General features: G+C 43.7%; 1 protein-coding gene and 1 long non-coding RNA gene across 2 annotated transcripts; one reads left to right on the top strand and one right to left on the bottom strand.

The window, feature by feature from the left end:
* Window positions 1-47,907: 47,907 nt before the first annotated feature.
* On the bottom strand, window positions 47,908-71,839 carry LOC142007999 (uncharacterized). The gene is made up of 4 exons (XR_012644063.1): window positions 71,773-71,839; window positions 70,568-70,657; window positions 50,048-50,113; window positions 47,908-48,439 (listed from the first exon to the last, which is right to left on the bottom strand). It is a non-coding gene; the product is annotated as an uncharacterized LOC142007999 (long non-coding RNA).
* On the top strand, window positions 71,547-279,476 carry PDGFD (platelet derived growth factor D). Its single transcript, XM_074984733.1, has 7 exons — window positions 71,547-72,059; window positions 190,944-191,148; window positions 197,843-198,023; window positions 241,387-241,446; window positions 247,091-247,292; window positions 259,596-259,810; window positions 276,618-279,476. Exons 1-7 carry the CDS (start codon window positions 71,936-71,938, stop codon window positions 276,750-276,752), a joined length of 1,122 nt encoding a protein of 373 aa, XP_074840834.1. The 5' UTR covers window positions 71,547-71,935; the 3' UTR covers window positions 276,753-279,476.
* Window positions 279,477-288,358: the final 8,882 nt, after the last annotated feature.

Genomic DNA, 288,358 nt, shown 5'->3' with positions numbered 1-288,358 from the left:
TTCTAAACTGTTTTTGTTAAACCAGTGCTCCAACTGGGTAGACTAGGCCTTGGCAGCCACAATCAGAACGTCCCAGTGCAGTAGGATCTCTAGTGCTGCAGATGTTCTGTAGTGGCTCCTATGTCATACTCAGCAGTGTTGCTCTACTGTGAGTGAGGACGACAGGATAGTCTCTGCCTTGCAAGCTGCTAGAACCTGATCAAATAGTACTTTCCTCCCATACCATACAAACAACCTTAAGAACTCTCCAAGGAGCTGTGAAACATTAGGCCCTAGGCCATGTCTACACTACAAAAATAACTTTGAAGTTGCTTCTTCAAAGTACAACTTCAAAGCAACAGACTTTGACGTTGAGCATCTACATACACCTTACTTTGAAGAAGGGCACTGAGATGGAGTAAGGACTTCAAAGTTGGGCTTGCATACTTCAAAGTTAACTTCTGAGTAAGAGAAAATGTGTGTAGACTCTCTGCAGGCTACTTCAAAGTAGCGCCTAACTTTGAAGTTAACTTTGAAATTAGTTCCTAGAGTACCTGCACCCTAGAAGTCTCTTTCAATAAGGTTTCAGGAAAGCACTGAAAGATGAGCTTAATCTCCCACTGCATTAGCTGATATATAATTGTGTGGACAATGTAGGACCATGCATAACAGAAGTATTTCATTTATCTCATTATATTGACATTCTGACTGTGAATGAACAGCTCACAACAGATTATGAAAACAATTTAGCAAAGAATTTAAATTAGTTACTACAACATCTGGAAAGCTGATCTGTTCACTCACAATTCAAAGACAGACATGGAGTTTAAATCAATGGAAAAACACTTCATTGTGAGTTACCTGGTCCACCTCTTAAAAGCTACAGTAAATTCTAAAAACCTTTCTAGAGTTCCTTGCACATATCCTACTCACTGAACTATGAGGTTTTGTCAACTTCTCCTCTTAAAGCTGTTCTGCTTTGCAGAAATATTTAACAAGCCATTGGAGCAGGGAATAAAAATTGGGTCTCCCATAGGTGCATTAACATCCAGGCTAAGAATACTTTTTGCTTGCTTTTCCTGACCCAATGCCTATTCATTGTTGTCATGAATGCGTATGAACAGCAATGGGTGGCCATTGGCAATTCTTGTTTGATATGTCCATCTATCCTCCACCCAGAAAGTTAAAAATGAGGTGACAGGTTAGGACTCTTGTGCACATACATGGTAAGCAGTGTGTCTCAGAGCCCAAATCTCCAGACTTGGGCTCACATGTCTCCTGGTATGGCACTAAAAATACCAGAGTAGACAATCTTGGAATGAGGCTGTAACTGGGGTCTAAAACTCAGAGAGATGGACTTCAGAGCAGAAGTTCCAGTATGAACTCAAATGGCTACATAGCTGTTTTCAGTAACATAACATGAGCCCACATCTCTCAAACTTGTTGCTGATAGTTTCTGCTTGCCATATAGATGTACCCTGGGAATTGCTCTCTCCCTTTTCATCTTCTTCTGAGGCAGGGCAACAATACTCTTTGTTGCCCAGGGTTACTGCAGAATCACAATTATGGTCTTAAAATCCATCATTTTTGCAAAAAAAAAAAAAATCTCCTAGTAAACTTCTTTCTGCAAGGCTATGTCTACACTAGCACCCCCCTTTTGAAAGGGGTATGCTAATGAGAAACTTTAGGCTATGCTAATGAGGTGCTGTAATGGTTATAGGGATAAGGGGATTTCAAAGTGCGTGGGGGCCTTTTGGAAAGGATCCCGTGTAGATGAGCTGTGCACGATCAAAAGCGGCACTTTCGAAGTGCCACAGCGACCATTTTGCTAATGAGGTGCTGCATATTCATTGCAGTGCCTCATTAGCATATCATAAAGTGTCTCATTAGCATCCCTCTTTCGAAAAGGGGGTGCTAGTGTAGACATAGCCCACATGTCGTGGCAAGCAAACATTAAATGTGTGCACAAAGTAATTCATTTACAAAGTCAGATGAATATTCTTGGTAGATATCTTGCAGGATTCATCCACCTCTACAGACTAGCTAACATTTGCTGCTAAAATACTGAGGTGCACCTTTGCCATTTTCTCCAAACAACACAAGACTGAGCATTTCTGCTTTTGTTTTAAGGTAAAGAACATGAGTATCTTACAAGCAGAAATGAGTCTTCTGTTTATAGCTATCTAAGGGGGAGGGATAGCTCAGTGGGTTGTGCATTGCCCTGCTAAACCCTGGGTTACATCTTCAATCCTTGAGGAGGCCCATTAGCGATTTGGGTAAATAGATGTCAGGGATTGTGCTTGGTCCTGCCAAGAGGGCAGGGGACTGGACTAGATGATCTCTCAAGGTCCCTTCCAGCTCTAGGAGATACATATCTCCAATTATATACACACACATACATATGCACAGCAAGCAAGGAATTTAGGCATAACAATTCTCTTACATTCAGTTCCTAACATTAATATCTTTCAATTAATATCTGATTTTTAGAATAGCCCTATGCTGGGCTATAGATTATATTTTTAAATAATGTAAAGAGTGGTGAAGATTGAGTATTTGAGCCATTCCAAGTCCAAAGAAAACCCTATAGGCTTTGATGGCTCATCAGTTGTGTTCAGTTATGGCTGGTATTTAGGCTTCTTATTATGATTGTCATTACTCTGTGGCTTCATCTGGCATCAGCACGTATTTGACACACACTCTCTTCCATACAAATGTTATTGGACAAATTTTACCTTATTTGGAGGTTCAGTTCAATTCTGGTTAACAGTGATGTTTGCACACTTATCCAGATTTATCCTGCTTTCGCTGACTTCAGTGGGGCAGGATTTTACCTTGTGCAGTAATCAAAATAGTCATATTGCTCCAACAAAACCGATGGCCATATTGGCTTATATAAAAGGAACACCCTGCACAAAACTAATAAAGGAATTATTCTGGACTGTTTGGTCCTGGTTAAACCTTAATCACAATGTTGTGTTCATTTTTAGGCCTGGCCATTCACCAAAAAAAGAGAGACCAATGCAGCGAGTTTAGCAACAAAGAAAATAAAATGGTTGAAAAAAATGAGACCTATTGAAAAATGGATAAATGAAGTGGGCCCATTTCACTCTAGCACAGTGGTTCCCAACCGTTTCTCTAGTTCAGACTCGCAGTCGCCACCCCCAAACCATTTGTGAACCCCTATTAAAGCCAATTCTATTTTCTATTATCATTTTTATTTATCTTTTTTCACAGACCCTGTGCAATCCCGGTCTGTGGATCCCAAGTTGGGAACCACTGGTCTAGAATGAAGACAAATATAATGATCTTATAATTACTTACATTGCAACCCACCCAACAGATGACCTAAATAAGAGAGGTATTAATTAAAAATTTTAAGGAGGATAAATCTGAAGCTGAGAATAAACAGATGAAATATTAAGAACCTCTGTAACTACAAGAACAGCTTTCACTGAAGAAAGCACCAAGAGAGTCTCTTTCCCATGTATCACTGGAGATATTCCTGGCCTAACACTAGTCTCTCGAGTCTTAAAATTGGTTTAATTATTCCTGAACCATCCCTGTCAGATGGAGGAAGTTACTGACTCTCTCGAGCAGTGGTTCTCAACCTGTGTCCCACTTGGAACACAGCTGCAGCCCATGTGACATCCTCAGGGCCATACAGGCAGCATTGGAAGCAATGAGTGTGTTTCTGCACCTCTGAAGCACACCCAAGTTCCAAGTGCTTCAAAATCAAGGAACTATATCAGGACTTCATTGTTGGTGAGCCCACGAAGAGGTTTTCCACTGACTTCAGTAGGGTCAGGAACTCAGATTCTTTTGTAATGCAGAAGCCAGTTCAGTATGTTGGGCATATAGTTTTCCTCAAGACTTGCATTCTCTGTAGAAAATATATAAGAAAAGGGAATGTGAGAAGCTTACTTGGGATGGGATGGTTCAACTCAATTCAAGTATGAGCCCATAAAGATGTCTGGTTTTCTGCCTTCGAATACCACCATGTTCATATCTTCCTCGATGATCACTATTCTCTTACTCAATGAATAACCCTTGGAACATGGAGTTGTTGTTGGAATACAGCTGGCATTATGTCTGGGTTCCAGCATTCCACACTGCTGGGTTTTTATCTTTTTTCCAATTGCTCCAACCGTAGAGAAAGTGGGGGGTGTTCTTAGCTTTAAAGGGTCAGCGTATACTGAAAATTTCTGGAAAATAAGTAAAAATGAAGGGTGGGATGGGTGTGTTCATGAGAGAGGTAGAGAAAAGGAAAAAGCAAGCAAACAAATAGGTGTTTGGATAGTGAAGAATTTTTAACAATAACATCTGTGTTTAACCTTCACATCTCTTGGTCTGATTATAACAAACCTTTAGATTTTTAATGACACACACATATCTGAGTTCAGACTGAAATGTTCCTATACAAAAATGGGATCTTCAGATTTGGCCTGAGATGCATAGGTTTAAATGAGATTATACTTCTGGCCGGCCATTTCATTATTTAATAATATTGTTGATAATGTGCTAGCAAAAATATACCCCCGCTCACTCTCCCAGAGTTGGTGTGGCTCTGAAGCACTAACAGGCATCATCATCATCATCATCATCGATAACCATGGGCTCAGCGCCCGTCAGTGTCTGATGCCTCTCTCACTATTCCTTTCCAATCATTTAGTTGTACTGGCATCAGATTTCATTCATATTGCTGTTTCATGGTCAGTGCATCAACACTCATCTGACCAACCCTCCTCCTTCATCCAGGCTTGGGACTGGCATGGAGCTCGTAGTGGCTTCACGGCGGACTTTAACAGTCATGAAAAGTCATAAAAAATGTAGTCTCTGAAATATGTGCATATAACACTCGACACCCAGAGGGCAGAGCCATCTGGAACAGGCGGATTGGAAAGGTATACCTGAGAACAGAAGAAGATACTGGATTGGAATAAGTGTGGGAACAGAGCTTTGTCTGTAACATCTTTATTACTGGCCTCCTTGCTTACTTGCACTCCCTGTCTGTCTGCATCTGCCTGCTGCTCCTTTTCTTATCCTTGGATTATAAACTGCTGTGGGCAGAGAACACCTTTCTGTTCTGCGTTTGTACAAAGTTTAGTACAATGAGGTCCTGGTCCATCAGGGTTTTTTTTCAGTTTAAGGGATTGATTCAGGGATCTTTCAATAACTTCTGAGGGGCTTTGGATCAGACACAAGGTGTTGATAAAAGGTAACAGATTGATAGCCCTGAAATTCTCAAACTGGGAGAACAGCTACAGCGTGGGCAAAACAAAAGGTGCCAACAGCCCAGCAAACAAAAACACTGTGTGTGGTGATGCTAATGACATTTGAATATGCATTTCTAATTCCCTTACAAATGTTTCACTGACTAAAAATGATGACTCGGTGCTTTTGAGCAGGATAGAGGCAAGGAAGCCATCTCACCAAAGGCACATAATCAATTTGCCACTAAATCAGTTCTGCGCTGAAGGATGCCATAATAATTTATGAGGAACAAACCAAGTAATAAGGGGCTAAAGCATAAAATATGTCACACAGACAGTATGGACCTATAATTAAATTCTGCTGTGGTGTAAAGGTCAAGGAATGAGGTATTAATAAAGCACCAGTAACTAGCAGAGCACTGAATTTGACTATGAGCATCTTTCTGCATAGATTGAGACCATCATGCTGTGGTTTGCCCACTCAGATATAGATACTATACCAGTGTGTCTCCCTTCTTTTTAAAGGCTTTTAATTTAAAATGCAAACAAAATATTGAATTTGCAGGAGACTCGTTTGCATTTCTGTTATCTCAGCTCTTGCAAGAACGGTAACACTGGACTGCATTCACTACAAATAAAGGTCCATGCACGGTTATGTTTTTATGTCCGCTATTCAGACTACATATTTTAGCCATAAAGAGAATTTACATAATTAGGCAGCTGTAGTCTAGCTCTGTCTCAGTGTGTTGTTGGGGGCAGCATGGAGTAGATGCATGAGCAGTAAGGAGAGTTAGGCAATGATGCCTTTTTGGACAGGATTCCAACACCCACTGAGACTGCTCTGCAGAGCTATGACTACATGGAAAGGCTCCTAAGTAGGAGACTCCAGAGCTGGGGGGAAACTAGATACCCTACAAAACCGCCTACCATCTCATTCCATCATAGTTGATGTGGACTAATGAAAAGAAGACCCGGCCAGATCACTGCCATCATGTAGTAATATCCAGCTGCCAGATTGGCCTCCGAAGGTTCATTTTTCAGTAGTCTGAAAATTTCTTCAAGCTGGTCCTCAAGATTAAACTACAGCTCTGCTTCACAGAGCATCAAAGAGCTGGTCCTCAGGGTTTAGGTGGTTGTGTGGAACATGGGGCTTGACACATAATTGGAACAATGGGCCTCTCTACCTTGGTGAGTTTGCGACATGAACAAGGCACATGCCCTGCTGAGACCACAGTACAAACCTCTTCTTCCCTACTGAACAATTGGTCACAAGGTCAGTCCCTTTAATGCAGTTTTCATTTACTTTTATTAGTACCTGACTCTCTGCTTGTCTGTGGAGCTGACAGCAACAAAATCAGGCCTTATCCTAAAGAGTTTGCAGTCTCAAAGCCAGACACAGTCAAGATTTATTTACTTAAATTTTATTTATTATACAGAAAGCACCACCAGTGCACATGGCCCTGGATAGTCAGTCAAAACTACAGTCCATACACAAAAACTGTCTGTAGTCTCTTTCTGACAAGTAAAATTCAAACAACAGCCACCTCTCTTCCTCACCAACATCAGGTCTTGTTTTCAGATGGTGCCTGTGAATCAGCCATATAGTTCCACTTATCACCTCTAGCATGCTGTCTCCGGGATTTTAGTGTGGCCTTTGCTACCTACCTTTCCAGTTCACTCTCTGAATGGTGACTTCCAGGTATACCATGCAGGAAACTCAAGTATGAGATAACATACGTGCACCCAAATGGAGAGGGGTGCCCACATGGTGTACAGCTGCTTTACACCTAGAAGGAGGAACATGCTACTCCATTCACAACAAAAAGCACTGCAGATTGTGAATCTCAGCTGTTACTCTGGAGAAAAGTATCATTTAGGCTACGTCTACACAAGCCCCACACTTCCAAATGGCCACGCAAATGGCCATTTCGAAATTTACTAATGAAGCGCTGAAATGCATATTCAGCACTTCATTAGCATGCGGGAGGCCACGGCACTTCAAAATTGACGCGCCTCACCGCCATGCATCTTATCCCAATGGGGCTCCTTTTTGAAAGGACCCCACCTACTTCGAAGTCCCCTTATTCCCATCAGCTCATGGGAATAAGGGGAGTTCGAAGTAGGCAGGGTCCTTTCGAAAAGGAGCCCCGTCAGGGCGAGATGCGCAGCAGCGAGGCGCGTCAATTTTGAAGTGTCGCAGCCGCCCGCATGCTAATGAAACTCTGAATATGCATTTCAGCGCTTCATTAGTAAACTTCGAAATGGCCATTTGCGTGGCCATTCCGAAGTTTGGGGCTCGTGTAGACACGGCCTTAGTGACAAAAGCTGAAGAGCATCTGCTTTCCTCTTCTCATCCTGACAATGAGCACATTTTCTTCTTTGTTGGTAGCTCTTTGAGTGATGGAAGTAAAAGGTGGTTCCCTGAGGCCTCTTAAAAGGAGGAAGTTAGGAAAGAATTTTATGGACTGGGAATTTCAAAGGAGATTGAAGAAATTAAAGTGACTCATTTTCACTCAATTATTTTTTGAAAAATCTCACCCACATTTACTGTAACCAGAGTTGTGGAGAAAGGGACTTTTTGTCCTTCTTCCCTGCTTCCTACATTACCTGTCTCAGAGGCATTCCTTTTTGCTGTGAAAGGTACACTACTCCTCCTACCTGAGGCATCTCCCACACCAGAGAATTACCCTCTCACCCTTATGCAGTCAGGATTTAGTCCTTTTGATAGATTACAGTGAATAAATTTATGCTGCTACTGCCCAGGCTGTATCCACTTGATGTACCTGAAATTCTTCCCTGTACAGTGGTTTATACATCACTGTAGGCCATCATTCAATACTGTCAAACTAGTATTTTTTACAAGCCAGTTTGTGTACATCTACATGTTTTAAAGAAGGATTAGATAAAGTTCCCATAGTTTAAATATCACCTAACACATGTGAGATCATGCTGCCTGAAGAGGAACATGAATGAAGATAGCAGCAGCAGGGGAGACTTTTAAGAACAGAGCACAACCCCCGCAAAAGGCTCTAAGTTCTATACTAAGATTTCACCAATCAGCTAGCAAGTGTAAGCTCTTCAGCCTTAACACGAAGTCACAGACAGCCCCTTCCCATATGTCTTCCCACCCAGGCAATCTTGACTCTATGACAGATGGCTCACTTTATAGCAAATAGCACAAAATATTCAAATTACTCCCAGTGCCAAACGACTCGTCATTTACTCCAGGTCAATCTGCACCTTGGATTTCACACAAAACACAGCACTCATAACCAATCTTATAGTAAATTAACTCAGGAGTAATAAATTAAAAAACAATAGCTAGTTACAAAGATAAAACAACAAACCAATTACTTGCAGTTTTAGGTTTCAGCTAGTGACAGAGCTGCTGTAATACGCCAGCTTGATAAATGCTTTAGGGCTAACCCTGGGGATCTCTTGCTTATGTCCAAGAATCTTTGTCCCTTGGAGTCCAAATAGTATAAGAGCCTCTAGTTCCTTTTGGTCAGGAATTTTTATCTCCATCTCTCTAGAGAACAAGCTGATCAGACAAGTGCTTCTGCGCATCTTCTTCTTCATGAGTTTGCAGGTAGCGATCAACAACGTCCTTATTTAATTACTTGCACTGTGCCATTTGGAGTTAATAGTTCTTCCCTATGGGCCAGAGATAACATCCTGGCAACAAATCAATATTTTGCATGAGTTGATGTTTCTTTCCTGACAGGATTTGCAGTTACAGAACAAACATAGATAATGTAAGTAAAATCATGTCCGTAGCAAATTCCAACCGTTAGACCTAACACTAAACACATTGTCACAAGTCTGATACCTATTTTAATAATACAAACACATAGGTGAGTCAGACTAGTGTCCACCTGTGCATTTGATAGTGTTCAGGTGAGGCACAGAGACCTTGGCATGAGCTGGAACCTGGTCTGCCAGCATCACAGGTGTATTTCTCCACGAACCAGGAAAAAGGCAAATGTCGCTCCAGTCTATTTATTTAAAGAAAATTGGTACATGCTTTTAGGGTTTATGGCTATCAGCAGGATAAAGATTGGATTTTTTATTTTATTTTATTTTATGAGTTACTGCCCTGCAACTGTCCAGGTCATGCTCACTGCTGTCTGGAAATGTGCTCCGACCTCCCAGTGTCTGGAATATATTCTTCAAATTCAGAAGAGACAGGGCAGGGTTTCCTGGAAAAAGCAAACACTTTAAACTCCTTAAATGTCTTTTTGGTGTCTGGGAATAAACAGAGAAGGTTCCATGAGAGGAGCACAAGCTCACTGCACTAAGGAAATATACTGGGTCTTATTTGCTTCAAGTGGCTCAGTAGCCACACAAGCTGTTGCAATAAGAAAATAAAAGAAACATTACTCAGACTGCAAGAGAATACAGACCAAAAACTCCCTCAATAATATCAAAAGGAAAAAATGACTTGCTGTAGAAGACATCAAATGCTGTAGAGCTACACCCTGGACTGGAACATTAACCACTTTATGTTATTAAAAACAGAAATTAAAACAACTGTCTTCATTAAAGCTGGTTAAACTTCTTGGGGAAATCACTTTAGAATGTTAAGGGGAAGGGGCAAAATTCGTTAAGGCTAGACTGGGATACGGTGGGTTGGGGTACTGTGACACAGCATTACCACATTAAGAGATTTGGGGTGGACTGCGATTTCCAGGGCATGGGGTAGGAGGCAGGCAGAAGGGAAGTGAAGGCAGTGATCTTTACTGTAGCAATTTTGCTCTGCAAGTAGAGCTGTAATGGAACAGCATTACCCCATTTCATTCCCATTGTGGTGTTGGATGCCCCATCAGACCGGAAGAGAGTTTTCCTGAACACAGAGCCTGTATTTGTCTGGCCTTTAAGCTCTGCAGAGGGACACTTCACAATTTCAGCTGTGGAACACTTGCTGAGAAAGTCGGTTGGTCACATTGTACTGACTTCCCTTTCTCTCTTGCATTAAAGGCAGCTAAAGGACAGCAAACACTTCCCTAATTAATTTTCCATGTAAGCAATTGGCATGGTATTTGCACTTGTAAATGAAAGGGGCAGAAGACTCACTCTGTTGCAAATAGGTGGGCATGTGGTTCATGTCCTATGAAAGGTTGGCCTGCTCTGTGAAAATACCAGTGATGGTAGTGTTGTGTGTGTGTGTGTGTGTGTGTGTGTGTGTGTGTAATGCAGCCCATCCCTGAGAAAGCAAAAAGAACATTAGGGTTGTTACGTCAAGCACGCAGAAGTTAGAAATAAGATGACCTGTACAGCCTTAATTTCACCCCCTTGTTTCTATGCATTATGGCAAGCTTTAATTATATAACCACATATTATTTTTTCCACAGGATGCACATGCCATCTAGTGCACACTCAGTGAGAAAGTGTTCAATATTTTGTTTTAGCGTCATTATTCAATTAATGGCCCAAGACCTTATTTACTACTCACTGTGATACATCCTAGGTGCCCTGTAGCAAGACGACATGGCCTTCTTCAGACACAGATGTGGCAGGAATGCTGCAAGGCATCTGGTGGGCAGTAGCATGAGGGCCAAGCCCAGGTGCTGGAAGTAGAGGGGCAGGACAGGAAGCAGAAGTATGAAAGGCCTGCCCAGCAATTCAGTTAGGAGGGAACTGATGGAGTAAGAGATGCTTGCCCTGTGCTGCTGCAATGCTGAGAAGAACCGCTGCTGTCCCAGGGACCAACTTGAAATTACAGGTAGACCCAACATCAGAAAACTGAGGAGCTTCTACTGCTGCTCTTGACAGTGTGTCCTGGGGAGACTGAGGAAAGCCCTTGGACACAGGTACACCTGAGTGGGAGAGGAAGCAGTCCAGGGAAAACAGGCCATCATCTGGTTGACAGCAAGCCTGAACGAAGTCAACATGTTGCGGGTGGATTCCCTCCTGCATGCCCCTTGCCATCCCAACCCCGAGTAGCAGTACTGCCTTCCTTAGCCAAGAGGCCTGCATTTGTCTGTCACCCACAAGAGCCAGGACAACAGATTGCATGGAGCACACCACCCCTACCTAAGCCCCATAGACGGGGCTACTGCTGCTGTTCTACCTGGTTGCAATTCAAAGCCTTGGCTGGTTGCTGTCATGCCCTGCTTGTAGGCAGGGTGAATACATGTCTAGTGCTCTGCCTGGTATGGGCCAGCACCAGACTGCGTATGGCCCGCCCTGCTAGAAGGATAAGGTCCTTTAGCACTGCTGATTCTCCCCTTTTTTCCTTTGTTCAAAAAAAGGCTTCAGCAGACTCAGGCTTCGCAGAGCTACAACCTCCCTGAGACACAAACGCAGAGGGAAGGTCCATTAGCCTACAGGTACCCAGTGTTGTAAGGCACCTCATTACTGCCTGCTGTCAGTGGGACAAAGCCTCATCTCTAACTCACAGGGGTCAGCTCCCCAATTCCACTGGCCATGGCAACCACGTAATCCCCACTAACTCTTTACAGGCCCTCCTGTCTCCCTACAGGTTAGTGACAAGCACAGCCTAACCCCTGAGCTCAGTGAGCATCTCCATGGAATACCCTGCCTCTGCTCCACTTCACAGCACTCAGTCATGTTTGTAGCAAAATGAGGATTAGGTTTACTTTACAAAGCCCAGGCATTCAAAGTAACAGCACAAAGAAGTATTTGAAACAAATGATTACAGATGAAATTATTATCTGTATTCTGGAGCCTAGACTTAAATGACATGATACAGTCATCTCTAATAAAATATTGCTTACCAGTGCTTTACAGCCAGGCTGGCTGTGACACTTTTCTCAGGAGCCAAACCATAGTCTCGACATACCTCCACACTGAAGCATCCAGGGAATCTCTTATTAACCCTGGACGTAGCAGAACAATCCTTTGTCCTTATTCATAACCAGGATAGCTTGTGCTGGTTGACCTTTCCTGAGGCTTTCCTCTTCTGTAGACTTCCCTTTCTGATTGATATTTGTCTTTGTGTGCAAGTAGACCCCCCCCTTGTGAAGTGGAATATACTATAAAGGTATAACCTGATGGACAGGTAAGGGTGTTATCTCCTGCCTCAAATGAACCTGACTGAGGTATGTCAGTTTCTGGTCACCTGCAAGATCTTAAGAACATCATTTTTACTATAGAGACATAATTTCTTATGTATTATCCTTTCATGCTTTTCACAATGATTAAGATGACCAGGAGGCTACTGGCTTTTGGTAGAGACCTTACATGCCACCCTGTGCTGAACTAACATGCACATTTGTGGCTAGGATTACCAACTTTCTAGTAGCTATCAACTGGGTTCCCAAGGCCCCACCCCTGCTCTGTCTCAGCACCAGGAGGCCTGGCCCCAATCACTCTTGGGATCTCCACTAAAGTGGCCAAGGTCTACTGCAAGAGCAGTCTGACCCCAGAGGCAGCAGCTGTTGCTCCTGAGATGCCTTCTTGCTTCCTCTTCATGTTGCCAACTTTGCACAGAGGCAAAAAAGGACATTTGAGCTTGCCAAATGGCAACTGAACACACAAACCAAACCCAGGTCTTCCATGTGAAACTTGGATGGATGACAACTCTATATTTAACCCAGGGGATTGCTGTAAAGCTCAGTGTATCCCCATGCATTCTGCCTGCTGGCACTAAGGGGTCCTGGGCCACACCCATTACTCAAACTATTTCTGTCCACATTCCCCCTAAGTCTGGGACTGTCCCCTTCTCCTCATATCTTCACATCCCTGATCCCTGTTATTTTTGCTTTCTGTCACTCCCAGCCCACCCCATCCACACCCCCTCCGCTCTTCACCCCTTTACATTCAAATCAGGATGCTTCTGTGACCCTACACACCATATTCACCATGGAGTAGTGTGGTAGGGCCTCCAGACCCAGGCCTTTTCTGAGGGCCTATCTTCCCCTTGTCAGGCCTTGGCAGCCTAGTCTATATCACCTAGTCAGGCCCCAGTGGCCTCAGCAGCCCTGTCAGTAATTGCAGACCCTAGCAGCCTGAACGAGCCCCAACTGTCTCATCAGTAGTCACAGGCCCAGTGGCCTTCTCAGTATCCTCTCAGTCAGGCCTCATAGCCTTGTCAGGCCTCAGCTGCCTAGTCAGTAGTGCCAGGCCTCAGTTGCCTAGTTGACCTTGGCAGGTCAGTGCTCTCACTTCTTAGGGGTCGTAGGGGTAGGGACTCCCAGGCCCTCCCTCTCCACCAGGCTCCAGCCCAGGTCCCTGTTGGTGGTGGGCATGTCTCCCCAGCCACCAGCTCAGCAGAGATTCCCACCACAACATGCTGAGCTCTCAGGATGCCTCCTGGCTCCCTGCCCTGGGCTACTTCCAACCCTGTTCCAGATGAGGTGCACCATCCCAGCTCTGGCTGCTCCCTCCTCAGGCAGCTGCTGCTGCTGCTACTGCTGCTGCTTCCCAAGTTATAGCAGGAACTCCTTTTCCCCTGAAGACCAGCCCCAACTGACTGGCCTCTCTGGCCTTTATACTCAGGCTGCAGTTGGAACATGCCCAGCAGGGGTGGGGAGTTGGGAGGAGACTTTTCCACCCAGCAAGCCTGGCCCCCACTCTCTCCAGCTAGTGTGGTGTTGGTAAACCCCATCACAGGTAGGATTAAGATATGATTGACGTTTTTATACTGTAGTTTGTGTGAATCATGTGAGGTATCATTGGAAAAGTTTTGATTTGCTGAATATGACTATCCTTTGTGTGAATGTATCGCTTTTATATCTGTAGGTTACATTTACTGAGCCCCTCCTGTACCCCTAGGATGGACAGCATACTCTTTTTGAGGCAGCATGTCTGCAGTTGAATTGGCATATAGCATAATGGGGCCAGAACATGCTTAGTGCAAATGGAATCTTGAAGAGTAATATTCCTGTTCTTTAGCAAATGTTATCTGACTACATGTAAACTGTGATTTTCAGAGCCTTGTGTCTTGGCCAAATTTTGTCAGACTTTCACGGGGAAAACAAGTCATATTCCTGACACAAGAAAACAGCTGCCACATTTCAATCCCTGCTTCAAATCATGGTAGACTTTCTCAATGGAATAGATGTATGAATTTATATAGGAGAAATATTTGAAGGAAATATTTGTATTACAGTTCAGCTGCATTTGACGTCCTTCTGAGGATTTTTTAGAAAACTTGCATAATCAATGTGAACAGCATTCTGTAATTACTAATGAAGAGTTTGCTTCAAGTTTCCAAAAAATGGGTAAGATTCAATTATTAAAGTAAAGAATCACTTAACTAGAACCAAGCCAGCCATGATTATCTTAGTAGACTCAGAAAATGTCCTGAAAATGTCCATAAATACTGATCTGACTTGTTTTTTCCTTTCTTGATAACTATTATTGGTACTGGGCCATTTCCACCTTGCTGAATGGACCTTGTCGGCTCTGGCCCTCCCTTTTACTGGGACTCCACTCTTTAAATATCCCTCTGAAACCACACCTCCACTCATACATCTGATGAAACGGCTCTTTGCCCACGAAAGTTTATGCTCCAAAATATCTGTTAGTCTATAAGGTGCCACAGGACTTCTTGTTCATAAATACTATATACGCTGATTCTACATATAACAATATTAATACTCAGTATTCTTTTTTACTCTCATTAGATATAATGTCCTTTCTGTTGCTTATTCTTACTCTGAACATTTCTTTTTAAATTAACATTCACATTTCTTTTCTTTTATTAACTTCTCTGCCCCCATTTGTTCAAATGCAGCACTACTGGCTCTTCATAAAGACTAACATCTGATTTCTGGGCACTTGCATTGCTGTTATTGATCATGGATCTTATTTGTAGGGCTCAATGCTAAGGCAAATCTTGTGGGTCACTACAGGACGCAGTTAAGCCATGTAAAATCAAGGCCAAGTGCTAGAGATGAGTGGAATACTTCCAGCTGGTCTCTTGGATGGGGCTTTCCGACTTGTCAGAACTTCCAAAGAAAACAGTCCAGCAATTAGCTTTACTATTTGGATGGCCAAGCAAATCCTGTTGCCCACTTGCCTCACTTGTTATTCTCATGCTGCTTTATTTAGAAGATTACCAGCTATTCAGGTCTATGCAATTTTAAATTCAATGACCCTCCTCTCTGTTCCTCGGGTTTTAGAAGCCTCATTATATTGAACTGACTGGTATTATACATGCTGCACACCACAAGCAACAAACAGTTGCTTGGCTTTAATGAGTATCTGGCCCCTTCAGGGGTTTACAGACATTAAGGATCATTTTACTCCTTTGACATCTCTAGTTAATTTCCTGCACTCTTCTTCAGGGAAACCATTACATACACCCTGTCTGCTCTTTATCACACTGTTAAAAGTCTATCACTGTTACTTGCATTAAATAGAATGAACTTGTGCAAATGGTGCCACAGAGTTGGATGTGATGATCCGGCCCAGAAGGATGAACTACCACCTCATCAAAACAAAAAGCAGTCAAGTAGCACTTTAAAGACTAGCAAAATAATTTATTAGGTGAGCTTTCGTGGGACAGACCCACTTCTTCAGACCATAGCCAGACCAGAACAGACTCAATATTTAAGACACAGAGAACCAAAAACAGTAAGCAAGGAGGACAAATCCGAAAAAGATAATCAAGGTGAGCAAATCAGAGAGTTGGGGGGAGGTCAAGAATTAGATTAAGCCAAGTATGCAGACGAGCCCCTATAGTGACTCAGAAAGTTCCCGTCCCAGTTTAAACCTTGTGTTAATGTGCCGAATTTGAATATAAAAGCCAGCTCGGCTGCTTCCCTTTGAAGAAAGGTGCGAAAGTTCTTTTTCAGTAACACACATACCTTTAGGTCATTAATAGAATGCCCCATTCCATTAAAATATTGACTAACTGGTTTGTTGATCTGGAGTGTTTTGATGTCTGTTTTGTGCCCATTAACCCTTTGTCTAAGGGAGTTAGAAGTCTGTCCAATATACAAAGCACCTGGGCATTGTTGGCACACGATGGCATATATGATGTTAGCAAAGGAGCATAAGAAAGTGCCCGTGATTCTGTGAGTAACCTGGTTAGGTCCAGTGATGGTATTTCCAGAGAAGATATGTGGACCACCTCATGTACAATTTATTTCTCTCGGTAAGTTAAGTAACTGTCTGGTGACAGTGCCTTCATGCAAAAAAACCAAACAAAACAAAAAACTGAAAAAGCTTTGAGCAAGGCCATGTAACTAAGGCGGCGCTTGTGAACGTCTGTATGCTTTATACTTAGCAGTATCTGTCTTCAGTGCCTGACATGGTGCCTCAATGGTAAGAATATAAGAACAGTCATATTGGGTCATACCAAAAGTCCACCTAGCCTAATGTCCTGTCTTCTGACAGTGGCCAATGCCAGATGCCCCAGTGGGAATGAACAAAACCAGGAATCATCAAGCGATCCATTCCTGTTTGTCATTCCTAGCTTCTGACAAACAGTACTTATGTATGTGCTTTGCACAGTAGTGTGATCTAGTAAATTAAGGGCAGATCTACACTAGAAACATTTGCCCCTATATCAAAGTCAGTTATGTTCCTACAGAGAATTCTTTCCAGGGTTTTTGGCTGGTGTGTTTTGCCAAAGTCCTCAAGGTCTGACTGACCACATGTTTGGGGTTTGGAAGTAATTTTCAATGGGTCAGATTTGCAGTGACCTTTGGGGTTGGGTGAGCAAGTTTGCCTTCCTCTTCAGCAGGGGACATGCGTCACTTTCTGGTTTCAAGTAGTATAGATGGTGGATTTTCCCTGACATTTTTAAATCATGATTTGAGGACTTCAGTAACTCAGTCAGTGGTCTCTTACAGCAGGGGATGGATAAAGTCCTGTGGCCTACAATGTGCAGTAAGTCAGACCAGATGATCATGATGGGCCATTCTGCCCTTATAGTAGGAGTCAATGAGACCTTCCTTTTGGCTTGCTCTTGGATTCCTGACCACAGATCTTACCCATGCCCCTGAATCCGAGTTTCTGATTGCTATTGGTCTGATTGCTAGGCATGACTGCTCAAGCTATGAGTCTGAAAGGGCTTTTGGGAAGGAGGTGGTGTTGTTATGCCAACAGAAAAAGGATTTCTCTGCGTGTTGAAAGCATCTAAGCTAGGGGGCTGTGCTGTCATAACTACGTCAGCATAGGCTCAGTAGTAGATGCCCCCTGAGCTTTCATATAAAATGTGTTTCCAGTCCTCATTGCAGTCCACTGACGTGGAAGTACAAAGGAGGCAATTGTCCTCAGACCCAGCATTTCAAACGGGCCTGGATCTCTGGCTGCTGTGGCTTCTTCAGCAGCAACGGCAGATGGAGCTCAGGATGGAAAGCAGTGCTGTCTCAAGCAATGGCACAGGAGGAATGGCAGCAGTAGCAGAGAGTGACTTCTGCACTGCTGCTTGTGGTGGGGTTGCCACCAAGATCTGGTGCCTGACCAGTTGCCCCTGATTCCCATCCACCGCCTGAGAAGCCAATGTCACCACCAGTAGTGGCACACTAGGAAGGGAGACAATATCATACCATTACATGGTGTTGTGTCGCTTCCTGCTCTACTGCTGCTGGTGTGGGCACTGCCGTTACATCTGCCCTGATTAGAAGACAGAACTGCCATCAGCAGTGGTGCAGAAAGAGGGACAGCAATACCATCACCTGCCACCTTTTGCTATGTGCTGCTGCTGGTGGCAGAGCTGTCTTTTGGGCTAGGTGCCTGGCTAGAGGCTGCTTCTCTACAACTCCCAGATTGCAATTTAGTGCTGCAATCAGCAGTGGCACAGAAAAGAGGCAATTCCATATCATGCCATTCCTTCTATTCTGTGACCAGAGGCAGCATCGACTTTCCATCTGCCCTGCTTGCAAGAGTGGTCACCTTCCTTTTGCACTGCCACTGCACTGCACTGCACTGCCTTCTGAAGAAGACACCTGGCCAATGGCACCTGCTCCCTGGTCACCCAGTTTGGAAGGCAGTGCTGCCACCAGCCATGGTGCAGAAGGAAGTATTGCAATACCACACCAGGTTGCACTTCCTTCTTCACCGTTCTTGGTAGCAGCACTGACTTCCAAACAGGGCAGCCTGAGAGTAGTGGCCATTCTCAGGACACTCAGCTCGGAAATCAGTGCCATTACCAGCAGCAGCAGCACAGAAAAAGAGCGAGAATGCCATACCATACCACACTTGCTTCTGTGCTGCTGCTAGCAAAGATGCTACCATCTGAGCTGGGCACTGGTCAGCAGTCACTGCTCTCCAACCACCCAACTCAGAAGGCAGTCCCACCACCAACAGTACCATATGATTCCAACCTTCCTTCTGTGCAGCTTCTGAAGTTCTGCAACAGGTCTTTGTGATGTCACTGCCCCAAACACCCTCCCTCGTAAGGCTGGTCTCTTGACACTGGCCAGCTTCTTTGTATGTTTGAGTGGCTTCCACTGGATCATCGCGCCTAATGACAACTAGTCTGGGTATCAAGCTGGCTGCACAGTAAACCCCAGAAGCTGCTCTCTGTGCCACACTCAGTTTTTCATTAATTAGTAGACTTTAAGGCCAAAACAGATCATTAGAGGATCGACTCTGACCCCACCATATCCCAGCCCTCTGGTATAACATGGTACATAAGTTCTGATCCAAACATATACCAAAAAGACATCTGCTCTTTATTATGAGACATGAATAAATGGAGAATCCATCGCTTACTTTGGTAGTTTGTTCCAGTGGTGAGTCATCATCACTGTGAAATATTTGTGCCTTATTTCTAACATGAGTTTGTCTGTTTTCACCTTCTAGCCATGTATTGTTCTGCCTTTTCCTGTGACATTAAACAGACCTTTAATACCTGACATTTTCTCTCCAGGAAAGCACTTAGACACTTCAAAGAAGGCACCTCTTGGCTATCTTTTGTAGAAGCTAAACATATTGGATGCCTTTCACTACCTCTCCAGGTGTTTGAATTCAGTCTTTAAAATGCAGGGTTCTTTGCTCCCCATCTTCAATTTTTTAACATCTTTTTTAAAAGGTGGCCACTGAAACAGGCTGCCATATCCCATCTCAATCTCACTGAGGCTGCGTCAGTGCCCTGCCCTACTCACTCCTCTGCTCGTATGTCTAATGATGGTTTTAGCCATATTCACCACAGCATCACCCTGGGAGCTCCTGTTGAGCAGCTTGCCCAGCATGACCCCTAAATCCTTCGCATAGTCCCTGCTTGCCTGGGGACAGTTCCCTGTTCCAGGGGTGCAGCAGCCTGCATGCTTTGGGTCTAGGGTAGAACTTTGCATTTGGTACTGTGAAAACCTGATTTGTTTTCATCATGGGTCCAGCCTCCCAAGGGATCCAGATCATTCTTTATCACTGCCCTGGCCACAGTCCTATTTACCACTCTGCTCATATTTGTCACTCACACTTTGCCAGCAGTGATTTCTTATTGTCTTCCAGTTCACTGGAATGATATAAAAAGTTCTTGAGAGCCTCTTTAGACCCCTAGTATCTGCCCTTCTCTGAATCTCTTCCAGTTCCACAGTCTGCTTTTTGAGTTGTGTCACTCAAAACTGCATCGAGTATTCCAGGTACAGGCATTCTGTGGATTTACATAGAGGCATAATGGGATTTCCTTTCTTATCTTCCATCCCTTTCCCAGTAACCCCTAGCATACCAAAAGCCTTTGTGGTTGCTCCTGCACCGGGAATAGATGTTTTTAGAGAATTAACCCTGGTGACTCCACGTTCTCTTTCTAGTATTGTAACAGCTGATTTTGAACCTCTCGTATATGTATAGCTGGGGTTATCTTTTCCAATGAGCACTGCTTTGCAGTTGTCAGTGCTGAATTTCATCTCCCATTTTGTTGCCCAGACACCTAGGTTTTTGAGATCCCTCTGTAGCTCTTCAAAGTCTGCTTTGGACTTTACCGTCTTGAATATCTTCATCTACAAATTGTGCCATTTCCCTTTTTATCTCTTTCCCTAGATTATAAGAGAACATGTTGAACAGCACAAGTCCCAGTACCCTCCATCCTCCTCTTGAACTCCACAAATCCCACATAGAAAATCCCCCACCTAAGTCATAATTCTCAAGGGCTTAGCTCCCAGTGCCATACGGTGACACTTTTGAATCAGTGGACTCCAAAATCAGCCATCATTTTCCTGGTGCATGGACACAAACAGTGGATGGTAAGAGGACTTGGTGGTTATGCTTTTCCATTGGTAATGTGGGTCCAAAGTCAACTTGACCATGCCATCTGCTTCGGAAAGGTTCTTTTCCTGTTCTGTTGGGAGAAAATCTCCCACAAGGCTTGGATAGCCCTGCACTGCATCACAGTCTTATGGCATGGGGCTTGTGATCTGGTCATTTCCTATACACTGAGCAGGTCTGGCACCTGGAGGATGGAAAACTGAGGTGTTTGATTCTAATGGAGTAGATCTTTCTAAGCTAGTGTGTTCAGGCAATACAACAGCCAGGCGGCAGTGGGCAGAGGGCTGTTGGAGATATCCTGTCACTGAGGGATTTAATATCCAATGTCCTGACCATGTATTGCCAAGGAAGATCCCAGGGCTTCTCATCCCACAATAGTGAGGCTCTGGTCAGATTGCAAACCCCTCTACCCTCCAGGAGGTACCGTAATGTCCAAAATAGAAGCAGCACCATAACACAGTAGGTGTGTTTCATAAGTGGCCTCAGTGGTAGATGAAGTGCAGTATGTGGCAGATGAGCTGTTCTGGTCCAGGTGGGATGTAGGACAACTTCAGCCAGTTAAGAAATGTTCCACAGTTATGGTTCTGCCTCACATGCAGTTTTGGTGCTACCCAGGCTGTGAACTGCTTGATCATTTAAGAAGGAGACTATTGCATTGACTGATGGGGGATCTTGTTTCCATGGAAGTGGAGTTTTAATTTCTCCAGTGCCTGAAACTTCAGTCCTCCCTGAAAGCCCCAGCCTGTGTTATCAGAGAGCTGCTCCATTTCACTACTTCTGTGCTGCCCTGGTTGTTCATATGCCACCCTTGGGAGGTGAAAGCAGGTGCAGCTGGAAGCCGAGGAGTAAGGCAAAGACAGCCCCAGGTGCAGCAGCCAGTATTGGCAGAAGAGTGAAGAAAGAGGGAAGGTGGCTGCCTTAGTGTCACAGGAGATTATTGGGATTCTTTCTTAAGACTGAAGTGAAGGACATGATCTGACTATTTTATATGGTTGCTAGTGTAATGCTATATGGTCCTCTCCATTCAGCAAGGAAACTGTCCATAGGGCTTAATCCATCAAGGTCTCTCCTTCAGGCACAAGTGCTAGAGAGTGAAGGTCATTGTGACACCATGGAGGAGAGACAGTGGGTCTTATGGCATGTCCTGAGAAATCCCACTCTGCAGAGTGTGCTTCCACATGCTAATGGGCTGGCTCAGGATCAGTGGATGCCACTCATTAGGGTTGCCAAGCAGATGGACATATTCAGTGCTTTGATTGTATCTCTGTGTGCTCTGGTGAGTGACACTTAGAAAGTACCCATGCAGTGCAGATCCTACCCAATGACCTGCTCTCGGGACTGTGGGGCTCCACTGTTCCCAGACATCCTCTCCTGCTAAGCTACCACTTTGGCCCGGCTGGCTGAAGCCCTCACAGTCAGGTGCTTAATGCATCCTTAGGGCTCAACTCCTTCCTGCCAATACTTTAACTAGGAAACAGGAAGCTACTGGGTTATGCCGGTGGCCAGCAGCAGCTTAGAGGTGTTAACTGCCTTTCTATGCTGTGCTGGAAGGAAAGGGCAAGCTGCTTCTAGCCATAGGGAAGTGGGGGACGGGAGGGAAGACATGAGTTCTGGGAAAACACAGGCCAAGTCATTCCTGCTTCCTCCTCCATCCCCATTCCCCTGAAAGTAGCTCCCCTCCTGTCCCTCCTGCACAGTGCTGAAAGGCTTCTGCTTGCCACATTCTGGTGCGAAACCCAAATGAGAAGATGCAGCACCATGTACCAGGAGCAGCTTGTCCATCCAAGGAGGGCAGCCAAGTATGAAGGGTAGAGAGCACTGAGAAGTGAAGGTTGCATCAGGTCATTCAGTCACCCCTATTCACATGATGAATAGTCTCAGAGAGGTAGCTTTGTTAGTCTGTATCTTCACCAAACAAAACAAGCAGTCCTGCAGCACATTAAAGACTAACAACATTATTTATTAGGTGTTGAGCTTTTGTGGGACAGACCCACTTCTTCAGATCTGGAGAATCCCGATAACTGAGAGGGAGAGAATTTAAAGAAAAAAATAAAGAAAAATAAACATGATGAATCAGAGTGGAAGGAGTGGGGCAGGGGAAAAGAGGAGAAAAAATCCTCTACAAGTATATATTAAATCAGCTAGGGCCTGTTCTTTTCTACAGACAGCAGCCAAACCTCAGGAAAATTCTCACCACACTACAGATATACTAATCCCAGAACCTTTCCTTGAAACAAACCTTGTTGCCCACTCTGTCCATGTATTTACTCTGGAGACACCATCATCAAAACTACTTATGCCAGTTACATGATCAGAGGCTCATATTCCTGCACTTGTAGGCTACGTCTACACTAGCCAAAAAACTTCGAAATGGCCATGCAAATGGCCATTTTGAAGTTTACTAATGAAGCACTGAAATACATATTCAGTGCCTCATTAGCAGGTGGGCAGCCGCGGCACTTCGAAATTGACGCAGCTCACCACCGCGCTGCTCGTCCAGACAGGGATCCTTTTCGAAAGACCATGGTTACTTCAAAGTCCCCTTATTCCCATCTGCTCATAGAAATAAGGGGACTTCGAAGTTGCCGGGGTCCTTCCGAAAAGGAGCCCCGTCTGCATGAGGTGCAAAGCTGTGAGCCACGTCAATTTCGAAGTGCCGTGGCTGCTGGCATGCTAATGAGGCGCTGAATATGTATTTCAGTGCTTCATTAGTAATCTTTGAAATGGCCATTTGCATGGCAATTTTGAAGTTTTTGGCTAGTGTAGACACAGCCCCATTGTGATATATGCCATTATGTACCAGCAATGGCCCTCTGCTATCTATATTGGGCAAACTGGACAATCATTTCACCAAAGAATTAATGGATTCAAATCAGACATTAGGAATCTGAATACACACAAACTGGTAAGTCAGTATTTCAATTTAGCAGGATGCAGCGTTCAACACTTAATGGTGTACATTTTAAAACAAAGAGATTTTAACACCAGCTTACAAAGGGAGATGTCTGAATTGGAATTTATTTTCAAGTTAGATTCCTATCACCTTGGACTCAACAATTATCTCAACTATCTTATGCATTACAGGGACAATTTCCCCACCTTTGATACTTGCAAAGGCCACAGCCATCCACTCAATTTAATAGACATTTGCAGAGTATTTTTCCCCTGTCCCTTTCCCTCCCTGCTCCTTCCACCCTATCTAGTTATTGGGATTCTCCAGATCTGAAGAAGTGGGTCTGTCCCACAAGGGTGCGTCTACATTAGCTGGCTACTTCGAAGTAGCTGGCACAACGTCGAAATAGTACGCGTCGTGTCTACACATGCCGTGAGCTATTTCGATGTTGAAATCGACGTTAGGCGGTGAGACGTCAAAATCGTTATTCTTATCCAAAGATGGGAATAGTGCCCTACTTTGACGTTCAATGTTGAAAAAGGGTGTGTGTAGATGATCCGTGTCCCACCACATTGAAATAGCGGGGTCCTCCGTGGCGGCCATCAGCTGAGAGGTTGAGAGACACTCTGTCCAGCCCCTGTAGGGCTCTAAGGTCACCATGTACAGCGGCCCGTAGCCCAGGGCTTCTGGCTGCTGCTGCTGCTGCAGCTGGGGGGTCCATGCTGCATGCACAGCGTCTGCAACCGGTTGTCGGCTCTGTGGATCTCATGCTGTGCAGGGTGAGTGTGTCTGGGAGGGGTCCTTTCAGGGAGCGGCTTGGGGCTTTGCTGGCTCCTTATTTCGACGGGGAGCGCTTGTGTGTGTGGATGCTCCACATTTCCTTCCGGGGCAGCTCCTTTCGATGTTCTCCATCGCTACTTTGACACCAGCCCTGGAGGATGTGTAGACGTTACGTGTCGAAGTAGCCTATTTTGATGTTCTTACGTGGAAATAGGCTACTTCGATGTAGTGTGCTAGTGTAGACGTAGCCAAAAGGTCATCACCCAATAAATAATATTGCTAGTCTTTAAGGTGCTACAGGTTTTTTGTTTGTTTGTTTGCTTGTTTTACTCTCATGAGAGCAGCCTTCAACTATCTGAAGGGGGGTTACAAAGAGGATGGAGGCTGTTTTCAGTGGTGACAGACAACAGAATGAGCAACAATGATTTCGAGTTACAGAGGGAGAGGTCTATGTTGGATATTAGGAAAAACTAGTTCACTAGGAGGGTGGTGAAGCACTGGAATGTGTTACCTAAAGAGGTGGTGGAATCTCCATCTCTAGAGGTTTTTAAATCCCATCTTAACACAGCCCTGAATGGGATGATTTAGTTGGGATTGGTCCTGTGTCAAACCGGGGGAGGGACTTGACCTCCTGAGATCTCTTGCTAATCTGTGATTCTGTGATTCCATGTGGAAGAGGGGTGTGGGAATGCACATTTGTTACCACTCCATGTGCAAACCTTTAAGGTAAATAAAAAGACTCCAGCTGTGCAGTTATTTCTTTTTAAAATGGGCTCAGTTAACTTGATGGTAATTTGAACACCTGTAAGGCATATTTCTGATTCATTGATATTAAACTCATTGAATATGAACAATTTGACCAGGTGTCTTGTCTTCAGCATTGGAAAATAAAGTCACCCTTGGTAGGGACATGTTTTTAGTGTGATCTTTCTATCCAGATGATCTTTCTCGCTACAGATGCTCCCAGTTCTTGAACTTCTGAAGATTATAATATGCAGTTTAGAACGCAAGCAAGTTTGGCCACTCCTGGAATATAATATACACTTGAACAATGTTCTATTGAAATGATTACTAAATGCTAACCTTTTTTAGGTTTTGTGAATTTTCAGTTCTACAAAGGAGTTTGAGACCCTTTAAATTCTGTAGAGTGATCTAAATCTAGGAAATAGTTAAATGTATTCAATTCTATCTTATTTTTATAAGGAAGTTAAGCATTGGTTATGGAGGCATAAGTGGATGATCTTAGGTTAGCATCTATATCAAAGACTTATAGCAATTATTTATATGTATCTGAGAACCTCATAAATGTTAATTTATCTTTGCAACAGTTGTCTGAGTTTAAAACATACTGTTATCTCCATTTTACAGATGCAGAACAGAGGTACTAAATGTCTTGCCCATTGGCACATGGGAAATGTGTGGGTAAATCGTAAATTGAACCCCAATATCCTGAGCCTTAATCCAGTTTTACCCAAAAGAGTTCCATCCCCATTGATGAATGCTTCTGATCACCTTCAACTGGTGGACAGGCGCATACTATTTGATTAGAAATACTGTGTTGCATTGCTGTTTGATATCATTATAATTATTCAAGAATCTGTGAATATCATAGTGTGGTAGCTGTGAGATTACTGCAGGTTATCAGGCCATGAAAAGATAAGTGGCTAACTTCCAGGAATGTTGTGGATACACGCTGCTTAAATTCTCAAGTGCTAAAATGTGGGGGGGTCACATGCACAGAGGTTACATCTTAAGAGACTTTCACTGCATTGTCAGCTGAAAAGAGGAAAGAAAAAGCAAGAATTGGCAAGAGACCTGGGGAGTCTGACTGTTTTCACCTGGTGTCAATAGTGCCAACACAGGAGAACCCATCAGTATGCTCTAGAAAAGATTCCAGTCACAGTTTAAAATATTACATCTCTTTAGTTTTAAGAGAAAACTCTCATCAATGAACTTAGTCCTCTGCAGTGAAATGCTAAGATGCACAACCTGTTCATATATTGACTTTGTGAAGAAATACACTTTGCATACTAAAGACTGCTAAGTTGTGCCAGACAGGCTGATCACTTAGCTTGGTTGCAAAGCAGTCACTAAGGGAATAGGTGCTTTAAACAATAATGTAATCCAGCAAGTAAAGCTGTAATGAATTTTGAAATGTATAAACTTAAGCTAAGATGGACCTTGTGTGAGATGTTGCACTATAATAAATTACAGATGTCCCTTGGTTGTAATGTGAGAGCTGTTTACATGTTTGCACTTGAAAATTCTCGTCTAAAAATGTCAGGGGCCCAGATGCTGTGATCATGGGGGCCATTTACAGAGGGGAGAATTTGATAAGACAGAGTTGGACTATGTGTTTTGTATAATTAATACATTGTTTGAGCATGGGCTCAACCTTATTTCTCTCATCAATGAGCAGCAGCAACAAATTCACATTGCCATAGTGTAGCTGTGGCATTGCATAGAATGGACTTCCATTTTGAATGGTCCCTTGGAAGTCATCTTCCTTCATCGTGAATGAGTGTGAGAAGGTCTAGTTTTCTTAAATCCATCAACATGGAATTTTCCAGCATCACTCAGGAGTGGCGACATGCTCTGCTTCCTTTGGCTTCGGCTCTGTGAGCATTTTGTAGAAGTGTGACTTCTTCTGATCCTACCTTGTTCTCAACTGGTGCAAGGCTACAGTTAGCTGGGATTTCAAGCCCACCAACAAGAGGAGCAAAAGGGGCAGTTGCCCTGGCACCTGGCATTTCAAAGGGGCCCAGAGCTCTGGCCGCCACTGCTACTTTGGCAGCCTGGTGGCAAGAGGTCCTTGGAATTGCTGTGGCAGAGTTGCTCTGCCACTGCATTGGCAGTGAGGGTGTGAGGGGTGCCCCAGCACTGAGGTCCAGGCAGCACTGAGGGCTGACTGCCCCAGGCCCCACCCCTTCCGCCCTTGGCCCTGTCCCTTTCAGGGTGTGGAATTCCCCTCTCACCTTGCCCCAGAGTTGTGGTGGCTATCAGCCCCACTGTGGGATTGTCTTACTGTCTCCTCATCTGTGACAAAATCAAGCCAACAAATGTTAAGAGCATGCCATTAACTTTGACTTTGAAAACTGCTTCATTTTCTCTCAACTGTTTTAATATCCTTACTTCTGCTGCTTATAGCACAGATGGCCTCATCACCACACGGAACACTTGTATCTTAGCTGTCTTACAGACATCTTGCTACCCAAAGAGAGGCTTTTGAAGACAATCAAATGCCATTGATGCACGACAAATCTTACATGTGAACGATTGAGTTATAGAACTACCTGCTGTCAACATACAACCCAAATAGCTCAAACTATTCACCCAGTTTTATGTCGTTACTCGCTATGTGCAAAGTCAATAGGTCATTCATTTCCATTTTATGAGGCATACACAGCTTTACTTTTACCACCATTGATCTTAAGTCCCATAGATTTTTGCAGTTTTTCACAACTTTTCATTAGCTATAATTGGTCAGTATCCTCTTCAAGTGAGGCAATGTTCTCTGCATACTTGAGATTCTCTAAAGGTGAGTCTTTAAATTTCACACTTTGGACTCCATCAGCTTTATCATCAGGTAATCTTTGAAAACATTAAGTAACATAGATGAGAGAATTTTTGGTGTACTCCTGATTCTACAGCCAACTAGTTTGTAATTCAACCATTGACCCTCATACAACTAAATATTCTTTCACTGGGCACGCTAAATCCCTAGTAACTCCATACTGACATAGCTATAACTATAGTGCTGATCAACATGCTGCATTAAAAGTAGCTGAAAAGTCTGCAAACATATTAATTTTCTTTTGTCTCACTTGTCATTTTTTACAGTAACATTCCACAAAACATATATAGCCTGGATTGTAGATTGACTCATAAGGAAACTGCACAGATTGTCTCTCATTTTATAAGTGAGATGGTACTTCATTTGGTTCACTAGCATGATTGTAAACACATTCCTGGCATTAAGAGCAGCATTCTTTCCCAAACTTTTAAGTGGGCTCTGTGAACCCAGGAAGCTAACTCTGGACTTCCAGTCTTTAATAGTGCTTCTGGAATATAATCAAAGCCAGGTGCTCTATCACTTCATAATCGCTGGACTGCAAATATTGCTTCCAACAACATCACTGGCCTATTTTCTTCTGAGTTAAGTTTTGGATTAAACTATAGTTTACCTCTAGGGGGGAACTATTAATTAATTTGCAAAACTGCTTACACCAGTGGTTAAATACTGCAGGATGTTGATGCACAATGTGCTAATCTTGTCCTTAAATGGTAGAAACTGTGATAATTGAGGGACAATTAAGATATTCAGTTTCAAATATGCATCTCTGGTCATGTCTTTCAAAAACTTCCTCAGTGTGCTGTGCCATACTCCTCCACCATTGATTATGATAATTCTGACAGGCACTTTTACCCGATTGTGGAAGACATTTCCTTTCCTCTACTGCTCATTTATTATTGCTGGGTAGCATCTTACTCCAGAACAGTTCCTAAAGGACTATTCTTTGTGAGTGATGGTCTTGGACTGTGACTTGGACTAATGATGGACTGTGAATCCATCAATTCTGACAGAAATCAGCTCCTCTTTCTCTGCTGCACATCTCAATGTATCCTCTTCCACACAATCTCCCAACCCTTTGCTGCAGCCCAAACCTCTTTCCTCTGCCAGCAAACATTTGCCTGGGTAAGTTATTTTCCTTTTAAAAATGGCTTGAGTTCCTTTTGGATTTTCTGCTGGATTTAAATCACATTTCCACAGAGTATTTTTGTAAGTTCATTGATGCTGACTGGAGAGAGAGACATGCTTCTTTCACCCCCTCCAAGATTTCTGATCAGATTGGATTTCAATTGCCAGTCCCAAGGTAGAGTGTTTGTCTCATCCATCCCAGCTTCCCAGAGATAGCTATCAGCCCCCAGGCCTCTTTCTCTGCACATGCTCAGTGTAAACAGTTTAACTTGTGGGTGCTTGGGTTATGCCTAAGATGAGAGCTAAACTCTATTACTGATAACATTGTGATTTTTTTCATCCCCCCAAAGGGCTTATGGGTGGCTGGCACCCTGCCAGGGTAACTCTTGAGTAACTGAGACCCTGGTTTGAGAACTGTAGTCCAGGCTTGATTCCTATCTGTGAGCAACATTAAGTTGGAAGTGTTAATAAAGTTATGAAAAACTCTGAGTGGAGATGCCTCAGGCAAGCAAAGCCACCAGACTGCTTAAGCAAGTGGCAGCCGCAGGTGGTATGGGGCTCAGCAGAGCCACCTGGCATTACCATTTACCTGGGGTTCGATTGGTAGTTGGGGGAAATGCAATTACTCTAGATTTAACTGGGTTGGTCCTATATCTAGTGCTGTGCATGTCACGGCTGTGGGGTCCTGACACCCAACCCACTGGCCCCTCTTTGGCCAGGGCTGCTCTGGCCTGGTGCAGCTGCTGCCACTGGAGTTCATGAGCAAGGGCCAGTTGACCTACCTCCTTCTTATTGGTATGCTTATCGGTTAACCATTGTAATTTGTAATCCCATTATCGTTGCTACTCTAAAGGTCAATGAGAAATGAAATATCTGCAAGGAGAACCTCACAGGACATTTCTTCCTACTGTAGTTTATTCTGCATAAGGAACAGAATATGGGGTGCCTGAGATCTACCCAGGTTTAGGAGAGATGGTAATTGGTCAAGGCTATCTGCAAGGAGTGTGTGTGCATCCATGATTGTTCTGAGTCTCTGAAACAATCCCAAGACTATGCTCGATCCAGATCTGTAGAAGGCTCTCCAGCCAGTGGCTACCACTTGATTCTCCCTTGAAGACAGATATCAAACATAGACATGTACTACTGCCACAGGCTGGGTTCTATGCAGGTGCAGGATCCAAGATGTGTGTTCCTCTTTCCTTCCTATACAGCATACTAATGAGTGTCCTCCCTCTGATGTGTGTTCCCCATCTGCTGGAGAGGTCTCTTCTATAGTCTGGCATGGGTGGCAACATGTGCAGTATATCCTTCTGATATACAGACTTTCAGGGACTCAACTGGGTCCATTGAGATGAAGGCAGTCAGATAGAAAACAGAAACAAATGTTCAGAGACAGATCCCATGTGTGCCCTGCTGTATTATAGGCCACAGATCTTCCATGCATGAATGAATTTCAGTGACTTTGTCCCTTCACCGAACTCATTCATTACTGAGACATGAACAAGTGTCGAATGCCAGCATCCATGCATGATTTCTCAACACAGCTGAATGGATTAATGTCTGCAGCTTGTCTCAATTTAAAAAAACAAAACAAAACAACTTAAAATAAAGCAAGAACAAAATACATTTCTGAGGGTGAGGGGAGGGCCTAGCATACTGCTTAGGCCTCACACTGGGTCTCTGTGGTATAGTTACAGGAAAAATATCCACATACTGGTGCTTTCGCAGGGCTCACCGGCTGTAAAGGGAATCTGTGTGTTCACCCCACATAATCAGGAGCAGCAGGCTTCAGCTGTTCAGACCAGGGATCAGCTATGAAACAGGCCTTGAAACCAACAGTTCCAACAGTGAAGTGGCCTGAACACCACACAGTGGAATGGAAAGGCTCTGGCCACTACCCCAGAGCTCATGGTAAGAGATACTGCAAATTCACTCTTTCACTTTAGAGCTGACAGTAGATATTCTCCAATAGCCTTCTCCCACACAGAACCAAGTTAGAATGGCTTTTTTATAGCCAGTTAGTTTCAAGAGAAACTGGGCTGGGACCTCCCATTCATCATGCTAATGCAACTCAAATAACATACATCTAGGAAGAAGGTATGGAAGTCACATTTCAAGATGTGGGACTGTGCCCAGGAATGCAGTGATTTGAGGGTAATGGTAGGTAACTGAACATGAGCTCTCAGTGTGGTGCTGCAGTGAAGTGGAAGAACACAATGCTTTGATGTATCAGCAGGGGATTATCAAGCAGGAGATGGCAATGGTATTAGTTGCACATATGACATTAATAACAAGAAGTCCTAGGTGCCACAGGACTTCTTGTTGTTTCTGAAGATACAGACTAACACAGCAACCTCTCTGATACTTATGACATCGATGCAACCATTACTGAAACACTGAATCTGGTTTTGGTGTCTACATTTGAAAAAAGATGCTGATAAATTGTAAATGTTCAGAGTAGACCTACAAGAATGATTTGAAGCCTGGAAAATCTGATATAGTGAGAAACTTAAGAAGATTAAGAAAAGATTAAGAAGTGATTTCCTGATGGTCCATTAGTACCATGGGGAAGAGATTTCTAATAGAAGATGGACAGGTCTTTAACAGATAAAAGGTTAACAAAATCCAGTGTCTGGAAGCGGAAGTACAAATTAAGGCACATATATTTAGTAGTGAAGTAATTTGTTCCAATGATTACTTACTGAGGCATGTGGTGGAGTCTCCATTGCTTGAAGTCTTTAAATCAGGACTGGATTTAATTCTAAAGCATGTGATAGTCCAAACAGAAGTTATCACCTTGATACAGGAATGACCAGGGAAATTCTTGTGATCTGCATTATGCAGGAGGACAGACAAGGAGTTCATACGAGTCCCTTTTAACCTTAGACTTTGTGAACTTCAATGAAGGCAATCGGGTGACATCAGCACATAGCTGATGTAACTTAGTGGATAATCTGACCACGGTACTCACTTCTCCAGGTGTACCCATGCTAGGGGCTAATGGAAGCAAGCCAATGAGTTAGAATATCAATTATTTAAAATTAACTTGTACACAAAAAGGCACCTGTCTGATTTACAGATGCACAAGAAAAAATCCAAGATGCCATTCACCATTTACTATAATGTTGCATCCAATACAGGAGTGCCCATACGTGGCTGCAAATATCGGAGTAACTTGTGAGCCATTCTTAATACTAGAAGAGAAATATCTTGAAGCAGCTTACTGCAGAATTTTTACATCTGGTTATAGTCAGAAAAAAGTGATAAATATTTTGCACAGCACTTCAACTGTAGCTAGTTGAGTTTGCTTAATTCTGCTTTCACCAATAATTGTGTGCACACACATGCATGAAGGGTAGAATACAATTAGTTTTGAAAAATCATTACAGTCCTTCACATTTCAATCACAACAATAAACATTAACAAACCCTGACAAAAAAGAGGGGCATTCTGCTACAAAATAACTCCTTTACCCATGAACATTCTTTGCCTTAACTTTTTAATACATCACATGAAAAATCTTGTCAAGCACTTCACTAAATGAATTTAAATCTGCCACAGAGGGAACTTTTTGTTAAGCATTTCCCAGCTACTCTGATGTAAAGTCATATTACATCTATGTCACCTAAAATTGTAGCTCTAACTGCAGTAGTAGAATTTCATTCTGTCTGCTAATTAGTCCATAAACTCTTGTCTGCTGTAGTACATTTATCCTGATAGAGCTTTCATCCTTGGGGACTGTGACATTCATGTTAATACAGCTGATGGATTGTGCATGACTACTACTTTGATCTTTTAAATTTTACTGAAAGAACCATTTGGGAATGAACTGCCTTCTTTTTAATCATGAGACAGAGACATTAGCTGTGTTTCTAACGCAAACAATTATATTGTCGCTTGAATATTTTATACAGGTCATTATTGATGAGTAATATGGCACTAAAAATAATTAGGACACAAGAGGAAATTAGTTCTGTTGATGGCATATTGTATTGTTTTTGTTTGTTTGTACCTTGACTGCAATAGGAACACTGTTTTCACCCTTTTCACGCCATCTCCTTTTTTATACAGTCATAGATGATTAGGGTTGTAAGAGACCTCAGGAGGTCATCTAGTCCAAGCCCCTCTTCAAAGAAGGAACAACCCCAACTTGATTAAATCTGAACAGAAATAGGAGACGAAAGAGGGAAGGGAGACAGAGAGTCTGATGCGGGGGGGAGAGCAGCAGGGTGTGAGCCCCTTGACAGGTGCCCTGCAGGGCTTACCTGATGGCAGGATGAGGGGTGCTCTGCTCCATGACAGGTGCTGCCACAGCAGGTTATTCATAGTGGTCCATATCTTCTGGGCTAGTTGGAATTCATCTGGTCTGCATTTGGTAGCTCTGTGCAGGTGGAGGGAGATCCTAGGAACCTCAAGGACTAGCAGGTTCACTTCTGGGCTCTTCATGGGGTTTGGTCAAATGCTGCAGATTCCCAGGGCCTGCTTGCCCATGCTGGTGGTGTCCCTGGTGTTGGACAGCAGTAGGACAGTGCTGGAGTATGTGGCTGCCTTGGAGAAGGCACTCATAGAGTGTTGAGCCACAGCCAAGGAGATGCCTTCTGCTGCATCAAAGCATCAGCCCGCAGCCAAATAGGTTCTGCTTTGATCTTGGTCTTGACTAATATGGCGCTGGCCTCTCCAGCAGCTTTGTTGATCTCTTCAGGCATCTCTGCCTCAGAGGTTAGGATCTGGACCTGCTTTCATCTTTCAGCCATGTTCATGTCAAGTTCTCTGATCTCTTCCGATTCCGTAACTACCACCGGTTTCCATTTCACTGCTTCCACCAGCATCTGTATTGATTCATTTCCCTAGGAAGTGCTCGAATGTCATGAGGCCCATAGGGGTTTTACATGTGTTTCATGAGATATTTTGTTGACTGTTGCCCATGTAGATGGTTATCATATTCTGCTGGTTTCCATCCAAGTAATTTTTTCCTATGGTATTACTAAAATAACACTCACATAAAGCCAGGGCACCTGAAATGTGCTGTGTCTGATTGCACCCAACATTAAGTCTGTAAGAGCCATGGGTGCCCTCTGCATGCAGTCAAAGCATTGCTATGGTTCAGTCAGCACACCCCGCAAATTCTAGATGCACAAACCCAGCTAGCAAAACTACACTATTCCAGAAGACCATCTTGGTTATGCCAATCCTGTGGTTCATTGAAATGAAGGAAGGCCACTCATGTGCCACTCACTAGCCTAAGTCAGTCATTGCTCAGGTACTAAGTACCCAAAGAGCCCTCAGGCCTGGTTGATGGCACCTATGACACTGGTGTTGAGGCACTTCCACCCTGGAAGACTGTGGATTTCTCCTGGAAGATTCCTTTTGGTGGTCTAGGGCAGCTGGGTCGCTGCATGCTCATAGGGTTACCACCTGGCCAGATTTTATGGATTTACCAATTTCCAGAAAACTAATTTTGTTTGTCAGGGTTTTTTTTTTTACACAGCTATAAAGATTTTCATTACCATCATGACACCCTGGGACATCTAATGTTAAACGTTTCTGTGTCCAGCTAAATATGTTGCAGTGTTCTTACTTCTTCAGTTTAAGTACTGTGATGTTACCAATTTTATCTGTTTACGTTCTCTCTCTAGATAGTAAAAGTGGCTGTTGAAAGGAGGGTGTTGGAACTGCCTTGTGGTTAGGGACTTTGCTGTGGTAGGCTTGCCCTCTTGTGAGGATAGGTGCTGGGGTTTGTGCTATTCAGTGGCAATCTTCTCTGCTTCTTCTTGGTGGTCACTCAATAATGAGTAGGACGTCTTCATGTCACCCTCCTATATGTGAGCCCATCGATGGCTGATCAGCCCAATTCTGGAGCCACAGATCTTATGACATAAGTTGCAGGTGTTGGTAGCTGTCGAAAGGGCTCAAGGCAGTTTTTGCTGCTCTTTCTTTCTTCTCTGCCTCTCCTCATCTGTACTGCGTCAGGCCCTCTCAAATTGTGCCACCTCCTCATGGATTACCACTCTCCACTAGGCAAAGTTCTACCAAGTGTCAACACTGATGCTGCACTGTTTCATGTGTGCCTTCAGCATTTCCTTATATCACTCCTTCTGGCCTCAATGCTCCTCCATCCTTCCTTCAACTCAAAAAACAGATTCTGTTTTGGGAGGCACTGATCGGACATCCCAATCACATGACCAGTCCAACAAAGTTGTTGATGAACACTAATGGCGTCAATGCTGGTCATGTTTGACTCTTCTAGGATGCTAGTGTTCCTGCACCTGTCCTCCAGAGAGATATTTAGGATTCTCCTATCCTGAGGCAGAATTGATGTTATTGTTCAAGTACCTTCAAATGAAGTTTCTATGTTCTCCATGTTTCAGATTCATATAGTAGCATTGGAATAACCACTGTGCAAAGTAGAAGGAACTTTGTCTTGGCATAGATGTCCCAGTTTTTGAAGAACCTTTGTCTTGCATGGCTCAGGTGATGTTGACTTTAGTGGAAAGATGACTTCTAAGTTATGGGAAATGCTCCACATTTTCCAGCAGTTTTCCATTGACTTCAATAGAAGGTATATGAGATTTTCCGGTTGGAGAGGGTTGGAGGAATACCTTGGTCTTTTTGATGTTCATTGTAAAGCTGAGATTCTTGTATGCTTTGGTGAAGGTGCTTAAGATGGCCTGAAGGACTCCAGGAGAAAAAGCAGCAGCCATGTTGTCATCTGCATGCTGGAGCTCCATGATTAAGGTCATGGAGTTTTTTCTTTTAGCTTTCAGTCTCCTGAGTTGAAAAGCTTCCCATGAATTCTATAGACAATCTTCACGGCATCCAGGAGCTTGTCATCAATGATGTGAAGGGTCATGGTGATGAAGATGCAGAACAGTGATAGGGCAATTGATGCAGCCTTATTTGACTCGTGTTTTAATCTCAAAGATATTTCTTTGGGATCTATTGTTGCTTAATACAGTGGCAGTCGTATTGTCAGGAAGCAACCTCAAAATGCTAATGAATTTTTTGGGGCAGACCAACTTTGAGAGGATGGCCCACAGGGTTCTATGACTGATTGAGTTGAATGCTTTGGTTAGGTCAATGAAACTCATGTGTAAGGCTTGGTTTTGTTCATTACATTTTAATTGCATGTGCCACGTGGTGAAGATCATATCTGCTGCTCCTTGGAATGGTTGGAAGCCACACTGGGATTCTGGGAGAATTTATTCTGAGAGTAGTGGGAGGAGGTTTGCAAGGATTTGAGCTAAGATTTTCCCTGCTGTTGCCAGGAGGGAGATGCCATGATAGTTTCTACAGTTTAACGTGTCACCTTTCTTCAAGAAACTGACGATCAGTGTGTCTCTGAACTCTTGCAGCATCTGCTCCCTATCCTAGATCTTGAGAATAAAGAGCTGGAGTTGTTAGTGGAGCTCTGACCCACTTCCTTTGAAGATTTCAATGGGGATTCCACTTACTGTGTTGCTTTGATGGCAGCTTAGACCTCACTCAGGGAAGGAAGTCGAGCAAGATCATCCATTAGTGGCTGCTGAGGGATTTGGTCAAAGGATTCTAGGACCATGATGGAGGGTTAGTTCAAGAATTCATTATATTGCTCTCTCCAGTAAGAAGCAATTCAGAATCCTTTAGGGCCTGGCAAAGTGACATCAAATGCACAACTAAGAGAGAAGTGCACGCCAAGGCCAAGGCATAAGTCCAATGTAAAACAAGGGATCTGAAAAACCAATGGTGGACTGAGCAGGTACAAGAACTCCAGCATCTCACAGACATCAGTAATACTAGAGGTTTCTTGAATGCCACCAAAGCTGAGATCAATCCCCTGAGATCACAGGATGATACCCAATGGCAGTAACTCATCACACACAGGATCTTCCACCCCAAAATTGGCCTGATAGGGTTCTATGACCTGCAGGTACAAGATATCATCTATCCACAGGGTGACACTAGCAAGCATGATGACCAGGTGCTCTAGGACACTGATGACATCCCACATGTGAGGACCTGCATGATCTCTTCCAGCACTCAGAGGAGGAATTCAAACTAGGCTCTAAGACGTGGTGAAATCTGCTCATTTGCTCCGTCACTTAGGCCTGCTGCTGAGGCGCAAAGACACCATAGTGTTTACGGGCAGACTGGAGAGGCATATCTGTGGGTCGGGGTCAGCCACTAGGAGATCCGCAGGAGGATGTCATTTGTGTATTTTGAAGTTTACATAAGAATCCACTCACTGGCGTATTTATCACAACTGAACAAAGTCTGTCTTAAATAACAGTAATTCCCAGCTCTTCTTTTTTGCCTCTGCATCACTCTTAGGTGGAAATTATTTTCAATGTTATGCAAAAAATAAATAAGAAATTTCTAAGCTTTTCTTACAGCTCAGTCTCCCCTCTCCAATATTTCACTTGTTACATTTTCTTTCCAACATGTCTAGAGAGGTTGGTACCTTGATTGCTTTTCTGGGTAAATGATTCAATTGCCAGATTGATCTCACCATCAGGAATATTTTGCTAATGCCTGATTCAATGTTTTCTGTTTTCTAATATGATGTTTTTAATCTGAATCTTATACTTTTTGTTCCACCCTGCATCCCTCTGAACTATTACTTTCTGTTATTGCATCAGAAAACTAATGTTATGAAGGAGGCTCCATTCTACTGCTACTTATATTTTGTGAAATAAGTTAATAAGCCCCAGAGATAATGTTATGATGCTTACCTCTCAAATGTTTGTTTTATCCATTTGCCATATGCAACTTGTCTAGTCAGGACATGATTCAGTTATGGGTGGTGGTACATTTAGAGGATGTCTGTATTTTCTTCCTAGCGTCATATGGTGGTGGTTTCTTGTTTCGTGGGCTGGGTTATTGTGGGTTTTTGGGTGGCTCTTTATTTTGTTTTGGTTTTTTGTGGTACACCCTTAGCTTTATTTTAACTCAATTAGGTCACGAATTCCAATTAACCAACAATGTTTCAATATGCAACTGATCAGAGCCCTGTCTTGCTCCCTTGCAAGTCAGTGTTAGTTTGCCATTGATTTAAAAAGAAGCAGAGGTAGAGTCATTAACTAAAATATGCCAGCTAATAATTGTTCATACAGAAATAACAACTGAATATAATTTTTTTTGTTTTCTGTTTCAGCTTTGTTTGCTGAATTCTTGCAAGACAATATACACAAACTGTTGGGGGAAAAAAAGAAAAGTCATGGAATGTAACTGATTTAACAGTGAAACTTTTCTTAAGATCTGGAGATTGCTATTTTAAAGAAGGAGCTCCCCCATGTTGTGTTGCTTACAAATGAATAGCCCAAAGATGTGACTTGGTGGTCCAAAATCTGTGCTCCAGTGAGAGGTCCTAGTGCTGCAATTCCTACTTAGAATGCTAAATCTGGCATAATTGGGCATGGAAGGATCACTCCAGTGCCTTAGACACAGCAAAGGGACTTGTGTGCAAGCTACTGGGGTACAGCAGCCCACGATCAGTGGAGTACAAATGTGATCTTTACATCACCAGCTCATCTTCCCATGTTTACTCCTCAGACACAGGTGAGATATAAACCATCTATATTAAACCTGTGCAGGGTGCATATTAGAAAATTGATTATGAAAATTTAACATGTTGGTTAACATTTTCTTACAAATCAATGTAGGCAATCGGGGAGAATGCTTTATTAAAACTCAGACAGAGATAATGCTTAAAAATGTATGTGATCTCAGTAGATAAAACAGGCAAAAAAGATAAATTTGGACACAGTGAAATAGAAAGTACCATGCCATGGTAACATAATTAGTTCAAAACAAAAATACCATGGATTAAATGACTGAACTTTAATTTTATACATGTTATGCTGACTCTCTGAGCAATTCTACTAATGATATCATGGATACCAGCTGAGTACAGAAATCATATAAATACAAAACCTACACACAAGCAGAGTCTTACTATCTGATAAATGGTTTGGAATGAAGGTTTTTTTCCCACATTTACCATCATTGGAAATCCCCTGTGATTTAGAGCGGTAGTGGTTAAAATTCTGTTCACTCTTTCTTTTGTGTCCTTGATTGTTAATGTCACACAGCAGCAGTGAAAGCTCAGAGAACATGTTATAAAAATGTCTCCACTGTTTTTTATTTTTTTGTTCTACTTGTCTGCACTTCACTTGATAACTGACCTTTCCTAATCAATTTGCATTTGCATTCATACACATATGATAATATCAAATGTTAAAAGTGATTACCAAAATTATATCTGTTACATTGGATCCTTCTTAAATTTACAGTATAAGGGTAAATGGTGACTTAGAGTAGATCTATTGGAATATGAAGCCTTTTACTTTTCAGTCATGGTTCACACATATGCCAATTTAGCAGATAAAGTCATTACCACCTGATGTATGTAGTACAGTTGTAGCCATGTTGGTTCCGGGATAGGAAAGAGACAGTGTGTGTAGTAATATCTTCTGTGATAAGACCAGTGGCTCCAGAATTGGGCTGATCAGCCATCAACAGACTCACAAATAGGAGAGTGACATAAAGATATTCTACTCATTATCAAGTGACCACGAGGAACAGGTAATATCTTTTACTGGTCCACTTTCTGCTGGTGAGAGACAACTTTTGAACTACACAGCATTATGTCTGGGAAAGGTACTCTGAGCATCACAGCTAAATGCAAGGTGGAACATATTGTTTAGCATAAGTAATTAGCACAGATTCTAAGGGTCATTCATGGTAGAATGGCTCATTACTATCTAAGGTCTATTCAGTGGTCTATATGAAATGTGTTCATATTTTCAGGCCTATTTCTTACAGGAGTCCATAAAAAAAACCAATCACCACAATTTGCATTATGTGGCATCCTTGTTGGTGATCTGAGCACAGAGCATAGACATTATGATAGAGTTGGCTGAGGTACTTTGCAAGTCAACCCTGGGGTTAATTAACATATCTCTTATGGAAAGGGGAGGGCAGCCTAGTGATAGGTGAAGTGGAAAAGGCTGAAGTATTCAGTTGTTTTCCCTTGGTCTTCACAGACAAGGTCAGCTCCCAGACTGCTGCACAGTATGGGAAGGAGGTGAACAGCGCTCTCTGGTAAAAGAACAGGTTAATGACTGTTTAGAAAAGCTGGACTTGCACGCATCCATGGGGCCACATCTGAACCATTCAAGGATGCAGAGAGAATTGGCTGATGTATTTGCAGAGCCACTGGCCATTATCTCTGATAACTCATGGTGATTGGAGGAGGTCTTAGACAGTTGCAAAAAGGCACATGTAGTGCCCATCTTTTTAATAAAGGAGAATCTGGGGAATTGCAGACTGATCAGCTTCACCTCATTCACTGAAAAATCACAAAGCCAGCATGCCCTAAAATCTAACAGCTCAGTGGGCTGCCTTAGTAGTAAAGTTGTCATCAGATAGAGTGATTATTCCCTTCTCTTTGGCACTGATGAAGCTACACCTGGAATACTGAGTCCAGTTTTGGACCCCACACTACAGAAAGGTTGCGGACATATTGGAAAGAGTCCAGGGGAAGGAAACAAAAAGTATTAAGTGGTTGGGATGCATCTCCTATGAGGAGAGACTGAAGGAACTGGGCTTAGTCAGTCTTCAGAAAAATAAGTGGGGATTTGATAGCAGACTTCAGCTACTTGAAGAGGTAATTTCAAGATGGATGGAATTGGACCATTCTCAGTGGTGCCAGATGACAGAATATGGGAACAATGGTCTCATGTTTCAGTAGGGGTTGTTTCAGATGGATGTTAGGAAGCACTGGAATGGGTTACCCATGGAAGTTGTGTTATCTCCATCCTTAGAGATTATTAAGGCCAGGGTTAACAAAGCCCTGGATGGAATGATTTAGTTGGGGTTGGTGCTGCTTCAAGGTTTCTTCCAATCCTAATCTGCTATGATTCTATGATCAATACAGGGAAACATACACTGCCGCTGCCTCTGTAGCTGTCCTGTAGATTAACAGAGTCTCTGCAACTGTGACTGTGTAGTGAGTCAGTATGGCCTCCTGCAGACCCGGAGGCAGGGGAGACTATGCAGAGGCCCTGGTGGGCGGGGCCGGAGCCAGGAGACCAGAGGCCCGCCCCTCAGAGGGCGGGGCCAAGGGCTAGAAGAGCCAAAGGCGGGACTCAGGACCCATTCGAGGCTGGGCCTCCGGGCAGGGAGGACGTGCCTGCACGAGCTCCTCAGCGCCAAAGGGAGAGGGCCTGCGGCCGCCCGGCCAGGCCGGAGGAGCAAGCCCCCAGTGGCTCCAAGCAATCCCGGGTCCATATGCCCCAAGGGGACTACCCAGACTTCCCAGACCTACCTGGACCTTCACGCCGGCGGAGACCCCCTGCCTTGGAAGAAGCCCCAGGAGCAGTCTGCCCCAGAGTCCCGGCGGATCCTTACAGCACTCAGGCCCAGGATCGCCTCGGGTCTCCTGTATTACCGCCGCCTGACTACCCCAATGACATTGTGATGGACGACTGGCCGGAGCCCCCGAAGGTGGATGACCTGGAGGAGTCCAACCTAGGGGAACCCCTTGACCAGATGGACTGGGACTTCCCGCCAGCAGAGGTAGAGGTAGGAAGTGGCCCGGGGAACGACACTCACGAACCCATGGCAGTGTGTTGCGGTCTGGATCCCCACTGCCGTGGTTGCGTGTGAGCGACCCCCAGGGCCCCGGGCCTGGTCGCAGTGGAGTGGGAGGGCCTGCGACCCCCTACCCCCTCCTTGACAGGGCCAGCCTGCGCTGAGCCTGTCTGTAACCCTTGTGTTGCTGCCCCGCCCCAAACTGAGGACTGGGCCGGTGTTTAACCCTGGTGAACTGCTGCCGCGCCCTGGACTGAGGGCCGGGCCCAGAACTGTGCTATTATCTGGGGACTGCTGCCCTGCCCCGGACTGAGGGCTGGGCCCAGAACTATACAACTCTTGTGAACTGCTGCCCCGCCCTAGATTGAGGGCTGGGGCCTGTATGGTGTTGTAGCGGTGAGCTGCTGACCCCCCGAACTGAGTACGGGCTGGTGCCCTAACCCCCTTTTTGCTGCCGCCCGCCCTAGACCAAGGGGCTGGGCGTCACTGGACTTGTTACAGACTGTAACACATTTCCTTTAGGCATTTCATTTGTGGCCCCACAAAGTTGTGTTAGATTTTCATTCAGCTCCCAGCACTTGTCAAGATAGCCACATATCAGTCAAGAAGGCTTGACAGGGAGACTACCTGTGATTTGGAGTCTTACTTTTAGTCCTTACTTGCCACGAGTCTCTGGGCAGAGTTTCTGTGAGTGGTGTCCACTAACAAAGTGGGCTCTTTTTCCGAGCAATGGGTGTGTTCACCATTCTCTGTTCCATGTGCCAGTCTAGTACTAGTTCAGTTTGAACTTTTAATGCCTGCTCTGGTTTTTGTTTTCATTATTTGTCCTCCCTTGGAATTTGTTTCTGGAGTCTGTGGTCTCTCCCTCTACTGAGGAGGCTGGCCCTTTGTCCTAGCTTCTCTTAGGTGCAGCTTTCCAAAATGTAAATAAGCTGACACTTTTCCAGAGCACTGCATTTAATTAAACGTTTCACTATATCTATCAGTACAGGGCAAAATGACTCACTGAACATTCTAAAGATATTCTTGAACTCCAATAGCTCCTCATTTGTTTCAAATTGCAGTTAGAATCTATTTTTCTTATTTCTTAAGCCATCTATGGCTGTACTCCTGTCGACATATGTTGACCTTGCTCATCTGCTGCTGTCCTGACAAACAACTAGTAGTTTGAGTAAGAGACCTCTCTGTAGTTCCTATAATATATATCTACTCAGTTTTCCTATACGTACCCCATTGACATACTAGCTGAGCACCTCATAATGGTTAATGCGTTTATCCTCAGAACTTACCTGTGAGGTAGGACAATTCTATGATTCCCATTTTAGAGTGTAGTAACTGAGACATTGAGAGGCTCAGAACCAGCTGTTGAAAGGCATTTAGGTACTTAAAGATGCAGAAAGACACCTGGTGGGATTTTTTGAAAGCAACTTTGAGCCTCTCTGCATCTTTAAGCACCTAAATACCTTTAAAATCTGTTTTTTGATAGCTTGTTAAAGCCCCGTAGGAAGTCTGTGACCGAGTAGAGATTTTGCCCCATTGATTTTTCCAAGACTTAGTCTGCTCCAGTTTAAACCAATGTAAATCAGGAATTGGTAGGATTAATAGTTGTAAACAAGAGATGAAGGCTCTCTTGGCTATATTCTGGATCCAACCCTTTTAGACTGAGTAAGTGATGTACAGGGTCCTCACCAGGATACAATTCCCTTCACACAAGCCTTTCAGGAGATGTTGCATAACGTCACGTGATTTGGAGTCCGGAAGACCATTCTTCCGGACTCCAAAATGCCGTGTAGAACGGCGGCTCCTGGGGGGCGCCTCTCAGGGCCACGCTTCTACATGGCATTTTTGGGTCTGGAAGAACGGCCTTCCGGACTCCAAACGACGAGATGTTTTTTGCTAAAGAGGCGCAGGAAATTTGCATCTGCTCCTCATTAGCATCTTTTGCTCCATGTATTAGCATGCCACTTCCAAAGAAAGTGGCCTAAGTAGAAACAGCCCTTGTGCCTTGGTTCCTAAGCTGTAAAATGGAGGTCACACTTCCCTTTGTCTAGCTCAGCAATTTTTCATTGTTTGGAGGGAAAAGGACCACTCCTTTTTATGTGTATGTAACACAGAGTCTGATGTCCATAAAAAATAATAACAGGTGGGGCTGAATTTGTCTTTTGTGGGATCTGGTGCCCAGATGGTCCCCCTGCCCCCCATTTGGTCCACAATCCCTCTGGCATCCTCCTTCCCTCCACTTGGCCTCTTCACCTCAAAGACCCCCACTGTGCTCCTCTCTGAAGACCCACTCTTGCTCAGCCTCTTCCCCTGAACAGTCCAGGCCATTATTTGCAGAGGAGATTCAGGGGCAGACAGGAGCAAGAGGGTGGACAGGAGTGAGCAGTTGGCAAGTCCTCAGGGGAAAGAGGCCAAGAGAGGGCCAGGTCTCAGAATGGAGAATGAGAGGAGCAGGGCTCCAGTCCAGATGCTGGCCTCCCTTCTGTGTGTGGGCTCAGCACCACGGTCCCATTGTAAAACCTGTACTGAAAGTCAGATATCTGCACTGGTGTTGGCAGCAGGGCCATGAGATTGTGACTTTACTATATTCTCTCTATAAAGCCTGAAGTAAACTCTGTACATGTTCATCCTGTGATATGTTGTGGGAACTGTTAGGCTATGTCTACACATACCACTCCGTTTTGGAAGGGGCATGTAAATGAAGCATGTCAAAATGCTAATGAGTCTCTGTCCTGGGAGTAAAGGAGTTCGCTGAACAAGTGGTGGATGGAGACAAGACAAGCAGTGAATGTAAAAAAGCTTTATTAACAACGGCTTAATCAATGTTATGGGCGTGTGGGGGGTGGGGGGGAATAAGGGGAAATACCTAGCGCACTCTAGCCATCTACCCAACACAATGTCAGGTGACGGACAGGAGAAAGCCTGTACTTACAGGGCAGTTACCAACCCGCAGATGGTGAGCAGAACCCACACCAACATCTAGCCAAAAGGGTCCAGATTTTCGGTGGGAGGGACTAGCAACTTGGGCCAGCTGATGGGCTTGTCAAGGCACACTCATCTCCTATTTGGGAGGGGGGAGTTAACTTTTTATCAGGGTTTAGACACGGAAGCAACCCCTGGGCCAATGTCAGTGCATTGTGCCCTTTTGCCCTTTTTAGGAGGTAGGAGTTTTTTCCTTTTTAGGAGCTCTTAATGTTTGGTGAGGCAGTGATCTCACTTCTGCATATGTGACTAAGCCCTTAGCTGGCCCCGCTTCCTCGTATGTGGTTGAGCCCTCAGCTCCTTGGGGGTTTGTCAATGCATGCTGGCATGCTGGATTCTGATTAGGTAGTGAAGCCTTGATCATTCAAGAGGAGCGTGAATGCCGCGGCTTGCAACACTGTTGTGGTCATGCCACAAACAGCTGTGCCCACACTCTCTGATATGAATATTCAGTACCTCATTTGCATAATGACAGCCACTCACTGCGTTGGAAGTGCTGCTTTCAAATTGCAAACTAGCCATGTAGACAGGATTCCTTCAAAAGGAAACCCCAATTTTGAAAGCATGCATCATCCCAAAGGGAGGGGCATGTGTAGACATAGCTTAACAGTTCCTACAACGTATTCCATGATGGACATGTAGAGTTTACTTCAAGTTTTATAGAGAGAAGATAGTAAAGTCACAATCTCATGGCTCTGCTGCCACCACCAGTGCAGACATCTTGAAAAAATAAAATCAGAAAAGAATGCATTTGAGACACGAAAATCCAGAACATTTAGTGGTTTTCCATACAGCTTAGTCAATCTTCTGAAAAATATTCTTTTATTCACTAAAACTTGATTAATGTTTATTAACTTGGTACATTAACTATGCCATCTAAATCTCTGTATTCTCGCAGTCAGTATGGCTCAACCTGCTGAAGTTTACTCAAGATACTTTTTTTCTCTCACCAATCGATTGCAGACAATGAGTCTTGTAAAGAATCTACTCCTTTGTGAATTAGGTTTGGGTTACTGATCACTGTCATTATTGGCTGCATTAGAACTGCTTCCTGACTTGGACACGACATGGTGGCCCCAGTTTTATCAGCATCAATTCAGTTGCACTGAGTCTGCTGATCCAGTTTCTTTGTAGCATTTTAAATCCAGGGAAAAATGGAATACCCCCAAAAAAATAATAATTACACACAAACTGTCCTGTACAATCTTTAGAAACAAACAGAGCCAGCAATACACTGTGAAGCCCAAGTGAAATATGACTGCTGTGAGGCATTTCATTTATGGCTCTGCCTAATTGTCATGCTATGCAACAAAAATAAATAAAAAGCCTGCAAAGATAAATGTAAATCATGTCATTACAACAGATTCTGACAAACATTAGGGTACATACCTTTCTCCCACAATAAATAGCACCATATCTCTCAGAAAGAGACGGGGGATTACATCTACCCTCAATATCTTCCCTTAAGAGATGCTAGGGAGTGAGAAGCATTAAAACTTTGAAATCTTTTATCCCTTGTGTAACTCTTTCACTCCTTAAAGTACTCATTCAGCACAGCACATAAGTATGTGCCTAACTTTAAACACAATAGTCAGCTCACTGATTTTAAAAGGATTGCTCTTGTGTTTAAGTTAAGCACAGGCTTAAGTATCTTGATGAATCAGAACATAAGTGAGTTGCTTCACCATGATCCAGGCATGCTATATGTGATTGCCACAGAGCAGCTGTAAGAGCCATTTGTGGCTTTGTAACACTATGGCTATGTCTACACCAGCCAAAAACTTCAAAATGGCCATGCAAATGGCCATTTCAAAGTTTACTAATGAAGCACCGAAACACATAGTCAGCACTTCATTAGCATGCGGGTGGCTGCGGCACTTTGAAATTGATGCAGCTCGCCGCCGCGCGGCTCATCCAGACGGGGCTCCTTTTCAAAAGGACCCCACCTACTTCAAAGTCCCCTTATTCCCATCTGCTCATAGGAATAAGGGGACTTCGAAGTAGCTGGGGTCCTTTCGAAAAGGAGCCCCATCTGGAAGAGCCGCGCGGTGGTGAGCCACGTCAATTTTGAAGTGCTGTGGCTGCCCGCATGCTAATGAAGCGCTGAATATGTATTTCAGTGCTTCATTAGTAAACTTCAAAATGGCCATTTGCATGGCCATGTCGAAGTTTTTGGCTAGTGTAGACACAGCCTATAGATTTTGTACCACCTGTGATTGGCTGCTGGCTATGCAGCAAAAGGATAAAAAAGGCTATGTCCAGGAGCAACTTAAATGTCCTTGATATGATTAGAAGTTCTGCAACCAGTCCACTGGTACAAGAAGGCAGAGCACTGGCTTGTCCTGATTTTCCATTGCTGTGGTCTGTACCTGACTATATCTCTCACCTGTCCACTACCTTCCTCACTCCTGTTTGTGATGTACTGAAGACTATGTTGAATTTGTGACCTATCATTTTCCTTTTTCTGGGGTTTTCCTTGTCCTGCTTGCAGGCCAGCAGCTTTGTAGGGAAACATACCACCAAGGCCCAGCAGAGTCAGTTTGTAGATAAATAGCCTAGAGTAAACTGGGGTGAGTTATGCCACTCTGCATTTGTACTTAGTATTTGGACTTGCTTTGTCTATTATTCTATCATGGGGTTCTTCTGTGTTATTGTTCTGAATGCTAAGAAATAAAGTAGTGTTACACTGTAATGTCCCAGCAAAAGCATTTATACTTTTATCTAACTTCTCTGTTTGTCTTCCATGAACATAGGAATGATGAAGGTGGAATTTGGCCATTCCTATATTTCTTCTCTTGGAACATTTCCCTGCTCCCACTAAGCTGTAGACTTCCATACACTGCAAAGAAAACAATAAATGTGAATGGGACTGAAAATCTGCAATGACCATCAGGATGAGAGCAAGATAAATCCAGCTCACGTTAGAAGGGAGGGGAATCCACATGGTCACATCTGTGTTAGGAGCTCAACTGTTGAGACTTTCAGTAGAAGATCTAAAGAACTGAAATCCCTGGAAAAACATGAGTCCCTGAGTGTATGCCACTGATACATAAAAAAAAAAATACAGAAAGTACCAAAAAGAAATGGTCAGAGACAATGGACTGGAATTAGGACTGTCCTTGGTTTTAGCTGGGTACCACTTCACACACATGGAGCTCAGAGTGTTACATAATGTCTCCAAGCCTCTATTTCTAAGTCTGTAAAGTGAATGTAATAAAATCTATTTTAAGTACAGCACTCTTCACGTTTGTGTGATGTGATCTCTGGGGTACAGCCTGGGACTGTGGCACCACTGGGCTCTCTCCACCCCAATTCTCCAGCTTAGGCTGCCTCTCACCTTGCTTTGCAAGTGACAAGCAGCAAACACCGCCAGGTGCTGCTAACACTCAGCACAACTGCATATAGAACCCCACACCCAGCCAGATTGCTTGGATGCTCCCAGAGACATTCATGAATCACACAGAGAAAGTCACTGATCAAATCTCCCCACCTCCCAGCACTGCACCTCAGGAATATATCATCCATGTTTGTTAATTGGTTCCCCACTTCATCACTGGAAAGTGGACATACACCAGCCTTTGTCAAACCTGGACAATTTAACCAGACACTTCAGACAAACTCACTGGTAAAGATAAACAGTTAACACAGTTTTATTGGGTACAACAGAGAGATTTCAAGTGACTATAAGAGGTGGGTAAAAGTCAGAACTAGTTACCAAAATAAAATACAAGCACACAGTCTAAACTCTTACGCCTGTGAGACTGAGCAACATCTAGATTAAGCAGTTTTTCTCACTCCACTGGATATTGCAATTCATAACATGCAGGTTTCACCCTTGAAACTTGATCCAGTCCCCACTCTTGGAATCTTCAGTCTTCTGAGTGTCTTTGTTATTTGCAATGTAGGTGGGAGAAGGAAAAAGGCCAAACATTTGGCCTCTGTGCTCTCTTTTACAACCTCAGTCTCATGTGCATGGAGAATGCAGGTCCAAGCAAGTCCAATCAGCATAGATGAACCGCCAGACAAAGCTGAGCAATTGTCCAGGTGCAGCCTCATATAGAGTAGTCACTGAATTATTGCTCTCAGGAATCCATGGTCTCAAAGAGGTAGGATCTGAAGAGGTGCATCTTTCCCACGAAAGCTTCTTACCGAATAAATAGTATTGATAGTCTTTAAGGTGCTACAGGACTGCTTGCTTTGCTTTTCAGGGATCAATGAGAAGTACAACAGGAAATATTTCAAGCAAGGCCCTTTGACACCACTCTTACTGAGTTCTGTTCTATACTTTTCAGCAAGCTTAATTATTCTAAATCATCACTTTAGTCATTTGGGGTAAAAAAACTTATTTTCTTTCCTCACGGGGCACCAACTAGCCACAGATTTTTCTTATTGCCCTTCTTTATTTTATCAGTTTGTGTAGCATTGATGCTGTTACCCTTAAAGAGAAATGATGTCAACACAGCAGAGGTATTTCTAGATCATTTTTTTCAGCCTGCCCCATTCTCAGTCTTTCTTCAGGAAGTCGGCATTTTGCTTTTAGGTTGACAAGGCAGATAATGAGCCTCTTGAACTGAGTCATGCTTTTGCAAACCAAATCAATATTTTAGTAGCCACCGATTAACATCTTGAAGGAAAGCACTTCAACTAGTAGTGAATGGCAAACTTTGATGAAGTGCTATCTTTCAGAACTGGACAAGGGGGTTGGGGGAAAAATAACCCTTGCATGGAAGTGAGTCTTATTACAGTCATAACAACTGTAATTTCTAGCCCTTTGAAATCTCCCTTTGGCTACCATCCAGAATTGAATCCCTGTGTGTGCGTCCTAAGGGTGACTAAATATATGCTTCTGAAAATCAGGTCCCTTAAAAAATGTCATGTTAGGCATCCCAAAACTCAAGACATGCAAAAATCAATAGTCACATCTGAAAATTTTGACCAGAGATATAGGAACTCTCTGATCAATGTGGTTCTACCTGTATGGATAGGAAAATTATGAAGGAAATTTTATACATTAAATCTTGTAGACTTTCCAATGCATCATGTCCCTTTTTCTGTGTTTCTTTCCTGGAAAGGACTGTGTAGCTCATAATTTCAAAGAAATTTTGTGTGATGGGGACAATGAAGTTCCCCTTTTGGTATTCTGAGTTACTTTTGTCCTAAACATGCAAGCATGTCTGTAAACCTAACGATCCCTGACCTAGCATAAGCAAAATTGGTCCAATTTAGAAATGAACCAAATGTAAATTCTATAATGCTCATAAGAAGCTAAAGCCATGGTTGCACTATACCAGCAAAATGTTCTTACCAGGGATTCATCTTATTCCCCACAACACCCTCAGTCAAACAAGCTATTCCGGTAAAGATACAATTCTACTGGCATAGCCATGACCACACCCTTTCACATCTCTGATCAGCACGGAAGTAGAGTTAGACACCTGTAGTGTGGACAAGACCTCAGTCATTTACCTGAGATTACGCAGCAAGTTAGTATCAGAACTAGGCTTGGAACATACTTCTGGTCTCCATACTTCTAGTCTGATTTCTAGATCGCCAGGCCCCAATGCCTCCTGTGTAGCACATGTGGTTCTGCTCCATGTTACACAATATATTAAAAGGTGGAAAGGCCATTTATAGTTTTTCATACTAATACCTTCATTACCAAGTGGGTGACTATCTTGGCTTCTTTAAGGCCCTTGAATTCAGTGATAATTCTGGTCTCAGTTGCCTATTGGGGTTAGGACTAGGTCATGATAATTTTGTTTCAGGAGCTAGCTACAGGGGAAAAAATGGTGTTTGCGGGATACTCACCTGCAAAGTTGACATATTTTTCCTTTTGGATATTCTGCTCCCTGAGACTCAGAACATGGAATTTCTCTGTTTAAAAAAATGAAGCATGGTTTTAAAAAAACAAGAAAACATGCTAGCCCTTGGGTTATTTGCACTGAGAAACCGGTGGGATTTACATTTCAGTACCAAGTAACCATGTTAGTCTGTATCTGCAGAACAACTAAGAGTCCTGTGGCATCTTATAGACTAACAGATGTTTTGGAGCATAAGATTTCGTGCCCCCCTCCAAAAAAAATCTGTTAGTCTATAACGTGCCACAGGACTGCTCATTGGTTTTGGTGGGAATCAGGAGCTCAAGGATTGCATTCTTTACAGTCTGCCTGACACCCCCCAACCCCCACACCCATGTCCACACATCTAGCAAGAGGGGCAACTCTGAATGACCTACTTAATCCAGGATCCCACCTTTGACACTGATCAGTACCAACTGCTGCAGAGAAAGATGGAAGAATATTCTGGACTATGTTACAACCTACCCATGGGGTAGTCCCTTTCTTATGGCCCATCATTCTGAGTTAAACATCTACTTCAAACCCTGAGGATCTAAATTTCTTCCAAAAAGAGAAGTTACTCACCGTAGTAATGGTGGTTCTTCGAGATGTGTCCCCGTGGGTGCTCCACCATAGGTGACGGCTTGGCCGGCGCCACAGATCGGATCTTCCAAGCAGTTTCTGCCGGACCGCGCATGCGCCGGCGCGCGCCGCTCCCTGGCGCGCTCCTGGCCATGTGCGCGATCCGGTCCCCGCCAGTTCCTCGACCAACCACCTCGGTTGCCCCTGCAAAACACTAACAGAGATCCGAAGCGGGGAGGATGGGCGGGAAGTGGAGCACCCACGGGGACACATCTCGAAGAACCACCGTTACTACGGTGAGTAACTTCTCTTTCTTCTTCGAGTGTCCCCGTGGGTGCTCCACCATAGGTGACTACCCAGCAGTAACCCAGATAGGTGGTGGGTAATCGGATTATGTGCAGCTGGTCCCCAAGAGGACCGCTGCAGAGAGACGGGTATCCTCTTGGAATACCCTGTGAAGGGCGTAATGTTTGGCGAACGTGTCGTAGGATGACCAGGTCGCCGCTCTGCAAATGTCTTTCAGTGCAACGCCCTTGAAAAAGGCTGTTGATGCTGCCACCGCCCTGGTGGAATGAGCCCTGGGAGTGGCCGACAAAGGAGTCTTTCTGAGCTCGTAGCACATTTTTATGCAGGATACAATGTGCTTCGAGATTCTCTGCGATGAGAGACCTTCTCCTTTAGATTTGGGAGCAAGGGAGACCAGGAGTCTATCCGTTTTTCGGAAGGACTTGGTCCTGTCTACGTAGAAGGCTAGCGCCCTCCTCACATCCAGGAGGTGTAGGCGCGCCTCTTCGCTGGAGTTATGAGGCTTTGGATAGAACGAGGGTAGAACAATAGGTTCATTGATGTGAAACTCGGAAGAAACTTTGGGAACAAAGGCTGGATGCAGCCGTATGGTTACCGCCTCCTTGGAAAAGACAGTGCAGGGTGGCGTTGCCATGACTGCCGCAAGCTTGCTCACCCGACGGGCTGACGTAATTGCAAGAAGAAAGGTCATCTTTACTGTAAGGAGGCGAAGGGGAACCGTGGCCAAGGGCTCGAACGGTGGTCCCATGAGTGTGGTAAGCACCAGGTCCAAGCTCCACGAAGGTGGAATCGGTTTCCGAGGGGGGTATAGGTTTACCAACCCTTTGAGGAACCTGGTAACCATAGGGTGGGCGAACACCGTGTGCCCTCCCTCCTCATGTCTGAACGCCGAGATGGCGGCAAGGTGGACCTTCAACGAGGATAGCGAGAGTCCTGCTCTCTTGAGGTCCAGTAAATACTCTAGAATTGTAGGTATAGGCACCGAAAGGGGGGCCAGCTGCTTGGTAGAACACCAAGCCATGAAGCGAGTCCATTTTTGTTTGTAGGTTTTCCTAGTGGAAGTCCTCCTGCTACTTTCTAGGACTTGCTGTACTTCCACTGTGCATGTGCTCTCTAGGGAGCTGAGCCATGGATTAGCCACGCTTGCAGTCGCAGGCTCTGGGGGTGCGGATGCACTATGGACCCCTGGGCTTGCGTGAGCAGACCCGGCGCCACCGGAAGAGGCATCGGTGGGCGGTCCGACAGGTGCAGGAGTAGGGGGAACCATGGTTGGCGATCCCATGTTGGGACTATCAGGATCATCCGAGCCTTGTCTCTCCTGGCTTTTTGCAGAACCTCGTGGATCAGCACTGCGGGGGGAAACGCGTAAAGCAGGGGGCCTCCCCACGGGATCGCGAACGCGTCCCCCAGGGACCCCCGGCCCAGCCCTGCTCTGGAGGAGAATCGTGGGCACTGTTTGTTGTGCTGAGTGGCAAACAGATCTATTTGGGGAAACCCCCATGCGTGGAAAATCGGCCGTAGTAGATCGGGACGGATCTGCCACTCGTGGGTGAGCGCAAAACGTCTGCTCAACTGGTCTGCCTTCATGTTGTGCGTGCCCGGCAAGTAGGAGGCTCTCAGGATTATATCGTGGGCGATGCACCAGTTCCATAGGCGGATTGCTTCCGCGCATAAGGTACGGGATCGAGCTCCTCCTTGCCTGTTTATGTAAAACATGGTGGAGGTATTGTCTGTACTGATCCCGACGACTTTGCCTTGTATACGGTCTCGAAAGTGTTTGCAGGCGTTGAACACTGCTCTGAGCTCTAAAACATTGATATGTAGAGACTGTTCCGTGGGTGACCACAGTCCTTGAGCCACCTCTTCGCCCATGTGCGCTCCCCACCCTATGAGGGAGGCATCCGTAGTGAGGAAAACCGATATTTGCGGCTGATGGAAGGGTACCCCTGTTAGCAAGTTCCCGGGGTTTACCCACCATTGCAGGGATTCGCGCACCCCAGGTGGGGGCGACACCACCCTGTGAACGGTGTGTACTGCCGGCTTGTATACACTTGCCAGCCAATGTTGCATGCTGCGCATGTGCAACCTGGCGTTCTCTACCACAAACGTAGCCGCTGCCATGTGGCCCAGCAGCTGCAAGCACGTCAAGACCGGCACCGTAGGGCTGAAGGTGATGACCTGCACGAGGGAACCGATGGCTCGAAAGCGAGCCTCTGGTAGGTATACTCTCGCCGAGACCGAGTTTATGCGAGCCCCTATGAACTCTATGTCCTGTGAGGGGTCTATCTTTGATTTTGCCAGATTGATAACCAGGCCAAGTGAGGAGAACGTGTTTGCTGTGACGCGTATCATGCGGAGAACCTCCCTTTTCGAGGTCCCTTTGAGCAGGCAGTCGTCCAGATACGGGAAAATAAACACCCCCTGTCTGTGCAGGTAGGCTGACACCACTGCCAAGGTCTTGGTGAAGACTCTGGGGGCCGAGGAAAGGCCAAACGTTAGGACCTTGTATTGGAAGTGTTCGTTGCCCACCATGAACCGGAGAAAACGTCGGTGAGCCGGATGAATGGTTATGTGGAAGTACGCGTCTTGTAGATCGAGGGCTGCGAACCAGTCTCCATCGTCCAGTGCTGTAAGGATGGAGGCAATAGTGATCATCCGAAAACGTTGCTTGCGCAGATACCTGTTGAGGCCACGAAGGTCTAAGATGGGCCTCCAGCCTCCTGTCTTTTTCTCCGTCAGGAAATACCGAGAGTAGAACCCTTTCCCTTGCAGTTGCTCCGGCACCTTTTCCACCGCCCCTATGAACTCTAGGTGGGCCACCTCCTGCCTGAGCCTGGCTACATGGGAGGCCTCCTGGGGGTGGGGCTTGGGCGGGGGGTCGCGGCGGCGGGAGCGACTGGAAGGGGATGGCGTACCCCGTGGCTATGATCTCCAGCACCCATTTGTCTGTGGTGATCCTTTGCCACTGGTCGTAGAATGGTCGGAGGCGATGGTGAAAAAGTCGTTTCGGATGATCTTGTGCAATGGTGGTGATGGCGCAGCCCTGGATTTGTATGTCAAACTTGTGGCCTTTGGCCCCGCCCCGAGGACGGACGGCCCTGTTGTGAGCGTCGCCTGGGGGTTCTGTACTGCTGGTGCTGCTGATGCCGCCCTTGCTCGTAGCCCCTGTGATACTGGGGGCGCTGTTGCTGGTATTGGTACCGCCTTTGCTGTGGGTAGTACCTTTTCTTTGAGTATGGAGGGGTGTAAATCCCCAGGGTCCTGAGTGTGGCTCTTGAATCTTTACTGGAATGAAGGACCGAGTCAGTTGATTCAGCAAACAGCTTCTGCAAGTCGAAGGGAAGGTCGATTATCTTCGCCTGCAGATCTCTTGGTATGCCCGAGGTCTGGAGCCAGGACTCCCGTCGCATCACCACTGCAGTTGCTGTGGAACGTGCTGCCGTGTCCGCAACGTCCAAAGCAATCTGAACTTCCATCCTCGCAGCCGCGTAGCCCTCTTGCACTATGGCCTTGAGGACCGGCTTTTTGTCCTCTGGAAGCGAGTCCATGAGGGAAGTTAATCTGGCATAGTTGTCGAAATTATGGTTCGCCAAGTGCGCTGCATAATTTGCCATTCGCAAGGTTAAGGTGGAGGAGGAGTAGACCTTTCTGCCGAACAGCTCTAGCTTCTTGGCATCTTTGTCCGTTCCCCCTGTTTTAAATTGAGATGTTTTTAATCTTTGCTGCGAGGACTCCACCACCAAGGAGTTTGGCTGGGGGTGGCTAAACAAGAACTCCATGCCCTTCGCCGGCACGAAGTATTTCTTATCCGCTCTCTTTTGGACAGGCGGAATAGTTGCCGGGGTCTGCCATATGGTAGTGGCGGACTCCAAGATCGCTTCATCAAGCGGGATTGCTACTCTGGAGGAGGCCGGGGAGCTCAAATTTTTAAGGAGCTTATGATGTTTCTCTTGCACTTGTGCTGTCTGGATGCCTTGCGTGAAAGCTACCCTCTTAAACAGCTCCTGAAACTGTTTGAGATCGTCCTTGGGATGGACGTCCCCTAAGGCCGTGGCCTCATCCGGGGAGGAAAACGAGGAACCGCTGGGGTACATTTCTTTGGACCCTTCCGGTTCTTGATTGTGATGGTGCGCCCTCTCGCTGAAGGTTTGCGAGGGAAAATCTCGTGGGTCCACGGCCAGTCCCCCCTGGGATGCTTGAGTCTCCGTCCCCGATCGCGATTGCCCTCGGGGGTACGAGGTAGTATGTGGGGATCTCTCCCTGGTAGATTGCCGATGGTGTCCATGCCCCGCGTGGTAGGGACGACCATGGCAGTATAGGCACTGTTCCTGGGAAGGTGACCTTGACCATTCCCTTTGCACGTACCCTGTGTGTCTGGGAGAGGGGGATCGTCGAGACACTGGAGAGAGCGATTTTGCATAATAGTCCAGCGATTCAAATCCCAGGAAGGGCGAGGGTGGTGCCAGCCATGGGGAGGCTGATTGCAGGAAAGGAGAAGGGGGCTCCGGGTAGGCTAGGGGGGGCCCCTGCCTTCTGGTTGGAGTCTGCAACATGAGCGGAGGGCTGTGAGAAAAGAGCTCCACAGCCCTGTCTGGAGAGGGGCTGCAGTGCCTCCTCTTGTGTGCAGCCTTCCCCCTCCCTTGAGGAGGTAACTCCGCCCCCTGATGGGCGGGGGATCCCAGCCCCGTCGGCACCGTGCTAGGCACGCTCGAGGGCGGTGCCGCACGTGCGGAGTCCTTCTGCGCCTGCAGGCTACGTGCCTGCGCGCTCTGCACCGCCGGTTCCCCGGGGGTCGGTGCCGCTGCCTGCGGTGCCGCTGGTACCGGCGCTTGCTTAGCCACCGCCCTGCCTGCGGTGCGGGGCGGCTGGCTGATCATCGGAGGCTGAGCCGCTTCCACGTGGCTCTCCGTGCCGCCGCCGATCAGCTGTTGCTGCGGCTGGGGGCTGCTCGCTCCTCCCGTCCCGCTCACTGTTGCTGCCGGCAAGGATCGGGTTGGAGAAACTTTCCTCCGTTTTTGCGCTGATGGAGTGAGGGAGGCAGCTTTCCTTCTAAGGGCCCCGGAGGGTCCCTCCTGCTGCGGCCGCTCCGGCACGTCTGGCTGGAGGGCCTTGTCAAGAAGCAGCAGTTTAATTCTCATCTCCCTGTCTCTCCGTGCTCTGGTCGTTAACTTTGCACAGAAGGCGCATTTTTGTGCCACATGGGACTCCCCCAGGCACCTTATGCATAGACTGTGCCCATCGGACACTGGCATCGCCTCTCGGCAGGACTCACATTTTTTAAAGCCTGAGGAGGACATTGTTGGTGAGTCTTTGAGTTTGTTTGTGGGTACTTAGCACTTCTTTGTGCTGTTTCCCCGTCCGATGGCCTGCCTCCGCAGGAGGGCTGATGGCCCTAGCTCCCAGCCTCCGGCGCTTGTTACTGGGACTGGCTTGAGCTGTCCCTCCGTAGCTTGTTTGTTGTTTGTTTTTTTTTTTTTTTTACAAAATAACAACCAGTTACTTATGGTATCCTAAAGAACTGAAAAACTTTAAAGAGAAAACAAATAAAGTCGTTGAATACGCTATGTGGCTTTAGCCTAGTCGGATTCCGTCTGCAGCCGACGGCGGTTGAGAGGAACTGGCGGGGACCGGATCGCGCACATGGCCAGGAGCGCGCCAGGGAGCGGCGCGCGCCGGCGCATGCGCGGTCCGGCAGAAACTGCTTGGAAGATCCGATCTGCGGCGCCGGCCAAGCCGTCACCTATGGTGGAGCACCCACGGGGACACTTGAAGAAGAACTCCTGTTTTTGTATGTTCTAATTCTGGTTTATGTAACACTGGGTGTTCTTACTGTCCATGTAAGTGTCCAGTCCTATATTGAACTATACTGAGTTCTTGGCCCCCCTACCTCCTGAAATTAGTTCCACAGATTATTTCATATCCCTTTAGTGTTGCTTTCTGTATGGCTGATTGGGTCTGTGCCCATGGTTCTCCTGGTATCACCAGAAGTCCTGAGATTCTAGAGTCAGCACTGAAGACCTTAAAGAAATCCCCCAAATATGAGAGTACATGGCTATAGTCTGGGGACAGAATCAGTCATGCACAGCAGTGCTATATTCTCCTGCTGTGCACAATAATGCTATTGTCGTCAGAATGGAAGTCAATTTATAATGTCACCTGAAGGCTGAGATGGAATTTCAGCCTATAGCAGAGCTTTGCAAAATTCTGTCTTTCTTTTTCTGCTGACTTAACTCCTTTGCTCTAATGCTGATGATCTGCCTGTTCTCTTCTCCCCTCAGGCTGTAATGCCTTTCTATTTATCCTGTGTCCTTTGGAACTCAATCTACCTGGCAGTCCTTAGCCACCAAGTTTGTAGGTGCCTTTCAAATAGCAGAGATTGTACAGTTTCTATCACATCAGTAGTAAACAGACCATCTTTTCCCTTGCACTTTGTTTTCTTAAATGCTAAAGCAAGGATATAAACCTAGTTAAATTAACATTTGTTACGAGTGGCTATAGGACAGAGTGGTCAAAGGGTACACTGGTGCATTCAAGGTTTGGCCCTCCATGACCTGATTTAATAAATGTAACCTAGCATTAATCGAAGAAAACACCACATACAGTGAAGAAAAAAAACTATGAGCAAGATACCTTCCCTAGAGTCTAACGGGTGGAGGCCTCTGCTTCGTGATCTTGAAACCAATGTCTCAAATCATATGGGCTACGTCTACACGTGCAGCCAACATCGAAATAGTCTATTTCGATGAATAACGTCTACACGTCCTCCAGGGCCGGCAACGTCGATGTTCAACTTCGACGTTGCTCAGCCCAACATCGAAATAGGCGCTGCGAGGGAACGTCTACACGTCAAAGTAGCACACATCGAAATAGGGATGCCAGGCACAGCTGCAGACAGGGTCACAGGGCGGACTCAACAGCAAGCCGCTCCCTTAAAGGGCCCCTCCCAGACACAGTTGCACTAAACAACACAAGATACACAGAGCTGACAACTGGTTGCAGACCCTGTGCCTGCAGCATAGATCCCCAGCTGCCGCAGAAGCAGCCAGAAGCCCTGGGCTAAGGGCTGCTGCCCACGGTGACCATACAGCCCCGCAGGGGCTGGAGAGAGAGCATCTCTCAACCCCCCAGCTGATGGCCGCCATGGAGGACCCGGCAATTTCGACATTGCGGGACGCGGATCGTCTACACGGTCCCTACTTCGACGTTGAACGTCGAAGTAGGGTGCTATTCCTATCTCCTCATGAGGTTAGCGACTTCGACGTCTCGCCGCCTAACGTCGAAGTTAACTTCGAAATAGCGCCCGACGCGTGTAGACGCGACGGGCACTATTTCGAAGTTGGTGCCGCTACTTCGAAGTAGCGTGCACGTGTAGACGCAGCTATGGTGTGCTTTCCCAGATTTTAACACCCCTTTCACAGTTGTATCTGATCATTGCAAATACAGAGATCATAGTACCTCAGCATGAGGTCTCCCCTCATTGTGTATGGCGGAGGGGAGGTGATGCTGCCACCTGCCCACTCACTCGCTGCTCCTGCTGGCTGCTTGCAGTGGATTTGGCCTTGAGCAAAAATCTAATCCTATCATGAGCAATTAAGGTCTCGGCCCAAAACACAGTCCAGCGACAAGAAACTTCAGCATCCACTAGTGTAATTTTAAAATAATAAACTAAACTCCTTATGGAGCCTGATTTACACATTTGAAGTGTGTCTCTACTCTTAAGACAGTGGGGAGAAACAGGTTGAACCCCTCCAACAGCCAATGCCTTGAGGGCATATATCCTGCTGACGGAGAATTCTGCCCTCCTTCCCTCTTCACCTCACAGACCTCTGTCAGTGGAGCCATTGTCCATCTGAGGTTAAGCTGATAATGTCTCCCTCCTTTGAAACAGGTCAAGGACAGTCAGTCTTTTCTGTATTCCCACAATAACAGCAAGCATTGGTGGTCATATTTTAAAATTCCTGCAAATTAGTATTAAAGCAATTTGTGACTCCCCGACAGCCAAAGTGATTACAATGAGCAAAATGCCTCTCCGTTGGCTGAATATCTAGCAAATCTAAGCAAACAGGAGTACACTGTCATTGCACATGCACCTTCATTCTTTAAAGTGAGAGTGTTCTCCCTCCCCTGAGACAGTTAAGCACTGTCTTTCTTTTCTGTATTGCCACAAGAATTACAGATATTACAATTACTATTAACACATTTGTGACCCAACACCAGCCAAGGTGATTACAATGAGAAAAACCACCTATCTGCTGAATATTTAACAAATCTAAGCAAAGCAGAAACAAACTATATTTGCATAGACACACCTATGGTCTTTCCCCACTTCCAGCTAGCTGTAAGAGACCCATTCCTTCAGCTCCTGCTTACAGGTTCTTAGCATCTCACTTTTAAGGCTTTGCTTCCTGGGTCAGCCCTACCCCCTTATTAATGACACAGGACAAGAGTGCTCACAAGGCTGATTGAGGCTAATCAAAAGTGATCAAGGACATAGTTGAAGGGGGCTGCCAGCGCTCCCTGGTTTGAAACGGTTTCAATAGCACACAGGGTTTCCAGTTTGGTTCAACAGCTCTCAGCACCTCCACTATAAAAATTGTTCCAGCATCCTGGGTCAAAGATGATCCAACGGACAAAAACTCTGTCTTTAAACACTCAGGCTATGTGTAGATTAGAGTGATCTGTCAACAGAAGTTTATGCTGGAATATATCTTTCAACAAAACTTCTGTTGACAAATTGTGGCCAGAAAGCAAAGCAGATCCCTCTTTTGATCTGCTGTGTCGACAGAGAACAGGCAGACTGCCTGGCTGCTCTCTCAACATAACAGCTCCCCAGAACACCAGGAGACAGGATTGCATGCCTGTCAATCCCTTCCAGGAGCCCCAGGGAGAGGCACCCTTAAAGCTCCAGAAGCCTGTTACCTGCCCATGCCATGGTGTGCCCACATCCACAAGGGATAGCACAACTGCAAGAGCAGAGCTTTGATGCTTGCTAAGAGATACAGTGCTTTCCAGCTAGCCATGGTGCCAGAGCAGCCCCCAGGCTTGCACTGGCCCCACCCAGAGCTGCTTCAGAACCTGCTGCACCTCCTCGTAGCTGTCCTCCTCTTCGTCTGGGAGGGTTAGCCAGACACCAGCTTTAAGGGACTTGCCACACAGTCCCACTTATGCCCACCCCCCCGGGGGCACAGGTGGATCTTGAGGCACCACACCAGTTGGGACTGGCTGGTCATTGGGCAGTGGGACAATCAACAGCGGCTCCAGAACATCCACATGTGGAAGGACACCTTCCTGGAATCTGGAATCTTGCCCACACTCTCTGGAGGCAGGACTCCCAACTGTGGCCTGCCCTACCCATGGACAGCAGGTTGCAGTTGCCCTCTGGAAGCTCACCACCCCCGACAGCTGCTGCTCCATGGGAAACCAGTTTGGGGTAGGGAAGTCCACTGTTGGGACCCTCCTCATCGGGGTGATGCACTCCTGGGCTGCAGTCCCTACACGGTGAGGTGGGAGGGCTGCCCAAGGGAGACTCGCAGAGAGCAGGGTTGGAGGTGTGATGGGCAGAGTGGGAAGGAAGCTCTGTTCCTAGGGAATTGTGCTGTCCCACCCTCACACAGACCAATTGTCAGGGGGTTGGTCACACGGCGGGGGGGAGTGTTCCGGAGAGCTCAAGGGGAAGGAGATGGGGGGATCAGGGAACCCTGGGCCCACAGACTTCCTCCCTCAATCAATGTTATATGTGTTTGGTCCCTTCCCTTTGCAGGTTATGACAAGCATCAACACCACCCTGCTGCAGGGGGTCATCCATCTGGCAGACGAGGACTCCGTAATAGCTAGAATCACTGTCCTAGGGTTCCTGAACTGCCAGCTGTGGCAGATGCCGGCAGCAACCCCACTCCCAAAGCCTGGGGCTTGTCTGGGAGGCTGGCAGCAGGCTGGCACCCATGCCTTGGAGCGCCTGCCGGTTCCAGGTGGCATCCACAATTTTGGATGCAGTTCCATATGCTGGGAGCACAGTGTGGGGTCCTGTCTAAGCAGGCCAGGTGATGCTTGCAGCATGCCCCATCTGCACCAACCTCCCACACTCTGGGGTGTGTGACATGTGGGCTACTTACCAGAGGGATCCTTGCCCAGCTCTGAGGATGCCAGCTCCAAGGATGCCATGGAGGTTGCCTGTCTGGTGGTGACTGACTCTAGGGCAATCATGAGGATGCTTCTACTGGCCTCCATCTCCGGCTCTGGGTGTTGGTCCTTCTCTTCCTCCACGTCAACAGGGCTCTGCGGAGGTCATGTGGTGTTCCCCCCCCACTCAAGACCTGGTGCAGCTCACTGTAGTAGAGGCAGGCGGCTGGTCCTGCCCCAGAGCATCAGCAGGTGTTGCAGACCCAGGTGTAGCCCTGCCAGAACTCCTTATCTTTTGTCTGTATATGCGCCATGCTTCTGGTAGGGTAACCCCATTCTGCAAGGGCAGGGGCCATCCAGGCACAGGAAGGGGCTTTGCATCACTTAGCCTTGGGGTCAAGAAGAGTCTCCTCCTCAGCCCACAGCTTCAACAGAGCCTGGTTCTTGGGCCCGGTCCAGGTTGAGGCCCAGCACTTTGTGCCCTGGGGTGGGTCCTGTGAACCCTCAGGCTGCTTCTTTGTGGGCACAGGGGGGTCTCAGGTGTTTGGCTGCATGTCATCTGGGAAAGGTCAGTCTCGTAGTGGCTGCAAGGGCGTGGGGGAAATACAACCTGTAGCCTGGCTGCTTCCTTGCTCTCAGCTTCCTACCACAAGGTTTCCCAGGCTCCTTGTGCTTTAAGAGGGGCCAGTGGCAGGTACCATTGCTGTGGACAGGGTGTGCCTTGGAGCACCTGCAGAGCACCCTGGAGGCCTTTTCAGTTGACAGATTGCCCCCTGGAACGTACAGACTGGCTTTCTGTCAGCAGATCTCTGTCGACAGAAGCATTCAGCCTTGTGGGGAGCGGGATAAAACAGTCAACAAAAGTGCTGCATTCTGTCAATTTACTGTCAACAGAACACCTAGGGAATCGAGATGCTCCCTGGGTTTTGTCGACAAAACACCAGTTTTATTGACAAAACCAACTAGTGTAGACATAGCTTCAATCTCTAGTGACCCTGACATTTGAGATAACGTGAAAAAGAAAGAAAAACACAAATACATAAAAATCACAAGAGCCACACAAATTCACTCACCTCAGGATTAGTACTTGCATTTTGTTCCTTCAGAAGAGTAATCTCCACCCCGCCCCCCGGCCTCTGCAAATTTCCACAGTCCCCTATACAGTAGCTAAAGTCTTTATTGATTCAACCCTGCTTTTAAACACATGCCTAATTCTAAGACCGTGGCTCAATCCCATCGATTTCAAGTTAAGTATGTGCCCAATTTTATGCAATGGCTAAGTCCTGTGCTTCATGGGGATAGATGTTTAAATTGGCCTAATGGCCTGATAAAGCTTACTGAAGGTAATTGAAGCATTGACAGAAAAACCACTGGAAATTAAATGTATCTGACTTTGTCTTGGTAAGTGGTTGTAATAGAATTCTATACTTATTTTTCAGTAGATTATTTTGATGTTGTAGACCAGGGTAGCAAGGAACAATTACTTTTCCAATTCACATGGATTCCTTAGAGAAGAAATCATCTTGCAAGAAATGACACATGAAGAGAGAATTGGACCTTGAACATGAAATCAAGTAAAGCTGAAATGCAGAGACTGTCTGTTGCCTAGGGATTGCTTTTGTCCTGTAAACTAAGCATGGAGTGAGATACATTAAGAATCTTATAACGAAGATAAAAATGAAACTCTGTCTAGCCAGCTACATTGAAACCACACTAAACACACACTATAAATCATCTTTGTTACAGCACTCTTTACAGCCATCAAGAAGCTTCCCCTTCTTGGATGGAAACATAATGAGGCTTCAATGTTTCAACTGCAAGTCACATTCTTTTCTCTTATGAATCAAAACAAGGAAAATCTCTAAAGTAAAATGCAAAGAACACTGAAAACACTAGAAGAAAGTTCACTGTTGTACGAAGTGGGAGTAAAATATATGAAACCCTTAATTTCAGCTTACTAAGTAGATGAATGCAATCTGAGAGCCATCTCAGCTGAAAAGAGTGAGAGAAAACATCAGAAAGGTTGAATGCTGATATCTGAATATTTAGTCTTGTCCTAGCAGTTTACAGCACAGACTTGAGGAAGGAAGGGGCAACATTCAAAGGCTAAGAATGCCATCTGTCAGCACAAAAAGAGCAAAAGAATAAGGGGAATTCAAAAGATGACAGTAGTTGGATGAAAGCCAGTTATATAAAGATATCAGCACAGAATACTAGAAGAGACTGGCGGACATCCCAAATCAATTAAAGGAAATTGCTGTGGCATAGGCAATGCACGTATCTTCTGAAACCTAAGATGTAGATAGTGCAGCTTAAAAGCAGCTAAATGGAAATAAAGGGAAATGTTAACTAAGGAAATGAAAAAATAAGGACATTTGAATTGTAAAATCAGAGATGTGGTTGATCAAAAAGGCAAGTGCAATGTAGCCTGATAATTGTGTTTGACACTGTTATACAAAATGTACAGTTTCTCAAATGGCCATTTATGGATCATATCTACGAAAGGGTGCGGTACATATTGAAAACATCTGGATCTACAAATCAATAGACTGATGCTTGAGAATTACAGTATTCCTGAAAACCTACATAATTGTGTAATTCCCGAAGAGAATAACCTACTTGAGCTGTGAAACATTCTTACCAAGCCATGCATGTCTAACATCCAGATTTGCATTTTTTAATGACTAATGCAAACTGGATACTAACCAAAAACAGTTGAAAAACCTTTGTGCCCATCAATCCATTCTGATCATCACTAATACCAATGACATGTCCATCAATATTTCAATAAATAAAAATGTTTTGGAGTAAAATCAGCAAGTCACTGTTTCACATTCTTCAAGGGCAAAAATGATCACATAGGGTGTCGTAAAATTAAGGCTAAAGTAGCATATAAATGCAATGCAGAATAGTCCAGCATACATTAATAATGAATTCTATATATATGGGTTATAATCAGTAGCCAGTGGTCATGCCAAGGCTAGGCGTGAGAAGCCAGGTTAACAGAAGGGCAGCAGATCATGGGAGTCTTGTTAAAATGATCTATAGTATTATCTGATTGTGAATAATTAATATAATTTTCTGAGATTCAATCCTTTAAGCCATAACTTCTTCCTCTGAAAATACTGTATCACATTTCAATTTATGCCTACCCTGTCCTATCTTTAAACCAGTTACTGACCCATGAGAGGACCTTTCCTCTCATTCCAGGACTGGTAATTCCTAATACACTAGACTGGGGTGGGGAATCTACTGCCTATGGCTTGCCTGGATCTGGCTAGTGAGGAGGGGTCTGGGTGGGAGGTAGGACATAGGAGTGGGCTGAGGGTGGTGGGGTCAGGATCTGGTCAGTATGTAGAGTGCAGGAGTGTGCTGGGGGTCTCAGTGGGAAGAGCAGTGCATGAGCAGGATTCACTTAACTGTGCAGCTCTCCCAGGGGCACCCCTGACTCCTCTCTGCCTGCCACTCCCTGGTGCTGCTCTCTGCTGATCCCATTGGCCACGAGTCCAGCCAATGGGAACAGTGTGGGAAAAGCCTCAAGGTGTTCAGCTGTCACTGCCCACCCGCACCTCAGCCTGCATCGGGGTGCCTGTGCTAGCGCTCCAGCCTTGCAAGCCCCCATGTGGCCAAAGTGTAAATGTCAGATCCCTGTTGTGGCTTGGGGGAGTCCTGAGGCTCGCAAGCTGGATGGAAGCAAGCTGGGGACAGATCTGGCCCACAGGCTGTGCCTGGCAGGGTGGGGAGAGTGGAGAAGGTGGTTCTGTGTGCTACTGTTTCCCTTCCCCTTTGGCTAGGAAATGGCAACACAGACAACTGCACACCTGGAGGCTTTTCCCACACTGTTCCCATTGGCTGGACTCGTGGCCAACGGGATCAGCAGACAGCAGCACCAGGGAGTGGCAGGCAGAGAGGAGCCAAGGGTGGCCCTGGGGGAGCTGCACAGTTAAGTGAATCCCACTTATGCACTGCTCTTCCCACTGAGACCCCCAGCACACTCCTGCACTCTACATCCTGCCCAGATCCTGACCCCACCACCCTCAGCCCACTCCTATGTCCTACCTCCCACCCAGACCCCTCCCACTCTCATCCTGCACCCTACTTCCTGTCCAGGCACTGTGCCTCTTACCACTCCTGCACTTTACCTTTCACCCATATCCCAGCCTGCTCCTGCCCAGATCCTCCACTCCTGTACACTAGCTCCCACCCAGACTCTGCCCCTCCCAATCCCAGCCTGCTTCTGCATCTCCCACCTAGATCCCACAGTACCCATCCCAGCCTGCCCGCCCAGTAGCCTCCTCCCACACATTAAACCCTGATTTTTGGCCTCACCACAGTGCCTAGGGGCCCTGCAAAATCCACTAGCCCTGGCCCCCCAAGAGAGTTAATCTGACCTGGGGAAGCCCTGAAACTTGGTACTCCCTCCCCTCAACCATGTGGGGTGGGGCTTGAGTGCAAGGGAAGTGTGTGGGGTGTCTTTTTTCTGCTTTTCTGTCAGGGGACGTGTCAGTGAGACTTTGTGTGATCCCTGACTGATTTTTGTGGGGATCAGTGCCCCCGATTCAAAAGAGATTCCCCAGGCCTGTATTAGACCTTAGTGCCCTACCTTGACAAATCACCAAACACAGTTGTGCTGCTTGCACAGTGCAAAGTAGCTTACAATGGCCCAGCGTGCCTCTCCTCCATTCCTCCTGCATTGTACACCACCTTTGGTGCCTGACTCTGCTGCCTTCTTCACTGAAGCTGCTTTGCCCAGTGTAAGGGGTGGGGAAAGGGCAAGTCTGTGCATATCAGGGGAGGGGAGAGGAGATGGGTAGGGCGGCTGAGCAAGGGTTTGCTATAGAATCACAGAATTGTAGGGTCTGGAAGACATGTCAGAGATGATCTGCTCCATCCCCAGGTACTAAGGCAGATTCTAATGCCTTCTACAGAACCTGGACTGGTTGGTACTTGTTATAGGCCTTGTTATAGGCCTACTTTTTATTAAGGGTGTTGGACACTTCCTGATATACTACCTTGTTTTTAGTCTCAGAGTGGCAGCCATGTTAGTCTGTAGGGTCACAAAACACAAGCAGTTCTATAGCACCTTTAAGACTAACAAATTTATTTATTAGGTAATGAGGTTTTGTGGGTAAGAGCCACTTCTTCAGATCTGAGTAGAAAAAAAAACAACCAGTTTTTAGTTTATAAATTTGCCAAAAAATGTTTCATTCATTCCTTCTTCTCAGCCTAAACATTCACTAGAATGAGGTTAGCAAAAAGTACATTGTTCTGCTGAAATTCAGAGGCAGAACATGAGGAAGAGAAGTGGCTGGTATGGAGCACACGTGTGATGAAGGGTAGTTTGGAAATGGGCTGACTGGACTTAGGCTGTGCACTGCAATGCGATTGACTTGGGAGGTTCAATGGAGGTAGTTGGTGGCTCATGGTACAGGGGACTGATGACAGGGAAGCACTTATGACAAGCCGTGGCCAGGCTGCCCTCACCTCCTGCAGCATGCAATGATGAATTCATGGTGTGGGCAACCCCATGCACTGGGCAAATGCCATGTGGTCCATCAATCACTCCAAATACAGTCCGGAAGGTCTCCAGCTCTGGTGATGTTGGCCAGAACCAATCTTTGGGACACGAAGGTGGCCTACACCACCTGCACAAAGAGGTGTGGTTTATGCAGCAGGGGCTTTTAAGGCATTTCTTCCCCTCAGTCACTGCAAAAGGCCTAGTGGCCAAGACAAGCCTCCAGGCCCTGAGGAAGCCATGATAGGAGACTGAGCGCTAACAAAGATCTCAAGGAAGACCCTTTCATTTAGTGCACAGGATAGACCTGCTCAAGGGATGGAGCAACATTGGATGGTGCAGGAGGTTGTTTTCCATAGGACCCAGTTCATGTCCAAAGATCCCTGATACATTTGTTGTAAAAGTTATACAGTGAATGAGGGAGGGACCTTCAGGAGAAGAAAGGACAGTTTCATGACTAAAAATAATCTAGTGCTGCCCTTGAAAACTGGATTCAAGCCTATATGTCACGAAGTTCTATGTGATGTTGGCCAAGTCACTTAAAACTTTTCAGATCAGTGGTCAGTAATTATCTCCCCTTCATTTTCTGGGTACCTGACTTGAAAAACCCTGGGTTCTAGTTTGCAGTCACAGCTGCAATAGAGGTCTTTCAGGGGTGCATCAACTCATCAAGATGTTTGCCTAGTTTTACAACAGGCTACATAAAAACACTAGTAAAGTCAGTACAACCTAAAAGTTCATTCAAAAAATGGTTTGTTTTTACTGCTTCATATGCCTCACACTGAAATGTAAGTACAATATTTCTATTCCAATTAATTTATTTGAAAAACAGCAAGTTTTCAGTAGCAGCCTTCTGTGATATTTTGCATGTTTTTGTAAGTAGTCTTTAAGTGAGGTGTAATTTGGTGGTATGCAAAATAAATCTGACTCCTCAAAAAGGGTACAGTCATTTGGAAAGGTTGAATGGCACTTGTTTCAAGACCTCAGCCTACCTTAGTACTGTGTTTGTCAACTGGTGGTATGTGTACCCTTAGGGGTATGTGAGAGACGTGTGGGGCTACTCATAATTTTTTAAAAAGGGGTACTTTATAAGATAAGTTTAGGAAACCCTGTATTAGGGGATGAGGCAATGCTCTATCCCTCACTAATTCCTGTTTGTGTGAGGGAGAAACTCCCACACTCTAATGTGATGCAGTTAGATAAAACAGCAACCCCTCCCCACCCCCAGCCTGCAGTCCTGTCAGTAAAGTGTTTTCGCTGTACTGGGTGATCTTTTTACCAGACATATAACATACTACATGATGCTTAAGTACTCTGAAAAATCAGACTTTAGATGTCTCAAACTGGACAACCAGAATTAATGGAAATTGTTGACTTTAATCAATCTCTGCTTCAGTCCGCCATCTATAAATTAGATATAATAACACCCCATACATGCCAGGATGTTGTGAAGATAAATTGATGTCTGTGAAGTGGTTGGATACTGCAAAAATGGGTGTTATACAAAAGCCCATGAGGAAATGAATAAGTCTCTGTTGAGAGCAGGACTTGAAGGGTATGCAGTAAATAATACCTGGCACCACATATTGAAAAATGAAAATAAAACAAAATATGCAGTAGCTGCTCATTGTCAGCATTTTCTGTCATCTGCACTGAATGAGGCAGAGGTCCTGTGAAAATATAGTATGTAACCATGTAACCAAGATCTGTGTAAAAATGCTTATATGTGAGGGGGATTAGTTAAAGCTGTGCCAGGGACCTTAATTCTACCATCTCCTAACTTTTGAGTGCTGGAATATGCAACCCTAACATGTTAACCTGTGTGTGTGCATGTGTGTGTGTATGTGCACGTGTGCATGTGTGCAGTGCTTTTTCTCCAGAAAAAAGGACGCTGGAATTCAACTGCCTCCCTCTTTTCTGCCGCCAGATGACTTAACCCCTTACAACACCAAACCGCTTCCTCCTCTGCCCCGGGGCATCTTAACTGCTCGCAGCCCCAAACCACTCCCTCCTGCCCCCACATGTAACCCCCCCCCAACACACACAGCCCCAAACCACCCAGTCCTACCCCCAGGCTCCTCCGCTCTCTTGCCCACAGCAGCTCCTGGCATGGCACAGCCATGAGTGAGCCGCCCAGAGAGACTCCCAGCATGGTGTCCCGCCTCACCCAGGGAAAAAAGGTGCTGGAATGCCAATCTGTGGTGTTCCAGAAGAAAAACAGCCCTGCGTGTGTCTAAAATAAAAGATAAAAGAAAAGTAGAGTCAAGAGAATTAGATGCATTTGCAACAGATATGGTGACTTTAACAAATGGCAGAGACGGCGCATGCATTAGCAATGGAGCTGTAAGATTCTGCTGAGGAGAGGGGGATAATTTTAGTTGTACCATGGAGCTGTAGGCCCAGTCTAGAAAGGGTTGGCTGAATCATTCATCACTGAGGTAGAAATATTAAATTCTCAATAAAGAAATTGTGTCCTTCTCTTTGTGGCCATTAAAAATTTTGCAACGAATTTTACAAGCAACCCCAGGGCTTGATCTGTGTAAAATTACTCTCTTTCTTACTCTTGCTCAATATGTTGCTTGGCTCTTACCCATCAGTCCAGAGGCCACTGCTGTTAAGTATTTAATTTAGAAAGTGCTGCAGTAGGAAGGAGCTAGATATATGAAGAATAAAATGAAAAACAGCTTTACCGTACACTCTGTTGAATGGGAACAAGCTAAGTAAATATGGCTGCCTTGTTGGGCTGTCTCTCACAAAACTGATTTAACTGGATAGTGCAAGGTTATGGGGACACTATTTGAATAAATTCTGCTTAAAGGGGAAGAATTTAATCAGTGCCAGTTTGTTAACTGATGAATAACAATGTGTTATGTAAATGTGAACTCCGCTTTGTGGTATGGTCTGGCGTAGTGCTTTTTTTGTTAAAAAGTAAAAAAAAAAAAGGAGCGGATACTCAGCTGGCTCCCTGTCATACTTCCCTTCCACCTGTGAATCCTGTGGCTGGGGTTGCCCAGGTGACAATATTCAGTATCAGCAAGTACCAGGACTGAAAAACACTGGTTTAGAGGCTAGGAACCTGGAGTGGGAGATACGAGACATATTGCTATTCTCAAATATGCTGCTGTACTAATGTATTACCTTGGGCTTGTCACTCCATCTCTCTGTATCTCTGCCTTCTGTTTCCTTTGACATCTTCTGTCTGTCTTATCTACTTGCAAGCACTTTTGGTGGTGGTTGTATCTTACTGTGTGTTTGCATAGGGCTGCCTTTCAGCACCACAGTAATACTGTCATATCAGTTATAATCATTGCAGTACACAAGGTAGTGTCCTTGAGCCTGAGGCATCTGACAGCTACTAGTAAGAGTATGTCTATACTTGTGGAGATGGGGGTGGTGGTGTGCCGTGATCGATCTTCCAGGGATCGATTTTGCCGCATGCGTGAAGGCGCGGCAATATCAGTCTCTCTGGACTTGGCCATCACCCCTGGTACTCCATGCTGACGCATAGGGTAAGGGATGTTGGCACAATCCTGAACAGCCCTGATTTACACCAGGGAAGAAAGCTGATACTGATACATTGATTCTAGCTATGCAAATAGTGTGGCTAAAAGTGCATATGTGGGGTCGACTTTGAGTCCTAGTACAGACCACGCCTCAGATGATTTTAAGTCTGAAGGCTTAGACAACAGTCCCACATGCTCTATTTTAAGCTGATCATTAAAAAACAAAAAACACCTACTTGGCTGATTTTAAGTATTCATAACTTGAAAAGAACTGACTTCCTACACCCTTGTCCAGATTTGTGCATGAACTGAAAACCAAGCTAATTCTGGATCTTTGTATTGTAGATATAGTACCGTATCTGGCAGCATAAGATAATCACATTTGTTTTACAATACGTTTTACATTAATTGGCACATATTTGATGATGATGATGTAAACAGAGAGCTATTTCACAGGTATAAGCACCTGGGAGTGGAGTTTAAGATAAGTTTTCAGCTTTAACTCTGTATTTCCATTGCTTGCATTGTTGACTTATCGTCCTGTAAATCCCCTGGCCTGAAGCGGAGGAAAGAAGGAGAGAAGAAGGGAGGGAAGTAAGTGAGCTCCCTGATGGCATTTGCTGGAGAATAAGGGAAGTTGTCTGAGGGAGGCACTAGCTGAAGTGACCATCCATCCCATTTTCACTGGGCCTGTCCCTTATTTAATCTGCCTCACAGGCATCCCAACTTTATTAAGAAAATGGGCAAATTGGCCCTTATTTGGCAGGGCCCCTGTTCCCCAGCACCCAGTGTCTAGGGGCAGCAGCCTATGCTGCTGGGGAGCCCCACTGCAGGCCAGCTCCCCAGTGCCCTGTGCCTGCAGCCCTCGCTTCCAGGGAACTACTCCATGGGGTGGCTGCCCCATCCCCTAGGACCTCAGCACCCTGGGCCGTGGGGGAGGCAGCTCCTGTTGCGGGGAAGCTCCTCCGGGGGGTGGCTGCCTATTGCCCCACCCCACCCCCGGCTGGGAGGCTGCGGAGCCCCTATTCTTGGCACACCCCCCCCCCCGCGGGAACAGAGCCCCCACCACGGCTCTCCTCATGGGGAGGCTTCGGAGCCCCCCGGCCAGTGCCTCCCCCGGGAGCAGCAGCGCGCAAGGAGCCCTGACATGGGGGACCCCCCCCGTCAGCCCCAGAGGCGGGTGTCCCGGATGTGCCACAGGCCAACGAGGTGGCCCCGTGGCGGCGGCGGGGCCGGGGGAGTTCAGGGTTGGGGCTCGCCGCCCTGGGACGCCGCTGGCTCAGCTGGGCTCGCGGCTGGGCGGGGGGCGAGAAGAGGCCGCCCGGCTCCCTCCCCGGCCACACTCCCGCCCCCACCCGGCCCGGCCCGGTCAGTGCCACTCCCTCCCCGCCCTGCCCCCAGCCGAGCCGCCTCCTTCCTCCCCCCACCAGAGCAGCCGCAGCCGCCGCCGCCTTGTTCCTCCCGGCTGCCCCGGCAGGAGCCCGCTCCCCAGACATGCTGTGCGCCGCCCGCGCCTGCAGCGCTGCACCGGGGGCTGCCGAGCCCGCAGGCACCAGCCGCCGCTGAGCAGCCACTCCGGCCGGAGCGGGCAGCCCCGGGGCGGGGAGCGGCCGCGTCTCAGCCCAGCCCAGCCCAGCCCGCCCGGAGCCCCTGGGGACACGCCGCCGTCACCTGCCGAGGCGCCACCCGGGCGGAGAGCTCAGCCCTGCGGGGTGTTGCGGGGAGCGGCGCTCGGGGGCTGTGCACTGCGCCTCCCAACTCAGAGCAACCTCCCCCGGGGGCTGCCTGGAGCCGGTTTCTTCGGGCAGAGACGGTCCTCTCCCCGCGGCTCCCAATGCAACTGCCCGCCCGCCTCCTCCTCTCCGCTGTAGTCTGGGCAAACTTTTGCAGCCGTCAGGGCACCACTGCCCAGAGCGGATCTATCAGAGCCCTGCGCTCCTCCAATCTCCGGCGCGATGGTAAGTGCCTCCCTGGTTCCTCAGCGCCGGGCGTGCCGGGCTCACGCAGCCCCCTGGGTGAATGGCCCCCAGCCCCGCTCGCTGGAAGGCGCGCACCCAGCGGGAGCCCCGTCTCCGCGCGCCGCACCTGGTGCGCAGCTCCCTCGCGCTTCCCGCGCGGCACCGAGCCCAAGCAGCCTGGCTAGGTGGAGCGCACTGACGGCTCTGCAGGTGGAGGTGCTGGACTAAGTCGCTGGGAGGAGCTGTCCCAGCGGCTGGTTGCCTGGAGGTGCTGCGGCTGCGGCGTGATTGGGTCATGCCCGGTCCTTCCACGGGCATCCAGGTGTAACCCCCACACCTGTGTGCGGCTCACTGGCCCACGTGGTGGTACGTGGAGCACTTTGCAAGGAAAGAATAAGTGTCCTCTGCAGCCTAAGCGGAGAGCCAGCCGGCCTTTAGCTCAGGCTGCGGAGGCGCCTGCACAAAGCTCCCGAGGGTCCAGTGTGTCTGTAGGCAGTTAAACAGGCACAACTCCGGGCAGGAAAAGAAGGGCTGCAAACTTCTCAGTGTCCTTTCAGCAGGCTTGCCGGGGGCTCCCTGCGTCACGGGACCTGCACGGGTTGGGTTGTATGTTGCACCCTGTGACTTGCCGAGTCTAGAACAACGTTCCTTAAACTATGTTCTGCAGGACACTGGTGTTCTGGGCACATCTCGCAGGTGTGTTGCCAGCATCTGACACTTTTTTGATATCAGACGCTGGTTGTCTACATTTTCGGTTATTAACACCAGATACAATGTTACTACTTCGTTGCTGTGAGACCTGATTAAATTACTTCATTTTGGTTTTGCTGGATGTATTGCTGTTTGTTGGGGCTTTTTTTGTTTGTTTGTTTGTTTGATAACAATTTGTGAATTAAATTTTCATAAGCGTTCTGCATAAAAATATTATTCTTTGATTTGCTGTGGTCTCAGAAAGTTTAAGAAACGCTGCTCTAGATTGCAAGTTCTCCGGGATAGGGACTCTCCTTTTCTTTTTTCCTGCGTATAGTATCCAGCCTATACCTGAAGCTAATGGACACAAACAATAATCGTAGTCTGACCTTTTGCTTCTCATTGTTGCAATGGTACTGGTTGACGCGGTGACACTACGCTATCTAAAGTTGCCTGGCTCTCCTTCAAAAACTCTGTTCCCCGAACTTCTGACTTTTATCAACACCTTGATGGGAAGACTTGAATAGTTTGATTTTAAGCTTTTCTTTTTGGATGGTTTCTCTCTATTTTTGGATGGCGTGTTTATTTTTGAACCAGGCAGTGGTCGTTAGCAGCTCCAGTTTAATAGGCTTTCCTGTAAGATTTGTGCACCCCAGTGAAATATGTATATGGCTTTTGCCTTTGAAAGGAGGACAAGGGATGGAGGCGGTACCAAGCCGTGGATGCAACCCAAACCTCAAGTGCAAATACAATTAGTGCTCTAGCTGTTACTGCAGGGGCTTCCAGCTGCAAACAGCTGTGGCACACCTCACAACAGCTATTTGCTGCAGGAAGCCTTTAAGGCAGCAAGATCTCTAAGAGCTCTTGGAAACAGGCAGTGTTGTATCAAGTATCCCATTGTGGGATTCTTCTGACTCCTCCCTCCCTCTGCTGCCTGCTGTAATGAATTCCTTCAGATTAGCTGCATTTTTATGTGTCTCCAGCCCCAGGCACTCAGTACACATTCTTTTCCTAGAGGCCACTTGTGCAAACAGGGAATGGTGGCAGCAGCTTTTTCCAGAAGACTTTTAGTTACTAGGGTGTGCTCCTCCCTATAGGTCCATCCACAGTATCATACTGAGACATTTGATGGCTAACTAACTGTACCTTCTGATCTAGTAGCAGATAATGTGCCTCTGTCAAATAAAGTAGCTGCCCCTTCTGAATGTGCTCATGTGACTGTAAGGTCATCTGGTGGTGAATGTTCCTAAAACAGTGCCATTGAAGGGAATCTGTAGAATCCTGCTTGCACATGATTAAAGATAATAATGGAAAACGCTCTTGGTTTGAGAAAGGTAGTTTCTTGACTGGGATGCTAGAGTCTTTTGGACTGTTGCCTTTTATGTAGTTTTGAGTACAAAGTCCTGTTTTTAAACATTCCATTCTAACTTCTTGCTGGTGGAAATCTAAATGCAGGCAGACAGTTCTTTCTTAAAATAAAACAGAAGAGTAATTAAGATGACAACCTTTTTCAGTCGAGTGAATTCTTTGTTCTGAATAGGCCTCTCTTGAATATTCATTCTCTAATGTCCTGTAAAACATTTGTGCTTTTGTCATATGTTAATTTTTTTTATTTTATTTTTTGTTGTGCCTTGAAGTGAAGTTTTAGTTCCTTTGGGAAAATACTTAGTTTTGATTTGGGTGCCAAACATCTGGTAATCTTTTATATCCATCAGATGGTGACCACAAGAAGCCAAAGACAAGGCTTCTGTCTGCTCTGTCCAGGTGCATGTCTATTCTATACAAGTAGGAAAAATGGATCCTGGAGGAGGAAAAAAGTGTACTGAACACAGTAACTGAAACTATTTCTATTCCTGAAGTCTGATGCACTCATGCATGTGTCCTTTGGTTAAAAATAGTGTGTGTTTGTAACAAAGATACACACCCAATGATTTCACTTAAACTGTTGGATGTTTTATGAAGCTTTTTATTCTTTTTGTCTTCTTTTTTCTCATCTTAAAAAGAGTAGAATGGCCAACAGGCAGCTCACTTACGCAACTCACACCCCAAACAGCCTCTTCAGAGAATGTTCTATAAATATTTACTTGAAATCTTTTAAAATGATCTTCTTTTCACATGGACAACGGGTGGAGTTGACTGATGGTATAAAGCTAGTGTTCTCCCATGTTTGTGGTCAGCTTGAAAATAAAGCAAGGAAGAGAAATAGTTTGTGCGAAAGGATTAAGAAATGACTTTCTTGCCAACTTGGTAACTTAACTTGAGGATTAAGTTTGGAACCTTTACGGCTTGCTCCCACTGAAGTCAATGAGACTGTTAGTTGTCTTCAGTGAGAGTGGGATTGGGCTCTTTTTTGAAAGCACTGAGTAGAATATATATCTTGAAGCATAAAGGAAAGAGAGGCTCTTTTTCTCCCCACTCCCTCTCCCTGGCAAAGCAGGCCATCAGCTAATAGGCCTGATTGTACTCAAATGTTTATCAACAGAATTATTGCTTCAGCTTGCACACTGAAGGCCTGTTTAAGAAGCCAAATGACATTGTTGATTTATATTCCCAATGGATGCAATTGGCTATGGATGCATGGTGGCTGTCCGTAGGTCTCTGTAGGACACTACAAGTACTTATTTGTGCTGTTTATTTTTAACTTTGCTGAGTCTGAGGTTTAGATATGCAACAGCATTAATGGTATATGGTTTGCACAATTAAATTGAAGGTGGGCAGTACTTATTTATTTTTCTCTGGAAATAATTTTATGTGTGATAACTATAAAATACACAATTACACTGGTGTTAAAATGTTCCAGTGCTGCTTTTCAAAATACACCAGAGAGACAAAAACCTAATGAAATATAATGCTTAGGATTGACCATCATGATTATGATGTTGTAAATTCCAGAGACAGCGAGAGAGGAATCCACATCTTTTGATATCTTAAAAAAAATCCAAATTGTAGGTTGCCAGACCATTGACAAACTGTGCTTTTATTTCAAGCAAAACAAAACAAAAAAACCCTCAGCTTTTTGGATTATAGTTGTCAGTGACCTCAAGCTCAATGAACTAGTGTTATTGAAAGTGTATAGTTTTATAATATGGCCTCAGTATATCTTCTGACCAAAGAAAACTACTGTGGTACATTGCAAGATTACAGTGTTGTCATTTAGCCTGAAAGAAGTTTGCGTATTTGTAAATTGTGCTTAGCTGAGACTGAGGTGAATTTGGAGAAAAACCAATAGATGAAAGGCAGTGCTTAGCATTTTTGGAACTGTAATGACTATCAGTCCAACCCAGACAGTGCTTCCTGCTGAGGATATTAAGAATATAAATGAATTATTTAATGACCACAACCTTGTGACTCCGTTGTCTTTTTGAATGGACAGTTATTAATGACTCACCTACCCACTTTAACAAACATTATTTTTATTTTTTTTTTCTAACTTACAGTAGTTTGGGGTTGCCTCCATTAGTTATTGTGCTCCTGGTAATGTTTATTTAACATGTTAGAAGACTCTTCATAGGCAATCCATTGAAGTTAATCAGAGATATACACATAGTGGGCTTTCAGGATTGTGCCCTTACCTTCTTCTTCTTCTTCTTCAGTTTCCCCAGCTGTAACAGACAGATAATATTACCCACCTAGCACAGGGAAAGGGATTTAAAGATGAAATGTACTAAATAATAAGATTTAGTACCTATTTATTTCTTTGTAATGTATATGTCTAGCAACTACAGCCTGCTTACTCTCTGACCCTGTTGCTATTGCTGTGGACTTAAGTTGACCAACCATCCCAAATGAGGGGGCAAGGCAGTCCCAAAATGCAGAGTTCAAGTCCTGGTCCTGACCTAGGACAGCATTCACCCTGGCTGCTCTGTACCTGCCTGAGATTGTTCAGGGATGGCACCAGCCTCTTTCCACTGGGGTGGGCTGCACATGGGCAGCTGGAGAACAGCCCGGGTGGGGTAGACTAGTCCCCAACCAACCTCCCCTCAATCCGTCTCCTTTCCCTGTTGGTACCCTCCTTCCCACAACCAACAGCCCTGGAGTACCCAAGCCCTAAGTACCCAGTGGATAGCGCATAGCTCCATCCCTGCAAGCCTGGGGCATGTGAACAGTGTGTGGCTTTCCCCAACTCTCAGGCTTCTGAGCCAAAGGTGCCAGAACTAAGAGTTGTATGGGGTGGGCACCTCCTTGGGCTTGAAGTGGTTTCCATTATATAGAGGACTTACTGTTTATTTAAATGATTCTCAGTGCCAGCTGCCCCTGGAGCTCTGGCTGGCACAGCTAAGACCTCCCAACTATCGGTGACCTCAGTGACCCCAATCCCAGCTGCCCTGGCGCACTTCACTGAGGAGTTGTCTGCTACGGCTGGGGCCAAGGGGAAGGGCAATCAGGAGGCAGCTCGGGGAGCAGTGTGAGTGGAACTACACTGGGTGGTTTGGCGAAGGACAATGTTCCTCTGCCTATTGGACTCTAATGGCACAGAACTGAACAATTTTGTCCTGCTCCCTGCCCCACCACTGCCCTCAGGTACTAACCCCCTCACTCCACCTTCTCCCTCACGTTCATCAGGTGGAGATGTTGGGTTGAATGTGAGAGGGGGATGAAGGCTCCCGCTGGGAGTGAGGGCTCTGGGGTACATCCAGATGTCATCAGTGAATGCAGGGAAAGCGTCAACACTTACAGAGGGCTCTGTGCTGGGGGCTGGTCAAGTAAGCCAAGGGAAGGAAGAAAAACTCATTTGAACTGAGAAAAATTGCCTTCTGAGGTATCTTTATCTGTGTGGCTGATGCAGAGGGGACAGAGAGAAGTGATTGTTCCAAAGCAGCTGGAATGAATGCGGTAAGTACCTGGCCATTTCATAATTAGCTATAGTTATATACGTGGAAGGGAAATGTTTAGTTAGATGAGATCAGGTTATTTGTTACTTTGGAACTTGGTGTGGAGTTGCTCTGGTTAAAGATTTCTTTCCCCTGTACAATAAAACCCTGAGTGACCCCTCCCTCCTCCTCTGAGCCCTTGGGAGCCTGGAGCCAGGTGCAGCAGAGCCTGGTCACTATCTAGGTTCCTGTTCAGCTACTGGGAGCCATGTGCAGTAGGAGCTGGGAAACTGATAAATCACTGCTGTGCCTGGCTCCAAACTCCTGGGGCTGAGGGACTTATACCTCCATCCTCCCAGGAGCGGCATCCCCCCCAGCCCCCAGGCTCCAGCTGCCGCTTCCCCAGCTGGGGGAAGCAGGTGACTGGAGACCAGGATTTTAACATTCATGTTAATACAATTAATGCATGTGTTAAAATCGCCTAAAGCGGGGGTTTACTATACTGTGTAACCTCTAAGCTGAATCCCAGGGAAGTAATTCTCTGTGCTGCAACTGAAATGTTTGAGTGTTTTCTCTCATTTTGTGAATAAATTCCTTTTTTAAGGCAATGATTTGATCCCTGTGTCCTGGAGAGAGTCTATGTATATTTATGCCGTAAACTGAAAGGTGGGCTATGAGATTAGAGCTGTTTGTTTCTAAGCTGTCTCCTAAGGGAGGGTTAAGAGCTTGGCTTACCCCACAGGGAGACATCCCAAGTGTGTCTTCCTGGGTTAAAGGCCTTTTTTTTTTCCCATGTGGTAGGGTCAGGGAATCTGTGACCTTGGGGAGCTATTTAAGCAGAGCCTTTACAGGCAAAGTTTTCGTGGAGCCCCACTTTCTGCATATGGAGTGTTAGAGTGGGGAGGCAGCCCTGCACCAGGGATGAGGGGTTTGATGTGCGGAAGGGAGCTCAGGATTGGAGCATAGGGTTGTGGTGCAGAGGAGTGTGAGGGCTGTGGCTGGGGGTGTGGGCTCTGGGATGGGGCAGAGAATGAGGATTTTGGGGGCAAGAGGGGCTCCAGGCTGGATCCAAGGGGGTTGGGATATGGGAGGGGGACTACGGTTGGGACAGGGTTTGAAAGCAGGGTTCAGGCAGCATTTAGCTAAGATGTCTACCAATAAATGGTTGTCAGGTCCCTGTGGCTCTCAGGTGGGATGCCAGGAATGCTTTGCACACTGCCACACGACTCTCACAACTCACACTGATTGTGGTTCTCAGCCAATGGGAGCTACGAAGCTGGTGCTTGGGGCACAGGCAGTGTGCAGAGTCTCCCTGCCCCCACCCCCATATTCTTAGGGGCCACAGGGCCCTATCAGACACTTCATGGGAGCTGTGTGGAGTCAGGGCAGGTGGAGAGTCTGTCTTAGCCCTGCTGTGCTGCAGACTGGACTTTAAACAGCTTGGTCACCAGTGCTGATTGGAGCTGCCAGGATTCCTTTTTGATCAGGTGTTCCAGTCAAAATCTGGACAGTGAGTCATTCTAATAAAGGTGTGCCTTAGCTTCACTTCACCATGGCGACCCATCCCTCCTCCTTCTCTTCCTCTGAGACCCTTCTCCCTAGCCAGCCCACAATTCAGAACTGCCCCAGGAGGCTAGGCCACTATGGGGAGCTCTGGATCCTCCACCTGCCCTGAGTGGCAGGCCCCAGGCAGTTGGGAATATGGGCTGTGCTGGTGTTGGGCACCCCAGACAGAACATTTGGAGGTTCCAGGGCTTCCCCCAGTGGCCAGAGCTCCGTGGGTGACTCTTATGAAGGCCCAGCTCCAGCTTCTGTCCTACATAGAGCATGCGGCTTCAGGGGGAAGAAGAAGAGTATGGAGTGCGTACCCAGGGAATAGGAGGGACAGAAGCAGGTGGGGCTTCTGAATGTGTTCCACTTTTGTTCAGATAGCCCTTGAACACCTTCCTTTTTCCTGTCTTCAGCCACTCCTCCTCTGTGTTTCTGAGGCCAAGCTCCTTCCTCCTGGGGAATAACTTTGACAACTCCTCTCCTGGACTTCTTACCATACCTAATTTAACCTCCCTTGCCTTGTGTAGGGTGAACACCCCATCACAGGATGCAACAGAAATGTAAAGTGCATTTAATTATCTATTAGGAAAAGACATTAAAGCTAGGAGAGCCCTATCTTGAAATAACTTAGGCAGTTTGCATTGTGCAAATTGTGTAAGTTGTTTCAAGGTATCTTGTTTTGAACCTGGTGCCAGTTACACTGCACTGGAGTTTGAAATAAGTGTCTATTTCAAACTTTCCACTATCCCTTGTACCATGAGGGGTAGCGATAATGAAATGCTGCGCTTGAAATACCCCTGCTGTTTTGAGCGTGGTGTTTGGCCTCAGGGTTTCTATTTTGGGATACAAATAAGAAGCCTTATTCTGAAATAAGATATCCTGGAATAGCTATTCAGAAAAAGCTTATTTCGAAATAATGCTGCTACACACAAAATGCATTTCAAAATAGCTATTACCTATATTTTATATGTTATATATATATTATATAATTATATATTTTATATATTTATTTATATTAGCTAATATTTTTCAGGAAGAAGGGTGCTTTCGAAAGTGGGGTTTCCTTTTGAAGGAACCCTGTCTACATGTTTGTTTTGTGTTTCAGAAAGCAGGACTTTTGGAATGCGAGTGACTGCCATTGTGCAAATGAGGTGCTAAATATGCAGATCAGCACCTCATTGCATTTTCAAACCTCCACGTTTACATGCCCCTTTTGAAAGGGATGGTCCAGTGTAGACGTGGCCACTATGGCTTATTTCAAAATAGGTGCTATTCGCTGTCTTAACACCACCTATTTCAAAATAGCTATTTTAAAATAGGTGCTATTCCTCGTGAAATGAGGTTTACCAATTTTGAAATAAGTCAACTGCTATTTCAAATTTATTTCAAAATAGCAATTGTGTTGTCTAGAAGCTAGGTTAGTTATTTCTAAATAACAGCTGTTATTTCGAAATAACTCTGTTGTGTAGACTACCCTTATAGAGGTGTTCTCAACTTCAATATGTGTGTCAGACATTTAATAAAGAAGTTTATAGAATATGCAGAAAAGCCAGAGTGGAACAGGGCAACCTCCTGTTCAACCATTTCACTAGAAATAAGATTGGGGCATGGCATCATATTTTGCTGTCATATATGCTGGGCTAAACAGGAGTGTTTGTTTCAGTGTAGCTGAGGGAAGACTCTGGACCATGAGAAATATGGGAAGTATATTTCCTTGAATATTTATGTAATGACCATTTAGATGTATAATGTATGGTCATGTCATGCCTACTTTTTAAAATGATCGTTGGTAATATGAAATCTAAGTTGTTAAGATTAAAGTAAGAGCTGAAAGTACTTTCAAGGACTTTCTTCACTTACCCCTGTGTTCCGCTGAGCAAATCTTGTGGATTTTAAGAATCTGAGTCATTACTTGTAATTAAAAAAATTAAATTCAAATATAATTTATCTGTCAGTTGATGGTGTCTTCATGATTAACTGTTTGGACTAAAGAACAAGGGCAATTACAGGGAAATCATAACTCTGACTGACTAGCTATGAAAATGACAAAAATCTTCAAAGGAGCCTGGAAATGTGCTTTCTCAGATCTATGTCATATAATGGGAAGACATTTCCACTGGAGACTTTCCAGATGGTGTCTGAATTACAGTGCTTCTGATTGTTAAAACATATTAAATGGCATTATTGCTAATAACCTTAACATTTATTTTGAAAACCTGACCATCGCTTTCTTCAGTTCAAAGAAATTAGGCTTCGTTGTTTGTTAAATTCTAAAATTATGCCTTTTTTGGCTCAAATCCTGCCCTGGGAGAGTGCTTTGTAAATGACCTGTGAAGAGATGTAAACTGAAAAATCACAGGGAATTATTAAGGCCCTGATCCTGAAAAGGCACGTATGTACTTCACCTTCAGCAGGTAAGCCAGGTCTACTGTGGATCTGTGACACTGAATCTATGAAGACATACATCAGCGGAGGATCTGGTCCAATGAAACTACTTGTGTGCTTGAAGTATAGCATATAAATTAAGAGGGAGAAAGGAGGGAAGGATGTTTACAAAAATGGTACTGAAGTTAGAAGAAAACTTTGCTTCTGTTTTTCCAGAGAGCAGCAAAAAGTTGTAACATTTTTGAAAGCTCCAGTGTAAAAGTGAATTATATGACAAATATTTGTTTTGAACCTCTCAAAGTGGTTAATATTCTCTTGTTGGCATTGGAACTTAAGGTGTTTGAATTGAAAGTAAAATTTCTTTTGAAAGCAGTTGCTTGACAGCTTTCCAGGTTGCAAATAGCGAAAAAGGAGACTATGCTTTGATGTTTAGAACATTATTGTATGAAAACACCCTGTAATATTTTTTTTTAAGTAAGAAGGAATTTACAGTAAAAGAGAGATATTCCAAGTAATCTTGTGGTGAAACAAGCTGTAGATTCAGCTGTGTTGCTGACCCATTTTTTTCTGGGCTAAACATAAACTTTACTGAAAACATCCACTCAATGTGCAGCGACAGTCAAAAAATCTAACAAAATGTTGGGAATCATTAAGAAAGGAATGGATAATTAGATGGAAAATGTCATATTTCCTCTATATAAATCCATGGTACATCCACATCTGGATGCTGTGTGCAAATATGGTTGCCACATCTCAAAAAGATATATTGGAATTGGAAAAGTTTCACAAAAAGGCAAGAAAAATGATTAAGGATATGGAATGTCTGCCATATGAGGAGAGACTAATAAGACTAGGACTTTTTAGCTTGGAAAAAAGATGATTAAGGGGGGATATGTTAGAGGTATAGAAAGTCATGACTGGTGTGGAGAAAGTGAATAAGGAAATGTTATTTCCTCCTCACAGCACAAGAATTAGGGGTCACTAAATGAAATTAATAGTCAGCAGGTTTAAAACAAACAATAGGAAATATTTTTTCACACAACTCACAGTTAACCTATGGAACTCCTTGCCAGAGGATGTTCTGAAGGTCAAGACTATAGCAGAGTTTGAAAAAGAACTAGATAGATTCATGGAGCCAGGATTAGCCAGGATGTGCGTGTGCAATGATCACTTGATGTTTAACTATTCTGTTCAAGTTGTTCAGGACAGTCAAAACCAAAAGGGATTGTGAAAAACTACAAAAAGATCTCAGCAAACTGAGTGATTGGGCAGCAAAATGGCAAATGAAATTTAATGTGGGTAAGTGTAAGGTAATGCATGTTGGAAAAAATAACCCAAATTACACGTACTACATGATGGGGTCAAATTTAGCTACGACAGATCAGGAAAGGGATCTTGGAGTTATAGTGGATAGTTCTCTGAAGACATCCACACAGTGTGCAGCGGCAGTTAGTAAGGCAAATAGGATGTTAGGAATTATTAAAAAAGGGATCGATAATAAGACAAAAGATATCATACTTCCCCTATATAAAACTATGGTACGCCCACATCTTGAGTACTGCGTGCAGATGTGGTCTCCTCACCTCAAAAAAGATATATTGGCATTAGAAAAGGTTCAGAAAAGGGCGACTAAGATGATTAGGGGCTTGGAACGGGTCCCATATGGGGAGAGGCTAGAGAGACTGGGACTTTTCAGTTTGGAAAAGAGGCGATTGAGGGGTGATATGATAGAGGTATATAAAATCATGAATGGTGTGGAGAAAGTGAATATAGAAAAATTATTTACCTTTTCCCATAATACAAGAACTAGGGGACACCAAATGAAATTGATGGGTAGTAGATTCAAAACTAATAAAAGGAAATTTTTCTTCACACAGCGCACAGTCAACCTGTGGAACTCCTTGCCCGAGGAGGCTGTGAAGGCCAGGACTCTATTAGGGTTTAAAAAAGAGCTTGATAAATTTTTGCAGGTTAGGTCCATAAATGGCTATTAGCCAGGGATAAAGTATGGTGCCCTAGCTTTCAGAACAAAGGCAGGAGATGGATGGCAGGAGATAAATCACTTGATCATTGTCTTCTGTTCTCCTTCTCTGGGGCACCTGGCATTGGCCACTGTCGGCAGACGGGATACTGGGCTGGATGGACCTTTGGTCTGACCCAGTATGGCCATTCTTATGTTCTTATGTTAATTCCCTCTGGGGTGCCTGGCTTTGGCCACTGTCAGAAGATGGGATACTGAGCTTGATGGACCTATGGTCCGACCCAATATGGCTGTTCTTAGGAACAAATCTGTCAAAATATATGCTACTTATAGAGTATAAAGTCCCTTCCAGGGTTGGATCTTCATTTCACTAATAATAAATATATAAAAAAACGGTGCAGCACACTATTTATCATTGTGTTGAGTTTGCATGTTTATGATGGAATTATCTCATCTAAAATTCGTTGTACAGGTTAAACCTCTCTAGTCCAGCACCCTCAGCATCTGCATGATGTCGAAACAGAGAATTTGCCAAACCACGGGCAGTTAATAGCGTGTAGCAGCATTAGCAACATTTCCACTGTTTACTGGGCTCTTAGAAGACATATAGATGTAAATTAGAGGTAAATAACTGCATAGAACACTGAGAGCCAGGACTGGTGACTGTAAACAAACTTTATGGGACCATGGGAAACTTGGCCACAAACATCCTAAGTGAACATCTGTCTAACTAAATCATCCTGCACCATGGATGTAGCCAAACCAGAGAGTGCTGGACTAGAGAGGTTCAGCCTGTACATAACGGCAGCAAACCAGAGTACTAGAAAATTGCCATTAATAAGAAAATAAATTGTACTTAGCTTTTAATCCTTCTATGGATGTGCCTTATGTCCTTATTTTTCTGTAGATTGCATTGTGCTGTAGGTGAGATGTTCTGCAAAAGTCCGGTTGCTTGAGGTCTATACACCATTGGCTACGTCTACACGTGCCCCAAACTTCGAAATGGCCATGCAAATGGTCATTTCGAAGTTTACTAATGAAGCGCTGAAATGCATATTCAGTGCTTTGTTAGCATGCGGGCGGCAGCGGCGCTTCGAAATTGACGCGCCTTGCCGCCGCGCGTCGCGTCCAGACGGGGCTCCTTTTCGAAAGGACGCCACCTTCTCCGAAGTCCCCTTATTCCCATGAGCTCATGGGAATAAGGGGACTTCGAAGTAGGCGGGGCCCTTTCGAAAAGGAGCCCCGTCTGGACGCGCCGCGCGGCGGCAAGGCGCGTCAATTTCGAAGCGCCGCTGCCGCCCGCATGCTAATGAAGCGCTGAATATGCATTTCAGCGCTTCATTAGTAAACTTCGAAATGGCTATTTGCATGGCCATTTCGAAGTTTGGGGCATGTGTAGACACGGCCATTTAAATCATAAGTGGGACTTCAGAAGTGCACCAACTTTGTCATATATATGACAAAATGGCTACGTCTACACTAGCACACTACGTCGAAGTAGCCTATTTTGATGTAAGAACATCAAAATAGGCTAGTTCGATGCGTATCATATACATATCCTCCAGGGCTGGTGCCATCGACATTCAACGTCAAAGTAGCAACGGAGAACGTCGAAAGGAGCCGCCCTGGAAGGAAATGCGAAGCGTCCACACACACAAGTGCTCTCTATCGAAATAAGGGGCCAGCAAAGCCTCAAGCCGCTCCCTTAAAGGGCCCCTCCCAGACACACTTGGCCGGCACAGCACAAGATCCGCAAAGCCAACCAGTTGTAGATCCTGTGCACGTAGCATGGACCCCCAGCTGCAGCAGCAGCAGCCAGAAGCCCTGGGCTACGGGCTGCTGCACGCGGTGACCATAGAGCCCCGCAGGGGCTGGACAGAGCGTCTCTCAACCCCTCAGCTGATGGCCGTCATGGAGGACCCCGCTATTTCGATGTAGCAAGACACGGATCATCTACACACTCCCTACTTCGACACTGAATGTCGAAGTAAGGTGCTATTCCCATGTTTGGATGCGAGTAGCGATTTTGACGTTTCGCCGCCTAACGTTGATTTCAACGTCGAAATAGCACACGGTGCGTGTAGACGTGACACGTACTATTTCAACGTTGTGCCAGCTACTTCAAAGTAGCCATCTAGTGTAGACGCACCCAATATGTTTAAAAAAATAAAAACAAAAAGCAAAAAACCCTGACATATTGGCATAAAACAAGTTAAAGTTGATCTGTTAAAACTGCATCGCACAAAGATCCAACTACTTAAAATCCAGTACAAATAAGAGTTTTATTTCCCCAGGTTGTGACAAAACTTCCTAAGAAATGACATCGCTCAGATAGAGTTCTGCATGTTGCAGCTTTTTGGGCTGAAATGTTGGAAGGAGCTTTTTTTTTTTTTTTTTTTCGTGATTTATTCTCCCATTTATAAAGTGAGAGAAGTATCCTGTGTACAGGGAAGGAGTGACTATGCTTTCTTTTGGAAGCATATCTTGACTCTAGTGTTTTGGTAGAGGATTAATCCTGCCTGATTTCAAGCTCGAAGTGGCATTTGAATACTCAGTTTTTGTTTTGTTTCCTTTTGACCTTTTCCCCACATTGCAAGAATCCAAGGATCAACATGCTAAGGACAATTCAGGAGGACACCTTGCCTGCTGAATAGACTTCTGCTAAAGCCCTACAACCTTGCTGTGTCTGGCCATTATGAGGTTGAGCTGTACAAAACACATGCCCAACTTCGACGTTGAATATCGAAGTAGGGTGCTATTCCCATCTTCAGATAGGAATAGTGATTTCGATGTCTCACCGCCTAACCTCAATTTCAACGTCAAAATAGCTCATGGCACATGTAGACGCAAGTAGGGCATGTGTAGATGATCTGCGTCTTGCTACATCGAAATAGTGGGGTCCTCCGTGGCGGCCATCAGCTGAGGGGTTGAGAGACGCTCTGTCCAGCCCCTGTGGGACTCTGTGGTCGCCGCGTGCAGCGGCTCTTAGCCCAGGGCATCTGGCTGCTTCTGCTGCTGCTGCTGCTGCTGGAGCAGGGGGTCCATGCTGTGTTCACAGGGTCTGCAACTGGTTGTCGGCTCTGCAGACCTCGTGCTGTGCAGGCCGAGTGTGTCTGGGAGGGACTCTTTGAGGAAGCGGCTTGCTGTTGCCCTAGAAGGGCTAATCCAGCCTGTGACCCCGTCCACAGGCTTTGCTGGCCCCCTATTTCGACGGGGAGTGCTTGCATGTGTGCGTGCTCTGCATTTCCTTCTGGGGCGGACCCTTTCGACATTCCCCATTGCTATTTCGACATTGAACGTTGACAGCACCAGCCCTGGAGGATGTGTAGACGATAAGCGTGGAAGTAGCGTATTTCGATGTTCTTACTTCGAAATAGGCTACTTCGACGTAGTGTGCTAGTGTAGACATAGGCCATCAGTGGCAGGAAATTTCTTACCATTTTCTTGAACTTCCAATAGTTCCTCTTTGTTTTTTTTTCTTTCAATGTGATGTGACCTACCATAAAATGAGAATTGAGAATAAGGTGTTGAGCCATTCAGGTCCTCCCTTAGAACCCAGATTAGTTACATAGTCAAGATGTAAATAGATTCATAATGATAGATAGTGGGAATAGTGTGATATTTGGTAATGCACTTCACATCTTTGTTCCCTTAATTTTACAACAAGAAATTCATTTGAAAATTATTTACTCCAGCAAACCTGTTAAGGAATTGTTGTGTGCAAACAATAAAAAAGTAATGTTAGCACAGCCGACTGGGCAGAGGTTGATGCCTTTAGATTTCTACCAGCTCTTTGTGGAAGCAGACACCTTTCATGCAGCCAATTAACCATGATGTCTCCGCAGGGATGATCATTGTTGGGAATGACTTCACTGTTTTATAGATACATCAGGGAAAAAAAAAGATTTAAAACCTTGTCACTGAAACCCTATGAGAGTATGTTACACTCTACACAAATGGATGAGCACAAAGTTTTTTGCGGTCTTCTAGCTCTTGCATTGGGCCTGAATCTCTGTCTGTGTCACAGTATTAATACACTGACTAGAACCCACGTGCCCTGCAAGCAGCCAAGTAGTTATTATCTGGCAACAGTACCTCCTGTCCTGACCAGGGATGCTCTGTAACTCTGTCTCCTACCATCCAAACCCTGGTGAATGATGTTTTGCCAGCTGTATGGAAGAGTGAGTCAGGTCCCTGCAGCAGTCTGATGGACAGCTGTGGAGAAGTTTTAAAGATCTGCACAATGCTTCAGCTGCATTCCCAGCTGATACTTACAGCTGTAAGACAGTCGGAGGGAAAACAAGGAGGCCATTAGGGAAAAGAAATGCCCCAGAGGCACTCTGGTCGATGAAGAAAACAAAGTGTACCCTTCCCCTCCCCATGTCCATGAAGTCACTCTCCCTGCACAAATATGTAATGTGTTGAGTGGCAGTTCATTCTGCTCCAGGATTACAGTAACCCCCTCTGGTCTCAGCAAAGCACAAAGATTTTGGTGATGGGGGAGCTGTTTTGGGAGGGGTAAAATATGAAAAAAAGAGCCATATCTCAACCATATATCTGATCCAGTGTTGGTTTCTAGATATCTGTCTAAAGTTGCTTTCTTTGTGGTGGTGGGTAGGATTATTATGGCCAAAGCAACCAACGAAGGCTGCCATCATGATGCCAGTTCCTTTGCATGTGTCTGGAGTCTGGTTGTGTTCCAGCGTGTAAAGAAATCAAAGAAAGCAGCAAGGAACACCTCACAATGCCTTGGACTGGATTAGATCTGTAGGCTTTTAAATAAATGCATAAAGAGATTTTTTGTAGGTACTTCAATAGCTTCTCCTTTCACCTGCCTGCTAGGATCTCAGGTCAATATTTTTCCAACAAACCTTAGTGTAAAAAATGCAGCTCTCAGTGTTTCATTTTTGAAATGTCAACAACTCTCACAGGAGAAATATAGAAGTATGAATGCAGGTCTCATCAGGTACTTCAGGTTTCAGGTTACTTAAAAGGATGAATCTGGATGTTGTCTGTGTGAAAAATATTGCCTTATTTCTCATGAATTGAGAGACAGAGAGAAATGTATCATACATGTTTACTGAGCTTTTGTAGTGGACTGGTTTAAAATTCAAGGACAGATTATTGTTGTTTGGAAATGTAACTTTTGAGCATTTTATTTTCAAAAAATTGCTACTGGCAGATTGGTGGTGATGTTCTGGTTTCACCAAGCAACTGTCCAGTTTCTTTTTAGTGGCGGTGGCTCTACTATCACAGCCTCAACAGTAACTGTTTTTGTTTTTCTCACATTTCACAGGGCGGGAGTTAACCCACTTCCTTTGTTTGTTCCTGATCATTATCACTTTTTGTTTAAACTGGGCTGCAAATGTTTATGATCTGAAACAAATAGAGATTTATCTGTAATTTGTTTCAGTTATGGTCATTTTTGTTTTCTCTTGTAATATTTCAGACATAGAGGGCAGTTTTAAATTGTTAGTGGATCTTTTCAGCCATGAAGCATAATGCTACTGTCAACACATTCTGTCAACAAAAAGGCTGTGGTGACCCTCTGCTCGACAGACAGGACATCCAGAACCCTGGGCAGCCCTGTCTGAGGTACTTCCAGGTGCCTATTTTGTTGAGAGAGCAGCCGGGCAGTCTGGCCATACTGTCGACAGAACGGAGCGCTCTTCCGATTGGCTTTTGTGTGTGGCCGTACTCTGTTGACAGAAGTTTTATGGTGAAATCTCTTCTGATAGTGACTTCTGTTGACAGATCACTGTAGTGTAATGGTAGCCTTAGATGCGAGAACCTATTATTAATTATCTGTTCCCCATGGAGATATTTACAGACTGTAATCAAGTCACCCATTCATTTTCTGTTTGTCAAGCCTAAGTACACTGAGCTCTTTGAGTCTATTCTTGTAAGACATGTTTTCTAATCCTTTAATCATTCTTGTGGTTATTCTCTGAACCCTCTCAAGTGTGTTTGCATCCTTCCTGAATTGTGTTCCCTGGAACTTTCACTAACTAGATGATTGTCTCCTTGAAGTGATGCTCATTTCTCAAGGTGCAACAAGCTTCTCTCACTGCTCTACTTCTTGAGTCTCTGCTTCAATGTAGAAAAGTCTATACTCATATCCACACAACTGATAGTCTCCATTGGGACTACTCTGGACTCCATTACCACTTGAGCATACCTTCCTGTGTAAGATTTGCCATGATGTGCAGCCTCTTTTCTACAGTAAAAATGGATCCTCAAACCACATGAAATTCTTAACTGGCACTTCTGAGCCATATGGCAGGCAGCCTGTACATTTGTAACACACCTGTAGCAAGATTGCTGCCTTCAAGCTTGATTGAGAACTGTTTACCTATTCTCATCCCCACCACAAGCATAGTCTGTCCAATTGGGTGTCCACTCCTCAGAGGCTCTTTGACTTCCTCAATTAGTCGAAAGATCTGCAAAAGACGTGTGTGGGAGTTCCATTCCCAGAGCCTCTCTCCACAGAGGTCTTCACCATGAATGCCTCCCAGTTAGCTTGTGGTGCGTAATTTGGAACTTCACAGATGAGGGCAAATGTATCCCACAGTGGGAACATTTAACATCAACACATTAGAGCTAAGAGTGTTCCATCAGACTTGCTGCTGCTTTCTACTCCATAGCAGGGGTCACCCCATCAGAATAATGCTTGGACAGAACAGCAGTATATTACCTCAGCTGACAAGGTGGAGTATAGATCCCAGTCCTTATTATGCGGAATCCGTAAGACTGTGGAATGGGTACATATCTCACTGTTTACTGATCTCATCTATTTATCTACCAGGACTGCAGAACACAGTAGAGGACTCCCAGGCTAGTACTCCACTCATCCGGAGTGCCAGCAAATGATGCAAATTAGCAGTCTCAAAAATTCAAAATGGTCACTCATGCATGTTTGAGTGACACATTTGCATATTCACAGCAGAAAACAAGAGATGAAGATGTGGTTCTGTCAGCAAAACCCCCTTTGCTGGCAGCCCCTTATCCCTGATTTATGCTTGTTTTCTGCCATGGATATACAAATAAGCCACTCGAATATGCAAATAAGTGGCCATTTTGAATTTTCAGGACTGCTCATTTGCATCAAGCTGCTGGCACTTGGGGTGAATAAAGCACTAGCCCCTCAGTCAGCATTTCTGTCTCTACCACAAGTGGGAGCTGAATGAGAAGGTATTCTGAAGAGTATGGCTTTTATCTGGAGCCATTTAGAATTAGATCTCTTTATGACACCATAGAACATGTAGCACAGAGGATTCTGTTTAATGGGAGATGTTATATGCTTATTCGCTGACACCATTACTACTTAAAGTCCTGCACAAGCTGAAACAGTTGTAATTCTTTGATGACACTGCTCCCTCTTCCTCTGATGCAGATTTCCACCCCAGCCTCTCAGCACTGCATCTCAAGTCCTGATTAAAAGATGGTTTGCTGACACTGGAGAGTTCTGCTCTCCAGGAGTATTCACACTACTGCTAATAGTAGGAAAACCTAGTTACAGAAATGGAAAGGTTTTCAAGCCACTGGTTGGTACCTCTGCTCAAGTTTTGTCTGTTTTATACAGTATTCTCAATTACCTACTGAATTTAAAATACACAAAACTGTGCCACAACACAGACCTCAGTTTTTAGTTGTAGTTCATCTCTCTGCTGTTAAAACCCCCACTGAATATTTTCAAGACTTCACTCACTTGACCACCATCAGGATTATTAAGGGCAAGTTCAACCTTTATTACTCCTGATACGGTGTAAGTCATCAAGGGACCTCAGCTGAGTCCTTAATGCACTGAGGAATGCCCTTGCCGTCCTCCACTGAATCTATTGGCACTGCTTCTTCTTTTACTTGTCCCTCAAGAACTCATTCCCCATAGCCATCACCTTGGCCAGGAGGTATGGGGAGCTAGGATTCCTTATGGTGGATCAACAATGCATGGGCTACGTCTACACGTGCCCCAAACTTCGAAATGGCCACGCAAATGGCCATTTCGAAGTTTACTAATGAAGTGCTGAAATGCATTTCAGCGCTTCATTAGCATGCAGGCGGCAGCAGCGCTTCGAAATTGACGCGGCTTGCCGCCACGCGTCTCGTCCAGACGGGGCTTCTTTTCGAAAGGACCCTGCCTGCTTCGAAGTCCCCTTATTCCCATGAGCTCCTTTCGAAAAGGAGCCCCATCTGGATGAGACGCGCAGCAGCAAGCCGCATCAATTTCGAAGTGCCGCTGCCGCCCGCATGCTAATGAAGTGCTGAATATGCATTTCAACGCTTCATTAGTAAACTTCGAAATGGCCATTTGCATGGCCATTTCGAAGTTTGGGGCACGTGTAGACACGGCCATGGTGTTCTCTTGTGACAAGATGATATTACTTCCTTCTTCTCATTTTCAAAACAGTTTCTTCAGTGTTCCATATCGATCCGGAGATTCATCTATCAGACGGTGTCTGCACTATCCCAAAACATATTCAGCGCCTGATTAGCATGCCGGCAGCCGCAGAACTTCAAAATTGATGTGGCTCGCCGCAGCATGGCTCATCCAGACAGGGCTCCTTTTTGAAAGGACCCCACCAACTTCGAAATCCCCTTATTCCTAACCACAGATAGGAATAAGTGGATTTCGAAGTTGCCAGGGTCCTTTTGAAAAGGAGCCCCATCTGGCTGAGCCACACGGCGGCGAGCTGCGTCAATTTTCGAAGTGCCACGGCTGCCGGCATTCTAATGAGGCGCTGAATATGTATTTCAGTGCTTCATTAGTAAACTTCTAAATGGCCATTTGCATGGCCATTTTGAAGTTTTGGGCTAATGTAGACACGGCTTCAGTGTTTTACCCCAAGCCTTACTATAGGAAAAAATTAGGATTCTTCACATCTGAAGAAGTGGGTCTGTCCCATAAAAGCACATCACCTAATAAATTATATTGTTAGTCTTTAAGGTGCTACAGGACTGCTTTTTTGTTCTAGGAAAAAGTGAGCTTACATATACTAGATGTAAGAAGAGGTCTTGCGTTTTACTTTGGTAGAATTAAGCACTTTAGGACTTCTGTTATGCCTTTCATCTTGGACAAGTCTACACAGTGTGCGCTGCCAGTAGAGTCATCCAAATGAGGGCACTCGACAATGCAAATGGCTGCTCATTTTCATAGTTGAATGCCTCATTGCATAGTCATGCAAGATTGCTGTCCTGGCAGAGGCTTCTGTTGTCACAAAACAAGCCATGTAGACTCAGTTCTGTTGACCAAAATCCCCCTTCTCAACAGCCCCTTATTCCTCATTTTTTTAGGGGAAAAAAAGGAATACTATAAGGCTACGTCTACACTAGCCAAAAACTTCAAAATGGCCATGCAAATGGCCATTTAGAAGTTTACTAATGAAGCGCTGAAATACATATTCAGTGCCTCATTAGCATGCCGGCGGCCGTGGCACTTTGAAATTGACACGGCTCACCACCACATGGCTCGTCCAGAAGCAGCTCCTTTTCTAAAGGACCCCGGCTACTTCGAAGTCCCCTTATTCCCACCTGCTCATTGGAATAAGGGGACTTGGAAGTAACCGAGATCCTTTCGAGCTCATGGGAATAAGGGGACTTTGAAGTAGGCGGGGTCCTTTCGAAAAGGAGCCCCGTCTGGACGAGACGCGCGGTGGCGAGCCGCATCAATTTCGAAGTGGCACTGCCGCCCGCATGCTAATGAAGCGCTGAATATGCATTTCAGCGCTTCGTTAGTAAACTTCAAAATGGCCATTTGCGTGGCCATTTCGAAGTTTGGGGCTCGTGTAGACACGGCCAATGTGAGTCCCATGAGTCCATCAATGACCCAGGCTGTGATGCTTGTGACTGCAGGATTTTTTTTTCTGTCTTGATGGATCCACAGAGGAGCTAGTTTTCTGCTTCACGACATGCAATACGTATAACAAGAGCTTCACAGCTCTTGTAAACTTTTGGTCTACTTCTGTGTATCATATGTGGGCAACCTCACTGTAGGGTTCCATTAACTCTTTTCACAACGTCAGAAGGTCCTTCCCATGATTTCTGCACATAGTGCTTTTTCACTGGGTTTCACAGGTTAGTTCTAAATCCACCTAAATACCAAATACTGTTCTTTCACAGGGGTTTCTATACCATTCTGGCTGAAAAAAAATACCACTCCTAGGCAGAGAGTGTATCAGATAGTATAGTGAATATAGATAGATGCAAGAGGGCTCTGGGTGGCCATTCACTTTCAGAAGTGAGGCTGCAATTCAATGTTAGTAAATGTTTTCTGATTAATATTGTATCAGATTCCGCAGGTCTTTCCATTCCTTAAGGACTGGCCTTTTTGCATGTTTATAAAAGAACATGATTTATTGGTCTGTCTTATTTCTTACTACATACAGCGGGAGAGGTAGCCCCTCTGAGACAGTGTTGGCTCATATACTGCAGTGATGGAGGATAAGCAGTTTGTCGTCCTGACATAATTTTTCATTTGTACAGTTCACGGACAGGCTCTGTATATACAAACACTATGTTTTTGTACCTTCTTTTCAAGACTTGGAATGCTGCATTGTGTAACTTTGCTTGATTGTTTATAATTTGTGTCAAAGAATTTACTGTATTTGTGACCTTATGAAAATAGAGTGCAACTGCTGTTCACCTTGTGCTAATGACTACTAAATGAAATTCTAAATTACTTTCCAGCTTTGTGCAGCAAACATTCAGGGATTCAAATGCTTTTAATTAGCACTCACTTTGCACACTAGACTGCATAAGTGTTCTAGCCTGACAACTTTTAGACATCCTTTGCTTTGGAGCTAGCTAATTATAACAAAGCAGCTAGTATCCCTATAGTTAAAGTGGTGTCTGTGTTTCCAATATTAACTTTTTTCTTTTAAGGGAATTTATTCCCTGGGATTTGTGAATCCCATTTGACCGATCTTTAGTAGAAGAGATGAATGAGAGATCAAATGGTTTGTGTAGAGTGGAGGGGAACAAAATAAAAAAGCACCCAGAAACATGGGAGGTGGGAACAGTGTCTTCATGGTGTGTTCATTCTTAATCCAGGTGACTGGACAACACTCCATGGAAAAACTGTGCAGTAAGGGATACATGATTTCTGAAGTGGTGAGACACAGCAGCTCTGTGACAGTGTTGCCCAAAAATCTTTTGCGATCACCTGATCAGCGCTGCATTAATTAGGTTGCCCCTTGCATTACAGAATATATTGTGAGGTTGGTTTAAGTCTGGGTGGCTGGTCAGTTTTAGCAGTCATACTGCTATGTATATGGTTCTGAGATTAGTGGTGGGGAGGAGTCTGGAATCATTGTGGGGGCACAGAAACTCTCTGAAAAGATTCCCCTGCATCCAGGACTCTTCTGAGCCCTGAATGGAAGTCTCAGGTCTGCTACATGTTGTGAGACCTCACACACTTCCCATTACAGAGGAGAAATTCTGCTACCCAAACAGTTGTCCAGAAGAGAGGACTTAGGGAGATTCCTGGACTATACCATAGAATCATAGAATACTAGGACTGGAAGGGACCTCGAGAGGACCTCGAGTCCAGCTCCATGCCCTCATGGAAGGACCAAGTACTGTCTAAACCATCCCTGATAGACATCTATCTAACCTGTTCTTAAATATCTCCAGCGATGGAGATTCCACAACTTTCCTTGGCAATTTATTCCACTGTTTGACCATGATGTGGTTTTTGTGTGTTTGTGTGTGCGCAAGGAACAGCATGCCCACTCAGTGGCAATAAGATTCAATAGGTGGTCTTTTGGTTCTGGTTTTGTATGCTTTTGTACATGCTTTCCAAAAAATAAAAAAAAAAGTTCAGTGCTTAAGAATGAACATCTGAAGGCAACTTATAGCCAATCCACTGATATTTGTGTTTTGTTGTTTTGGCTTTGAGAAGAAAAGTGCAACTAATCATATTTGCCTCTTTTTTTGCTCTGTTTTGAAAGGTATATTGAAATCCTCACTTATAAGGTACTACGGGCAAAATCCTGTTCACATTGAATTCAGTGTGAATTTTCCCATTTACTTGAACGATGCCTGGTTTTTCACCCTAAATAAGGACACAATATTATTATCTCATCTTTGTATCTGCAGTATACCTTCCTAATAAATTGATAACCCAAACGGACATTCAACTCTGTTTGAGTAAATGGGGCCTCATTCAACATTCAGCCATCAGAACTACACAGTTTTGCATTGTGGTCCTGTTCAAAACATCATGTTATTCTAGGAGAGGTAAGCTTAAAGTAGATTATGAATTTTTCACTGCAGTTCTGGCTCTACCTGGGCATGTATCTTTTATCACTATAAATAAGTTTATTCTCAGTGCCATTGTCAAACAGTATTGCTGCATGGGAACATTTTCTCTTTAAAATTCTGTTATTTTTGAAGAATTGCTATCATGTTCTTGCCAAAATTAATAGATAGTGTTTGGACCATTCATTACCCATATATCAAGAGGAAAGCACCATTTTGAGAGCTGAGAGCTATTGTGGTGTCGGAGAGTCTGTATGTTAGATAAAAAATCTGTGCACAGAGCTTCATGAAATCCCTATATTTATATTTGAGATGCCAGATCTTCTGCTGGTGTAAGTAAAAATGTAAAAAACAAAAAAAAAAACCCCAAAGCCTCAGTTTATATTAGCTGAGGATCTGCTCCTAGATGGATCTTTAGAGCCCTCCACAATACAAAATTTTGATCCTCATCCACCTGCAGATTTTCATGACTCTATATACAAAATTTCTTTCTGCATCCATCCATGATTGGCAAACATGGTCTCCAGATATCCACAGACATGCACGGCTTCACGGATTTTATTTACTTAATCATTTGAAGTTTTCTGTAACCTGGTTTACGGCAAATTGTTTGCCTCTTCACTGAATCTTTTTATGCACGCTTAGGGCTCAATCTTACTTGCATTGATATTGATGGGACTTTGCTATTGGCATGATTGCAGTGTTGTCAATCCCAGTTGTTCCAAAAGCATAGCCCCCTCACCCCTAGAAAAATCATAACATTATTACAATAATAAAGTGTTGTTTGTTTTGGGTTTTGTTTTGTCAAATCCCTATCTAGTTTTTTGTCCTTTAGGCCGCATCTACACTGCCCCTCACTTTTGGAAGGGGCCTGTAAATGCAGTGGGTCGAAAATGCTAATGAGGCTCTGATATGAATATTCAGTGCCTCATTTGTATTATGGCGGCTACTTGCTGTGCCAAAAGTGCTGCTTTCGAAATGCAAAATAGCCATGTAGATGGCGTTCCTTTGAAAGGAGGACCCACTTTTGAACTCACCCTTCTTCCTGAAAAATACTAGGAAGAAGGGTGCTTTCAAAAGTGGAGCTACCTTTTGAAGAAACGCCATCCACATGGCCATTTTGCATTTCAAAAATAGCTCTTCCAGAATGGTGAGCATCCACCATAAGGCAAATGAGGTGCAGAATATGCAAATTACTTTCTCATTTGCATTTTTGATCAATTGCATTTACATACCCCTTCTGAAAGGGAGCGGTAGTGTAGATGCAGCCTTAAGGTTCATGTTTACAAGCTTTTCTCCACAATTAGGTCTAAATTTTTGTTAATGAATGTTGAAATTGACATAGAATCCTATGATTCTAAAAGTTAGAACTTCAGGAAGAATATCCAATATTTAATTTGCCGTTAAAACTGGGGTGAGTTTGCCATCCCATAAATGAGAACACGATTAGGTTTATATGTTTGTCTGTACAAATGCAGAGATACACGCAATATGTCGAATATCATGTGTAGTACAACACACTGTGCGTGTCCACACTACCACCTCTCTTCGAAGGAAGGATGGTAATTAGGGTGTTGGGAGTTTACTAATAAAGTGCTGCCGTGTATAGGGAGCACTCCATTAAGCAAACTCCCCTCTGGGGCAACTTCGAAGTTTAAAACTCCTGAAGTAACAGCACACGTCTAGCCGTGGCTCATCCGCCAGTACTTCGAAGTGCCGGTATTTCGAACTCCCCTTACAATTCTTGCCAGAATCCTCTTGTCACGGAATAATACTCTGTGAATCAGAGGCTAATGCATTGTTGCAGCTGCTGGCAGAAGTGATACATCTGAATTTCAAATTAATACTGTATACCTGTATAAAATTGCCTATGAGACAGTGGGCTTGTCTACACTACCACCTTCCTTTGAAGGAAGGATGGTAATTAGAGTGTGGGGAGTTTACTTAGAAGTACTGGTGGATGAGCCGCAGCTAGATGCGAGCCATTACTTTAAAAGTTTTAAACTTCGAAGTTGCTGCGGAAGGGAATTTGCTTAATGAAGTGCTGCATATGCACCGCAGTACTTCATAAACAATCTCCCAACACCCTAATTACCATCCTTCCTTCGAAGGGAGGTGGTATTGAATTGCACCCTGGTGCTGCAATTGCTCCCAGCCTACAGGAGGGAAAAGATACTGAAAAATAATACACATTGGCTTTCCCTTCAGCAATGTGCGTGTGGAAAGCAAATGAAGCCCTGTGTTAGCGTGGTAGACAGCATGCTGGTTACAGAAGAGCCATTGGGACAGACAGGGATATCATAGCATTTAAAAGGAGGTAATACAGCACCAGGTGCCACTCTGCATGTGACCGTTTGGGCCTTTCTGCACATATTTCATTGCCTTGGACGATAAGATTGATTTTCTTGAATATAAGAGCAGCCACTGGGTCAGACCAAAGGTCCCTCTAGCTCAGTTTCCTGTCTTCTGACAGCACCCAATACCAGATGCCCCAGATGGAGTGAACAGAACAGGTAATCAATGAGTGATCCCTGTCCTGTCATCCATTTCCACCTTCTGACAAACAAGAGGCTAGGGACACCATTCCTACTCCTCCTGGCTAATAAGTACTGATGGACCTAACCTCCATGCATTTATCTAATTCTTTTTTGGACCCTGATAAAGCCCTGGTCATCACAACATCCTCTGGCAAAGAGCTCCACAGGTTGACTGTGTGCTGTGTGAAGAAAAACTTCCTTTTGTTTGTTTTAAACCTGTCTTGTGTAGACGCTAGCCAAGTTATTTCAAAATAACCTTGGAAAGTCACTTTTCCCTCCTGCCCTTGCAGGACATCACTCTCTTTCAGGAGGAGTTCTAGATCAAAATGTTACCTAAGTCAAACCTGCAGGAAACTTTTGCATAGGCAGGTGGGCCTTTACATTCTCCACACTCCTGTCAGTTATGGTGGGGCTCTTGGTTCATGCAAGGAGCATCTGTAATGAACTCTTTACCAAACATGGGCCTTACTGAGTGCTGTTCTCTACAGGCCTAGCAGTAGCCTTCTTCTGTGAATTAGAAAGCATTGTAAAATCAGAATCCACAGCTTCCTTTTGGAATTTTTTTGAATAATGATAACTACCTTTCCGACCAAACATTACCTGATCATTGTGAAAAGGTGCACTTTGTGGCTGTTACCATCTGCAGTATTATGGGATAACTGAAAAAAACAAATTCAGTAAAGGGACTGAAAATGGATCTGCTATGCTTCCCTATGTGTTCGGTAAGCAACTAGAGACACTGATCCTTTGGACAATTCCAAGATCAGATAGTAAATAATTACAATAATCACAATGGTCACTAAATAACGAGCTTCACAAAGGAGGTAGGTAACGTTATGGATGGCATGTTCCAAAGCACTCAGCCTTGGCTTGACTCTCTATCCATTGAAGTTGGTAGTAAAATTCCCCTTGATCGGAACGGGAGTTGAAGGTTTTGAACATCCCAGCCTGTTATTTTTTCTTTTTTCAGGGTATTCCAACCACCTTAGAGCAGGGGACATTGAAACCAGAAAAAGAGGGAAAGAGTGATAGGTAAAAAGGTAAGTGGTAAAAAGGTGTGGTTCACTGTCCCATGTCATGGCACTTAGACCACTTACACAGAGAAACACTTAGTCTCCTCTACAGCCCTAGCTGTAGGTAAGTATGCTTTCAGCTCAAACTGTAGAGGCTCCTGCACTAAACCTCAGGGGTCCTAGGTTTGAGCTCACCTCTTGGCAGTTACGTAAGTTCATCTTGAACAGAAACATAATACTCGTAGTTAATAATTAAAGAAAGCATTGGCTGAGACTATTTTGCTGTAATGCTCTGCTGGCACAACTGGAAGATCAAAGTCATGTATATCTAAGCTTTGCCAGTAATAACAGTAAGCAGGCAAGTCCCATTTGAAAACAGAACACACACATAAACAAGCCCACATTACATTTGTCATAGATCACAGCAAACACATGGGAGGAGTTGAGGAATAAATCAAATTATGGATGCCAAATAAAAATATGTTTCTTGGTATTAAAAACAGGAGTCCATGAGGTCTATTTTGCATTGCTCAATAACTCTGTGGGCTATAAAAATGCTACATCTGGAAAACTTGTTGTTTTTGGATATCTAGATGTGTTGCTTCTGGTTGACCTGTGCTGGAGGGCAGGAGAAACTAGCACAGCTTCATAAACAGACCTCCTGTTCTGAGAAGAGTAACTCACTACTGTTTCTTTACTTCTTTAGCCTGTTTCTCAAACCTGTTTGAATTAAATAGGAGTTAACAAAAGTCTTTCCCTACAAACAATCCAAACAAACAGTATTTTAAATAATCTGATTAAAAATCAGTTCTCATCTCAAAGCACTGGTTTTAAAAAATAAAACAATCCAGGAAATTCTAAGCTAAGGTTACACTTAAAAAACAAACATAGGCAAGTTCAGGAACTTACAAGACAGGGACCTTAACTCTGTTTTGCAGGGCAGGGAACCATCTCTTTATTTGTATAAATAAATGGTACTTTAGAAATATGAAACAAATATCTCTAAATATATGAAGATACTGAAAAGGCCAGGAAAAAGAGCAAGTTAAATAGCTAAGAGAGGAAATGCCATATAAGAACAGATTGAAAAAGCCTAACAAATGGGAATGTAAAGAATCAGAGGGATTTATAAAACGATGTGTGGTATAGAAGAGCTAAATTTAATTGTTCTTTTCACTTTCTTCCTGAATACGACATTGAACCTGATTTAATTAAAATGCCAGCATCCTTATACAGATAATAGTAAACATTTTTTACACAGTGCATTAGCTTACATACAGATTTTATTTCAATGAGTTCAACAAAAACTGATTTCCTGGTGACTATGGCTCGTTGCTTGGTTTTCTCTATATCTTTTTGTTTTGAATGTAGAGTTAGTGTATATGGTGTTGTACAATGCCTTTCTCCAGACTGGATTGCCAGCTTGAATGATATTTCGGTTGGCCTTCCCAGGTCTATGGCTCATTACGAGCGCATTTTAGAGCTCTCTTGCAGGTATCTTAAAACCTAAGTTTTTGTCATCTTCTCTGTGTGTAACTCTCCTTAAACTCGCCATAGAAGATGTCTTTAGAAAGGCTTACATCTTGCATCTTATGCATATGACCTAACCAAAGAAGGTGATTGTGCTTGATAATACATCTCAGGCTGGAGATTTGTGCTCTTATTAGCACTTATTTGTTGGCGATTTGATCTTGCTGGGTGATAACTAGTATGAATCTTAGGCACCATAGATGGAAGCTATTGAGTCTGTTTTCTTGCCTGCTTTATAAAAACAATGTCTCACTGCTGTAAAGGAGGATGCTGACTATGCAGGCTTTATAAATCAAGGTCTTAGTCTTCAACATACGCTTCTTGTTCTCCATGCTCATTTTATGAGATGACTAAAGTTGATGGCTGCCTTCCCAATGTGAATGTTCAGTTCCTCATTCAATAACAAGTTCTTGTTAACAGTTCCCAGATAACAATATGAGTCCACGGTTTGTAGATTGGTATCACTGAGTGTAGTGGAAGGCTGAAATTCTGTGCCTTGCCCTGTGATTACTGTCTGTATCACTTTAATGGTGAGTGAGAAAGTTTGGCATGCAGCTTGGAGGTGATTTACGAGCTCTTGCAGGTGAATTTCACTGCGAGATATGAGAGAGGAATCATGAGCGTAAAGGAATGCTCTCAGAGCAACTTTTCACACCTTAAATTTCACTTTCAATCTAGTAAGGTTGAACAGCTTGCCATCAGGTCATGTATGAAGATAAACATCTTTTACATTTTTAAATGCCTGGCTCAAAAGTACCAAGAAAAATATTTTACTTTTTATCTCAAGACTTTGAGAGAAATTTCCTTCAAATTGCACTATGCCTTGCATATTGCTGTGGAAAGATTGTATTAAGCTGAAGACTTTTGGAGACATCCAGTTTTCAAAGTACTTTCTGCAGATCAGATCTATTAACCACGTAAAATGATTTGGTCAGGTTAACAATGGCAATAAAATTGTTTCCCTTCTTCTCTACTTTTTTCTTTTATAGTCATCAGAAAAGCTGCAACAACTAACTCCGACCTCCCATCTGCAATAACCAAATCTTCATAAAGAACAGTGACATTATTATTATTATTATTATTATTATTATTATTATTATTATTATTATCTCACAAAAATTTATGTATCAGGATTTTAGGGCCTGATCCATAACACAATAAATTCCAAACACATCTTTCCATTGAATCAGGTCATAAGTGAGACAAAAACTCAGTACGGTTTTATAAACGATTAATTGCAACTGGGTTTGTTCCTGGGCCCACTGAAAGTCAGGCCAAAATTTCCAGGCCACATCTACACTAGAGAGTTTTGTCAACTAAACCAAGGTTTAGTTGACAAAACTCATGGAGTATGTACACACAAAAGCTACGTCTACACGTGAATGCTACATCGAAATAGCTTATTTCGATGTAGCGACATCGAAATAAGCTATTTTGATGAATAACGTCTACACGTCCTCCAGGGCTGGTGCCATCGACGTTCAGTGTCAACGTCAGGCAGCACTACATCGAAGTAGGCGCTGCAGGGGAGCGTCTACACACCAAAGCGGCCCACATTGAAATAAGGGTGTCAGGAACAGCTGCAGACAGGGTCATAGGGCGGACTCAACAGCAAGCCGCTGCCTTAAAGGGCCCCACCCAGACACACTTGCACTAAACAGCACAAGATCCACAGAGCCGACAACTGGTTGCAGACCCTGTGCATGCAGCATGGATCCCCAGCTGCAGCAGCAGCAGCCAGAAGCCCTGGGCTAAGGGCTGCTGCACACGGTGACCATAGAGCCCCGCAGGGGCTGGAGAGAGCGTCTCTCAACCCCTCAGCTGATGGCCGCCATGGAGGACCCCGCTATTTCGATGTTGCGGGACGCGGATCGGCTACATGTGCCCTACTTCGACGTTCAATGTCGAAGTAGGGCGCTATTCCCATCTCCTCATGAGGATAGCGACTTTGACGTCTCGCCGCCTTACGTCGATTTCAACTTCGAAATAGCGCTCGCCACGTGTAGACGTGGCGGGCGCTATTTCAAAGTTGGCGCGGCTGCTTCAAAGTAGCCGGCACGTGTAGACGCGGCTAAAATACGTTTTATCAACAGTCTGTCAACAAAACCTGGAGCTTCTGCCAGCAGTGTTCTGCCTCTCCTCAATGAGGAATAACACCTTTGTTGACAGTTTATGTTGACAAAAAGCTGTGTAGATGCTCGGTGGTGGGTGGGGGACCTCTATCAACACACAGGGCTTCCAGTTCACTGGGCTACCTTGTTTGCTGAGCTTCCAGTTGGCCATTCTGTCAAGACAGTGGCCAGGCAGTCTGGCCACTCTCTGTTGATGAAGCGGATTGCATTTTCAATCCGCTTTTGTGTGTGGAAGTGATCTGTTGACAAATCTCTTCTGACAATAACTTCTGTTGACAGATTGCTGTTGTGTGGACATAGTCCTATTGACTTCACTGTTACAAAACTGGACTCCATAGGATGAATGGGAACTGCAGTTACTATTTCCAGGGCTGTGAATACCGGTGCTTCAGAAATACACATTAATGACCAGCTGGGATCAGCATGATTTTCCCTCTTTGATATATTATATTGTACAATCACTCATAAGCATTACGAGAGTTCTGAAGTTCCTGATGCAGGTCCTGTGAAGATACAGGATACAGAACTAAATGAGGGATTGGCCTGTTTCAGCAGTTCCTAGCAAAAATATAAACCAACAATAATAAAAATTCCTTTGAGGCTCTAATGGTTGGACTTGAATTAATCAGTAAAATAAAGGCAGCTGGATATAATGTGTTGGAGATAATGGGCTATACGTCAGTCAGTGCAGTGGTTATTTGTCCTCATCTTTGAACAGTATTAATTCTTTCATTGAATACACCTTCATTTCATCTAATCTGAACTGAAAGATACTGACAGTCATACTCTTTTGGCGTGAATAGCACTGCAGTGTATAGTAGACCAAATTTAGAGTAGGGAAGCTAAACCTAATAACAGTTTTCATGTTAATGTTACTCTGCATCTTCAAAGCCCTTTGCGAACAATAGCTATGTAATAAGCTAATAAAGCCAAGCTGAGCTCCCAGCTCTCTCTGTCATCTCCCTTGACAATTTCATGAGGCTCACAACTGTTTGATCACTTTCTGTTCTTTCTTATGGGCCTGATGCTGCATGTTGGTGAGTACTCTGGCCTAGATTCAACACATCACAAAAGCATGATTTTAAATATGTGAATGGGCCCACATATGAGTCAGCTGCTCAGCATCTGGCAGTATTAAACCTTTCTTTTTATCTGTTCTGTGGCCACTTTGATGTCTATTACCTAAACTATCATCCCCTTCTCTTCCAGAGCTTGATTGCCTCTTCTCTCTCCCGTGCTCTTTTCCATTCCAAACACAGCAGCCAAATGATCTCCCTACCTCCTCTTGCTGATCCTTTCTGGCCCTCTTGTCTCTTCTCATGTGCTTCAGCCTCTCCTTTTTGCCTTCCTTCCTTACAAAGCATGCATCTTCTCTCTTCTTCTCTCTGCTCCTGACAACTGCTGACCTCTTTGCTAAAACCTTCTTTCCCTCCCATGAAAGGCAATATATCTTTCTTCATACTGCTCAATATCTTTGGAGCATTTATGCTTTCCTCCTAAAAATGCATTTTTACTGGATGGCCTTGCATTGATGGTGGCTCATTCCTGTTCTTGTACCTCACCTCAGGGCCCTTTTTATTTGGCTCTTACTACATTTTAAATCTTGTTAGTAAAAATATGGGGCTCAAACACACTTTTCTTTATATCACATGACTTCCTCATCTCCTGTCCTTGTCTGTGGTTTCTCTGTTTCAAGCTCTTTGGAACAGGCAACTCGCCCATCTGTATGCAGTTTTAGCACTATACACACCAATGGTGTTATGCCAGTAATGGCAATTTATTAGGAGTAGTTGAAAACCAATAGCACAGAGGATAGAAATAGCTGGATTTGGGTTGATAAAGTTATTTAAATGTTCCCCCAAGAGCCCAAACATCCTTTTTTTAAAAAAAAATGTGTTCTGACTGAATATAAACATTTTGAATAATATTACAATAATGTGTTTCAAGCACATTATAGACAGGGTGCTAAAGAGCCAAATTACAGATCACCAAATGTAAGAGGTTCAGATCTTTAAAAATGAGAAGACATTGTCAATATGTAAGTAGATGCAGACTTATAATACCAGGCTTCTGTTCATGTGTGTAAGACTGGATGAGCAAATGACTTGGAGGTTGGTCTCATTGCCACATAAAGGACTTCATCTGCTGGTTCCATGTAAGACTTTGTAGAACAGGGAGGTACTATTGAAATCCCTGTGGTCCTAATCTGGCGTGTGCCACCAGGCTAGTTAGTTGCCAGACACCATGAAGGCTTCAGAGATCTTGACATTCCTTTCAGTCCTAAGTATCAATCTTTAATATTTTCGTGAACTGATAATAAAAAACAATTTTGGATGAGGTCAATTATAGTTTTTTTTTTTGATGTAGAGCTAAATTTTGAAAACAAATATTTAAAATTGAAAAAAATCTGAAATTTTGTTTAAAGATGCTGAAACAGAAATTTAACAATTTCAGAACTTTTTCCAAAACAAAGAAACAACAACAACAACAAACAAACGAATCAGGATAGTCATTGAAATTAAGCCTTTTTAACGAACAGATTTGGTTCTGAATAATCAACCTTCTTTAATTTAAAAAATCAGAATTTTTGGGGATAAGCTGTCTTGACTTCAAAGAACATTAGATTCATGTTTAATCCTCAATATGGATACTTTTGAAAATATGGTACTGTGTAACACTGACAGACACTAGCTGTTGGAATTGAACTTGTGATCTTTGATGCTTAGTGGATGAGCCTCTACTGCACGAGTTAAAAGCCTTGTAGCTCTTGGCTCTTGCTGTAGCAGGCTTGTCAGTTTCTAAGTGGGCAAGGTTTAACTAGAGGAGGACAGACTGTCACAGAAAGGAGGCCTGAGTTATAGAAGCGCTGAGTAGATTTTAATAATTATACAATAGTCCCTTGAGTTATGCAAGGGTTGTGTTACTACACACCCTCGCCTAACTTGAATTTCACATAAGTTGGGGGCAGCTTTTTTCTCTGGTGGAAGGTACATTCTGAAGCCAGGGAAGCAGCAGGAGCACCTGGAGCTCCTTTTGAAAGGTAAGTCGTGGGGTTGGGGTGGCAGGTGGGGAGGGTTAAGCCTGGTGGTGGGTTGGGGCTGTGGGAGGGGCACTAGGGGGATTAGGTATGTGGAGGGGGAGCAAGGAGGTGGAGTTGAGACAGGGCTGCATGGCCCTGTGGGGGGTTGAGCTAGACCCACATGCAGGGGCAGGGTGTGTGTGAGCCAGACCTGCATGTGGGGGGCAGGTGTGAGCCAGAGATGCATGCATGGGGGTGAGCTGGAGCTGCATGCAGGGGTTTGAACCAGGGTCAGGGGGCTTTGAACCGGCGTTGTGCAGGGGACTTTTATGGGCACCGCGTGGAACAGCTGAACTAGAGCCACGTGAAGCCAGGGGCATTGACCCAGGGCTGTGGGGAGCAGGATTTGGAGTTGCGCTTAACTCGCATTAATGCAAGTTAAGCGCAACTTGAAATCACTCATTTGGAGGGATCACTGTAATATCAATATTGCGTAATTCTCTCCATCAATTTAGCTATCTTCCCCTGTGAAAGCAGGATTAACCTAAAATCACTTCCAATACATGGATTTTATTTCCTCTTGTCCCCCCCGCCGTACATATGCTCACACTGTGAGCTAGAACCTGACCTTGAATGCTTAACTGTGTCAATTGCCTGTAGGCAAAAATCTGTTGAGTGAATTGTAACTCCCAAGATGTAGTGTCAAGTAGTTATGCTCAGTAGATCACCCTGTGCGCAACTAATTGTCACTGCCTAGAGATAAGAATGAGAAGTAGAGACGTTAAAGGTGAGAGCTACATGTTCTCACAGAATTGAAATGTGCCCAACATGTTTATTTTTGATTTTGTTCAATAGAAGCTAATATATTTTACCTATCAGTGGTTTAGGTTTTTATTTAAAAATGCCCTGTAAGGTAAGAATGAATACAGACTAATCATATTTATTAGTTGTGTAGTAAATAAAACATTAATAGTTTTGTATAGCAGGAGACTCTTTCAAACTTTAGCTTCAACTGGTTTAACCTTCATGTGCTCAAACAGCTGTCAGTGAAGTCCCAGTACCTCCTTCCCTAGAGCATCACTTCAGCTGTGTGACAGTATAATTCTACTGAAATCATTTCAGTACTGCCAGCATAAAACAAGATTCATGTAGTGATGAATCAGGCCCATAATACTAACTCTGACACCCCAAGAAATACCATGGGATCATGACATCATAAGCACAAGCTTGCTCAGCCTCAGAAAGTCACTTTGTGAGAGACAAGCTGTTAGGGATGGTCTACATCATGGGTGTCCAACCTTTTGGCTTGCCTGGCCCGCATTGAGTGAAGAGGAATTGTCTTGGGCCACATATAAAATATATAATATAGTTAATGTATATAAATCACATAATAATGTTAAAAGTTTACAATCTTGTGGGGCCACATTACTAGCTGTCCAGGGCTGAATGCGGCCCGTGGGCCGCAGGTTGGACACGCCTGGTCTACATTATAGAACTAGGTCAACACATGACAGTTTTTGTGAGCCTAACTCTGTAAGCACTTCACTTTACACTGCCAGTGTAATTCACTCACTACACTGATTTAATAATTCCACCTTTGCGACAGGCAATGTGTTAAGGTCAAAGTTGTTAGCTGATTTAGCGTCAGTGTAGATACTACATTACTTACATTGACTATGGATGCCTTTGAGAAGTGGCACTGCTGAAAGTTAAATCATTGCAGGTATTCCTGGGTGTGGATGCATGCTGCCGACATAAGACACACTGCATGCATATGCAAAAGCCATTTAATTACTGTGGTACCTGTCTGATTATGTAATTTTATTTTAACTTAATTTTGTAGTGTAGACTTTCCCTTTCTCAGATTTTATGGTCAGGAGAGAACTTAGTCTGACTTGCTGTGTTACACATGCCATCTGAGTTCACCAAAATTTCATCAAGCTCATAATGTCCAGTAGAGTTGAAGTATTTTAATCCAATTTTGATATAAAGCCATCAAGTGAAGGAGAATCTTTCGCATCTGCTGGTAAATTGTTCCAATGGTAAATTACCTCCTTGTTACATAGTTACATCTTATTTCCAGTCTGAGTTTTGCGTTGTTTCATTTTTGACCCATGGGAGCTTCTGTTGCTCAAATATTTATATTTGCTATAATATCAGAGGAAACTGAGGAAGAATACTGGTTAAGAGCATTTCTTTTAGTGAATTTGCACTCTAATAAAAGACTCCCTCACCTTCCTTTAAGTGAAATTAGGTACAGTGGAACTTTTAAAGGTAGGCCAACCTAAGTAACATTCCTCAGTTATGTGACTAACCACAAGATAGAATTTACAAGACAATCTTATAGTTAAGTAAGATATAATATACCATGTTGGGGGTATATCATGAGGTACTTCCCAACTCAGAGCACTTCATGAAGTAGAGATATAGGATTTGATTTCTTGCTCCCTGCAAAGTTGCCTAGCACAGGGTTTCCCTTATATAAAAAAAATCTGTTGTACAGAAAATATATTCTGCCTTGCTTCCTAGGCTTGCCCTTTAAATTTGGCAGGGCCAAGTAGCTGTGATGCAGGATGGCTATTTTGCAATTGGCAAAGGGCTGTCTGCATCTCTCAGAACACCTACGTTCAACAGGTGTTATAAGCTATTCACCTTATCCCTTCCCCCTTTCTTATAGCTAAAAAGATTTTCAAACAATCACAGGGTTAGTGATCTCTAGGGATTTACACTTTCCACTCTGCACAAGTATATAACAATTATAAAGCAGCCACAGATGTACAATAGCTTATTGCAGACCAAGCACCAGGAAAAAAGTGGGACTGAGATATGTGTGAGCAAGACATTTACATTCAGATCTCTTTCTCTTTTCAAGCTCTGGTCTACAGGTTCAAATCTGGAGTGGCTGCACAGCCTTTCTGTTCCTCCTGCATCTCACCCATTGTGGCCCTCTTGAGGATCTCATGGGGAGCCACTTTATAAGCTACATCTACACTAGCCCAAAACTTTGAAATGGCCATGTAAATGGCCATTTTGAAGATCATTAATTCAGTTCCTTATTAATCATTAATCATTATTCAGTTCCTCATTAGCATGCGGGCGGCCGTAGCACTTTGGAATTGCCGCGGCTTGCTGCCACGCAGCTCGTCCTGACGGGGGTCCTTTTCGAAAGGACCCCACCAACTTTGAAATCCCCTTATTCCTTTCAGCATTTCGAAGTTTTGGGCTAGTGTAGACATGGCCTATATGGTTTATAAAGACCTTAAGGGTAAGTCTACACTACAGAGATATTCCAGAATAGCTCATTCAAAATACCCATTTCAAAATAGCAACGAAGGGTCCTGTGGCACCTTATAGACTAACAGAAAAGTTTTGAGCATGAGCTTTCATGAGCACAGACTCACTTCTCACGAAAGCTCATGCTCAAAACTTTTCTGTTAGTTTATAAGGTGCCACAGGACCCTTCGTTGCTGTTACAGATCCAGACTAACACGGCTACCCCTCTGATACATTTCAAAATAGGTGCTATTCCTTGTGGAACGAGGTTTACAATCACAAAATAATCCAACTGCTGTTTTGGAATTATTTCAAAATATTTGTTGCTTTACGGAGATGCTTGCAAAGTTATTTCAGAATAGTGTCTGTTATTTCAAAATAACTGTCCTGTGTAGACATACCCTTAGAGCCCCTGATTTCTGCTTTTTAGGGCGTGCAAATTGGGCTCAAAGAAAATAGTAATTTTGGGGGGGAAATCAATTGGAAGTCATTGGTTATAACGAGACATTTAAAGACCAAGATATAGATGCAGAAATAGCTAGTGGTTGACAAAGAATCCTACAATTCTGTGTTTAAAATAGTGTGCTATTTTTTAAAGATGAATGCCACTGGTATATCTTTCAGAGATGGCAATTTTTGTACCTGGAGAACATTTCTGTCATTGCTTAACCTGTGGGTGACATGACAAATCTTTGGCAGAAGTCTCTGCATGTTTTATGATTTGTGTGAGTTCTGCACTTCTGGAAAATGTTAGCATGTGTTGTCAATTAATGGTTACCGGGGAAATGCTGCTTTTACAGCATGCCAAGAGGGATAAAAAATAGAAAATGATATCATCTTGTTTACAGGGAGATGTAATGAAATTCAGACATTTCCAGAGGTTAATGAAGCACAGGATCAGATGGCTGAAGGAGCTATCTTCCAGCTGTTCAGTCACCCATTAAGAAAATATTTCCCAATGAAAGAGTGCCAAATTATTGATACTGTACCTCTGGCCCAGATCACCAGAGCTGTATATTGTGTTCTGTGACTGTTATTCTACAGGACTGGATTTTGTGTGCAAAATACCTAAACCTTTCTATATGTTCATTTTATTAAACAATACTTGGTAATGGACTCTTTCTTGATCTAATAGAATTAGTACTTTTAAAAAAGGAAAATAATCTGACCAAGGAACTGAAAACAAAGAAGCATGTCCAATTAGCATGCCTTTCTTCTGGTTCTGTTCACTCTGAGACAATGCTGTCCAAACTTGCGTAGGTCCACAGGGCCTCTGGCAATGGGATTAGTGCAGCACAAGAAGGAAGGAGAGCCCATCATGGATCCCATCCCGAGAGATATGTAACTTTACAGCAGGACACATAGGGAAGATTTAAGGCCATGTAGCCTAACAGATAATTTATTCCATGCTGAGGTTTGGAGAAGAGATTTTAGAGTATATTCCTTTTTCCATTGACTTTCTCTTCTCAGAAATTGGTGTGCTATATTTGACCCTGCTCTGGAGAATTTGCAGCCCAAGCTGGACATCACACAGCTGGGAGCAAATATCTCAGACTTGGAAGGTGAGATGGAAAGCATGGAAGTTTTGATTAAATGATAATTCATGTTGTTTTATCTTATTATTAAAGAGTAGTTTTAATTTTTTTCTAAGTTAATAAACATGATCTATTATTGCAAAGTCACAAGAGAACACTGAGGAGTTTCTGGAGTGCAACAAAATTTGGAATTTTACTGAGCTCCTTTGCTCAGTTGCCCAACCAGGATCAAAAATACTTGTAGTTAAGTGTCCCCCTCCTCAATCTTTGCTCTCTAATTTAGTACATTTGAAGACCAGAATGGACTTCTCTCTCAGGCATCCAGTAACATAGTATAAATGTGGCATGGTCTTTATAATGCACACAGTTATGTTAACATGATCAGAATCTCAGTGAAGATATGGTCTGTAACCTGTGGAAAGGAGGACACTGGTGATGAGAAGGTGAACTGAATAAATATTGAATGAGAGGCAACTTGCAGAAGGTCAGAGTCGAGGACCACAAGGGGCTTTTCTGACCTGAAAATCCATGGATGTAGTCTAGTGGCTAAAGGAATGGATTGGACACTGGTCCTCAGAGTGATAAGACACTTCATTGCCTTCTGTTTCATTTTTTCCAGCTGTAAAATATGGGTGACATCACTTTGTAAAGTGCTCTGAGCTCTGCAGATGAGAAGTACCGCATAAGAACTGGCTATTATGCATGCATTCCAAAGGCAGCAGACCACTGTGATTTTCTAACCTCCTGTATTCTGCCGTGGTCCTCAGAATAAATTCCTAGAGCTTGTCTCTTAGAAAGAACATCCGGTCTTGGAGTTAAATATTGCTTGGAGTGGAGAATCTGCTGCAACTCTTGGCACGTTGCTCCAATGATTATTTACTCTAAGAGGATGGCGAGTGCTAACATGGTTATGCTCCTACCTGGGCCATAGTGACAAACAGATACCTTGTTGGAGGGCCCTGTGTTCTGTGCCTTGTTGATTTTCTGGAGCTTCATTGTGGAGTCTGCATTTTAGACACATGCATTATTAGTAATATTAACATGTGGTTGGTGCCTCCTTCCCACCCTCTGTAAATGCCACTTGTGCATCCTACTTTATTACTGAGTAATAATTGATGCTAGTAATCTCCACTGGTGGCAACATTAATTAAAAAGCCCTGGACAAAATTCTGAAACCCAGTAATGTGGTGGTGTATAGCGACTGTAATTTCATCACAAATGTTATCAAAGCATGCCCTGGTGTAGGAGGAGCACCTTGTACTTCTTCACATTTCTTCTTCTTTGGTAGGGGTTTTGGAAGCAGGAAAAACATGTAATGGAACTCTGTTTAAGATCCTGTGGAAGTAGTGTAGCTTTGAGTTGACTGGCAGCAGCCCTAGATGCCCTCAGAACTGGGGACTTTGATAGGACCTACCATGTATTGGCCTGTAAGAGGTTAATGGAGCCTAAGGAAGCTGCTCACAAAGCATCCAATCAGAGAGGTGCTGCAAGGAGCAACCCATCAGGACTGGGAAGGCCCATATAAGAAGAGTTGCAGGGCAGAGCACAGCTGGTTGCTCCCTGGAGCTCAAGCAGGGAGGGCTGGCTGCCTTGCAGGGGAAGGAAGCTAGCAGCCTGTGCAGAGTGGTTATGCTAACAGGGATCAGGGGAGCTAGGGAAGAGCCACTGGCTAGGGGTTGGAAGCTATAGGCTGAGGGCCTGACACAAGAACAAAGAAGGTGCTGGGGTTGCAGGCAAATGACCCAGGGAAATGGATTGAGAGGTTAGAGGGGATGCAGCACATGGCTGCCTTCCACAGGGTTCTTGGGCTGGGACCTGGAGTAATGGGCTAGCCTAGGTGCACCCTCCCCAACTTGCCACAGAGAAGGTGGCTGGAGCATTGGGCTTGAGTAGTGTTCTGTAGAAGGGAGGTAGAATACAGTGACACAGCCAGAGAATAATGGCCTAGGAGGGCATCACAGTCTTAGGAACAACATGGAACCAGGAGCAGAATTAATGGTGGGCAAGACACCATTGAGAGTTGCTGTACCAGCCCATGGACCTGATCCAAAAGATCTGATATCTAATTTCTTTAAGCCTTACATGTATATGTTAGGGTGCTCATCTGAGGTAGCTTTGAGTTATGGCAGATAACCATTATGCAGTTCCATTTCCTCAATAGACTGTTGTTGTGACATCACTCAGTGACATTTCAGCCATTTAATCACTCCTTTCCTTTAGGACAAAATAACTGTAAACAACGAATCATCATTAAACAGGTGTGTTTCTCATGGGGTCTCATAGAAATTTATTATTGGCCCTGTACCATTTGGCATTTTTATTAGTGATCTGGAAGAAAATATAAAATCATCACTGATAGTTTGTAAATGACACAAAAATAAGGGGTGGTGGTAAATTATGAAGAGGATAGGAGGTCTTTGAAACAGCAGTCTGGATCTCTTGGTAAACTTGAAGCCAGCAAACAATATATGGTTTCTTATGACTAAATGTAAAGAACAAGGAACGAAGAATGGTGCCCCATACTTATAGGTGGGAAACTGTCATGAGGGGCAGAGATCCTGACAAAGATTTAGAGGAGGTAGTAGACAGTCAGGTGAACATTAGCTCTCAATGTGATGCTGTGCCCAAGAGGACTAATGCGATCCTTGGACATATAAACTAGGAACTCTTCAGTAGGAGTAGAGAGGTAATTTTGTCTCTGTGTTTGTGACCACTGCTGGAACACTCTGTCTAGTTCTGGTCACCACAGTTTGAGAGCGGTTTAGAAGAGAGCTGCATGCCTTACAGTGATAGACTCAAGGAGCTGAATCTGTTGGTTTTAACAGAGAGAAGACAAAAGGAGTGACTTGATTACAATCCCAAGTAGCTACATGGGGAATAATGGACTCTTCAGTCAAGCAGAGAATGGGGTAATGATACCCAATGGCAGGATGTTGAAAGGAGACATATTCAGACTGGAAATTCGATGGAGATTTTTAACAGTGAGAGCAATTAACCATTGGAACCATTTACAAAGGGACACTGAGGGTTCTCCATCACTGACATGTTTAAAATCAGAGTAAGATATGTTTTACTAAAAGATATGATCTAAGAATTATTTTGGAAGTTTGATGGTCTGTGTTACCCAGCAGGGCAGACTAGATGATCATAGTGGTCCTTTCTGGCCCTGGAATCCATGAATCTTGGACAGAATTTCAATATGTCTAGGAGTGTCTCTGTTTCATTCTTATTGATTTCCTGTTGCTACTGGTAGCACAATAGTGCTAATAGCTTGGGCGCACTGTTTTCTCAGCAATACACTGTGATAAGCTAGCAGGACTTTTGCCTCTTAATTTGTCTGGCAGGTATGTTAAAGCCTCTTTGATTTGATGGCTCAAATTAAACATGTGGATAGACAGAAGTTACAGGAAGAACATAAATAACAATGCTCTTTTATGTTTGAAACATAAAGAAAATAGTGCCCATTACTAGGTGAAATTCATATGGATAACGTTAATCACAGTTTATTTGCCTCTGTGTCGGCCTGTGCTATGATCCTGTCAGCTCTTAATGAGGTGGTAATGGGAGGTTTCTGGGGAAGAACCAGATGCACTAGGAACAGCATGATGCCATCAAAACTTTAGTAGGTGGCACTCATCTGAAAGGTTGTTACTGTCTTTCCGATAAGAAATAAAACCAAAGTCCTGGCCACTTGTTACTGTTTTAGGACACAGCTCAGAACAGAAACAACATCTTTGTAATGTCCCAGCCAAGTTATACTTAGGGGTAACTAAATTTTGCCTGCACTTTCAAATATTTTCTGCACTTTCTATCCTAAACGTGTAATATTTCACCCAAGGGTCTGTATTTCAGTGGTGATTCCTTATAAGTAAAAGCAGAAATGTAGCACTTTAAAGACTAACAAAATTATTTATTTGGTGATGAGCTTTCATGGGATAGGCCCACTTCTTCAGATCAATCTCATTTCCAATACAGACTGACATTTATAAGTACAGAGGACCAAAAAGAAAAAAAAATGCAATAAAAACTGACAAATCAAATAGGATAGAAAGAAGGGGGTGAGAGGTGGGGGGGGATGTTAATTGTCCTGTCTGAGATAATTATGAACATCAAAAGAAATCGGGGGTGGGAGTAGAGGGGTGCAACCACCGCCGGCTCCCGCTCCCATGTCCCCCAACTTTGTTCATGGTCCCCAGCAAGGCTGGGTGAGGGTGGGGAGCACGGGCAAGTAAGACTGGGGCTCAGCCTTAGGTCAGCATGCAGGCCCAGTGGGTTCCTTGCCTGGAGGCTGTTGGGTGGGGCCACGGTTTGAGGGGCAGCAGGGGAGGCAGCCTGGCCAATAGCTCCTGGTATCAGGTCACCAGATAATTGAAGGTGCACAGGAATGCCCCCCAGGCCTCCCGGTGCCAGGCAGCCTCCCCCTTCTAGAAGCAGAGGTGCTGCATTGCCTGCTTGACCTAGCGCTGGAGGGAGGCGGCCATGAGTGGGTCCCCAGTGGTTTGCCTCTGGCTCCAGAGGGAACGGGCCTGTCCCGGTGCCGGTGGTGCCTCTGGGTGGTTGCTGTCCCTTGCCTCCAGGGGACTGTCTGGGGCAACTGACACGGCGAGGGTCTCCTGGCCCTCAGGTGGTGCGGCTGCAGACACGGGGGGAAGAGAGAAGAAGGCCATGAGTACCGACCCCTGCCCCATGGCCAATGCCCCCCGTCCATGGGAGTGGTGGCCCTGTGGGCGGACTCTCTGTGTGGTGGGGTGGGGCATGGTGTTGTCCACAGGAGGGGGTGCTGACAGGTGCTGGCAGCCATGCTGCCATCGCGGGACCATGGTCCCGCTGGACCTGGGTGGGTCAGGGTCTGCTGAGCATGTGGGGGGCCCCTGATCATGTATGGTGTGCCCTCCTCATGTTCCAGGGGTGTGTGCCCTGTGGGGTATGTACCTGAGGGTCCATCGCCGAGGTCGGAGGATGCCCGTCTGGCAGATGCCTGACTGGAGGGGTGGGTGGGGAGGTCCATCATCAGCTCCCCTTCCTCGCTGGAGCACCCTGCTGCCTCACTGCCTGGCTCTGGCCCTGGTGGTGTGAGGCTGGCCTCTGATCCTGGCTCCTGCTCCACGACCTGCTGTGGCTCCTCAGCAGTAGTGTTGAAGATGGCTGGCGGGGAGGAGGTATCCTGGGGGCCCAGGATGGCCCTGAGCTCCTGGTAATAAGGGGAAGTGGCAAGGGCAGCCCCCAACCAACTGGCCGAGTCTCTAGCCCAGGTGTAACCCTGCAGCAGCTCCTTGACCGTACTCCTGACATGATTAGGAGTGTGACAGGGTGACCCCGGGTTGTCAGACCTTCAGCCAGCCAGGTGAATGTGGCCGCATTCCACCACTTGCTCCCCATCACCTGGAGCACCCCCTGCTTGCTTCAGATGCCCAGCAGGTCATGAAGCTCAGCCTCAGTCCAGGAGGGGCCCACTTGTTCCCCGCCAGCTGGACACCTGCGAGCCCTGGCAATGCTCTGATGGGGAGCGCTGGGGCTCCTGACTCACCTGGGTGCTGGCAATGCCGCTTTCAGCCATGCCGGGGGTCTTGCCAAGGCATCCAGGGGCAGTGTGTGTTGGGGCTCCTGCCTGCACTCTTTCAGCTTCCTGCCACAGAGTTTCCTGGTCTGTATGGCTTTAAGAGATGCTGCGCATACAGACTATAGAGCCCCACAGGGGCTGGACAGTACGTCTCCGCATCCCACCTGATTGCTATCAAGATGGATCCCACTATTTCAAAGTGGCAGGACGTGGAGCATTTACATGCGTCTTTTCTCAACATTAGATGTCGAAGTAGGGCGCTCTTCCTATTTTCTCATTGGGATAGTGATTTCAACGTCTCCACGCCTACCGTTGATTTCAACTTCGAAGTAGTGTGCGGCAAGTGTAGATGCAATGCGCTGCTTCGAAGTGGTGCCTGCTAATTTGACAGAGCAGGCTAGTGTAGACACAGCTTGGGTGTACTATGTCGTATTTTGAAATAGGCCATATTCTCCGTCTTAGCAGCACCTATTTCAAAATAGGCACTATTCATCATAGAGGCTATGTCTACACTAACCCAAAACTTCATTTTGAAGATTACTTATGAAGTGCTGAAATACACATTCAGCACCTCATTAGCATGTGGGAGGCCATGGCACTTCGAAATTGCTGCGGCTCGCCGCTGTGCAGCTCATCCAGACAGGGCTCCTTTTCGAAAGGACCCCACCAACTTCGAAATCCCCTAGGAATAAGGGGATTTCGAAGTTGGTGGGGTCCTTTCAAAAAGGAGCCCCATCTGGACGAGCTGCGCGGTGGCGAGCTGTGGCAATTTTGAAGTGCTGCGGCCGCCCATGTGCTAATGAGGTGCTGAATATGTATTTCAGCACCCCATTAGTAATCGAAATGGCCATTTGCATGGCCATTTTGAAGTTTTGGGCTAGTGTAGACATAGCCAGAATGAGGTTTACCAATTCTGAAATAAGCCAACAGCTATTATGAAATTATTTTTAAATAGTGGTTACGTTGTGTAATTGCTAGGGTCGTTATTTTGAAGTATCATCTGTTATCTCAAAATAACTTTGTTGTGTTGACCTACCCATAGTTCTACAGGTATTCTATCATACCTCCCTCAATGTCTCTGCTCTCTTCCCCCAAAAGGCTAAATTCTGCCTTGGAACAATGATAGTAACTGAAGCCAATGAGTGAGTGATTGGTGGTCTCACCCCAGAGCAGGTTTTGGACTTAAGGGAGATTGCTGTGACTGTTCTGCTTTAAATGCTTTGAATGTTTTGAATGCTGCAAAGGAATGGCTGTACACCTGCCAAAGAATCAGTTAAAGCTCTGGAATTTTAGACATGTTTATGATATTACTTGTGTTTAAGAACCACTCTCAAAGCAGCAAACTGTGTAAACTGGATCCTAGTTTGTGTTAGGAAGACAATGTGCATCAGCAGTTCCAGTTTTGATGAGAATGAAAACTAGTGAGTCTGGCCTCAATCCTGTCATCGGTTTGGCATAATCGAAGCCTCAATGTATATGTGTTCATGTTCCCCTCTATTGGCTGAAGCCTGTTTTAAATTATTTTTGTGGCACACTGTGACTATGTCTACACTACAGCAATCTGTTGACAGACGTTACTGTTCGAAGGTATCTTTTAACAAAACGTCTGTCAACAGATTGCAGCCAGACAGCAAAACAGATCGAAAAAGCGATCCACTCTGTCATCAGAGAGTGGCCAGATTGCCTGATTGCTCTCTTGACAGAACTGCCAACCAGTAGCGCAGTAGACAGGGCTGCCCAGTGACCCAAAAGCCCTGTCTGTCGAAAGAGAGCCCCCCAGAACATCCACATGGCTTTTTTGTCAACAGATTCTGTCAAGAAAGACATTCTGCCTCATTTGGAAAGGGCAGATCATCGTCGACAAAACTGCTGTGTTCTGTCGATTAACTGTCAACAGAACTCGTTTTTAGTGTGGATGCTCTGTGTTTTGTCAACAAAACTCTCTAGTGTAGATGTAGCTTGTATGTTCACATGAGCATTTACAAAGCCATATGGTAAGCTATTGCTTGCCTTGAGAACATCCTTATTATATCAGTGCTCTTAGAAATCCTGAGAGCATTACCTAAGTGTAAATGCTACCCAGCTGATAATAAATACTAACTCTTCTAGAGATTTCTGCCATTGTAGTGCATAATGACTAGAATTTTTAAGTAGCAGAGCAATGCAAATTGGAAAAAATATTAATCTTCTGTCAGTAACAAAAATAATTATTCTCTCGTTATGGCTGGAACGAATGTTTCCTAATATTAGCAACTGATCCTATTTACATACAGAAGCTCATTTTGAAGAGCTGTCTGGAGAGTAATTTTGGAGGGCCATAGCCAATGAACCATCACAACTATCAGGCATGCATTAGAGTCAGTCTGTCAGCCCTGTATTTCCAGCATACAGTACAATGTCTCAGAGAAACATTGGAATAGCAAATGAAATATGAATCAATTTGAGGAGATACACACTGAAGACTTAGCTATATCGCAACAGTTCAAGCTTCCCCAGTGATGGTACTTCATCCCTCTTATGTAGTAAGGCAACAGAGCTAAAAAAAAAAGACAACATAACTAAGTGTGAACTGAACCTGTTTTCCTGTGGATACAAATTAAGCAATATGAGATTGCCTGCTGGGGGGTAATAAAGGATGTCTGGCATTTTAAATATATTGTTTTAAGAAAATGCTAAAGCAAAATAAATATAACATCACCCAGATCTTTAAAAAAAAGCTGTCCTCAACTGTTTTGCTTTTTCCATATACAGACATGAATTTTATGTACATAGGCATTTTTGTCACAATTACCATTTACAGAATTAAACCCTGCTTCTGCAGATGGCAATTAACAGAATGTTCAATTATTTCTGCCTATTTTCTGTTCATAGCTATAATATTTCGAACCACAACACTTAGCAGTTACAAAGCATTTTCTAAGCGCTGTACCAACTTAACCTCACTTCCCAACACTGTTGTGAGGTAGCGAAGTAAGCAGTATTCTTCCACTCTATAGAGAAGGGAATAAAGGTGAAGAAGGACATCACCACTGGGCAAATGAAAACAGAGAAGCTGTAACTTGATAAGAACTGCAGTTCAAATTTGTGACAGAGAGGCTACGTCTACACTAGCCAAAAACTTCAAAATGGCCATGCAAATGGCCATTTCGAAGTTTACAAATGAAGCACTGAAATACGTATTCAGCGCCTCATTAGCATGCGGGAGGCTGCGGCACTTCAAAATTGACGCGGCTCGCCGCCGCACGGCTCGTCCAGACAGGGCTCCTTTTTGAAAGGACCTCGCCTGCTTCAAAGTCCCCTTATTCCCATCTGCTCATTGGAATAAGGGGACTTCGAAGTAGACGGGGTCCATTCGAAAAGGAGCGCCGTCTGGACGAGATGCGTCAATTTTGAAGTGCCGTGGCCACCTGCATGCTAATGAGGCGCTGAATATGTATTTCAGCGCTTCATTAGTAAACTTCAAAATGGCCATTTGCATGGCCATTTTGAAGTTTTCGGCTAGTGTAGACACGGCCAGACAGAATTACGATGCCCATAAGAAATGAGTTAATAATAACATCTTGAATTTTTTGAGTGCTAATGCTTCCTTTGTGTTTTCCAGTGCACCCCTTCCTCTCAGCATTTTTTCTTTTAGACCAGATACTGCAATGATTTATACACATACTTAACGTCGTGCTCTGAGAGTTGCTGCATTATATTTAGCAGGGCTACTCAGAGTGCATAGTATTTAGTACGTACATAGTTCTTTGCAGGACTAGAGTCTTCACTTGCAAGCTCTTTGGAATACACCTCATTTGTGTGCTTCTTGCACAGCACTGAGTACTCCAGCATGCCAACAAATAATGGGATTACTGATATTATTGTGAATCTTTGTAAATGCACGGATTCCTCCTTCCTACCCCAATTTATCTAGTAGCTATATTTTGTCAATTTTAGATTGTAAGCTCGGTGTATATCGCACTGTCTGTTACCATGTGTTTGTAAGTGTAAGCCACTCACCTAGGAATGTGTTTCACTGTCCCAGCCAATGGCACTTAGACCACTTAAACAAAGGAATCTCATCTGCAACCTTTGCTGAGACGCCACCAGCTTTTTAGCTCAAGCTGTAAAGGCTCCTTTGTGAAGTTTTAGAAGTCCTAGGTTCAAGTCTGCCTGTGGGCGATTGCATAAATGCCAAGCTCTGGGGTGCTAGTCCTGCCTAGGGTGGTGCACTCTCTGTCTTTTGCAGAAGAGACGCCTCAGCCACTTCTGTGCAGTGTATTCCATTCCTCCCCTATGCATGTGTACACATCACCTGGTGTGGCATCACCCCAGCTGTATGTGGTGGCCTCTCCAGGTGGTCGTGGTTGTGTTAAATTTGAGGGTGGAGGCCAGAGGAAAGGATAGGTGGGATGAGGACAAAAGGTCCTAGATTGTTCCCTAGCTGCATAGGGACCATTCAAAACAATATGGTCTGGGTTTGTTACCTTTTCTATGTAGCCCTTACCCTGGTGGGGCAGCCCACTGGAGGTTGACAGGGTGCTGTTGGGTAGACCCAGTGTAGAGGCATAAGACATAATCTGCAGGGATTTCCTGAGATCCCTGCGGATCCCTGCAGACCTGTCATGTTTGTCAGTGGCTCCAGAGGCAAGCTCCACTGCCAAGTGGGATGGATTGTCCATAATCAGGCACGATTTGGGACAGTAGGCTGGATTCAGAAGTTCCTGGTTCCCAGTCCCATGTGCAACTCACCCTAGCTACAATTCACTGCTGTACCTCCTGCAACATCAGCAATATTCATCCATAACTTCAGTTTACCTCCATGATGTATATTGACTATTTCATGGCTTTAAAATGTCCTGACTTGGTTGGGGCCCAAGAAACTGGAGAGTAGTTTTCTTGGAGGTATACATTAATTCCCAGAAACTGCTGCTGCTACTGTGTCAGCACATCCTGCAGAACAAGAATGGATCTGTGAATAATTCAGTACATTGTAGAAAGAGTGTGCAACAATATAGGTGCTGTAACCAACCAGGCTCGGGTTCCCCAGAAACGAGGCTGCAGCCAGAAGGCGAATGCTATATTTGGTTTATTGAAAGCACGTGACACCCGCGACGGGAGCCCCGGAGACGCCGCAGTCACCCATTCTCTGTGGGGTCTGCCTCTCCTATTCGAACCGTCCATTATGTTGAATTCCAGGATCTTGACTTTTCAAATGGTTTTTGTTTTATCAATGTTCATAATAAGTCCATACCTCTTACCTTCCTCATTTAGTACCTGCACCATTTTTCTAGCTTATCTTCATCTTCCTCAATGATAGCTATATCATCCATGAACTTCCAGTTGTTAATTCTCATCCCATGCACTAATATTCCTTTTACCTCTTCCTTGTTGTCATCATGTTCCTCCCTCAGATGTATGATCTAGACTGTAAGAAGGAAATAGCGACTAGAATAGTGAAAGCAAGTGCAAGTTTGAAAGCAATGGACAAGATCTGGAAAAAGAAAGTGATTAGTTTACAAACAAAGGTGAATGTCTTGAACATGTGTGTATTCATCAGTGTGTTTTACAGATGTGAGACATGGGTGTTAATGAAAGATTCAAAGAGAAGGATATTGGCATTTGAGAGTTGTTAAAGAAAGATCATGAGAATAGGATGGATGCAGAAGGACAGCAACAAGGAATTAGATAGCAAGATACAGCCAAAGGAGAACCTGCTGCAGAAGGTTATACAACGGAAGTTATAGCTTTTCAGGCTTATCTGCAGAATGAACAACAAATGAAAAGGCAAGAACCTGGCATTCAACATAATGGATGGTTTGAATAGGAGAGGCAGACCCCACACATAATGGGTAGATGACATAGTCAGTTGCTGCGGAGCTACTCTAGAAAAACTAAGCCACTCCGCACTGAACAGGGAAAGATCGAAGGAAACAGTGAGGGAGGCATTGGACACCAATGGGCACTGAGCCCATGGCTGTTGACGATGACGGGAAACGACCCAGACTCTGTACACTACTCCAACAGCACATAGGTATCGTAAAAGAGCTGCAGTGGGTCTCATGATAATTTCCCTAGTACAAGAGCATCCCAAGGTGAATACAAGTGGTTATACATTTCCCTTTAAAAGGCCTGAGCACAAGAAGCATGGTAGGGGCTGGAGAGGACGGAATAGGGGCACTCCTGCCTAGAGGGTGCACTGTCACCTTTTGAGAGACCATTTGAGTTGCTTCAGCAGACCCAGGTTTTATAGGAAACAGTCCCTCATTGGCAGAGGCCTGCTGACTGGCCTAAAAAGTCTTTGATTTCTAGAATGTATAGGAAACAAATTATTTTTGTGGTCTTGAGTAGGCATTTGCTTTGCAGAAGGGAAGGAGGAAGGGACAATAGGCCTGGCCCATAGATCTCTTGTATCTTCCATCCTCCTGAGGAAGAAATGCTTCTAGGGAGGGATAAGGGGTGTTACACAGATTACAGAAGTCAGTCTTGCTGCTCTGTAAAGCTCATCAAGATAACAAGTATTGAGCTCACCTCTTTGTTCCAGTGTTGTTGTTTTTACGGTAGCTCTGATTAGCTCTTTTTTCAGCATTTTTGTTTCTTTGCATTTCCCTCGGTTGAGAAATTTCCTCAATAAACTTTGTCCAATGTTACAATGAGCAGGTGCCAAAACCTTTGTATCAAGCTTGCTTAGCCCCAGGAACACTAAGGCTATGTATGGATTGCAGGCTTCTGTCGGGAAGCTGGACGTCTCCTGACTAAAGTCTGCTGCTCCAGGAGCCTTCTGCTGACAGCATGGTCATCCCCATTCCACAAGGAAGCAGGGAGGTGGCAGCAGAGGGGATTTTCCTGACATTTGGCCCCATGTGGACAGGCCAAATGTCGGGAAAGCATCTCCTGACAGAGCTGTCAGCAGGTGCTATGCAAATGCATTGCGCAGTTTGTGTATCTTTTGCTGACAGATCTTTTCAATCTAGACACAGCTTCTCTTGTTAAGTCCTGATGTCTTTGAAAGGTCAGATCTCTCTGCCTGTGTCCCACCTTAAAGCTGGTGTGCCTGCTGTTCACCATTGCGAGAGTATGCTCCAGACCCAAACGCTGCTGGAGGTGGTGGTGGGAGGGGGAACTGGAAAGCTTTCTTTGAATAGTTGGAACCAATCTGTGCCTGTCTATAGGCTGAAATCCAGTGAAATTGGGCATACAGGGAGCACAGTGCTGGGTCAGTAGTGACTTTCTTTTAGGCTGGTAGGGTCTTTTTTGGAGTTTTAAAAAACAGGATACCATTTCCCCTTTCTGATCTCATGATGATACCATATAGTTGCAGTGAAGCAAGACACAGAAGTAGGCAGGGTGATGGGCATCTACCAATAGCCATTTTTTTGTGTAACGATGCTGCTGCCAAAATGCACTATATGTTGATTTTTGTAAAGCCTCTTGTCTGCTAAGCAAACAAGAAAGATGAAAGTAAGTATGATCACAAGGTCAGTCCCTCCTGCTGAGAGATATCAATTCAAATATGAACCACAAACAGAGAGGACTATCGACTTCTGTTGTCTAGGCCAAACCTTCATGCACATTTGCTCTTCCCAAAAGAATATATTTGACAAGCAAATGTGAGTTTTTCCTAATTTTCCCAAGAAAAGCACCATTTCAACCCTGACTCGGTGGTTGTAGCAAATAGAGAGTTTTGGATGTTTTGTTTCAACAGTTTTTTAAATATATTTACATAGCAGATTGTGTGCATTGCTGCAAGGTGCTTTCCAGCCATCTCTGTCGAAAGAGCTCACAGCCAGAAAAGATTAGAATAATTACCTTGGGATATTTACTTTTCTACTACACTTACCTCTCGGGCCCAATCCAGCCACTCTTTAATCAGGTGACTAACCTTTATTCCAGGCAGTTACTTGGATTTCTCACATGAACATATTCCCATTACAGTCAGTGGGATTTCTCACACAAATAAAGGCTCATTGGAAACAAGCAGCCTTAAGATTATGTTATTACCCATTTAGAATCACCAGTGTGTGCTTTACAAGGATGAGGCCCTGGAGTACAAACACCAGTGGAGGTGGTGACGTGGATCAGCTATTCAGCAATGAAAGAACAGCCCTTCATTCACTGAGGCAACATCTACACTACAATGATCCTTCTAAAGAAGTTCTTTTGGAAGATCTCTTCCAAAAAAATTCTTTCAAAAGAGCGCATCCACACACAAAAAAGAAAATTGAAAAACTCATTTCTCTCTTTCGAGAGAGAGTGTCTATGCAGCCCCTACTCTTGCTCTTTTGAAAAAAGGGCCCTAGGGGCATCTACAGACATTTTTTTTCTGAAAGAATCTTTCGGAAAAGGCATTCTTCCTCATCTGGGAGAGGAAGAGGGCCTCTGGAAGAAGTGCTGCATTCTTCTGATTTCATATCAAAAGAATGCATTTTGGCTGTAGGCCCTCCACGGGATCTTTTGAAAGAGCCCCAGCTTTTTCGAAAAAAACTCACTAGTGTTGACATAGCTGGAGTTTTCTTCCTGGGAGTTGATGAGTGATGAGAGGTTATGGTGAACAGTAAAAGAAGAGTGATTTGGTGAGAGGTGTTTTTGTTGTGTTTTGTTTTGTTTTGTTTTGTTTTTCTCAACGAGAAAGAAACCAGCCCATCCATCTGCAGTAGTTTCTAATTCTGTAACTACAAGATGTGAGATACAGATGTCACATGCTTTTAAATAATTTTCTCACAATATCCTTGTGAGGTAGAGAAATGTATTTATCCTTATTTTATAGATGGGAAAATGAGGCAAAGGGAAATAAGTGACTTGGGCAAGGTTACATGGGTAATCCATAGCAGAACTGAACCCAGATTGCCCAAACCCCCGTTTAGCCCAAATCACTAGCCTTCCTCTCCACAAAGGGATGGAACAGGCTTTGGTTGTGGTGATGTGCAAAGTCTATACTGCCAGCAAACAGGACAGATGTTCATGGCCAGAGCTACAACTATGTGTTGGTGACAGAACACATGCAGAGTGCTAGGGGTGATATCTACTTCATAGAGGAGGAGAAGCCCTTTGTTGGAAGGTTAGATATTGTGATGCTGAGGACCTTATTAGTTCCTAAGATGAATAACCAAATTCCTTGTTTTACAAATGGAAGGATATCATTTCTGAATGCATGCCAGAAATACTGATTTTCAGCTAATTACCACAGTGTGATAGTTTAAGGAATAAATAATTAAATGTTTTTGCTGATTATAATATTTTTGGTGATCATGGGATAAAGAGATATCTGTAAAATATACCTGTACCACAATGTACCGGAAACACACTGATCGCTATACTTTTCTGCACACTTCTAGCTTCCATCCTGTGCACATATCTATATCCATTGTTTATAGTCAAGCCCTTAGGTACAATCGCATTTGCTCTGATCCAACTGACAGACACCAAAAACTACAAGAACTTTACCAAATATTCATAAACCTGAATTACCCACCAGGAGAAATAAAAAATCAAATTGACAGGGCCAGCCGAATTCCCAGAGACCAGCTACTCCAAGATAGGCCCAAAAAAGCCAAGAACAGAACACCACTGGTCATTACCTACAGCCCCCAACTCAAACCACTGCAACGCATTATTACAGACCTACAACCTATCCTTGATCAGGATGCCACACTCCAGAAGGCCCTAGGTGACAGGCCTGTTCTCTCCTACAGACAACCTCCCAACCTTATGAGGATTCTCACCAACAGCCACAATCTATGCCACAGAAACACCAGTCCTGGAACTTTTCCTTGCAATAAAGCCTGCTGCCAGCTCTGTCCACATAGCTATTCTGGAGATACCATCACTGGACCTAACCAGGTTATTCACAGAATCATGGGCACATTCTCATGTTCCTCAACTAACATTATATAAGCTATCATGTGCCAACAATGCCCAGATGCTTTGTATATTGGACAGACTTCAAACTCTCTTAGGCAAAGAGTTAATGGGCACAAAACAGACATAAAAACACTCCTGATACACAAACTGGTCAGCCAATATTTTAATGGAGTGGACCATTCTGTTAATGACTAAAAAATCTGTGTTTTACTGAAGAGGAATTTTTACAACAGTCTTGAAAGAGAGGCTGCTGAACTCTCTTTTATATTCAAATTTGACACATTAACATGTGGTTTGAACCAGGATGGGAATTTTCTGGGTCATTATAGGGGCTCTTTTACATACTTGGCTTAATCTAATTCTTGACTCCGCCCCCATGGCCCCTATACTTTCTGATTTGCTTACCTTGATAATTTTTTTTCTGTTTTGTCAACCTTGATTACTATTTTTGGTTCTTTGTGCCTTAAATATTGAGTCTGTTCTGGTATGACTATGGTCTAAAGAAGTGGGTCTGTCCCAGGAAAGCTCACCTAATAAATTATTTTGTTAGTCTTTAAAGTGCTACTTGACTGCTTTTTTGTTTTGATAGTATATAGACTAGCACGGCTTTCTCTCTGTCACTAATGAAATCAATGTCAGTTTGTATTTAAAAACTATGGAGGTATAAGTTACAGTGATGATAGAGAAGGGTTAAATGCCTGAAACATGGGTGGTGCTGTCTTCCATTGTTAGCAGTGACGTATGACATCGTTTCCCAGGTAGGTAAATGGTGTGCTCTGTTTAAAAACATCATATAGACATGATTTAATCCCTGAGCTATGTATTTTTCTTTCCCCCTTAATCCAAAATCCTGCTATTTAAGTGGTTAAATTACATGTAAAATGAACCTTCTTCATTGTTTATCATACAATTCACCCAGATGATTCCAAGGGATGGCTGTGTAGCAGTTGGAGCAGTGGGCCCTCAAATTGGTTGATGCCTTGGATGCTATTGGAATCCAATGAACAGTAAGTCGGTGGGTGCCAAGAACATACATCAAAAACCAAGGCCTGGTTCAGTGTCAGTCGCTTGTGAACTTCCACTATTTCTTCTGTCTAAAAGCCTAAAAGAATTTGAGCTTCAGATGGAAATTGTCATTATCAGAGGAGCTAGCTTTCTCCACCAACCTCAAAGAAAAATCTGTGATGGATCTTGCTCCACACTAATTCTCTGCTACGTATAGGTCCTGTCAAGATGGCAAACAGGACCCAGCTGAGGGTCTGACTCAATGCATTTTATAACTTGTCTTTTGATTGGAAGGGGAGGAGGTTAGGGTCCACAAAACCTACTGTTCAGAAAGTTGCAGTGAACAAGGCTAAAATGGTGAGTCTGCTTTTTGATTGACTTTCAGCTAAATATGACATCTAAATTGTACAGGAGTCAGGTCCGAGCTCTCACAAAATTTATTTGAACTTTTGGGCTTGATCTCTCTGTGTATCTCCAGCTGTAAAATAGAGATGACAAGACTACATCCTTTCCTTCTAAGGGTTTGGTGAAGCTATTCAGGGAGGGGAGGTGATAAGGTATTACTCTAATGGAGTTCTAATGGAGTTACTCTAAATATCATAAATAGTTCTATTCAGACTGGACTTATCCTCTGGTCTAAAGGTGGAAATTCTCCTTTTCAGTGCATGCTCTTCTATGCAGCATTCTGCACTGATTCCATACATTGTACTTCCATTGACAGCAATAAAATTAATATATGCAATAAGTGTATGCATCTGACAAAGTGGGTCTTTGTCAATGAAAGCTTTTGCTCCAATAAATCTGTTGGTCTATAAGGTGCCACAGGACTTCTCATTGTTATTGTCATGAATGAATGCCTGGAAATGATTAACAGAGGGCTCTCTGTGGGGGGCCATCAGGTAAGCCAATGAGAGGAAGAGAAAATTTTTTGAACTGAGAACAATTGCAGTCTGAGGGGTGTTTGTCTATGTGGCTGATGCAGAGGAGACAGACAGAAATGATGATAATAATCAGCTGGAGAATCCAGTAAATCTCCTGGCCACATCATAACCTGAGCATGGATATGAAAACAGAAAGTAAACGTTTAGTTAGACATGATCAGTTTATGTTTATTTTGGGATTTTGTGTGGAGTTTCTCTGGTTAATGGTTGGTTCTTCCCCTCTACTCTGTCACTTTGATAATGAATCCCAGGGAAGTAATTCTCTATGCTGCGACTGGAATGCATTGTGCTGTTTTATTAAATCTAGCAAGTAAGTGTGTCTAGTCACTTTCTTGGTATATTTTCACCCTCGCTTTTTAAATAAATTACTTTTTTTAAAGCAATGATTTTATTCCGGTATCCTGAGAATGGTCTATGCATATCCACGCCTTACACTGAAAGGCCAGCTATGAGATTACAGTTTAATGTCTTCCTCTTTGTTTTCAAGCTTTCTCCTAAGGGAGGGTTAAGAGTTTGTCGTTACCTCAAAGGTAGACATCCCAAGTGTAGCTTTCTGGGTTCTAAAGAGGGATTTTCTAGCTTGGGTGGTGGCAGCTACCTCCCAGGATCAGGGGATCCGTGACCTTGGGGAGGTTTTTTTAAGGAGACCCTATACAGGCAAAGTATTTTTTAAGGCTTTTGCAGGCCCCCACTTTCTGCACTCGGAGTGTCAGAGTGGGGAGCCAGCCCTGATAACTATGCAGTGGGCTGCAGAGGAGAGTGGTGTCCTACAATTAAATCAGACCAAATACTTTTTTTTTTTCCTTGAAGACCGGAGCCGGAGACAGGTTACTTGAGCCAGGAATATTCTTGAATAGAAACAATTTTTCAAATAAGTGTTTCCTTTCCTTTTTCTATGCTTAAATACATCATCATTTATTGAAAAATAGTGAGCAGTCTTTTCCCAGAAAGCAGGTGTGTTTTTATGGCCACAATGCCAAAACACACAATAATTCTTTTCTGGAGCTGCATTATGTACCGTGGGTTTAGGATAGAATAGTGGAGCCAAGGTTGGCCAGGGGACTGTAAAGCTAAAATTCTCACATTGCATCTTTAATGACTGTTTCTTGGAGCAGCTAATTTTAGAAACCACAAGAGGAGAGGCGATTCTTGATTGAGTCATAATTGGAGCATAGGATCTTCTCCAAGAGATGCATATAGCTGGCCTGCTTAGTAAGAGTGACCATAAGGAATCAGTGTTAACATCCATGCAGTAGGGGAAACACTACAGCAGCCCAACACTGTAGCATTTAATTTCAGAAAGGGCAGGGGGAGCTACACAAAAATGAGGAAGTTAGTTAAACAGAAATTAAAAGGTGCAGTTTCAAAAGTTCCTGCAAGCTGCATGGAAAAATCATTAATTGGAGACGCACATCTCTGAGAACTGGAAGGGACCTTGGGAGGTCATCTAATCTAGTCCCCTGCCCTGTTAGCAGGACCGAGCACCATCCCTGACATCGATTTGCCCCAATTCCTAAATGGTCTCCTCAAGGACAGAGTTGACAACACTGGGTTTAGCAGGCCAATGCTCAAACCACTGAGCTCTCCCTCCCCTATGGTTTATGATCGAGGTTCATCTTAAATCTATATCCCAAATTAAAAAAAAATAAAATAAAATAAAAAACATCATAAGAACCAAAAAAAGTGCCACTATGGCTAAACAAGAAAGTAAAAGAAGCAGTGAGAGACAAAAAGGCATCATATAAAAGTTTCAGAGAGCCCTGTGGCACCTTAAAGCCTAACAATTTTATTATGGCATAAGGTTTTGTGAGTTGCAACTCATTTTGTCAGATGCAAGAAATGAAAAAAGAAACAGAAAGTGGGGTTACAGGGATGGGAATGTTACGTCAGAGCTGATTGTCAGGTTCAATGTGGATTAAAAGGTGAGAACATCTAAAGGGGAAGAATCCTTATTATACTAAGACAGCTATTCCCAGTCTATATTCAGACCCATTCGATTGGTATCAAATTTGCATATGAATTCCAGCCCAACCATTTCACATTGTTGTCTCTTTTTGAATTTGCTTGAGAATGGCAAAAAAAGCAAAAACAAAAAAACAGAACTGCAACATGTTTCAAAAACAGACTGCAACATTATTGTTCAGCTAGAATTCCTGTGCTAATTTGACACCATCAGAATTAGTTTGAAAAGGGACTGAGAATGGCTGTATCATTACAGTAAGGATTTTTTCCCTTTTATGTATTCTCACCTTCTTATACACATCCACCCTGATTTAACATTTCAGTTACGAACAGCCTGCATTTCCAAGGTGCCCATAACTCTGGGGATCTACTGCACATGTCCCATGCCATATTATTGTTCTTACATAGCACGCACTGCTGAAGGTCCAGACTAATTAAGTACAGGTTGAACCTCTCCCATACAGCATCCTGGGGACATGAGCCATGCTGAATGAGAGAATTTGCTGGATAATGGGTGGTCAGTATTTTCTAGCACAATACCACCACTTCTGCTGCACACTGGGGTCTAAGAAGACATTTAAGGGTAAATTACAGCTAAATTAGAGCACAGAACACTGAGAGGCACAATTGGTGGCTGTAAACAAACTTTATGGGACCATGGGAAACTTGGCCACACCCATGATAAGTGATCGCCTGGCTAACTAAAACCATGCTGGATTACAGCGTTTGCCATAGTAGAGAGTTCTGGATTAGAGAGCTTCAACCTGTACTGCTTGCAAAGTAAAATGACTGATACCTTTACTATTATGGGGTTTGGGTATGAACTTAGCACATTATATGATAAAGTCTTGAAATTCCAGTGCTCCTAATTAAGTTTCGTTCTTCTATTTGAATCTTGGAAACAGATAAAACAGCACAAATAAGCACAAACATTCTTGTGTTTGTACTTTGTCATGTCATTGATCTTAGTTTAAGATAGTAATTGGATGTAATGTACTGAGTATTTCCTGCTTTAGTTCTTCGATCTCACATTAGCCTCAATATGACCATATTTATCATCCAAAATTTCACTCCTAATTTTATGGGGCACACCAGTTGAAAGCTCTATATTGAACCAGTGTATCTTTTCTTCATTGATATTTTAAATAAAAATGAAGCTGATTATGGTTTGTGAGAGAAGATAATTTATAGTTTTCTCTGAATTTCAACATGTAAATCCTCAGCTATTTTAAAAAATCATGTAATAAATTACATCAGTCCATAACAAGCAGTTATTACACTGTTAAAGGGATATTGTCAGATTAAGATTTTTATTTTGATAAAGTGACCTAACTTTCATTACTGGCAATCTTTTAGATTTTTAAACATAAAATAATCTTTAAAACATTTATTTGCTGCTTATAGCATTTTGTCGCTTTTTGCATTTGTGTCAAATTGTATTGACTAGAAAGAATAAGGGAAACAAACCAGTCTAGTGAGCACTCCAATTTCTGGTTCTGGGGTGCGTAAATTGGATGCTATGCTAGTGTTTTCAACACAAGAAAGGAAAGGTTAATAGGGTGCAGAATTTCCCTATAAGAAAAGGTAAAAACTGTTTTTGTAGTTTTAGTCCAAAGTAGGAGAGTAATAAATAAGTCAACTGACACAAAACCACACCTGAATTGTTATCAAACCCCTTGAACCCAATCCTGAATGCACTCAGAAACAGCCTGGTAAAAACAGGCAAAAAAACAAAGTGTTCTTAGGCTGAGATTCTGTACACTACGATGCCAATGCTTCAGGTTCGGATGAATTATAAGCCACTGAAAATTGTGTGTTGTGTTTGCTCATGTGTAAATGCATCAGGGGCAGAATTAATAAAATTACTAGTTGACCTTTGGATACAGCAGTATTAGTGATTGCCTCTGTAATAATCATCCTCTCTTGTATAATGTGGTAGTTGAAATTACATCATTACAGGCCGCTTCTTATTTTGTGTGTGTGCTTGTTTAGCAGCAACCCATCACTGCTGTGCATGTTCAATATTTTTTAAACCTTTAAATAGCTAGTGGTGCTCATGCAGCATTCAATGAAATATAATATTCATGAGTTTTCTTGGGTAAGACCCACTTCTTTAGATGATTGGAACAGACAATTTGAATCCAAGGTTTATGTAGCAGGGAAGGAGTGGCAGGTAAAGGAAGGAGGAAGATAAAAGAGGGGGTTCCTGTCACTATTAGGACCAGTAGATGTAGATGAAGCAAATTAAGTTAAGTAGGATGTGTCCCATTCCCGATAATATCAGAGATGGGAAATTGCCCTTGTAATGCCTAAGATAGTTGAGATCTGTGCTGAGGCCTAATTTAAATGTGTCAAATTTGAAAACAAATTCCAATTCACATGTCTCCCTCTGTAATCTTGTAGTCAAATTCTTTTGTAGAAGAATGGCTACTTTTAGATCTATTGTTGAATGTTCAGGGAGGTTAAAATATTCCACTATAGATTTATGTGTATTCTGCTTCCTGATGTTGGATTTATGTCCATTTATCGTTTGGTGCAGAGACTGTCTGGTTTATACAGTATACAAGATAGAAGGATATTGCTGGCACATGATGGCATATATCACATTAGTGGCTGTGCGTATGTATGAGCCCCTGATGATTTGGCTAATGTGGTTAGGTCTTGTGATGATGTCACTTGTATAGATAAGTGGACAGAGCTGGCAACAGGATTTCTTGCAGGGTTAAGTTCCTGGGTTAGTGTTTCTGTGGTATGGTATATGGCTGCTGCTGAGTTTTTTCTTGTGGTTGCATAGCTGTCTGTAGGAGAAGACTGGCCTGTCACTAAAGGTCTGTTGGCGTGAGGGATTGTGTTCCTGTATAAGTTTCAGAATGTCAGTGATGTGCTGCAGTGGTTTAAGTTGGGGACTATTGATAATGATAAGTGGTGTTCTGTTATTTTCCTTGTTGGGTCTATCATGAAATAGGTAACTTCTGGGTACTTTTCTTGCTCTGACAATCTGTTTCTTTACTTCCCCACATGGGTAATTAAGTTTTAAGAATGCTTGTTAAAGATCTTGTAGGTTTTTCTCTATGGGTGGGATTGGAGCAGATGTGGTAGATGTGTAGATCAAGCCTGAGGTCTTGGCTGTAGAAAATAGATTGTGTGATGTGTCTTGGATGGAAGCTGGAGGCATGAAGGTAAGAACAGCAGTCAGTCAGTTTCTGGTATAGAGTGGTATTAATGTGGTCTTCATTGATTTGTACTGTAGTGTCCACGAAATGGTTTTCTTGTGTGGAATGGTCCAGGTTGGAATTGATGATGGGATGCTAGTTGTTGAAATCCCTGTGGAATTCTTCCAGGATCTCCTTCCCATAGATCTACCTAGTAACAATGTCATCAATATAGCATAAGCAGAGGAGGAGTGCTAGTGGATGGAAGCTGTGAAAATGGTCTTGGTCACATATAAAAATGTTGAGATTGTGGGGCCATTTAGGTGCCCGTAGCAGCGCCTCTGACTTGAAGGTATAAAGTGTCCGCAAAGAGTAAATAGTTGTGGGTTAGAACAAGTCACAGAGCTCATACATAACTTAATTTGCTTCATATTTAGGTCATACTAGTGACACGTAACCCCTGCTTTTTCTTTCCTCCTCCCTTCACGTCCCCCACTGCCACTTCCTTCCCTGCTATGGAAACCCTGGAGCCTAATTGTCTGTTCCAGTCAACTGAAAAAGTGGGTCTTACCCACAAAAGCTCATGACCTGAGAGGTTTGTTGGTTTTCAGGTGCTTCAGGAGTGCTTGCTATAAGTGAAACAGGACAGTTCATGGTAGCAGTTACCTATACTAATGTTGGTCTTGATTATGTAAGACAGTTTTTGTTCTCTATATTGTAGCCATAAGCAGCAAGCACGTTTTTATTTAATTAGCCAGGATGGGAAGGGATAGTGTCTCTATCCTTTCTTTGTCAGAAGCTGGCAATGGAAGACAGGGGATGGATCACTGGATGCTTTCCTATCAAATTCGCTTCCTCTGGGGCATCTGGCACTGACCACTGCCAGAAGAGAGAATATTGAAATAGATTAACCTTTGGTCTGTCCTAATATGGCAATTCTTATGTTCTGATGCCTCAGTCTGATGCTTCAATTTCAAAGCTTCAGCTTTTGACACTGCACAAAGCAGATACCTTTATCCTTAAACTTCAGTCTGCTAACTTCAGGAAATAAGGAAATGGGGTAAAATACACGTAGCACAGTGCCAACATGATCTGGCAAACTAAATCAGAATTTTCAGAAATGGCTGAGGTTTTTCTGTGCTAAGATATTTTTTGAAAAATTGAATTGGGCTCCTAAATAACTTGAGCAGCTATGAAATTGTATCCCATTGATTGAATTTCTGGGGTTTCCTCCTACCTCTTTGCATGCAGAATTATGTGCCTATAAACCTGTTTTTTGGAAGTGAAAAGACCTTTTAACCAGATTTTGTTTAATTTGGTACCTAAGTGGGAGTAGAATTCTTCCAAAATATGTGTCCTTGCATGTGAACCAATATTTATGGCACCCTGTGAATAGTCTAAATGCTTGTGGACATGTGAGAAAAGATTAAAACAGTTAAAATATTCATCTTTATAATTTAGCTGAATTACAATTAAGGAAGGGGGGCATGTCCATTTATAAATACTTGATGGAAATGAAATCAGGAAAGACAGGAATTGTTTCTTGTCTTGTAAGAGGGTATAACAGTAATTGGTAAAAAAGGGATGAAATGAAGGAATGGATATAGGTTGAATGTCAGGGAAAATGTCTTTGTACTTCCCCAAAGTGGGGTGCTGGACACCCCATTGTTTTTGGACTTTAAAGCTAGATGAAAGAAACCACTAGGACATGTATAACAGAGACCAATCCCACACTGTCAGGGAGATGGACTGTGGTGCCTTATATGTCCTTCCATCTCTGGATCCTCTGGGTCTGTGTAACACAAACAGCTGTGGAGGATTTCGATGCTGGCTTTATCCCAGGTTGATTTATCCCAGAGGGTGGCTGAGCAGCCACAGAAGATTCCTGGAGACTCTCATGCCATTGAAAGAGGCTGCTTTAAGAAAAAAGCTCATATCAACAAGCTCTCTGCTGCCAGTATCACTTTTAAAGTTTCTGGGTTTAGAAGTCCATACAGTGCACAAGAGTTATTGCTGTGCCACAGCTTAAATAGTTTCCTGTCATATTTCAGATGGGGAGATGGATCATTTCCAGCCAATACTCTGAATTGTGGGGCTTAAAAGTTAAAATAAAAGTTAAAAGTTAAAACAAAAATAGTTTATCTGATTGTTAATTCTAATCCCTGGCAAATACTAATCTGTTGGGATTGCTCCACGTAGTGGTAGTCCACAGAATAGGGAAGAGGATTAGGAGTCAGGAGGCTTGGACTGAAATTCTGGCCCTATTGAAGTCAGCGACAAAACTCCAATTGACTTCAGTAGTGCCAGAATTTCACAACACAAGGTGTATCCGCACAAGTTCAATCACCCCCGTGACTTTCTGTGTGACCCAGTCCTGTTGATTTTGGATTCCTGTTGAGAGCTTTCCTTCCATTCCTGATGGCTGGGTTATTTTTATAGGGGAAAGGAGCAGTCATCAAGGCACATTGCCTTTCCCTTCGTCTCATTTGCTACCTTCTGATACAGAACTGATAGCTAAGCAGAGCTCAGAATCCTTGTTCTGTGGCTCCTACCAGTTACTCACCAGCTGACTGGCATTCTGCAGTTGCTGGAGGTGTATTACTGGATCCTAGGAGATTAGCAGTGGTTATATAGGGCAATAACTGCAGAGGATATTTCCTTCTCATTCAGCCCTTGTGCCGATATACACATTTTTGGCCAGCTTTCTGTAATAGAGAGTCCATCAGCCCTTTCCAAGAAGCTATTTGTGATCATGGAAACATATGTCCAGTTGAGAAGAGCAGATGGTCAACTCCACATTCAGTAGGCTATGCTCTAGCATGTTTGGAAGCATATACAAATGATACTAAGCAATCCACACTGTTACCATATGGGGTGATACTCTAGCTGAAATTTGTTGCAGTGCCTCAAAGACACATGCAAATTGAAAAATCTTAAATCCTGCTTTGCTGAAATAACAGGTCCACAAACCTAACTTCCCTACTGAATCTGGAGTTGAACATCTGCTCTTCTCAACTGGACATATGTTTTCATGATCACAAATAGCTTCTTGGAAAAGGGTCAATGGACTGTATACACATAACAAATAACATCTTATACCTGGATTCATAATGTATTCTCAAGATATCCACTATCGAATCCATATACTTTCTTTCTATATTTTAATATGAAATGGGGCCTGTTTTGTGTAGTGTGCTTGTTACATACTTTGCCAGTCTGACCAATAGAGTGAGCACTGTCAGTGTGACCCAGCATATAAAAATTAACCCAAGAGGAGGGGTGATTGACCATGAATATTTTACTAAAAGTCCCTATGTAAGTTAGTTCTTTCCTACTTGTAATACTAAATTAAAGTGTAGGATGTTCAAATATATTCACATTACAGAGGAAGTGCACTGCAAAAATGCACCACGGAAGCAGTATCCCCATATTCTAGTACAAGCAACGTGGCATGGAATCATTTGAGCTTGTGAGTGTAGATGGAGAAGAAGGAACATGCAGGTTTGGAGATGGTGTAGGTATAAACTAGGCTGGCAAAACTCAGAGGATGCATCTACACTAGCAAGATTTTTAGAAAGAAGGGGGCTCTTTCGAAAGAATCCATGGAGTGTCTACACACACAAAAGCATTCTTTCCAAAGTAAATTGAAAGAATGTGGCATTCCTTTCAAAATCACTCTTCCTTTCCCATTTCAGGAAGAGTATCCCCCTTTGAAAGCTTCTTTCAAAAGAAAATGTGTAGATGCTCTGCAGGGCCCTTCTTTCAAAAGAACAGTCTTCATTTGCAAACCCTGGCCCATTCTTTTGAAAGAGTGGGGGCTCTGTGGACACTCTCTTTCAAAAGAGGGGAACACTCTTTTGATCCACTTTTTTGCATGTGGATACACTCTTTCAAAAGAAGTTCTTTTGGAAGAGGTCTTCCAGAAGATCTTCTTCCGAAAGATCTCTGTAGTGCAGATGTAGCCAGAGGGTACATTTACACAACAAAGTTATTTTGAAATAACAGCCCTTATTTCTAAATAACTATCCTAGCATCTGTGCACTGCAGCTACTATTTTGAAATAATTTCAAAATAGCAGTTGGCTGATTTTGAAATTGGTAAACCTCATTATATTAGGAATGGTGCCTATTTTGAAATAGGGGCTGTTTAGACAGGGAATAGAGCCTACTTTAAAATAAGCAATAGTGCGTCCAATGGCTCTATTTCAGAATAGGCTCTATGTGTGTGGATACTGTATTTTGACATAGCTAAGTGCTATTTCAAAATGCATTTTTGTCTATAGCAGTGTTGTTTCGAAATAAGTTCTTCCAGAATTGCTTTTCCAGAATAGCTTATTTTGAAATAAGGCTGCTGTGTAGACATATCCATAGATACGTATGTTCCTTCCTGTTGAATAACTTATGACATCTAAGTGGTAGATTAACTTGTGCACATTGTATCGTGTTTGCATCACACCTTGATGCTAAGTCTTGAAAGGTGCTGGTGGGAAATTAAGCACCCTATGACAGTTGAGCTAGTAACTAGGTCTTTAACACACTGGTGTCTTTGAAAGACTCATGATACCCATATTCCTGTTACATGCATGCTTTAAGTATCAGGCTTCTTGAGGCATTTCAGGTTTCTCTTGGATATTTTGGACAATGGTTTTTATGCTTTGACATTCTTCACTATTGTATGTGATGTTACTTGTGTGCTTACTGCACAGCCTGTAATCATCACTATAGAGTAGGAGTCAGCAAACTTTCTGAAGAGTGCCAAAATTTGACCTTTTGACCTCTGTGTGTGATCTGAGTGCTGGCAATACTTTTCAGAGTCACTAGTAGTCCTACTTACAGCAGCTTCATTAATAAATAAATTAAGATGCAGAGTTTTACCCTTTAGGTGGTGGTCGGAAGCATTAGCTGGTCTTTTGTGAATACACAGGCAGCATGGCTTTGAGGAAGCTCCTGGATGCATGAGGGAGGAGGGGTGAGGCGGAGTTTCTGCCTCATGTGCCAAAGAGAATCAGCTTGCATTTCACTCTTGGCACCCATGCCAGGGATTTCTGGCCCCTGCTACGGAGAGGAACGCATTGAAAACATTCAGACTTTTGTTCAGTTATACTGTGATGGGTTTAGATTGCACATATGGCATTTCTTATGCTTGTTACTTGTCCTTTCTAGCCATCGCCTATGAAGTCTGTGCAGTGTGCGCTGTTGGTTGGTGCTTGCCTTTGAAAAGCCACAGTCTACTACTTTTGCACAGACAGACATTAGTAATGCAGATTATGGAGTTTATGAGTCTGATGGTGCCTTTAGCACTTTAATTTCCCCCTCCTTTCTCATCAGTGCACTCTTCCCCAAGGAGAGCTCAGTGTTTGGCCTCTTAGCTTTTTGGGAAATGATTGTGGTGATATAAGCAGTTCCTTGCTATCAATATGTCAATTCTCAGTTGGCTAGTGCACCAATAGATTAAAACCTTAAGTGGGTGGAAGAACGAGTTTAATTAATTAAGATCGGTCATAATTATTTCTAATGTGACTTTTCTCCAAGGACATGAATAGTTCATCCATTAATATGCTGTATTAGAGTGAAAAATACTAATTTCTCCAAAAGGGAAAGCTAATTGTATAAAAATATTAACCAGTAATAGGCCAGTTAGATATTTCTCTGAGAAAAAGTGGTACTTAACCTTTTGCCAACATTTGTACATGTCATGACATTCACTAAATAACACTGATCATGATCCTGCTCATACCCATCCAGCCCTCTGTCCTTCAGTGGGATGGCCTGGGAATAACCACACATATAGTTTGCTTCATGATATATTGAACTATTTTTTGTTTGTTTGTTTGTTTTTAAGACACACAAGGAGATATGCCCACTGTACAACACTGAATCTGTACATTGCAGAAACCCACACAATAAAAGTATTTCCCTGTCACAAACAGCATTTGCATGATTGTCTAAACCTTGAATAAAAGCCTTTTACACAGTCCTATTATCTTTCTTTCTCCAGGGGCTTCAGAAAGTAGAATGTCTGATTTCCTCTTGAAAATTAAGCTCTAGCCTTCATCTTCAATATTGCTTTCTGCATCTGTGTCACTTCATTTAGTGAGTGCTTGCTAAGAATGCTTTTCCTGAGGCACTCACAATGCTGTTTGCCCTTGAAAAGGTTTTATGTTTGAAGACTAAACCTTTAGTGGTAACATTTTCCTTTGTATCTCACTTTTATTATCGAGTTTTACCTGTTGGGTATGGGACATTTAACATGGCGCTAATCTAATGGAATGAAAGCAGACTTGAAACAAAGATTTAATTTATTTCAAATTTATGCAAATCTTTTGGTATAGCTTGAGCTATTAATTTTTGTTCAGGTCTCCTAAAAATTTTTCAAAACATAAGTGATGATTCATACTTTCAAATATATTGATCATGTAAATTCCCTTACTGAATGAAAAGAGTTGGTAAAAAGATCGAATGCAAATATTCCAGCTGGTTCCCTGAGGTCTGTGCATCATCCATAAATCAAGAAAAGACAGAGCATACAGATCTGATTGCTCATCTTTTTAGAGGTGTTCTTTTGCCAAAGGTATCCTGTTACAGATCAGCAAATAGATAATTTCAGTCTGCCTTGGCTGACAGTAGGAGAGACTACATTTTGTTTCGGTGGGAGCCTGTTGGAAAAAAATTGAGCACCATCCTCTCTATAATAGCCTTTACCATATTAAACTATAATCAGGTCCCCTCCTCAGTCTTCTTTTCTTAAGACTGAACACACAGTTTTTCTGACCTATCCTCTGAGGTTAGATTTTTCTAAATCTTTTGCCATTTTTGTTGCTGTCTTCTGGACTGATTCACTTAACTTTCCTGTACATCTGCAGTCTCATTATTATTATTATTATTATTATTATTATTATTATTATTATAAAATTTGAGCTCCTCTCTTTCAAAGTAATCTGTAGCTGTCAATGAATAAAACTGCCATCTGACCACTGATAGAAAAAACTCTTTTTAAAGGTCAAAAATATATGTCTCTAGGCACCAGCTTGCATGTGATATCTGGGAATATATATTTCCTGAAATATTTTGGGTATTCATGTGCAACATAGGAATATACTTTATTCTGCTTTTTATTCTAGCCTTCTCGCGGCTGTGTGTGAAATCCATCTTTTCTGCTGCTGTCATGTTTCTAGCTCAGGAATTGCTGTATTTTCAGGCAAAGCTGTATTTAGCCATTTTTAAAAATTATTTTGTTTTCTCTTTTCGTTTTTCTGCCGTGCTCCATGTGTCTTTTGTATGCTGAGATCTTTCATGTTGTGAACATGAATTTTAAGGATTATGCTCATGTTGTGACCAAGAAATGACACAGACTCAGTTGTGACCTTCAGCTTGACCGAATACAGTCATCGTTTTGGAAAGCAAAATATTATTTTATGAGCTATGAATGTAGTGATAAGGCACATTCTTTGGGTAATTCTCCTCCTCTTTCTTCCCAGTACAGAACAAATGGGAGAAAGACATTTCAGCACTTTCATTGTGTATTGAGAAATATTTTCTAAATCTGCAGGTTTGTCTGTCTCTGCGGTTGCAGCCTTCATCTAGAGACTATGCAGAACAACTTTTGGGCAATGAGGAATGTATGTTTCCATAGCTATGTCTCTTTCCCTGCCTTCTGGCTCCTGTTTTCAGTGGGTTACTCCTGACCATTCAACGGGAAGCTGACTTGCAAGTCATAAAACTGCATTATTCATCTATCACATGATAACTCTCCTTACTAAGGCAAATGCACGATAAAAGACAAGAACAGATTTAAAAGCAGAGGCATTGCCTTTTATATCCAACATATGGTTCAGAATAATAGATTCAGAGCATCATGGAACAGAGTAAAATTCTGTGTGTGTGGCTACGTCTACACTTGCCCCAAAGTTCGAAATGGCCACACAAATGGCCATTTCAAAATTTACTAATGAAGTGCTGAAATGCATATTCAGCTCTTCATTAGCATGCGGGCCGCCGCGGCGCTTCGAAATTGACGCGCCTCGCCGCCGCGTGTCTCGTCCAGACGGGGCTCCTTTTCGAAAGGACCCCGCCTACTTCGAAGTCCCCTTATTCCCATGAGCTCATAGGAATAAGGGGACTTCGAAGTAGGCGGGGTCCTTTTGAAAAGGAGCCCCGTCTGGACGAGACGCGCGGCGGCGAGGCGCGTCAATTTCGAAGTGCCACGGCGGCCCGCATGCTAATGAAGAGCTGAATATGCATTTCAGCGCTTCATTAGTAAACTTTGAAATGGCCATTTGCATGGCCATTTCGAAGTTTGGGGCACGTGTAGACGCGGCCTGTGTGTGTGTGTGCGCATGTGCTGATATATTTGTGTGCTTATATATTTCGACTCTATATTCCAAAGAGATCATTCCATGTGAGGGGTTAAACTTAAAAAAAGTAGTTTTTTTTTTAATTGTGTAGCTGTTAGCAGAAGGAGAAAATAATGCAGGAGTGGGCAATAAAAAAGCAGTGGCTTATCAGGGTTAGTTCTTGTCAAGGTGCCACCACTATATTTACCTGTGCCTCTGCAGTTATTGGGTGATTGCAGCTCTCATTGGCTGCAGATTGCTGTTTGCAGACAATCGGAGTGGTGGAAGTGGTGTGAATGGGGACTGCAGCCAATGAGAGCTGCAATCACCAAATAACTGCAAAGGCTCAGGTAAATATATAGGTGGGAGCCTGTTAGGGACTAATCCTGGCAGACCGATTCAGCCCATAGCTGATATTTGCCCAGTCCTGAAATAATGTGATTTCTGTGGTGGCTCTGTACATTGTAAATGGTCTTTTACCTTCTTTGACATTCTGAAAGCTATTGTGATATAAAAGTTCCCACACTGCTAGGATCATAGTGTAACTGAGCTAGATCAGCATCCCACAGGGATACTGATTCTTTTTTTATTCCAAACAAGTAAATGTTTGCATAATAAAACTATGTGATTATTGAGGTAGTCACAAATATGTTACTTCAGCTGTAGAAAAGAAAGATGCTGAAAGTTAAGGCCACCTTAATGCCCTTATGCTCCCCATGTGTGCATGTATAATGAAGCATAAACAATGCAGACTGTCTTAGTAATGTTTAGAATCTCCATCAAGTCACAGACATGAGGTAATTAGAAACTGCAGTGGGCCATTTCCTGCATTTGCAGAACCAGGAGTGTTACAGACAGAGGTGGTGGAAATAGGCTGCTGGGGGTGTGGCAGCATATCCTGGCTTGGAGTGTTTGCCACGATATCCAGGACTGACAGCTTTGTTCAGTGGCTTTCAGCAACTCCATTAAAAATTGTTAGAGATGGCAAAGAATGGTTGTCTACTCCTGTGCTGTAGGACGACCCAGACAGTAGGCAACCTGAAAGACACGTGGCAGTTATCACCTGCGAGCTGCTATGATTCAACATTAATATAGTTGCCCTGGCAGAAATGCATAGACCAGAAGAAGGACAGCTAAGAGAAGAAGGTGGAAGGTACACATTTTTCTGCAAAGGAACCCCGAAGGAAGAAAAAACGAATTCATGGACTGGGATTTGCCATCGAAAACAAACTGACAAAGATCCTGTCTAAAATCCCTGTCAGCATCAATGAGTGTTTCATGACTCTCCACTTGAAGTTTGCCAAAAAACAACATGCAACTGTCATCAGTGCTTGTGCACAACCCTAGACACCGAAGATGACGTGAACGAGCAGTTCTACACCTAAATGGACACAGTCCTGAAAGACATCCCCAAAGAAAACAAGATTTTTCTCTTGAGAGATTTCAGTGACAGGATTGGAAGAGATGCAAACCTCTGGCACACTACCTTTGGGAAAAAAGGAGTTGGCAACAGCAACTCCAATGAAGTGCTCTTCCTTGCAAAAAGTGTGGAATGCAAGCTCACCATTACAAATGCCCTCTTCCACCAGAAAAACACATTTAAGACCTATGGCAATATCCTCGATTGAAGCCTTGGCAGCTCGTAGACTATGTCCATCCGTGCTCAGGATTGGCATGATGTCCTTCTCACACATGCAGTGACTAGAGATGATGACTGGTAGACTGATCACCACCTTATTTGATATACAATGGCAATTAGGATTGTCACCAAATGGAGAAGTCCAAAGAGACAGATCCGATGAAACATCAACGTACAAGATCTGAAGGACCCCATCAGATGAAGTGTCTTCCAGATAGTGTTCCAAAGGAAGCTGCTGACAGTACACTCTGAAGATGTAGGATCCTGGTGTCAGTAGATGAATTGCCATCATTGGAGCTTGCAGAGAAGCTATTGGTTACCAGTCAAGGAAGCCACAGGACTGTGTTGATGAAAACAATGTGGAAATTGAACTGAGACAAAAAGGAAAGCCTTTAGGGCCTGGCAAAGTGACATCAATTACACAATGAAGACAGTAGTACATATGTATGGGGGCCAGAGCTGAAAAATGCTGTGTAGTTTTTCCAAAATGCCTATTGATTGTTGTGGTAGTTGGGAGAGCTTACAACCTCCATAGCAGGGTTGAACTCGACACCGTGTTACCCCCTGCTGGTAACTTTGGGAATCAACGCTGTTCATTTGAGTATGCTGCTTTCCAAGTAGTATGTCTCCCCCTGTTACTCTGCTATTTCCACCAGTTCAGACCTGTGCCATCTCTGGACCATACCTCATTGGGGCATAGCACTCTGGCTGTGCCATAGCCTACCGTGTCCCCTGTTGCAGGGGGACTGACAGTTCTTTGTCTCACCACTTGCCTGAGCAGCCAACTGCACACTTTCACCTAGTCTCTTTCCTCTGGGACAACCCACAGTGTGGTTACTACTGGCCACAGTCATTAGCTGCCAGTAGGTTGTAACCAGCTGCCCATTTCCCTGGGCCACATCCTGCTGAGCCCACATACCTTCTCAGGCCTTCCAGCAAGGCCCTTAGTCTGACAGTGGTCAGTCAAGAGCTCCCTTGGCCCTGCTACCCTGCCCAGCACTGCTCTGTCTAGGTGCTTCTATAGCAGCTAGTTCTTCTCCCTTACAAGTCAGGGTGGGACTGCCTTCTTCCCTGTTGATCAGCCGTTTGTATTTGAGGTGTGACTGGGGCTCTTGTGACCGGGGCTCTTGCAAACAGGCCGACTGCTAACAGGCGGGAGTTTTGAGAGGGGCTCTCCTGGTGAAGGAGGGGGCAATCTACAGCACCTTGAGGTAAGTGGCTGTCTAGAGTGTGTGGGTGTTTGTGTTTGGGGGTTCTGGGCTTGTGTTTGTCTGTTTGTTTGGAGTTTGGAGTGCTGAGCTGTCTGTTTGAAAGGCCGTGTGCTCAGGCTGGCAGCTGGAAGCTGTGAGCCTTGATTAGGTTTGAAATTGAAACCTCTGTGCTGATTGGCTGAGCTGTAGCCAGAGGGAGGGGCTATCAAAAAGGCTGGAGCCTTTTAAACCCTGCTGGCAAGCGACCAGGGCGCTTGCAAACAGGCTGACTGCTAACAGGCGGGAGTTTTGAGAGGGGAGTTTAGATGGGGAGCTTAGGGGGAGCTAGTTACTTCTAACGTCCTTAAATCTTTTATAGCATCCATCCCCATCTGATACTTTTACTTAAGAACCCCATATAGAATTAAATTAAATCACAGGAGGAAATGCAGGCAGAAGACCGGCAGAAGAGCAGGGGCTATCCTGTTTATTGCGTCAAGTGTAATATGTATGATTACCTACCCTGTGGGCGGGTGGCTTATGTGTGCACTTGATGCAAGGAGCTCCTGGCCCTCAGAGACCGAGTGCGGGCTTTGGAGACCAGGGTGGCTGAACTGGAGGAGCTAAGAGAGGCAGACATCTATGCTGATGAGGCTTTCCGGGACGTAGTAGGACTGTCCCACCTCCAGTCTGACAGCCCCAATGCTGTTAAGGAGGATGAAAGGCTCAGGAAAGGAGAGCAGTCAATGGGGGCAGAGGGAAACCATCCCATAGTTGGGACCTCCTTCCAGAGGGTGCTATGGTATCCTCTCGCGCCGAGGATACCTCTCCAGGGGAGGGAACGCCAGTTGTTAGGAAGAGGCAGGTGTTAGTAGTGGGTGAGTCGATCATTAGAAACATAGATAGTTGGGTTTGTGATGACCGGGAGAACCATATGGTGACTTGCCTGCCTGGTGAGAAGGTTGCGGATCTTTCGAGGCATCTAGACAGACTTATATGCAGTAGTGGGGAGGAGCCGGTGGTTGTGGTACATGTAGGTACCAATGACATAGGGAAGGGTAGGAGAGATGTCCTGGAGGCCAAATTTAGGTTGCTAGGAAGGAGACTGAAATCCAGGACCTCTATGGTGGCATTCTCAGAAATGCTTCCAGTTCCACGCGCAGGGCCAGGTAGGTGGGCAGAACTTCAGAGTCTCAATGCGTGGATGAGACGATGGTGTAGGGAAGAAGGGCTTAGATTTATTAGGAACTGGGGACACTTTTGGGGTAGGGGGAGCCTATACAGGAAGGATGGGCTCCACCTAAACCAAGGTGGATCCAGGCTGCTGGCATTAAACAGGTCGTAGAGCAGTGTTTAAACTAGGAGATGGGGGAAAGCCGATTGGTGGGGAGGAGCACGTGGATCGGACGGAGACTTCTCTTAGACGAGACTCCATTCTTAGAGATTCTCTAGAATTCAGTCAGAAAAAGCAGAAGGGAGATGATAGAGTATGGGCCAGATCAGATGAGAAAAAATCACATGTAAAAGAATCCAATACGTCAGGGAAGAGCAGGCATATGAATAGTGGTAGTTTTTTAAAGTGCTTTTACACAAATGCTAGAAGTCTGTCTCATAAGATGGGTGAACGAGAGTACCTCATATCAAAGGAAGAGATTGACATAATAGGCATCACAGAAACCTGGTGGAATAAGGACAATCAGTGGGACACTATCATACCGGGATATAAAATATATTGGAAGGACAGAATGGGTCGAGCGGGTGGCGGAGTGGTACTGCATGTGAAAGATAATATAGAATCAAATGAAATTATAATCCTAAATGAATCAAAATGTTCCACAGAATCACTATGGATAGCAATTCCTTCCTCTGATGGGAACATAACACTAGGGATATATTATCGACCACCTGACCAGGACAGTGATAGTGATGCTGAAATGCTAAGGGAGATTAGAGAGGCTATCAAAATAAAAAACTCACTAATAATGGGGGATTTCAATTATCCCCATATTGACTGGGTACATATCACCTCAGGAAGGGATTCAGAGAGAAAATTTCTTGATGCCTTAAATGACTGCTTCTTGGAGCAGCTGGTACAGGAACCCACAAGGGCAGAGGCAATTCTTGATTTAGTACTGAGTGGATCACAGGATCTGGTCCAAGAGGTAACTATTACAGGACCGCTTGGAAATAGTGAACATAATAGCATTTAATACTCCTGTGTTGGGAAGAACACTGCAACAGTCCAACACTCTGGTATTTAATTTCAAAAAGGGGAATTACACAAAAATGAGGAGGTTAGTTAAGCAGAAATTAAAAGGTAGAGTAACTAGAGTAAAATCCCTGCAAGCTGCGTGGGAACTTTTCAGAGATACCATATTAGAGGCCCAACTTAAATATATACCCCAAATTAAGAAACACAGTAAGGCTACGTCTACACGTGCACACTACATCGAAATAGCTTATTTCAATGTAGTGACATCGAAATAGGCTATTTCAATGAATAATGTCTACACGTCCTCCAGAGCTGGCAACATCGATGTTCAACTTCGACGTTGGGCAGCACCACATCGAAATAGGCGCTGCGAGGGAACATCTACACGCCAAAGTAACACACATCGAAATAAGGGTGTCAGGAACAGGTGCAGACAGGGTCACAGGGCGGACTCAACAGCAAGCCGCTCCCTTAAAGGGCCCCTCCCAGACACAGTTGCACTAAACAACACAAGATCCACAGAGCTGACAACTGGTTGCAGACCCTGTGCATGCAGCGTGGATTCCCAGCTGTGGCAGCAGCGGCCAGAAGCCCTGGGCTAAGGGCTGCTGCCCACGGTGACCATAGAGCCCCGCAGGGGCTGGAGAGAGAGCGTCTCTCAACCCCTCAGCTGATGGCCGCCATGGCGGACCCCGCTATTTCGATGTTGTGGGCGCGGATCGGCTACACATGCCCTACTTCGACGTTCAACTTCGAAGTAGGGCGCTATTCCCATCCCCTCACGGGGTTAGCAACTTCCACGTCTCGCCACCTAACATCGATTTCAACTTCGAAATAGCACCCAACACGTGTAGCCATGACGGGCACTATTTCGAAGTTGGCGCCGCTACTTCGAAGTAGCGTGCACGTGTAGACGCGGCCTAAGAGACCTAAAAAAGAGCTACGATGGCTTAACAACCATGTAAAAGAGGCAGTGAGAGATAAAAAGGCATCTTTTAAAAAGTGGAAGTCAAATCATAGTGAGGAAAATAGAAAGGAACATATACACTGCCAAATTAAATGTAAAAATGTAATAAGAAAAGCCAAAAAAGATTTTGAGGAACAGTTATCCATAAATTCAAAAAACAATAGTAAAATGTTTTTTAAGTAAATTAGAAGCAGGAAGCCTGCTAAAAAGCAGTGGGGCCTCTGGACGATAGAGACATAAAAGGAGCAATCAAGGAAGATAATGCCATTGCGGAAAAAAAAAATGATTTCTTTGATTCAGTCTTCACGGCTGCGGATGTTAGAGAGATTCCCAAATCTGAGCCATCCTTTGTAGGTGACAAATCTGACAAACTGTCCCAGATTGAAGTATCATTAGAGGAGGTTTTGGAACTAATTGATAGGCTAAACAGTCACAAGTCTCTGGGACCGGATGGTATTCCCCCAAGGGTTCTGAAAGAACTCAAATGTGAAATTGCAGAACTATTAACGGTGGTTTGTAACCTATACTTTAAATCAGCTTTGGTACCCAATGACTGGAAGACAGCTAATATAGCACCAATATTTAAAAAGGGCTCTAAAGGAGACCCTAGCAATTATGGACCGGTAAGTCTAATGTCAGTACTGGGCAAATTAGCAGAAACAATAGTAAAGAATAAAATTGTCAGACATGTAGAGGAACATGATTTGTTGAGCAAAAGTCAACATGGTTTCTGTAAAGGGAAGTCGTGTCTTACTAATCTATTAGAGTTCTTTGAAGGGGTTAACAAGCATGCAGACAGGGGTGATCCAGTAGACATAGTATACTTAGATTTCCAGAAAGCCTTTGACACAGTCCCTCACCAAAGGTTCTTATGTAAATTAGGTGGTCATGGGATAGGAGGAAAGATCCTTTCATGGATTGGGAACTGGTTAAAAGTCAGGAAACAAAGGGTAGGAATAAATGGTAAATTTTCACAATGGAAGGGGGTAACTAGTGGCGTTCCCCAATGGTCAGTCCTGGGACCAGTCTTGTTCAACTTATTCATCAATGATCTAGAGAAAGGAGTAAGCAGTGAGGTGGCAAAGTTTGCAGATGACACCAAACTCTTCAGAATGGTCAAAACCAAAGCAGACTGTGAAGATCTTCAAAAAGATCTCAGCAAACTGAGTGATTGGGCAGCAAAATGGCAAATGAAATTTAATGTGGGTAAGTGTAAGGTAATGCACATTGGGAAAAATAACCCTAATTATACATATAATATGATGGGGGCAAAATTAGCTACAATAGATCAGGAAAGGGATCTTGGAATTATAGTGGATAGTTCTCTGAAAACATCCACACAGTGTGTAGCGGCAGTCAGTAAAGCAAATAGGATGTTAGGAATAATTAAAAAAGGGATAGAAAATAAGACAAGGAATATCTTACTTCCCCTGTATAAAACTATGGTATGCCCACATCTTGAGTACTGCATGCAGATGTGGTCTCCTCACCTCAAAAAAGATATATTGGCGTTAAAAAAGGTTCAGAAAAGGGCAACTAAAATGATTAAGGATTTGGAACAGGTCCCATATGAGGAGATGCTAGAGAGACTCGGACTTTTCAGTCTGGAAAAGAGGAGACTGAGGGGCGATATGATAGAGGTATATAAAATCATGAATGGTGTGGAGAAAGTGAATACAGAAAAGTTATTTACTTGTCCCCATAATATAAGAACTAGAGGACACCAAATGAAATTAATGGGTAGCAGGTTCAAAACTAATAAAAGAAAGTTTTTCTTCACACAGCGCTCAGTCAACCTGTGGAACTCCTTACCAGAGGACGCTGTGAAGGCCAGGACTCTAACAGAGTTTAAAAAAGAGCTCAATAAATATTTGGAGGTTAGGTCCATAGATGGCTATTAGCAAGGGGTAAGGTATGGTGCCTAGCCTTTTGTCGAAGGCAGGAGATGGATGGCAGGAGACAAATCGCTTGATCATTGTCTTCGGTTCACCTCCTGTGGGGCACCAGGCATTGGCTACTGTCGGCAGACGGGATACTGGGCTCAATGGACCTTTGGTCTGACCCAGTATAGCCGTTCTTATGTTCTTAGGTGCTCCAGTGAGCCTTCTCCTAGTTGGCTCCCCAATAAGCCATTCTTTATTGGTTGGGGTTCCATCTAGGCCTTCCAAGTCTGTCTTAATCCTCTGTTCCTTGTGTGTGGCTGGCGTCCTAACCACAACCTCCTATAAAGAGATCAGTACCATCCCAGCATGGACCCTGAGGCTACGTCTACACGTGAACCCTACATCGAAGTAGCCTATTTCAATGTGGCGACATCGAAATAGGCTATTTCGATGAATAGCGTCTACACATCCTACAGGGCTGGCAACGTCGATGTTCAACATCGATGCTGCGCAGCACCACATCGAAATAGGTGCCGCGAGGGAACGTCTACACGCCAAAGTAGCACACATTGAAATAGGGATGCCATGCACAGCTGCAGACAGGGTCACAGGACGGACTAGCGCTTCCGGGGCAACAGCTAGCCGCTCCCTTAAAGGGCCCCTCCCAGACACACTCAGCCTGCACAGCACGCGGTCTGAAGAGCCATAGGCACGCAGACCTCGGGCGACACAGTCATGGACCCCCAGCAACAGCAGCAGCAGCAGCCAGAGGTCCACCCAGCCCTCCCTGCAGGAGCAGGGCTCGCCCTGCTCCATGCCATGCGGGAGGCAGCTGAGCACCTCCTTGCCACACCGGAGGAGGAGCGGCCCGCAGGGGAGCAGGACTCAACCCCCAACTGTGCAGCACCCCGACCCCCCGCCGCCTCACACGCCGCCGCCTGTGGAGCTACCCCACCAGCACCGACTGGTGGGAGCGGCTGGTGCTTGAGGAGTGGGACGACGACCGCTGGCTCAGGAACTTTAGGATGAGCCGGCAGACATTTATGGAGCTGTGCCAGTGGCTCACCCCTGCACTCAGGCACAAGGACACCGCCATGCGGCGTCCCCTCCCAGTGGAGAAACGGGTTGGCATCGCTGTCTGGAAGCTGGCCACTCCAGACAGCTACCGATCCGTAGGACAGCAGTTTGGCGTCGGCAAGGCCACCGTCGGGGCAGTCCTCATGGAGGTAAGAGGACCCACGGCGGGAGGGGGAGGCAGCTCTGGGAGGGCAGGGGAGGGGAGGGGGGCCCTGGCAGGGCAGGGCAGGGCAGGGGAGGCGAGGGGAGGGGAGGGGAGGGGAGGGCAGGGGGGCCCTGGCAGGGCAGGGCCACGCACCCCCTGCTCACCCCTCATTGGTGCTCTCCCATGTGCTTCCCCTGCAGCTCGTGCGCGCCATCAGCACCATGCTCCTCCACAGGATCGTGAGGCTGGGGGACCCAGATGCCACCATCGCGGGCTTTGCCACGCTGGGCTTCCCCAGTTGCTTTGGGGCTCTGGATGGGACTCACATCCCTATCCGCGCCCCGCAACACAGTGAAGGACGCTACATCAACCGCAAGGGCTACCACTCAGTGGTCCTCCAGGCCTTGGTGGACAGCTGGCGCCGTTTCCAGGACGTTTATGTGGGCTGGCCTGGCAGCACCCACGATGCCCGGGTTTTCCGGAACTTGGGCCTGTGCCACCAGCTGGAGGCAGGGACCTACATCCCCCAGCAGGAGATCCCTCTGGGGGACACCACCATGCCCCTCTGCGTCATCGCAGATGCGGATACCCCCTCCGGCCCTGGCTCATGCACCTGTACACGGGCCATCTCTCTGCCAGCCAGGAGCGCTTCAACCAGCGCCTGAACCACGCGCGCCAGGTGGTGGAGCGCTCATTTGGCCGCCTCAAAGGGCGCTGGAGATGTCTCGTGACCCGCTTGGATGCGGGCCCCAACAACATCTCCCAGATTGTGGGTGCCTGCTGCGCCCTGCACAATCTGGTGGAGAGCAAGGGGGAGGCCTTTTTTCAGGGCTGGGCTGCGGAGGCCAGCAGGGCCGACGTGCAGCCACCCGCTGCCCCCAGTCGCCAGGTGGACGCCGAAGGGACCCGGGTCCGGGAGGCCCTGTGGGCACACTTCGATGAGTCTGCGGGGTGAACTCTGCCAGGCCCCCCACTGCGCCCCCCTTCCTCTACAACACTCCCTGCCCCTACGCCCACACCACGGAGCACCCAACAGCACCCCCCCCCACTTCTCCTGGACAAATAAAAGCACGCACTTGTTTGTAAAATCAAACTGGTTTTCTTTTAACTGTTCTTTTAACTAATACCAAACTATATACAAGAACGTCTAACTATTATAAGTGAAAAACAAAAAAGTAGGCATATATTCACAAAAAAAACCCCAGGGATTGCAAGGAAGGGGAGAACTATTTACATGGAGGGGGGACGGGGCAAATGGGGGGCACAAATGAATAAGTCCAAACTATATACAAGGGGGGGGCACGTCCTGGGCCCCACGCCCCTACAGTCCGGCACTGGGGGTGGGCGGCCGGGAGCCCCGCCTCAGCCGCAGCCCTGTCCGGGGCTGGCTGGGGGCCGGGTGGACCAGCAGATACGTCCAGCGAGTCTCAGCTGGCCCCAGGTCTCCCTCGGCGGTCCGGCCCTCGGTGGCAGGTGGCGGGGCGACGGCGGACGGCGCAGCGATGAGCGCAGCAGCGGTTGGCACGGTGGGTGGAGCACTCAAGGCGGGCGCAGCAGCGGCCGGCGTGGCATGGGGGGCCAGGTAGTCCACTAGCCGGTTGAAGGTCTCCACGTAGGCCCCCCATGCCTCTTGGCACCAGGCCAGTGCCCACTCCTGGAGATGAAGGCGGCGTTGCTCCACCCGCAGGCGCTGCTCTGCGACCTCCAGCTGCCGGCGGTGGAGGGCCAGCAGCTGGGGGTCTGTCGCCGTCGGGTGGTGGTGCTGGGTCCGCTGTCTTGCCTGCCATGGGGCCGGTCGGTCCTCCACCGAGGGGCTGGCCTGGAGCGATGGCCCCGGAGGTGATTCCGGGACCACTGAAGCCTCGATGGCTCTCTCCGGTCCTTCCGATGGTGCAGCTGCGGAACACAGGAGGGGGGAAGAAGAGTGGAGACAGGCGTTAGTGTGGGCCCCGAGCCATGGCCCTTGTCCCCTCACCCCTGTGCTGCAGGTTCCCCATCCCCGTGAGATGCTGCTGTGATGGGGTTCAAGGGTCCCCCTGCACTGCACCCCGTCCCCCGGCGGGAGTGACTCTCACTTCACTCAGCAGCGTCTGACAGGAGAGGTTTCTTAGGCAACAGATGCCCAGTTTCTCCCAGAAGTGACAGTACAGGAGTCAGAGACAGTCCTTCCAACCCGTCCTGGGGAGAAGACCCCAAGGGGTGCCCCTCTGGGGTGTAGCTTTCCCCCTCTTCAGGCTGGCTGCCTTCCAGCTCTCCCTTCCCCTAGCCTCTACCTGCGGCCCACCCCCGATTCAAAGCCAGCTTGGCTCCTCCCTCCTCTTTGTTCAGGGCAGAGGTGTAACCTGCCAGTTGTAGCCCCAGGATCATCCTTAGCCACTGGGAGCTATTCAGCTTGTTGCCCATGTCTAGCCTGAGACTCGCATTTGCACTCCCCCCACTCCATCGCATGCCACTGCTGCTGCTGCTGCGGGGTGTCCCATCCCCTCCTCCCGGGGGACCCTAGAGGTTCCGCTCCCCCCAGCCCCGGGGATGGGGCATGGCACTGTCGTGCTGGGGGGCAGGGGCAGGGGCTGATGCACTCTTGTGAGGGACATGGCACTGCTGTCCTTGGGGCCATGGCCATCTGGGCATGTGGAGGGCCCTGGCCACATATCTATTACCCCCGCCCCTCAACCCCGGGGGTGTACACCAGGGGGGGTACATACCTTTAGGTCCACTCCCACGGTCAGGGGACACCCGGGGGGCGGATGCCCGGCTGCTGCTCTGGGATGGCAAGAGGATCTGGAGCCCGGTGTCGGTGGAGGAGGAATCCTCCTCCTCCTCCTCCTCCTCCTGCTCCGGTGCCCCGGGGGTGGGCTCCAGGGGGCACCCCCGGGGAGCGGGGCTTACCTCCGGGGCGGACTCCAGCTCTGGGGCCTGCTGGGGCTCCTCAGCCAAGGTATCAAGAGTGGCCGGAGGGGAGGAGGTGTTCTGGGGGCCCAGAATGTCCCTGAGCTCCCTGTAAAAGGGGCAAGTGACGGGGGCGGCCCCAGATTGGCCGGCTGCATCCCGGGCCCAGGCGTAACCCTGCCACAGCTCTTTGACTTTACTCCGGACATGGTCCGGAGTGCGGGCAATGTGACCCCGGGCGGCCAGGCCCTCGGCCAGCCGAGCGAACGCATCCGCGTTCCGCCTCTTGCTCCCCATTACCTGGAGCACCTCCTCCTCACTCCAGAGCCCCAGCAGGTCCCGCAGCTCGGCCTCTGTCCAGGAGGGGCCCCACTGCCGCTTGCCGCCCTGGCTGCCAGCCCGCGAGCCCTGGCTGCCCTGGCTCCCCTTGGGGGGGGTCCCCTGGGGGCGCTGGGGGGGCTGCCGGGCAGCCATCACAGCTGGGGTGGCAGACAGTGGTGGTTCAGAGACGTGCAGGCTGGCCGCGTGTCTGGGCTGCCGCCTGCATGTTCTGTCAGCTTCCTGCACAGGAAAGGGAGGGGGAGGGGACCTTTAAGGGGCCGCTCCACGCGGCCACCATTGAGCTCAGGGGCTGGAGAGAGTGTCTCTCAACCCCTCAGCTGATGGCCGCCATGGAGGACCCCGCAATTTCGATGTTGCGGGATGCGCAACGACTACACGGTCCCTACTTCAACGTTGAACGTCGAAGTAGGGCGCTATTCCTATCCCCTCATGGGGTTAGCGGCTTTGACGTCTCGCCGTCTAACGTCGAAGTTAACATCGAAATAGCGCCCAACATGTGTAGCCGTGACGGGCGCTATTTCGACGTTAGTGCCGCTACTTCGAAGTAGCGTGCACGTGTAGACATGGCTTGAGTGATCTAATACTACAAAGGCCAGTGAAGCATAGTGGTAAAAATTGAAATAAAACAAACTGACAGATTTTTTTCAATACTTTCCAGTTGGCACCCTGCTGTCGTAGACAGGTTCTAGTGTGTACTGGGGCCATAGCCCTGGCCAAGATACGTTGGGACCTGTGGGACTCTGAAAGAGTACAAACAAATCTTGCAGGCTGCTTTGTCCCTACATTTCTCCGACTTCTCTTCCCTTAAAATCCGTAGAATTCAAGGGACTCTGAAGCAACACATCCAAACCACACACACACACACACAGACACACAAGGGAGCGTTCCATGCAAACTCTGAAGGGTGATTGTCCTGGAACAGTCTATCCCCTTAGTGACTTCATCCCTTATCTTTTCAGCTGGGGACAATCTGCATATGGATTAATTCTTGCTGGTTTGAGTAACAAATTGAGTGTCTAATATCTGGTTTTGTTCAGTCAGTCAAGAGTTAACTCCCTCATCCTGTGTCAGGATCATCTAACATGAACCTGTGTGCCCAAAATGGCTACCACTGCATCATGAGGGTTTTTTTTCTGTCTGTTTGTTGTTTTTTATTAAGGCTGCTATTCCAGAGCATTCAGACTTCAGACTACAAGTTCAGATTTAAGAGGGCATAAAAGTTTATATTGATTAACTTATGGTCAACATACCAATTTCAACCTATTTCCTTTTATGAAAAGTTGCTTAGAAATCTATTTAATGTTAGCAGTTCAGAAAATGAAACAACTTGTACTTGAGAACACCACTTCAAAGGGCTTATTGATTTGGGGGCTTAATTGAATGTTTCTTTAAGAGCCGTTGGTGAGCTTCTTCCATCAGTACTTCTATTGATATATAAGGCTCTAGAAAGGCAAAATATCTTCTTTTTAAATGATTGACCTTCTAGGGCAAAAGCGTCAGTGACTGAGGAGTTTGAAACTGCAGAGTAGATTGAGGCATGTCTTAGCCACATTTCTGGCCTTTAGAAATGGATTTTAATTATGTTTCAAGAAGCAAAGTATTTGATATACGATCGTGTCAGCTAAATCTAACTTACTTGCGGTGAAATAAAAGAATTATTTTTATTTTGTGCATATTTCTATCAACTCATTTTGGAAGACAGAATCTTACATAATCTAAATTTCTTTATTGTGGGCTTTTAGTCTTTAAAAAAACAACTTTAGCCAGAGAATTTATTCCTGAGATCATGGGTATATTTTATTCTGTTCTTTCCTGCATATCTTTAATTTTAGGAGTTAACATGATAAACAATTATAATTGTGACCGTGCAGAAATAATGCACAAATAGTATTGGCAAAATTTTATTTTTATTTTTATAATTTTGACAGAAAACATCTATATTTATTTTAAGCCTTTTGTTTTATTTGTAGCAAATTAAATATTCGCAGTTTGCAAAGCTATAAGTTTTAAGTATTTCCCTATTTTTAGTCATTTTTAATTTTCACAGTTGTGGAAAACTATGAGAGAAGCAAACCATAATTATTTAAAAACAGAAGAAGTTGAGATTTAAAAAGTTATATATAAAATAATTAAAATACAAATTATCAACATCACCTGTCAAAATATGCAATGAAAACATCTTCAAATCAAACTGTAATTAGTTCTCATGGAGCGTTTTTCTTATGTTCCATATCCATGAATGTATGGTCTTATCAATGGAAATGTTTGTCATTGGTTTTTATAACTAAAAGAGATTTACTGCGATTTGCCAATAAAAATCAAGTCCTTCCAAGCCAACGTATAAAGGTGTGTTTGTATGTGTGCGTTTGCATGGTTTGTGGGTTGTGTTTGCTTTAGAGTGAAACAGTTGGCTTATTCACTGGGTTGGAGCCTTCACTAATTATACAGTCATCCCAAAGGAAAGTGGATAAAATCAGTGTAACATCTCGCCACCATTAGATATTCTCCATATGACAGGTTGCACAGGTAGGCATTTATGGATCTTTAAAAATGGTAATAGATGATTTATTATATCCCATTGTCTGTAAAGGTAGGCTCCATTTGTTACCTTTGCTGGAATTCAACCTCTTAGGATCCACACATCGAAGGGACTGTCCATACACTGATCTCCCCTCTCCTACATAAAAAGAGGGATCACCCACCATTCAGCACCACATTACGATATTAGGAAAAGAAAAAAACAAAAAAAACCCGATTTCACTAGGTGGGTAGTGAAACACTGGGACGTGTTGAATAGGGAGGTGGTGGAATCTCCATCCTTAGATGTTTTTAAGCCCAGGCTGGAATGATTTAGTTGGGGTTGTTCCTGCTTCGAGAAGGGAGTTGGACTAGATAACCTCTATAGGGCTCTTTCTGTCCTTATGTTTTATGATTCTTTGCTTCTGTGACAGTTTAATACTCTAGTCTGACCTTAAAGGAGACTTGGACTGAGTGGGCAAGGAGACTGGGAGCTGGGGATGGAAATGGGAGGTAGGAGAGAACTGGGAGTCAGCAAGTGGGTGGAGACTAGGATTGGATGAGGACCTGTCAGGGAAGATAAGGACTTGGTGAACACGAGCAATGAGACTGAGATCTAATGAGTGCAGAGGAAGAGAAACAGCTCTGATGAAGCACCAGGGTGGTGGAGGGAGAACTGGGACTGGCTGGGTAAAGCACCTGGGACAAAGAATGGGGAACTAGATAAGGATTCCTGGGTGGGAGATGAGGACACGGAGCCAATGGAGATGGGGCAACTGCTGTGGGAGTGATAGAGGCAACTAGAGGCTATGAGAGGTTAGTGGGAAGAAAGATAACTTAAAGAGCATGGAGGTTAGGACTGGGAACTGGCTGGGCAAAGTTACTGGGGACAAGGATCCAGAAGGGTAGGGAGAGATTGGGACTGAGACACGAGAAAGACTGGAACTGCAAAGGCAATCCTATTGGCATTTTGACATTTCCTAACTTTTGAGTGCTTGACTTTGCAGCCTCTATAGGTTCATAGGCATGCATTAATCTTACAGAGCAAATATGTACAGATGTAAACACACAAATACAAACACATACACTCACATACCTCAGACACATCTTAACATATCCTATATCACATACTCTCCAGACGCTGATTTTCTGGAGTCTAGATATTTTTAATATATTTCTTTCCACAGATCAGTTCTGGGGAATTCTTCCATTTTACTATAACTCTAAACGCAACAATTGCAGAATTCCCCCAGGACTAACAGATGCAACATGGGACCTGACTGTACTGCACATTTAAGCTTGTATGCGTGTATAGCCAGGGATGATATATTTTTTTTCCTTAACCAAAGATCAGACACGTGACATTCACATTTGTCTTCGTTAAATATAGGTAAAAGAGTCAACTTTTGCTGCAGTCCCACAGCAGCACCAAATGGTAGCATAGAATTTGCTCTTCATCCCCTTTGGTTATTTGTCTATAAACTGGGTTTTGTTTTGTTGCAATGGACAAAGCAAGCTTGCAAAATATGAACATGTTTATGAGTTAAGACAAGCAATCAAACCTCAAGCAGCCTGTACTCTTCAAAAATGCGTGCAGAACCAACCTCCTTCTACCAGTCCCATAAAATTATCCTGTGTCGAACCACAGAATACTAGAGCATGCTAGATCTGTGAGAGTAGGAGGGAGATTTGTGCTTTTGATTTTGAGTTAATAATATAAGTGCACGCAAGTAGCATAAATACATGGAAGAAGTAAGACAGACAAGAATTAAAATATCAGGAAAAGCCTTTTGACCCCGGTCTCATGATGGTTGGTTATTGAAGGAATGATCTATAGAGATAAGTATCATAGAATCATAGAGCTGGAAGGGACCTGAAGAGGTCATTGAGCCCAGCCCCCTGCTTCATGCAGGATCAACCTCAACTAAGTCATCCCTGCCATTACTGTGTCAAGCTAGGATTTAAAAACCTCTGGGCATGGAGATTCCACCACCTCTAGGCAACGCATTCCAGTGCTTCACCACCCACCTGGTGAAGTAGTTTTTCCTAATATCCAGCCTATTCCTCTTCTCCTGTAACTTCAGACCATTACTCCTTGTTCTGCCATCTGTCACCACTGAGAACAGTTTCTCTCCATCCTCCTTAGAGCTCCCCTTCAGGAAGTTGAAGGCTGCTATCAAATCACCCCTGTCTTCTCTTCTGCAAAGTAAATAAGCCCAAAACCCTCAGCCTCTCCTCATAGGTCATGTGCTTGAGCCTCTTAATAATTTTTGTTGTCCTCTGCTGAACCTGCTCCAGCACATCCACATCCTTTCTATACTGGGGCCGGCGGTGGTGTGGCCCAAAACTGGCGCAGTACTCCAGATGTGGCCTCACTAATGCTGGACAGAGGGGAACAACAACTTCTCTAGATCTGTTCACAGTGCTCCTCCCAGTGCAGCCCAATATGCTGTTGGCCTTTTTGGCTACAAGGGCACACTGTTTACTCATATCCAGCCTTTCATCCACTAAAACCCTTAGGTCTCTTTCCGCTGTACTTCTGCTGAGCCAATCAACCCCTGGCCTATAACAATGCTTGGAATAATTCCGTCCCAAGTGCAGGACTCTACACTTCTCCTTGTTGAACCACATTAGCTTTCTTTTAGCCAACATCTTTAGGAGTAATTCTCCATGCAGCTTCTATCACACAGCCCAGTGTCATAATACCTGTTCCAGTGCTGAATTTGGGTTACTTAACTAAAAAAGTCAGTCTTCCCTTAAGTCATTAATGAAGTCACAGATCAGGAACTATTGCACTGGGTACTGGAAAAACACAGCACAAAACAAGCTTACAGGCTAAGTGTAAAAAAAGAAACAACAGGTAGTCACAGACTAATTGATGTGGGAGTTCCACATGACAATTTTGTCATCATGATTGGTACAGGCTGCCTAGCCACTGGCAAATATTTCTAGGCATCACAAGACGAAAGAGATTTTAAGGAGGGATCCAAAGGAGCATGCTGAGTTAGCTTTGCAGATGTTTACAGGGAGCACCTTCCAAGGGTGAGGGGCAGTCGGGAAGCTGTCATCGCTTGACCAGTAAGCGGCGGGATACCAACATCTCTGTAGGATATGGAGTATGATAGGTAGGACAAGGCTAGGTTTTAAAGCATCTTGATAGCTTAAGACAAGTAGCTTATGTCTGAAGCAATGAAAAAGGAGATTCAGTGAAGGGATGCAAAGAGAGAGGGGATGTGGTCAACTAGCTCTTTCATTTGTTTTTATTAAGCGCCAGTCCAGTCCTCTGGGCACTGTGAAAAGCATTTAAAATTGGACGTCTTAATAGCTGAAACAATGACAAGGGTGCATCTCCAACTCCACAGCCCAGCTCCACACCCCACAACAAGGTAATTGCCCAGTTCATTATAAAGGAAAAACACTCCTGCTTCATAGCCCAACATTTGCCATGCAGATTATCCCAGCTCTTAAATCAACTACTATGTTCTCTGTTTATGGTTTATACACCTACACTTTCTGTGCCTTGTGTCATGGATATTTCTGTTTCAGAGTTCATGTTTAGAATCAGTAGAATGCATTAAAATGTCAACAGGTGCCAGTTCCATTTAACGTCTTTTTGAAGAATTCAGAAAGGCAGTGATGTCTCCTATACCGTTCTGTGATGGTGGAAAATGCTGATTTCCTAATGACTACCATTGTATTAGGCTGAAGAGGCCAGTGTGTAGATGAAACTCAATCACCCTTGCAAACAGAATGAGATTTGATGATTTCCCCCATATTCCTGTTTTAAGTAGTAAAAGGTTTATTTTCTTGGTTTTCAAATATCCAACACTTCTGTGTGAAGTTGCTGATTGTAATTTTCCCTATACAATGTGTATAACATCAGCTAAGTATGTATTTCATGTGGAATCTTTTTGGAGTTGTCACCTATGTAAGCATCTCAGCACACTGTTGTTAGCCATGTTTCTTCAGTTAGTCTATAAAACTGATCTAACTTGACAGCCACTTAATGCAGATGACCTGTGCTGCTTTGTTTATACCTAATGGAATATTTATGACCAGAACCGCTGCATGTTCAGTGCTCTTAGAATGCTCATCCTCAGAGCTGACTGGCTAGCAATTAAAGTAAGGCTTTAATCTCCACAAAATAAGTGATACTTTGCTTTCTTAAACCAGTCAAAAGACTTTCAATGCAGTGAGTCTTGTCTTTGCCATCTTATGAGGATGTTTAACATGGATGGGTGATATAGACTGTATTCACAGTGCAGCAGATAAGCATTTTGTGGTACACGTGGATTATTCATACGCTTGGTTTGCCTAAGATGAAGGGCTAAAGTTAGTGTTCCTTCTGCTATATGTGTATGTGCATGCACAGTGTCATATGCAATTATGAGCATCTTCCTTGCTCTTCAAGGCAGGAAAGGAGTGCAAAATACATCCTACTTCTCCTGCATAGGTTCCTAACATTGCTGGTTTGTGTGCTCAGCTGTGAGGGGGGAGAGGAGCAGTCATGGAGAGTACTTCTGTTGCTGTGCAGAAAGCTGGGGAGTGGGACGGCAAAGGTACAGGGTGGGATCCAGTGCCACTCCCAACATGGCAGCCAGCACAGCTCTTTCAAGGAGGAGGCAATCTGAGCCATGGATAAGGATGGTATATCTTGTTTCCTCCACCCCCACCCAAGCAAAGGGGAAGCAAGAAATGAGCAAAGAATGATTGTCCATAGTCTGATCCTGGAAGGTCACAACTGTCCACTACTCGTTACTGCTCACACCACAATCAAGCCCTGAATAGGCTGTTATTGGCAAGGAGGAATTTCTGTCTCCCATCCCTGTCAACCATAATGCTGGCCACCAAAATAAAAAAAAATAATAATAATTGGTACATTTGCTTTTAAGGCATATGTAAAATGGTTATGTGAATGATAAAACTTGCAATCTTTTGTTTTGAATTCTTTCTTAACGGTAAAGCAGGATGGCTGTGACTGCTGTACGCAAACATGGAATCCCAAACTCCACCTCTCTTCTTTTATGAGTGACTTTTAAATCTTCTTTCCCCTGAACAATGAATTTAATTGAACACAATTTTTGCAGCACAGTTAGAGTGTTAAGACTAGAGGACTGGAGGTTGAAATTTTGTCCAGTTTTCTCCAGTACAGCCCTGAAAGCCTCACATTCTTTTTTGTAGCCCATCAAGACAGCTTTGCCAGATTAAAATCTTACCCTGGACTCTTATCCCTGGAACAAGAACAGTATATGGAATGAATTCTAATTTGCTTTTGGGGCCACATGGCCACATGCAGTCTCTTATGGAGGGCACTTTTTAACAATACAATCTAGCCCTCCATTCATATACTTTGGCATGATAAAATGCTTGCAGATAAAGCCATCCATGTTAGAATGGGATGGGTGCAATTAATTAATATGAGTTTCAGAAATCATTTCTAGACAAGGGGTTAGGCCCCAGTTCAGCATGTTCATAGTTGTCTGGAAGGTTTTCAAAAATCCTTACATCACTTCTGAAAATGGCACTCACGTACTTTTGTAAATTTTACCCTTAGTAATTCATTGTTAAAATTAGGAACTATTGACAAAGAACGTAAGGAGATAACTGCTATAATATAGCATACACACAAAACCCTACTCTGTGTTCTGTTCCTGATCACATCTCATTTAATGTACGTTACAATGGGAACTTCATTATACTTTGCAAACATTACGCTTTGCAGAACAAATCAGCAGTCATGTAGCACTTTAAAGACAAACAAAATAATTTATTAGGTGATGAGCTTTTGTGGGGCAGACCCACTTCTTCAGATCTGGAGAAGAGGATCGGCCCCATGAAAGCTTATCACCTAATAAATTATTTTGTTAGTCTTTAAAGTGCTACATGACTGCTGGTTTGTTTTGTTAGAATACAGACTAACATAGCTACCTGTCTGTTACTATTATACTGCATAGATAGCTGTGGGAAGTCTTGGCATATTCTTTTTCTGGGAATGAGGGAGGAACCCATCTATCCTGCCACATAACTTAGATCAAGTTCTTTAGGGTGTGTCTACACAGCAAAGTTATTTTGGAACAGTGGCTGCTATTCCAAAATAACTTTGTGAGCCCCGACACAACAAAACCACTATTTTAAAATAATTTTGATATAGTGCATGACTTATTTCAAGTTCTGTAAACTTCGTTCTGTGATGAATAGCACCTATTTCACAATAGAGATTTCGGAATAAGGGCTGTATAGACAGGGAATAGAGGCTATTTCAAAACAGGGTGTCTCCAGCCCCACCCTGAGTGGCCTGTTGGCCTATCAATGTGGAGGCTCTATTTCAAAATAGCTAAGCGTAATTTCAATATGCATTTTGGCCGTTTTTACACAGGCCACTTTCTCCGAAAGTGGCATGGTAATACACAACCCGAAATATGCTAATAAGGCGCGGATGCAAATTCCCCATGTCTCATTAGCATACGCTCACGTGATTTGGAGTCCGGAAGACCGTTCTTCCGGACTCCAAAATGCTGTTTAGAAGCGCGGCCCCGGGGGAGCTTCCAGAAGGAAGTGCTTCTTCTGGACGCCCCTTGTTTCTGAAAATTTTTGGGAAGAAGGGGCCTGCGGAAGAAGGACTTCCTTCCGGAAGCTCCCCCGGGGCCGCACTTCTAAATGGCGTTTTGGAGTCCAGAACAACGGTCTTCCGGACTCCAAATCACGTGACCGTATGCTAATGAGGCACGTGGAATTTGCATCCGCACCTTATTAGCACACTTCGGGCTGTGTATTACCATGCCACTTTTGGAGAAAGTGGCCTGTGTAGAAACGGCCTTTGTGCGTAGACATACTATTTTGAAATAGGCTATTCCAGAAAATCTCTTCTGGAATAGCTTATTCCAGAATAACTTTGCAGTGCATACACACCCTAACTCTGAGGTGTAAATTTTATTTTCACTTAAGTACCAATTTTAAAATGAAGATTCATTGAATTGCAGAAAGTGAACCTGCAGTTCTTACTATTTTATGTGTTGCTGCGTGGTTGCTGCTCATGCTGGTGCTCTAAGACATATTCCAGGTAATGCAAAGCCCTATGCTGCTACCAAATTGGTAGCATTAGCATACCAGTCAGCACCAAATCTGATAATATTCCATATTGTAATTGCTGTCCTGTTTCCTTAAGCTGGCACCCACTTTTCTGAATTTTTTGAGCCTAGGATCCACAGATCTGGGTGCATTACCACTCACTTTCTTGGAAAGATTAGATTCGTTTTTTCATTCTGAGTGCTTAGTCCTATATATATATAGATGTTATTCATCAACCAATTGGTCTTTTACAAGCACAAGCTGCTTCCAGTGCACAGTATCAACAGAGTAGAATAAACTGTTATCATTACCCATCAGTTTATTTATGGAAATAGATACAGAAATACCATACTATAAGAAGAGTGGTTGGTGCCATAATGAATGGTGACAGGTAATCACAACTTGTAGCGTGTCCATCAAACACAAATAAATGCATTGCAGGAAATTCTGACCTTGGATTAAATCAAAGGGTAAATTTTGATTGCTTAGAAATATGTTAACTTCTGGATAAAGTTAACAGAGATCCAGACAGCCTCAGCAGCCCCTTTGAAACACCAGGACCAGGTGCAACTGCCCTTCTTGTTCCCCTTGGTCGGCAGGCCCGAGTCAGTTTAACGAAGTTGCTTGAGGACACAGATTTACCACAAGCCTTGGTGATAACAAATGGGCAGGCACCAGGATGCCAGGCCCCCATCATTTTTAATGGGGACGGGGCAAAGAGAGACATTTGGGGGCTGGTACAAATATAGCTTGACTTCCATATTTTTTGTGCAGGGCAGCTCCAGTCAGGCCAACAGGCTGCAGGTGAAAAACGGCGAAATAATTCAAATGTTGAAAATCCAAGTATAATGCTAACAAGTTTCTGAGGGGGTAGCAGTGTTAGTCAGTTTCAGCAAAAACAACAAGGAGTCCAGTGGCAAGTTAAAGACTAAAGCCGCATCTACACTAGCTGGCTATTTCAAAATAGCCGGCCCAACTTCGAAATAGTCTGGATTTAAAGATTGCCGCTGATGGGGACTCCATCACAACCCCTTGGCAGGTTGTTCCACTGGTTACTTACTGAAACAAAGAAACAAAGAAATTTCAGAAATCAAATGGAGAGAGAAATCTCTGAATGGCAGTTTATTTGCAAATTTGACTCCATTAACCAAGGATTAAATAAGGATGGCACCCCCTGCCACTACGTCCGTCGTCCCTCCCAGCCGCCTTCCATCTGCCCTGGAGCCTGCCGAGGAGGGGGACCACGGGGCTCAGGAGCCAGCCTGGATATACCTGCCGGTCCTCCCGGCCCCCACCTAGCCGCGACGGGGCCTCCGGCCCAGACGTGGGTTGCACTCCCCCACACCAGGCGGTGGACAGTATGGGGGAAGGGGGCCAAGGACTGGGCCACCAACGCCCCCCCCTTTGTACATATTCCCCCCCATTATTGTACATAGTTGCCTTGTCCCACTTCCCTTTAGTAGCTGCCTCCCCGCAATGTACATAGTTCCCCCATTCATGTTAAAGTTCATCATTTGGTTTCAAGAACGTTCAGTTTATTTAAAACAAAACAAACGTGTTGTGTGCTCTTCGGTGCGCAGTGGTGTGGGTGTGGGGGCAGTGTAGTGTGTTGTGGGTGGTGGTGGGGGGCGTGGCTCACCAGGCTGGCCCTGCTGGCATTCACCCTGCAGCCTGGTCGAAATGGGCCTGCAGGCCCTCCCGGACCTGGATCCTCTTGTGGTCGGCTTGGCAGCTTGGGGCGGCGGGTGGTTGGGGGTTGGCTGTGCCAGCCTCCATGGCCCAGCCCTGCACAAATGCTTCCCCCTTGCTCTCCAGCAGCTTGTGGAATGCGCAGCACGTGCCCACAACCTGGGGGGTGTTGGGGAGCCCCGCCTCCAGGCAGGGGAGGAGGCACCTCCAGTGGCCTTTGGGGCAGCTGAAAGTCCTCTCGACCACCTGGCATGCATGGTTCAGGTGGGTGTTGAACCACTCCTGGCTGGCGCTGAGGTGGCCCATGTAGGGGCGCATGAGCCAGGGCTAGAGGGGCTAGGCTGCACCCGCCACGAGGCAGAGGGGCACGGTGGTGTCCCCCAGAACAGGGATATCCCACTGGGGGATGTAGGTCCGCTCCTCCAGCCGGCAGCACAGGCCTGAGTTCCTAAAAACCCGAGCATCATGGGTGCTGCCAGGCCAGCCAACATATACGTCCAGGAAGTGGCCCTGACTGTCCACCATGGCCTGGAGGACCACCGAGTGGTAGCCTTTTCTGTTCATGAAGTGTCCTCCACTGTGCTCTGGGGTGCGGATGGGGATGTGGGTCCCATCCAGTACCCCGAAACAGTTAGGGATCTCCATGCCGGCAAACCCCGTGATGGCCACATCCAGATCCCCGTGCCGCACGAGCCTGTGGAGAAGCAGAGCATTCAGCATGTGGACCACCTGTGGGGGGAGGACATGAGCACCCATGAGGGGTGTACAGGGTGTGCCTGGCCCTCCCTCAGGGATCTCCCTCCCTCTGTGGTACCCCCAGGCTCCCCCCAGTCTCTACCCGGGCTCCCCCATGCCCCCTGGGCTCTTACCCTCCCTGCGGGGTCCCCTTACCTCCATGACGACAGCCCCGATGGTGGCGTTGTCCACACCGAACTGCTGTCCTATGGATCGGTAGCCGTCTGGAGTGGCCAGCTTCCAGACAGCGATGCCGACCCATTTCTCGATGGTGAGGGCACGCTGCATGGGGGTTCCTGGTGCCACAGGGCAGGGGTGAGCCACTGGCAGAGCTCGAGGAACATCTGCCAGCTCATCCGAAAATTCCATTGCCAGCAGTCGTCGTCCCACTCCCCAGGCACCAGCTGCTCCCACCACTCTGTGCTAATGGGGTACCTCCATAGCCGGTGGTATGCCTGGTGGGGGGAGGCCAGGAGGGCTACGTGGTGGTCTGGGGCAGCTCCTTCATCCCCTGAGGACAGCTCATGTTCTAGGAGATGCTGGGCGGCCTCCTCCATGGCACTGAGCAGGGCAGCCACTGCCCTGGGGCCCGCTGTGTGGGCTCCTGGCTGCTGCTGCTGCTGCTGCTGCTGGGGGGTCCATGCTGTGTGCACGGGGTCTGTGAGTGGTTGTGGGCTCTGCGGACCTGTGCTGTGCAGGCCGAGTCTGCCTGGGAGGGGCCCTTTAAGGGAGCGGCTTGCTGTGGCCCCGGAAGGGCTAGTCTGCCCTATGACCCTGTCTGCAGGCTTTCCTAGCCCCCTTATTCTGATTGGGGCTGCTTTTGTGTGTAGATGCTCCCCTGCGGGGCCCATTTCAATGTAGTGCTTTCCTACGTTGACGTTAAATGTTGACAGCACCAGCCCTGGAGGATGTGTGGATGCTACGCGTCGAAATAGCTTATTTCAATTTCGCTATGTTGAAATAAGCTATTTCGATGTAGCGTCCCAGTGTAGATGTAGCGTAACAGTTTTATATGGACAAGCTTCATCAGATGTGGTGGGCTCCAGCCCAGGAAAGCTTACACCCAAATATAATTGTTGTTCTTTAAAGTGCCACAGGACTTCTCTTTCTTAAGTTTAATGCTGTTATTTTTCTTCCTTTATGACTTTGCCAAATGTGTCTATTAAGAACCACGCAACACTATATATATTGATTTATATAAATGATGGAGTCATCATAATTTAAGTTAAAATACTGCTTTACAAAATATTTGTTAGCCTCTCTCTTTCCCCTTTTCTCCGCCCCAGGTAGCCTTCAATCTCCTTCAAAGCAGTTGAAGCCAATGAACACACTATTCTATCAGCATTAATGCCACTGCTATAATGTATTTATTCTTTCAGTTTTTAAGCATTTGCAGTTGCCATTCCTGCTGCTGAATGGAGATGTATTACTGAACAATAGTAAAATAATATGAGAATTCAAGTCACCCAGAATATTAAAAATATTAGTGGTTTGTGTCTTTAAAACTGAATAGTTTTCATGGGATAGGTTCAACTCCTTTGATGTTGAAATGGTGGCGATTATGATTGTTTTGAATAACATTAAACAGAAATGATAATACAGTTCAGATCTAGGCTGTTGGTAGGAATTCGCTCTTTGGTAATTTGCCCATCATTATCACTCCAGGGCTGTTGTCTAATCCCTCCATTATGAAATTAAAGAAGGAAAGTCCCTGCCTTCTGGGTCTCTGGCAATCCATAGTACATGATTCACTGTCAAGGTTTTGATTTTGTATAAAAGGCTGCTACATGTGTGAAGCAGCCTTTTGGGGCCTGATCTAAAATCCATCAGAGTCTTTCAGTTGACTTTAGCAGGGTTTGGCACAGAACTTTGGAAAACCAATCACTTTGCCAACCAATTGTTTTCATTTTGCATTTGGCCAAATACTGATTTTCTTATTCCACCTTATGTGCAGAACAGAGGTTGTGTTAACATGTCTTCCTTTATTCAAAAAGAACTTCAACATGCAGTACAGGGTGTCATGGCATTCTATAGCATTGATACTCCAACCTCAGTAGTTCAGGAGCCAAGTTAACAATCAGCATTACACAAAAGAGCCAAAAGTCATTTTGAATTTATTTTGTCATTTATTATAGTACCATTTGTTCATCTTTAAAGGGTATGATGGTGAAATGAAGGACCAAGTATTATTATTTAATCAACTCCAATTCGTTAATAACATCGTAAAATCATCCTGATCATTTAATTACTTAGATTGGTTAATAATCAAATCATACACTGGTTTAATGCCACGTGCCACAAAAAGCTGCAGGAGAAACATGAAAGAGACACGTGCACCTCACTCCTCTAGAGTATCTCTGTATAACAATAGTGGCATCACAACTGCGAGAATAGCTTTGTACACTAGATTTGTTCATTGCTGCTCAAGAGCGACACCAAAAAAAAACAAAAAAAATGCAGTTTCTGTGTTTCCCTGAAAAAATGGCGTTCGGACTTGAAATTCTTCCTCTTTCCGTGCCCAAGAGAGGAAACCTGCTATTTAAGTCATTGTCATTTAATTATTATTTCAAGCCACACCTCCACTCTGCCAGCTATGCTAGCCTTCACTGCCAATTGGTTCAATTTTTGTTCCACAGTTATGCTTTTTTCCAAAGTTGCCCTTCATGCATAGAAGGAGATCCCATAAAAATCAGCAAAACCACTACAAAGCCTTCTTAGGACTCATAAGTGTTATGATAGCTACAAGATGCTGGAGAGTGCCTCAGCAGTGGGTGTACTGGGACTGCTGCTTACAATGTTAATATTTTTTTTTCTGTAGCTTGACTAGATGTCTCAGTTTAATAGCAATAGTCTCTATATTTGGGGCTTTGTTTTATATAAGTGCCTGTTACTTCCCATCCTGCCTCGCTGGGTCCTAAGCATCCCTCTTCTTTCAGAAGGGGCATGGTAATGAGCAGAGCGGAAGATGCAGATGAGTCACGGATTAACATATCTCATGGTTTATTAGCATATTCCCATGAGATCTCACTTCCAGAAGATCCCCTTCTGGAAGCAAAGCTGCCCTGTAGGCAGGATTCCTTTGGAAGGAAACAGGGGTCCTGAAGCAAATCCCCCTTCTGGAAGACCCTTCTTCCGCACATAGAGATGACGGAGATGGGCATAGAAACAATGAATTTGTCAGTTCCCTGATAAGCTGTTCTAACTTGTAAGGATGTGTCCTAATTCCCATTTCAATTTTCATTCTTCATACAGTTATCTCTTCACACTCTATCATCTCAGGGCAAGAGCTGTCACTTACTACCTTTGTTTAGAACTTTGCTCAATAAAGCCTTGATTTTAGTAAGAGATTCTAGAACTATAATGGTGCTACTATTATTAATAAAAAAAACTTCCAGCTCAGACATTTTTATTATTGTAGAAGTTCATATTGTCTCATTGTGTCAGTTTATTTTTATCAGCATTTTCCAGAGCTGAAGAAGATGGTCTGTCCCATGAAAGCTCCTCACCTAATAAATCATTTTGTTAGTCTTTAAAGTGCTATAGGACTGCTTTTCTGAGATCATTCCTCTTGAGATGCCCTGGAATTTCTTGACTTTTTTTTTTTTTGGTACATGTAGATTGATAATTCTGTATCTAGAAGTAAGCAACACTATGTATCTAGGGATGAACTCCATATATATCTGATTAATTCATAGTCCTCTAATGACTAGTTAGCATTTCTTTCATGACTGCTATGTGTATCGTTCTTTGAGGGCATATGGTGGTGTTTTTTAGATCACTCCAGAGAAAAAAAGAAGCAGCTCAACCAAGAATCTCCAGTTACCAAATTTAAAAATAAATTTTTCACTTAAAATTGTTTGTGTCTTAAAACACTACTCAAACACAGCACTTCATCATGTCATTTGCACTTTAAAAAGGCAGAAAAACAGCACAAGTGATATGAAAAGAATACTCAGTCATTCTATTCTCTGGAAAATGATTTACCTTTCATGTCAATATGAAATGGTGATTTCAGCATTAACATTTGGGATCTGCCTAATGTCATGGGGTGCTTTGTTCAAAAGAAAATGGCAAACTGAAGAAAAGCATAACAGGCATTGTAATGCCCTTGTTTGTGTATATACTGGTAAAAGGTCAAATGTTTCTTTCTATTTCTACATTACAGCCCTGTTGCTAAACGTCAATGTATGTAAAAATGGTGTTTAGCCACGTCTGCTGACAAAATACTTCTGCCACCCATGGGCGGCTTTTGCTTTGGCAGCAGCTTCTGCTGACCAAGTGGTATTTATATTTGCACTTTCTGCAAGAAAATGTGTCTTTTTTTTGTGGGGGCAGGGCTAAGCACCAGCGTCCCCTGTAAGCTGAGTGTTTGGACAGGTCCACAAGAGAGATTCAGGTGCTGCCCAGCTGATTAGCAAAGCACTCACAACCACCCACAACTGGTAACATGTGTTTCTATTGGTGGTACACATCCATCCATGCCTGGCTGCACAGAACAAAATTTATTCTTCTCATGGATGGAAAAATTAGAAGGGACCCTGCTAAGCAGCACGGACAACAAAAGTGGTGGTGTTCAGTTCCAAGTGTATATCAAGCCTGAGGTGTACATGAGTAAAAGGAAACACAAAATCTTAGTTACCAACCCACTGTGGGCTGGATGGTTCAGGTCTGCTCACCTCCCCTCCTGAATCCTGCCCGATAGTTCCAGTGAAGTGAGTTGAGTTAATGATCTAGCATTTTGTTTGAATAATCAACTTCTCCAAGATGTGATGGGTAAAATTTTCAAAAGGCCTAACTCCGTGTTTCAAAAGTGACTTAGGCTGGGTCTACACTTGCTCCCAACTTTGAAGGGGGCACAGTAATCAGGGCCATGGGAGATTACTAATGAAGTGCTGCAGTGAATACCCAGCACTTCATTAGGCTAATTCTCCCCTGCAGCAACTTCAAAGCTTCAGATGTCGAAGTGCCGGCACGCGTGTAGCTACAGGCACTTTGACCCCACACTACCTCGAAGTCTCCTCACTCCTCCTCCTCCTCCTCCTTCAAAGTGCCTGCAGCTACACGCATACCATTTGAAGCTTTGAAGTTGCTGTGGGGGAGAATTAGGCTAAGGAAGTGCTGCGTATTCACTGCAGCACTTCATTAGTAATCTCCCACCACCCTGATGAACATGCTCCCTTCTAAGTTTGGGGGAAGTGTAGACAAGTCTCTAGGGACTCAGGAGTTTTTGTCCCACTGATTTTTTTTCAATTAAACTTAAGTTCCTAAGTCACTTTTGAAAATGGGATTTAGACTTCTCTTCACTTAGGCTGTGTCTACACTTGCACTCGTCGTTCGAAAGAGGAATGCAAATGAGGGAAATTGAAAATGCAGATGAGCACTGGTTTACATATATCATGCTTCATTTGCATAATCTCTTTTCAGAAGAGATTCTTTTGGAAGAAAAAAAGCAGTGTAGATGGGGCTCTTTCAAAAATAAACCCAGTCTTCAAAAGAAGTGTTTCAGGAAGAAGGGTTCTTTTGAAGACAGGGTTTATGTTCGAAAGAACCCTGTCTACACTGCTTTTTTTCTTTTGAAAGAATCTCATCCAAAAAGAGATTATGCAAATGAAGCATGAGATATGTAGATTGGTGCCTCATTTGCATTATCAGTTTCCCTCATTTGCATTCCTCTTTTGAAAGAGGAGCGCAAGTGTAGATACAACCTCAGTGAGTAACGTAGTCCAGTGAGACAGCAAACAATTCTGTGTCTGTCTCTGAGCATTTATTCCTCCTCCTTCCCATATCCATTCAGCTTTCTGCTCATATGGTTTTTCCCACTTCTCCCTTTTTATCTTGATGCAGATCCATTTCTGTCCATGAAAGTACAGTGATTTATACAAGCCCAGAGGATCTGTTCCAAGCTTTTTTTCCTTTCTTCCATGTGAGAGAAATTTTCCTTTACGTGTCTTATTTTAATTTATTATCATCCTTAAATAATTTAGACAATTGATACAAGGGCATTTCAGTTTTATTCATTAGGGAGTTTATGTACTTATTTCTTCTTCACCACCTAAATGGTGTTTTGTGGAAACAAATTACCCAGTGTAAACATTTTTTTAAAGAGAGAATTCTCTGTATCTACTAAAAAGATTTTTTACTAGTTTTAAATTTTCTCTTTATGAAAAATAACCGCATAAAAATGTTAAGGGGTTGAACTGAGGGAGAGCTGGAGGGTTCTGCTGCCTCTTTACTAATGCTCATTTGTATTAAAATAAGGGAACTAAAAAATCTTGGCTGCTACTACAGGTACTAGCCCACTGGGTAACACCTTAGTGATTCAAGTGCATCAGCAAAGAAGTAAACATGCATGGGGTTAGGGAATGGAAGTTTCTCGTGCATACATATTGATAACACACGCTTTAGGAATGTTTTTTAATGCAGTTATAGGGTCTCAAAGCATCAGGATCAGAGACAATCAAGTACTTGTAAGATCCTAAGAACTGTCTCGCAGGTTCTTAAAGTGGGAAAAGGTGAAAAGGGGCTACATATGCAGTTGCTTCCAAAGCTATTGTCTTTGAGGCCAGACAGTGCCATGCTTCCTGCAGTGCTGGGAGAACGTAGACCTGACCAGCTCATGCTTTACCTTTCTGCAAGGTGCAGGATGTGCTCCCTTTGCTCTGATCCCAAAAGCTGTCCAAGCTGCATGCTGCACCAGAACTTGTGCACAGAAAGGACAAGAACCGGGATAGCTCCAGAGCCGGGGGAAGGTGTCTTGTGCCATTCTCTGTCCCTCTTGTCCCATCAACCTCCTGGAGTTTGTATGGAGGCCATGTCTGCCTAACCTTTTGTAGTTCCTTGGCTACTCCATTTAATACAAGCATTGTTTAAGGAAATGCTTGACCCAGGTGTGACTCAGGGTTTCTACCAGAGGGTGAGATTTTGTGACATAGTGAGCTTGTTTTAAATAACAAATCAAAAATGACTCTGTGGAAGGTGGAATCTGTCTTAAGTTGAAGATCATCCTTTGAAGTTAAGATGGGTCACTTTAAATCGAGTACCTCATTAGACCAGGCAGCCAACTGCTACAGCTGCAGTGCAGAGCTGAGTAAATAAAACACTACTTATAACTGATTTTAGTAGCACTCAGTGCAGCTGTTATTTACTGAAGATGTTTGTTATTTCATTATAGTTTATACTAGAAGATATTCAAGGTCATAGTTGCAATGCTTTCTTAATTACAGGCTAAGCTATAAAAAAGAACATTTCACCCGAGGGAATCCCCCCCCTCAAAATGGCTGCTGCCACTTTAATTAAGTGAGCATTCTAGGCACTCTGCTGCAAAGACGGGTGTCGGACTATGTGGCTGTAAATCAAACATTTGTGCTCCCCTGCTCCGATAATTGGTATTCCGTAGTTTTCATAGCTGCCTAAGAGAAGACACTGACTCTGCTTTGCAGGAAGGACAAAAGCAGTTTAGAAGTGCAAGTAAAAATATTCTTCCAAACTCTGACCAATAAATAAGGAAATCAAAAAGCATGATTTGACACCAGACCTGGTGTAAATCTGGTTTTCATACGTGGGCTGCCAAGCTGACTCAGTTGCTTTATTTTTTTCTTCTGTCAGACAAGCAAACTTTTTCTTTCTAATGTCAGACATGTGAACTTTGCTTTCCTGTTTGGGCAAGTGTTCAATCTGGCAAGAATAACCTGCCTTTTGCTATTATTTTCGCAACTTTAAATGCAATAAAATCTGTTTTATTATTATTCCTCGTATTTTGTGCTGGAAACTAACCAAAATCTAGTTGTATGCTGGATTGAGGTAACTGTATTTTTTTTTCCTCAGCACAGTATCCAGCAACATCTGGCCCAAGGTTACTGAGGCTAATTAATACCTCTGCCTTTCAATACATTAAGGCTTCATTATAAGAAGCGATGGGCCAATACTAAATATTTAACTTAGTGAGATATAACCTTAGATGCCATTAAAACATGCACAAATAATGAAATAAATCAATCTGCTGAGTATTCCAAAGCGTGTCAAAGTAGTGTTATGCATTTAAAGTAATTGCCTGAGAAACTATCTTCATGTGAAATGCAGAAGTATATCTCCTGTTTGGCTTCAGCATCGCTGCTTTTGTATGGAAACAAAATGAGATGAGGAGAGAGAGTACTGCTTCTTAAATGTTTAATGGACTCTTTCACTCTCTTAATCTCTCTCTGTTTAATTCCCTTCTGGGCCCTCTAGTTCAAATCACTGATGTATGAGGTGTTACTGAAATGCTTTTCTTTCCATCTGGAATGCAAGGGGCCTGATTCATTACCACTTGATTCTAGTTTTACCCTGGCTGGGCTGCAGTAAAACTGGAATAAGGTGGTAGTGAAAAAGGCCCATTTATCTCAGCTGAATTCATCACCACTCTAGCCTGGGGGAAAGAGAATTCCACTACTGTGACTATATTTATTTCTCTTATTTCTCAGCCAGTCCTTATCTATATAATTTAAGTCAGATACGTAATAAGGGACATTTTGAGAGTAATGCCCTAATTCTGTATATTCTTTCACCCCATCTGTAGGCCACATGATTTCTCTTGTTGAATCTCTTAGTTCTCTTGTGGAATCTGTTTTGATAAGTAAATATTCATTGTGTCAAAGAGCAAGAATTAAAATAACTCTGAAGTCTGGTGGTTTAGGACACTTTTGTGGGATATAGAAGTCCCAGGTTGCTGATTTAGGCAGCTCCAAGCTCATTTTTTCTGGCTTTTTTGTGAATCCCATTTTTAGGCACCTAACTCTTCCCAGGCATTGCATAGGGAGCCTGTGCACGTGGCTTAGGGCAGTGAAATCCAATATATGCAGGGTGCCTGTGTGTTGTCATGCCTGGGTCCTACTGTAGGACTGTTATGGAACTGATTTGTTCCAGGAGGCAGAGAATGTGGGTAATAAGGCATTGGCTGTGGGGTAGGGGAGTTGAAGATAATTTGTCTTTTTGATCTCACATTCCCTGTGACACATACTTATTTTTCATTTCTTCGGTCACCTCTTGAGCACTGCACAGTGCAGTAGAACAGAGCCTCCTTTGACATTAAATTTCATTCAAAATACAGCACTGCATCACATAAATAAATTCCACTGTCTGAAACTAAATCAGATCAGAAACATATTTCTTGTGCTGATCATCACCCCGCTTGCTACTCATTCATCACAACAGCAACCATTTCCTATTTATAAAGCACCATGTCAATTATGTTTCTACCGTTACTTTGAGGTAGTTGAATCCTTGGGCAGGAGCAGGGTTCATTTTAGCCTTTGATCAAGAACACCTCCTCTTTGGTGGATGGGTTCAGACTGAGGCTCTGAGCACGCAACCTCAGCATAATTAGTTCTTTGAACGATTGCTCGTATCCATTCCATATGAGGTGTGTGTTCTCACCACATACCGGAAGGTTTTCTCTCAGCAATGCCCTAGGGTAATGGCTCTGGAAACCCCTGGAGTGGCTCCTCCCTGGTGCCGTATGAGGGGCGCCAAACATTTGCCCCACCCTCAGCTCCTTCTTGTCACCCATGACAGTGCTGGAACATTCTAGTGCCTTGTACTAGTGTTGTTAGAGTTGTTCCACCTCAAGACATTTTTTCCTGTTAAAAAAGGTATAGTTATCCCTTAGTACTTCAGTCATAGATAGAGTTAGCAGAGGGTCCCAGACAAAACTTTACCTCAGGGTGAGTTATGCCCCAATGCTTGGGATTTAAGCCATGTGGCCACTGTAGGTATTGCAGGCCCCATCAGTGATCCTCGTACCAGCTACCTGATCTGCTTGAAAGAAGGACATACTAGTGACAGGTATTGTGTTTGTAAGTTGTTTACACCCAAGACAAAAAGGGAGAGGTGTATTCATCTTGAAACATTCTTGATGGAGTCAGTGTTAACTCTGGTGCTAGAGCAAAGATCTGACTTAGTCCTGACCACCACAGCATCAGTGTAGAGCACCCACAGGCATCAACTTCCAGCTGGCTCCCTCCAAGAAGACTAAAAATCTTGTGAGGGAAAGATTTTCCATCTCCCACAAGAGAAAAAGGAAGGACCAGAGAAGAGCCATGACCTACTTTGAGCGGGTCAGCTCTTCCATCAGGGTGTAGGGTTCCAACCCAAGTAGAGCAGACTAGCTCACCTCCAGCGAGGCCTACTTCTTCAGATACTTGAATGTCTTCACTGTATAGAGGTCGTGTAGATGCCCAAGGCCGTACAGGCAGACGAGGGTATCCTGGAGTTACCAGTCCCACCCACACTGGCTTTAGCAGTTTCCCAGTGTAAGGGATGACCTATTTTGGGACCTGTGCACAGGTCGCCATCTCTGTGGCACTGTTCTCCATCCCAGGAAATGTCCTGCTAGCACTCACCTGTGTGGAGCTGACATGCCTCAGAGATGGGGAGGCAGGCCCACAGGAGCCTGCTGTAGTTCCCAAGATCACGGTTCTGACAGCATGAGTTGGAGCAGTTTGCCAGCGTCTTGGCATAGACTTGTGGAGGCAACTGCCCACTGGCAGGAGGAGCAGTGCCAATTTTTTCTCTCACATCAATGCAGATCATGAGACCGTTCCATAGACTGCAGCTACAGTCTGATCTCCCATGGGCAACTGTCATTGTAACATCCTTCCTGAAGGTTCCTCCGGACGCCAGTTGTATTCTAGTTCCCAGTTGCATTACAATTCCTGGCACCATTCAGTAAGCATGAGGCATAGATTGCCACTTTACTGTCACCATTCTGCCAATCACTGCCAGTCACAGGTATGCTGTGCTAGGGACATGGCCTGATCCAAATGTGCTGCTTTGTGGACAGTGATCAGCACCTCTCAGTGAGATGTCATAGATCCACCAGATTTGGTTCCCAGCCATTTCCTGTTCACTCTCCATCTCTGGCTCAGACCAGCAGTCGTTGATAGCACACCAAGCGCAGGTTCAGAAGGTACCACAGGCACTGCTACCATGGGCATGGCCTCTAGAAGTACTGTGCCAGTGGCCAGTGACGTGGAACCCTTAAGCCCCATGAGGATTCATACACCCTTCTCACCTCACACAAAAACAATGAGAAGTCCTGTGGCACCCTATGGACTAACAGATTTTTTGGAGCATAAGCTTTTGTGGGCAAAAAATCTGTTAGTCTATAAGGTGCCACAGGCCTTCTCTTTGTTTTTGTGGATACAGACTAACATAGCTACCCCCGATACTTGGCACCTCACACAGTTGGTGGCAATGTCGTCAGAGAGGCCATTGACAGCAGCTTCACATCCACCCCCTGAGGTGGAAGTCCTGAAGGTTGCCAGGCCTCAGGCCCATGAAGATGCAGAACAACCTGTTACTGGGCCACCAGGAGATCTGAAAACATCTGCAGTGCCAATTTTGTCCTCATTGTTTCCATATGCAGTTATTTTGACTCACTCACGTCCACTGCCACTCATCTAGAGCTGTTAAAGAGCGGCATCAAACCTCGGGCTCCAACCAGAGGTATTGGAGGAGCCTGCAAACTATCTTTTCCATGTCCTTTGCTCCTCTGCCCTGGTGAGGGTGGCATTGCCCCTGCACACAAAGATTATATCTTTCTTTAGGCAGATCCCCCATCTCCTGGGCTTCTATCTTGAAGAGAGCTGAGTGTGTTCCTGAAAGAGGCTGTGAATACGCATACAGCCACTCGACTCCAAATTCCCTGATTATGAAAGCTGTCAACCAAAAAGAGAGGCAGGGACAGCCCAGGGCTCTCCCAAAAGCCAAAGATTCTAAGAGGTCAGAAATTGCATTTGTCATCCAGGTTACAACTCAGGGTTGCCAACCACCACGCCCTCCTTGGCTGCTATAACCACAATATGTGGAAGGTCATGATCAACTTTGAGAGTTCATTCCCCAGAACGTTAATAGGAAGTTATGTTCTGTGGGCACCCTGAAAGAGGTCATGGCACCTGTGAGAGTTGCCTTCTAGGGGTCATCAAATGAGGCCAAAAGGGCCAAGTTCTTTGTGCAACCTGCTATCTGCATGCATTCAGCTTCCTGTCTGCTCTTCTCTGACCTGTCTTCAGGAGTCCATGCAGAACCTTCCTTTCAATGGGCAAGTCCTGTTTGTGGAGCAAATGGACAGTAAGCTCCATGGCTTGAAGGAATGTATGTCCCATGCCCCAACCCCAATCAGTTTTGATGACAGAAAAAAGAAAACAAACACTTAAACCACTGAAAAAGCACTGAACAAGAAAATTAGTTTGATTCCTCCTGTGAAACCGCTTCTGTCTTCACCCACTCCTTATCTAGCCTATAACTTCATGGTTGTGTCTACACTACAGCAATCTGTCAGAAGATCTCTTCCAACAAAACCTCCGTGGATAGAACACCTCATCACATATGTACTATCTACAGAAAGTGGCCAGGCTGCTCAGCCACTTTCCTGGCAAAATGGCCAACCGTAAGCTCAGCAAATAGGGCTGCTGGTGGACTGGAAGCCCTGTCTGTCAACAGAGGCTCCCTGGAACATCTACACTATAGTTTTGTCAATAGAGTCTGTCGACAGAGACATTCTGCCTCATATAGGAACAACGAAACTCTCCTGAGAAAATTGCTGCATTCTGTCAACAGTGTCTCGACAGAACACATTTTAAGTGTACATGCACCACAAATTTTGTCAACAAAAAGCAAGTTTTTTCAAGAAAAGTCTATAGTGTGGACACATTTTATCTGTTGTAATCTTTATATTTGACTGGTACTATATATTTAACATGAGAAGCCATTTTCCCTCTTTAATAATATTCTTTTTCTTGGATTGATCATCTTCCTTAAAAAAAATCAGATCATATTTATTATTAGGAGTGCTTGAGTATGAATCTCTTTTTAATATATCTAAAAACAAATTTGTGTTTTTAAGACCATTATGCCATGCCAGATTTCAGAAGCAAATATTCCTGTAGTCATAACATCTTGTGAAAGTGTGAAGAAAAACAAAGAAAAATATTACCTTTGCATCAAGAGACTATAAAGAAAACTCCCACTGTTGCCTGCTTATCTGTGTTCCAAGAAAAAATTAGATTACTTAATAATTAATACTATACTTTTTTTCTGCTACAGAACCATACAGGGCAAGTTCCAATCTCCATGCCCATACTGTGAGTACTATCTAAGTGGCATCACAACATCGGTGGAACTGCACACATGAGTAACTGCTAGGTGGAGGGTTGTAGGACATGTGCAAGTCCATCCACAGTGGTAAAATGAGGTGCAGCACTCTGATTTTTCCCTTGGAGGCTGTTACGTCCAGTAGGCAGTTATTCATCGGTTTCCTTTATGTCTTCTCAATATCAAGATAAACATTTCCTCCTTTATATTTTCTCTCACAACTTGTCAAGATATTATGATCCTAGCACTACTTTGCTTCATTTCTTTGGTATTGACTTAAAGAGGGCTACTTGAGGAGTAGGATCTGCTCAAAGTTGGGAAGGGTTACACAGTCTGATTTCTCACCAATCCATGTTCAGGGCACCCACCAATGTGGTCAGCTTCAGTCTCTATCTAGCCCCCCACCACAGGGGCAAAGCCACAGCCCATATTGGCCCCAGTTGGCATGGCTAGGTGTGGTGCCAGGAGGGAGAAAAGGGATTCAAACGCACCCACCGCTCTGAGTCCTGGCCCAAGGACCCCTCTAGTGGCTTCCTCATTCTCCCCACACTTCTTGTCTCCCCTTTACTGTCCTACACGCTAAGCCACTTCCCCTGTGACTCCTTGAACCTTCTGGACCTTTCTATCAGGGCCAGCAGTCTGGCAGGCGTCAGGCTGGAGCCTCTCCTTAACTCCCCTTAGCCTGCCCATTACTGCTCTAACTGAGGTGCTTGCTCTCAAAGGGAGCTCATCATACACCTTCCCTGGCCAGGACCTAACTGACCCAGCTCTGCTGCAGCAGCTCCTTATATACAGGGCTGCTCCAGCAAGCATCCCTTTGATTGGCTCCCCGACCAATAGCCCTCCAGTAATTGGCTGGGGGTGCTGTTCAGGCTCCCTTCAGCCTGCCTTAACCCTTTCCTGGCTGGAGTGGGGCCTTGCCTCACTTCAGGGAGCCACAGGCAGTCCCCTTGGGTATTCCGAATCTCATCTTTCCAGGCAAGCCTGCTTCTTTGACAGATGATCCCTTACAAAAAACAAACAAGAAAATCACAAGTCCAATTATAACAGCCACAGCAAGTCATCACAACACAGTCCCAAAGCATCAGCCACTTAAGCCATGTCAAGTGCAGCCCAGATATGTCAGCAAACCCATTTGTGGTCAATCATATAATAAACTAACTAAAGGGTTATTAACTAAGGAAAGAAGTGAGAGTCATTTACAAGATTAAACCAGGTAAATGTACAGACACACTTGCGTTATGCTTTTGGGTTCCAAAAGGTGATAGTATCTGCTTTAAAATGCAGATACTTTTTTTTATGTCCTGTAGGGCTTATCCAAGCTAAGCAATCAGGGACCCTTTCCTTACGCTTAGAAATCTTTGCCCCTCAGAACTCAAGAAGCATCAAGATAACTGTTTCTTTTAACAGGCATTTTTGTTCCCATTCCTAGCATTACAGCTGTAATGGGATTAGGGTTTTTGCACATATCCTCTTCAGGTGTGTGGGGAAAGCAGTCAGCAAAGTCATTTGTCCGCAATGGTTCGTCTAATGTCTATAGACCCTCTTTCATTGTGAAGGAGATAACACTTCTTCTGGGAAAATAGCCTTTCACCTTCCTCCTCCCCTAACTGTGGGGGATTTACAATCTTAGCAAACATTTTGTATAATTACAGAGGAAATATGTAAACATTACCCTTCTAACTTGAGCTACAGACATAACTAGAATTGACACCTGCAGCATCCTACAAGCATTCCAGAAAGTCTAAACCAGGGATAGGCAACCAAGTATAGTGGGTGAGCCACGAGTGGCCCTCTTTCGCCTCAGTAGACAGCAGCAGACTGTGGCCCACTAGGGCTCCCCTCCCTCTCCCAAGTATCCCCCTCCCCATAATCCTGGGGCATCAAAGCCCCACACTTACCTGCTCCTCCCCTCTCACTCCCAGCCCTTTCTGAGTTGCAAATCACCTGATTCATGCTCCATCCTAGCTCCTCCTGCTCCTTCCCAGAGCTGGAATGCTGAGAACAGCTGATTCATGATGTTATACCTCTGAAAGGGAGCCGGAGGAGTAGGGAGAGAGCCTGAATCAGGGAATTCATGGCTACCCTGAAAGGGTTGTGTGAGGAGGAGGAGCAGGTAAGCATGGGGCTCTGGTGCATAACTGGTGCATGTGGAAGTGGGCCATTATGACCACGAAATCAGTCCTCATTACCTCTGATTTTCATCTGTCACTACATGTAACAAATAAAATCCCTCTATTTACAAGGGCGAATCTACGAAAAATAAATGGACAACTGAAAGGGCTGCCATAGTTACATTTCGTTTGGCATATCTGTGGTTCAGGTAAACTGATTCATGGTCTGGATTCAAAATCACTTTTGTGTTCTTAACCTGCTCCTCAGTGGTTTCAGCTGTTTAGATGAGGCTAATTTTCAGCCCAAGGAACTGAAGAGTCATTATTCTACAAAAATGTTATATTTGGTTATTTAAAAATTGTATCAAAATCCTGTGTTCTGGCAGATGGAACAGCGGTGGGGCTTAGAAGACGAATATCCGTATTATGAACACCTCTGCAATGGAGGTACTTCATAAGTCTGTAATGTTTGTAATGCTGAACGAAATATTATGGTTGTTCTGTCAAAAATTTACTATTGAACATTGACTTAGTACAGCTTTGAAACTTTACTATGCAGAATCAAAATGCTGTTTTTAACTTCTTAATTTAAATGAAACAAGCACAGAAATAATTTCCTTACCTTGTCGCTTGTTTTAAATTTTCCTTTATTTTTAAGTAAATTACACGTAAAACAATACTGGGGGGTTTTGTCTGTGCTGTCTGATTGCATTCCAAATGAGTTGTGTGGTTGGCCAGTCAGTTCATACCTCTGGCGTTTATGACTCTGAGATTGTGTTGTACCTAGAAAAATTTACCACATGGAAAAGCCAACCTATTTTTTTTCTAAAATACAACAATCTAAAAATGTTAACATTAAATATATCCTTTGCTATTGGCTATTTCCTTATACAAAATCTTCTGGTCAGGTCTTCATCTTAAGGCAATAGTTGATTTTCTTTTGTTCTGAAGATGCATAAGAGTTGTTGTCAGAGTTAGCTGCAAGAAGAAGAAAGAAGAAGGTATATTGTTCTGGAAGGAATACACTATTGGGTGGTAGTCCTAAGGGTAAAGGCATTTATCTGGTTGGAACATTGCTCCATGTGATTTGAAGCTGCTTATGTGAGCATCTTCAAAATAAAATGTAAATAAGTCTTCAAATGCAAATAAATGCAGGTATTTGCATTTCCAAATCCCACTGCTTGTACATTCAAACTTGGTACCAAAAATAGCAGAAAAAGGGCAAGATGATCAGAAGTACTCATCAGCCACAAAAAAAGGCTAGATTGTCATAAAAACTTAGCCAAACTTAAAGAAATATTCAGCATCTGGCATCTTCCACTGAGAACAATGAGTTCTTAATAATGCCATGTGAGTAACTGAGTTTTTGGTTCACTGGCAAAACAAAAACACACAAAAAAAAGAAAAAAAATTGTTTCTGGCACTATAAATTGTTTATTTGACTCAGAAGAAGATATATGGTTTCATTTTGAGTTTTTCAACCCTTCTTAAATAAAATTGAAGTAACTTTTTGAATTAAAATTTGTTTTACATTTAAGCATTATGTTTGGGATTTTTTTGTTACTGTAACAGTTCTGCACAAGTGTGTGTAATGTTTCAGTGGACTGTGCTCTGCATTTTTTGTTGAAAAAAATGAATCTGAGAAAAATATTCAGTTTTAGTGCTGAGCACTTTTGAAAAATCAAGCCATTTTGTTTAGATACCTAAACAGGAGCTGAGTATTTCAACAGTTGTCCCATCATGTACCCTAATACTTTGTGGGTGTGTCTACACAGCACAGTTATTTCAGAAAAATGGCTGTTATTCTGAAATAACTTTGTGAGCTTCTACAAAGCAAAACCTGTTATTTTGAAATAATTTCTGAATAGTGGATGTCTTATTTTGAGTTCTGTAAACCTCATTTTACGAGGAATAGCACCTATTCTGAAATAGATATTTCAGCATATAGACTGTGTAGACAGGGAATAGGGGCTATTTTGAAACAGGGGGCCTACCCAGAGTATCTTAAATGCAATTCAGTGCCCAATCAGTGTGGACACTCTATTTTGAAATAGCTGAGAGCTATTTTGATATACATTTTTGTGCGTAGATGTGCTATTTCAAAATAAGCTGTTCCGGAAAATATCCTCCAGAATAGCTTATTTGGACATAGCACTGCTGTGTAGACATAGCCTTAGAGATGCTTGTTGGAAGGGAATTAAGAAACAAAAAATGGCTTTCAATTTTTCAGCTAAATCAAGCACAGTACAACCCGTTCCCCATTCATTTCAGGATCTGTTCTTGTTTTTACCACTCTGCATAGCTACTCCATTCTACCTGGTCTTTCTTTGCTCCCCATCTCACTCATCTAATAGCTTCCCACCTCACTCATCAGATAGACAAACTTATGTGTAAGCACCTCTCTGTAGTTCCTGACACTTAGAATAACCTCCTTTTTATAATTCTTTAGTGGTGCCTGAGTTATTATTGGTTCACATAACCACTCAACATTTTGATATACAATTAAATAGAATCTTTGTACTACATTCTGTGTTTTTTCTTGTGGCCTAGAAGGCTACACTCTAACTACGTGTTTATTTAAGCAATTCTATAGCTTAGTATTTTGAGATTTTTATTATATGTGCATTTTCACTGTTTTAGAAAATGATTGCTATATTGCTAATTTACTACATGCTCATTATTTGAATCAAACTCATTTTGCCCCACCGCCCTCACAAACTTAATACAGTTCTGCAATGATCTGGAAGCCTACTTTCACCATCTCTGACTCAAGGAATACTTCCAACACGACACTGAACAGCACACTGACCTACAGATACCTTCCCACCTTCAGTACAAGAAAAAGAATTCTTCATGGACTCCCCCCGATGGTTGAAATGACAGACTGGACTTATACACAGAGTGCTCCTGCCAACATGCACAGGCAGAAATTGTGGAAAAGCGGCATCAGTTACCCCATAACCTCAGCCGTGCAGAACGCAATGCCTTCAACAGCTTTAGAAACAACTCTGACATTATCGTCCAAGAGGCTGACAAAGGAGGTGCTGTTGTCATCACGAATAGGACAGACTATCAAAAGGAGGCTGCCAGGCAACTCTCCAATACCATGTTCTACAAGCCACTCTCATATGATCCAACTGAGGAGCACACAAAGAAACTACAGCATCTGCTCAAGACCCTCCCTACAAAAACACACGAACAAATCTACACAGACATACTCCTAGAGCTCCAACCAGTTTATTCTATCTACTATCCAAGATCCATAAACCTGGGAATCCCGGACGCCCCATCATATCAGACATTGGCACTCTCACTATAGCATTGTCTGGATATGTGGGCTCTCTACTCAGACCATGTGCCACAAGCACTCCCAGCTTTCTTTGAGATACCACCAACTTCCTTAGGAAACTACAATTTATTGATGACATTCCTGAAAACACCATCCTGGCTACCATGGATGTAGAGGCCCTTTACACTAATATCCCCACATGAAGATGGACTTCAACATGTTAGGAACATTATCCCTGATGAGGCTGAGGCACAATGGTGGCAGAGCTTTATGACTTTGTCCTTACCCACAACTATTTCAGATTTGAGCACAATCTATACCTTCAAATCAGTGGGACTTCTATGGGCACCTGCATGGCCCCACAGTATGCCAGCATTTTTATGGATGACCTGGAACACTTCCTCAGCTCCTGTCCCCTAGCACCCCTCCTCTACTTGTCCTACACTGAGGACATCATCATCATCTGGACCCATGGGAAGGAGGCTCTTGAAGAGTTCCACCATGATTTCAACAGTTTCCGCCCCACCATCAACCTCAGCCTGGACCAGTCCACACAAGAGATTCACTTTCTGGACATTATTGTGAAAATAAGTGATGGTCACATAAACACCACCCGATACCGGAAACCCACAGACTGCTATGCTTACCTACATGCATCCAGCTTCCATCCAGAGCACATCACGTGATCCATTGTTTACAGCCAAGCCCTAAGGTACAACCACATTTGCCCCAATCCCTCAAACAGAGACAAACACCTACAAGACCTTTACCAAGCTTTCTGAAACTACAATACGCACCTAAGAAAGTAAAGAAACAGATTGACAGAGCCAGATGTACACCCAGAAGCCACCTGGTACAAGACAGGCCCAACAAGGAAAACAGCAGAACACACCGGCCATCACATACAGCTCCCAGCTAAAACCTCTCTAACGCAACATCAGTGATCTATAACCCATCCTGGACAATGATCCTTCACTCTCACAGACCTTGGGAGGTAGGCCAGTCCTCACCTACAGACAGCCTGCCAACCTTAAACAAATTCTTACCAGCAACTATAGATCACATCACATTAACTCTAAACCTGGAACCAATCCGTGCAACAAACTTCAGTTGCAATTCTGCTGACATATCTACATCAGTGACATCACGGGACCCAACTACATCAACCACACCATCATGGGCTCATTCACCTGCACATCTACAAATATAATATATGCCATCATGTACCAGCAATGCCCCACTGCAATATACATTGGCAAAACAGGACTGTCTCTGTGTAAAAGAATAAATGGACACAAATCAGATATCAGGAATGGTAATATATGAAACCCTGTAGGAGAACACTTCAGTCTCCCTGGACACTCAGCAACAGATTTAAAAGTAGCAATCCTGCAACAAATACACTTCAAAAATAAGCTCCACAGAGAAACTGCAGAGCTGTAATTCCTTTGCAAATTTGACAGCATGAACCAAGGACTGAACAGAAACTGGGAGTGGCTGGCCAATTACAAAAGCAGTTTATCTTCTCTTGATGTTCACACCTCCAAATCAGCTACTGATAATGGCCCACATCCTCCCTGACTGAATTGACCTTGTCAGCTCTGGCCTTCTTCTTGACTGGGATTCCCTCCTTTTCATGAGCCTATAAATTCAGACTCTTCTCTGGAAACCCGTCATGCATCTGACAAAGCGGGACTTTGGCCACAAAAGCTTATGCTTCAAAGTATCTGTTAGTCTATATGGTGCCACAGCATTTTTTGTTGGTTTTGAAGATAGACTAACTCAGCTACCCCTCTGACACTTGCATTAAAATGGTAACTGGAATTTATTTAAATACACACAACAGCCAATACAATTTATTTTTATTAAATAAAACATCCTCAAATATTTGAATACATAAACTCTGCAAAACTTGTTTTACATTCACAGTAAATTATTTCATAAACAGAGAGATTAAGTGCAGTCAGTGAATTACTTTAAATGAAATTAATTATTGCAAGCAAGCATGAAAATTTTCACAGAGGTCTAAGTGAAGCTAACTAACACTTATACTCCTATTTGCCCACATCTGTTGTAAACAAGACAAGAGTCTTCTAAGTTATTTAGTTTTCCATGCTTGCAGAAGAGACTTCTGCTGTCAAAAGCTGTTTTCGCACTTCATACAAGGTTTGTTCTGTAAGCTTAGTTAGCAGTTAGTGACTTCCTCCAGTTCAGTGATCTGATTATTTTTAAAAAAAACATCATTAGCATCATTAGTAAACATATGCTTCCTAAATAGGTGACCTCCAGCCCTATAACTTATTGTGGATGGCATGATGTGTGATTATTGGATGTCTGTGCCATAGCAGTGTCTTCTTCCTCAGAAGTTAGACATCTTCCCTTCTACTTTGAGGTAAGAATACTGGCAATAAAAAAGAGGCAGAATAAATGCCACCCACTTCTTTCCTGCCTGTAATTCCACTTAGCTCTTAGTTTTTTTCCTCAGTGAGCCTTGACATTATTTCCAAATTGCAACATCATCAGCAATATAGCAGTGATTTTTTTCAGTTTCTACAAGACTGTGGAAGTTGTTTACAGTGTTTTCAGCATCTCTTCTACATTTCACTGTAGTTCAAGGTTGACTACATTTGGCTGTGATGGTTCCATCTATTTTGTCGCAATTTTCTTCATGAATTGCCATCAGAATAGGTCAGTTTTTAATAAATAGCACAAAACACTCAGCCACTGATTTCCATCACACATCTTCAGAGAGAATTAGTTTGGATCTTCCCTTCTCTTTCCAGTGAAGCTAAAATAAAGTAGTTCTTAAGGAAGTGCTCTGCAATTTCAACATTTTCCTTTATTGCAGGAATTATGCTCACTCCTCTACTTCTGCCGTGTTTTTGACTCTCTGAACCCCTCCTCTTCCAGAAAAAGAAAAGAACTAACAACAACCCCTGACTTCACCTCACATAACCATTGTGTCTTTTACACATCAGTATTTGATTTGTTTAGCTGATTACCATTGGTCCCCCTGCTCTTTCTGGATAGTCCAAGTCTAAAAACCTCATTCCTTTAGTTTCACATATCAGTTGGTATTCAAGTTCCAAGACAGTAGTGTGACTAGTATGCACCTTACTGCCTATCAGCCTGTTGAGTCAGAAGTGTCGAAATGCCAAAGACTCAGTTAAGATCAGACACTGATCTAGAGGTTCCAGAACATCTCTAAATCACTTAATTCTTCAATGGGATGTAAAAGTCCTATGAGAAATCAGCAGCATTCAGTTTTGCTCAACCCATTAAGATAGACAATTTTTGATTGAGTTTTCATGAGTAAGACCCACTTCATCAGATTACAAGACTACAAGACTGCTTAGCTGCTTCTTTTTGAAGCTACAGACTAACATGGTTACCCCCTGAGATCATTAAGCAAGGTAACACATGAAATTGTAACAAAATATATGGGAGACGGTGTCATAAGGGTCCGTCCATCTATTTCAAAGCTCAAGAAAGGTTTAGTTCAAACTTCAAGTGATACCTTTGAGTGGTTCTGTAGAGAAGAGTAGATGCAATTAAGGGCTATGGTTACACTACAACCCTCTGTCGACAGAAGTCACTGCTAGAAGAGAATTCCCAACAAAGCTTCTGTTGACAGAGTGCGACCATACACAAAAGCAAGTCAGGAGAGTTCTCCTCTCTGTCGACAGGGTGGCCAGACTGCCTGGCTGCTCTCTCAACAAAACAGACACCCGGAAGCACAGCAGACAGGGCTGCCCATTGTTCTGGATGCTCTGTCTGTTGAGAGAGGTCCCCTGTGGGTGTTTACACGGCTATTTTGTTGTCAGAATCTGTCGACAGCAGTGTTATGCCTCAAAGCTTTGAGGCAGAATGCTGCCAGAAAAAGTGCTGTGTTATGTCGAGAGACTGTTGACAAATCCCATTTTGTGTGTGCACGTTCCACGAGTTTTGTTAACAAAACCAGAGTTTTGTTGGCAAAACTTGCTAGTGCAACCATAGCCAAGTGGAATTTCTTGTTTGGGAAATAGAGTGGTCTCAACATAACATATTTTATCTCTTCATTCCACTGTGAATTCCTCTTTGCTTCCCTGGTCCACCTGCTGCTCAAACTTTTCCTTTTGTGTAATCACCTACAAGTCCCACATTTGCCACAATGGAGAAATTAGATACTATTGGTATTTCTACTTTCTAAGCTTTCTTAACATGGCCTCCTTATGTCGTACCTTGCATGTGCACGTGTGATTCAGAGGTTGGACCTGGATATTGCAGAGTTCTATGAAGCATTGTATTTCAGTGCCAACTTACTCAAGTGTGGTTGATTTGCTGGCAGAACATCCTAGGCTTCAAATTAAATAAAAAGAATGCAAGCAAGCGTATCTTCTGTGGAATGGGTGAATATTAGTAACATGTCTTTATCTGTTGGGGGGAAAAGGTCAACTAGTTAAAGCAAAGGATAGTCATTTTCAATGTACTGTGAATCCTAATTAAAATAAATTGCCTCTGACACACTAATCACAGCAAGTGAGAGCTGTGATGTATATCTGTGTAGAGATTGACTAGACATGGGAACATTTCAGCCTGTACAGTGCTGGATCAGCAATTAAATGGGATCTGTTAACAAGCAAATTACATTTCTTCATTATAGCCAGTCCTCTGCTGTGTTAGAAAAAAGTGTGAATACACTTCAAAGTAGGTTGAATTCTGCCATTCTTAATCCAGTAAAATTCCTAATGATTTCTATGGAAATTTTGCTTAAATTGGAACTGCAGAAGTTGGGCTTTTTTTTAATGATGAAAACTTTCTATGAACTAGTTTAACTTTATCCTTTTTACTGTCCCTTTATGACTCCATCCCACAATGTGCTAAGCACCATTTGAGAGTACCGTACAGCTCAAATTCTACTGACTCCAATGGGAGTTGAGAATGCTCAACATTTCAGTGCATTCAATGCATTGAAGATTCAAGCCCTTATTTACTTGAAAAGTGTGTGTAGCGGGAGGTGGGGTGAGAAACAGTTCATCTTGAAGATTGCTTGAGTAAAGCATTTTTATAATAGTTATTACCAGCAACCCAGGCTTTTATAAGTTTCAGATTGTTTTGCAACTAGAGTTATTTGCTTGTCAGAGGAGTAGGTGATGAACTATTAAAATGCTTCCGTTCACTGTACGCAGCTTGGTGTTTACAGGCATGAGCCAGTGAAAAGCAACCTGAAGAAAAAAAAATTTCCTACCATGAAGTTTGCACCATTTCTTTTCAGTCCTGTTTTTCTTGGGCCCCACAAAATACCCCTTTGCCCCAAGAATCCAGAAGTACTGACAAACATGAAGTTGTACTTTAAAATAAAGTGGGGAAAACAGTTTTGTTGATATATGGATAATATCTGGTGGCTGACATTTTTCTTCGCACTTAATATAATCTCTTGGGCCACGTCTACACTAGAAGCATCTGTCGACAGAAATGACTCTCGGAAGGGATTTGCTGGCAAAACTTCTGTTTGCAGATAGCATCCACACATGAAAGCAGATTGAAAGAGCAGTTTGCTCTGTCTACAGTGAGCAGCCAGATTGTCCAGTCCTCTCTTGACAGAATGGCTGACTGTTAAACCGGAAGCCCCATCTGTCATCAAAAGGGTTCTGGAGTGTTTACATGACTGTTTTGTCAACAGAACGGTCAAGATAGGCATTATACCTGAACAGGGAGAGGTAGAACACTGCTAACGGATATGCTGGGTTTTGTTAAAAACTGTCAACAAAGCACATTTTGCATGTAGACACACCACAGTTTTTCCTGACAAAAGCCCAGTTTTGCCAGGGAAAGCTCGTGTAGACATAACCTTTGCATCACTGACCACCCACATGATTCTACAGCACACCAATATTTCTGAGGTGGGGAGGGATTTGCCATTCATAACTGCTTTAACAATCTATACCATGGATTGGTTATTTTTGGTACTTAAAGTTTGTCAACATGGTACTTTAATGTGCACCAATTGGGGCATAAATTCTGCTGCATACCAATATGTCATGCACTAATTGTTTCCATGCACCCAGATGGCCCAGGTGCAAGGTGTAGGAGGCCTATCTCTGTGCCCTTGAAGGGTTGGAGCCCTAGGTGGAAGGGCCAGGGTCAAGAGCAGTTGGGCCTTAGTGCCATCAGGAACACAGCCCTGGCCCATACCCAGCCCTCAGAGAGCAGCAAAGTGATACATTATGTATCCCGCACCATTTTGTTCTTAAGTACAAATTTACATCTCACAGCCACATATGTATGTAAAATCATAGCCCAGAAATTATATGTGGCTGGATATTACTATTTCTGTCGTGGGTCAGGCAAGGAATTTGTCTTCAATATTTATTGTGCTTCCCACGTCTCCCACTAAACCATTCTCCTTAAAGACTTTCTATGTAAATAATGTTTGTTGTGTTGTTAAACTGTTGTTTTTTTGCCTTCCTGTATCTGGAACATCATACTAATTTCTACAAGTTGTGACTACTAACAGAGAGCAATCACCTCACAGACTTGTACCGAAAAGAAGAAGTCATCAGTGTGGGAGGAAATGGCTGCATCCACAGTCCCCGCTTCCCGAGTAGCTACCCCAGGAACCTGTTACTGACATGGAGGCTACTCTCGACGGCAAATACGAGGATCCAGCTGGCCTTTGACAATCAGTTTGGACTGGAGGAGCCAGAAAATGATATCTGCAGGTGAGAGAAAAGCTACCCACCGAGCTAATCATGTCATTCTAAAAACCAGCTGACCAAATGTCTTCCATGGTGTTTTGGAGGGGTCCGGTAGGGATTTTGTTTCAGATTAAGGAGATGTCTGGCTACCAACACTACAAACCAAACTGTGTGCATGAACTTATCTGCCTCAGGCTTGAACTGTTTTCTGTCCAGCAAAGTCCTCGTGGGGTCTTATAAATGCAGAGCACTTAATTCCCATACACTGCTGGCTACCTCCTCAAAAGCTAAAAGAATGAGGGTTTGCCATCTGTAATTAAGGACAATGGGTGTTTCTTTGTTTTCAGTTGTGTGAAACACATCTTTCCAGCATGTCATTTTAAACCACAGGCATTAACTGCAAAGGGGAAGGATAGACAGGACAGAGCCAGGGTAAGGGATCAGTGTGCAATGTCCTTGGAATTGTATGACCAGAATGACTGACTGGCTGTTAGTTCTCTGTAATTATTATTTGCATGTAGATATAATTTATTCCAGCTGAAATACAGCTCCAGAATCAGCAGTATACTCTAGCTGCTTTGTACCACTCTGGTGATGAAAAGCAGCTCTAAGGGCAGATGACCTGGCTAGATAAACCAGGTTTATGGTTTTTCATCCCCAGAACACACAGTTGAATTAGGCCCATAATGAATAAAATAAACTTTGAAGAAAGTTTCTATTTTTCTTGTTTTTGTTATTTAGTGGTATACAGTAAATGCTTTCATATCTGGCATTCTATCATCCGGAACTCTCAAATAACCGGCATTTTAACTATAAGTACAGTAAAGTGAAAGTAAATAAAGATAGTACAGCAAATACAGTATAAGTTTACAGTGTACAATACTACTGTTGTTGGTAAATAAAATACTCTGTGTACATTTTTGTTTGTTTCTTAATATATAATCTTGTTTTTCTTTAGTGTTAAACATTGCTAAGTATACCCCTCTATAATCCAGAATATTTGACTATCTGGCAACCTCTTGGTCCCGGGGCTGCTGAATATGAAAGACTTTACTGTATCTAGTGTGGGTGGACAGCCCAAAGTCTATCCATGCACTTTCCAAGGCACATCTTCCAAAGCCAGATGGCTTTGTGGCTCCCATCAACCTTCCTTAGGCTATATCTACATTAGGCTAAGGAAGTCGATTGCAGATACTCAATTCTAGCTACAGCAATTGAGAAGCTAAAATCAACGTATCTGCACTCAGCTATCTTGGCTGTCTATACAGGGGAAGGTCAATGAGAAAGTTTCTGCTGTTGATGTCCTTACTCCTGGTGTCTTGCGAGGAGTACAGGGGTTGACCACAACCCCTGAGAGGTTGATTTTGCACACCTCTACTAGAAGCACTAAGTCGAACCCCAGAAGATTGACCCTGAGTGGGTCAATCTACTGGGGTAGTGTAGATCTGCCCTTACTCCTAACGAGGGGCAGGAGTACTGTTGCTGATACAATCACCCTGTAAGTTCCTACTATGTGCACTAAATCAAACTCCGGAAGATGGAGCGCAGCAGGGCTGATCTTCTTTATAGCAAAGACATTCCCTCTGTCTGTCTGCTGTTACTGCACCTAACCAGAAATACTGTGTTGCTACTATTTTATTCCCACCATCTTTCATATCTTCTCCCAGCATCTTATTCAATTAATTTGCATTTAGAGGGCTTGGCCAGCCAGTGTGGTTTTATTATTATTTCTCAATGTTCTGCATTCTCACTAAACTGAGAACACCATTCCAGTCAGTTTGTTTTCCAGTTAATAACAGAAGAATGCAGACTCAAGCTGACCATCCTTCTCTGCATGTTTATTATCTTGGCAGCTTGTACTCTGCTCTGTTGATGTGAGAGCAGTCACAGTGTAGCAATAGTTACCTTCTAAGAGCACAGAGGCTATTCTGGAATGCAGAGATGACTGCCCATGGAAACAGCCTGTTAACATTTTACATAGAGAATAAACTATGGCTGACCTTAAATCATTTCAACCTTGAAATATGGATCTAATTTACTGTGGAAAAGGATGAAGTGTTCTCTTATAAAAGGACATAAAGGGTGATGACATGGTAGGGAGAAGTCAGGTCATTATCTACACATACTGGATTGTAATCATGGCTACAGACAATCTGTCTGCTTTCAAAAGCTACACATTTATGAAGCAGAGAAGCAAAGACCTTCCAGAATCTGTAGTATGTATAGAAGTTAGAAAAATATCCTGTTCTTTACAGAAATACAATCTTACCCTGAGTTATCGTAAGGCTTTTATTTACATGATGTTATTACTAGAATGAAGTTCCCAGAGGATTACTTAAGATGACTTTCCAGCTTGTTAAAGACCCTATAGTAAGTAACATATGGGCCATGTCTACACTAGCCAAAAACTTCGAAATGGCCATGCAAATGGCCATTTCGAAGTTTACTAATGAAGCACTGAAATACATATTCAGCACCTCATTAGCATGCATGCGGCCGCGGCACTTTAAAATTGACGCGGTTTGCTGCCGTGCGGCTCGTCCAGACGGGGCTCCTTTTCGAAAGGACCCCAGCTACTTCGATGTTCCCTTCTTCCTATGAGCAGATGGGATTAAGGGGACTTCGAAGTAGGTGGGGTCCTTTCGAAAAGGAGACCTGTCTGGACAAGCCGCGCAGCGGCGAGCCGCGTCAATTTCGAAGTGCTGCGGCCGCCCGCATGCTAATGAGGCGCTGAATATGTATTTCAGCGCTTCATTAGTAAATTTCGAAATGGCCATTTGCATGGCCATTTCGAAGTTTTTGGCTAGTGTACATGTAGCCATGATGTTACTTTATCAGTCTGGAGAATCTTTGGTTTTTTTTTATAAATCAGGTGGTTTCCTCAATTTTACTTCAGATGCTCTCTCTGGCTGCTGCTACCCTACCATTCTCCTGTCAGAGGTGACATGGTACTGAGGCAATTCGAATCTGGCTAATAAGGTGCTAACATGCATATTCAGAGCCCCATTAGCATAAAGGCGGCTGCACAAACAGACTTCAAATTGCAGATTGAAAGTGTGGATGGGGGCAGCTTTGAAACAAGCATCCACTTCGACATTCCCTTACTCCGATCTAGTTCTGTGGGAGTTAGGGAATGTTGAAGTGAAGTGCTTATTTCGAAGCTGCCCCCATCTACACTGTCAATCTGCAATTAAAAAGCTGTTTGCACAGCCACTATTATGCTAATGAGGCACTGAATATGCATATTAGCACCTCATTAGCCTGCTTTGAATTGCCTCTATATCATGGCATCTCTGACGGGAGAATGATAGTGTAGCAGCAGCCTCTGTCCCTTTTTCAGCAATACATGCAAACACTTTCTTACAAGTTAAGTTAGTTAGTTAGTTAAAGCCTGTTACACCCACTGGCATGTAGGGCATCAACAAAGGTCCTCCACTTCTGTATGTCTTTGGCCATTTTCTCCAGCGTATCCCAGTTGTAGTTCATTCTCTTCATGTCTGCCTCAACAGTATGCCGCCATGTTGTCTTGGGCCTCCCACGTTTCCGTCATCCTACTTTGCTTAATGGGTGGCTGAACTGGGGCCTCTGCTCCTTATCATCCTTTCTGTCGGTTTGGACTTTACTCCATTCCTGGTAGTTTACGTTCAAATTTTTGTCAATGATACTGGCAATGAGGCCAATAGCTGCTGCGGCCTCCAGGGCAAGGTGGGAGGAGAGCCTGGCTGCACACCCCAGAAGGGACAGGGTCAAGGGCAGAAAGGGTTGGGGCATTCGGCCCTCAGCACCACCTGGACTGCAGAGCTGGGCTCCCCACCTCGTTTCCCCCAGAGCAGCGCTGCTGCAGCAATTCAAAGGGGCCTGGAGTTCCACCCACTGCTACTGCCAAAGAAGCAGCAGAGGTGGCCAGATCTCTAGGCCCCTTTAGAATGCTGGGCCCAGGGCAACTGCTTCCTTTGCTGCCAGCTCTCCCCTGCCACCCCACCTCCCCACCCCACGTTACTGATTTCAAATTACTAAAATATTTAAATGCGCTGACATGCCTTTGGGGCTGAAAGCAGGAAAGATGAGCTTTTTATTTAACTGTTTGAGAAAGGAGAGAAAATCCAAACAGTGACAGAAGTTTCTGCGTGTCTTATTCATGCTCTGAAAATTTTCATAAGCTCTTTCATAATAGCTCAGCGAGGAGTGGTTCGGAAGAGGACTTAAATTATCCTCTTACTATGTAGTTTTGCGTAATCATCTGAAAATTCTCCTCTCCCTCACACTCCTGTGATCTTAGGGTCAAAGCCACTTCAATTAGCAAGTGTAGTGCTTACAAGTTAATGGATTTGCACCATTTTATTCCAGCACTGACTTAGAACTGGTCAGTCCTTGTCCTTCATTGGCTTGAAAGAGCTACAAGTAGTCTGTTACGTTTTATGCATCTGTGGGTGGGCTGAAATTGGTGTTGTGGAGTTATAAGATGAAACTGAAAGGACACAAATGCAAGTCAATTATTCATTTGGAATTGCTAGCCTAGGCTGTAGAAAGGCTGTGAGATCCTCCTGACTGAAGGTCAGCATTAGATCACTGGGCGCATAAGTTTTACAGTAACATTAACTTTTAGATAGCATGAAATGTTGTTTTTGCAGAATTTAGATTCATTTAGTGACGAGTTCCTGTACATTCATTATTTCCTATGTCGTGTGATGTTGGGAATATAAGTGCTGTAATGCTAGCAACTCTACAGCTACATCTGATTTTTATTTTTATCTGACAGAATCTTGGAGGAATTAAAAACCATGTCAGATGTTTATGGAGCTGCTCAGACCCACCTAACTGGGTAGAGAAGAACTGTTTAAATGATAGGCCCCAGAGATTATTGAAACTGATTGAAAATCATTTAATTAATTAATCATTCTAATAGCCTTCTAATCGATCAATACTTGTTAACATGCTTTGAGAACAGAATTCTTCCCTGAATACAAATTCAAAGTTTTCGTGCTTAACTGTTAGGTTAAGAGGACGCCTCCATCCATTTCACCATCATACAATTATAAGGTTAGAAGGAATTGCAAGAGGATCATCTACTCTAACTCCCTGGCAGAAATTGTTGATGTGTTTAACCAGGCAAGACTATCCAGACTCCTTTCTGAAAATCTCCACTGCAGGAGTTTCCACAACCTCCCAAGGCAGTATGTTCCATTGCCCTACGCTTCTTGCAGTTAGGAAGTTTTTCCTGATATTTAGTCTAAATCTGCTGTGCTGTGATTTGAACCCATTGCCTCTGTGGCAAGAGAGAATAACTTCTCTAGCAGCCTTTCAAGTATCTGAAGAACTTTATCATATCTCCTACCCCTGAGTCTCATCTTTTCCAAACTAAACATATCCCATTCTCTCAGCCTTTGCTCATAAATGTTCTTAGATTTGTGTATTAGACCCTCTGTCAGCCTTGTCTCTAGCTTTCTACCAAGGCTGAATGGAACACTTGGGGCCTGACCCAAGTGTATTGAAATCAATTGAATGACTCTCACTGTTGTCAGTAAGCTTTGGACCACAACTTTGATTGCTGCCCTCTTGGCTATCTAAAGCAAGAGTGTGGAAAACTCAACAAACTATACAAGCTCCTGACAAAAATATATGAACAAACTGATACTGCTATAACTGTGTGTAACCTATGTCAGCAGTTCTCAAGCATCATTGTATCACAAGCCCTGTCTGCCAACCAAAATTACTACGTGACTCTGGACATAAGTGGGCTGGAGCCCAAGCCCTGTACTCTTGTCTAGAGCCCTTGGGATCTGGCTTCAGCCCCGGACACCTGGGCTCAGGTTTCATCTTCTCATGCAGGCCACAACAAGTCTAACACTAGACCTGGCAGTCCCATTACAATGGGGTCACAGCCCAACTTAGGGTTTCATCCCACAATTTGAGAGCCATTGACCTAACACACTGTGGCTCTTCCCCTGTGCCCCCCAGTGGATAAAACATGTATAACATTTTTATGAGTCAATGGACCCATTTTACTGAAGCAGCTTAGGTCATGGGTTCAGTCCCAGCAGATGACCTTCCTGGAGGCATCATTATATAAACTGCCTAAATTCTCTGTGCCAGTTAAGGTTACTATACCAAAATGCCTCCTTTCTGTAACTTAGTATCTTGATCTAAGTTACTAACTTCATAGAGCTAGAAGGGTCCTTCAGAGGTCATTGAGTCCAGTTCACTGCCCTCTTAACAGGGCCAAGCACCATCCCTGGCAATTTTTTTTTTAATTTGCCCCCAGACCTCTAAATGGCTGCCTCCTCAAGGATTGAGCTCACAACTGGGGGTTTAGCAGGTTGATGCTCAAACCACTGAGTTATCCCTCAAGTTCTGAAATTCAAATTTCTAACTACATAAAACAAAGGTGATATGGTTATTATGTAGCAAAGATAAATTCTGTAAAGGCATCCTCTTTGCAGCAGAGTAAGAAATATTGTGTGCTTGCACTTCAACAGCCAACAAAAAAAAAATCTCAGCACATGCCACAACCAGTTCTACCACCCTACCTATTTAAGATTCTTAGTAACTTCCAACATTTCAGGCACTAAACTGGCATTTTTACCACATGTAATTTTTAATCAAGTGTTTTGTCATGGAATCCAATGTACATTTTACCAATTTTTGAACAGTGTTCCTGTGGCATAGTGGCAGCAGCTTGATGTGATGAGAATTTAATAAATTGTCAAACTAACTGCAGGTATGATTTTGTGGAGGTGGAAGACTTGTCTGAAACCAGCACGGTTATCCGAGGACGGTGGTGTGGTCACAAGGAAGCTCCTCCAAGAATAACATCCAAAACAAACCAAATAAAGATAACCTTCAAATCGGATGACTACTTTGTGGCTAAACCTGGATTCAAGATTTATTATTCTCTTGTGGTAAGTAACTTAACTTCTTAATGGGCACATAATAGGCCAGTGAGTGAAAGAACAGCAATGCTCGGAAAGTAGATGACATAGATAACTACAGAAAAGCCATCCAGCAGCACTTTAAAGACTAACAAAATAATGTATTAGTCGATGAGCTTTCGTGGGACAGACCCACTTCTTCAGATTTGCAGAAGCACTTTTAGTCTCTAAAGTGCTACTGGACTGCTTTTTTTTGATAGTATATTGACTATCACGGCTTTCTCTCTGTTACTACTTAATAGATAACTACAGCTGATCATAACATACATACTTTCCTTCTAGCCACTAGACACAGATAAAAGGAGTTTTGATGTCCTGTTATTAAATAGAAATTAGAGACAAACCCATAACAAGACTTACAACTAACACTTTGCGCACTGAGGTTGCAATTTCAATACAGAGGGAAACAACACAGCCAATACAGCTGAAATAGTTGCTGTTTAAACTCCATGTTCATTATCATTTTCCATAAAAAAAATACTGCTACGGAATTAGTACTGTGATTCTAAGCATGAAGTCAGGAGTGTAATCCACATGCACTGAAATACATGTAGTATACAGTGTGTTAAGGTTCAAATTGTTGTTACAAAATCTATGCTTCTTTGTATTATGTAGCAGTAGTGTCATTGTAGAACACACTCATTTTGATGATGTAGAACACACTCATTTTGATGAGATGAGGGCCCTCTCTTCTTAAAGATGCAGGAATACTCATTAGTTGAAGTAGATTTTTAAACAACTGTGTTTTCCTCATATTTCCATCAATAATGTTATAATCATTTTGGTGCAATGTAGCTGAATGGAGATAATAATTTATTAACCTGAAGTCATTATGTTTTCATAACCTTCACAAACCATATTTTTTTTAAATTCTGTATTGTGTTGTGTTTAGGTTTTCTTATTCCTGTTAGCAATAAGATTAATTTTGTGCTTGGAAAAATCCAATATTTACACCAATTCACTTTAGCTAATGGCTTTTGCTTGAGTGTAAACTATTGTACACAGAGCCCATTCCATGTCTAAATATGGGAGATACATTTTAAAGACATGTTTAAGGCTGCAGATTTTGAGCCAGATGCTGCTTCCATGGGTAAACACTGTGTCTACTCATGAAGGAAAACACCACTCTGTGGCTGCATTTATACTACATTCCCCTTTTGAAAGGGGAATGCAAATGAGTGAAATCAGAAGTGCAAATGAGACATGGGTTTACATATCTTGTGCCTCATTTGCATATTCTCACACAATCTCATTTCCAAAAGAGACTGCTTTTGAAAAAAAAAAAAGAAACAGCAATGTAGGCAGGGTTTCTTCGAAAACAAAACTTTGAACCAGGCCTAAAAGGCATTTGATTTTCATCTCAGCAACACCAACAGTCCCTACAGATATCTCTTCTGAGAAAAAGAACATTTCATTTTAAGAGTGTGTTTGGAGAATAGGGTCCCTTTCTTAGTTGCATTTGAAAAGAACCCTTCTTCCTGAAACAAATTAGGAAGGATTCTTTCGAAAATGGGGTTTGTTTTTGAAGGAACCCTATCTACACGGCTGTTCTTTCAAAAGCGGTCTCTTTCTGAAGCAAGATCGTGCGAGAATATGCAAATAAGGCATAACATATGTAACTCTGCACTTCATTTGCCTTTCCAATCTCACTCATTTTCATTCCCCTTTTAAAAGGGAATGTAATGTAGACGCAGCCTGTGTGAGTAAGGACAGGAGAATCTGGATCTTAATTTGAAGATAGTCCAGCAAGACTAAGTAACATTTATATTGTTGCATACCATTGAGTATTACAATGCATAAACCTTTAAAAGTGAAGCAGGATCTTTTACATCATGACTGTTTGATGTTTCCAGACCATGTACGCCTAGTATATGACACTTGGGTTTTGAGGAAATGAATGTTATCATTCAAAGCACAGGATATTCATCACTAGAAAGCTCCAAGTGTATTTGGTCTACTTATGTAATGCTTAAAGAGAGTAAACAGAATGTTTTCCCATCTAGCTAGTGTGTGGAAGAGAATATTCTCCAAACACACTCTTAAAATGAAATGCTTTTTTTCTCAGAAGAGATATCTTTAGGGACTGTTGGTTTTGCTGAGATGAAGATCAAATGTCTTTAGTCCTGTTTCAAAGTTTAAATTGTCCAGTTGCAGATCCATAGGATTAATGTTCAGCAGACACCATCTTTAGCTGATAGTCTTCACACTGTCACAGGACTAAGTACATATAGTGGATATATCCTGCACACCACTGGTCCCTGAAGGCTGAACCCAGTATACATTTGCAAGCAGAGAGTTATAATATATTATTGAACCATGCACGAACATATGATGCATCAGATGAAATTAAATATATTTAAATTGCTTTTTTCCTTGCTCCACAGCCATTTCCATCTTTGGGCTATTTTTGGAACTTTCCTGGGAGACCTTTCCAGTAATAAATGCACGCAACTTTATTTTAAAAAGAAAAGAACCTGAATTAAAATAGACATTGTAGAGTTTGGGAGGGGATCTCTGCTGGTTGTGTGCACCATGTTTGTCCTACAAAATCTTAAGAAAAAAAATCAAAGCAAGTGAACCAGGTTTTACCTAGTTAATGGTATATTTTGGTCTAGATACAGGAATTACTGCATAAAACTCTATGTGACTGGATGGCACCTTCTGGCCTTGATATCAGTAAATCTTAATGGAAACTACTCAAATTCATTTCAACTGGTGCATATAAGCTTGTTTGTCAGTTCACCACTCTGCATGTGACACACACAGATTGAGGCAGTGCAAAACTTGCAAGAAGAAAGAGCTATGGTTATCACATCTTCTGGTATGTTCCAACTTTGCTCTTCTTCTATTCTTTCCATTTAGAGAAACAAAAAGTAGCTTTAAACAAGGAAGGGCATTTTTTACAAATAAGTTTTTCAAATGCAGCTACCAAGGTTGAACCTAAGTACATGTACATGTTGCACATGCAAAATAAATTCATGTACACACACAGGTACTTAGGCTTATAAGGGCCCAGCTTGTGCACACAGATGCTCCATGCTGAAATTGCAAATCTAGATCAGTGCAATTATAGCTCATCATAGGCCAGGTCTACACTAGGAGGTAAAATTAATTTTAGATACATAAATCTAGCTCCGAGAAATGCATATCTGGAGTCATCTTATCTAAAATTGAATTTTGCTACAGTCCACACAGTGGAAGGTTAATGGGAGAAACACTCCTGTTGACTTCTATAGCTCCTGGCAAGAGCCAGGAGTATTGGGGTTGACTTCGGTGCCATGACAGTTCAATTTAGCATATCCCCACTAGGTGCACTAAATCAAACCCAGGAAGATCGACTGTCAGTATGTTGCTCTTCCCATAAATGTAGCTGTACCTATAGGCACCTATTTCTCCCTTTATTTTCTTATGAAATCTTTTTTTCAAGTTTCATAGATCTAAAAGACAAGCATCAAACCAATCTGAGTACTACCCATCCCAACAAACCATAATCTGGGGGCAGCCTGCAAAATTGTTTGAAATTTCTCCCTTCCTTGTTCTTCTTTTCCATGGTGTGGTTGATATTTAAAAAGATGTTTAGGTTGAGGGGAAAGAAATGTTCCTTCACTGATTACCCTTAAATATATAAATGCCCTGTTCCATGGCTAAGTATATGCATAGCTCTGGAGAATCCTGACTCTCATATTTGGTATAATTAAATTACTTTATTTGCATTGGAAATGAAGCACTAAACCTTCAACCTTCTTACCTGGCTTAACTTCAATAGAGCAACTTCCAGTGAAGGATCTGACTTGCAGTTATGCTGAGTTCAGGAAGCATTAGGTTCACATGATCAGACACACTATAGTGTAGGCAGTTAACTGGAAAATCACACTGGTACACGTGCAAAAAATCCCTACTCACGTTAGTTCCATATATGCTAATGGGACTGTTTGTGGAAATGAGCAGAATTGGGAGCGGAATTTAAAAAATATATTAGCGTGAATGTACATAGTAAGAGTCAGTAAGCAGTAGTCCTAGGCCCCACCCCTTTGATCTTGGTCCTGTCCCTTCCAGGGTGCAAAGCTCAGCCCTTCTCCCACCTTGCCCCTGAGACTGCAGAGGCTGTTGGCCCCACTGTCAATAGCAACTTCCTCAAGATATTTAACATGCAAGCAAAACAATTCACTTAACTTAGCAGTGAAGGCCAGCAGTGCAAACACAGATTCAGAAATTTTGGGCCCAGAAGTGCTCCACTAGTCTGACCTCCTGTATGTCACAGATAATAGAATTTTATCAGCTCAAATGCAATTTTAACTTATTTCTGTGTAGGATTCCATTGATATTTCTCCTCTATGCTTTGTTTTAAATTGCTACTGGTTTTTTTCAGGACAAATAAACTTTACTGATATCTCCAAGACAATATAGGTTGCATAGAAACCTACCTAATACGCTGCATATGAAAACATGCGATAATAGTGTGCAGTTATTTTCAGTGCTTTTGCAATCCAGAAAAGGAATCTCCGTGGATTTTTTTTTTATGGTGGTGAGTTCAGATGAATATTTTGGTTTTGTTAATTAAATGATCAGGAATGTCACAAATCACAGTACAGGGATGTGAACTGTTATATATATTACACACACACACACTTCTCACTCACTCTCCTGATTTGTTTTTCCCTATTTAAGTTTTGATTTCCTGAATATGCTAGACAGGATAGATATTTTCATAAACACTGTACACAAAAAATTGATACTTCATGTTATGAAACTGCTCGTTACTTGAGATGCTGGCAGATAACCAACTTCTGTGTTCTTGTCTAGAGCACGTTGCCCTCTCATAAAATTGTCAACAAGAGGAGCATCTTTGTGAGGGTCGAAGGTGGAGTGGGAGAGAAATGAAGTTCTTTCTAATTACATAGAACTGAACCAAAAGCTTTAAAATTCCTTCCCCATTTATATGTAAACAAAGGATTTGGGAGATTATATCTGGTCATTTTGTTTAGGAGCAAATGCAACATTAAAAGAAGCATTACAAAAGTACTTAGTGGGCTATACTCCTCATCAAAAGTGAACAGTAAATCTCACATGAGAAAAATGTTTACGAATATGTGTTTGCATGTCAAAAGAAACATACTTCTCACTCCATTAATCTTGGCTAACGTCTACATCTCTTGAACAAGAAGAGGATTTTCTCTTCATTAGTGCAGAGGCTGGGACTCAGTAATTCTAAATTCTATTCCTTAGTTTATCTGCCTTGCAGGACTGTTACAAAGTGAATGAGGTTACATGGCATATGGGAGCAAAAAGAACCTTTCAAGTGTACAAAGCAGCACAAGAGAACACAAAAATAATTGGACAAAGGAAGTAAAAGTGAGAATTGTATAAATGGGGTATGTTGACTGGAGTCATATGAGTGAACCATGTCCAAGGGCTGGACTATGGTTTTGGCAATAGTGTTGGAGAGAAATTCATAGAATGATAGAGTTTACAGTCAGAAAGGATGATTATATCATATACTTTGACTTCTTGTACATTGTACGCCATAACGTTTTATCCAGTTTCTCCAGTTTATAGATTAGGGAGTGAGAGATGCTCCTATAAAGTCTGTAACACTCTATAAAGCAGATAAACTGGGGAATGGAATTTAGAACTTCGGAGTTCCAGCCTCTGCACTAATAAAGAGAAAATTCCCTTTTCATATAAGAGAAGTAGGAAGCTTGGCAAGTGAGAGGGAACCGGCCTGGTCATCCCTGTAACAGATTTTGTCACGGTGTCCCTTGCTATGTATCGAGACTCTCCCCCGTTAATGGCATCCTCACTTGGAGAGACCTGCTGGTCCCCAACACTGCATTGGTGCTCTCTGTGACCCTGGACAACTGTGCAGTGGGAGATAGCCTATGGTGTAGCATTAATCTTGGGGCTAAAGGACAGAGGAGAATCTGTCTGACTATCAGTAATCTGTAGTTCTGCCCTCTTAGTATATAAGTGCTTCCCATGTAAATTAGGACCCACTTGACAAAATAACTAGTGGACTACATGAGTCTTTAGCAAGTGTTATTTCATCACTATAGGAGGTACAGCTTGGGATATATATGAAGTCTTTTGTTTTCTTCTTCCTTCCTGCCATTGTTTTGATTCTCTTGGGCAAGCTCCTCTGAGTGCAGGGTTGCACAGCAGGGCAAGAAGTGGTCATGCTCTAAATTAGTTTGACCTGCTTGTAAGGCTCATTCCAGCTAACTCCTCTTCAGCTCAGGATAATTTTTATCCAGCCTCTTGTGCTTTTTCTGTAGCATGGTTCCAGGAACATACAGCTGTCTTGGTGGAACATAGCTGGACATGGGATGATAGCTATAGCTGGATTCTGATTTGATGATGGTCCTGAAGGTCAGGATTAAAGCTTCACACAGGGAGCTGTAGACTGGGAAACAGTAGAGAATGGAGGGATGGGCATGGATTTTCATGGCTCAGGGAGAACCCCATTTCTGAAGAAGATCCTCTTATCAGCTTATTGTTGCAGAGTCAGGTGCAGTGTATTATAGCAATATAGTCCTGTTACCACAGAGGTGTGGTTTCTGTCTAGGCCTACAAGTCTTTTAGTGCCACTTGAATTCTCCCTGTGCTTTCTTTTGTGTTTTAAGACTGATTATGAGTCAAAGATGACACTGAGGTTGGGAGAGGATGAAGAAATTAGCAACTACAGTGGGAAGGGAGGGTGCTGAAAGGTGTTGAGGGAAAAGACATGAAACAGAAGGGTTGCAGTGAGACAGTCATATCTGTGAACACAAAGAACATGAACAGAAATGGAGGTATTATTAGAGTCACTGGTATAGAAAGTGCTGTTATAGCAAGAAGATTAAGACACTCGTGTAAGGCAGGGGCAGAAGAGAGAGCCAAGAATGGACACGAGTGAGAGCAACTCAGAGGCTGTGTCTACACATGCCCCAAACTTCGAAATGGCCATGCAAATGGCCATTTCGAAGTTTACTAATGAAGCGCTGAAATGCATATTCAGCGCTTCATTAGCATGCGGGCGGCAGCGGCGCTTCGAAATTGATGAGCCTTGCCGCCACGTGGCGCGTCCAGACGGGGCTCCTTTTCGAAAGGGCCCCGCCTACTTCGAAGTCCCCTTATTCCCATGAGCTCATGGGAATTTGCATGGCCATTTCGAAGTTTGGGGCACGTGTAGACACAGCCAGAGTGAAAGACGAGGAAGTGGGACCATCTGTGGAAATGCCAAGGGAATTACCAGAAAGGCAGGAGGAAAGCCTGTACAAGCAATGCGACACAGATTCTCAGAGGTGATAAAATTGAGGAGGATTTGACTGTGTCAGACTCACCACAAGCTTCAGAAAGATGAGGATGAGAAATAGGTCTATGGGCTTGGCCAAGAAAAGATTAGCTGTCACCTTTGTGTCTCAGTAAAACTGAGTGGGCAGAACCAAATTCCAGAGGACAGAATAGCAGTAAGGGTTGAGAAATAAGTTAAGGAAATATGGATTGGATCCTTAGACTATAAGATGGATAGAACGCTGGCTTGATGGTCAGGCCCAATGGGTAGTGGTCAATGGCTCAATATCTGGATGGCGGTCTGTTTCAAGCGGAGTGCCGCAAGGCTCAGTTCTGGGGCTGATGTTATTCAATATCTTTATTAATGACCTGGATGAGGGACTGGACTGCACCCTCAGCAAGTTTGTGGATGACACAAAGCTAGGGGGAGAGGTAGATACGTTGGAGGGTAGAGAGAGAATCCAGAGGGACCTGGATAAATTGGAGGACTGGGCCAAAAGAAATCTGATGTGGTTCAATGAGGAGAAGTGTAGAGTCCTGCACCTGGGGCAGAAGAATCCCAAACATTGTTACAGGCTGGGGACCGACTGGCTCAGCAGCAGTACGATGGAAAGGGACCTATGGGTTATGGTGGATGAAAGGCTGGATATGAGTAAACAGTGTGCCCTTGTAGCCAAGAAGGCTAACGCCATACTAGGGTGCATTAAGAGGAGCATTTCGAGCAGATCTAGAGAAGTAATTATTCCTCTTTATTCGGCACTGGTGAGGCCACATCTGGAATATTGTGTCCAGTTTTGGGCCCCCCAGTATAAAAAGAATGTGGCTTTGCTGGAGCAGGTTCAGCGAAGGACAACAAAAATGATTAAGGGTCTGGAGCACAAGACCTATGAGGATAGGCTGAGGGATTTGGGCTTGTTTAGTTTACAGAAGAGAAGACTTAGAGGTGATTTAATAGCAGCCTTCAACTTCCTGAAGGGGAGCTCAGAAAAGCAGAAACTGTTCTCAGTGCTGTCAGATGGCAGAAAAAGGAGTAATGGTCTGAAGTTGAAGAGGGAAAGGTGTAGGTTAGACATTAGGAAAAACTACTTCATGAGGCGGTTGGTGAAGCATTGGAATACATTGCGTGGAGAGGTGGTGAATTCTCCATCCCTTGAGGTTTTTAAGTCCCAGCTGGACAAGGTCCTGGTTGGGATGACTTAGTGGGGGTTGATCCTGCTTGAAGCAGGGGGCTGGACTAGACCTCCTGAGGTCCCTTCCAGCCCTGTGATTCTGTGTTTCTGTGACTCTGTAGTAGTCATCATTGTTAAGGAGCAAGGCAAGAAAGAGTTGGTGAGATATATGAAGGCAACAAGCAGCAAGAATTGGTGCAGGTTTAGGAAGGTTTGTGGCATGCTTGAAGGCAAAGGGATAAGAGGCAGGTGACCAATTCAGTATAGGCATTTTCCTGTCTAAAATTCTGCTTGATAGGAAGCACGGGAATTGGGAGGGGGTTGGGTTTTTGGAGATTATCAAAGAGGGTGACGCGGTGGGAGGGATTGTAGATGTGAAAGCCAGTCATGGTGGGGAGGAGAGGAGAAATGCAAATCTTTTAGCAAGGTTGGTGGAAGAGCTTGAAGGGGAGGACAATTAGACAATAGTTGTAGACATCTGTCAGCCTTCAACTGGCAAAATTATTGTTTTCACCTAAAAATAAAATGTATTTGAGACTGTGTTTTCCCAGCTGCAGAGTCTGTAAGTGGTGACTCTGTTAGTTGAATAGACTGGTGAAGAATAGGCCTTTTTCCTTCATCATTCCTTGGTGATTTGACTACTTAGTTCACGTTTCACTCACTTACAGTATAGTGTTGTCTACATGTTTTTTCCATAATGTTAGTCCTTACTGTATCAGATTAAAAGTAGAAAAGGCATCATGTGTGCTTAGGAGTGCAATTAATTCACACCACTGTGGGACTCTGGGTGTGTCCAGAATTCAGAGGCATGATCGTAATATTCAGCCGTTACTATAAGTAACACTTTGCATCATCCAAAGATTAGACAAATGTTCAGTATGAATTCAAGTACTGTATTACTTGAATAAGTATTACTAAATAAGAGAATGTAGCAACTCTTTAAAGGTATGATTCAAGTAAGATGCACTAAGATCTTTAGATTTTAAAGAACTGAGATTCTCTGCTTGTAGCTCCTACCTGTTGCAATAGCTAACTAAGAAGTATATTGCTTATCTGATTTAAAGGGTAAAGAGGGAATGCTTGTTCTTCTGAAAGAGGAAAGTAACTTGTAGCCACAAGCAGGAAAATAGCGGAAGGGTCAATTGACTATCAGGAGTGTACATGATATACATTGGCATCTAAAAAACATGTATTTATTATTTCTTGCAGAAGTTCACAGAGGTTTCATCCAGGGTTGAAGGCCACTTTTTTTGAGTGCTGTGCAAAGAAAAAGGCTTTGTTTGCCTCAGAGAATTTACAGTCATGTTAGTACTGAGGCACAGCAAACAGTAGGGAACACAGGAGTGGGGAGACACAGGCCTTTGTGAATACCAGAGATGCATATATCTGCATAAATAAAAAGTCATTGGAGTAAGGGGATTGGATTCTAGTTGTGCAGGGAGCTCCAATCACCAAGCAATATAGCAATCTTATGACTATGTGTGCTCTGACTTTGGCCCAATGAATCTCTAACTACTTAGCCACAATTAAACAGCTGCTCCAAGAGATACTAAGGGAGCTTCACATCAAAATACTCTCTAACCAGTTCAAATCTGTGTTTGTAAATTTGGGATTTAGGTGCCTAAGTCTCTTTATGAATCTAGCCCTATGTAGATACTGTACAGAGAAAGGAGGAAACTCCATCTGCCCCCTTACCCTTACTTCTGCTTGATAAATTTCTGTAGGAGATGTCTCGTGAATTCAGACATAATGTTGGACCTCAGCCTCCCTTTAAGAGCATATTGAAAGACTTGTTAAAACCCTTCACAGCAGGCTAAATTATTGATGTCTTTTAAAAGAAAACAAGACCCATGCATCTTTCCAGTCTCTCTGAGAGGGCAGCCTCCAAGGTGTGATTTCTAGTTTTGAATTATACCAACATTTATTCCACTACATGTCAATGTTACCTTTTAAAGACTGACACAGACTTAAAGAGTGTTTATCTCAGGCTTCTACTTCAGACTCCATTTCATACCCAGAATTGTTGCAAAGAAGTTTGGTGTCATTCTTTGGAATCTAGAAAAACATCTCTGCACTAAGTAAAATGTGGGTTTGATGGTTTGCATAATGAATTGTCTGGAGAATAAATTATCGCCATATTTATTGTAACAGCTGAAAGTACTCGAAAAAAGCTGATAGCTGTTGATTAACTAATAGTCCATATTTTAAGAGTAATTTTAGCTTAGCTTTTTGTTAAGTTATACCACAGCTGTGGACAATTGTAAAATCTAATGATTTTAAAAGCTTTCAGGTCATCTAGTCTCTCTTGCTCCAAGTGCAGAAATGGCCTTTCTTTATGGTACATTTATTGATGTTTTGTCCAATAAAGATTTAAATATGCCAAATAGAGATGAAGACACAATCTAACAAATCACACAGAAAGTATTTTTGCCTTGATAGCCTTAACTTTCTTTATGTTAATCTCATCCCTTTTCTTGTTGTTATTCCTCCTTTAATTATGATGAAAAACTCTCTGTTTCTTATCAGTGTTGAAATCCTTCAAATATTGTAGAGTTTCTTTCTGCCCCCAACCTGTTAGTTATCTCTTAGTTAAGCAATAATGTTCACCTTTATCTTTTTAACTTTACACAATCAGTCCCTACAACCTCCTCACCAACTTACCCTCCCCACCTATTCCAATGTATTTATAGGGCTACGGTTACACCACAGCATTCTGTCAACAGAAGTCACTGCCAGAAGAGATTTCCTGACAAAACTTCTGTCAACAAAGTGCAGCCACACACAAAAGCCAATCGGAAGAGTGCTCCACTCTGTCAACAGGGCGGCCAGACTGCCCAGCTGCTCTCTCGACAAAAAGGACACCCGGAAGCACAGCAGACAGAGCTGCCCATTGTTCTCGGCACGCTGTCTGTCGACAGAAGGCCCCCCTAGGGCGTCACTACAGCTTTTTTGTCCACAGAATCTGTCAACAACAGTGTTATGCCTCAGAGAAGCAGAATGCTGCTGGCAAAAGTGCTGACTTTTCTTGACAGACTGTCGACAAAATACATTTTGTGTGTGGCCATTCCATCAGTTTTGTTGACAAAACCAGAGTTTTGTTGGCAAAACTCACCAGTGTAATTGTAGCCTAGAAGTGAAGTTAGCAAAATCCAATGATTCATGTAAAATCACATCCAATGTGTGTAAAGAGCTACTGTTGCCCCTGCTTCTGGATATTAAGCTTAAAATTACACTGGTCCCTTGGACTGCTTTAAAACACTTGAGACACTTGTCAAATTTGCTCTCTGCTATCATCATAAGGGAAGTTCACACTTCATTCAGAAATGGGGTTGTAGTTTGGGTAACCATATCTATGTTATCATTAATCTAGCTGTAATGAAAAAAATAAAATGAAAACTCATCAGCACGATCTGTAAGAGTATTTCTGCACTGCTCCACAGTTAGGACTAAAAGGCTGTAGAGGCACAAACTTAATTGTCCTCTTTGAAGAGAACTACAGTAGTGTGAACTCTGGACATTTATGTTTGTTCCTGTAGTGTCCACATCGGGGAGATACAGAGCAGACTTTGTTGCACAATGCTATTCACACCCCCTTGCTCTACATGCCCTCAGACTATTTCCGCCTTAAAGCTTCTAGGTTTTTCTTTCACTTGGCATACCTGAGACTAGGATGTATTAGCTCTCACGTTTGCAGGGTGAATGTTACTGTGTTATTTCTGACCATCCTTTTAATCTCTCTTTGTCCTCAGTGATGTTCACAACTCCTCCCAATGTAATAAAATCTGAAAATGTTCTCATACTTCCTTTTCCTTTTCTGGAAATAAATAAAGTTGGTCATGAAATTTCTGTCTACATGAAATCATACCTACCTGCCTTCCTGCCGCTGATCCCTGTGCTACTCCACTAGACACTGCTTCACAGTTGAATGCTTTTTGACTATTTGTGATAGCCATTGGTAAGCAGTCCCTCATCTACCTTTGAATCCACAGGACAGTGTTTGTATCTAGGCTGAACTGAATTAATTCTGAAATAAGATTTTACACATTGCTGTTGCAAATGCTCTGCTAGAAGAGACGTATCACATTTCCAACTCTCTTTTCAAACCCATTCATTTTGTAATCTAACAAAATCACAGTCCACTTTGTTGGGCCTGTATTCTCATTGTCTGATTAATAATTAAAGCCATGATCTGGTAAGCGACTCTGCATAGGCAGAGGAGCAGGCCCATACAAAATCGCCTGCAGGATCAGGGTCTAAAAATGCAGCTGTTGTTATTGAGAACCGAGGAGTCTATCTGCATGTTGTTTTTCAACAGTCACCAGATGTGGGCATTGATGGCTAAGTCTTCTATGACCTAGAGCTGTCCTTGCAAGCAAGATTAATTCATCTTAATGGCATTTTGCTTGGTTAAATATATAAAGAAGTACTATAGGGCAAGAGGGAAAGTGGATTTCAGCATCACATTGTTCTCTTGTTCTTCAGGTGCAATAGACAATGGCAGTTCTTTCTACCTCAAGAAATGCTCATTTTGAATCAGTGCCTGTTTCCCAATGTATTTCAGTGTATACATGATGAGAAGCATATCTTGCAATAAGAGTCCTTATATTACTGAAAAAAATAGGTAACTCCTTTCTCTCCTTTCATGCCCTTGGCTTCTTGAAAATTGCACATCACTTCCCCCTGCCCAGCTAGGCCCCACACCTGCAAACACATGCTTCAATTTTGTCCCATGAGTAATCTCGTATTTGCAAGAGCAGGACCCTAGTGAAGAAGTGCATGGGCCCTGATTGTTGGATATACTGCATGTGAGTTTGTATTGTGGCTTGTTGCCAGTAAATTCTACAAAAGCTCTTATGTGGAGGCTAGTCACCTTAGGCCAAGACCCACAAAAGATCCATTGATTGCACAGGAAGTGAAGATACGAAATACTTTTGCATATCTGGGCCTTAGTTAGGCTGCATCAACAGTATGAGATAAAATTGATTTTAAGTCAGTTAGTCTGATTTTTCCAAGTGCCTGTCCTCACTGTAAATTCCATTAGCTGGATCTATGGACCACTAAAATCAATATATCGAAATCGTAAAATCGTAGTAACCTAATGGATATAGCTTTCAGTTCAAATTTAAAATTCCCAATGAAGGGTAGTGAGGATGTGACATGTCTTTAAAACGAATTCATTAGCCTCCACAGATGTCTCGTATGTGCCCCATAATGCCCCACAGTTCTCCACTCTGGCCTCTTACATCTCAGATGCTGTCAGGTACAGAGGAATTAGGCAATAAGAAGACCATTACAGTTCGGCACCTGGAAGCCCATGGCTGTAAAAATCTTCTTTCTTTTTCTTTGCTAGTAGTGCAGCTGTGGGGTCTGTGGTTCTATGTATATCACTCTTAGCTGCCTTTTTTTCTGCACTGCCTGGCCCACCCGTATCATGTGTCAGCTAGGCTGTGGGTGGGAGTCATGCTTGTCCGGTAGGATGAGAAACTTCTTTTCAGCCATTTATATGGTGTCTTGGACCCTCCCACCATCACCTACGTTTCTTCCCCCCAGAGGTGCCACACAGTCCAGAATATTCCCTCACCCAGTTGCATCATGTAGCTTGACCCCAAACCAATAAAAGGACATGATGCACAAGGTGCCAGGCAGCTTGTGCATGGTGAGCATCATGATTTTCAGGGGCTGGCTGTAAGCAGGGGTCTTTTAGCTACCTGAGGGAAGTTTGCCCCGGTGGTCATGATTTTCAGGAGCTGGCTGTAGTCTGGTTCTTTTAGGCGGCCGTGGGAAGTCTCCCTCAGCAATCACGGTTCTTCTTCGAGTGTCCCCGTGGGTGCTCCACATTAGGTGTCGGGCTCGACCGGCGCCGCAGATCGGATCTTCCAAGCAGTTTCTGCCGGACCGCGCATGCGCCGGTGCGCACCACTCCCCCGCGCGCTCCCGGCCACGTGCGCGATCCGGTCCCCGCCAGTTCCTCTTAACCGCCGTCGGCTGCAGACGGAATCCGAACTAGGCTAAGGCCAAGTAGCGTATTCAATTACTTTAACTGTTTTTCTTTAAAGTTTTTCAAGTACTTAGGCTACTGCAAGTTAGCCGGTTGTTATTTTTCAAAAAAAAAAAAAAAAAAACAAGCTACAAGCGGGACAGCTTCAATCCAGTCCCAGTAACAAGCGCCGGAGGCCAGGAGCATCGGGCCGTCTGCCCTCCTGCTGAGGCAGGCCATCGGACGGGGAAAACAGCACAGGGAAGGTGCTAAGTACCCGCTTAACAACTGAAAGACTCACCAACAATGTCCTCTTCAGGATTTAAAAAAATGTGAGTCCTGCCCAGAGGCGATTAAGGAGAGACAGGGAGATGCGGCTTAAAATGCTGCTTTTGATAAGGCCCTCCAGCCAGACGTGCCGGAGCGGCCGCAGCAGGAGGGACCCTCCGGGGCCCATAAAAGGAAAGCTGCCTCCCTTACTCCATCAGCGCAAAAACGGAGGAAAGTCTCCCCAACCCGATCCCTGCCGGCAGCAACAGCGAGCGGGACGGGAGGAGCGAGCAGCCCCCAGCCGCAGCAACAGCTGATCGGTGGCGGCACGGAGAGCCACGTGGAAGCGGCTCAGCCTCCGATAATCAGCCAGCCGCCAGCACCGCAGGCAGGGCGGCGGCTTAAAACTGCTTTTCATAAGGCCCTCCAGCCAGACGTGCCGGAGCGGCCGCAGCAGGAGGGACCCTCCAGGGCCCATAAAAGGAAAGCTGCCCCCCTCACCCCATCAGCGCAAAAACGGAGGAAAGTCTCCCCAGCCCGATCCCTGCCGGCAACAATAGCGAGCGGGACGGGAGGAGCGAGCAGCCCCCAGCCGCAGCAACAGCTGATCGGCGGCGGCATGGAGAGCCACGTGGAAGCAGCTCAGCCTCCGATAATCAGCCAGCCGCCCCGCACCGCAGGCAGGGCGGCGGCTAAACAAGCGCCGGTACCGGCGGCACCGCAGGCAGCGGCACCGACCCCCGGGGAACCGGCGGTGCAGAGCGCGCAGGCACGCAGCCTGCAGGCACCGGAGGACACCGCACCTACGGCACCGCCCTCGAGCGTGCCGAGCTCGGTGCGGACGGGGCCGGGATCCCCTGTACGTCAGGGGGCGGAGTTACCTCCTCAAGGGAGGGGGAAGGCTGCACACAAGAGGAGGCATTGCAGCCCCTCTCCGCACAGGGCTGTGGAGTTGCTTTCTCACAGCCCTCCGCTTATGTTGCAGACTCCAACCAGAAGGCAGGGGTCCCCCCTAGCCTACCCGGAGCCCCCTTCTCCATTTTTTTTTTGCAACCAGCCTCACCCTGGCTGGGACCACCTTCACCCTTCCTGGGGTTTGAACCGCTGGACTATTATGCAAAATCGCTCTCTCCAGCCCTCCCCCAGACTCAGAGGGTATGCACCTTCCCAAGAACAGTGCCTATACTGCCATGGTCGCCCCTACCACGCGGGGCATAGACACCATTGGCTATCTACTAGGGAAAGATCCCCACAAACGATCTCGTACCCCCAAGGGCGATTGCGACCGGGGACAGAGACTGAAGCATCTCAGGGGGGACTGGTTATGGAACCCCGAGATTTTCCCTCGCAAACCTCTAGTGAGAGGGTGTACCATCACCAGCAGGAACCGGAAGGGTCCAGAGAGACGTACCCCAGTGGTTCCTCGCTCTCCTCCCCGGATGAGGCTACGGCCCCGGGGGACGTCCATCCTCCGGACGATCTCAAACAGTTCCAAGAGCTGTTTTACGAGGGTGGCCTTCACGCAAGGCATCCAGACAGCTAAGGTGCAAGAGAAACACCATAAGCTCCTCAAAAATCTGAGACCTCCGGCCTCCCCCAAAATAGCAATACCGCTTGATGACGCAACCTTGGAGTCTGCCACTATGATATGGCAGACTCCTGCGACTATTCCGCCTGTCCACAAGAGAGCGGGAAAAAAAAAAAAAAAAAAAAAAAACTTCGTGCCGACAAAGGGCACGGAGTTCCTGTTCAGCCACCCACAACCAAATTCCTTGGTGGTGGAGTCGTCGCAATGTGGGGGAACAGACAAACATGCCAAAAAGCTAGAGCTGTTGGGCAGAAAGGTCTACTCCTCCTCCACTCTACTGTTGCGAATGGCAAATTACGCAGCGCATCTAGCGAACCATAATTTCGATAACCACATTAGGTTAACCTCCCTCATGGACTCGCTTCCAGAGGGCAAGAAACCAGTGCTCAAGGCCATCATGCAAGAAGGCTACGCGGCCTCGAGGACGGGAGTTCAGATCGCCCTGGATGTTGCGGACTCAGCAACAGCGTCCCCAGTACCACAGGGGTTACGAGCAAGGGCGACATCAACAGCACCAGCAGTACAGAACTCCCAGGCGTCGTTACCAACACAGCTGTGCGTCCTCGGGGCAGGGCCAAAGGCCACAAGTTTGACACACAGATCCAGGGCTGCGCCATCACTACCATCGCAAGGTCATCCGAAGCAGTTATTCCACCATCGCCTCTGACCATTCTATAACCAGTGGCAAAGGATCACCACAGACAAATGGGTGCTGGAGATCATAGCCACGGGGTACGCCATCCCCTTCCAGTCGCTCCCACCGCCATGACCTCCACCCAGGCCCCACCTCCAGGAGGCCTCCCACGTAGCAAGGCTCAAGCAGGAGGTAGACCATCTCATGCTCATAGGGGCAGTGGAAAGAGTGCCGGAGCAACTGCAAGGGAGAGGGTTCTACTCGAGGTACTTCCTCACGGGGAAAAAGACAGGAGGCGGGAGGTCCATCTTAGATTTTCGAGGCCTCAACTGGTACCTGCGCAAGCAACGCTTTCGGATGATCACAATCACCTCCATCCTTACGGCACTAGACGATGGAGATTGGTTCGCAGTCCTCGACTTATAAGACGCGTATTTTCACATAACTATTCATCCGGCTCACCTATGATTCCTCTGGTTTTTCATGGTAGGCAAAGAACATTTTCAATACAAGGTCCTACCGTTTGGCCTCTCCTCGGCCCCCAGAGTCTTCACCAAGCCCTTGGCAGTGGTGTCAGCCTACCTGCACAGACGGGGTATTTATATTCCAGTATCCGGATGACTGCCTACTCAAAGGGGCCTCGAAGGAGGAGGTACTACGCATGATATGCGTCATAGCAGGCACGTTCTCTTCGCTCGGCCTGGTTATCAATCTTACAAAATCACAGATAGACCCCACGCAGGACATAGAGTTCGTAGGGGCACGCATAAATTCTATTACAGCGAGGGCGTATCTACCAGAGACTCGCTTTCGGGCCGTCGGCTCCCTCGTGCAAGTCTTCACCTTCAGCCCTACGGTGCTGGTTCTGACGTGCTTACAGCTGCGGGGCCACATGGCAGCAGCGACGTTCGTAGAACAGAACGCCAGGTTACACATGCGCAGCATGCAGCACTGGCTGGCGAGCGTATACAACCCGGCAGCACACACTGTTCACAGGGTGGCGTCGCCCACAACAGAGGTGCGCAAATCCCTGCAATGGTGGGTAAACCCCGAGAACCTGCTAACAGGGGTACCCTTCCACCAACCACACATATTGGTTTTTCTTACTACAGATGCCTCCCTCATAGGGTGGGGAGCACACATGGGCGAAGAGGTGACGCAAGGGCTGTGGTCCTCCACGGAGCAGTCACTGCACACAAATATACTGGATCTCAGAGCAGTGTTCAACGCCTGCAGACACTTTCGAGACCATATAAAAGGCAAAGTAGTCGGGATCAGTATAGACAATACCTCCACCATGTTTTATATAAATCGGCAAGGAGGAGCTCGGTCCCGTGCCTTATGTGTGGAAGCAGTCCGGTCGTGAAACTGCTGCATCGCCAACAATATAACCTTGAAAGCCTCGTACTTCCCAGGCGCTCACAATGTGAAGGCAGACCAGCTGAGCAAGCGTTTCGCACTCACGCACGAGTGGCAGATCCGTCCCGATCTGCTGCAACCGATTTTTCATGCATGGGATTTTTCCCCAGATAGACCTGTTTGCTAGTTAGCACAACAAGAAGTGCCCACGATTCTGCTCCAGGGCAGGACTGGGACGGGGGTCCCTGAGGGACGCCTTCGCGATCTCATGGAGGGGCCCCCTGCTTTACGCTTTCCCTCCCACAGTGCTCATCCACAAACTGTTGCAGAAAGCCAGGAGGGAAGGAGCCTGAATGATCCCGATAGTCCCAACGTGGGATCGACAGCAATGGTTCCCCCTACTCCTGCGCATGTCGGACCGGCCACCGATGCCCCTTCCGGTGGCGCCGGATCTGCTCACGCAAGCCCAGGGGTCCATAGTGCATCTGCACCCCCAAGGCCTGCGACTACAAACGTGGTTAATCCATGGCTCAGCTCCCTAGAGAGCACATGTACGGAGGAAGTGCAGCAAGTCCTAGAAAGTAGCAGGAGGACTTCCACCAGGAAGACCTACAAGCAGAAATGGACTCGCTTTACGGCATGGTGTTCTACCAAACAGCTAGCTCCCCTTTTCAGTGCCTATGGATGTGATATTAGAGTATTTACTGGACCTCAAGAGAGGAGGACTCTTGCTATCCTCGTTTAAGGTCCACCTTGCCGCCTTTTTGGCATTCAGACACGGAGAGACAGGGCACATGGTGTTCGCCCATCCCATGGTTACCAGGTTCCTTAAAGGGCTGGTAAACCTATACCCCCCTCGGAAACCGCTTCCACTTTCGTGGAACTTGGACCTGGTGCTTAATGCGAAAAGGGGACCACCGTTCGAGCCTTTGGCCATGGTTTCCCTCTGCCTCCTTATGATAAAGACGATCTTTCTTCTCGCAATCACGTCAGCTCGCAGGGTGAGCGAGCTTGCGGCAGTTATGGCAACGCCACCCTGCGCTGTTTTTTCCAAGGAGGCGGTAACCATACGGCTGCATCCAGCCTTTGTTCCTAAAGTTTCTTTCTGAGTTTCATACTAACGAACCTATTGTTTACCCTCATTTTATCCAAAGCCTCATAACTCTAACAAAGAGGCGCGCCTACACCTCCTGGACGTGAGGAGGCGCTAGCTTTGTATATAGACAGGACCAAGTCCTTCCAGAGAACGGATAGACTCCTAGTCTCTATCGCTCCCAAATCAAAAGGAGAATGTCTCTCTTCGCAGAGAATCTCGAAGCACATCGTATCTTGCATAAAAATGTGCTACAAACTCAAAAAGACTCCTTTCCTGGCCATGCCCAGGGCTCATTCCACTAGGGCGGTGGCAGCATCAACAGCCCTTTTTCAAGGGCGTTGCGCTAAAAGACATTTGCAGAGTGGCGACCTGGTCATCCTGTGACACCTTCGCCAAACATTATGCCCTTCACAGGGTATTCCAAGAGGATACCCGTCTCTCGACAGCGGTCCTCTTGGGGACAAGCTGCACATAATCCGATTACCCACCTCCTATCTTGGGTTACTGCTGGGTAGTCACCTAATGTGGAGCACCCACGGGGACACTCGAAGAAGAAAGAAAGGTTACTCACCGTAGTAACGGTGGTTCTTCGAGATGTGTCCCCGTGGGTGCTCCACTACCCGCCCATCCTCCCCGCTCCGGATCTCTGTTTAGTGTTTTGCAGGAGCATCTGAGGCGGCTGGTCAAGGAACTGGCGGGGACCGGATCGCGCACGTGGCCGGGAGCGCGCGGGGGAGTGGCGCGCACCGGCGCATGCGCGGTCCGGCAGAAACTGCTTGGAAGATCCGATCTGCGGCGCCGGGCGAGCCCGACACCTAATGTGGAGCACCCACGGGGACACATCTCGAAGAACCACCGTTACTACGGTGAGTAACCTTTCTTTTTCGGTGCTGGCTGTATCTGGGGGTCTTCTAGGCGTACCGACCCATACATGTGTCAATGAGGCAATGTATTAGCTATACAATTACTACGGTTGTCTAAGTAAGGCTTGCACTGGGGAATGTTTTTGTCCTAAGGGTCTTCTTTTGCAGGTCCAAACCTGGCTGTAGTCTGGTTTTTTTTGACTGCTGCGAGCTGTAACTGTGCATGATTCATTCGAGTTTCAGTGTGGCACCCGTGTCTACTTAAAACTATTACCATGGCAGGGGAAAGAAGGGAATGAAATGTGGGAAGATGTTGTCATATACCCACGTCTAGTTCTGGGGCCAGAATGCAACAGGGCTCAGGGAACTGTGGGATAGGTTCCCACAATACACTGCTGCAGCACTGGATTAAGCCCGATTTAAATTACTTGTGTGTCCTTCTAAAGGAGAGTCTCCATTTTTCCTGTTTAAATAGAAATAATAGTCTCTAGCCCTTTGTCTTATGGGTAAAATTATCTTAAAATGTATGGCCAGATTTTCTGCTAATGTAAATCAGAATAGAACTGCTCTCTTCATTCAAACCAGGTAGTGTATATTGACTTTCTTGCCTATTCATCTTTCATATGATAATTTGAAAGGTCACTTTAAAGGTCAACATTTGAGCTTGCCAACTGCCCAGTTGCTTCTAGTGACATGAAATGAATCAAGGCTGTTCCTCTGGAGAAGGATCTTAGAGAGCAGAGGTTCACTAGATTGCCCATGATTTGAATGTCTTCTACACATTCTTATAGCAGGCTGTCTTTCATTTTCCATGTGTGTAGGAAATAACTGCAATACCCATGTGAGGTTCAGAGGTGGCTTGCTGTGTTCCATGTCTTAAGTATCATGGAGAATTGAAGTGGCTGGTCTGTAGAATCCATAATCAGGTCTTGATTCTTGAATCTGGTTATCATTGTGGACTCAAAACAGCAACTTCCTTTCGGGATCTCTTCCTCTGCACTCAATACAGTTTGGTTGGATTGCCTGCTTTTAAAACCATTGAAAATAGTGTGTTGCAGAACAGGATTGGACCCACTGACAGCTGTTCTTACCCATCACAAGCTTCAGATACATGTAATGAGCAGACCAGCAGATGTCATTCACTAAACAGCAGTTTCCCACATGGATCCATCCTAACCCCACAACTCATTATTATTAATGTCAGCAACATCCATGTCATGATCACAGAAATTTGGGCATGCAGGTGATCCCATGCTTACCATCCAAATGAGCACCTTAGCCAAGCAGAACACATCCTCTCAGAACATCTGAAAATATTGGAGGAATGCTATTAGTTTCGGTGACTCCAGCTGACCCCGGCCCTGTGTTTTACTGAGCAACCAACATAAAAAGAAGCACCTGGATATCATGTTCAATCATACCAAACTCAGGACTGAGGATTTCCTGAAATATCTTGGAGTGGTTCTGGACTGTAGCCTTTGTACCATCAATGTGTGACCAAGAATGCTGCCTAGGAATGCTAATTTTTTATTTTTTATTTTTTTGCAGTGGTGCTGTAAGCCATTGAACCAACATGCAAATCTTGTATATAATGGAAACCACTTATAGTTGGGAGGGTGAGCTGCTGCAGCAATATCCTGTATTCTTAGTTCCAGCATCTGTGCTGATGCCAAGATCTAGCCCCTAATCTTTAAGCACCAACATTTTAAAATCTTTACCAACGTGGTCATAGTGGCTAAGATTCTAGAATACAGAGTCTGTGGCATTCTCAAAAAATAGCAAATTATGTGAAAATGTTCATGGAACTACTACTAGATGCAGCAATAAACAAAATTATGGCTGTGTGGTAAGTACTATATCTTCATCTCTAGCTGTTTAGTCACACTGGATTGATTTGAATTGCTCTTTATACAATTAAGATAGAATTTTTGCACCCCAGTGAAGGAAAGGTCCTTGCTTGTGAAAGCTTTGGGAGCTATGAGAATGTGCAGTGTAATGCAGGCCTTCGTAACCTCCTATGTTATAAGGATCCATAATATAAACAAGGCCTTGCATAATAATTTTACATATGTGAGTATCAGTCAGATAGCTAGTGCCTGTTCATCATGTTTTATCTTAAGACAGCCATTCCTTTTTCTACAAGCATATGAGTTCATAAGGCAAAATCACCATTACTAAAACTCTGAGAAGAAAGGAGACTCAGGTCAGGTAATACAAGATAGCAAAAAACAGAAAAAAAAAAGAAAAAAAAGTAGGACACTCCCATCCCCTTTATCTGTAATTCACGTCCATCACAAATGAAAGTAAACCTTCTACCTTCTCCCCTCAACAGCAGCTTTCAGTGCTTGCACTGCCAGTTCAGTGCCAGTTCAACTACATTTGCCAGGTGCATTGAAAATGGATTAAAAACATGGAAAGAGCTAAAACTTCTGACTCCATGACATGCATGTGATTGCACAAATGTAGGTTTTTCTGCTTCAGCAGTGGCTAGTTATAAACGGGTCTCAGCCTGAGTAAGGAGAAGGATGGGGAAGGTAAATTACATTAAAATGAATCAAAGCTAAAAACAAAAATGACTAACTACAGCCTTCATGTAGTTAAAACCCCTTAGAATTGCTCCATAAACACTCAAAACTTAAGTATCGGAGGGGTAGTCATGTTAGTCTGGATCTGTAACAGCAACAAAGTGTCCTGTGGCACCTTATAGACTAACAGAAAAGTTTTGAGCATGAGCTTTTGTGAGCACATGTCTGGAAGTGAGTCTGTGCTCACGAAAGCTCATGCTCGAAACTTTTCTGTTAATCAAAACTTAGGGACAGTTAGAGCAAGTCTGCTGCCTGAAGGTTCAGCCTTCTCCCTGTGTTCCCTTCCTTTAGTTTCCATGTAGGTGCAGCCACAGTGGCCAATTTTTCATTCACCTGAGCACAGTGACTGCTCCCCTCCAACACAAGCCTTAGGAGATGCATGGAGACAAAAACATGACCCAACTCACCCCTATAGCACAGAGGGGAGGGCATGCAACTGTCCCTTAAGTGGTATGTAATAGCAGTGGTGTGCCTGTGGGTCATCCACTTGCTCTGGTCCATGATGTGATGTGTGCGTATGCAGCCCAAAATCACCTTGGCTTTTTGTGCCACCATATCAAATTGCAAACTACCAGCTAGTTTGTCCTCTGTTATCTCTCCCAGCCTTTGGGTGGTATTAATTCTTCAAGTTTCTTCCCCCTACCATCAAGTACAGCATATGGCTCTGATTCCTTTTCTCCATTTGTATTTTTTAAAATGGAATCTGGTAAACAAGTTAGAAAAGAACAGAGAAGAATGTTGTTTCTGTGTAATCTGTATAAGTTATAGGAATCTTACATGATGCTTTTAACAACAGTAGGTAAAAACTGGAAGTGTAAAAAGTGTTTGTGGAAATATAGAACCGAGGTGAAAGCTAAGTTGCATTTTTTCTTCTCTAATTATTAGGCTGAAGTTAGGTTAAAATAAGCCAAATAAGCACTTCACTATTCTCAATACATCAGCAGCTTCTGATCCTCTCAGTAAACAAGCAAAAGATGATGCTTGTATTCTGCAAATTTGTGGTTCTCGGGGGTTTGGGTTGTCTTTTTTTTTCTATTGTTTTTGTCATTGAAAGTTTGTATAGCATTTTAGTCATCCATAAAAGGGCAATGTCTGCCAGTCAAATCAGGAGGATGTACAAAGTGTTGTGCTTTGCATTATCCCTTTGAACATGACATATGCGTCTGAGACTTGTTTACTGCAACATTAAATGGAATCCCTTGGGAGTGAACTCAAAACAAATGGGATCTTCAAAAGAAATCAATAGCTGGGATTGCTGCAGGAGCAGATAGTGGTCCTCACTAATCTTTCTTTCTTTTTATATATTGTATTCTAGAATTAGTGAGAAATCTGCTTAGCTTTAATTAGAGTATCCCCCACACCTTGTGTTTCACCCAGTCTCAACTCAGCAGTTACTGACCATGTCAGACCACTTAACAAATCGTCCTAATGAGAAAACAGAGAATTTGCAATATTTAATACACAGATTTTATGCTTTTAAGTGATTCTGATGTTTTATTTTCCACTGTATTTGGAAGGTGTTTACATGTTCTAGAAACAAAGGTGCAAGAAAACTGATCCTGTCTATTGGAGTTTTTCCTTCTTTAATTTTTCCCCTTGGCTAATCCTAATTACAGGATGACTCAGCAGGGACACACCTTGGAATCAGTCAGACCAAGGACCGCACAAGGTTAACTACACATACTGTCACTGCTGTCTGTTCTTTGAAGGACTTCTTTGCAATGTTGCCTCTCATTTTTCCATCCATGTGCAGAATAAATTTTGGTCTGTGCACCACAGCATGTGCGGATATACACCACCAGCAGAAATACGCTTCTGGCTGTGTGCACCTTGCACGCTCTGCTCATCAGCTGGGCGGCATTGGAATCTCTCCTGTGTGGCTGCCCAAGCACCCAGCTTGCAAGGAACACTGCTTCTTTGCCTACCTAGGCATTGTTGGTTTAGAGAATTGTCATGGTTTCTTTGGGGAGAAAAGCATGAGACTTTTGCTCAGAGCAGCTCTTCCTGTTGTTAAGGAAGATGTCTCCAAGCCTTGTCAATGAGCAGGACAGAAATTCACCAGATTCCTCTCAACAGCATTGAATTCTGCATTAACAATGATATTCAGGCTACTGGGGTCAGTGTTTTTCAGCAAGCAGAACTGGTGTTACAAAGCCAGCTTCTCTGCCACCATTAATACAGGTTGGTCCTCTAATCCAGCACTCTCTGGTCTGGCAACATCTGTAATCTGGCATGATTTTAGTTAGCCAGACAACCATTTATCATGCCTGTGGCCAAGTTTCCCGTGGTCTCATGCAGTGCTGAAATCTGCTCATTTACATGACCTGAGTGACAACTGAAGATTTACATTTAATGCTGTTGATTTACTTTTTGTTAACAATCATTTCCCTTGGTGGCATGCACCCAAATGCTTGATGTTAACAAACAGGCCCTCATAGATTTAGGACTGAGGATGAGCATTTTTTATAAATAGAAAATAATTGAACTTATGCTACCAGCACTCCCAGCTTTCTTCGAGATACCATCGAATTCCTCAGGAAACTACAATTTATTGGTGACCTTCCTGAAAACACCATCCTGGCCACCATGGATGTAGAGGCACTTTACACCAATATCCCACATGAAGGTGGACTTCAAGCTGTTAGGAACATTATCCCTGATGAGACCAAGGCACAAATGGTGGTGGAGATTTGTGACTTTGTCCTCACCCACAACTATTTCAGATTTATGGACAAATTATACCTTCAAATCAATGGCACTGCTATAGGCACCCGCGTGGCCCCACAGCATGCCAGCATTTTTATGGCTGACCTAGAACAACGCTTTCTCAGTTCTCGTCCCCTAGCACCCCTCCTCTACCTCCGCTACCTTGATGACATCTTCATCATCTGGACCCGTAGGAAGGAGGCTCTTGAAGAGTTCCACCATGATTTCAACAGTTTCCACCCCACCATCAACCTCAGCCTGGACCAGTCCACACAAGAGATCCACTGCCTGGACACTACTGTCAGATAAGTGATGGTCACATTAATACCACCCTACCCTATACCGAAAACCCATGGACCGCTATGCTTATCTACACGCCTCTAGCTTCGTCCAGGGCACACTACACAATCCATTGTATACAGCCAGGCACTAAGGTACAACTTATTTAATCTGACCCATGAGACAGAGACAAACATCTACACGAACTTTACCAAACTTTCCTCAAACTACAATACCCACCTAAAGAAGTGAGAAAACAGATGGACAGAGACACACGGGTACCCCGAAGGCACCTGCTACAAGACAGGCCTTACAAGGAAAACAAGAGAACACCACTGCCTATCACATACAGCCCCCAGTTAAAGCCTCTCCAGCTCATCATCAGTGATCTACAACCCATCCTGGACAATGATCCTTCACTCTCACAGACCTTGGGAGGCAGGCCTGTCCTCACCTACAGACAGCCTGCCAACCTTAAACAAATTCTCAGCAACAACTATATATCACAACACAGTAACTCTAAACCTGGAACCAATCCCTGCAACAAACCTCGCTGCCAACTCTGCTCACATTATCTATACCAGTGGTATCATAACAGGACCTAACACCAACCATATAATCGAGGCTCCTTTGCCTACACATCCACTAATATACTATATGCCATCATGTGCCAGCAATGCTCCCCTGCTATTTACATTGGCCAAACTGCACAGTCTCTACGTAAAAGAATAAATGGACATAAATCAGACATCAGGAACAGTAATGTACAGAAGCCTGTGGGAGAACACTTCAGTCTCTCTGGACACACAGTCACAGATTTAAAAGTAGCAGTCCTAAAACAGAGAAATTTCAAAAATCAAATGGAGAGAGAAATTTCTGAGATGCAGTTTATTTTCAAATTTGACTCCATCAATCAAGGACTAAACAAAGAATGGGAATGGCTGGCCCCTTATAAAAGCAGTTTTTCTGCCCTAGGTGTTAATATCTCCCATTAGACTCTGACAATGGGCGACATTCCCCTGTCTGATCTGGCTTGATTTTAACTCGTTTGATACATACCACTGATAATGGGCCATTGCCACCTTGCTGAATAGACCTTGTTATCTCTGGCCCTCCCTTTTATTTATTTAAGTTGATGCTGCCATTTCCTTGTCACCTGGCCTGTTGGGGCCCACTTAATCCTTGGAAAAGAGGGCACTGCAGAATGGCTGGAGGTTTAAGGGGTAGAGGTATCTTGTGATCCTGGGTGGCCTTGCTAAGCAGGGACAGGCTGGGCTGGTTCTTGGCTGGGAGATCTCCCAGTAAAGCCAAGTACTTCTGGAAGTGGAAATTAGCACTAAATCAGTGCATCATGAGGGGAAGTGCCTGGTGGTGAATCTGCAGCTGGTCTTCAAAGTCAGGGCACATTCTGAAGGAACTCCATTCTGCCTTCATCAATTCCTGTCTCAGTTTGCTGTGTTGTTGTGTGCTGTTAAAAAGCTTCTGTGCTCCACCCCAGAGGTGGCTGCATTTTAGTAGTGCGTAAAAAGACTTTTGTCCTCCAGCATAAAGGGCGGAGCTAATTACACCACCTTGAATAGTGGTGGAGAACCTGAGTAAAGGGGCTGGCCAGTAAGGTGGAGTGGGTTGGGTGATTCTGAGGCTGTAGCAGTGATTAGTTCCAGCCATGAAATTTCATGCCTTGTGTGATGCTATTAAGCCAACCTATGCCCTGGTGTAGGCACTGCTCAGTGGGTGGAAGGATTCTGTCATTGGCCTAGTTACCGCCGCTCAGAGGTGGCTCGATGTCAGGTGAAATAATAGTTGTTCAAGGAGATTTCACTGCCAAGGTTGGATGCAACAGGACAGAGGATATTGCAGGGCCTCACGGTCTAGGTTGTAGAAATGAGAGAGGCAAAAAGCTAGTAGGGTGGGTGAGAATTCATAATTTGATCATAGGGAATACATGGTTCAAGCAACATCCAAGAAAGTTGTGGACATGGAGGAGTCCAGGGGATAATGTCAAAAACCAAACTGATTTTATTTTGATAAATAAAAGATTCAGAAATGTTCTCTTATCAACTAAAACGATGTCGAGTGCCGATTGCTATAGTGATCATAGAATCAGAAGAGCAGAGAGAAACATAAAACTGGATCTAAAGTTACTGCAAACAAATAGAGAAGTTCAGGAGCGATTCAGTATTGCAGTTAAGAATAGATTTAGTGCCTTAGGAGACCTAAGTGATGTTGAAAAACAATGGGAGACACTGAGGGATTCAGTTAAGGCCGCCGAGGTAGACAGCATACCAATAAAGAAAAGAGACGCAAAGAAGAAATGGATGACGGAGGAAATTTTGCACTTAACGGACAAAAGGAGACTAAATAAGAGGAAAACAAATGAATATGAAAAAATGAATAAGGAAATAGTGTTAAAAGTGTTAAAATTATTAAAAATAGGATATTAGGAATTATTAAAAAAGGGATAGATAATAAGACAAAAGATATCATACTTCCCTTATATAAAACTATGGTACGCCCACATCTTGAGTACTGTGTGCAGATGTGGTCTCCTCACCTCAAAAAAGATATATTGGCATTAGAAAAGGTTCAGAAAAGGGCGACTAAGATGATTAGGGATTTGGAACGGGTCCCATATGGGGAGAGGCTAGAGAGACTGGGACTTTTCAGTCTGGAAAAGAGGTGATTGAGGGGTGATATGATAGAGGTATATAAAATCGTGAATGGTGTGGCAAAAGTGAACATAGAAAAATTATTTACCTTTTCCCATAATACAAGAACTAGGGGACACCAAATGAAATTGATGGGTAGTAGGTTCAAAACTAATAAAAGGAAATTTTTCTTCACACAGCGCACAGTCAACCTGTGGAACTCCTTGCCGGAGGAGGCTGTGAAGGCCAGGACTCTATTAGGGTTTAAAAAAGAGCTTGATAAATTTTTGCAGGTTAGGTCCATAAATGGCTGTTAGCCAGGGGTAAAGTATGGTGCCCTGGCCTTCAGAACAAGGGCAGGAGATGGATGGCAGGAGATAAATCACTTGATCGTTGTCTTCTGTTCTCCTTCTCTGGGGCACCTGGCACTGGCCACTGTCGGCAGACGGGATACGGCTGGATGGACCTTTGGTCTGACCCAGTATGGCCATTCTTATTCTTATGACCCCACTTTTTAAATACCCCTCTGGAATCAACCCCCACTCATGCATGTGATGAAGCGGGTCTTTGCCCATGAAAGCTTATGCTCCAAAATATCTGTTAGTCTGTAAGGTGGCACACGATTTCTTGTTGTTCTTGAAGATACAGATTAACACGGCTACCTTTCTGATACTTGAACCTAATGTACACATGGTACATTGCACCTGTAAAGATTATTTCATTTCTCAGATTGCTATGCGCATCAGATGGGGAAGCTTAAAAGCAGCTTAATATTAGTTGGCATCTTGTTTTTTCAAGACCCACCTCTTGCCTTATATAGGATAAAATGTTATCTTGCTTTTAATATGGTTCATTTAGTCTTAGATTTTCTTACAGCATACCAATACCCCTCACCGTTACTTCAGTAACAGAGAACGCAATAAGAGTTTTATTGACCAATCAGACCTGGAATTAGAAATTTTCTTCAGTGGTTACATTTTTAATAAATAGACACCTCAAGCTGAGCTTGTCCAAGATCATAACTATGGCTGAAAACTTTAGCCTTCTTTTGTGATGTCTGGAGTATCAGACTTTTCATTTTACTGTAATAAGTGGCTATGTCAGAAGAAATGAGTGGTGATTTTCTGTGTCATTTGACACTCATATTAACTTAGCCATAATTGATTATAGAATTATAGCTATTGATATCTAATGGCACCTGGGCTTCAGGCCCTCAATGTATGTCGGTCTGAAAGGGCAAAAGTAATATCAGATATGAAGTCTAGCACTCTTGGTGTTAGATTATATTGACTCGATGGTGTGATCTCTTAAATAGCATATCCTATTAGGATTGTGCTGTAGAATGTCGCAGGGAATTACTAATCTCTTACGGCCCGCTCTGAGCCGCCTGGTTAGTGCGACTGGATTGCGAGACTCCCCGCTCTAGTTATCTGGATCCTTGAGGACCTAAGGTGTTTAGGAGGGATGGCGGAGGCCCGGCGACGTTAGACCGCCCCGTCCCTCTGCAGACCCCCCCACCCCCCACCGGCAAGAGGACCAGGGGTTGTGCACATACCCTTCCCGCTGTATAGATGTAACCTCCCCTGGCAGGCAGTGGCTAGCTCAAGAGGCGAAGGTGGAACGAGGAGGAGGCTTAGGGGTGAAACTAATGTTCTGTTTATTTAACAGAGCCAACAACAGGCAAATAAACAACAAACGGTATAAAATAAACACATAAAACAATTCATAATAATAGTGATAACACTGTCCTATATAAACCTTAAACACTTACAATTATTAACATCAAATCCATAAAGGCAACCTGTAAAACCCTCTTTATTGTACCGGAAGGCAAAACAAATAGGTTAGAAGAAAACTTATAAAGGTAAGAGGAAAAAAGGGGTTTGTTTAATTTAGCTCCGAGGGGGAGAAGGGCGCTACTTCTTCTCCTATACCCTCCGGCCGGGTCACTACTCCAGCCTATTGGGGACTTTAAGGCTCCATCTCTGAGGCCCCCTCACCAACTGGGCGTTTGCCACGGCCCCACCTAGCTGGAGCTTGGAGATTTTAGGATGGGTAAGGGTGCAGGGTTGATTTGGGAACTGGGAGGCTATGCCTTCACTGCAGTGTCCCACCTGCTTAGTGGTAAGTATAGGTAGGTATATCTTATTAGCTGATTTTGTAACTAGGAGTCTAATCTGAACTATAATAACTAAGTAACTGTTAATTCAAGTGAACTATTAAATCAAGTGTGTAGCTTGGTTATTATTTAAATTTGGGCAATTAGGCCCGGCCCTCGGATCGAGCCCCGGGTGCAGCCCTTCCCTAGCCCTGGAAAGGGCGCGGCTGAGGTGCGACCCCAACCCCCCTGTTAGGGGACCCAGTACCCAAAGTATCTGTGAAGGGTGGAGTGTGTAGTTCAGCAGAGGTCCCGGGCTGTGCTACGGGCCAATAGGTAGTTTACGTGTCCGTCGATTGAAGGTCCTGTCCAGGTGAGTTTGTCCCGTCTGGTAAGTGAAGGTCTTGTCCAGTGAAGCACATCAGGCACAGATGCTGGGGAACGCTGGTGATATCATTGGCGGGTCCCTGGTTACATCACCGGGTACGCAGTACCCCCACCAGAGTGGGGGCCAGTTTGCCACCCGGTGACTTGGCCGAGGGGCCCGCTTGCTGCTCCCCGACGCAATGCGCTGCTTGTTTTCGTTGGGGTGCGCTGGGGTGCTGGCACCGCTTCTGCCCCAGTGGGCTCCTGAGGTGAGCCAGTGTTTCCTGCTCTTGGCTGGCGCCGCCTGCAGGGCAGGCACCTCAGTGATTTCAAAGCTCTTTTGGCTGGCGCCGCCTGGAGGCAGGTGCCACAGTGATTTCAGCTCTCAGGCCTGGCCTCGGAGTCCAGCAGACGCCACTGGGTGGCCACGCTCCTCCGTTCAAGGTAACAGGGTCCTTGCCTGATTCCCTCAGGGCTGCTGAATGGGCTGCGGCTCCTGGATTTATAGAGCGACCTCATGACTATTTATGACATGATTAGCATACTGAGAATTCTGTGCAGGTGCTTTCACATAGGTCGTCCTCTTGGCCGAAGGTGCTAGAAACTTTTCACCTGGGCCAATCAGAGGGCTCCATTTTAAACCTGCATTCATGAATAATTTATGAGTTTAGGTTACTGGGGAAACCACTGACTCAGAGTGACCATTGCAGGGGCTGCTAAATGGCAGCCTGTGTAACTTTAGATTTTTCCTGTACCTGTATTGATGTTTAATGGCCAAAGGCTTGTTTCCCCTGGCCCACGGGGACGATAATGCCCAAGAGATAAAAATCTCTGATGTAGAATTGAATGAAAAAATATATCCTTTCTGTAGATTTTTGAACCAGTCTATAGAATTCTCTATGAATAACAGTATGCAGAATTCTCTAGGGGCTTGTCTACACTAGCTCCCTACTTTGAAGGGAGCATGTTAATTAGGGTGTTGGGAGTTTATTAATGAAGTGCTGTGGTGCACGTGCAGCACTTCACTAAGCAAACTCCCCCCTGCAACAACTTCGAAGTGTTAAACTCCCAGCTGCTAGCTCGTGTCTAGCCGTGGCTCACCTGCTAGTACTTCAAAGTGCCCGGGGTACTTCGGAGTCCCTTTACTCCTTTTGACTGTGTCTATATTACCACCTTTCTTTGAAGGAAGGATGGTAATGAGGCTGCTCGGAGTTTACTAATGGAGTGCTGCCGTGCATAGGCAGCATTTCATTAAGCAAATTCCCCACCCGCAGCAACTCCGAAGTTTCAAACTTTGAAATACCGACGGGAGTGCCGCGGCTAGACGCGCGCCGACAGTTCGAAGTTTAACACTTCATGCCGCAGGGGGGAGTTTGCTTAGTGAAGTGCTGCATATGCACCGCAGCACTTCATTAATAAACTCTCAACACCCTACTTACCATGCTCCCTTCGAAGTAGGGAGCTAGTGTGGACAAGCCCTCGGTTTAGGATGATTTAGGAAGAATTTCAGATAGGATTTCATTTCTATTAAACTCTGCAAGGTGTTGGAGTATTTTCTGTAGAATTGCATTGAGCACATCCCTATTAAATTGTATGCAACTTTCCTACATGTCCTCCCCTAGCACTGCCAATCTTGAGGTGCCAACACCTTAACACTAACCTGCTGCTTTCTCTACACAACAGCAATCATTTAAAGAAAGTCTTAGTATTCCTTTCCTGTCCTTCCAATGTTTACTGCTTATTTTATTGCTATTGTTGCTAATGAGTTCAGTAATGTCTAGAAATGAACCATTTAACCCTCTCTATTATTAACATTATATACACCCAGAAGTAGGGTTTCCCAAACTTTATATAGTTGGGACCATTTTATTCAGTACTTTTTTTTGCATCCCAAAAATATAAACGCATATAAAAAAAAGTTAATGAAAAATGAATAAATTTTCACTCTTTATTATTTATTCACAATAATAATAGTACATAATAATAATATAAATATTGATATACAATACTTAAATGCCTAACTTATTATGATTACCTTAATTACGTGGAAAATACAAAACGTACCAAATTAATAGGATTGGGTGCAATAATTTGTATATTTTCGAAGGACTGGTATTTTTTTTTCCAAGGACCATTACTAGACCGCAAACCACACCTTGGGAAACCCTGCCCAAGAGTGTTCATTCAATCAGATTGATTGGTTAACCATACACTATGATACTTTATTTAGACAGATGTATTCTCTAATGGAGAGGACATCCAGGTGAAGATACCATTATATTTTTAAGGGGGTGATAAAAGCGTTTTTCTTAAAATGTACCTCTCACTTTATTGTCCTGATCCAATGTCCAGTGATATCAGTGGACCTGAATCTGTAATTTAACTTCTGGAAAACCTTCTGGAAATCAGATAGTAGGAAAATGTAGGCAAGCCGCAATTCAATCATATATTCACAAAGTCGGAGGACGGAGAGATTTGTGATCATCTAGTATGTCCTCTGGCACAACACAAGCTATGGAATTTCACCTACTGATTCCTGCATAAAGTCTACATGTGGTTTTAGCTAGAGCATATCATTTGAGAAAGGCATCCAAACTCTGATTTGAAGATTGCAAGCAATGAAGAATTTACAATCTGTTCCAGCAGTTAATTTCCTTCCCAGTTAAAATATCTGCAGTATTTTCCATTTGAAATTTGCTGACTTCAGTGTGCAGCCACTTGATCGTGTTATGCATTTGTAAGCTAGAGGAAAGAGCCTTTTAGTATCAGATGTCCCCATGTAGATAATTATAGCTCATGATCAAGTCACTGCATAACCTTCGCTCAAGAGTCAAAGAGTTATAGTATTTAAAGCCAGAAGGGACCACCAGATCATCTAGTCTGAGCTCCTGGACATCACAGGCCACTAGCACCACCCAGAACCTGCACACTGGACCCAATAATTATAGCCCACAGAATACTAAACTTGTGATGTGATGGAGGCAGAGAATCGGAGGGACTGAGGTGTACTACTGTCCAAGATGACCTCCAGGCCCACCACTAGTGCTGATGCGTGGGAAGGGGGCCTGCTACTTTGGCAATGGTGGGAATTGGAGCTCTGGTCCCCTTTGAAGGGCCAGTAGTGCTGCTCCACTGCTCTGCACAGCTGTGTGTGTGTGTGGTGACTGGGGGGGCAATCTGTGGTCCTGGAAGTGCTAAGGACAACTATGCTTGGCACTGCCCCTTCTACCCTTGGCCACGTGTCTTCTGGGGGGCATGGTGGGTCCCCCTCCCTCTTTTACCCAGCGCGTGTTGTGGTTATTGGCCCCACTGGTGACCTTTAATTTTACATTGCAAGGCATGATTTCCAGATGACAAACTATTCTTGTCGCTCTTCTCTGAACCCATCCCCCTTTTTTCAACATCCTGTTTATAGTGTGGCTATCAGACCAGGCCACAGTAGTGGTCTTATCATATCATATACAGATGTAATACAATTTCTCTATTCTCATTCAATATCCTATTATATGGAAGTAAATATCCTTGGGTAGCCCTAAAACAGCTATTAGTAAATACAGCAGTGCTTAGAAAGTGAAAACATGCCATATGATAAATTGAAATTACGGTAAGTGAGCAAATTTGCAGGAGTTTCTAATTTGTGCCTATGTCATTTCTATTCATCTTCAAATCCAAAGGTGTGTGCTACAGTACTTCCTGACAGTTCTCATGAAACAGCCCAATTGCAGAAGCTTGAATATTTATCAAAGTGTTTCCTTAATGGAGTTGTAGCTTTTCTAATGCTTCTTGCTTGATACAACACTGTTCCTTCCATTTTTTGATTATTTTCCTTAAAATACCTGTCACTTTATTATATGTGATGATTACAGGGTTCATTCCTTTGTAAGCATATCTGCACTGAAGCCAATTATAGGGGAGGGGAAAAAAAGGGAAAAGGGAAAATAATACCTAGTTTTGCCGCAATATGTGCCTGGAATATTAATGTTTGCTAGAGTAATTTCTATTGTGAGAAATTGGCTGCAGGAATTTCTATCATCTACTATGCCTGTCTTTAAACATATAATATTTCCACCTTCCATTTACTTCCTTCCAGGGGTTTGTCTTTGTTCACTTAAATATGAAGAGAGTTTAAAACTATTTTTTAACTCATGATTTACTGTTTTGAGGGTTATCACTTTAGGGCCTCCTCTGTCCTAATCCCTACTTCTTTATTCAGTAGTGAAATATTCCAGTTTTTTCTGCGTGCCTAGACGAGAACTGATTTGCTGTGCCTTTTCTAATCTCCAATAATGCAGCAAAATGACCTCTGACATCACGATCATTCTGTTTAGGCAATGTTATGATGTGCCCAAGACATATATCACTCTGCCATCTCAGTCCAAAGAGGGCTCAACTTTTTATGCCTCTCAGTGTTCCTGACTTTGTTTTTTCTCTTTTTTGTTTATTTTTCTTCTCTCTCTTCCTTTACCCTCACACTTAGACTGACCATGGGAAATGATGACTCTTCTGGGAGAGGGGCTTATTAAAGAAGTGAGATGTTTAGATATGTTCTGCTCAAGCCTTCTCAGATCTCGTTCCCTCTACTCCTGGGATTCTTTCCCTGTACCTTGATTCTGAGCATGTCATCTAGGGTTTTCTTGGCTGTATCATATCTGAGGAATATGATTGTCATGGTGATTTGTGGATGGTCAAGTCCATTCAGAGCCCGGTAGAGTAGGAGTAGGAGTTTTAATTGAATCAGAAAGAAGAGCCTTGTGTATGTAAGTCTTGTGTCTGTTCAGTAGACAAAGAACTGCCTGTTCTGTATATTATAGTTTGCAAGTGGCATTTACCATCGCAGCCATCTAGCATGGAGGTTCAAAGTCATAGATCATTGTTGTAAAGTGTTTGAGAAGATTGGGAAGTTGTTTCTTGCTCAGCTCAACATGGTAAAAGGTATTTCTTGCTGTTGTTTCAATGTGTTCAGGATCAGAAAGGGTTCCAGCCATGCTCAGAAGTCTCATGTTACCTTGATGATTGGTAATTACATACACCCTGTCAAGGGCATTTTTCTCATTATCAACTCTGTCTTCTTTAATGAGAACAAATGCAAAGTAGTCCACTTCAGAAGGAATAATCAGTTTCACACATACAGAATAGGAAGCCGCTGTCTAGCAAGGAGTACTGCAGAAAGGGATCTAGGGCTTATAGGGGACCACAGGCTAAATATGAGTCAACAGCATAATGCAGTTACAAAAAAAGCAAACATGATTCTGGGATGCATTACCAGAAATGTTGTGAGCGAGACCTGAGAAGTCATTCTTCCGCTCTGCTCTGCATTGATTAGGCCTCAGTTGGACTGCATCTACACTACATTCCCTTTTCAGAAGGGGAATGCAAATGTGGTTGATTGGAAATGCAAATGAGGTGCTGATTTACATATATCATACCTCATTTGCATAGTGGCAGCCACTCGCTGTTCCAGAAGTGTAGTTTGCAGGAAAAAAACAAGCAGTGTAGATGGAGTTCATTTGAAAACAAACCCCATTTTTGAAAAAACCCTTCTTCCTGAAAAATATGAAGAAGGGTGCTTTTGAAAGTAGGGTTTCTTTTCAAACGAATCCCATCTACACTGCTTGTATTTTTTCCAAAAATGGCACTTTTGAAAGAGCAGGTGGCTGCCATCATGCAAATGAGGTGCACAGCATGTAAATTAGTGCCTCATTTGCATTTGCGATAGCCACATTTGCATTCCCCTTCCAAAAGTGGAATGTAACGTAGATGTGGCCTTGGAGCATTGTGTCCAGTTTTGGGCACCACATTTCAACAGGGATGTGGAGAAACTGGAGAAGGTCCAGAGAAGAGCAACAAGAATGATTAATGGTCTAGAGAACATGAGCTATGAGGGAAGTCTGAAGAACTGGGCTTGTTTTGTTTAGAGGGGACATGGCAGCAGTTTACAAGTACCTAAAACAGTGTTATAAGGAGGAGGGAGAAAAATTGTTCTTCTTCACCTGTAAGGATAGAATGAGAAGCAATGGGCTTAAACAGCAGCAAGGGATGTTTAGGCTGGATATAAGGAAAAACTTCCTAACTAGCAGGGTGGTTAAACACTGGAATAAATTCCCTATGGAGGTTGTGGAATCTCCATCACTGGAGATATTTAAGAGCAGGTTAGACATCTATCAGGGTTGTTTTAGATGGTACTTGATCCTGCTGTGACAGGACGGGACTGTCCTCTCGAGGGCCCTCCCAATTCTAGTGTTCTATGATTCCCTGCATAACTTTGGAACAGGGAAGGCAGAGATGATAATGACAAAAACGAGTAATATTCCATCCTCCTGCTTGCTTCTTCCAATGGGACAATTTAACAATAGCAGAAGCTGCACTGAATGCTGTTACAGCATTCTGCCTTCCTAAACTCCCCAAGTGACAGCTCTTTGTGAGGCAGAGAAGGTACCTCTGATGATTTTAACCCCATGAATTAAGATCAGTATCTCTAGTGTTGAGATGTAATTATGAAAATTTGGACATGTAAATCTTTGTCTTGTTGTAACTAACTTCTAGTAACCAGAACAGAGAGAAAGCTGTGCTAGTCTTTATACTATAAAAACAAAAAAGCAGTCCAGTAGCACTTTAAAGACTAACAAAATAATTTGTTAGGTGATGAGGTTTCGTGGGATAGACCCACTTCTTCAGATCATAGCCATACCAGAACAGACTCAATATTTAAGGCACAGAGAACCAAATTGGTTCTCTGTGCCTTAAATATTGAGTCTGTTCTGGTATGGCTATGATCTGAAGAAGTGGGTCTGTCCCACAAAAGCTCATCACCTAATAAATTATTTTGTTAGTCTTTAAAGTGCCACTGGACTGCTTTTTTGTTTTCTTGTAACCAGAAGAAGGGATTTTCTTTGCATGAAAAGAAATCCCAGCAATGCACATGCTATGTTATTTGCTCCTTGCAGAACAGTTAACATGATACTTTGTGTCAAGTATCAGAGGGGTAGCCATGTTAGTCTGGATCTGTCACGGCAACGAAGGGTCCTGTGGCACCTTATAGACTAACAGAAAAGTTTTGAGCATGAGCTTTCGTGAGCACAGACTCACTTCATCATGAAGTGAGTCTGTGCTCACGAAAGCTCATGCTCAAAACTTTTCTGTTAGTCTATAAGGTGCCGCAGGACCCTTCGTTGCTGTTACATGATACTTTGTGTGGTCTTAAGCAAAAACAAACGTATAAAGGATTAGATTAACACTGTCAAGGATGGCAGGTTCTAATTACTATCCCCCTATGTTTCCAATATTTAAGTGTAAACATAGTTGTGGGGGAGGGTAAACAAATGTGCTCATTGCTGCTTAAAAAATAATCACTACAAAATATCCATAAGCCCAGTACTTGTGCAAATCCTCCAAAAATGTATGTGCATGAGTTTATCAAAGAGTATGGTAAATGTGATACCTAACATGTCTCTCAGATTTCCAAAGGACTGTTAGGAATACAGACAACAAAGGGCAAAAAAAGAAACTGCTTTAATGTCATTCCTTTAAATAACTGTGAGCTGGAGCCAATAGATTATAATTAACTTTCATCTTTGTTTTGGATGACAGCTCTTTATAAGCCAGGAAGGGCTGCTGTGGCATTAAAGTGTGGTGGAACAAAGCCCTCTAGCAATGAATGGTTTATGCTGAGTTTTAGCTGATGAAGTGTAGTCACCAAGGCAACGTGTTCCGTCATTAGCAGTGAGATCCAAGAAGCAAGTGGTGCACCTCATCATCTTACCCACGTATCAGCAGCTATTTGAAAAAAAAAATCACAGACTGAAGCAGTTTCATTATCTCTAATATTAGGTAACATAAGAGAGTAGAGTCTCTTCAAGCACGAGAAGATTTCATGTCTGTAGTCTCCTCTGAACAACTAAGACGGCGTATTTTCCCTATGTTAAACTAATGCTTCAGAACTCAGTGGTTGCAAAGTTCTGAAACTGACAAATGTTATCAGGGGATCTGTGTGCCCATTGAATTTGTTTCTACCTTGTATCAAAGCATGAATATTAATTGAACTGGGTGAACAATTTGCAAGGAATTTGGCAAATGTAGTGCTTTTTCCTGAGTTATTTATGAATTGATTATGAATATTTGCTATGTATAATAATCTACTATATATAGGTCTATACAGCAAAGTTATTTTGAAATAACAGACAGTTTAAAATAACTATTCTAACATCTCCATAATGAAATTGCTATTTCAAAATAATTTCAAAATAGTGGTTGGCTGATTTCAAAATTGGTAAACCCCTTTCTATGAGGAATAGTGCCTATTTTGAAGGAGCTATTTCAAAATAAGTGCTGTTAAGACACAGAATAGAGCCTATTTCAAAATAAGCCATAGTGCAGCCAGTGGTTCTGTTTTGACATAGGCTGTATAGCTGTATCTTCACATGCCCCCTCCTTTCGTGCCTCCCCTCATGTTAATGAGACAGTTCGGAAGATGCTAATAAGTCACTGACATGAATATACAGCACCTCATTAGCATAATGGCAGCCATGCGCACTTCGAAACCGCCAGTTTCGAAACTCACGCCACCCATATAGCCGGGAGCCTTTTGAAATGGTCCCCTGATTTCAAATGCCCCTTCTTCTCATCTCGTTTTGGGAAGAAGAGGCTTTCAAAATCAGGGAGGGTCATTTCAAAGGGCCCCTGGCTACACAGGCGGCATGCATGTCGAAACCAGCAGTGTGGAAGCACGCGCGGCCGCCATTATGCTAATGAGATGTTGCATATTCATGGAAGCACCTCATTAGCCTGTTCCAAAGTGCCATATTAACATAGCCCTTCCGAAAGGAGGGGCTAGTGTGGCCATGGGCTTCCAGCATAGCTTATTTTGAAATAAGGCAGCTGTGCAGACATACCCTTAGGCTATGTCTATACAAGGGAAATAAGTTGATTTCAGATACACAACTCTACCTGCGGCATATGTGTCGCTAGAATCAATGTATCAGAATTGACTTATTTCCCTAGTGAAAACCTAGCCTCTATACTCTTGCTTCAGCCTCTCTTACTCCACTGCTGACCCTAGAGAGATTGATTTTGCCACTTCTTCACCAGATATGCAAAACTCAACTCTGAAGATTGGGGTCAATCTTTTGCTTCGTTTAGAAAAGCCCCCAGAGAGTTAATATGTTTGCCTGTTTAATCAAGAACTCCTCCTAAAAGGTAAAATTTAAGACCACAAAATTCAGTATACAGCTTCTTAACATAAGAACAGTCACACTGGGTCAGACCAAAGATCCATTCTGCCCAGTGTGCTGTCTTCTGTCACTAGCCAATGCCAGGCGCCCAAGAGGGAGTGAACCAAACAGGTAATGAGCAAGCAATCGCTCTCTTGCCATCCATCTCCAGCCTCTGACAAATAGAGGCTATGGACCCTGTTACTTACCCATCCTGGCTAATACCCATTAATAGACCTAACCTTCATGAATGTATCTACCTCTTTTTTTAAACCCTGTTATAATCTATCCTTCACAACGTCCATTGGCAAGAAGTTCCACAGGTTGACTGTGTGCTGTGTGAAGGAGAACTTTCTTTTATTTGTTTTAAACCTGCTGCCCCTTAATTTCATTTGGTGTCCCCTAGTTCTTATATTACAGGAACAAGTAAATAACTTTTCCTTTTTCCCTTTCTCTACACCACTCATGATTTTATATACCTGTATCATATCCACCCTGCTTTAGTCTCCTCTTTTCTAAGATGAAAAGTCCTAGTCTCTTTAATCTCTCTTCATATGGGACCCATTCCATGCCCCTAATTAACTTTAGTTGCCCTTTTCTGAACCTTTTCTAATGCTAATATATGGGTTTTTTTGAGATGAGGCCACATCTATACGCAGTATTCAAGACGTGGGCATACCATGGTTTTATATAAAGGCAGTAAGATATTTTCCACCTTATTCTCTATCCCTCTTTTAAGGATTGCTAACATCCTGCTAGCTTTTTTGACTGCTGTGGCACACTGCATGGATGTTTTTAGAGAACTATCCACTATCCACCTCCCCTTATAACTGAAAGCAACGTAAGGGTTTGGTTGTGCTAGCAAAACAGTATATGCCTAGAATGGGATTGCTTCTCATAAACCCAAACTGAAAAGAGACAGAATAACCAAATCATGTACAGTCTTCAACACTGACACAACTGAGTGAATGTTAAAAGAGACTGAACCAAGGTGAGCCAGAAAATAGGAAGAACCTGGAATAGAATTGCTTATCAAAAAGCCTTACAGAAATGAGATAAAAGGGAGAAATGTGGCATAATGCTCTGCTTTGGCACGCTAAACCAGTTCTTAAGGTCTGAAAACTAGAAGAAAATTTTATTGGAAACTAAATTGACTATAGCCCTTTTTCTAAAACATAAAAAATGAAAAGAGTTTATAGGGATACAGAAAAACATACATTTCATGGGATTTCCATTTTAAAAAAATCATTAAGAAAAGTAAATGGAAAAATTTTGATGTCTGAAATAAAAATTAACTTCATAAAAATAGCACTGTGTATTTTGAAAAACACAAACATTTTAAAAAAGCATGCACATTTTCCTTTTATTTAACTAAAAAAACTTTAATTTAAGAACGCAAGCAATGTCAGGTAAATCTGCTAGCAGAGACAGACTTTCTGCAAACAAATTGTCTGTGGTTTATTTTTAAATTGTCTACTTTCAATATTTATAGTTGGGTATCTATAATTTCATTTGCCACCTACGTGATATTATATAGTTTGTGTTCTCTGATTGGTTCACCTATAATTTATAACATAGAAGCGTCCCTAAAGAAATTATTGTGGTTTTGATTATCTCAGGTAAAGGGAAAGAAGTACTTCAGGAAGAGAGCACGAAAGAGCAAAAGCTTTGAATGTTCGAGCTTGTGAATTTTTGAACATTTAAAATCCTTTACAATTTTTGAACATTTAAAATCCTTTACTGTGCCATTTAGCAAAATTTAGAGCATTGGATTTAGCTTTGCATGTGAACTCCAGATCTAAAAGTAATTAGGTTACTTCCTGACTGTAGATTAGAGAAAGCTATGTCAGAGTTATTGATGGTCTAGAAGGTTTTCTCCTCAGTTTTCTATCACATTCATACCTCATAATTATGTATTTGTGCACCTACATGATCATATTTGCAATTGAAGTCATTAGAGCAACGTTGATTTATACCAACATTCTCCAGGTTCACCCTGTATTAACTACAAAATAAAAAAAAAAGTATAAGGTATCATTTCAGTTGATGTAAATTGGTATTGATGAGGACCTGACCATATAGCTTCAAAGGAATTTGTCATGAACTTCTGTTATCAGGACTGTATTTTGCACATGCTGATTATCAGGCTGAGTTTGTGTTTCAAAATCCTTATATAGATTCATAGATTCTAGAGATTCATAGATGCTAAGGCCAGAAGGAACCATTCTGATCATCTCATTTGACCTCCTCCATAGCACTATAGATCGTAGAACTTCCCTAAAATAATTCCTAGAGCTTATCTTTTAGCAAAACATCTAATTAGGAGTCTAAAATTGCCTGTGATGGAGAATCCATTCTGTCCCTTGGCAAATAGTTGCAATGGTTAAGTATTCTAACTGGTAACAATGTATACCTTACTCCTAGCCTGAACATGAATAGCTTCAACTTTGCCACTGAACTGTCTTATATACCTTTCTCTGCTAGGTTGAAGTGCCCAAAGTCACCCCTTAGTCTGTTCTTTGTTAAGCTAAATAGATTGAGCTCCTCGAATCTATCCCTGTAAGGAAGGGTTTCTAATCCTTTCCTTATTCTCATGGCCCTTCTCTGGACTCTCTCCAGTGTACCAATGCATTGAAAGATGAAATTAGCTCTTTTGGCCACAGCATCACATTGGGTACACATGTTCAGCTGATCTGTCATGATCCCAAACCTTTTTTCATAGTTACTGCTTCCCAGGAAAGAGTTCCTTATCTTCTGTGTTCCAAGAAGTATTGCATTTACATTTAGATACAATAAAATAAATATTGTTTACTTAAGTGTGGTTTACCAAGCAGTCCGTACTGCTCTGAATGAGAGACCTGTCCTCTTCAATATTTACCAGTCTCCCAATTTTCTGTCATCTGCAAACTTTATCAGTGATAATGGCACTTATATTATAAATGGTTTATTCCCATAATGCTTGAAACAAGCAATGTTATTATTATTATTACAATAGCACCTAAAAACCTTAATCTCTTTTTGCTAGGTGCTGTATAAGCATAAAATGTATAACCCAAAGAACTAATTCGTAAGGGATGAAGAAGAAAAGCAGAGTTCTCTTCTGTGGAGGAGCATTCCAAAGGTGGAAGGACACAGAACACTGAGACATTGTTAAAGGTCTGGTAGTTAACTTTAGGATATTGCCATGACTGTGATTTTCCTATGGGTTTTTCCCCTTTAGGATGACATGCAGCCTGCAGCATCAGAAACCAACTGGGAGTCAGTCACAAGCTCTGTCTCAGTAAGTAGCTTGTTTCTCTTTTGCCCATGAATGGGTTGGTAGAATGGCTTTTAGTCGATCTAAATACATCTGCACGATAGGAGCACTGCTTGACCTGTAAGTAGGAGATTAATTGAGACATGTTCTTCAAACTCATTCTAGACTGTCAATATTTTGGGGGAAGGTGCGGGGGGTTGAAGGTCAGAAATAGCAGCAGCTGTGTTAACCACGTGAGATGGCCAGTAGGTGAAATGTTTACCACTTTCATACTGAATCCTCCCAACAAGAAATTTCCTTTACATGTTGAGCTATAAAGTTTTTTGGTCTAAGCACATGTGCATATTTTGCAATAATCAGCTTTAAAGGCAAGTGAGTGGGAAAAAGGATTTTTTAATTGTCGTTACTGAACATTTTTATACCAGCAAGGAAATTATATCTTAATTTGACATTTTGTTTTATGGAACTAAATACAACTTTTAAAAAAAGAAACCCCAATTAAAATCTCCACATTTCTTCACTTTAGTCTGTTCATGTCACAGACCAAAAGAAAAAGGATCAGCCCTGAGTAGGATTTTCAAACAAAATTTTAGGCATATCTGTACTGCACATAAACATCCATGATTAGCCCCGGTCAGATGACCCAGACTTGCAGTGTCTGTATCACTGAAGTGCAGTGTAAACATTCCATGTCACATCGGAGCCTATGGTCTGGAACCCTCTCCAGCCAGAGATGTTTAATTGCAATGGACATACTCTTAGACTCTGAGACCATACCATGTGGGAAGATCATGCCAGCATCAGACTTGGTAATGGGACAGTCCCACAGCCATACATTGCATTGTCCAGTGCCACACTCACAATGTACATTCACTTGACAACTCCTTTTCTATAACATATAGTCAGAGAGATAGTGATTGGAGTGGAACTGACCCACTAGGTCAAAGCTTGGAACATGCTGGATAATTATGATAATACTGTTACTACACAGTAAAGTGCTTTGAGATCCTTGGATTACATGGGCTATTTGACACTAGCACTGAGTCATCATATTACTGAGAGCCTGGCTTTGTTAGGCGTGCCATACAGAAGACATTAGGGTAGTCTTTGGAAAATCGCTTTCTCTTCCTATGATAACTTTTTTTCTTCTAACTCTGTTTGTTTGTTTGTTTGTTTGTTTGTTTGTGCATTTTTAATCTGACACATGTCATTTGAAAAAAATGGGAAATGTCTTTGGCAAAGTAAAAGAAAGGCTCCCTCATCTGGAGCTTTGATCCTGAGGTGAAATTACTCTGAAAACATTGTCACCATGATTGTGTTCACCAATGGAAATTGCCAAAAATCTAAAATAATAATCCACAGCCCTTTTACTATGGAGAGCCCTTCACAAAGATTGTTTGTTTCTAACTGTTTTATGGGCTTATATGTCCCTTATGGCCCTAGTATCAGGGCACTTCAGAATTATTTATCCTCCCCTACCCCTATGAGCTAGGGACATATTACTCCAATTTTACAGATGGGGGCCTGAGGCCAGGAAGCTTGTGATTGTGTCAGAAGCTGAACCTAAGACTCTTGGTCCTGTTCAGTGCCACAGCTACTAAAAACTCCTTCATTCTTAACAGATCACACCGCAATTAGACACTAAGTATTAGTAACCTTATGTCATAGGTAGGGAAACTGAGGCAGAGAAGATCGTCAATTTGCCTGTGACTAGAGACAGAGTCAAGTGGAGACCTCAGGAATGCCTAAATTTTCACATAAAAAGGTTCATGGATCCTACTGTGGGTCTTCAATCAGCATGGTAGGGCAGAACTTTAACCTAGTAACCACTGGCACAATTACACTCTGCATCTACAGACGTGTCTGGCATTGTTCACAAGTTTGAGTTCCACCTTCCATATCTATCAATAGCCTAAAGACCACCCTGCAAGATCTTGAATGAAAAAAAATTAAGAATGAGCATATATGCATTTTCATACTCCCAGACTGGAGCACAAATCTCTGAACTGTACCTCATAGTTTTCTTTACAAAGCCTACAGCAGTACTTCCAGCATCTATCTCCAGCCCAAGGCACTGGAGTCCTTGAGTAACTTCAGAATGAGATCTTTCACCCACCAAAGCCATTCTGTCCAGTTCCTAATCTTGTGTTTCAATATATAACAATCTGATTCAACAATTGAACTTCTACAAACTCTATATCACAATAAAATAGAAAGATGTCATCATTCCTAATAGAATAGTAAGGAATTGTAAAGGAGACCAAAGGAACTAAAGATCTGGATCTCATTAGAAAAGAGCTGCCAGTGTTTCTTTTCAAATTCACAATATCTTGAATGTTCAAGAATTAACAAGATGTGTCTGATGTGGTTATTCTGCCCCCTCTGCTTTCCTTTGTCTTCTCTTTGGAAGCCATCACAAAAGCCATATGACACAAGCTTTTCATAAATCTATTATTTAGCTCTTGGCAGAACAAAAGAGAGGCAGCTTTGAAGTTACTGAGGGGTCTGTCACATGATATAGCTGCCAATTGTTATCTGAGATACAATAACTCCTCTGTGTTGCCTGTTGCTCTCAGAAAGTTAAGCTTTTGTGTGTGTGTGAACTGAGCTGAACTCCTTATAAGGTCCTGAGTTGAGGTTTTATAGCGGGAGAAGGTGTGACTTCCCCCTGCTTTTATTGGTTTGGCATATCTGGCAAATCCACAGTCTGACCTCCAAGGCTCTTGTAAAATGGAAGGAAATACATAGCTAAACACATACAAGCACCACAATTCTCATCTAAATATCACACATGTGACTTTCTAAATAGAGTCCCTGATCTTTTTGCATAAAAAGTACCATCTCCTCCTACTTGAGCTAAGGCATATAGGCTGTCATTTCCATTAGTGGTCTATTAATTCCATGAAAGTGTTTATATCCACTTTGTGGGCCAGCCTCTAGAGGACAACACAATCATATACACTTGAGTAGGTTTGATGTTCCTACCGTGGAAGGCATGGGAATAGAAGGCAGTCAGTTTTCAATTCTGCTACTTATGCCACATCCTCTTGTCTTTCTTTCTTCCCTTTGTTCTTCAAAGGAAATATAGGAACTGTTTTCCTGTGATTAGAAACCAATTACTAACCACACTGATTTCTCTTATGAGTTTCTGCTTATATGTCAGCCCCAGACATGAGAAATGTGATTAAAACACCACATTTCATACAGCATAATTTTACATAGAAGCATTTTATTCAGCTTACTGATGTGAGACTTTTTTTTTTCTTTTGGTCTCCTGGGAGACTGCTCCTTTCGACAAAGTCTTTATTCCAAAGCACTTAAAAGTCAATAGAGATTCTGTGTGTCTTCCGTCTCATGACTCATGAATTTTTGGAGCTATCTGCATTGAGCTCCATTTAACACTGGATTGAAGAAGGGTTATGAAAGTAGGCCTACTGAAACTTAATTGTGATGGGTTCTGTGTTGAAGACTTAATAATTTTCAGGCCAATACTATTAAAATAAAAAGTCTTTGTTTCACAAGTATGTAAAAATATAGACCTTAGTAGCCCAACCTCTATTCTCTACTTCTTGTGCAGTTGTGATATTTACCAAACCGCTGTTCTCCTTCCATGTCATCACTGTTTTATGAGGTTTGCATTTTTCTTTCTACTGTCACATAATCTGGAAGGTCCATATTTATAGCAAATTCTGTGCAGTAAAATATCAACGACTCTAAAGACCACGGCAACATTTGCTGAATTGGTGAAATTGGCCTTCTTGTGGAGAACTCAAGTGCTGTATGGCTCAATGGGTATGTCTATGCTGTAATTGTGGGCCATGACTGCAGCTTGAGTGGACATGCCTGAGCTACCTTAGCTACTAGTGCAGTGAAGCCATGATAATGGACACTTCGGCATGGGCTGTACAAGCCCACCTAGAACCATGGGTAATTGCTCATGTGATTAGCCTGCACTGAAGTGCGCACTGCTCTGGATTCACTGCTCTGGGACTTGGACTATCTTTAATCAAGTATGTCTATTCAAGCCTCAGCCACACCCCATGATTGCAATGTAGATAGTATAGATTTTGAGGACAAAAGAGATTCTTTTATTTTTTTGTCAGTTCCAGTCTTTTAACTGAGCAAAATAAAAGTCTAAGTTTTCCTGTATTTATCTTCTGTGCTGTTATACAATGCCAGCAGGCAACAAAATATTATTTGGGGAGACGGCTCATTAGGGAATGATGTATCTGCAGTCAGTTTTTTCTTCAGTATATTTTACACTGAAATTAGGAAATTTGAGGGTAGTTTAGTGGTGAAGATGATATTAGGATACTGAATATTTGGGAATTGAAATGAGGACTTTGGAAATTTTAATCTCGTAAAAATAGAACTATTCCCTATAAATGTGTTTCAGTTATTAAAGGTCAGTCCTATCCTTGGATTCATCAACTGAACTCAGAAGATGTTTGTGCATCTAAGGCCTTGTCTACGTTTGTCAAGCAAGAAACCTAACACAAATCAATTTAAGGAGTAAAGTCTATTAACCCCCATGTGGATGCTGTCATTTGGGAGAGCACTTTACTAAGGGGGGTGAGAGCATCAACTGGGAGCTTAATGGACTTAATTTATTTGCATTGACTTTGCATCTGAGGTTGGTTTGCTGTATGTTTCCTGAGAGTCCCCCATGTAGGCTTGGTGTAAGGGTAGTATAAGTTCCCAAACAGTTAGCAATATTAATCCCTTTCAAATGTGTGTTTTTCACCCATTAGACCCTTACATTACAATTTTCTAACTTCCTTCAGTGTTTTTTTCAAGTTCTGGTGTAAAAACAATTTTAAACCAGAGTTAATTCTTTATTTGAAAGAGCCAAACCTTGACATATTTGCACAGGTCTCACACTTGTTAAAAATCCAAGAAAAGGAAAGAGGGCCCGTGATTAGGATGGCCTTGGGTTCAGTTCCTTGTTTTACTGCAGACTTCTTGTGTGATGATGGGAAAGTTGCCCTGGTTTCTTTGTGCCTTAATACATCGTTGTACAGTGGGGATATACTTCGGGGAGTACTGTGAGGATAAATACCTTAAAGCCTGAGAAACACTATGATAATGGGTGCATGTATCGGTAGATGCTGCAAAACAAAAAAGTGAAAAAGCAGTCAGTCCTGTAGCACTTTAAAGGTGAACAATATAACTTATTAGGTAATGAGCTTTCCTGGGAAAGACCCACGTGATCCCTTTTGAGCACGGGCTTATCTGGAGCCAAGAGAAAAGCAGCCAGTGCCACACTCTGTAGCAAGACATAACACATATGCTGGTGGTGTGAAAGACTGTGCAGGGAAAGCTCTGACTTCTTCCCACCCTTCCTAGCCCCCTTTGGAGTCTCTAATGCTGTCCAGTAGCATTAGGCGTACTCACTCCTCCATTCACTTGACAGCACCTGTCCTTGCTTGGGAAGGACACCTGACACTACCTGTCCCTGGCATCCTTACATAGCAACCAGGGGCAAAAGATGATTAGTAATAGCAGGAGTAAGGTCACTGTGTCAAGACAGAAGCTTAATTTAATCTGGGGTCTTGTCTAGATATTCTGTGTGAGTCAGCTGTAAGAAAAATGTCTCTGTAACTATTGACAGTTTTATTGAGTGGTGCTGAAATTTTTCAAAGTACACTGAGCTGTATGTCACTCTTAGGGGGTATCCTATCCCTCTCCATCAGTGACCGATCCTACCCTCACCGCGGAAGCACTAGACCAGACCATTGCTGGATTTAACACTGTGGAGGAGCTGCTCAAGCACTTGAATCCAGAGTCGTGGCAGGAAGATCTCGAAAACCTGTACACAGACACCGAACGCCACTATCGAGGCAGGAATTACCGTGACAGGAAGTCCAAGGGTAAGAAGGGATTACCCCATGTGTTCTTAATTCCGGGTGTTTTCTGTACGCTACTCAAAAATGCCCTTTCATTGCTTTCAAAGTCCAAATTCAGACATTGTTACCCATGCTGGAATCAACTGGACTAATTGCAGAGCAAGGAATTACCCAGCTCAAATAAAAGGTAGAAGCCTTTGACCCTTAATCTTGTTCAGTTTGATTGAGTAAGAAATTTCTCACCCACATCAACAAGCTGGCTTCAGCCTGCTAATATTCACAAATAAAAACACAGTCTCCTGAAAGTATGTATGTTAAGGACAGATGGCTTTCAAATTCATTTTAAAGTACTATTTTGTATGTAAGTCATAGGGTACCTGAACTACTGCCCTGCTTTAAACACCGGGATTTAGGATTGTTCTGTGTTGAGTGGGGGATAATTACTTCTATCACTTTGTACTTAGGGAAGCAGCTGGCATGAACACCTGTATGTGCATCTGTTTGGGTTTTGTTGTTGTTTGTTTAATGATGTGAACATCTCACCAGTTTCTATAGTGGTTCAGCATTGTCAGCTGTAGTTGAACAAAGTGTGCATAATCAGTTATGTGTCTCTTTCCCTTCCCTTGGTGCAATCCAACCATCAAATAAATGTTACTGTAAAAGAATGTTATGTTAGTGAGACAAACCAGTAATGACGAGGATGCACTCAGTAGAAAGTCCTGCCAAGTACTGCCCACTGAAATTGTACCGTGTGGTGGAGGAGGCATCTTAAGTGTCTGGTTCCATTCTTCTACAGAAGTGTTTCCCAAACTGAAAACATTGGCATACCCCTCTTGGGACTTTGGCCTTATTGGCGTACCCCCTCTCCCAGTGATTATCTCCTGATTTTTAGTCATTTATTTTCTGCCATGTACCCCTTAAAATCCTTTTGAGTCCCACCCATGGTATACATACCACACTTCGGGAAACACTGTTCTACACGGTCATTGCTGTAGTTGTTAGCAACTATTGTGCAATGAAATTCTTGTATTTTGATACGCTTTGATGAATATTTTTTCTTAAATAATTAGCAAATTACAGGTCTGATTCTGCAAGCTCTGTAACTAGGGAATTCCCATTTAATAGCAGTTTGTGCCAGGCGGGACATGCATTTTGCCTGTTTGTTTGTTTTTTAGGATCAGTTCTGAAAATAATTTTTGTAGTTACACTTCAGCAGCTGATACTTTGTTACAGTTTGATCTGAAACTGGACACATATAGGCCTACATTTTCAAAGGTAACTGGTCATTGTGGTTGTCTCAATTTATGCCTGTCCCACTTTAAAGGAGTCTGAGTTTAGAAAGTGCTGAGTACCCAGCACTGAAAACTAGGCCCCTTAAGGCACCACAAAAATGTAGGCCACCAAAACCACTATACATTTTTGAAAATGTAGGCCCCATTTCTTTTGATTACTTTGTATTAAATGCTGGGCCCAGACTGATCACATTTGGAGGCCAATGAAACATAATCGGCTATGGGTCTCCTATTCCCAGACGAGTCAGCACTGATGGAAATGTACACAAAAGGCAAAAAGGAGCTGATGTGATTTTAATGGAAGCTGACAAGTGACCCTGATCTCTTACTGAGTTTTCTATCCAGACTTCACTTGAGTCTCAGATTAAATCTGATCCTAGTGCAAATGTACTGTATCTAAAGCCACGCATGTTGTCTTTTATCCATCCCAATCAGATTGGCTGCAAGTGCTGATGTGATCTTTCTGGTTATCTGCAGGGAATGGGTTTTCTCCATTGAGTACAATGGAATTCAACTTTTTGGCCTAACAAAGTGCTGTGAAAACGTTAAAAGTTTGCCCATTTATTTCTTAATTCCGAGTGTTTTTCAAAGAGAAATGATTAAAAACGTGGCATGGGGTTTTCTCACCTCCCTTCTTCTTCCACCAGAAGAATAAATTCTCTGCTATGAACAATACACATTTCAGTCCAAAATTACTATATTAGTCAGAAAGGTGATGACATTTTTTCAGGGTGCTCAAAACTGGCTCCTCATCCCTCTGCCTCGAGTGAGCGGGAGTCTTTCTTGTAATGGACCAGACAACATCTGCCTTTCAGGCACTCTGCTCAGGGCCTCTTCCTGCCACTACTTTGCCTTGAAGGTTAACACTTAATCTATTCCAGTTCCTAAAATCCCCAGAAGCATCTCTGTCTTGGCATAAACCACTCATTGTCAGGCTGATGCCTGCCCCTGAGATTCTGAGAATTAGCTGAAGGTCAATGCCCCCAGCATGCATACCTGCCCCCAGCCCTTGCCAGGAAGGTTAGTCCCTCTTGTGTTAAGTGTGTGTTTCTTTGGAATACCAGTAGGGAAGGAAACTAGGTGGACAAAAACCAGTAGAATCTGGCAATCCTGCACATGGGCAAAGGTAAACAAAACTTCTGGAGGGCCACACGTAGAACCTCAATGGGCCACATATGGCCCTTGGGCTCCAGGCTGCCCACCACTGTCCTAGGAAGTCTTCCCACTGACTGCCTCCATGCCATTTGGCCAGGGACTGGTAGAGGAATCCACTCTCTTCCCCAGATTCCAGTCCAGGAATCCTTAGCTTAGCAGCATTGGCTTTCTCCCTCAGGCCTCACAGCTACATCCCTGGGTTTCTTCCTACCTACCACTGCTTTCCCTTTCTTTCCTGGGCCTGTCAGTTCTCCAAAGCCTCCTCCCTCTTCCTAGGCCGTGTCTGCAGTCTCTGTTCTTGCAGTGACAACTGGTGAGGGGAGTTCTGGTGTGGGGAGGGGCACTGGACATGCATCCCTCTCCCACTCCCTTCCCTCCCCCGCTCCACCCATGTCTGCATCCTCTGCTCTGCCCCGACCAACTCTTCCTCCAGAATCAGTGCAGTGCTTTCAATGAATACGGAGAGGGCAGGGGTGGTGGATTCTGGGAAGGATGTATTTGACCCCCTGTGCACCCCTGTGCATCACCCCTGCACTCGCCGGTTGCCAACTCTCTGATTGGAGAAAAACTAACTCTTCCTCCCTCCCCTTCCCTGCCCTGAGACCCTTCTCTGAGACTCTGCCCCCAACACAACACTGAACTGGGGCAGGGAGTTGGGTTGCAGGAAGGGATGAGAGCTCTGGTTGCAGTTTCAGGCTCTGGGGCAGTACCAGGGATGAGGATTCTCAGGTGTAGGAGGGGCTTTGGCCTGGAGCAGGGGTTTGGAGTGCAGGGAATGAGGGCTGTGGCAGGTGGTGAGGGTTCTGGGGTGGGACCGGGGCTGAAGGGTTTGGAGTGCAGCAGGAGACATGGGATCTTGGAGGGAGTTTGGGTGCAGGACAGGATTCCATGATGGTGCAGGAGGTCAAAGAGTGGGGGAGGTGTGAGCTCCAGCTGGGGATGCGGGTTCTACAGTAGGGGTGGAGATGAGGAGCTTTGGGTGCAAGGGGGAATGTGGGGTGCAGGTTCTGGCTGGGTAGTGCTTATCTTAGGTGGCTCCCAGAAGTGACTGGAATCTCCAGCTCCTGGAGAGAGACACAGGCAGGTGGTGGTGTGTGATGCTTCTGCCTGCAGGCACCGCCCCCGCAGCTCACAGGGGCTGTGGCTCCCCAGCCACGAGCAGCTGTGGAATCAGCAGTCAGAGAAGGAGAAATGAGCAGAGACTTTCCCTGGATGCTCTTGCACCTAGGAGACAGAGGGACATGCCAGTGGCTTCTGGGAACTGCACTGAGGCAGAGCAGGTAGGTCTTAGCACCTATTAAAATCACTGAAATGGCTTTCAATGGCCTCCAGGAAATTGAGCCAGTTCCAGGAGACTATCAGCCAAGTCAGAAGGTTTGGCAACCTACTTCACTCAGTTTTCCCTTTCTCCTGGGAGTGTCTGTTGTCTTCCTGCAGCCCCTTCACCTTTCAGCTGCTGAGCCTTCTGGGTCCTGCCTATTCCTGTCCAACTGGGCCTCCTTAACCAGCTGTCTAATGGCTTAATTGACCCTGGGTGGTCTGCAATAAATGCTGCAGGGTGAGTGTGGGGTCGTCACCCTCTTATAGCATATAGTCCCTGCTACTACACACTCAGGGTATGTCTAGATGTATCTCAAAATAACAACACCAGGACTTTTTGCTGTGCTCAGAATAGCACAGCTGTTTCAAGCACAGTATTCTGTTTCCTCTACCCCTTGTCATGAGAGAGGTAGCAGAAACCTTGAAATAGGCCCTTATTTCAAACTTCTCTGCCATTTGGATGGCACCAAGTTCAAAATAAGGTAAATCAAAATGACTTAAGCAATTTGCATTGCACAAATTGCATACATTATTCCGAGTTTGGGCCACAATCTAGATGTAGCCTTAAAGTAATTACCAGGCAATCTATTCCTAAAGAGAGAATGTATGCGGCTTGACTGATTCAACTCAGGACTGGATCTTTATAACAACAAAAGACTGCATTTGAGTTAAAGCAAAACAAAAATGAGCATATTAATAAAGGTTAAGATTTAAGAGTATGGCTAAGAAATGGGAAACAGCTGGTTATATATATAAAACAACACATACAATTCAAACCTACGTCTTCATTTGTTAATGTTTACCTTTTCCTGTTTTATAAAGTAGATTTGCTTTCAAAGATTCAGTCTTTGACAGCTGCTGGTTTTCAGTTAAAACCAGGACTGAGTTCTCATAAATATCCTCATGCCTTGCAAGAGTTTTCTTCAGTAAATGGATGACAAATATCTTCTTGTTTCCCCTTATTTTCCAAAACTCATTGTTTTGCCACCCAAAGACAGCAAGGCCACTGTGGTTCTCTTCCGGGGATGCTGACTTCGAGGTGTCTCCCCTACTCCTGTGTTTCTGTACTCAAAAAGACCTCCATTCTGGTGATTTACTACAATGTTTAATTTACAGACTACAAAGAGCTATATACAGCATCACCTATGAGGAAGAAATCTGTTTGTCAGGTTACATTTTAACATATAAGTTTCAGACCTTTAAAACTTAGAGGTTTTAACATATCAGTATTTAACATTTATACAATTTCCTAAATGTCCTCCATATAGACATCTTGCAGAGATTGTAAACATCAGTGCAGTATGAGCTTTTAATAGACATCTTATGCCACTCTAATGAATTAGTCAGGTATGATAGGCATTGCTGTCCCATAACACCGAGCCCTGTGCCAGTTGGCATTGAGAGGTTCTTAGGGTGACATCAGGGCTAACAGGAAATGCTCATACTAGAAATGTGATAGGGATACAGCCATGTTACATGTTGAAATCCAATTAGAGAATGACACCACATAATATCCTCTAATTTAGGAATACATTTGAGGTTTCAAACACAGCCTCTGTGGAACGTTAAGGAATATTTATAGGCACTGTAGTAACCTTGAAGCCAAAAGAACAATAGATTATATCACCATTTACATGCATTCTCAGCTTTCCACTTGGGTTTTATCCTTTGTTCTTGTTTACAAGTGCCCTAAAGCAGATTAGCACAATTTGATATAATCCCTGTGCATCTCTCACAGCAATTTTAGAGGATGTCTTTTAAATTATATAAATAAATTGCTAATGATTTCATTGTTAATCCTACCCCCTGTGCATACCAAGTGGTTCCAGGCAAATGAGTTCAGTGCAGTGTTACTAGATTTTCAATCCTGATAAGAGCACCCACACAGTAAATGCCATTTTATTTGTGGCAATCAATACAGATTGAAAATAAGGATCAGAAAAGAAGTAATACAAATACTGCAGTTCCTGCAATGACCTTTTAAAGGTTAGGACTATCCTGATTAAATCTGTGTATCTGAAATTGCAATTCATGGACTAACTCTGATCTCACAGCATTCTTTATTTAATAATGTTAGCTATCAATATCAGGTGTGTACCCCTAAAATATATTCATTGTTTGAAATGTGATGTGTGTATATGTATTACAATTTACAGTTCACTAGTCATGCAAAAGCTTATTACATAACCTCAATGAATCCAAATCCAGGGGAAGGTTGGTTGGTGTGTTTGTTTGTTTGTTTTGGTATAGAATTTGCATTTTCAAAATCCGTAAGTCATGCACCAGATACACATTCTATAATAATATTGTGGCAATTCTTCTTCAAAAAACTATAACAAATAAATATTAGATAAACATCGGTGCTGTAATTTTTAAAAATGTGAACAGTTTGATAGTCAAATCAATATCTTGTAAAGGAAGACTCAAAGGCTACATCTACACGAGACACATTTGTCAAGAAAAGTCACTGTTGGAAGGGATTTCCTGGCAAAATGTCTGTTGACAGATTGCATCTACACATAAAAGCAGATCAAAAGAGCAATCTGCTCTGTCAACAGAGAGCAGCCAGATTGCCTGGCCATCTCTTGACAGAATGGCTGACCAGAAGCTCTGCGAACAGCGCTTCCCAGTGAACCGGAAGCCCTGTCTGCTGACAGAAGGGCCCCAGAGCATCTACGTGACTGTTTTGTTGACAGAAAACTGTTGAAAAAGGCATTATACATGAATGCAGAGAGGTATGATGCTGCCAGCGGATGTGCCAAGATTTGTTGACAGATGGTTGACAAAGCACAATTTGCACATAGATGCTCTGAGGGTTTTTCTAACAAAAACCCGGTTTTGCTGAAAAACCCTCTTGTGTAGATGTAGCCAAAGGGTATGACTACCCAGCCTGGGAGTTATTCTAAGGCTACATCTACACAAGAGGGTTTTTCCGGCAAACTGGGCTTTTGTCAGAAAAATCCATGGAACGTCTACAAGCAAAATGTGCTTTGTCAACAGTCTGTCAACAAAACTAGGCACATCCGCTGGTAGCATTATACCTCTCCCCATTCAGGTTTAATGTTTCTCTCAACAATTTTCTGTTGACAAAATGATATGTAGATGCTCCGGGGCCCTTTTGTCAACAGACAGGAAATCCGGTTCACCAAGCAGCCCTGTTTGCAGGGCTTCCAGTCAGCCGTTCTGTCAGGAGAATACTGAGCAGTCTGGCTGCTCTCTGTCAACAGCATAGCTTGTTCTTTCCATCTGTTTTTATGTGTAGACACAATCTGTTGACAAAAGTTCTGTCCCTTCTGACAGGCACTTCTGTCAATATACGCTTCTCATGTACACGTAGCATGATTATGAAGAGATGGTTCTACCATATAGCATTATAAAAATAAATTTGCAATAATATTTGCAATATCATCTCATGCATGACCTCAATGTCATAATAATTCTACCATTTTTAACAGACAGGTTCCTTGAATGAGTATCACACTTGGCACATTATTTTACATTTACTTCAATACCGTAGCAGTAGAGCTAAAAGAGAAGCGACAGCCTATCCACAGGAGTTGGTACTCCTAGGCAAAGTGTGTCTACACTGTCATGACACAGCACTGCACTTTTGTTGCTTAGTCTCTTGTATATATCCTTATTATTTAAGCCAAGCCTTATTAAGTATTATGCATATTTGAATATGGCTTCAGAAGTGAAAAAAAAAAGAACTTTCATTACAGCAAAAGTGTTGACTTTTTGAATTGGTCTTACATACAAGAAGGCAGAGTTAAGTTACTTCTCCAAACAGAAGTAGATGAAGTCTAGGGAAGATGTGTAGAGAAAGGATTCAGCTTAAAAGAGGCATTCTAGTTCCAGTAAACAGGAACACACATTCTGGCATCGAAAGAAACTGCACAACCCCTCCCCCCATTTTTGTCTCTATGCTTGCTTTATTTTGGAACAATTATATACACAAAACCTTTGGCTATCAGAAGAAATTAATCAGGTGGAACATTCCTGAGATAACATCTGTCTACAGTGACAGTTTAGAAGTTACATAAATAAACAAAGCGGGCTCTGCACTGGGTGGGTGAAGAGAAAGAAGCACTGGGACCACAAATCTGATGGAACTTTCCCAACTTACTTGAATAAATGGCCAAGTGAACATATCACTTCCCAAAGTCACAGCAGTTCTCCATTCACATAACCGCAGCTTCTATTTATCATTCATTAAAATTCTTTAGCAAGAAATTAAACAAAATGTGAACTAAAGAATTTCATTTCTCCAGGGTTTGCAAACAATCGCCAATAAATTACCGCAAACATCCGTGTACTCGCCCTTGAAAGGTTCTGGGATAGTTGCCAGCAAGCTACAGTGCATCAGAAATTAAATACAAACAGCACAAATGCATAGTGCCTTTGCCGTAATGGCAAATATGTATAATCTGAGTTCATGACACACCACCTCAAATAACTGCTAATGATCGAAATGCACGCATCCTACTACAGGCCCTGAATAAACACAACACCCCTCCAGCCTCAGGCAGGAATTACTTTTATCTGCACTTTGCAATGTGCCTGGTCAATTCATAACATAAGTCAGGCCAGTGATTATGCACATTCTTCCCCACTGTGGCAAATGGGACATTTTCTATCATAGACACTGGCTCCATGAGTTCTGCAGGATGGGAGCACTCACAGAAACAAAATGGCACTAAGCACCTGCCAGCCACACTGTTCAAATGGCTGTTGCCAATCAGCTGTTGGATGGCTGGAGGGAGGCACATGTTAGAGGGCAGAAATTGGGGAGTGGCAGGTTGGTGGGAATTGGGGAAGACATTGGAGCAGGAAGAGGTGGAGCAAGTGCAGGGCCTCAGGGAAGCTGGCAAAATGGGGGCAGGATGAGGGGGAGCTAGATCAGGGCATTGGGGGACAGGACAGAGTGGGGAGCAGAGCCATGGGGGTGGACCAATGGTGAAGTACCCATGAGGAAAAGGAAAACTTAGCACTCATGTTTCTTGTTATTGTATGTGACGGTCCTGGGGCCATTCAGAGCAAGCTGCACTGCAATAGAAAGCTTTTCTTGTAAACCTTTTTTAAAGGCAGGTGAAGCCTATGAAGTCAGATTTACCTCTGGCATGGAGCTGCACCCATTTTCAACAGTGATGGCTTGAGCCTGTTTGTGTTGTGTGAGTCACACCCTGGCTGTAATTGGTGTCCCAGCTTATAACTGGAACACATATTGTTGACCTTTGCTACCGTGAACAGTTACAATCCTATTGACATTTCTGCCCTCTCAATTTTAGATAGTAGTTGCTATGTCAGAGAGTTTAATCTAGGAACTGAGTAAAGTAGCAATCCAAATTCAGCAGTCTTTTCTTCCAGCTGCCACTAAGAAAGATTTGATACATTTTTAAGTTTGCAAGTATGCTTCATTTGTATTGAACGAAGCAGTTTGTTTTACTGGATTAAACTTGTTAAAGAAAATATCTACTCTTAGACATTTATTGAGGGTTTATTAGCAATAACTTCAGTGATACCAATGGAATGATGTCAGTTGACAGCAGTGGAGAATTTGGTTCTGTTAACTAAATGTAGGGGTGAATCTTCAGCAACTTTTGGTGCTGTTGTGAAGTGCAGCAGTTTATTGTGTCTCAGGTACACTCTTGTGTGCTAAATTCACACATGGAGATAGGTGACTAAATCCCAGACTCAAGCATCCATGATTTGCACAAAGCTCTGCACACACCTTCTGCCAACCCCTGTGCATACCTAAACTCAGTCAGAGCCTAAATATTCTCTGGTCACCTCCATGTCTGTGCACACTGCTGCACTCTAGGCATTTGGATGCTTAAGCCCAAGAATGATTCACAAACTGAGAAAGATCCTCCATCTAACTCACCTTCATTAGCTGTGCCCGAGGGAAGGGCAACATACCCATTGCTCACACTTTCGTTGATGTTGTCCCCACTGTGGACATGATCTATTGACAGAGGAAACAAGTGTGAAGCTCCCTGGTGATTTTTGTTTTGTCGCCTTTTAGGTGCCTACGTAAGTTTTGTTGACAAAACTTGGCACTGTTGACAAAACTTGGCACTGTAGAAAGGTTTTGTGAATCAAAGTGATTTTTCTAGGCACCTGAAAATTAGACGTGGTGACATCACACACTGCCACGTTTATGTCCCTTTGTGAATTGAACTCCTGTAGGTCAAGGGAACCTGGATTTTAGGAACTGAAATATTAGTCCATCAATCCAATGCAATGTTCAGGTGAAAACACTGGGTGTATGCACTGACGTGCAGAATACTTGCTAACACTTTTCAATAATCTACTACCACCACCTATACAAATAAGCTTGCACACAAACATCTCGTCAGCTATTTAAAAGGTGTGCGTGAGTACTGGAATTTTTATCCCAACAAATGCATGCGTGTCCACTCACAACAGGAGGCCAGAAAAAATGTATTTCTAACTGACTGAACTGTGACCTTGGTGAGTCACTTCAATTTCCCTTGTGCCCCAGTTCCTCAGCAGGCAATGGGGATACGAGCACTTTCCTATCTCGTGGGGCTGTTTTTGAGGATAAACGCATTAAAGAGTACAAGATGCTCATATGCTACAGCCATGGAGCCCCTATATGTACCTCCAGAATGTTGAAAAAAGACGTGAATATGAAAACATACTATGGCTAGCAGAGGGAGGGAGTTACACTTCCCGGGTCCTCGTGACTCCTGTGAACAAGACCCTTATCAAATTAGCAGCAGTAATAGCTGTGACTTGTGATTCAACAAAATATCCCAATTCAGGATGGCACTTAAGTACGTGCTTAATTTTAAATACTACTTAAACCTGACATAAATCAATGTTTCAAGTTAACCACATACTAAGTGCTGTCCTCAGTAGGGATGGATCTAGGCTGGTGCATAAATTGAGGGAGGGGGGTCCAATGCTTCATTTCTCAACTTGCACTTTGTTGTAGTCTTCGATGTCTCCCTTTACATATAAATTGAATGTCCTTTGCAACAGTTCTGTAATAATGCTTTGAAGCTATTTGCATCCAGTCTGAAGAACCTTTTAGTTCCACTTTTAAATTAAGGACCCCAGTGGCTTCACTCCCTTGATAAATAAAGCAGGAGGATTTCATACTAGGACTCAGTTACCTTTTAGTAACAGCAGTGAAGTGATGCATGAAGCTGTCTGTACTTTACAATCTCATTGTTATATAAATGAGGAAGTGAACTGGCTCCAGAAAGTAAAATAATTTTGAGACTGAAGAAAAGCTTGAATCTGGGCTTTCTGGAGAGGGAGTTCTTTAGAGCACTTTCCCTTGTTAATGAGGTACAAATGGTGTTTTAAAGTTACTTAAGCACTGGGTGCAGTTCTTGTGTGTCTTTGAGACATGTTCAGTATGTTATTGTGGTGGGTGTGGTCACAGAAGATCCCTTGGCATGTTCCCTGATGTGCCAATCATGGCATTAACACTCATCTCCCTGATTTCTGGAGCTCACCACCCTGTCTTCTTGAGCCAGACCTTTTGGTTTCCCCAGCCAAGGCACAGAGTTGGGGTTACTGCCTTTCTGCAGAACAATGCAGACAGAGATTAACCACAGCTTTGGGAAAGTGAAGTTTTAGGGCACAGCTCCTGGAAAAGCAATCTCCAGAAGAGACCAAAACCCAAAATAAATCCATCCTTCTGTATGCAAAAGATTTGCACAGCAAGGACTCATTAGGCAAGCCCCCTTTATCAGTGAAAGGGAGATATGTACAGTGGTTGCCCTCCCCAGGTAAGTGCTTACAGTAGACTTGATTATAAACAAAATAGTTTTATTAAGCAAAACATTAGGATTTAAGTGATTATAAGAAAATAGGCAGATCAAAGTGAGAACAAAATTAAAATAAAAGAAAACACATAGCTAGTTCTATTCCACTAGGAATCTAGTTGCATGTGAGTTCTTACCCTAAACAGCTGTTCCTATATCAGGTGAAAGCTTCAGATCAGACAAGATCCTACCCTCAGTGGGAAACTTGTACATGAAAATTTCAGTGAAATAAGAGCATTTAACAAACTTTAAAATTATATTTAGACTTTAATATTTTATTCTTTAGTGTCATTATATAAGTAACTGCCCTTCCTGACTCAACTTGTGGCTCCATTGTGCTAAGTGCTGTATAAACACATAGTAAGAGACAATCTCTGCCTAAATAGAAAATAGGAATGGTGGGAGAGGAAATGGGCACAGGGAGATGATGAGATTCCCTCAAAGTCACACAGCAGGGAAGAGAGCCCAATCACCTGACTTCCATATCAGTGCTTTACCCACTGCAAACCTGGTCCTACCTCATTAAAATCAATGGGCATTTTGCCATGGACTTCAGTAGAACAGGATCATGGCTGGAATGACTCTGTACAATCATATAAAAACTGGACAGGAACCACACTGATGCTAATTTTTTTTTTTTTTTTTTGCATATTGGTGCAGGAGCACAGCCCTCTGATATGGCTACCTATGCATGAGAGCAATTCACTCTAAGACACTTCCCACTCAACTTTACAAATAAGACCACTTTTGCTTTGCAGTTGACCTGGACAGATTGAATGATGATGTGAAGCGTTACAGCTGCACTCCAAGGAACTATTCCGTCAATTTAAGGGAGGAACTGAAGCTGACAAATGCAGTTTTCTTTCCCCGCTGCTTCCTCGTCCAGCGCTGTGGTGGGAATTGTGGCTGTGGAACAGCAAACTGGAGATCCTGCACATGCATGGCAGGGAAAACAGTGAAAAAATATCACGAGGTATTTCATTCTTATGTTTCTTCTTTGTGATTCCTCTGTGGATTACCTGCTACAGCAGGCTCGTAAATACTATTCCTGGAGCTGTACTTTCTGCTATCCCTGATTTTGTTGCTGCTTCTACACCCTAAAGTTTGTCAAACTCCTCTGAAGACTTTTAAAATTGCATGTGAGGTACAGTAAGACACACTGTTTAGGGAAACATCACCCTAAGGTTTGCACTTGTACACAATGGCAATGAGTGCAGTGTTACCACCTAGGCAGGCAAAATGCAGGAACTAAGCTTCAGCTAAGTCACTGGGGATCATGACTAACTTGCCATGTTTCACAGAAAAGAGCAAAAATCAGTGGCACAGCCCAGGCAAAGATGTACTATTACAGGTGCAAGGAACGGCAAGGCATTACATACTTGTTTATACATATTAACAGCTTCTTCTTCAAAGATGCTGAGCCCTTCAGTCCCCAGTAAAGTTACCTGGCTCTAGAGAAGTTCAGCAGCTGTGCAAACCTGGCCTTAAATGTATGCCTAACACACATAGGCTGTGTCTACACTAGCATTCCTCTTTCAAAAGAGGCATGCAAATAAGGGAAATTGAAAGTGCACATGAGGTGCAGAGTTACATATCTGGCACCTCATTTGCATATTCTTCTTTCGAAAGAAAAAAGCAATGTAGATGCTGCTCTTTTGAAAGTAAACCCCATTTTCAAAAGCACCCTTCTGCCTAAAAAAATTGGGAAGAAGGGTGCTTTCAGAAATAGGGTTTACTTTCGGAAGAGCAGCATCTACACTGCTTTTTTTTTTCCTTCGAAAGAAGCTCTTTTGAAAGAAGAATATGCAAATGAGGTGCCAGATATGTAAATATGTGCCTCATTTACATTTTTTATTTCCATCATTTGCATGCCTCTTTCAAAAGAGCAATGACAGTGTAGACACAACCATAGATACAATCTAAGGTTATAGCACGTAAATATGTCTAATATAATATACAGTTCCCACACTGAGAGGTAAGTACTGTAGTATAGTAAAACCTTCCCTATATTCACCTAGGCCTTGTTAATATTAAAAAGTACACCAGTTGTATTAGCACAGCCCACACACCTATGTGTGGTGCACTGTCCTATGCAGTCCTATACAAAAACCTGCAGGAGAGCACTTCAATCTCCCAGGCCACACAGTAGCAGACTTAAAAGCAGCTATCCTACAGCAAAGAAATTTCAGGACCAGACTCCAAAGAGAAATTTCTGAGCTACAATTCATCTGCAAATTCGATGCCCTCAGCTCTGGCTTAAACAAAGACTGCGAATGGCTGGCTAAATACAAAAGCAGCTTCCCCTCCCTTGGTGTTCACACCTACAGATCAACTGCTGGTAGTAAGCCTCACCCTTGCTGACTGAGCTAACCTTGTTATCCGCATCCTTGCTCTGGCTTATTTATACCTGGCCCTGCAGATTTCCAAGACCAGCATCTGATGAAGTGAGTCTGTGCTCACGAAAGCTCACGCTCAAAACTTTTCTGTTAGTCTATAAGGTGCCACAGGACCCTTTTGTTGCTGTCCTATGCAGTGGCACTTAGACCATATCACAGAGAAAGAATAAGCCTCTTCTACAGCCTAAACTGAGAGGGGGCTGGTTTTCAGCTTAAACTGTAACAGTGCCTGTATGATACTCCAGAGAGGTCCCAGGTTCAAGTCCCCCTGTGGGCTATTACATTAGCACAGCTAAAACTGGTACAAATTAGTTTGATCTGATATAAAATCAATTCAAATTGATTTTTAAGCATCCATCCACGGCTTTGCTTTTAAAAACTAATTTTAGTTAAACTGGTGTAACTTTTAACATAGATTAAAACCTTAGGCTTGCTCAGACCTACGCATTCCAATTTTATTTATCTGCAATGAAGCCTAATTTGGTACAAGTTTTATGCTAAGGGTTTTGAGGACAGCATAAAAAGATGTAAACTGCAGCAGGGTTGTACTTTTGTAAACCGCTTTGTCTTACAAATTTCTGTTAATTACTTTTCATGCAGCTTCTGCTGTGCTGCATTAACACTGCACTCATTGCTATTCTGTACCCGTGCCAGCCTCAGGCACTACACATGCTGTCTGCCAGGTTGTTCTGTACCCCCAGCAGGTACACCACCTGAACCAATATGTCCCCAGTGTGCAAATTGTGAATTTCACCAACTTACACTCAGCGAACCAAATTTAGAAGTGGTGATTAAGCAGTTGGGGAGGTGAGATATCTGTTGGAAAGTGAAAAGGAAGTCCATGTAAGTCTAAGGAAAACTTAGAAAAAGTCCAAGGAAACACTGATCCTGCAACTGGACCTACACAGGTTCCATGCAGTTGAACGAATGTACTCTCCTAGATCAGATCGCAAATCTGGGGTCTAAACTGGCATGACGTACCCAATGAAAGGGCCAGAAGAAGTTATGTTATAGTGCATACTCCTTCTAGACTCTTTGGCCTTTCTAGTGTCGGGAGAGGGATGCTTTTTTAAAGTATGATTCTGTCTAGCTGCTTTTCCCTTTGCCATTCGTGCCTAACTTAATACCACAACTGGACAAGGTAGTTCATTTCACTACAGGATTCTGCCTTTCCAATTACCTGCCTCAGGCTTGTGCTTCTTTTTGTCCTTTTTCCCCACTAAGCTTGTGTGTGTTTGTGTGTGTGTATGTGCACAGCAATTGTCCCAAAAAAACAAAACTCACCATGTTCGTTTTTAATTCATTTCAGTCACGGGGGGTGGGGTGTTAAAATAATTAAGTAAAGAATGCTTTGGACTCAAGATTCCATGACAGTGTTTACAGCAAGAGTGAAAAAAAAGTCATTGAAAGTTATTGCCCATTTAAACAGACCACAGTAAGCAGCCAAGTAGCATGCTGTTATCATGCCTAACACTACACTTGCGGTAAGCATTTGTTTTCCTATTTCGTTTAGGTCACAAATGAAAAGGAGTTTACTGGACTCTTAATCTAGAGAAGGTGGTTGCTCACATCACAAAACATTAGCTCAGGAGATGCAGAGGGCTTGAACGCCGGGAGGTTGTTCGAAGTCAAGACTTAGATGCATAGACAGAGTTTGTGAGATAGCAGGTGTTGTATCTTCCTGTAGTCAGCTTTGTTGCTTTCTTAGGCATAATGTCTCTCCACAAATATATTGCAAAATACAGTTGCTTCAGTTCAGCTGCTGTAAAGAACTAGAATGTAGTTAAAGTTGTAGCAATTTTTAAGAAAATATGGGATGACCCTTGTATGATTATAGACCAGAGAACCTGTCAAGGCTGGGGAAATTAACTGAAGAATAATATGGGAAAAATAATTGGAAAAAAGTCTACTAGATTTATAATACCCCGAGATGAATATGAGCTGATAAAATAGTATGGCTTACATGCAAATATTTGGATGACATCACAGCTTTGTTTAACAGTTTAGAGATGATTTTAAAATATTTGATCCTTCCTTTGCAGAATTTACAATCTAGAAGACACAATCTGTCATGGATTAAAAACCATTTAAAAGATAGCAAAGAGCAAAAATATATGGACAATTTTCAACATAAAAGGAACCTAACTTTTAAGTTCCCCAAGCTTTCAAACTGGTGGTTGTTTAAAAAGTTAGGTGGCAAAATTTGCAGATAATACATGAGGCAAGATTAGCGACCGCCATGATTAATTTCAATGCTATCTAACACACTGGCTGATGAAATGTAGTATAGACAAATGGCAAGCACATAAAAAGGAACAATGCGTAATAGTGCTGGAACAAAAGACTGAAGGCCAAATTTGGACCTGTCATGCAAACCCATGCACAGCATGAAAGTCAGAGAATTGAACCCACATATTGTGGACAGTTACAAGAGAACATTTTCTCAATACATTTGGAGGGGGGCAGTGGAGCAAATAATACATTACATTGTATGAATAGAGAGCCATAGAGAATAAGACAGACAATGTTTAACATGCCATAAAGTACATGTTCAGTTCACTTTCATCTGGACTACTGCTTTCAGTTTTGATCAGTAAGTCTAAGAATATGACAGAAATAGAAAGGATCCAGAGAAGCGTGATAAATGGAAAACTTTTGTGTAAGGAGAGATTGAAAGGCTTAGAAATATTTAGAGAGGAACCAAACAAGAGGATATGGTGGAAATATATACAGCTAATGAGTGGTAGAAAGAAGGGCCATCAAGCCCTTTGAGTGTGTGTTTTTCCTTAACAGAGGAAGAAGGGGAGAGTCAGTGAAGAGAAAGGCAAACCACTGAAAATTATAAATGACAAAAATGATTTTTTGCACAATAAACCTATTAAGAACTACCCCAAAGTATTGTTGAAACAGATGTTGTAGAAGGATTCAATAAGGATTAGACACACAAATATGAACTTCAGTTGTATCAACTTAAGGACCTAAGTCAACTAAGGACAGCAGTTAGGAGGAAACTCCCCCTACAAACATGCTGTGTGATAATGGTTTATCATTGTGCACTGTGATGCATCTGGTACTGTTGTGGTATACTACGCTAACAGAGCAATGGAGAGACTAGGTGGGTGGCATGGTATCTTTTATTGGAACAACTTCTTTTGGTGAAAGAGACAAGTTTTCAAGCAATAAAGATCTCTTGTTCAGGTCTCTGCACCATCATACCTAAAACAATGTTGCAAATAATTAAATATTGGTCAGAGTCAGTATGGCACTGCCTATGCGCCCCAAGACCATAACTTGTTAATTTCAGAGTTCATATTATCCCTTTTTCATTAATTTATTGCACTGTGATTTGTGCTCTTCACACCAATATGAATTAAATACAGTGTTTCAGGTTTGAATGACCTAGTTTCTGTAAATATAAATTTAAATCTATCCTATAGAGATGAATTAACAGCATGAAGAACAGTGATTCAGCCAAATGCCTACCACTCACATTAATACAAGTTATGCAAATAAATCCTCTTGTGATACTCTATAGATATGTCCATTAATGTTAGTCTGAAATATTTTTCATCTGTTAATAGTGTTATTTTGTCAGTCTCCAAGCATTAGCTAAATCTTTCTTCTTCTTCTTCTGTTGCTGCTGCTGTGTAGATGTCTTTTTACTTAAGAAACAGGTTGGGAGCGGGGTATTGTGAGAGGGACTCAGGTTTATAGGCTTTAAAGCTATACACCTGCTTTGTTCTTTAGAAGTCTAATCTAAAACCTATTGAGGTTTAGTCAGAAGGTGACATCAATAGATGGGGCAGGGCTTCCTATTTATTTTTACATCACACATGCTGTTCATTTCCTTTAAAAATCATAAAATCATAGAACACTAGGACTGGAAAGGACCTCGAGAGGCCATCGAGTGCAGCCTCCTGCCCCAATAGCAGGACCAAGTACTGTCCAAACCATCCCTGATAGACATCTGTCTAACCTGTTCTTAAATATCTCCAGCGATGGAGATTCCACAACCTCCCTTGGCAATTTATTCCACTGTTTGACCACCCTGACAGTTAGGAACTTTTTCCTAATGTCCAGCCTAAACCTCCCTTGCTGCAGTTTAAGCCCATTGCCTCTTGTTCCGTCCTCAGAGACCAAGAACAACAAGTTTTCTCCCTCCTCCTCATGACACCCTTTTAGATACCTGAAAACCGCTATCATGTCTTCCCTCAATCTTCTCTTTTTCCAGACCAAACACACCCAATTCTTTCAGCCTTTCTTCATAGGTCAAAAAAATCTCTGCCTTTAGTTTAAGTTGATTTCAGACTAAGGACCAAATTCATAAGACTTCCATAGTAGGTGAAACTAACTAAGACCTTCATTATTGCTCATATTAACTTTGCCTAAACAGGATCTAGGAGGCTGAATTATTGGATTGCTGTTGGTGTTCAAGCCACTGTCACTGTCATATGCAAACATTTGTCTCCTCAATAGTGATGTTATGGCCACAGGAAACCTGAGCAGTATTTGAGGCCAGATGGGGTCTGACAAAGCCTTCATGTCACCCTCAGTGAACCTCCTAGTTAGGGTTGAACCAGGAAAGGCACATATTTCAGCAACAAACCTCTCTTCACGCCCTGCAGTCACTATCTCCCAGTTATCCAGCAAGTTGCATACACTCCACTGAGGGGCAGTTTTGTATACCCCATACTAACTGTGCTGAGAGAGAGATTTGAGAAAATTATTTTTTCTAACATTTCCTTTTTTTTTTGGTTTAGATTCTTTTTTCTACTCTCTTACATTCTTAGTCTATGTCCATCACTGAAGTGTCTGAACACTCTCCACTAGTACATTAAACAAGATGACTAGCAGCTGACATATGATCTTTAATCATCTCAGACAACTACGTTACTTCTTCAGTAGGGTCCACTAAGAGTATACAGCTCTGCTGTTTCCTGTCCCTGTGCAAGGTGTTAGTTACTTAAATTGGGCCTTCATTTGAACGGGCAGACCATCTTATGATTCTAAACATAAATGTTGTGAAGCAGGATGGTTTCACATTGTTCCAACATGAAATTAAAGAAAGCCAATTTGTAGAAACCCAAAATTCAACGTGGACAAACACACATGAATCAAAATTTAAAAGAATTTGGCATGAACCCTTGCAAATTGAACGGTCCTATCTGTGCATCATATGCATTAATTCCTTTTAAAGGCTTCTTTCACTCACGTTCTTCAGTAAGTAATTCCATCAGGCACACCACTGGGCTCCTCAAAGACAAAGCAATAATCATTAATGTAAATGAATACAGCACACTTTAATCAAACATCTATGTCTGCTTTCATTTAACTTACTGAGATAGACTTGAAATGAAAACACAATTGCTTCTGCATCCCATTCTCTATGGAAATAAGTAGAATGGTTGTTCTAGTGAAAAAGCTTATATTTTAGAATTGAAGAGAGCGTAGGCTCAGCCCATTGAGGAGAAAAATCCCATGGACTATCTCAGTCCAATTCTTTATGCTGCTAGTATGGAGCCTGTGTCATCCACCCAGCATGTTCATACCTTTGAGAAACAAGAAATCAATTTCCCCATCTCATTGCTGCAACTGATGAGATGTGAAATGAGTTTCCATGAGGGATGAGCACCCTTAAGGCAGTAACTAGAATTTGTCACAGTATATAAACCTTCTCCACAAACACTGTGCTGTGCAAGACAGCTGAGAAGCTTTTAAGGAAAATGGAAAGTGGTGAGGCCCATTCTTGCACCTTTTTCCTACTTCTTGACCTGTGAGTCCTGCAAAGGCCTATTGCCTTTTTCACTGTGTATCAGAATGTTAACAGATATTCATTTGACCTTCCTCCCGTGCTAATAATTTTAGATTCAGTTGCATGATGGAGAATGCATGGCTGCAGATGTGAGAAGTAGCAGAGAAGGATTCAGGACACTGGGTTCAGAGTTTTCATACCAGTGGTATTTTTTTTTAATTTTGTGCTGTACCTGTGTATCTACCAGTCCCCTCAGAACACATAAGCCAAAACTGAATCTTGTCACAAGCTGTGAAAAAGCAGAGCTCACCAGACACAAAGTAGCAGAGGAAGAGCAGTTAAGACAATACGAAAGAGCATGGGAGAGAACAGATGAAAATCACAGCAATACGGTAGTGTGGTTACTGATGTGCATGGCATGGTGCAATACAGAAATATTAGTTTTTCTTTAATAACCAATAAAATGTCACCTAGCTGAATGCTTTCTAATTGCTTTTGCAGAAGTGAGACTTAAGGAGGCAGTTGAGTGCATGAAAGGGTAGTGGCCTCCTGTATCAGCTCAGGAAGGGGTTTCCTTGGCTAGGCAGCAGTATTGAATGTGGCAAGTCAGGGAATAAAAATACAGGTTGGTGGGGTAGTGCAGTAAGAGGCAAGAAGGGATCCCTAAGAAGAGGAACTGAGGTGGTCATATCAATGAGCAAGGAATGTAATATGGTTTTATTTGTGAACTAAAAGTGCAGTGAGTGTATGTGTCAGAAGGAGACTTGCAGGGGTAAGTTAAATGATCAAGACAGGGAAGAAGAAGAGCTTTCAGGATTTATATGCAGGCAGAATAGAAATGCAAAGGAAGCAGCAGGAGGCATAAAAGATGACTTCCAGGTTACAAGACTAAGAAATCAGGAGGATGCTGGTGTGTTCTTCGGGGACAGTGAGTGGAGAGAGGAATTAAGATTTCAGTTTTGGCCTTATTGAAGTTTACCTGGATGGTGATGATGTCAACAAGACAGGTTGCAATACAGGTTTAGGTGGAGTGGGAAAATTCTGGAGTGAAGGAGGTCTGTAGTTCTTTTAGTCCCCAGGGATATTCTTCATTGGGTGCACCTGGGCTACGTCTACACGTGAAGCCTACATCGAAGTAGCTTATTTCGATGTAGCAACATCGAAATAGGCTATTTCAATGAATAACGTCTACACGTCCTCCAGGGCTGGCAACGTCGATGTTCAACTTCGACGTTGCGCAGCACCACATCGAAATAGGCGCTGCGAGGGAACATCTACACGCCAAAGTAGCACACATTGAAATAAGGGTGCCAGGCACAGCTGCAGACAGGGTCACAGGGCGGACTCAACAGCAAGCCGCTCCCTTAAAGGGCCCCTCCCAGACACAGTTGCACTAAACAACACAAGATCCACAGAGCCGACAACTGGTTGCAGACCCTGTGCCTGCAGCGTGGATCCCCAGCTGCCGCAGCAGCAGCCAGAAGCCCTGGGCTAAGGGCTGCTGCCCACGGTGACCATCGAGCCCCACAGGGGCTGGAGAGACAGCGTCTCTCAACCCCTCAGCTGATGGCCGCCATGGCGGACCCCGCTATTTCAAAGTTGTGGGACGCGCAATGACTACACGGTCCCTACTTCGACGTTGAACGTCGAAGTAGGGTGCTATCCCCATCTCCTGATGAGGATAGCGACTTCGACGTCTCACCGCTTAACGTCGAAGTTAACTTCGAAATAGCGCCCGATGCGTGTAGCCATGACGGGCGCTATTTTGAAGTTAGTGCCGCTACTTCGAAGTAGCGTACACGTGTAGACACGGCTCTGCACTCTTGTGCTCGGGGCCAGAACTCCTTCAGTAGCTGTGTCCGTTGGCCTACACCTGCACCCTGCATCTCCTCACGCTCCCACTTAAAGGCATAATGGGCAGCACCCCGTGATTATCTCCCCAGATCCTTTATACCATTAAAGGTCTGGGATGGAAGTCACCTTTCTCCATAGTCCTTTCAGCATTCCTGCTTGATCTTCAAATGTGTAAATAATTACAGTTTTTATATTTTGATAGTTTAACTATTTCAGGGACTAAGGAGCCTCTTTCCATTGAATCTGTCATCATCTGGGGTGTCTACCATACCCAAAGTTCCAGGTTTCAAATCTTGCCTATCCTGCTTCCAGGTCCTACATGAGGGTTTCCCATGCTGCTGCAGGAATCACACATTCCCTTGAGGTGCAATATTTGTTGCAGTTTTCCCCCATGCACCAAGCAGTCTAGAGAATTTAAACTTTGGAATACATCTTGTGTGGAGTTATCCATGAGACCCTATTTGGCTGCTGGCCCTTCCTCTCCCCATCCAGCTTACTGGAAACACCAGGTGGCACCCCTCCAGCATCCACTAGTTCAGGCTCATCTATTTCCATGAAACAAAGGCACAATGCAGGAATTGGTAAACACTTTCACAAGAAGAGGGATAAAAGAACCCAAAAAACCCTCCAAAAGAGGTCTGCATCATCCCTTCTTCTAGCACCACCTGAGAATTTGCACCCCAGGTCAGCACGCATTTGGAGCTCACAGAGAAAGGTCAGTACCAATGGTACCAGAAGATACTCTGGTGGAAATCACACTCTGTTGTATCAGATTCAAATCTGGCACCATGCAGAGACAGAACGGACCGTTTTCACTCTACATGGGCAATACCAATCCAGCAGAAGTCCAGGAATTCCATGTCAGCACAGGTGAACCTGGTCAAACTCAAGACAGCTGCCAGCTGTCCTCTAATGAGCGTTTGGTAAACTCTTCTTGAGAGGCTGCAATATACATGGATCTGGACTCTCTAATTCTCTTGAATTCAGTTCTGCTCAGAGACATCTGAACTAGGTATTCCTGATACCAAGATTCAGCTATCCAGTGGATGCCCCAGCATCTTAAGTGCCCCGCCACCCAGTAAGTACAGAAAAGTCTACATTAATCCTCACACAAGTTACAGAATTTGCCAGAGAGACTCTCAACTCAGTCAGGCCAACAGCTTGCTTACCTCAAGACTGATTCTTTACTATGGGGGAATTTCATCACTGAGATTCATCTCAGCCCTCAGATGACAGCCTGGGCATGCCTGGCCATGCTACACCGTATGGCTACATGCACCTACATCGCTTCATTCACAGAAATACATATAAGATGCGTCTACACTAGCCGGCTACTTCAAAGTAGCTGGAACAATGTCGAAATAGTATGTGTCGTGTCTACACGTGCCATGAGCTATTTCGATGTTGAAATCGACGTTAGGTGGCGAGATGCCGAAATCGCTATTCCTATCCAAAGATGGGAATAGCACCCTACTTCGACGTTCAACGTCGAAGTAGGGCATGTGTAGATGATCCGCATCCCACTACATCGAAATAGCGGGGTCCTCCATGGTGGCCATCAGCTAAGGGGTTGAGAGACGCTTTGTCCAGCCCCTGTGGGGCTCTGTGGTCACTGCATGCAGCATCCCTTAGCCCAGGGCTTCTGGCTGCTGCTGTTGCTGCTGCAGCTGGGGGTCCATGCTGCATGCACGGGGTCTGCAACCAGTTGTTGGCTCTGTGGATCTCGTGTTGTGCAGGCCACGTGTATCTGGGAGGGGCCCTTTAAGGGAGTGGCTTGGGGCTTTGCTGGCCCTTTATTTCGACGGGGGGTGCCTGTGTGTCCAGACGCTCCGCATTTCCTTCTGGGGCGGCTCTTTTCGACGTTCTCCATCGCTACTTCGATGTTGAACATCAGTGGCACCAGCCCTGGAGGATGTGTAGACGATACGCCTCGAAGTAGCGTATTTTGATGTTCTTACATCGAAATAGGCTACTTCGACATAGTGTAGACGTAGTACTTCAACGTAGTCTACACTAGCCCAAAACTTCGAAATGGCCATTTGCATTTGCATGGCCATTTCGAAGTTTACTAATGAAGCGCTGAAATACATATTCAACGCCTCATTAGAATGCCGGCAGCCATGGCACTTTGAAATTGACGTGGCTCGCTGACACACGGCTCATCCAGATGGGGCTCCTTTACAAAAGAACCCCAGCAACTTCAAAATCCCTTTATTCCTAACAGCAAATAGGAATAAGGGGATTTCAGAGTTGCCGGGGTCCTTTCAAAAAAGAGCCCCGTCTGGACAAGCCACACGACGGCGAGCCGCATCAATTTCGAAGTGCCGTGGCTGCCGGCATTCTAATGAGGTGCTGAATATGTATTTCAGCTCTTCATTAGTAAACTTAGGAATGGCCATTTGCATGGCCATTTCAAAGTTTTGGGCTAGTGTAGACATAGCCATAGAGTGCTTTCAGATCTAGCTTAGCTGTATTGGACTCATTGGACAAAAAGGGCTCTCTTCCCCAAAACATGGTTTTGTTGCTCACCTGGTAGAAAGAAAACAGTGGGGGGTCCTTTACACCCTTATACCACATGCAGAGACTCTCATCATGGTTGCCTTTCTCACTGGCATAGAGAATATATCCAGGCAATCAGACAACTCAGTGTTATTCGTCTCTGCAGGAATGCAGGTTGTTATCAAACAGCTCAAGCTTCAGGTAGTGCACAAGACATGCAAAGGAATTCCTCCCCTTTATTCCGTCCACACACATCCAAGTCAGATCAAACATAACCTCTGTGTACCACAGAAGTCAGTTCCACCCTGTAGAGCAGTGGTCCTTCTCAGAACCTAGTGCATCTGGCATCAAATTGTTCTTTTGGCAGTACACATTCCACCCATCAGTATTACAGTTCATCTTCTATCCCTGGGGTACCCCCTCCTGAGACCTTTTGGCAAACCAGCAGAACAGAAAGTGACCTGCATGTTGTTTCAAGTAGAAATGGTTCTCCCTGTGGTGTCAGTAGCATCTCTTGTCTCCTGAGGAATCGGAAAACCCTCTACTTCTGGAAAATGCCTTTTGCCGTTGAAGATGTTGAGGAGCTTTCTGTTTGTTCCCTACATGTACATTGGGTAGCTAGTGATACCACACACACACACACCCCGCAACATTTGGTGGAGAACTGCTTTGTATTCCCCCAACCCACTACTGTGAAGTGTCTGAAGGGTGTCATAAGCTGTTCCTTCCATTATCTAAACCCGGCTAGGGACATGAATTTTGTCTTTTTCCATTCTTACGAGCCCACCACTTGAGCTTTTCAGATATGTTTGCACAGCCTTCAGCAGCCAGTCTCCCAGGCTAGGTTGACAGATTTGGGCTCATGGGGCTCTCACTACTGTGCTAAAATAGCTGTGTTGCCTCTCAGGCTCTGACAGGAGGGTGAGCGTCACAGCCTGAGCTCCAGCCTTAGCCACAACTTCAAAAAACAGTCTACACAGCCATTTTAGCCTAGTAATGCAAGCCACAGTCTGTCATGCTGGGCTGAGAGGCTCACTACTGTGCACTGTGAGCATATTCACTGAGCCATTCCCTCTCCTCTGTGCCCCTATATCAGGTTGTCTTCCTGACAGAGATTCCCTCTGCTTGGACTGACAGGAAGCATGAAAACAGCTTCTAAGTGTCTAAGATGTTGTTACAATGACAAGGGAGAAAAATATTCTCAACCTCTGAGGATAGGACAAGAGGCAATGGGCTTAAATTGCAGCGAGGCAGGTTAAGGTTGGACATTAAGAAAAATTTGCTGTCAGGATGGTTAAGCACTGGAATAAATTGCCTAGAGAGGTGGAGGAGTCTCCATCACTGGAGATTTTAAGACCAAATTAGGCAAACACCTGTCAAGGATGGTCAAGAGGGCACTTCGTCCTGCTGTGAGTCCAGGAGACTGGACTCAATGACATCTCAAAGTCCCTTCCAGTTTTATAGTTCTGTGATTCTCCTGCCCCACCGCCTCCCTCCCCTCCAAACCATTTGTGCCTCTTTGCCTTCTGAGAAGGCAGAGAGGTACAGGTCATGGGCATGGACCCCTCAGGGGTGGGAGTGGACAGAGGCTGGGCAGCATGGGGCCTCTTCAGGGGAGGGTGTGAAGAGGTATGAGTGGCAGGTGGGAGCCAAGCAGAAGCAAGCTTTGGGACAGAACAGGGGAAGGTCCTGGGTCTGATGGCACACCCCACCTTTAGGGAGCTGCTGGAGCTCAGGCACAGCCTCCTTAAATGTGGGAATTACACGCTGCCCATACTTAATGAGGAGATACTAGCGGGATGTTAGATACGGCTAAATTCATGTTTATCCTCAGAGGACATTCATAGATTTGAAGCCCAGAAGAGACCACTGTGGTCCTCTACTCTGATCTCTCAAATAACACAGGCCATAGAATTTCACCCAGCGATTCCCTCAGTGGAAGGAATTGCTCTTCCCTGCCATCTTGCTTACACTCAGAACTCAATAACCAAAACTCACCTCCGTTGATTGACATGAGTAATAACAAAGATAGAAACTGTAGGGCAAGTAGGGATTGAGTGCTAGTTGCAAACTGGATGAATCCTGTCTGAAACACAGCTTGCACTGATTCTTTTCTTGGGGCTTTTCAATCCACTGGGGCCATCTCTAGGGGAGCCCTGGGGAGCCCCCCCATTGCAGACCCTAACCTCTCTGTACTCTGACCTCACCTCCCTCTCACTCCTTCCCCCAAAACCCCTCCCTCAAGCAACGTGAGCTGGGGGATTAATGAGGGGGCTTGGCGCAAGGCAGCAGCAGGGCTTACCCCTCCCCCCAACTACAGTGATAGGTGGAAGAGCAACCTGGAAGCCTTGTCCACTCTGCTGTCATCTCCCAGCCTGATGCACTCTGCATCACTGTGGCTGCCAGTGGGCTGGGAGGTGGGTGGCAACTCAGAGCAGAGCAGGCTGCTGGGTCTGTCTGGCTCCTGTTGCCATGGTGACTGCAGGGAAACTGACCCCCTGTTGCTGCCCCATGCTAGGCCTCCCAGTAATGCCATGGGCTGCCCTGGGTCCCACAAGTCCTATCCACAGGGACTGACACCCGTTTTCCCTGATAGCTAGCTCAAAATCCTATGTCTTGCTAATAAAAATTTCTAGAAAATATTCAGTCTTCATATGAATTGATTAAGAGATATAAATCCATCCATAGTAGTGGATCCTTCCCTTGGTCATTTGTTCCAAAGTTTAATGATCATCGCTTTTAAAAAATTGTGTCTAATTATTAATGGAAATTTGTCTTCAGCTTCCAGCCATTCGCTCTTATTCATGCATTTCTCTTCTAGATTAAAAAGTGCTATAATACCCAAGATTTTCTCCTCAAGAAAGTACTGATACACTCTCAGTCTTTTTCCTAAACTAAACAGATTGTATTCTTTAATTCTGTCACTGCAAGGCATTTTTGCCAGCCTTTGAAGCATTCTTTCCTGCATCCTTTCCAGTTTTTCATCATTTTTAAAAAATGCAGCCATGAGAACTCTATGTACTGTTCCAATTTTGGGCTAAGCAATTCCCTGTATAGCGGTATAATCACTTTCCTACCTCTACTCATAACTGCCGTGTTCATATATCAGAGGTTTGCATTTGCCCTTTTTGTCACAGTGCTGCAGGAGTTCTTGTTTATCTAGTGTGATCCCTAAATCCTTTTCTACCAGCTGAGCTTTTGGCTGCGTCAGAAGTCATTGGCTCAGAAGCTAGTGCTTAGATAGGAGAACTGCTTTTCCTTTCTAAGTGACTTTTTTTCTCCTGCTCCTCATTAGTTTTCTGTTTTTCTTCAAATATTTTCAATGTATCCTAATGATGCATAAGCACAGTGAGCAAGATCCTTTGGCAGGGTAAATCAGGCAAGCATGCTTTGTTTCTTTCCCCACTAAGAAAAACTATGCAGGTGCCAGAGAGTCATCTGACCTTGCCTTGAAATCTTTAAGCTATTTGAATACATCTACCAAAAAAAAATTGTGTAGCATGTCAGAGCTGCTACATAGGCATTTGTATGAAAAACCCAAATATTACAAGGTTACAATAACTTTTCTTATACCACCAATAAACTCCAAATCCAGCTCAGGGGTTAAGTCTTCCCTCTGATTCTCTTTTGTTAGTGTAATGATCTTATGGCCATGATTAAGTCACTCTTTTTATGTGATGAACCAGCTCTGCTTGCAGTTATACATGCTCTGAGAGCAAATAATCTGAAAAGCTGAGCTTCCTTGCTTTGCTTAGTAGCAATCAATATTGATATGAAAACCATCAGATTTTTTTATTTGTCCAAAACCAAACATTGTTGAAATATTCTACTCTGTTTTTATATCCTTAAGTTTGTGACGTTAAAAATACTAATGCTCTCATTAAAGCCAGGAAGCAGTTGAGCAGGGTATCAGAGGGTTACCTTCCTTGAATTATCCTAATTAATTCAGTTGTGCTCACCTTTAAAGGCATGATCAACTAAACACCAAAAAAAGCTACTTTATTACCAGGGGAAAGATTTTCTTTCAATAACTCTAATCACCTGAATTGGCCTTATTACTTTATTTTTTTTCAGTTCTCCTGCATTTACCTGCACCTCTGACTATTTGATGGAAACTGAACTGAAAGCTTTGAAAGTCAGTTCTGTGATCAGCTAGTAAAGCAGTCCAATTTCCATTTTGTTCACACACTGCTTTCCTGTCTTGTCTGGGAAAGTGTCTGCCAATTCATTTTTCTCCTCTTATCAGCGAAGCACATATAGCATGCTCATGTTTCTTAATACAAAACAGAAGGAAAATCCCCAAGCTGCCAGGAGGTCTGTTAGCTTAAATACTGCCCAGATTTCTCCTCTCGTCTCACTGTAGATGCTTCCATTTGCTCTAAAATGAAAAAGGAAATCTACCTAGCCGTGATCTTGCAGTGCCAATCACTGAAAATGGTCAGGTTTTGATGAAAGGCTTCTTTAAATGGAGCATTTTAACGTAGGCTCAGCACCAGCAGCTTCATTTGGTTTTAAAAGTGTGTTGCAAAAAAGCACCTTTGAAGATGCAGTCCATTTGCAGTTCTGAAATAATCTCCTCAGGCCTGTTGGGTTGTGTTTCTGAATGTTTCAAATGGCATTGAAGCCCAGTAAAATGTCCACTATGATGTACTATTTACAGAGGAGCAGTTGTTGTCTGAAGTAGTCCAAACTCAACACATTTTGTGTTCTCTCTCTCTCTGTATATATATGTCCTTCTCTACATCCCTTCTCCCTCTCTTCTACCATATATATGTATCACTTCATCTCTGGTGGAAGTGAGGTAGAAGGTATGGGAGAGAGGGAAAGTATAAAAAGAAAAGTCAGGCAAAGAAATGTGTGAATTTCTGAGAAGAAGGAGGGAGAATAGAGAGGAGCGTGAAAGGCAGGGAGTGACCACATGGAAACCAGGACAGCAGATAGTCAGAGCCAACAACCAGCTGTCAGACAAAAACAATGTCCTGAGCTCAACTTTTAGAATTCAGTCTCCTGGCAGCATGATTATCCCTGAGGTCTTCAGTGTTTTTCCCTGCCTTGCTTCTGCTCCATCCAGTCCCTTCTGTTCTTGGATGCTCAGTCCACTCTGCGAGCGTCTTCTCTAATTGCAGAAGCGAGGAGAAAGGCAGAGCTCAGTGAGACAGTACCATTTACTGGGCTCTCGTCTCCTAACTACGGGGGTTCTGTACACTTGTGCATCTAGAGGAATAGCTATGCTCATTCCAAAGTCACTGGAAGCATTCTGACAGCTTTTGTCTTTCCAGGTTCTGAAATTCATCCCTGAGTCAGGCCATCCCAGGAGGAAGGGCAGAACCAAGAACAACATGGCCATAGTGGATATTCAACTGGAGCACCATGAGCGCTGTAATTGTCAGTGCAGTTCAAGACCACCCCGATAAAATCAGAACACAGCAAACAATTTACAGCTCAAGGGACCTTTTATTTTAAGCAGGAACTGTCAAGAGGACATTCTTCCACTGATAAGCAAACTTTGCTAATAGCCTGCATTGCAATGAGCAAAAATGAATGCTGTCTTTCAGCATAGCTATACTGATTAGTGCCATGGCAGCTAAAAAGATATCTCATAGATCTGTTTATTAGCCTTTCAGCATATAGAATTAGGGTTAGCAATATTTTTGGATGCTTGAGATTTTTCAAGTCAACTATAGGATTTAACCGCACAATTCCCACAAAATCGTGTAGCTAAATCTCCTGGCTGGGAGTGTAAAGTTCTATTGAGAGATCTGAGCTAAGCTTGTGTCTCTCACTCTCTGTGACACACCCCCATCCAAATTCTGCCCTCGTTTACACCTGTTCAACTCCATTAAAATCAGTGGGGTTATGTGAATGTAAATGAGGAGCGAATTTGATCCAGTATTCATAAATAATGGTTACTCTAGTTAAACTTGCTCCCAGGTGTAACATCCCCTTGATCCTTTGGTGCATACACACATGCACAGACACGCACCGAACATGCCATGAATCTAATGTGAAGTCAAATTGTCCCATCTGTATTCAGGCAAAACACTGAAATCAGCAGGTGCTTTGCTCAAGAATATGATCCTGAGTGCTATCAACCTCCACTGAAGTCCTGCCACTGAGTAAAAGTTGTGTATAATTTCTCAGGATTAGGCTCTGGGACATTTTCTTCTTCACTATGTTTCTAGATATAGTCAAAACAGAACATCTTGTATGCTCAAAATACCCACTTTTCTTCTATGTATATTCAAGTTGGAAACAAAATCAGTGTCCTAGAGAACAAATCAAATATCACTGTTGTTTTGTTTGTGTTTTAAAATAAGAAATACTTAAGCTTACCAGTAGATGCAGTAATCTTAGTTGTTTGACTTTAGTAGTATATATTGCCATGTTCAAACAATTGGCACTGATTGGACTGCGTTGTGCTGAGGCATATTAATTCATTACGCTGCACCTGTCTTTTGAAAAATTGTCAGCATTCATTGTCAGGATTATTTGCCTCTTGATAAAATAAGCACCTTAAAAGCTATAGCATAGCTTCCTATGCCCTTTAAAATATGAAAGTGTTCTGGCTAAAAAAGAAAAAAGCGAGGGAATGCTGTCCAAACTAGCTTTAAACATCCTGAGATACTGTTTTTAAAGTTGTCCAATGGAAAATGTAGGCTAGGTATAAATCTGAAAGAGAACAGAACCTTTGATTGTGACTGTAATGGAGAAAATGGGGTGGAAGTTAATGGCCATGAATCTCTGTTTAACAGTATCCTAAAGCTGTATTTGTTCTTTTTTTATGTGTGTTGTCTCCATATTCTTGTCTGTCAGAGAGAGTGAAGTGGTCTTACAGTAGTATTTGGTACATTAGCTGAAATTGTCACATACAATCACATTATATTGAGAGCTTTTTAAATTATTGGATCTTAGTAATAAAATCAGGGCTATAGTTATAAAAATGCCATAATGTTCTGAATTAATTCTTTCTTCAAGTAAACTCTGCTACCTTGTATTTTTTTATAAGTTTACTAACCTTTTCTAGAAACACATCCTATAAATATTGTGAGTGTTACTTTCTCTATTCTGGTTGAACATTTGAAACATTTTTGTTTTGATTTTTAAATATATTTATATTAATTTTTCCTCTGTGGCTCCCACAAATCTATTTTAAAAGGTGCTTGAAGACTGAAATGGGAGGTGATTTATCCTTTTTCAATGCAATTCACTTCAAAGAACAGCATTAACCAAAGATTGCCAGATTTATCAGTTTTTCAGGGTTGTTCAAAGGCAACTTCATTTTTTTTCTGTCACTACTTTAATAACAACAGTGGCCAATGTTACTTATTTTGGAAAACATCTCTATTTGACACTAGTACTGCCACTCTCCATACTGGACATTCCTGACTGACCTGTGGAAGGAAGAAGCCTGGTCTTAAGTTTGTGGATTTCTTTTATAAGTAAGTGATTTCCTGTTATTTTTTGCTTTGTCTTGTTTATTAAGTTTCATGGGCAATTCTCAGCTGTGCCAACCAGAGACTGCACTTATCAGCTGAGTGCAGGCAATAATGGTATGCCAGGGCTCAACACAGAAGCTTTTCATTTGAGTAAGAAAGAAACTGGTGTACTACATGTCTGTGGGACTACGTATTAGTTTAAAGTGAGGTTTTTGTTTAAGTGCTTTGCTGAACTGCGGTTTAATTGAAACACACACACACTCCTATTAAACTTCACACTGATTGGGAACAATGATCAAATATCTACCAGTTGCCATCATTTGCTATAAAGATGATGGTTTCCATGCCACAGGCCAATGCAGAATTAAAAGGATTCAAATCTGTGCTTTCTGTTGAAGCAGTAAGGAGGATGATGTGTAGCGTGACTGCACAAAACAAAGCTTCTAATAAGCCATGATCCGAGCTGCAAAAACCCATGGTTGAGTCGAGCAGCAGCGACACCCTCGCTCTTTATTTATTGCCAGAAAGTACAAGGAGGCATGCTTCTCTCGCCTTTACTTTTCTATTGTTGTACTGTGTAATAGCTTCTCCATTTGTAATAGCTTTTACATTGGTTATATGTTATTTTAAACTTACGAATCATCTCTCTTTAAAAATACAAAGCTAGATTTTTTTTTCAGTTCAAGACACTTGAAACCCAAACTAGAAATATGATTTTCAAAGGAACCATAGATAGAGCCATAATTTCAAGCAACTCACTAGCTTTTTATTTTGTGTAATCTTCCAGTCTAGAACCTATTTTCTCAAGTGCAATTTATGTATATATATATATGTATATTGTTATCAATTAAATGCAGCTTTTATAGAAAGACATTTTTTACTGCATTCAATGTATAAGAATTTTCTTTTTACTTGTTGAAAATAAATACTGCTTTGAAAGATGCAATTCTGAGTGATTTTTGAGAGCGCAATTAAAAGATGCACAGATTAACTTGAGGTCAACAACACAAGATATTTTTGACTGAAATCACATAATTGTCTCTGGGCCAAATCATGCCTTTTGAAAGTGGCTCCCATGAGGAGCTCCAGGAGCCTGTGGGACATGACGGAAGGGGAGACGTGCTCTGTTGGAATGATCCAGCACATTCTCCTCACTGTGGTGGGCCAACAGAGCCATGGTCCCACTTTTCCCCCAAAAGTTCCCTGTCCCTCTTTGTGTGGACTGTAGCCCCCCTCCAGGGGTCTGAGAAGTGAGCAGGCCATGTGCTTTGTAGGCTATACCTGTGTCTGATTTGTGAGGCAGGCAAAGAGGGAGAGCTCCTTAAATCTTTGCTCCCAGCACTTATGGTTGGGAATTTTTTAATTGCATCAACCCAGCACTTTTTCCCCACCCCTGTCCCGCCCCTTCTTTGAGGCCCCACCCCCTGCTCACTCCATCCCCTCTCCCTCCATTGCTTGCTCTGCACGACCCTTGCTCATTTTCACCACACCATGTCCAGAGATTCAGGTCTGGGAGGGGGTGAAGGCTCCAGCTGGGAGCACAGCCTCCAAGATGGGGCCAGAAATGAGGACTTCAGGGTGTCGGAGGGGGGTTCTGGGCTGGAGTAGTGGGTTGTTTGAGAGAAGGGGTCTGTCTAGGGGTAAGGCTCTAGGGTGGGGCTAGGGAGGAAGGATCTGGGGTACAAGATGGGGGTCAGGATTAGAGCAGAGGATTGGTGTGTGGAAGGGAGTTTAGGTACAGGAGAGGGTTCCAACCTGGGGCAGAGACTGGGGTGCAGGGTGGAGTTCAGTGTGTCAGCTTCGTATTTCACGTACCTCATGTGACTCCTGGAAGTGGCCACCATGTCCAGCTCCTAGGCAGACAGGCCAGGGAGCTCTGCAGGCTTCCCATGCCCACAGGCACCATACTTGCAGCTCCCATTAGTCACATTTCCTGGCCAATGGGAGCTGCTGATCCAGCACCTGGGGCCGAGATAGTGTGCAGAGTCCCCGTAGCCAGCCCTGCTCCTAGGAGCTATACATGCAGGCCTCTCCTGTGAGTTACATGAGGCAAGGAGCCTGTCTCAACCCCACTGCACCAGCAGTTGGACTTCCAGAGGCCCACTCAGCTGATTGGCCCTACCCACATTGGGCACAAATGCAAAAGCCAACATAAGTTGTCCTTTTTTGTATAGATCAATGTCAAACAACCCATTTAACAATGTTCAGTTACTGAAACTTGCTACATGAACCCAGTCTTAGTGGGTAGTCACTGTTTACCAGACGCACTGTGGATGAAACACTGAGCTCTTTATTTGTTTTCCATAAGCTCTTATTCAGGTAAACTCCAGTGTTTGAAGGCAAGCACTGAGTAAGAGCACCAGGATATTGAGAAATTAATTTTGCAGGCAGCAGCTATAGCCTCCCCTAATAAAAACAACCTGCAGTTCTACAGCCCAATCCTACAAACTTTGCTCACATACATTTAAGTATCCCTATTTACTTCACTGGAATGAGATGCGTGAAACAGAGCTATGCCTGCAAGCTAGGGGTTGAAAAACAAAACCCTTATTGTCAGAAAGGAATCATGCTGCTTCTTTTCAACACAGCCATCCAAAACTAGAACCGTTACCTAAAATGGGGGGTCTAAGGAAATGTTCAGAGGACTCTGGGAGCTTATTTGCCCCTCACAAACACATAGGCCGTGTCTACACTAGCCCCAAACTTCGAAATGGCCACGCAAATGGCCATTTCGAAGTTTATTAATGAAGCGCTGAAATGCATATTCAGCGCTTCATTAGCACGCGGGTGGCCGCAGCAGTTTGAAATTGACGCACCTTGCCGCTGCACGGCTCATCCCGACAGGGCTCCTATTCGAAAGGACCCTGCCTACTTCAAAGTCCCCTTATTCCCATCAGCTCATAGGAATAAGGGGACTTCGAAGTAGGCGGGGTCCTTTCAAAAAGGAGCCCCGTCTGGACGAGCCACGTGGCGGCGAGGCACATCAATTTTGAAGCGCCGCGGCCACCCGCATGCTAATGAAGCGCTGAATGTGCATTTCAGCGCTTCATTAGTAAACTTTGAAATGGCCATTTGTGTGGCCATTTCGAAGTTTGGGGCTAGTGTAGACGTAGCCATAGTGTCCCTCAATTCCTCTGAATTTGATCAACAGCTACATAGTGTACAAGGCATGTAAGGCTGTGACCTGGCATTGTTACACTGTCTAACTTTATCAGATTGTCCTTGTACTTATGAATGTGACAATGCTTTTGTAAATTCTCCATGTCAGGCCAAGCAGTGACAGTTCTGTTCAGCTGACACAATGTACAGTATCTGTTCATTTAGTGACGGATGTCCTTCTTGAAACTAACCTTTTTGGAAAATATTCTAGCTGCATTGAGAAACAGCATGCAGTATTCTTTAGTGGACTTGATGTACATTCAAAATCCTGTGATAAAATAGTGTCATACAAATGCTCTTCATATTTTTCTTGCTCTCTTAGGGGATGAATACTTCTTTAGACATTGTGGTGCAGTGCTAACTCAACAGATGTCCAATTTGCAAGTATTCTCATCGGGCCTTCAATGCAGCAGTGAATGAAAATGCAGACATTAGTATTCTGATCTCTAGGAAATATAACTTTGTTTATTAACAATCCTGACCAAATATGTTAAGATACAGAACAGTTACAATTTATTTGATTATTGACATTCCTTCAAAATCTGCCTTAAGTGTTTAACTTGCAAACTAGAACCATGTCTTTTCTTGCAAAGACTCCTCTGACACATGAACATTCCAAACCAGCTTATATTTGGCAATCAATTATAAAAAAAGAAGCATTTAGGCTACAGTTACATTACAGTGATCTGTCAATAGAAGTCACCGTTGAAGGGATTTCATGACAAAGCTTCTGTTTACAGAGTGTAGCCAGACACTGAAAGTGGATTGAAAGAGTGCTCCATTCTGTCGACAGAGCAGCCAGACTGCCCAGCTGCTCTCTGGACAAAACAGGCACCAAGTAGCACAGCAGACAGGGCTGCCCACTGTTCTGGATGTCTTGTCCGTCAAGAGAAGTCCCTCCTGAGCATCCACACTGTTTTTGGTCGACAAAATCTGTCAACTGCAGCGTTATGCCTCCTGGCTGAGAAACAGAATGCTGCCAGCAACGTGCTGAGTTTTATCAACAAATTGTCAACAAAACACATTTTCTGTGTGCATGCTCCACAAGTTTTGTTGACAAAACTGGGGTTTTGTCGGCAAAACTTGCTAGTGTAACTGTAGCTTTAGACTTTGCAGACAAACCAACTTTGGAAACCAGAAAAATTCAGAGTTTGAAACATACTGTTGGAAATGGAGTTTTAGGAAGACTCTGTTTATAGTTATAGTACTCAAAGTTACTGCAGTGCAGATATAATTGAGCTAATTCCCTAGCAAAACCCTGTTGTACCTGGTGTTCCAAATTCCAAGCCAAAGTCTTTACTGTTCAGTGGACAACTGAAAGAATTTGGGTTTCAAGATTACTGTACAAAGAACCAAATACTTAAAATTAATTGGCTTGATGAAAAAGAATGTCTGTCTCCATCTTGGCAAAATGACAGTTATCCATTGTTCAAAGAAACAGTATTCTGCCTATAAAGATGAAGCATTGATATGTACAGCAATGGTATCAGCATTTTAAAAAAGCGGAAAAACTGTATTCACAAAGTTGCATGTCAGCTAACACAGAGATCACAAAGGAAATATTAGCAATTCAGTCTCAGAGGGGTAGCCATATTAGTCTTTGGGTTCACAAAAGCCAAGCAGTCCTTTTGCATCTTAAAGACTAACAATTTTATTTATTAGGTAATGAGCTTTCGTGGGTAAGATACATTTTATCAGAATTGAAGCAGAAATGAGAATCCAGGGTTTATATAGCAGGGTGGCGGGAGAGAAAGGAGGAGAAGCAGGAAAAAAAAAGTGGAGGGGGTCTTACCTAATAAAGTTATTAGTCTTTAAGTTGCTATAGGACAGAACATCAAGCAAAGCCAGTCTATGAGGGATACACCTTTTGCAAACTATTACTCTGGCAGAGCCGTTTGTGACAGGAATAATCCACCTGGCATGTATTCCATAGCAAAGATGCTCATTTTCAATTGTGTTTTAATATTAAGAAACAGGCCATGGCATGATGCATAGGAGAAGAAAGCCTTGTTGAACTGAACCATAGAAATTAGAAATAAAGAAATCTCTGACATGGGGTAGATCTTGCTCACGCTGACGTCACTAGATAATTTGTCATTAGCATTGGTGGGCGTCATTTTGTCTGCTGCTGTTGCAATTTTCAACAGTTCAAAATTCTAAAGCCTTCCCACAGCACAGTCAATGCCACCCAAATACAAAGAGCAGTAATGGAGTTGGGGGCGAACATAACATGGTGATTCAGGGACTGCATTTTTTTAAAGAACGATTTTTAATTCCCAACCACATGGCAGGTGCCTGATCCATTACCCCAATGGAGACATCCCTTAGTCTGCTGGGCCAACTGCCTCAAAGGTACTTAGGCACCTAACTTAGGCTATGTCTAGATTTCAGGCTTCTGTTGGGAGCACTCTGCCAATATCCCTGTCTTTCTTCTTCCATGGGAAAGAAGAGATGTCTCAGCGGGGGGGGCGCGGTGTTTCCTGACGTTTGGCCCTATGTGGATGGGCCAAATGTCATGAAAGCCTCTCCTGACAGTACTGTCAGCAAGAGATGCACAAATGCTCTGAGCAATTCAGTTATCTTTTGCCAACAGTTCTCAGCAATCTAGACATAGCCTTAGAGTAGTTCTTAATATTTTCTGGAAAGAAAGTCTTTCAGAAAGCATCTTATAGGCTACATCTGCACTACAGCAATCTGTCAACGGACGTTACTGTCTGAAGAAATCTTCTGGCAAACTTCTCTCGACAGATCACATCCATGCACACAAGTGGATCGAAAGTGCAATCTGCTCTGTGGACAGAGAACAGCCAGACTGCCCAGCTGCTGTCTCAACAGAACAGCCAACCAGAAGCTCAGCCGGAAGCCCTGTCTGTTGACAGAGGCCCCCCTGGAGCAGCTACATGGCTTTTTTATCAACAGAAACTGTCAACAAAGTCATTATTCTTCATCAAGCAGAGGCACAACACCGTGGGCAGAAGTGCTGAGTTTTGTTGACAGACTGTTGACAAAATGCGTTTTGTATGTAGACGCTCCGCAAGCTTTGTCGACAAAGCCCCAGTTTTGTCAACAATGCTCTCTAGTGCAGATGTAGCCATAGAGTTTCTCAGCTTTTAGAAAGGTTCTCAAGCTAGATCATGGGAAAACCAATTCTCTAAATTCAGAGTCTAAAATGTGGACACACTCTAGAGCATACCTAAAAGAGTATTCCCTAAAACATGCTGTAGATCTCTGAGTGTACCTAATACCAATGAGACCTAATCTAAGCCTTTCAGGTATAATATACAGATGACATTCATCGTAACCTTTACATCTAACCACCGAGACTCAGATTCTTCCACTAATTTCTTTCAAAAGGTCAAACACAGATTTCTGTCTCCTCAGGAAATAAATGTTAGCAATAGTTCAGAAGTCATAATTTCAATACTCATTAAAACACATGTAAGCAAAATATTGTAGTTTACTCAAACTACATTGGCATACCAATTACACTTATTAAATCAAGATAAAGCATGTAGGTTCACATGGACTGCTTATTTTAAATCTAAATGAAGACCAATGGGTACAAATTAAAGCCTTGACACAATAAGGTGAGCAAATTAGCATCATCAGTTTTGCAGTTAGCACATATCTAAAATCTTTGGACTTGAAAACCCTGACTAAGTCATCAAGTTTATTAACTAAAATAGATTTGAAACAGCCCTCAGTAAATCTTTAAACAAAAAGCTAATGCAAGGCACAACTGAAGATTAGACCTTTCATGGTGCTCCCATTATCCTATTGTACTGGTCTCAGGCCCCTGCCAAGTACACATTTTATTTTATCTGGGCCGTAGGTGCATTTATCTGACAGACACATTAACCCTGTATGTAACAGAAGGATTTATCAAGGATTAAAACAGCTGTTCTTCCCTTTGCCAGTCAAACTGTGGCTGCTGAGAATGCAGCCCAGAGGGCAGCGAGTGAGTGTAAGGAGGTTAACTTGGGTGTGTGAATTATTTTGGCTTACGTTTGCTAAAGTTTCAGGTATACAACAATTTGCTTTCAGCTTTTGAAACACGTTGTCTTTTTACCAACGGGCCATTTCAACTCTTCATTACACTTACAAGCTGGCAAAATGAGAAACAAAGCTATAATTTGCACTTGTGATGAACTGGCTAAGCAGAAAAATGCCATTCCCACAAACTCACTCACCTGTGACCCTGCAGGCTATCCATGCAAGGCACACTCCTGCCCTAACAAATAGCAGCAGGTGATGGTCATCCACTGGACAAGGGGAAAAATGCTTAACATGAAGTTGCTCTGGAACTGTGGGCCTCTTTCTGATCACTCATTGCCTCACTTCTCCAGGCAGAGTTATTCTGGGTAGTCTCTACTTGCTCCTTCGACTCCTCTGAATAGTAGCGGGCACTGTCTTATCTGTGGTTCTCTGCTCAGTGGCACCCCTCCCTACACTGATTCATTGATATAAGTCCAGATAGAACAATCAGAAGCATCTAGCCTGACCTTCTGTATATCACAAGCCACAAACCCTCACCCACCTCTTCCTGCATTAGCCCAATAACCTACTGGCTGAGATACTGAAGGGCTGAAAACCTGATTTAAAGATATCAAGTTAAAGAAGGGATCCACCATGTGCTTTTTCAAACTAGCAAGTGACTCGTGTCCCACAGTGCAGAGGATAGTCACAAAACCCAGGATTTCTGCTAATCTGACCTAAAAGAAAATCCCTTTCTAACCCCAGAAATTGTGATCGTTTAGCTCCCAAATTTATGGTACAGCAATCTAGCCTGCCCCCCTGGGAAAGAATACTCTGTATTAGATCAGAGTCTTCCACATCTAGTGTTCCATCACCCGTCTTTGGAGATATTTGGTCATGCTCATTGTTGGTGCTCTTATAATTGCTATCTCCTCTACCGAATTATCAAGATCAGCCTTAAAACAAGTTTTCTCCCCTCACCTGACTAGTCCCCTCAGAGGGCTATCCCAGAACTTTGCTCCTCTGAAGATTAGAAACTGTTATCTAATTTCAAGACTGAATGTGTTGATTGCCAGTTTATATCCATTTATTTTTGTACTAGCAGGGGCTTCTAAATTAACTAATTCTTCTCTCTCCCTGCTGAAATAATCCCTGTTGACAGAGCATCATGCATCATGGGGAGAGGGCTAAGACTGTTGACAGAGCACTGTGTTCTGTCCATTTGCAGTTGACAGAATGCCTTGGGAAGCTGGACACTCCCCAGGTTTTGTCAACAAAACACCAGTTTTGTCGATAAAACCCTCTACCACAGACATAGCCTAGATGTTAGGAGAGCTCTGACCTTCTACCTGGAGAGGACAAAGGCTTTAGGAAATCTCCTTCCTTTCCATTGCAGATGATTCTGAAAGTACAAAAATAATGGCCCCCGGACTCTCCAAAGAGGTTTTGAAGTACATCAAACACTGCTGTTGGGTTTGCAATTTGTTGCTCATACTGTGTAGCTGAATGTCAGTTTCCTGTGCTTCCATGGAAATGATAAAAGAATTTTAAAACAAATAACAGGCATTCCCCATCTGGCTGCCTCAAAATCTTACCCTTTGGGTCGCCATTGCACCGTCACATCAAGTTTCAATTAATCCTCTTGACGCTGCGCATATTGTACTGCCACAGGTTGTTAGCTGTAATTCATCTGGAATCATTATCTGAACTTCTTGTTATGTGCATTATTATTCTTTTTCTCCCCACACTCTTAAAATATCACTAATAGCAATGCTATGTCTTGGGAATTTTTATCACCAGCGTATTGATGGAAGATGAGAGAATTTCACCATACAATTACCCATTGTTCTTTCCATGGAGAAACCCAACAAATGAGACAAGTTCAACAGGAAGTTCTGTCAGGTTTATTTATGGCATTTCCTTTGACTTGTCCTTTCTTACCATTCCGTTTATATCAGATAAGTGTTCAGGATCTTGAGCTCCTGGGAAATCCGGAAAACCTTCGGGAATCAGTGGAGAGCCAATGCATCCCATGCAAAACCGCCAAATTCCATGCACAGTTTCTTATCTCCCTTCCCTCAATGCAGTACAATCCTATAAGGCACAGAGATCCTTCACAGTCACCTTTATCTTTCAAGGGCTTTTCATGGAGTAGAGGCCTTTACTACGGCAGAGAATGCAGGTGGGCCAATTCTTGTGTCCTGTGGATAGCTCGGCCAGTTATTGGCCCCTGCTCCTGCTGTGCTTCAAGTAAGACCCCACAGGCAGGCTCAGAGTGTACCTATCAGAGCGGGCCCCGAAAGCACACTGGATTCGAGCATCCCGCTGGGGCATAGGTAGCTTGGCATCAGGACTTAGGACATTCCCAGTGGCAGAAATGCAGGCATGTATCGGACTTTGCCCACATTGTAGGTACCTGGAGACTACCTACTGTGAAAGTTAGGTGCCTA

This window comes from Carettochelys insculpta, chromosome 1 (genome assembly GCF_033958435.1).
Source record: "Carettochelys insculpta isolate YL-2023 chromosome 1, ASM3395843v1, whole genome shotgun sequence".
NCBI lineage: Eukaryota > Metazoa > Chordata > Testudines > Carettochelyidae > Carettochelys > Carettochelys insculpta.
This window is presented reverse-complemented; position numbering and strand designations above follow the sequence as displayed.

Excerpts from the sequence above, each read along its gene's own strand:
- PDGFD (XM_074984733.1), top strand. The coding sequence starts at position 71,936 with ATGCAACTGCCCGCCCGCCTCCTCCTCTCCGCTGTAGTCTGGGCAAAC. Across the intron at positions 198,024-241,386 it reads AGATTTATTATTCTCTTGTG|GATGACATGCAGCCTGCAGC; the intron begins GTAAGTAACTTA and ends TTTCCCCTTTAG. Across the intron at positions 241,447-247,090 it reads CAGTCACAAGCTCTGTCTCA|GGGGTATCCTATCCCTCTCC; the intron begins GTAAGTAGCTTG and ends TGTCACTCTTAG.